Raw genomic sequence first — 288,358 nt, 5'->3', positions numbered from 1 at the left:
GTTTATTAATTTTTTTATGGTGATTATCTTGTATGCTTATGTATAGCAGTGGTGAAAACGATGAGATTGATATACTCCAGATAGTAACTTATACTTCATTAACTTTATTAGGCAAAATTGCTTCAGACTCCATAAATGCCCCATGGCAGTCACCGCTCACGGCACCGGCGCAGCATTTATGAGACCATTAACAGCGCAGTGTGTGGCCGCATGCGAGGTTGCACTGAGCATCCCTGTGCATTTATTTCCAGGAAACAATTCCCAGGAATTCAGGAAGCTTTTGAAGTAATTCCAGGGCCATGCATTGCATTCTCACATGTACGAAGGCCTCATTCTGAAGGGTTTGCCCAGTGAAATACCAGCTGGCTGTGCCAGGTGTTGCTGGGTGGATGGGGGCTCATGGGGTGTAGCAGAAATGCAAAGTCGGGGCCTGGAGCAGTGATTGAGCACCTGGGGGGAAGGCAGGGCCAGCCCAGGGGAGCTCAGGTGCATGCAATGTGGAGCCAGGATCCACCCTTCCCAGCCCTCATTTAAGGGTTGGCAGTGGAGGTGAGGGGATCTCACTGGAGATCCCTGTGTACCCGAGGCCTTCTGAAGGTCAGCAGCTTCTTAATTTCTGTGCCCGAGGCTGTTGCATTTCAGCAACTCCTCACTTGCTGCAGCCTAGGACTTTGCTGCTCCGCTATCATTGCTGTGCTTTCCATCAAGTTACAGCATTACAAGGAATCATGGCCTTGGATTGCAGAACCCCTTCACTTTGGGATGCTGAGCACTGGTGCTCTGGCTGGAGCTGGAGCCAGTGCAGCGGGATGTACCCATGCTGTGTGCTGGAGTACAGGGCGGGTGCTTGCTCCTCTTTCTGTGCTTACTGACCAGAGCACTTGCAGAGCTGACCACCTGAGACCTACGTGTTGGCTGTTCACCTCCAAATGAAGCAGAGCTTCAGCAGGTCTTCTCAGAAGAAGAAAAAAGCCTTTGAAATGATGAGGCTGTGTCCTGCAGCAATCAAAAGGAACAGGTGCATGTTTCTCTATTTTAAGGTGTTTTTTAATTATTGCCTCAGACTTTTCTGAAAACACATCTCTTACCAGCATGGAGAGTGACAATTGTCCATGGTGTTTTAAAATGGCTGTGTAGGTGGGCTCATCTCAAAGTAAGGGCAGGTGGAGCTCATTGAAACTGCCCTGTCAATAAACTGACCAGGCACACCTGTGTTAAGCTGGCTGTGATGGGACATCTGTGCAGGAGGAACTGTAACCCAGGGGAGCAGAGCAGAGGCTCCTGCATGGCTGAATTCACCTTGAGCCAAGCTGTGCCTGAGTCTGGGAAGGAAGGTAAGGGTTCATTTACTGTACAGAATGATTCTTTTTCCTAGAGGGTGAAACTTTGCTTATTGGAGTATTTCTGTAATGCTGGCCGATGCCTTTGTTGTGATTGGGAGCTGAAGCTCGAGACAGTAACTGGTCAATTATTTTAAGTTTTGGCTTTGTTGGTTTGATAATAGCTGGGTTCTGGGGAAGGTACCTGAGGGCTTCTTCCATGTGCTGTGGGGCTGGCTCAGGTAATGCAGGCACGGGGAGCTCTCCTGAGCACAGCGGTCCTACTGTCCCAGAAATTGCCTATGTGGGGAGGGGCTGAGCCAGGCTCCCTTTTCTCCAAGCTGTGTTTGTGTTCTCGGGTAGGAACACAATAGGAAAGCTGTGAGGATGCAGGCCTATGGGAATCCCTGTCAGAATGAGAAACTGCTGCTTTTATATACCAATTTCTTAGTATTTTCTCTAATTACTGGTTTTTCACTGGTATTTCTGGGTCTGCTGCAGCCCCCATTGGACTTTTTCTGCAGAGGCATTGTGGTTTTTGTGTGTAAATGTGTTGGAAAATGTCAGGAAAAAGCCTAAGCCCAAGTGAAGCAGCCAGTGGGCTGCACTGGGCTCTGCTGTGAGACCTTGGCCCTGTGAGCACATCTGGGGTCCCAGGTGCTGCTCTGCCCCAGGGCTCCTGGCCCAGCCACTCTGCAGGGGGTTCTGGCTCTCCTGCTACAGCATTTATTTGCAGAGCTAAATCCTTTTCACTGTGATAAACTTGGCCTTTCTTCTCCACATCTTTGCTTTCCAAGCTCACTTGTTTCTTTTTAATATAACTAGCACAAGTGGGATAAAGGCAGACAGCGAGTTGCTGCACCCTAGGTGTCACTGACAGCCTTTGATCAGCTCCCGTGGCTCAGGATGGTCGTTCTGAACTGGGGCTGTTGCTTAAGGAAGCAACTCTTTAATTACCTGAGCTGGTGCTCTGCTGCTCGTGAGGGGAAAACCTCTCAGTCTTCCCAGTTGTACTCCTGTGTTGTCTCAAGGTGACATTTTGGTGATGGCACACCAATTGTGTGAAGTGTTTTTAGATCCTAAGAGTAGTCCCAGGAATGTGTACCTGTACCAAAAGTGGCTTGGATTTTTTTACAAAGTTCATGCAAGATTTGGTTTGTAATAGTGAGATGGAGTGAGTGGGGATGTATTGGGGAAGTGGTGGGAGGCCTCAGCGTGGCAGGGGAGGGCTGCTGAGTGGAGGGCTGCTTGCGTTCTTTCACTCTTGCTCTGCCTCCTCTCCCCCTCATCCCCTTGCCCCACAAATCCAACTCTCCTGTGCCACGTGTTCCAGTTCTTCCTCGTGGGAGTCCCCTTGGTCTTGCCTTGAGTTTCCATTCTGCAGGGCTGAGTCAATCTCTGCTGCTGCTCAGCCCTGTGTGAGTCTCCAAAGTCACTTGAGGAGCGTGGAAGAGGGTTAAAAAATGAAACAATTTTCCAAAAATTTAAAATGAGCAGGTTTCATGACCCAGTAGATTAATTCAGAGGGAATCAAGTGCTACGTGGCAGAGGTAAGACATCTGATGAACAGCTCCAGTACAGAAGGGCAAATGATGTCAGCTTCATTTGGAAGTAATTGTTTTTGTACATGGCTGGCATATAAACCACGGTAACCTGACGTTAGCGCAACCTGACACTGCAACGTGCTCCTCGCTACAAATGGGCGCTGAACGCAGATGTTTTGTTTTAGTATTCAAGCAGCAGCATTTCAACAGCACCTAATTAGCTTATAGATAGATACAGCTATTAGAGAGGAAACTACTGAAGAGCAGAGATGTTTCTGCAAGTACTGCTCTGGACTCCCCAGGTGTCAGCATGTTGCTGGGGCAGGCGTGTGCAGGCAGGGTCAGTGGTCCCCAGGCAGCCCAGGAGGTCGGATCCTGGGGGGATTCCTGGTTGGTAGGAGGAAAATAATCCCCGCCTCTGGCTGCCAAAGGAGCTCTCGGCCTCACGCTGTTCTTTAGCAGACAGGTATGCCCCTACAAAAAAGCACTGATCAGCTGCTGTACTGGCAGCCTTTGCCCAGACAGGCAAGATGTGAGAGGGCAGCAGATGTTAGAATGTCCATTTGTCCTCTGTTTATTCCTTATCTCTCTGTCTTTTACTTTGTCATTTACACCTGTGTAGTGAAAGATGCGGGGCTGGGCGTGGTGTTTCTGGGAGAGACATGAAGGGACATGGCACTAGGTACAGTTTATGTGGCTGCCGCTTTGCATGCAGGATGTCAGCCTTTTTCTTTGGTGCAAGGTATTTTGCAAATACTGATGGCTTTTCTCAAGTTTTGTGATCTGCTGCTGCCAGTGCTCCCCAGATTGGGCTGAGCGTCCACTGCGGGGTGGGCTCGTGGATGACTCCTGCAAGCTCCAGGAGCTGGCGGTGGGAAGCAGAGGGGCAGTGCATTTCCTACTGCCCCGGGCTGTGTATCTTACTTTTCAGAACACTTAAATATATATTAATCTTACTTGATGTGTTCTGATCAGATGTTTGTGACATAACGTGGACTTACTGCTTTCTGGAGTGACTTCTCTGGTGTAGCCGTGTGTTTTTTCTGCTGCTATTTGGAAGGAATCATATTTTTACAGCAGCGTAACCCATTTTTCCTTTATTGTAATTGTTTTGGAATAAGAAGTAATCATCCAGGACTGACCAACTTGCTCTACCACACGTTCTGTTCTCAATTCTACTAAATTGCTTTGAGAATTGAACAAAGCTCTGCTCAATCATGCAAGATATCCATTCTGAACAACACCAGGCAAGTAAACCTACTTTAGCCTGTTGCAATCATCTTTAGTTCTACTTCTTAAAGATAAATCTGTAAGAGCGTGATACCAAATGTGCAGAACTTATGAATCTTCATTCATTCAATAAGGAACTTAGTCTTCGTGTCCCTCATTCAAATTCCCAGGCTCAGTAGGTGTTTAACTTCTAATTTATTACTAATAGACTCGGGCTTTGATGAAGACGCTCATTGGTGGATATTGGCGTTCTGCGGTGACAAATGAAGCTGCCAAGCTCCTGTTGTGAGGGCTCTGTGCAGGGCTGGTGGGCTGCAGCATCTCACACCTCTGCCCCTCTGGGGCATCCCCGTGCCCCAGCTTCCCTATCTTAGATGCTGTCAGCCTGTGTCTATGTGAGTGAGGCAATGGTTACTGCTGGGCGCCTGCCCTTGTGGCCAATTAATCCTCTTTGCTTGTTGAGCTTATGCTTTTAGGAACTTGAATACTTTGTATGTTAGTGTAATGTTAAGCCAACGTCAATCAAACAGCAGCTTGCAGTAGTATCTGTTGGCCAGAATCTAAGTGACAAGTTCAACTTGAGTGTTTCACAGAGGTAGGTAGGACATAAGGACCTATGTGAATAGGAAATGTTTGCATCCAAATTCCTGCGAAGAGTTCTGATGAATGAAGAGCACAGATTAATCACGGGGTGCACATCCCTACTCAGGATTCAGCTTCGCAAAGCAATGGGGCATGTGACAAGGGAAATTTTGTCTTGACTCTTTTCTTTTTTGGTTTTATTTGCTGTTTCATGTCATAGTTGGTTAAGTCTGAAATTAAATATACAGGCTTCAGTGCCATATCATATTCTTGTACTGATGCACGGAATGGCACCTGGACTTCTCCATCTTATGGAAAGGAGAAAGTGATGCAAGCTTTTATAGGAATAGGAACATCAAAGGTAGTTACTGTGCACAGAAATGCTGCGTTTTCCAGAAGTATTACATGAAGGTTCTTATCTTGTATGGAAGATGGGTAGTGACTGCTAGGAAGAAACCAACCATCTCTTGAGTAAATGGTATTTTATGGGCTTCTGTAGGCTTTCTGTCCTTTTTCTTCTAAAGATGACAGAACAGTAGGAACAGGAATTAGGGCTTTGCCATCACTCGACTGTAACAAGCTAATAATGATAGAGCCTTTAAAAGGGCAGCGCAGCTGGGAGAACTTGGGCATTTTCAGGGCCAGTGTAAATTCAGGTTAGTAAAACTAAATGTCGTTAATATTATCACTATGAGGGTCTTCAAACACTGGGCAGAGCGCTGCTATGTCTCTTAGTGGCTTTTGTTTTGAAGGAGCAGCATCTTTCCTTGGCGAAAGCTGGGCTTGGTTCCTTCAGTCTTAACCGAAGCAGAACTCCCACTGAAAATCCTTGCACCAGCCTCTTAGTTTCAAATGAAATTAGGAAAAACAGATCTGTTTTTTGTTATAAATAAACCCTTTAAAGATGGGTGAAAGTGCATTTATTAAAACCAAGTATTTGAAGGGTTGCACCTTCTCGATGGGCGCTGTCAGAGCCGGTTAATGCCGGGGGTAGCAGATGCCATCCGACGTGAAGCTCTGGAGGCGGCTTCACACCTATGGCAACAGGACGACGTAGCCTCTTCCCGTGCCCTTGATGCATACGGTGGTACGCTCTGACATCGCAGACAACTGAAAGAAATCAATATTAGGAAAGGGGAAGAGGATGACGTCATTTCAGCAAAACCAAGATTCTCCTAGAAGAGAATCCCGGGCTCGGTGCGTGGCGCTTGGCTGGGCGCTGTGTCCTCGGCACGGCCGCATTGCGAGGCCCTGCTGGGTGCTGGGAGGTGCTGCACCCGGAACGGGGCGGAACAGCGCGGCTGGGGGGTGCTGAGTAATCTCTAAATACTGACGATGTCAACGTGCAAATTGGAAGCTGTAAACAGAGTGTCATAATTTCCCTTTGGATAATGGGGAAATAGATCATAAAAACAACTGAATAAACTTCTAATGCTTTCACCGAATGCTTTTTGTTTCTTGCAATTAAAATTAATTGCACTGGTTTTTCATCTGTGTGGAAGAACAGACCGGATTGTTATGTATTTGTTACTGCTGAGGACTTCTGCTCTTTGTTTTCCTGCTCTCTTGTATGCAGTACCCCACTGCCTTGGGGCAGTCCTTCAGCGTGGCACCTCCGTGGTGCGGTCACACGAGGGGCTGCAGCAGGAATCCAAAGCTCTGCCAGGTGCAGTGTATTCAGGACTCCTTTTACTGTCCCTGCTAATCATGTTGATTTTGGAGCACGTCACGTATCTAGGCACTGGACACTGCTAATCCCACTTTGGTGTTTATCTTCTTTGATAAGTTATATTATTGCACTTCAAATGTACTTAAGAAAAGCAGCTTATGGTTTGTGCTGTCCCCCTGAAGGGATCGTCATTGCTTTCTGGTTTGAACTGTTAATGTGTTCCTCATTTATGTATAGTAAGTCCTCCAGACACTGCATTGTCACTGTTGTAATGGGGTTTTAGGGATTCACCCGATCGTCTCTGTTGTGCTGCTGTTTCTGGGTTCCTGCTGCTGCATGGCTTTAAGACTGCAAGATTTCTTTTCCCTGGGGATACAGGGAGCGTGAGGCTGAGGGGGGTGGCCTTGGCTCTCATTCCAGCCATCCACAGCCTCCAAAGCTCATTCTCACACGGCAGCTTTCTACTCGGAGCCCCTTATTTTCTTGAGCTGCGGGACCTTTCTGAACAGGGCTTTGGTGGATGATGTCTGCTCTGTTTGCGTGGGGCCTGGGGGGTCTGGCTGAGCTTTTCACAAGGACACAGCAACCTAGCTCTTAAACAGCCGGAGCCCTGTATGATCCCTTGTGGCTCAAGGAATGCAAAAGCATTATGTTTTCCAAGATGGACTTGTTTTTGAGCCGTGAACGCTGACGACAGGTTTATGTGGCCACAAGATGGCAATCACAGAACAAACTTGTGACACTTCTCTGCAGCATCTGATGGAAATGAGCCCTGTGCTCCTTGAACTGCAGCTGCCTATAAAATAAAAATAGCGTAGCAGGTGAGAAAGGTGCTGTGCAATGGATACGTAACGTGTGCGTGTGTTTATTTAAATGGTATTTCTTTTCACAGCCCCATAAATACGGAGTGCCCTGTGTAAATGTCTTCCACGGATTCAGGCAGTCACCAGGGATAACTCTTTCTGCTTTCTCTTGGTCACTTTAGGACTGGGACAAGTGGAATATATGTGCATGATGATTCCACCATGCTGTAGTTGCTTTAAAGCTGTTTAATAGTGGCCTTTTTATTTCAGCCTTTTCACCAGAAGCTGCACAAATTGTCTGGTTTCTTTCAAACTTCAGTCCCGAGGGGAAAAAAATCGCTGTAAAAAATCGGTTTGGAACGTTTCCTGTTAAACTATTTTCATGGGTCAGAGGCATGACGCGAAATATTTCTACAGAGAAAATAACAAATTCTGCAGTATGTCACTGCTATAGGCTCCATTTTCACATTCTGTGAAATAGTTCCTATCCTTTTCCCCCGTTGTTATTGCTGTGAGAATGGAAATAGAAGTATTATCCAGGTTGGCTGAGGTGCTGTGTGCTGATTTTGATGGAACTATTACACAAACAACAGTTAGCATTAGCCTCTTCTGTGGGGATTGTGATCACTGCATTAAAACACATCTCCCTCCTTTTTGCATCTGCTTCCCTTACTCTGCAAAGGCTGGGTATTGCCTGTTATGAGAAACTTTGATAGATGTGGTACCTTCTGTGGGGATCCCTCGGAGCCCTGATGCCAAACTGCTGGGCAGCACAGCTGGGAGGTCAGATGTCCAGCATACTGCTGTTTTGATTAAACAGAGTTACAGAAGTAAGTTACTGCATTAAATCCTCTCCACTCTATGGGATGCAAGTTGTCAACAAAGTAGAGTGAAAAGTGCAGATAAAATCTGAATGCTGAACACATTTGATCTGTATCTTTCACTGTAGCTGCTACTCAGAGCACATCTCTATTTTGCTTCGTTTTTGACATTGAGTGGAATATGGCTCATGCTCCCTAATGGAGCTGGCACAATTTCAGGTTGACATGGCTGTCCTGGCAGTGTCAAGTCTAGCTTGAGCCATCAAGGCACAGTGGCTCGTTACATACTCATTTTTATCATCTCCTGCTTTATTCTGTTGGAAGCTTACAGCAGAGGTTAAAAACATTGTCTGCACTGGGACTCCTCTCCAGCTGCTACGGGCTCATTTTCTCCCTGACCCTTTACGGTACTAAAGCCAGCCTGCTTCGTCTGTCACTGGCTTGAAAGGAAGCCTGGTCCCTAGACATACTGCATCATTTATTCCTGTTTTTCTTTTTGATCAGCAGACTTGAAATCCATTCTATTTCCCATTAATAAGGGTTTTACCAGATGCATAGAAAGGGTAGGGACCTTCTGACGTTAGAGAAACACCAAGCCTATGCAGGGCTATCAGATTTTTTTCTGCATTATGACACAGTGACTAAAAAATAATCTGCAGCTTTGTAAAGAGAAAATGTGCTGCTAGATGCTTTAACTAAGATGGTTGCTTGTTAGTTCTACTGGTTTATCTTTTTAAAGCATTTTACTGTGAGCGTTCTGTAATTACGTCTGCACGTGGTGAGCAGTGTTGTCTGTACACTGTACTGGGCCAAAGCCGTACTTCCCAAGTTCCCAGTTTGAAGTTGATGAGAAGAGAAGCCTGAGGCTCACGCAGAATAGCAAGCTTAGACATTACAGTAAGAATGACAATGAGCATGGCTATAAAAGGGACTTTAAATCAGCAGTCTCTCTCTTCCCCCTCCCTGAAAATGTTTTGAGTGTTTCCTCAGTCTTCTGCCAGTATTGCTTTTAGGTGCAGTTAAGGACTTCTGTTCTTCAGCTTGTCCAATTAAAACATGAACGTTAAACTTTGTCTGAGAGGTCCATTGGTGCTCCTCGCTTCACCATAAGGACTTGTTTGCAATAACCATACCAGTTCTCTTGAGGATTGTTTTAAATAGGAAAATTGGCCCAAATCATTTGACTTAGCTTCAGAAATTGCACCTGTTTTTCTGTATGACTTTAGATATTGTCTTTCATTATCCATCGTACAATCTGGGTTCGCATGAGGCTGAACAGCTTCCCAAATCTCGTAAGCACTGTAGTCACCGGAGCCAACAGCATATAGATGTACATCAGTTTTAGACGTGCAGTGAGATTACTGGCCACTTGGAAAATCAATCCAATTTGCTTCCAAAATGTTTCCGTGCAGAAGATCATCTGCAGCAGTGGATGGGCTTTCCATTCCTTCCTGTGGTCTGGACTACACTTGCCAAGTGGATTTTACTTGTATTCAGGGTAAAGCTGAGGAAACAGGGAGCTCTCTTCAGAAGATGTTAGTTCTTCCATGTGTGAAACAGATCCTCAGAACACTAAAAGCAGAGTTTTTAAACAAATGTTCTCAAGTCTGGTAGCCTGGCAAAGCTGCCTGTGTCCTCCTTTCTGGCTGTGGACTTAGGATTGCTTCACTGTTCAGAAGCCTCCACTTTCTTCAGCTGAGACTTCTAAAGTTCTTTAATGTATTTATTTTCCTCAGTATGTGTACAGCAAGCATACATCCCTGAAGCCATAGGTGTTACAATTTCAAAAGAGAAAGCTTTTTGTATTGGCTTCCATTGCTTGGACTCCATCCCCAAGCACCTGGCTATAAATGCTGCTGTTCGTGCCGTACAGGGATGGACCCGGTCAGGAGGTGATCTGCTGGCTTTGCTGAGGGATGCAGGTGAGCCAGGGATGGGTTGAGCTGGCTGCCTGTTCAGGCCTAGAGGTGCTTGCTTTTCTGGCAGAACTGTGGCCCTTTGTTGTAAGAACATCATCTTTCTCCAGAGTACAAAAATTCCAGTTATGCTGGGATGATGAAGCAACTGCTCTGTGTTACTGTGGCCATTAAATAACGCATGGACTGGGAGTGATGCTTTAGAGATTAATGGCAGAATGGGTATGAAAAGTTAGGGAAGAAGAATGGAGGATCACAGTTGAGATAATTAACAGAACTCATTCACAGTGAATGAAACCTTTGGCACAGTTCTTGTTAAATGTGAAGTTTCAACAGATTCTGTCTTAAAATCTCAGTGAAGTTAATTGTGTTGTTGATGGTTTAGTACTGGTCATCTCTGCCATACTGGTGCTGGTCCAAGCCCTTTGTGTTCCGTGTGCCCATCAGTCAGGGTAGCACATCTTCCCAGTATTTCCTCCTACCATTACAGGAGGTGATTTGAAGTGGTGCTTGATTTAAGATTTGAACCTTTTGCTATAATTCCTTCCAGTACCAGCATATACCACAATTACAAAAAAATTAATATGATTTTAGCCTACAGTCATAAAATAAAGACACATTTTTTCTTTATGGCTAATTCTCAGTTTAGTTACAACTTTCTTTTCTGTTAACAAATGTGCTTAAATCTGACCATGGCAAGACTGAAGAATGTATGTAGGTAGTTCTGCTTATTCTTGTGCTTCCTGGGGGATCCCTCTCAGTGGTAGTGAAGGAATTATTTTATTTTTAAAGTTGAGGTTGAAGCGCAAATGTCAAATAATCTCCAACAGCTATATATCAACTGCTAAACTGATGGGCTTCCCTACTGAAAGGGATTTAAGATAATAACCAGTGACAGTGAACATTATGTGGGATCTAGTGGGATCTCCACTTCTGTGAAAATGGATATTGATGCTTCAGGTCAAAAGTAATGAATTTTAATGCTGCATCTTTTCTTTCTTCTTTTCTTTTTTTCTTTTAAAAGTAACGTTTTGGCATAGAGATAGTTTTAGAAAAACATGAGCAAATAACAAACGTGATGCAAGTTCTAATTAAGAGATTGATGGGTTGGGTTATGGAAGAGTTAGACTCACACTCGTACTCTTTCTTCACAATTTTTTGTGTGACCTTGAACACGTCTTTTCAACCAGCAATGCAATACCTGATCCTCAGTGAGAATGAGGTAAGCTTTCCTTTCCCAAGAAGCAAGTGGCACATTCTATCTATCAGTACCAGGAGCCACTACTGCTATTTTTACTCTGACAGCAGATAGCAGCTCAGGGCTTGGTGCTGTAACTCAGGAAGTTCATTGCTGTGCTGCCCTAGTGAGCAGAGGGGAGGGAGCCTGGGACTGCATCACTCTCCATCCTGTTAAACTATGTTGTGTCCAGCCAAGCACCAGAACTCTGCCAATACAGGACTCCTGTGGCACATCTTTAGCTGGGGAGTCTCATATCAACCAGTGACTGGTGACTAATTGCTGGTGCACAGAAAACTTACTGCTCAGTTGCTGAGAGCAGATGAGTCTGTCTATGAGCCCATTCACTGTGTCTTGGTTTTTAGAGCTCTAAATCTACCTAAGCCTGCTGGGTCACATTCCTGACAGATGTGGTAATGACAGTAAATGCTGAGGACTGCAATGCCATTAGACAAGTAATCACATAGTTTGCATTTCCTGTAAGTGTCTCTTTGGGGACCTCAGAGTGCCTTAATTATGCTTTAGCGCAGTAGTATTCAGGGTTATTGAGTGCAATCTTCCCCATTACAGGAGTAAGTGAGGCCCGAAGTGGTTAAGAAATTTGACCAGTGGTGCAGGGAGAATCTACTGAGCTGTGAAAGCAGCTCTCCAGGTCTTGATCCCATTTCTGTCCCCTAATCCAAGCCCACATTTGAGCTTGAGTTGCAAAAATAACTACAGCAGCTTATGAGCACAGAGGTCTGCAGCCTCCTTGATACTTCTGTCACTGTTGGTGCTTGATCCCATAGGTAGAAATGGCTAGAAAAACGTTTTCTACCTGCAGTAAGGATGCGCTATGTCAGTGGAGTTAACGCAGCTTGTAACTGTGATCCTCTGTTAAAAGAAATCTAAAGGGAGAATGGTGCATTACATCAGGATCTGATTAACTTTTAACTGGGAGATGATGAGGGTAGAAGCTTTCCCTGAATAAATACGTAAGTGTCCATTGAAACGCTTCTTAAAGAGAATTCTAATTCAAGCAGTGTTAATAGTCTGTAGTTTGTAACATGCTATTAGTCACTTAATAAATGATGATAAACAATGTATGGCAAAGTCAACACCTTGTATAAAGGTTAGGACTTATTCTGCTTGGTAAAGGAATAGAGATGAAAGCAAAAAGGAATCTTTCTCTTGACTAAAGACATAAGGAAAACACCCTGTTCTTGGCGGTTCTCTCTTTGTTGCTGGTTCTCTGTGTAGTTGAGGCAGTAAAGGCTGATGAGCTTTAGCACAGTTCCCTATCTTCTCTACATGCTGTGGCATCCCTGTGCCTCCTCACATTCCCCCTACCTTTTATTTTTAGCTGTTAAGGAATAGCCAAAACAACACTTTTAATATATAAATATAATATATATTATGCTTATATAAAATATAGAAATTACGTGAGCTGTAACCAAATCTTGAAAGCAGTTAGGAAGCACCAGGAGTGGTGGTTCTCCCTGCTGCATGCTGTGCTGCTCTTGTCCCTTGAGCACAGCAAATATCAGGATGAAATATGAGAGCTGTCCAGCTGAGAACACCTGCCAGACTTCACCTGTGAGAGGGCTCTGTCCTTAGTGCATCCAGTTCTGCCCATGCTGGGCTTGCTGTAAATTCCATCAGAACTGAGTTTTCTGTGTTTCTAATTCATTTACTCTAGTTGATTGTTTTTGGTGTATGTGACAACAATTATAAGCCTCTTTAATAGACAGAGATGCGAGCTTCTTTTAAGGGGCTTGTTGAATGGCTGCTGTTGTTTGGTGTTTATATAAGTATCATCATAAAATAAAAAGTGAGCGTTTTGAAAGCTTTTATAATGCTGGGAAATGAGTTGGCAGGATTTCATATAACGATCTTTTATTAGAAGACTAGATCTGCAAGGGGGAAATATTTTGGGAGTTCATATGCGTTGGTGAGGTCCTGGAAAGAAGGTGATGTTAGTGCTTCAGCATCAGGTAATCTTAATGCCACAGGCAGATCTCTTAAATAAGGGCTTTTCTTGCTCTTTTTCTTTCCTAAGTGATCTTTAGCCGGGATGGGGGTGACCAGGAGGGAACAGATCAGTGTGAAAGAAAGCTGTGTGAGCTCCCTACTGGACCCACACAGCGTGCTGCTCTGTGAAGTGCAGGAAATCGTTTCCCTTTCAGTTAGGGAAAGCAACTGGTAATGAAGCTTTCTGCATCCCAAAATCCAGGTCTCATTTTTGTTCCAAATTTACAGGCACTGAGGCTAGATGTATCCACATTGCTCTTTCAAGTACTGAATTTTTACCGTAAAGCGGGAATACAAGAACAGGCATAGCTGGGTGCAGTGCGACCGCCTGTATTAACGAGGCAGAAATACAGAAGCTGTAACACACAGACCTTGCTGTCTCAACCTGTCTGTCATGGCAGAGTTCTGAAGTGTACACTGAGGACTTGCAAATAAAAACATTGATGCACTTCTCTGTTGAGAAAGTACATCACATTATAAATAGACGTTTCTTCCTTCACCTACCCTGTGCTGCTCCATGGAGTTCTTTGCACCCTTGGGATAGCAGACAAAGCAAAAACCAAAACACCACCACCACCAAAAGAAACCCAACAAATAAAAACAAAACTCAAACCTACTTGCAAGGTTTGTCATGGTTTTGTGATTTTCGGTTATTGGTATTCCACATCATAACATCATGTAGTGGACATACCTAGTTCTCAGAAGAGAAGGACTACTACAGTCCCCACGGCACTTTGCTCCTTTGTTACCATTTTCCAGCCGGAGGGAAAAGATAGAAGCTCGCAGTATAAAAACTTGCAGATCACGAGACCTCGTCCCTTTTTCCGCCGTCTCTCGTCTTGGCAGCACCTCGCTCTCCAGCCGTCTTATCGTCGGTAGTAGAGTAAGGCCTACCTTGATTTTGGGACATTCTCTCTCTCTGTATTGGATTTATCAGCTTAAATTGTAATTATATTGTATTATAGTGTGTTGTTTTGCATTCCGATATCGTATTTAGTAAATTAGTTTGTTTCTCCTCAGATTGTTGCCGCTGTTCTTTGCTCTCAGGGCCATCTCCCTACCCTTTTCCCCTTTCCCCTTTTCCCGGGACGTGGGCCCTTGGGTCCCCCGTCCCCTTTGTCACGGAATCAGGCCTAACGCCCGTAAACCGTTTGACAAGGTTTTAGCTACCAATTCTAGGTATTAGGAGGATACTTTGCATTCCTCTTGTTGCTCTCCACGCACCCCTTCCATGGTAGTATCAAAGAACTGGAACACTTATTTTGTGAACAGTGCTGCTATTGGAATAGTTTGGGTTGCAAAACTATTGGAATTCTTTCAATTCTTATTGTATTGCCTGTTTACACCAGACATTGCTGAGTATTGGCATGCGATACGCTTTAATACGGAATTGACTCATAGAAGGGTAAATGCTTTGTTTTACCGGTCATCAGTTTTGAGCAAGACTTGAGGCTAAAATTAAACCAAAAAGGCTATTTATCCACAAATCTGAGGGGCAGGAAATAATGCTTAAACCAGAATATAGCTCTGGAAATGTGTGCACAGAACTTGTCTTCTGTATTCATAACCTGCCACTGCCCTGAAGGGATTTATTAAAATTCAAAGCATGCTGATCCCAGACTGTTGGATTTCAAACATGAAATTGGGACCTGGCTTTGATTTTATTTATATATTTTTATATGTGTGTATATATAACGTATACCTATATAAAAATTGTATGTATAAATACAAAACCTGTGCATTAAAATGCAGATTGCTCCGTGAAGATGTGTTCATATGCTGCTTACAGTCAAATAGCAGACTTGATACAGAAATCTTGAATCTGGAAAACAAGGACCAGCCAGTATTTGATTTGATTTTCTTCAGAATTTTAGAGTGTATGAAAAAAACATAGATTATCTTCAGTAGGTATAGCTGGTTTTGACTAACAAGGCCCTCCTTCTCCTCATAGCTGCTAATATTCCGTGAACTGATGGAGCATAAAATGTTTGAAACTCTAAAATGGGCTACAGCTCTTATCTGTTTTGGGAAAACTAGAGGGCAAAAATCTAGATGGCCTAGGTTGTATGCATTTATTTATTTCCATGGATTTATTATTTCTCCCCTTAGACATGACTGTTGCTAAAAAAGATTTGGAAGACATTCAGTTCTTCTGGTCCTAATCTGGCATCCGGTTTTGTTTTCTACTCTTTTAAATCAAATTCGTGAAGAGTCCTTCTGACATGGGGTTATATGGCTCTCTTTTATGGTAATTGCAAAATATTAGTGAAAAATACTTAGTGCTGGAGGGATCTGCTCTTTGCAATAGGCTGGACAGATCAAACAAGTTGTTATTAAAAACAGATTCCTGACTGATAATATCCACCATCTGGGAGCAGTGATTGCAGATACAAAATTGGATTCACCAGGGGAGGTGGTTGTGGTGCTTGATGTTGAAATAGCCTTTGATAGAATAGGAAGACGAGCTGTTTACTGCAGATAGAATCCTGTGAATTTCTTGCACGAATCCATTAAAACTCTCCGTCTTATCCCGGGGGCAGTGGTGATAAGCTAGTATTTTCCAATATCATTTCAAATTGTGAATGGGGAAGGAAGGTTAGGTAAACAAGTATTTCCCTCTCTCATCATCGCATTTCCTTGCTTATTATTAAGTCCTGGCAGAGTAGGTTAGAACAGCCACCAGATTAATAATTTTTAAATGGATTTTGCTTTGTACAAGGATTTTTTTTTTTTTTTTACTTTTAAGTGCAGAGTACTTAGTGCTATCAGCAGATGTTAAACAAATCTCTGTGTGACTTATCCTTGTTTTCTAAGGCTGCAGAAAGATTTGGTAGAAGAGAATGAGAACAGAGAGGATTTGAGCATCCCCATGCTCACGCTGCTAGCCCTGAGACCGTTATCTTTTTCTACTGGGGACTATACTGAATTGCCCTTATGTGTCTTCTTTGCATTTGGATGACAAATATCCCGGCTGGAAAAATTTGTGACTACTTTGATACGTGTTTCTGAGGCTGTATTTTTATAATTAGTGCTGTTTTGGTGGAGTCAAACTTTCCCAGAGACAAAAAGTTAAAAAATGTGTCCCTAGAAAAGGCTGAAGTAGGGCCACCAAACACAAGCATGCACTTGGATCAAATCACTCTGCACAAATTTCATTTTGTGAAAGAATGCAGTAGGTTTTTCCATCCTCACTCTTACAGGTACTACAATTTTCAGACTGCGTATAGAAATGGAACACATTCACCAAACAATCCACCAAATGCTTCCTCCCCAAATTCTGATCAACCATCAGCTCAGCTGTGCACAGCATGGTGGAGAGGAAGGCAGACTGACAAGGACAGGACTAGGCTGTCACTGGTCTAAGTCACTGCAGCAGAATATCTAGCTTGACTAAACCTCGCATGTGAGTTTAATGAGTAGACCACATAGTGTGGCTGGGTTGTGAGGCATGCGAAGTTGGGTCTCAGGCATGGAACTACAATAAATATTTGAAACAATAATAGGCAATTTAACAGATGTTAGAGGACAATAGCTTGAATTTTCCTCAACAAGATCCATTATTGCATACATCAGTGATTGTTCTTTCTTCGAAAATAATGGTAAAATGTACAAGTTTCTAACCCTATTACCTTAGTGCTTCCCATCTCCTATAAGTGTAAAGAATTTATGAGCAACAGAGGATGCAATATTCTGAGCCTGAGACCTTCTGCTCTCTTTCTCCTTTCTCATTAGCAGCAGCAGAGTGGCAGGCCTGCTGGAGCTTCCCACAGATGTTCAGACCATAGCTGCCCCTCTGTCTGAAGGTCTCTTGCTGCAGTGTGACAAACCTCCAGAGGGAAAAGCACTTAGCATCTGTATGCAGTTGTTTTCACAGATCACCATCTGCAGTGTGCTGCTTTTTCATCACCTCTTTTATTAAAAATGGTAGTAGTCAAGGAGGGATGTCAGATTGTTTGTTTTTTTTGACAAGTAAACATTCAAATAAAAAAATAGAAGTACAGATGCTGTGAGGATTTCGGAGTGTTTCCTTTTCAAACTTCTTTACGTACAACTGAAGGCAAAAAAGTAAGTTGTGATTGCTCTGCATCTTTGTTTCCTTTTGGAATGACTTGTTAAGGCAATTAAAATTCATTTTAGGTGAAGTTGTGTTTAAAGTTCTAAGGTGCAATATGTGGTTCTAAGCAAAGTAACTGAAATTAGCAGCATACTTCTGTACAGAAAATAATACATATTGTTGCTCTAGGAAGTTATTTTGTGTTCTATTAATATTATTATGTAAATACTGGAAAGTACTGCCAAAGGTGGAATAATACTGGGTTTTAAAGTAAGTTGGGCAAGCTCTTGTTTAAAGCTTCCATTTTCTGTGGCTGGCTCATCCAGAATCTATCTTTCTCTCAGACCTTCTGAGAGGGGTGTGGTGGGTGAGGGAGGGGCTTTGATCAGAACCTTGCTTCTGAACTGGCCATGATAAATAAGCTGAAAGATTTGCACCAACCTTTCTGAAATTTGTAGAAATCCTTCCTATTGATGAACTTGGAAACCGCGTGGAAATACTTCAGTATTACGGATTCTGGTTTGCTCTGAAGCTTGAGTGGTGCAGGCATGTCTCAACAAGGTGGAGCAGTGGTACCCAATTATGGATTTTGTGTGTCCAGGCTGATGATATTATTATTTTTATTATGGTATCCTATTGAAAGTAACTAAGTCATTGCAACAATTTAAGGTTTTTTTAATTACTTATTTTTTTAAACCAAAGGGTGAATGTTTGTTTTTAACCTTTCAACAAGGTAACCAGTTTAAAAAAAAAAAAAAAAGGCATGGAGATTCTCAAATTGTGGTCATGTTGCTAATAACGGTCTTTAAACTATTCATGTGTTTTATCTTTGCCCTGAACCACAACATGAATGTTTCTTGCTAAAATTCAAATGACTTCAAAATCCAGTGTCTATTTCTTATCAGTACCAACATTTGGAGATTATGGTTAACTTAAGTTTGGTTTTGGATATTTTTCCCTCTGCAACCAACCCTCTATGCTCCTGTTTCTCTTAAGTGGCTTGGGAAAAACATCTGGCACAAAAGCAGTGAGGCAAGGAAAACAAGTCATAAAACATCTCATTTAAAAATAATCTCTTGCAGTTGCTGTTGAATAATAATTTAAAAATAATTGAGGTGCAGCAGGCTTAAAATATTTTTAAGGCTTCCTGAAGAAATTGTTTTAGGAAAAAACAATGTAATAAAATGTTCCACAAAAAAGCAAGCTCCCTTTGTGCCCCATGCTACAGCTGTGGTGGCAGGGACGGGGCTGGGGTCCTTGCTGCCAGGTGACTGCTGGAAGGGGTTCCCCATCTTTGCATCTGTCCAGTTTGTTCTTTTTCCACTTCTTGTGGTAGGAAATGGCTGAACAGCACAGCACATTGCATGGTGTTTAAATGTGAAATGTATTTAAATGCTCTTGGGGTTTGGATCATGCATAGCAGTGACCTGTGGGTGCTGCATAAGATAATTTCCGGAGTCTCACTGTGGTGCCATTTTCTTCCTTCTTGGGGGAAAATTGGAGAAATTATGCTATTTCAATGCAGGAATGTAATATGTCCCTGTCACATAAAGAACTGTTTCCTCACCCAGCAACTCAAGTGTGACAAGTGCAGATCGATGTTGCTCTAAGATCCGGTTTCCATGCAGTCCCTTCCGGGAGCAGCTCTGGCAGAGGGATGCTGACAAAATGGCGCCCAACACGGAGGCCGTCCTGCTCCCCTGGACTGACTGCACAGTGCCTAGCCTTACCTGTGCAGATTTGGAAATCTAACAGCTAGGGTATTTTCTGAAGTGGTTTTGGGCAGGAAAATCCTCCTTTTTGATGCTTTTTGATGCTTCTCATGTAGTTCACCTCCGTCTGATTGCCACACGTGCAGGTGTGGGACTGAACATTTTCCCGCCACAAACTGCAGCGTCCTCAGCGCTATGTGGGGAAGGATTTGTCACCTCACGGCAGAACAAAAGCCACACTCAGTCCTCCCCTAGACATTATCAATGAGAAGAGGAAGTCTGTCAGGATGGTGCGGCTGTCTTTAAACCACAAAAATCATTCTGGAGAAAGTTGTCTTCCAGAACTTTCCCCAGAGACGCAGGGAGGGATCATGCATTCCTTCACCTCCTGGTCCAGCTCCATCTGCAGCTGAAAGGTAGGCTGTATGTGTATACATAGTTGTGCTTAAATACTGAAATATATATGTGACTTTTGGTCAGTTCTTAATACTCAGGTTGAAAATAGCCCTGTGGCTGCTGCTTGGCAGCTTGTGAAACTCAAGGAGAGGCTGTAAGCAGCTGTGGGGCAGGGGGCATTGCCTAGCAACAGCAGCCCCCCATGGCTGGGCCTCCTGAAGGCTGTGGGTGAGGCTTTTAAAAATGTACTTTTAAGATCATAAAATCATTTGAGTTGGAAGGGACCTTTAAAGGCCATCTGGTCCAACTCCCCTACAATAAGTAGGGACACCCACAGCTTGATCAGGAGTTCAGAGCCTGTCCAGCCTGCCCTTGGGTGTCTCTGAGGACAGGGCTTCCACCACCTCTCAGGGCAACCTGTGCCAGTGCCTCACCACCCTCAGTGCAAACAACTTCTTCCTTATGTCCAATCTAAGATGTGCGTCTATATATATGTGTGTGTATATATATACGTCATGTATGTATGTTTCTGGCTCACGGTGCTGTGTAAGGTGCCCATTACTCCATTATTCTAAAGGAAACAGACTACTCCCTTTGCTTTATGCAAAAAGGAAACAAAAAAACAAACCAACCTTGATACAGGGCAGCTCCTTCTGCTGGGTGCCAAATGTGGAGGTTTGGCTTTACAGATTGTATTGCTGTTTTGCACCGGGCTCTGCAGCTGGGCATGCTAAAAATAGCTTTGGAGATAATTCAGCTAGGAAAAACTTTTGACTGCATAAAAGGACATTATTTCTTTCTGGTGTCTGAATTGCTGTTAAATTTCACCCCTTTCTGCTTTTCTTTCAAATATGCATTTAGTGCTCTGTATAATGTTGACAACCATCTGGGTGCTGTCAGTTAATGAGTCCTAGACAACGGTGCGTCAGTCCCCTCAGACTAGGTGGGATGGTGTATTTACTGAGGTAGAAGAAAATTCTCAGAAAACAGGGAGAATTGCCTTGACAAGGATCGTCTCTTTCTTATCTGAGTTAGACCTTTTATACTTGAGATTTCCTTTGCTGTATTCCAAGCACATGCTTTCACAGGTCTCCCTACCTTGCTCCAGTGTGAGCTCCAGTCCTGTGTCCTTGCAGCCTGTAATCAGCAGTAATGTTGTTCTTGTTGGGACCCATCCCTCTCTTGTGAGCTCTAATTTTCATCTGCTTAAATGTGGAACATTTTTTTTCCTTCTAAGAACCTTGTGTGGAAGTGAAATCTTTTTGCTCTAGGCCAAGACTTACAGCAGGAAAAAAAGGGGAAGGGTATGGTGGGAGGAAGGTTTGACTGAAATGTGCCTGTTCAGTCAGGACCCTCTGTGACAGATTATTAGACAAAGCAATGACAGAAATAGGAACTTGCCATGGAGAATACCCTTCCACTTCACTTGCGATGCATCTTTAGTGATCTGATTTTCTTAAACTAGAACCATCGGGAAGGTAAGTAGATGGAATCTAAGCTTTTCTGCACATTTTTCTTTTTGCTGTTTGGTAGCTTTTCCTCAGCTGTTGACTGTGGAGTTCAGGTGGGTTTTCAGTGTAGGATGAAGAATCAAGAAGGAAGTGTAACAACTACAGGGATTCTATAAACTTCTGCCTGGATCTTTATTGTAAATGAGGAATGACCAAAACAAAATCTGGGTCCTACCTCTATCCACCTTTGGGAAAATTCAGATTTGGATTTGCAGAAATAAGCTCTGCTTTGTTACATCAGTAATTCCTGCTGATCTGTCACAGGATGTGTGCCCATGTGAAATAGGGCAGAACTGAAGCTCTGAAGCTTTTGAGGTTTCCCTTCAGCTAGTATTTCTGGTCCTCAGCCTACCTTAGAGTTGGACTTTAAATGTCAGATTCTTTTTTTTTTTTGGATCACATTTAAAAAGGTGACTCATTTTAAATGCTTTATTGTGTGTTGGGCTGGGAAGGACAGATAATGGAGTTTTGATAACAAAATAGCAGAAAGTAGGAGCGATCTCATTATTGCAAGAACTGAAAAGTTAATATATTTATTAAAGTTCTGACAATTGTGGCAGTCATCCTTGCCTGTAAATGTCAGAGTATTATAAACTTTCATAGCTTTCTTCTTGTTTTTCAGGCTCTTGTCAATCATCACAATTATTACATAAATCGACATAAACAGTCATTATTTTTCTGCTGTATTGTTTTTAATGTGATGGAAACTGATTTTTATTCCAGGAATATTTGGCAACCACTTGGTATTCGATAGGGTGTTGATGACAGCATTGACTTTAATCCTACATACTGGTCTAATTGCCCAGCCATGCTAGTCTTGCCCAGCATTATTGCTCTTACTGCACATGGATTTTTACAAAATATTGCAATTAGGATAGTAGAGAAATTTATATGGAGAAATCTATTCTGCATCATGCTCTGATTGTATTTTTCTAATCCATATGCAAAATGTATAACCTGAGTTGTTTTAATTAGCCACTTCTGCAGTAGCATGTTTCAAAAGAAATCCTGATGGACAAAACATACTGAGGCTTACAGCTGTGGGAGCAGATACAACCCTTAAAGTCCCTCACTGAAAAGTTTTTCCCACTGAAGAGGATAAGAGTTCAACTTTTTAACCTTTTTAAGCTGTTTTTAATGTCTGCGTTGAATAGTGCATCTAGACATTTTAAATTAATTAGTTTCTAAATCCATGATTTTGCTTGATCAAAGTTGGTGGAGATGCAACTATTTACTTTCTTGAATGTAAGGACAATAAAGGAGGCTATGGTACTCTGCTGGAACGATTCCACGTGTCATATCTGTCATTCAAAAGTTTCCCAGTAAATACATTCCAGCAAAATCTGACTGGCAAGGATTCCTTGAATTGGCACTGTATCTTTATTTTCCAAGCCCTATTTATATTTACATCCAAAAAGACAGCATTAATTAGTCTACTATAAATTACTTAAAAGATTAACAGACAAATCCTTTCCACTGCTTAAGTTGGTCTCTTGTGAACTTAGTTGCACAGAGTTCCTTAGAGCAGTTTCCTCCTTTGTCACTGTAACGTGTCTGCTTCAGTCTGGCACTGTGCAGTAAATGAAGAAGTCCTGAGTATTTCTAAATGCCAAACTTCTGTAGCTCATAATTTTCCATATTTAAATGTGTACCAATGACTAATTTTCATATAACAGCTGAAGTGATTAAATAATTTGATTAGGCACACAACTTGATTAAGGAAAGCTGAATTTTTCATCAAGAGTATGGATTATAAAATATGTAGTCCAAAGCAGTTGAATGCATTTCAGGACATAAAAGTAGTCTGAAGAGCTGAAGTGTTATTTATGGGCCTTCCCCTTTTATGAGAATTGAATCATTTTGGCGTGAGAATCTTTTCTTATTAGCCATACACTATTGAAAATCTGTGACAACATCCCTTTACTGAAGCCAGCAGTAAAGGTTTTCTGATTGTTTGTGGGATCAGAATTTCACTGACAGGTTGTAATCCTCAGGAACACTTCTCCAACCAGACCAGAATGTGATAATGAATAATCAGAAATTCATCCCTGAATGCAACCTTAGGAACTCCTGCTTTTCAGAATTTATTGTTAACATAATTCATTATAATAATAATACATTATTGGGTAAATATAGGGCATCCCATGCATACGTTTTCAGAGAATGTATTTGGTATTTGAAAGAAGACTTACAATAATTATTGTGTTTCTGTCAGAACTGCTTGCAGGAGTCTTGCGCTTGGGATGGATAAACTGGGTACTGTGGGTGCTGCAGTGTGTCTTTATGTAAAAGTGGAAGTTGGATTTGGAGCTGATAGCACACGTTCCCTGTCTCATTGTGCTGAAGAAAGAGCTGTGTTGTAGAGGTACCTGAGCACACCAGGGCCATTTTTAATAGCTAATGCTGTACTTTAAATATTACATGCCCAACATTTTTCCTTCTGCTCACCAGATGCTATCTTGAGTGGTACAGAGCGATGAACTGAGGGTGCCACATGCTGCTATCACTGAGCATACCTTTGTTTGTTCTTTGTTGTAAGGCTCCTCAGTACTAGGGTAGGCAAATCCAGATCTAAATTAACTCTGAAGTGGAAAACATATCCTAACAAGCCAAGCTCCTTATGCCTGATTAGGTAATTGATGCTGTTACATGGCTGTAATTTGAAAGGAGAACATATTTAAGTTAGATTGAGAGGACGTGGGATATAAAGGGGGAGAGCTTTAGTTTAAAAAACTGTCGTCTTTGTCTTGCTACTATTTCTAAATAGGAATGTTTCATTTTGGGAAGGCTTTTGTTCATTATCACTGGTCACAGTTTCCAAAGAAGACCAAGGAAAGGTGCCTTGGTCGCATGAGTTTGATGTGTGCAGAATATTGAAACTCAGATAACTAAAATACTACATATATTCTGTGTCATGTGGAATAAGTAGAACAATATGGTTCAATAGTGAATTATTATTTTGCCAACATACTGTGGCTTTTATTTTTATTTTTTAAAGTGTAATATGATCTTATTTGTCATTGTTAGATGTAACCAGTAGCAAGATTTATTGCTTTGTCATTCACCTGTAAAATAAAATCAATGAAGACTGGCAGCTTTTCCTGTCTAGTCATTGGCAATTAACTTAAATCTTTTGCTGATGACTTTGTAGTCTCAATCATTCTTATAATACAAGTTCATCTTGTACAAATTTAGAAAATAGGGGATGATGGCTTTGACTTACTAATGACAAAATTAGGCAATTTACATATTCCTTGAAAAGGTCTGGATGATACTGGCATTACAGGTAGTGACAGACATCTCAGCAGCATTGACACACCATGGTCAGGATGTCGCCATAGTGAAACATGGTATGGTTACAAAATACTGTGGCTGATGAGGCGATAATTAATTCCACCTGAATACTGATGCAGTGTCACAATACATTTGCCAATGGGTAGGTTCCTCTGAAGGGGTGCCTGCCACACTTATCTGCTAAGCTTTGCTAATCATCTTTGCTGGTTCCACAGTGCATAATTTTCTTCCATATTGTAATTTGCTGCATTAAAGTAGCACATCTGAGGGCTCCTGTAGTCTACACGATGCTGGCATTTTCATAACGGAGCCTGTTTCTCATTGGCTTGTTGCTCTTATGTGTGGTCTGTTTTTTTAATACAGAGGGGAAAAAACCAACCTGCTTTAGGCAGACATCTAGCTGATGATGCCTTCAGTTTGTCTGTTCTCAACCCAGTCATGCAAAAAATGGGTTAGAGCCTTTGAACTCTCTATGTACCTCTGAAGGTTTGCAGTACCTTTAGAGGATTGGCCCCAGTGTATGTGTTTGGTGGTTTTTGTGAATTGACAAAAAATTAGAATCAACTGTTTCCATTCATGTAATGCTTTTCCCTTATGTATGTGCCTGTTTATATTTTCTGCCTCGGAGGAGAAATCCTATCTGTGAGAAATAGCATGAAGTGAGTCAAAGCCTTCTACTAGTTACAGGAAAACCATATTTTCATACTCTAGTCACCCATGTCCTCACAGATTGTTCTACTCTCACACTGGCAAACATACAGCTGATGGAAATAAATAGGAAGTACTATCCTGAAGAAATAATCATTTTTGCTTCCTGACAGTTGGTACAAGTAATAGAAATGTACACACCTGCCTTAGTTACCTTTGTGTTATAAGTTATGCTGGGGGTTTTCTGCTTTTTTTGGCTTGAAATTCTAAAACATTGGAGTTATATCAGTGACTGCTGAAAGATCTAGGCTTGCTTTATCAAATTCTGCTTGCGCTGCTCTGCTTCACTTGCTGCTCTCCTACAAGCCTGAGCAGATCTGTGATGTCTGTGTTCCTGATGAACCATCTGGAAACTGAAACCTTGATAATCTGAAGGCGTTGGAAGGATTCAATGTCTGTAATCGATAATTCTAAGTCTTCTGCCACTGTGCAAATGATAGCAGTCCTTTGAGTCAGGTTTTTGTTCTATAATTACAAATTCTTAACCCTTAAGATAACAATGATGTTTTATGATGCTCAGGTGATTCTGGGGAAGTGGTGTCTATATCACACAGATATTTTCAAGTGCCACAGAATAAAAAACTTAAATAGCTGAGAATTTGCTTTATCAAACAGTGTTATTGTGCTTTTTGTATCTGTAGTGGTTTTCGTGGAGATAAATAGGCATAACTTTCAGAGCAACATTTTTTTTCTCTAGTTAAACAAAATGTAAAGTACTTTGAGATGATTAATGAGGCCATTTTGGTAAATTACTCTGACCTTGTCATTTACTTTACAAACAGACTGTACATCTAGACCTTATTCTTGTTCCATTTCATTAAGGATGTTCTCCACTTACAGGCTGTACATAGGTTTGTTTTAAGATTTTTCAGCAGATTGAAAGCTGTATATAAATAGCTGCCTCTGGAGGAAGGATTTGGAAAGAATGAAAAAGCAGTGAGTAGTTCTGGTAAGGTAGGCCAATATCATAGATGCATTTATCATCAGCAGTGGCTTTTTTCCCCCCAGAAAATTGCAGATGTTATATAAATGGTTCTGTAGTAAGATTTTGTGTGTGTGTGTGCATATATACACTTGTATACAGATGTGTGCAGAGATTTCCAGCTTCAGTGCCCAGTTTAGAGCAAGACCTAGCTTGCTGGAAGTTTCTCTCAACCCTTGAATGTTTCAAAAAACAAAACAAAAAAATACAACCCCAAATAAGGAAACAACCCCCCAGTACCCCAAACCCTGCCCCTCTCCATTAAAACAGTAGACCTGTACTTATGTCTTCATCTTATTTTTTTTTTTAAATCCTAAACTAGAACTCTTTCTGTATGGGTGAGGGAGAGCAAATTTCCTCTACACAAAGTACTATCTGCAAGCTGTTCATACTCTGAACCTTGAGCTATTTCTCTTTATAAAGAGCTACAATATAACTCTAAACTCACTGATTGTATTTTGGCTATATGCCTTCAAATAAAATGATACACTTCCAAAATACATGGTTTCAACAAGTGCACAAACAGGTTGTTTTTACAGTCCATTTCAAATGTGATTTACCATCCAGTACGTCATCTCACAGCACAGCAGTGACAGCATTTCATGACCATCGAAGGGGTAACGCTTCAGGCTTCTGAGACTTTACTAAGGTTACCTTTTTTATATATATTTTCTTCTTGAGCATGCTATAAGATAGTAGATGATTTTGTACTTGTGTGCTATATTCTTTCATGTTGTCATGGAGTTGACCTCAATACACTTTCTCTAGTTTCTTCAGGCTTGTTGAACCATCTACTATTCAATCACTATTCAAATACAGTAAGATCTGATTGACAAAGGAAGAACTGTCTATGAGATCCCAGGCTTAAAGATTACCTTCAGTGATTTAAAGGGCACTGATATTTATGATTTGCTTCTAGTTTTGTGTTCTGAGGCCTTAAGCAATTGATAAGAACAAGTAGTCTGACTTGATGAAGAGGTAACAACTATTAAGCCTCATCATTTATGATTTTTTTCCTTTGTTCTACATCTGCCCTCATCTGCATCCTAGAATTTGAATTTCAAGGTGAACTGATTAAAAGCCTAACCGAAAGCACGAGGTTGCCATCTTTTGTTTTTCTCTCTCTTTCCCCCCTTGTAATTGCTACTACTCCTATATGAGAAGAATTGGTTATTTCTCTAACCCAGGCAGAGATGGCATGGGAATAGGGTTCCCTCTTGCTGCAGCCATTGCCATATTTAGACTTTGGGAGCTTGGGAGTCAAGTGAAATGGTATGGGAAAAGACAAACACTTTTAGCAATGAATGTTTGTGTGGGCCAAAGTTGAGAGAGAGGAATGCAGCAACTTCTGTAGTGGTGTGAGAAATAAGCATTTTCAAGGGTTGCTAGAAATACTGCATTTCTTAATAGCTGCTCTTTTCTTATTGACATCTCTTTAAAAAGTGTGTGTGTATGTGTTTGACATCATTAGTAACTACTTCCTCTGGGGAACATTTTAGATAAAAATCACATCGGAGTATCAGAATTGATTTGCTTTGCTTTAGAAATCACTTTAATGTAGAGATTTTGATATAGAGATTTTGCAGTGGTCACCATGTGTAGACAGAACTATGCAGACGGCTTCAAAATCATGCCAAAAGCATCTTCATCGTGAAATGTACTTTTTAAAGATTTTTTTCTAATGCATTCTATATTAGGCTGTCAACCTATTACACTTAGAAATCCACCCATACCATACATGTATACTACATGAACATATACTACATGTACAAAGTGTAAAGGTAATTATCTGTTGGTGCAGGTACAAGGGCTGGATTGCCATGTTCGGAGAGGTTAGTAGTGCCTGCAAGTAGACAAAAGATCACTTGGCAAGTATTTTAAACTTGTACCCATTTTCAGTTCGTCAGTACGGGACCAGAAGAGTTTGAGAGGCACTGCTAAGGAGCGTTTCTTTCCAAGCTGTGTACAGTGCTGCATTTATTTCCTATTATTGGGAAGACTGTCGATGTTGAGTAAAAATCAAGTAGTTTTTTTTTTGTTGTTGTTAAGGAGCTTAAAGTAGATGCTTTCCAACTCTTCAGCAGTATGGAAGAGTATTAGTATTGCTACCAAGTGCAAGTAGAGTGACAAACATTAGAAGCTGGTTATGTTTGTGTTACAATGAATGAGAATTTATTCCTGAGCCTAGAAACCTGAAGTGTCTGCTGTATCCAGTTTTGGGTAATGTTTTCTTCTGCAGCAAAATTATAATTTAAGTCTTTATTATAATTACTGCCATTCAATTTTAAGAACGTTGAACCATTTAAAATGCTCTAACAGCTTAAAAGATTATGTAGTGAGTAAGCCAACTGGCAAAAAACCTAAACATAGGATATCTGTTGTGATGCTCTTGGAAACAGCTGACTCCCTCTCTTGTGTTTGGGTGGTTTCTTAGGATTCTAATTCCTTCATGATAAAGCACATAAACCCTTTTAATTGAATCAAATTTTTGAATTGGGATCTGTTTTCTTTTTTTTTTTTTTTTACCATCTTGACATGTGAGGTGAGGAAAACCTTGAACGCAGTGGGCTCTGTTCCTCCTTTTTCTCTTACTTTTTTCTTTCTCCTGATGGTATCTTTGTGTAGCAGGCATGCTGTTACCAGTTTTTTTTCCTTTGTCGGACAGACCTGGCACAACCAGCATGAATGGGACTCACTTGAATTTCTGAATGAAAGGAAATCTTGTCACAAAAATGAAGTCTAGCTGGGTAGTCATATTCAGCTCAGTGGAGGCATCAGCAAATGGATTCTGCTCTGTGGCTCAGATTGTTCAGATTTTACTCATGATTCTGGCCCCCAGTTTGTAGAAGGAATTCATCTGAAATGAGTAATGTCACTAGTGTATTTCCTTAATTTGTGAAGGGATGAATTCCCACTTAGTTCTGTTGCAAGAGTCAAACTTTTGCTTATTTGAATATGTTAGGGAGTTAGCGATGTTTCTGCTGTGCACTCGGTTTTTCCACTTGAATTCCTCTGTAAATTGTATGTGTGAGTCTGGTTATTTGTCTGTTGTATGCTGGGCAGGTCATTCATGAGCTGCTTCTGTCTTAGAGTCATGAACAATCAATAATACACCAAGTAACTCCTGACAGTTATTAAATGAATTTTGGCATCTTTCTGTTGGCAAATTACTTGTGAACAGATGGCAAAACTTTAAAATTTAGTAAAACATCAAAGTTTTTCCTCTTCTGCCACCTGAAACTATCCGATCTGAAGCCAGATGACTTTTAGAGTAAATTTACTGCCAGTGCGTGGTGGAATAATTTATTCTCTTCAGTCTTCTATATGACTTGAATGCATAAACAATATCAACTTTCCAGCAAAGGAATCTTTTTGAGAGTTTGAGTTCTCCAGTGGTTAACTTTGTGACTGTGTGTTGGTTAGTGCAAGCTGCGCTTGAGCTTTGGTTCTCCTGCTTTTCTCTGTCTGATCTAACTCCTGCTGAATTAGGAAGTTATTATCTTCAGTGAAAAATTCATTTATTCAAGTTCTTTGATGTGTATACTGTTTCTGTGATGACATACACTAAGCCAGGTTGATTGCTGTGGACAGCAAGAGGGGGGTCGAAGATCCTGTGTTCTAGAAGTACTGCCATGAGCTGAGGCGTTAATAGAAAAGTAAAATTAACTTATTAAAATGAAATATACCTTAAAGTAATTGAGAAACACTTTTTGAATAGTATTAGAATAATGAATGTTCTAATGTAACATTAAATATATACTCTACCTTAGTTCTGTAATAAAGCAAGGATACTCTACAATTCAATTTTTTTATAGTGAATAGAGTAGAAATTCCTGAGTGGAAAAAATAAGTGCTGTTCTATAGACAAAGGAGATAGCTAGTACACTACTCTCTGTACATGTACGTGTTGTTTACATGGAATTTTATCAATGATAATTAACTCTATAGCTGATTTTTTTCATTGAGTATGGAACCATCTACAGGATAATCACAAACTTAGGGATAGTCACTGAGGCAAAAATAATAATATATGACTAATGGATCTGGTGACAGTAGACTTGAAATGAGAGGCTGTATTGATAATGGAACTTAGCCACAGTTTCAGTTCTGAGGGGAAAGCCAATATAGGCATATGAAATGAGAGTTGCACGAAGCAATTAATGATGTGTGTTTCCATTCCTTTTTGTACTTCTGTGGATTTTGAATAATCTCAGTCTTTTCAAGTTCTAGGATACATTTCTGACTGCATGATAAATCTCTAATTATCTAATCTAGTTTACATGGCAAAAGGGTAATTCCTTTATCCTCTGCATTACAGTTTTTGTCCATGATCTGTTAATTCCACGTGGAGGACAAGTGTTTTATCAGGATGGATAAATCTGATTCCAATCTAAAATAAAGTCTGAAAGAGATATACAGTTTATAAAATAGTGGTTAAACTAACCATAACCTTACGGTTTCTTTTAAAGTAAACTGTAAACAATTTTTTTTTGTGTAAATATAATGTAATAAGCATAGCATTACTAATTTTGATAAACTGTGGTTTTTCAAGCCTCAGTCACTGTATTTCAGATGACTTACGCTGTGCACAGAAAAGGTGTGACAGAATGAATTTGCAGAATGCAATATTTTAGACCAGATCACATTTTCATGTGGTTAGTAGCTCTTTTGAAACAGAGTGGTGTGGTTGGAAGGCAGTGTGGCTGTAATAATGTAGATGTTTCTGTGCCTGGAACTAATGCCCAGCTGACGTATCAAATCCAAGTCATTACTAATACAGCTTTTCCTGCCCTCTGGTGTAGCCCTTCATGCCTTTTTATTCTTCAGCTGCATATCCTTTATATGTATAACAATCCACTCTTAAAAAGGGCTGAATATACTGGCAAAGAAAGCTTGCTAGTCTGTAGCCTAAACATGTTCAGCCTGTACTTCTCAGTCATGCACAACAGCATACTGGGTGTACGTGACTTGAAAACAGTGGAAAGAACTGAAATTCAGAGCTAGTTAAATTTCAAAATGAAATTTTTAATTGTAGTGATAGACTTTTAACTGCATGTCAGAGCCTAAACTTTTGCTGGAAAAGATATGATGCTACCTTTGGTACTACTTTGGGAGGCTACAGAGGGTCATAACTTGTTGTAGTAAAGCCAAAGAAAAACAGGTGACCTTCTGTCTGTAAGTAACTTAGTGCTTACATGAAGCATTTGGTTTGAGAAGTTTAGAGCACCTGACAGATATTAATAAAATCTCATGACCCTACAGTATGGCATTCTCCCCATCTAGAAGATGGATTTTCCCTAGTGTAACAAAAGCAAGTGCTTGATGCACTGAACTTCTGAACGCAGCAGTAGGAGATGCTTGCAAAATTGGAAATTCTTCAGAAGATTTGACACTTTCCTAGAAGTCTCTTGTTTTTTTTTTCTTCTTATCTATCTTCTTTTCCATCACCATCGCCGCCCCCTCCTGGTATTTTCTAGATGTAGTTTTATTTTCCGACCATCTATGGTTAGCAGTAAAAGGTTTCAGGGAAGAATTGTGTCATATTTAAAATATGCTGTCATGTCAGTTTGTTTCAGAACTGATAGCAGGGTGCCAAGAAGCAATAAAATGCTCCTGAAATGGCACTTGAAGCATCTTTAGCGTTTGCTGAAGGAAGTGTAATGATGCTCTGAAGGATATAACAGATTAGGACTTAATACAAATATTTACCCTGTCCTAGCATTTGATCTAAGAGATTCTATCAATGGGAATTCCTTACAGGTATCAAGCATCTTATATTTTATTTAGATCGCATTGCTCAGCCTTTCCTCTTTTGTCTGTTTATATCAATGTTGACTCTTGTTATTTCACTCTGAAATAACCTGAGAAAGAGCCAGATCCTCAGCAGAAGTAGAAAATGAGTATTCTCCATTTAATCTCATCATACAACATTCATAATTGAGCAAACCAGTGTATGTACTGTTTCTGTTAGCTTACTAAAGCTGTAGTTTCATGAATGCTGTAAAATACTGTAGGTGGCCCTTCTGTTATTTCGCTTCCATGCTCATTTTACCCCACATTTTGTGCCAGCAGAAGCATTTACTTGAGGAGCCAGATTAAAGCTATATATATTTTTTTTGATAGATGTATTTTCATGTGGTTTCCTTATCTAGTTCATGTGTCTTATGAATCTATCTTCACATATTAGGGTCTGGGAAAGACTGAGCAGTTTGTGGAGAAGGTAACTGGAAAAGGGCTGTGATCAAAGTTGAAAGCTGTCTGTAACTTCAGCACTGCCTTGTGCATCTCCAGGTGTTTGCAAAATCTTTACATTGAAACCAGATGAGCTCAAATGGGCCAGGTCTTTGCTGTAACTAGAGAGATGCTTGTGTACTGGCACAGAGCAAGAAAGATCCAAGAGATGAATAAGGAGAAGAAAAAAGAATCCAAAGGTGCTGTATATGTAGAGCTATTAAGAGCTAAAATGCATACCGTGATGACTGACAGTGAAGTGTGATCAGCCTCTGCCCCTTCAATTCTCTTTTACTGTTCAAAAAAAAAGTATGCTTCTTAAATTATGAAACCAATGTTTAAATATGCTGACTTGCAATCTACGTGTTCTTTGTTTTAAAAAAAAACTCTGAAACTTATTACATACAACAGAAAACTAGGCTTTGAATTATCCCTAAGCAGTTTAAATTCCCCTTAGCAACAATATAGTTTTACTTCCTTTGCTGTATAAGCTACTTTATAAATTAATTGCCTTGTTCAAGTATGTGGATTTATATGTGTTCATTATCTTGTACCCAGTTTTGCTCGTAAACAATACTAAGCACGCTGACATAAAAATGCAGCCGATAACTTGTCAAGTTACGAACACGACTAAGTGTTTTTGTGGGACTTGTTTGGATCATAGCTGCATAGAGTTCATTGGAATACATTGCCACAGTGCTATCAAACTCACACTGGACTTGTGGGCTTTTCTTGCAGCTCATGTCTTTTTTTTCCCCACCTCTGTATCTCCTAAATGTAACCTCTGGGCTATTTAGGATGAACTGAAAACAAGGATAGAAAAGTATAAGCATAAGTTACTGAAATGATGATTACAGACAATAGTTCAGCAACAAACGTTCTGTACCAGTGCCACTGTGTTGAAGCCAGATGGCTATCAAAAATCCTAGCAAACAATAATGCTTAACTGTTTGCATGATTTATTCTCTAGAAAATGAACATGAATATTTAACAAATAAGTTGTAGGAAAAGTCAACATGTATTTAATTTAAGACATGTCGTATGTTACCGTATGGTGAATTTTAATATTATGCTGTTGAGACAGATGTAGTCGTAATACACCATCCACCTTGGTACAGTAATTTATGCAAACTTGTGTTACACTGCTGGTGTTCTTCATTCATTTCAGCTATGCCATGAGCTCTATTATGGCACCCCACATGAAAACTGGTATTCTTCTTTAGTGCGAATTCTTTAGTAGCTCTTGCAACAGCTGAGTGTCAAACTAATACATACTAAATCATTACTGCCTTGCAGGAAATAAGAGAGAACTTGAAGTCAATTGCTATAGTTACTGCATGAGGCTTTCTGTTTAATAAAATGTGCTGATATATTCATGTATATTTTGGAAATGCTAAAACAACATAATATCCTCTTACAGTAAAGACTATATCTGAGGATGTTGCAAAGCTACCCTTAATTCAGTTATGTTTGTGTTTGAAAACCCTGTTGGACAAATTTTGTAATTGGCAAGTGAAACAGGATAACAGTGCTGAACTGGAGCAGGGCTCAAAAGTAAAACGTGTTGTTTACTAATTGGACACTGTTTATACTCCTCCTAAACCAGCAGACCCCTTCTGTCTCTGTTAGGTCACTACTTTAATGCAATGTTTAGGTGAGTAGTGTTTTCTTTTAGAGTTTTGAGTATTTGAAAGAACTGCTGTGTATGTTTTCCCTTCGATTCTTCTTTAAGTAATATTTAAGTTACAACAAAGTGAAGGTTTTTTCTTCCATGGAAACTCTGAGCATGACCTCCCCTATTGATTCAGAGAAATGAGGGCCCAGGGGTTCTTGGTGTATGAGAAGCTCCGAGCCACTGAACAAAAGGATACTTCTGTACCCATGGAAGAGGTCTTTTATGCTGGGGAGAGCTAAGGTGCTTAGCTCTAATCCAAGAGTGAGTGCTAAGGAAGCTCTGGGTAGCAGCACTGTGCTTGCAGCAGAGCATGTGGTGATTTAATGGCATCCAGGTGAGTGCCTGAGTGCATGCAGAAAGACATAAAGACATGCTGGAGGGTTGCTTGGTACTTCCAACTTTGCTATGGATTTCCTGACTAATATAAACGAAGTCATATACCATGTTGAGCAAGTGATTCATAGCAGGTTAGAGTCCAGCAGGGTGATTATATCTAGCACTTGAGGGAAGCAGAGGGTATGGAAACAAATGTCAGAAATATAATTAAATGTTTTGTGTTGCTGCTGATAGATGTATAATTACACCACCACCAATGCCATGTACCTGCAGAGAGGAACAATGAACAAGGCTGCATTAGTGAACTTACTTGCTCCCTAGGAATTCCCCAGCTTTTTTGCTTACCTCACAATCCTGCTGTTTCCTTTTTAATTGAATGGTTTTCTCAAACACAGATACGAGGTGGAATCATTCAAACCTATATGATTTTTCCAAAAAACAGTAAAAACAAACAATGTCCCCGAAACAAACAAAAACCTCACCAATCCAAAAACCAAGCTGTCAGCTGTGGTAAAGATATAGCTGAACAGACTGTTGTTTGCTATGGGTTTATTTGCTGTGGCTTTAACATAGACAGTGAATTTGGATGCTGAACTTGAAGAGCTGTCTTGTTGAATGCAAATGATGTGTGGTAGTGCTCTTTTGAGTATGAATTAGATGACAAATATTATGATAACTTGAAAGTGACATGCAGCTGGAAGTCCAGCTGTGAAGTGAGTAAAAAATTTGCGATAGTTCAGTTGGTCAGGCCGAGGCAGCCACAGTCAATACTCTGAGTGAAGATGACAAGATTTAGGCTTTTTGGAATTGCATTCTTTCCATCTTATCCATTGTCTGGGCTTATGGTTGAGCTGACTGATTGATGTTATTACTTTCAGATTTTTTTTCTAGTTTTCTGTTTCCAGACATGATGGGAGGAATGATGCTCACCTGGAATTCTGGCAAATGTACATTCAGATTTAGTCTTTGTATAGCGTAAGCTCATCCATACCAGGATCCATCAGACTTCAGGAAATATTTTTGGGGTGACAGCATACAAGCATAAATACTGGTGTTCGGGGTAGCCTTTCGATGAATCAGAGCTGGGATCCTGCTAATCAGCTATAACCTCTATGCCTCCGACCTTACAAATAACTGGCTGAATCTTCTGTGCATTTGACTTTGATGTCAGCCCTTGAATTATAAATCTGTTATTATACACTGTAAATATTTGACCAATATGTATGTTTTGCACTTCTTTTCCTTTTAGCTGAGTGAGAACTACAGTGAACCTAGGATCTGGTCAGTGCTTGTGAAGACTTAGAAGGAAGTATTTTCTATTGTTTGTAATTGCTAGTGCAACTTCTGCTTCAGAGAAAACTGGAAAAAATCTTTCAAGTATTATTACATCTAAAATGAAACAGACTGCATGCAGCATCTTTGATATTAGAACAGAGATTTACACTACCCACTGGCATGGTACCTCGAGTTCTGCATGAACAATAATTTATTATTCTTCATTACATTACCTTGAAGTTAGAGATCAGTATGCAGAGGCTCTATGTGTTAGGTAGGGATTCTATATGTTAGGTATTCTAATACTTTATAAATAGAGGAAAGTGAAATATAAAATGGAGATTTAAACATAAAGGTGTCATAAGATCCTATGCTTAAGTGCTTTGAAATAGAGTAGGAAGGTTTGTGTTCCCCTGATGCGGACAATTTTTCTAGGAAGTGAGGTTGCCACATTGTTCTGCTCTGAAAGAGAGAACAGGTGGTATAAATAAGGTGTTTTTGCCAGCAGTGCACAGGCCTTTATATTTATGGTTCATCTGCTGGGTTACCACTTAGGACACATCATTAGTTTACATCTTACAGAGTGATTATAAAAGGGTGCAGAGATATCCTAAACTCTCTTTCATCATCTCCGCTTTGACAAGAAGAGCTAGATCCTTGCAAACTGTGGTTTACTTTCTCTAGTAATCATTTCTAGCCATTCCTAGTGCTTTTCAACTTATACTTTTAAGGTGTCAGTTTTGCTATAACACCTTTTGATTCACTCTGCATCTGTGTTTACTGAATCCTTCAGCTACAATGGTATGTTGGCTTCAGTATTAATTGTGTTACTGAGTGTTACCCCTTAACTGGTATCTGAGGCATAACTTCAGTATATCATGCAGTTGGATAGACTTACTATACTAATAAAAAAAAATACATTGAAGTTATGGAATGCTTTGGATCCTTTAGTCACAAGAGACATTGCATTCAGAAACTGAAACTGAGTATCTACAATTCATACTTTACTTATACAGTACATTGCTTCACATCCTTGAGACTAATTTATTAATCTTTGCTGATGTGAATACCATTAGAATTTATGATTACCTTTTCTATTACAAAAATATTCCTACAGTGTTTAAAGTAGTGCTTCTTCATACAGGTTCAGTGTCTAAAATGTGCCTTCTGTACTCAGCTGACCTTTGTGAGTGAGAATGTAAAATCTGGAATGTCTGGTTTTCTTCCTTCTTTACTGAAATATCAAAACTAGCTGGATTAAATTACTCAATTTTAGCACTAATTAAAGTACTGTTGTGACAGGAATTATGTAGCTGCTGAATTAAGGCTCAAAACGGACTGTTTCTTAAAGGTTGAGTAGTTAAGCCTCCATTTAAAAAAAAAAAAAAAGGGGGGGGGCAAATGATGCATGTGTGTCCTACGCAGCTGTGTATTTAAATATGATAATGCAAATCATCTTCTGTAGTGACCTTTTTGCATTTGCTCCATAGTTGCCTTTTATACTGAGTTGTGGTTGTAGCTCTTATAATTAAGAGTGATAGTAGTTCAGTAAGGTGAAACTAGCTGATAGATTTCAGCCTAGTTTTCAATAGACTAATGAAAGGTATTGACCCTGAATTTTCCATAGAGGGGGCAAGTGTAGGAACTGTACTGGTCTTTCATTTATCCACTGTCTAGATAAAGAATTTGTGGTGGTATTGTATCTCTGCTAGGTAGGAAATCAGAATTTCTGTGCTTGTCCTTATATCTGTTTTGTATTTAAGTGAAGGACTCCTCTCTTGATTCTTGCCCTTTGACATCATTACTGCGTACCAAGAGTCACTCAGTGTGTGTAGGTGACTTTGCAATGTCACTTGTCAACAGTTTCCTTTCTGGAGGAGTTTAAGGCTCTTTTAAAAATAATAATAATAATAATAAGCACAAGAACTATTAATTGTTTATCTTGAAACTGAGAATCGCTATTCTTTATCCTCCATATTTTTTTGCTGAGGAATCAAAGATCCATCCCATAGGATTCATGCCGTAATGCTAGGAAGGGTTATGGGTATTAAATCTGTGGGGAAGCTGAGGACACAAATGATTCTGAAAGAAAATACATACAGAATCACAGAGCAAAGAGGGACAAAAGTGCAGAAAGCAAAGAAGATTGAAGGTCAGGCTGATCGTGCCTACAGTGTGTGTAGAGGAAAACATATTAGTAACAGAGATTTGAACTTCTCTGGAGACAAGATTTTAAAACCTTAATTGAAACATCAGTTCCTTCTTCTACACTGGGAGCATGGAAATCCTTCTCACACATGCATAATGTCATCAAGAAAGGAGGGATTGAGACAGCAACAGATGTAACTTTAAAGTAAACTTTTAACTTATTTTTAAAGACACGTTGTGCTAGCTTAGACTGCAAGGATTTTTAATCAAAAAAGAAGCATGTCTGGCAGATGTTGGTCCAAGCATACTGCCCAGCCGTGACCCTCTTCCCTTTCAGAATTGGATCAACCACTGTTACTTTACAGTAATTACATCCTCAAAACTCTCCTATGTATGTCACAGCTGGCAAGAAATAGAGGCCTTTAAGATGTTGCTTTTTTGTTGTGTGAAGAGACAATTTTTGTTTGTAAGCAATGTAGTCAATACCTTTTTTGATCAAAATGCTTGCTTGTTGTGAGCAAAATAGGGCCTTTGGTGTTCAGGGACATTGTTTCAGCTGGGTTGGGACAGTGTATGAACAGAATCACCCCCCTTGAATTTAGTGTCTTTAGTCAAACTCACAAGCAGGTGTCCATTTTCTTCTAAAAAGAAAAAAATTAAAGCATTGTCACCTTGTGTTTACAATGTATTGGAAATTCCTCCGTAAATATCAGCAACTTCTGTTCCTTACAAACACAGCCATCTGTGGCAAAATCTGCACCACGTATGTGTACAAGCCTGCCATGGTTGGCTGTTAAGTGCTCAGAAACTATCCGCAGTAACTCTGCAGATTTTCCTTTATGCAGAGTCCTGTGGTTATTACTGAAGTTACCATGAAGCGGTCTATGTTCTCCAGAGCTGATGTTTTTAATTGAAAATAGAAGTCAGATTTCAAGAAACATTTCTTAGAGTAGGTTTATTCTTAGACTGAGAAAAGCTATTCTGTGGAAACTTTCATATCAGCATGGACTCTACCATAACTTACTGTGAAGAACCAGAAAACAGGAAGATTTAAGTGTGAAGACTCATCCCAAGAGAGATCTTTGATATTGCTAAATAATGTCTAATCAAGGAGACTGAGATTATTAACAAACTGAGTGTTTTGTAGTCATCGTGACCAATTTGGTTTGAACTAAAAAGCCATTTTATTATTGAATTGTTGTTCTTGAAGACGTTCCTGTCTTCTTCTCAATTAATTCTTTTACAGTTATCTCCCCCTGCTACCTGAGTGTCATACTGCATACGTTTGTCAGCTCTGTGAAGATAATATCTTGACTCTAGTTATATATTGAAATACTTCTTAGTTTGAAGAGGTATTTTTGGGAAATGTCATGTAAATTCCTGTTTATTAGCGTTTGAAAGGAAGGGGGAATGCATATCTTTTCACTCTAGAAATTCACCCATAGTATTTTCCATTATGGAGATATCTATGATGAAGTATGTAAACCAACAGTGCTAAGATATGGTTTTTTTAACGCATAATTTGAACTAACGGTGCGAAGATTTGTTTTTTTTTTTTTAATGCATAATTTGAATTTTGGTATAGCATGAAGTTGTATAGGAAGTTGTCTAATAAAACAATCCATGGAGCTCTCACCTCTCAGTCCTGGACCAGAAAGGTGGATATTATTTGAATGCTAATGAGCCATTTAAAAAATAAAGCTTCATTGGAAAAGAACAGCTAATTGTATCGTAACAGGAGTTTAAATGCATTGTCTGTATTGAATTTATTTACATCTTAAGGGATAAATAATTTTTCTCATTATTTGAAAAGCTTTGAATTACTGAGGGAGAGAAAATAAATGCATGAAAGGCAGCTTCTTGACAGTCCTGTCAATATACGTGTTTGGAACTGACAACATGAGAAATTACAGTACCAACCTAAAAAATGAAAATCCTCAGGGCTCCAAAAGCACGAGATGAAGACAGCAGCATTCGTATGCCACAGCTGTGATATATGAGTCCCTCTAACAGTCATAGAAAGATCAGTGGCTGCTGCATGTATGGCACACTGTGTGTCTGTGTACATATAGTTAAATATGTTATAATGTTTAGAGCGATAGGGGAGAGAAGAGCTGGCATCTCCCTTTTAACATTATTAATTCCCTATTATTTCCTTAGCAAATAAGCACCCAGTCTTAAGGGAAATCTGTGGTCAATTTTAACTTGTACAGTTCTGTAAAGCACAAGGAAATAACCTGGTGAGCTTTTTACAGACCTGTTCATCTTGCCCTTTAGAATGACATGCAAAGTGATGAAAATACACTTAGTTTACCTTGAAGGAATTAAGAAGCAAACTGGAATATACAAGGAGAAGAAAATTTGCTGTTAAAGAAATGACTAAATGCAACTCTGCGATCTCCTTCTGGTGGGATCTGAAGAGTCTCACTTTTTCATTATAATATTTTGTTTACATTTGTTGGTGGGTTTTATAGAAGTCTTTTCTGAAGTTTGATGGAACAGGCCTTGGTATGCTTTATTTTTTTCGGCTCTGCTCTTGCCCAGCAAGCTTTTTGGCCTGCTTATCTTGTGATCACCGTGGTGAGAGAGGCAGGAGATACTGAGGAAATATGTGGGCACTGAAGTGAACTGGAAATGAGCCATGCAGCCTGAGCGTAGAACTTGTTGGCTGGAGTGGCCACATCCATGGCTACTGCAAGGCTACTAAAAAACTATCTCAGTTGCCTCACCTAAAAAGCCTGATGTGTAATTTCCAAGGCTTAAGGGAAATTTACCTCATTATGTAAATACTAGTTGTTGTTATGTAAGCGTTGCTGACTGTGGTTTGATAGGTCAGATCTTGCCAGTTATGTAGATGAAGCAAGTCCTTGTGACGCTGGACAGGGATTAAATTTCTTCTGGCGCTGAACGGGGATTAGGTTTCTGTCTCATCTCCCTGGAGGAATTTTTGAAGTGCTGTGCTGTGAATCTCCCTGAAACTCTATGGGAGTTTTCATTACTGCAGTGTCTGAGTTGCTTATGTGGTTGTTCTTGCACCATCTTTTCCCTATTGTGCTTATGTTTTCTATCGCACTTATTAGACGTGCACGGAGACATAAAGAGGGGCAGTGATTTGTTGCAGACTGCAAATACAGTGTCTGGTGGAACAAAAGTTTCACAAGCCCCAGGCTGTGGGAAGTCCTAGAAAGATGATTGCTTCTTTTCTTGAATGACCATATTTCCTATTGCTGTGCTGTCAGCTTCTCACTCTGCTCAGTTCATGTTATAAATAACACTCCAAATGAATATTTTAAGATGGCTTCTCCTGTTGGGCTCTTATTCCCATGAAAAATACTGATGTCTGTTAAGACAGGTCAGCTCTTCCAGTTTTTTTAATAGTATCTATTCTGCATTTTGTTTATGGGTTTTTAATCAGTATTTTTCTAGAATATTATTCATGTTTGATCTCTTTCTATAGCTTGTAGATTACTTTAAGGGTGAGAGGAAAATTATGAATGTTTTCATGAATCAGTACCTTCAATTAATATTCTCCTCCACATTAAAAAGGGAAGCAGAGATTTATGTTAGTGTATTTATCCATGTTAATATAGCTCCTGCATTTATTTTGTCGGCTAGTTTTTCTAAACATCAATTAGAAAATATACTTAAAGTGAACTTGATTTCCAGTGACTGTGCATAGTAAATAGGGATAGGTTAAATGTAATTACGTCTTAATGCATTGAAATGCAAGAATGATTGGGGACATCTAGGCAAAGCTCAATGAAGAACAATGGTAACTGCAGTAATTGTCCGGATTTAGTTGTACATTAAAGGCAAGGATGTTTATATGGTTACAATATAATCTGCTTTAGGAAGAAATTGCGAACAGATAACAAGTAAGGTCTGTTGTCTGTAGCCAGTTATTTTTTAACATATTTTTGTAGCAGCACAGCAAAATTCCTATGGCAAACAGAAAAGTTCCAATAAGACATATTTATATTTATAAAGAACTTATTTACTGGAGGCACAATGCACTTGACATAGAATGCATCAAAACAAGGTATTTCACATAAGCGATATACTGTTGGAATTCCAGTTCCAACGTACTGAGGATACAGTTTTCAGAAAAAAAACTCCATCCAGAAAGTGTCAACAAATAATCCTTCTGTGAATTTAGTGCTTTCAAATGCACTGTAATATACAGAGAAAGAGTTATCTTTGTTTCCTGAGTTAATCAGGTGTGGGACCTAACCAATAGCCCTAGAAATACCCTTTTATTTTTCTCTGTACTTGTTTGCATGAATGGACCAAGGCTGATACTGAGAAATGATACAAGGTGAGCAGTTACACTGAGGATGGCCTGGTCAGTGTGAGCTGCCTGTAGGCTGGGTTATGAAGTTACCATAATGTGGAGAGGAACTTGAGTTCCAGGCTATAAAGGAGATAGTGATCTTCAGTGTTAGCCTCCTAAACAGAGGAACTTTAAGTCAAACATGGCCAGTGTTTGGTTAAAATATTTCAAAATACTATTTTGTATGTGTAGAGTACATTCAATGTGCAAATAGACTTAGTAGATGTTGCCACCGATGCTTCTTCTGAAATAAATTTGTCTTCGTAGCTTTCAAAAGTTGGAAGAAAATTGAGAGCAAAGCAAACAAAAGACAACACAATCCTGAATTTCAGTCATTTGCCACTAAGCTGTAATAAAAGTGTAAGGGGCTTTGTTCCTGTGCTAATTTTTCTCATAAAAACGTACTTAAGGTCATGTTTGAACAGAAAAGTAATTGGATTTGAGACACCGTATATTATGGGATGCTTATGACATCGTTAATGATGTGACAGGGTACTACTTCCAAAAGATGTTGATGTTAACATTGAAGTGACTGTTGACACGAAAACTTTCATTAAGAGAAACACCATGAAGTCAGCCTCTACTGATTATTTTTTTTCCATTATATGATGAGATACCCACTCAAGAAATGCAGGGGGTTTGCTTACCAGCTTTGGCCTGTCACCATCGCTCACCAGACTTTACTGCCATTTCACAATGTCTTCTGATTCCCAGTGACAAAAGCTAGACTGTAAAAGCAACTAGATTCCACTGCTGGGTGTCTCTTGTTAGTCATTTCTTTATTTATGGAGCTACTTGCGGGGAATGCTATTCCTTGCTCTGCTTTGTAAATCAAGTAAGGGTAAGTTCTATTAAAAGAAAATGCGTTTTAAAGCTGTAATGTTTGGAGAAGTTCTTGTTTTGCATTCATCCTTTCTGGGGTTTTGCTTTGGGAAGGATGAGTTTGGTATCATTATGTATATTACTTTCTTCCTGTACAGTCTAGCTTTGAAGAATCTTTTATGTAAGCTTAATGTCATTCTTGTGGACAAATTTTGCACCTAAATGGCCTGAACAAGCAAATTCCTTGTTAACTTGTGAAATTTTATTATAAAACTCCAAATAAGTAACAAATATCAGGAAAAAATATATTATTGTTCTGAGATAAAAATGGAATTGAAAATATTGGAAGAAGTAACATTAGCTAAACAATCTAACCTCATTCTTGTCTTTAAATGTTTGATTTCTTTCTTATCCATTATGTGGGTAGCAGTATCACATAGTCCTTTTCAGATCGCAGTGCATCATCATGTAGATGTAAATAAAGCACTGACAGTTTTGGCATTACTGTGTGGTTACTTCAGGTTTGAACACAGAGGTAAGGAAGGCCGGGCTGGTTAGCTGGTGCACAGTACCTACAGCAGCGTGGGCAGTAGTGCAGGCAAGCTATAGCTAGTGTCTGTCTGCTGCTCTGGTATAGCTGACAGCTGTGTGATGAGATCTTCCATGGATACGTTGAGGTGTGAATTCACAGGGAAGCAGTAGTGCTGCATGTTCCCAGCCTCGCTCCCTGATAATAAGTCAGTGACATCTGTTGCTTTGCTTGAATATATATACATGTATATTGGTGTGGAGCAACACGGAGAGGCATGACAGCCCATGTATCGGCTTTTTAATGTTTGTGGCCATGCAGTCAGGCTGCTGGGGATTTCCTTGCTTTCAGGCTTGCAGCCCCAGGCACTGGCCTGTGCAGATGAGCCTCCTGTGACATGTAACTCATACGAAAGCATAACAATCCTGAATGCCAGTCACAAGGGTCAGCTGGTAGCTTGCTGTGTAATGATGCGAATCCTTGCACAGAGAATTGATCTTGCTGTTTGCTGTATGCACTGTTTACATCTGCAGTAAAAATCCAGACAGTGCTGTAACTGCTTTTGTGAGCCAACCTTTTTTATTTAGTTTGAAATTTTTGTTCTTAAAAGATAAGGCTAATAGGGCTTTATACTCCCTGGGTCAGCCCAATGAATGGCAGCATTGCATTAACATTTCAGCTCAAATCAGTTAGGAGTCTTTACAGCAGTATTACTTAGGGTAACAACCATGTCCTCTGGTATTTTCCATTCTTACAGGAAGTTACATTTTGTATGAAGACGGTTCTGTTTTTTTTTTATACAAGCTACAGATAAGGAGATTGGAGAAAAGCCTATTCCCAGAACTTGGAGGTGGGAATTACCTGCTTTGTTGTATGGATTCTGAGTGAAGCATTGAGGCTGGGATTCATCAAAACTGAGAAGAGCCAAAGTCTTGTTTATCTGTAAGTAGGTTAGATCACATCAGATCTAAAAGAATGATGCTTAGTTTAATTAGTTTATACCACCCCCTTGCTCCTTTCATTTTGGACTACTCATCAACTTTGTGCTGAACTTGCTTAGAACTGCTTGGAGAATTTCAGGCTTGTTTCTTTTCCGTTCTTTAGCCCTTGGTGAGGAAGAAAAAAGGGAATTTTGATAGCTTTCTCAATTTTTATAGTGTTTTTTTTTTTAATAAAATCTTTTGCTGGGGACTTGATCGTTCCACAGCCAAGCATTGGAGAGTTCCTACCATGTTTGTCATTCTGTTAATCTTTTCATTCAGTTCACAGCTCATTCCTGTCCCTTCCTTTTTCTCCTTTTTCTGCTGTTGCATGGTTCAGTATGCCAAAAGATTTTAGCTTAAGGGATTTTGCTGTACTTCATAAGCTGTGTGACTGCTGCCAGACAACCCTTAGACTTAGCCAAAGAAGGCTTCTTAAACAAAGCTTGAACTTTGACTCAAAGACAGAGCTGAATTTCTTGGGTGGTGGTATCATTTTTTTTCTCCCCAAAGAAACACTATTAAGATGGAACAAAACCAGCTGGAGTAAACCCTGAATCATCTTAAAGTATTCTGAATCTCCTTGCATTTGGGAGAAAATTGTAGATAGTGTCAGCAATCCATTTTTTGTGCCCTTGCAAGACACAACCTCAGTGCAGGCAAGTCATGGTTCAACAGTTGTATTTACAGTGGTGTAAAACTAAGTCATCCTTCATTATTTTGCCTGCTCTCTTTTCTGCAGCTAGTACTACCACCAGTACAACAATAAAAGTGAGGTCTGCTTTGCTCTTTGAACATAATTGTATTCCAAAAAGTCTCAACCAAAGCACATGTGTGCAGCTGGAGAGTAAGGGAAGCACAGCATGAGGTATTTCCGGCAGTGTCTGGTATCTTGGCAGAGCACTAGACAGAGGTTCACAAAATCACCTGCTGCAGCACTGTGGAGACCCATCCAGGGAGGAGGAGAGGAATCTGAAGGGGTATTGAGGATGTGACTCAGGACTGCTTTTCCTTGATCGAGTTACATACATGATGTGTGTATGTTTGAACATACGCCCTGCATGCAAATAGCAGAAAGTCTCAAAAAATGAAATATTTTTTTCCAGGTGTTGGTGGCTGTCTGTGCTGGAAATAGTTACCCAAGGCATCCTTAACTGGGGGTGACTGTGGCATCTTGCAGCAGTATCTTTGTTCCACTCAGATTTACTTTTGACTCTAGCTCTTCCTTCTCTAGAGGATGGAGCATCTACCTGAATTCACACTGTCGTTCCCAACCCCCTCCCCCCATAGTTCTTCTAAGGACTTTTGGTTCTATTTAAATGCTAAGGGTTATTTTCCCCTACATACAAGATTTATTTTCCCGTTTTTCTATGTTGAGTAATTTAGATGCATTTTCTGTTACTGGAGTAGAAGCCTGACACTGTAGGAAACAGAAAATATTTGCCTGCATCAAGTTTCACATTATACATGGTTCTTGCTCTTTATCATGCAAACAGACCCTTGAATAATTTTGCAGTACGCTGCTGAGAACTGTGGCAAGCCATTTACTAGTAAATCAGCATTTCTTACAGCAAAGTCTCTATGCTTTGTCAGCCATCACATCTAGGTATTAAAGTCTAATAAAGAAAATTAAACCATGGAAAAGTTACAACTAATCTCCCTGAAAAAAATGCACTGTTTTGAGTATAGAAAAAACATCTGGGAATTTTTGGGTGGCATTCAGTACTTAAGCTGTGAGCTGTAATGGAGAACATGCAAAATATCTGCATTTATGCAAAGAATCTGAGTAACTTAAGTTCTTCTGATTTTTGCTGGCTAACTCACCTTTTTAAATGAGTTCAGTTGAGTTTGAGCTCATGGGTCAGCTTGACGAGTACAGCCCTGTGCATCTCCAAGCATGCACGTTCCCAGATGTACTGGAGACTGCCAGTGGCCTGATCTTGGGTCTCAGTTTTCAGCACCTTTTCCCTTGTGACCTCTTCTTTCAGAATATGCACTACATAGAAAAGGGAGAGGCTTTAAATGATGAGAAAGGATGTTTTCTGAGTAATAGGAGTTTGCTTTATTTAAAAAAAAAAAAAAAAAAAAAAATCCAGACACTCCAGGCAGATCCCTGAAGCATTAGGTCACTCTTTCAGATTCTAATGCTGAAATAGGTACCATGCACTTCTATTCTTCTGCCATACTGTAAGTGCAACCATACCAAATATTTTTTTTTCTGCCTTTATACTGCAAGTATACAGTTGGTGTTACCATTAGTTGCTGTTACTTTCTGTACAGAAAGAGTTTTTGCTTAAAGGAAAAACTTGGCTCATTGAATTTGGCCAACTATTCCTTTTTTTTTTTTTAATACTACTTGAAACAGTGGCTTTTCAGAACTGCAAATTTGATTTTTCTCATGTTTTGTTCTTAGTTGTCAAATGAGGTTTTTAAGTTTGGTGCCTGACTTAATATTACACTCATAATTGTGACAGAAGATCAACTTTCTCAATGTTACATTTCTTAATGCCTGTCACCATCACGGCATGGCAACATGGTCCTGCCTGCGCTGGTGGTTTTTCAAGGTCAGCTGCCAGGTTTATATTCCTTACCAGATAGCACATGTGTTTTGAGCCTTATCACAAGTGAAGAATCTTGTTTGTAATCTGAATGGCTCAGACAAGGCTGATACTGAAGCCATGACAGCACAAATCTAGCTCATACCACAAAGAGCTCCATGTATACCCAGGCTTCTCAGGGGCATCATGGATAGAAAACACTCAGGTCAGAGATTTGCATCTGTTGCTGTGCTGCACAGACTCTGGATATCAGAAGGTCGTTTCTGTGCCAGTTGTTTGATACTGATTCTTCACCTTTTTGATCAAAGGCTTTGTGATAAGCTTTGTGTGGCTTTCTTTGGATGCTCAGTGTCTTCACATGGAGGCAAGAGTCTGATTTGAAAAACCGGAAACTACTAGTTTAGATACAAGTGCTACTTAAATCTGAGGTGTGTGTAAGATACTTAATTTTAAACTTTGGTCTATTTCTACTGCAATAAAACAAATACCCTAACAAATCATGGCAAGCTGGAGTTCATTAGTTCACAAAATGGACTTGGGAGTGTTGGCAAATGTATTTGCCATGTCCCAGCATGATTGTCGTGTTTCTCTATTTGCAGGGTTTCTATACTGCAGCCTCACCTAATCCAAAGCACAGCATGACTCCTTCCTTAGGACTAGTCTCTTCTATCATATCGCTCTCTCTTCTTAAATCCCTTCAACCAGCTTTCACTAAAATAGCATATAGGTTTTATTACTAAAAGTTTTATAATGGTGGCCTTGCTTATCTTCCCTACCTTCTGTCACTGACATAGTTGGATCAACTATTGTCAGATATTTGGCCAAAAATATAGTCTGAGCCATTGTGGACTTTGTGCTCTCAGTAACTTCTCTGTGCAACCTTAGTGATCCCAGGAGAAGCTTAATAAAATAAAACAACAACAAAACCAACAGCCAGTCAAAGAAGTCATGGAAACAATCCTAATACCGCAAGTTTAGAAGTCAATTTAAAGATGAATGTGGCATTTAAGAAATATTATATGCATATGACCTGTGGTATTCTTTTTTTATTAGCTAGGTAAATCTAAGGTGGTTTGCTTTATTTCAGCTGCAGCATTCAACGAAGTTAACCTACACTGTAATAGTCACTGTGTGGCATTTATGTGGTGGTTTAGTGGATTTTTCAGATCACTACGCAATGTTTAGCTAGTATACGTAATTAATTTGAAATGCTCAGGCTGAAGTTAGGGATCAGGTACCACATGTGTTAACAGGATCCCGGACCAGGGTCATCAGCCCCAAACCTTTCTGCAAATATGACATCAGTGTGTCATGTCCCACCTGGTGATTCCTTTGTGTCTTTCACTGAACAATTGAACTGTTGGCAGCTACAGGTTCCTTACAAATTTCCCTGTATTATGTGCTTACTTAACTTGTGAGTCTTCTGAATACCAACTCCTGCATCTTCTCACTTTCCTGATGCTTTTTCCTTCCATGCCACTGATGGAATCACAGTTTTCAGCTCACATGTTGCAATCTTTCCCAACTCCCATCTACAACAGTCTTTTGAGTTTCCAGTCTGATGCTGTCCATGCTGTTTGCTTTGGCCAAAGATGAAATACTATGTCATATTAAAGGTATTTGGTCTCCAGTGCGGATTGGGCCTCTGCATTCTTTACTCTGTTTCAGTCCTCTGAAACTTCTTGTAGTGTGTATTTTTCAACTCCATGTGAATAATTCCTAGTTCCTGTTTGGTCCTTTCTAGCTTCATAATCTTTTCTGCTAATTTCTACATGGGTAACATGAAGTCTGCTCACTCTCTAGAGGAAGGAACAATTCAAAACTTCTTAATGTGCAAGAAGGCCAAGCATGCAGTATGTGAACTTGTTAAACACATTTATTTAGTTCTTGACAGTAACCAAACACAGTGAATGACCATTATAAACAAGAAAAAAGGCATTCCCTTTTACTTGGTCAGCTCCTGCTTTATCTGTAAAGAAAATATATCTGTTTCCACCACCAATTTACAGGGTTGAATTTGTTTGTCCCATTAATGAATTGAAGAGGGAAACTGAGATGTTTCAACTGCAGTCTGTTTCTGAGCCCGGCTTCTGTTAATGATCGACTATAAAGCAGAGTTGAAGTTATAGCGGATTTAACTGCATTCACAATTGCCATTAACCCACTTAAATTGGCTGCAAACAAATAAATGTTTTTTTTAAAAAAAAAAGAAAAAATCAACAAAAACAGACAGTGCAGCCAGAAATACTTTGAGGCTTGTTATTTCAGAAAGGAAAAAAAAATAAACCAAAGCAAGTTTACTAAATTAATTTGTTAAACACATTTATTGAGTTGTTATTAGTAACCAACACAACGTATGACCTGTTGTAAAACGAGAAACAGAAAATGGATCAATTCTGATTTTGGCAAATCCTACTACAGATATGTGACAGAGGGAAATATTTCAATTTCCTTTATATTCTGCAGTGATATATTTACAATACTTATCTCTCAGTCTGTCCCTTTTTTAATTAAATGAACAGAAGGATCATAATCTAGAAATAAGTTTGCTCTACAGTCTTCTTGTTCTGTCTTGTCAGTATCCATTAATGACAGTGAAATAATGAGAGCTTTCCAAGGATTACTTGGCACACAGAACACAACTCCACTTTGATGCTGCACCAAGCCACCTTTTTTCTCTTTTTTCTTTTAGTTTGGGGTAGAGGGGGGGAAAAGAGGAAGAATTTCATATGTACAAAGGCTGAAAAGTTTTTTTCTTTTTTTTTTTTTTGTGATGTTAAATTAGTTCAGGAAAACTGTATCAAAATTGTAATCACATTTACTGTAATATTGTCTTTTTATTTTTTTTTAAATTACCACCGATCATATGAATGAATTTTAAGTTGAGTTTCCAACATGGCAGCTTTATTCCTACAGCATGCTTGCACATGCTGTCACGAACCCAAAGAGAGAGTGAGTTTGGGTGCATTCTAGATTATGTCAATCACAGTAGTAGCATTCCACTGAGGTTATGGGTTCTGTCTGCTCTGTCTTACTTGAGGAGCCATTCGTTTACTGAAAGAGAAACAAAAACAATTATGCTTTAATAAACTCCAGAAATGAAATTGGATGAATTTAAAACATTTTAGCACCTAAAATATCCTGGAGAAGTATTGCATCTGTATGGTGTTTTTTTTGGCAGTATTACAACTTAGTCATCGACCGTGCTGTTGAATAATTGTGTTCTTGTCCACACTTCAGCATAGCCATAGTATTATAGTCAAGAAGGAAATTTGACATCGTTATAGTAAGTAATAAAACTGTATGTGCATGGGCTAAAAGATGCGTAAGATGCACTCCAGCTCTGTTGTGAGCCCCCAGCTGTGGCACTGTAAGATGTTACCAGCAGATGGCTGGGTTGGTTCAATTGTTTAGTGTCCACTGTGTAATAAAAAACTTTCCAGTTTGGATACTTGTTATGGTAGTGCTCTTCCAAGGTGAAATTAATTCTTTTGTTTGAGATCAGCTGTCATCAGGACTAGCTCATCTCCCTTTTCCTTTCCAACAGAATAAAATGCACTTTGTAAGACTTTAAAATGAGGCTAGAAAGCTGAAGGCCTGTCCCATCTGCTTACGAAAAATATTAGATGTCCCAGAATGACTTTTGTCATGGCTTTTCATGGATGTTTCTGGGCAAATTTCCTCTTCCAGGTCAAATATGCAGTGTTTGACTCATACCACTATTTCCCCATATCTGGAGTTTCATTTGTGTTTGTATACTTTGTTACGTGCTTGAGTTTCCCAAAGAAAAGAACTCATTGTAAGCTAAGAAAGGATTATTCCGGAGGTAGAACGTACCTCTATACTGTAGTTTCTGTGCTCTATTGTTTGGACAGTCTTTTCCCTGTAAACTAAAGTTGATATTAGTTCGGATACATCGATTGTTGAGAGGCTGGACTGGTCTGAAATTGTCGCTCATGCTCAGAAATATCTGTGATGGCTGATTCTGGCTTAGCAGTCGTAAAGAATGCATCTATACAAAATACAAAACAAAGATTTTTAGTACTGGGCTTTCCTGTAAGTAAACAACATACAACACTATTAAATGTACTACTCAGAAAATCAAAGTTAAACAGGTTCAGTGATTCGTGAGAGGTGGGTTGGAACAGCTAACTTGAAGTCAAACTGTTTCTTCTGCAGTCCTCTGTTTCTAAGCCCCATTTTAAACAAAAGGTGTTAGTTTTGTGTGGGGTAAACGAAAATGGTATATGAGCTGTCCCTGACTGAGAAGGAAACAAATGGAGTGGAATAGTGGATGCAGTCCATACTCTGCTATCCAAGAATGCTGGATGGCAGCAGCTGGTGCAGAGAAAATGAACTTGGTGAGTGACAAGAGATAACTTTCTACAGGTTCTGTAGCTATTAGCATATCTTTCAGTTGAGAAGATGTTTTTGGATGCTGCTGCTCGAGAACCAGGTATGGCTAGTTAGGATGGAAAGGATTATTAACAGCGATGCTGCAAAAGTCATGAAATTAATGATGTTAAAAATTAAAACCTCTGCCCATAGGCAGGTGTATTTTGATCATCTCTGGAGTCTCTCTACTGTTCTAGTGGACTCTGGTGTTTTTTTGAGAAAGTTTAATGGAACATTTGAGAGGGAGTTATTGGATAGTCCAGGATTTCCCATTTGTTCCAGGTTGTCCAGCAGTGGTAGGATGCAAACTGCAGGCAATGATGATTCTTGTAGTTACTGTGCTACAAGCATATTCATTAATTCAAGTCAACAAAGATCTTTCAAACTTGGAGTAGGAAACTGAAAAAAAGGTTAAATTTCATAACATCAGTTATTTTTGTACAATATTACTGCATTTGTTTTAGAATCCCCGTGCATTTATTCACAGAATCATTAATTATCTTACCAGGAGAGACCTTTGGAGATCATTTGGTTCAAACTCTCACGGCAATTAGGGTCCACCTCAAAGTGTGTGTATGTGTAATTATGTTGGTAGTTCTAAATATTTAGGATTTTTATTTTGAAAAAAAAAAACAAACAACCTGCTCTTTATTGCTTTTGTAAGCTGTAGGAATTGCAAGCAGAGATCCATGCAGCAAAAGATTGAATCTAATTTTGTATATAAAAATAGCAATATTTTAAAATATTCTACTCTTGTACCTAGACTAGATCAAGTATATGTTTTTTTACTATTATTGTTTTTACCTGCATTCTTGTTATGTAGACAGGTTTGTTCATTATTATCCAGCTTGCTGTTTCATAGCAGGGTGGAATTGTCATTGACCCATCATATGTAATGAAACTAGAGGTCTCTGGGTAAAGTTCCTCAATGTTAAGCCCCTGTAGTAAGTATGCATCATCTGGAGAATTAAGAGAAGAAAAAAATAACAATAAAGTAACATTTTTGAGGGGAAAAAAAAAGCGTTTGTAATCCTTGCTTCAAAACATCATCTCTAGTTTACTGAAATGGGAAGCGTAATGACCATGCTACAGCAGTTAGGATAAGAAGAAGTAATCTTGGTTTGGCTTTTCCTCGTTGATGCCAGCACACACCTTCCCTGGGAATTTAGCTCAAGTATTCACCATGAAACTCTGAACCTCACTTACGAAGTGGTTAAAACCTTCTTGGGGTTATTGATTTAGGTGCAGCAGTCTTTGGAGAAGACTTAACATATTTTGGAGAGATTAACAGTTTTGGCCTTCCCAAGGCATTGTGTTGAACAATGAGTGTTAAAACTTAATTGCCCTTTTGCCATGGGAGGAAGTCGAAGTTGAGGTTAATCCATGATAATAAACCTGCTCGCTGAAGCCTGATGGCCTTTCATGTGCACAGTGGGGCTGGATGTGCTGCTCGCTCACTCAGAATGCTAACACCAGGGTGGAAAAGTGTGCTGGAAAGCAGCTTACTGGGGGGCCTTGCTTTGATATCTTGAAATGTTCTTTTCAGTCAGTACCAATAGTTTAGGCATTCCTGCTTGATTCTCTGGTGTTTTCCACGTGTTTTAAATGTAAGCTGTTTTTATTTAAAAAAAAAGCTGATAATTTCTTGGCCATTGGGAAAAGAAGATTTTAAAACAAAAGCAAAGAAAGAAATATGAATGATTAAGAAAGCATGTAAGATCTAAAAAAGAGTAATTTAACTAGAATTTCACATGCAGCTGAAGGACAAAGCTTAGATGATCAAAATGTTAGTCTCATATTATCTAGTGGGGAAAAAAGAGAACTACTGTACTGGGCAACAGAAAGATCAAAGTACCCAGGCAAAACCAATGTGATTTTTTTAATTTTTATTTTGATGTAGTGCACTCACCGTGCTGCAGCCTTCCAGGCTATAGGTGACTATAGCATCCGTTAGAGGGCCAAGATGAGAGTGTAAAATTTGCATCTTGTTGGCCAGTACCTTAGAGGTATTTTGTATTAGTTAATTGAGGAAAGAAAATCTTGGCATGCTCCGTAGAGATTGTTAGCAATACAGCTCTCAGCCACCTTCTTGTCTTCCCAGGGTAACTGCCATGCCATATAGCTGGAGCCTCAGAGGAGAAAGTACTTCTTGGTGTCTTAGAGGCAACTGTTATCTTTGTAAAAACACTTAGCATTCACTGGCTCATGGCCTGGGATGTACAGTCTGTTTCTAACCCCCAAATTTTCCAGATGAAAGTGCAAAACCATTGCTATGGTATTACAGAGCCAAAATGCTGTTGAATTCTAACAGCTAGAGGTGACTGAATGCACCTGTGTCCCGTTCATTATAAACATTATTTGCAATGCAGCTGTAAGTTTGCTAGAATTACATGAGAAGAGAGTGAATTCATTTTTTCAAGCTAGTGCCTGCTTTCTATGAGTCATCATGCTTCTTTCCCATTCCCACGTGAACATCCTATTCATTATTTATGAACCATGGAGAGTTGTATTTTAGTTCCGAGTGGCATGGAGTCTGTCTGAATTGATAGTTTCAAGCTCTAAGGACCAAATCTGCTTTGTCATGCCCATATTGACTTCAGTTGGACTAAAATGGTTTAAACGAGGTTGAATTTGCCCTGAATTATTTGCTAGGAGATGGAAAGCTAACTAAAGATTAATGCAGAGGAGGGATACTGATGATACGTATTTTTTGTGCGTGCCACACTCCAGTTGACTAATATGTGTTCTGAAAAGTGCACAGATTATTAACAATAGAGCTACTTATAAAATGGAAGATACAGAAACTGATTTATTTCTGGCATTAATGCAGGTAATCATGGGAACTTTGGAGTTGCCTTGCAGAGCGTTAATACAGAATGTACTGCGTTATTTTGATGAGAGCTTCTAACTTGCCTACAGATGTACTGTATTGTGGCTTCTAACAGTGTGGGAGCAATGTGGGGCATGGGATTCCCACTCATTCAGGGAAGCCCCATGTGTGCTTGTGCTCTGAAGGTCAGGAGATGCACTGCTCATAGCCTGACTGAATTTTGCATCAGCTGCTAGGTTACCTTGTTTGCATATTGAGGATTTGCAAAATATACTGTGCTCTTTGTGTAGTCATCTTCCCTATTGGCATCCAGCAATGGAGTTGCTTCAATTTTGATTTATTGCTTCTATGTTCACTTGGAGTATGTTTAAGGAGAGTTGGTGGATTATACTATGTGTCAAAATCCATCAGTAGTAATTAAAGAGAAACTGGAGGAGAAAACATCATTTCAGGAAAAAGGAAGATGGGTGTGAGTGAAATAAGAGTTTGGCACTATTAATTCATGCCTGTGCATGGGTTATATTCCCATGGAAGTCAGACAGCTCAATGGGAATGCCTTGAGAGACCTCAGAGTAAGTATTTGCTTATCATTTTTCCCATGAACAACTCTGTTCTTCCCCTCTTTCCTCACCTTGATTAAAAAAAAAAAATAATAATCTGTATGTGAGCTGAAACAGATCTGGTGTGGGGACTGCATTAATACTTGACTGCACTTCTATGTGTTGTCTCTTTTGATGATATTTATTGCAAGTATGTGATCAAAATGGTTGAAAACAGTGTGATCTCTTGCCAGTAATAAACTTCTTTGGTAGACCTGTTCTGCCTTTATTAGATTCTCAGCATCATTCCTCTCCACAGCCCACACTGTTTGTCTTGTTCTGAGTGTGCCTTGGGGTGATTTCTGAACTCGTGAACTCTTGTCTATACAAATTATATTTATTTAGATTTCAAATTCATTTACATATAGGCCTCTGATAATTTTCTTAGCAAATAATGGAAGCGCTTTCATCCCTAGATTTTTAACAGGTGTGTGGGGTCTGCTTTCACAGTAAAAATGTGTTCTTTTTAAGGAAATAGTACTTAGTTGGGAATACATCAACTGAATTAAAGAAGCCCTATTTGATTTCTGAGTTTGTATCATGGTAACTCAAAAAGGGAGTACAGGTCTAAATAGATGCAGAGCAAAGAACACCGAGCTCTGCAGTTATTAAATTCAGCACTGGAGTTTCTCTGTTCACCAGCCTGCACGAGATGCTCAGACGCAGCGGAGAGCAGCAGCGACTCACTGGGAGTGCCCATGCTCAGTCCCCTGGGCCTGCCTCATGGCGGCCGAGCTGTTCTGCTCGTGGCAGGAGCTGCAGGAGCTCAGTTCTTCACTCAACCCACGGAAACGTGCACCTTCAAAAATTAGGAGTCTTATCTCCAGAAATAGGAAATGTAAAGTTTTTCAGAATAATCTGTTAAAACTGAAATACTCTATAATCACTTGTTATCTGTAAAATAGTGAAAAAATAAATTGGAGAAAATGCAAAATTTTGCAGCTCTTCTGCCTAGCTGAGCATACATGGGTGTTTCTATGGAGAATGACAAGCCCAAATTTCAGTACGGAGTTTTGGGAAGCTGAAATGTTACTGCTTTTCAGTGATAAGCAAACACTGGACGTAGCTGTTCTGAAAGAACATTACCTTATCCCCCCAAAATCATACTTAAAGAAAAACTGCTTCCGTATTCCATTTTAGAGATTCACACAGATTCTGAATAAAGTCTGTTTGAAAGAATCCTTGTTTCAACTAGTTTAAAGAGTATTCTTTGTGCTTTGTTAATAGAATGAAAAAAGTACTTAAAAAACTAGATTGGGGCCCACTTCACTTTAGTTAACTATTAATATCTGAGAGCAGAAATTCCCCTTTTCATGCATGTTGCCCATGGACTTTTCATGCAGCACGATATATAACTCCTTCATTTTTTTTGCTATTCTTTAGAAGAAAAAAAAGGAACAAAAAAAATCACAAATTTAGCTATGTTATTAGCTCTCTTGACTCTGAGCCTATTCTTCTCTTCTAATTTGCTCCACCCCCCTGCTGAGCATACTGAGATCAGTTGTTTCATTGGGAGCATGCTGAGTATTGCCTTCAGGAGTGGACCCTTAAAGCACAACCTAAAAACCTCCAGCTGCTGAAGGCAGAATAGAAATCCCTGCAGCGTAAGAAGTAAAATTAGTTTTCAGCAACGATGCTATAATCTATCATGTAAGACAACCACAAAATTACTTTTGATAACACTCTCGCACTCCCAGTTCACACTAAAAAATTTCTGGTCAATACTTGTTACTACAGCAAGGAACACAATGCACTGAGAATGTTGTGTCCATTGTATCCACCGAAGACTTCATTTTAGCAGATGCACCTGTTAGGGGTAACGGTGGTTAAAAATTAAAACAGTTCCAGCACTCATTGATTTTGCAATCTGTTATGTATTCACCTCAATGTGAAATTTCATTTAGTAAATCTAAATGAAGTGTGATTGGAATTGTTTTCTCTCTTAGAGTGCCAAAACAGCCAATGAAAGGTCCAGAGTGAAGGTGCACCTGCTTACAAATGCAGTGCAAAAAGAAAATGTTCTGCAATGGAGGTAATGGCTGCACACTCATTTACACAACAAGGGAAAGGTGCTGCTGGTTCCTTTCAGCCCTGTGGAACATCATGTCCATAACTGTGGTCTCTTCTCTGCTCTGAGCCCCTGCAAGTTGCCCAGTCTTTGCTCTACTGGTCAGCTGTTGTAGCTTGTGTGGCCAAGGAGCACAAGAAAAGCTGTGATGCTCGTGTAAATGCAGGAGACAGAGATCCTGTAATGGAAAAAATGAGGCAGAAACCTTCCCTTGCTCAGTGTGTGAGATCTGATAGGGCTGTGTGTGTGTATGTGGGGAGAAAAACGCTTTCTCAGTGCTCAAATGTCAGGTGTGTGTTTATAGTAAAGGACATGGAACCACTGAGTTCAGAATGGAGTTGGATTGGCTCCGTTGTTCAAATTCTCTATTGTATTGCAAGACTCAATCTTTCTATTGCTCTCTTGTTCAGGAATTAGTGGGTAAAATTCTTGCTTGCATTTAATGTAGGTCTCAAATGCATTATTTTTTCTTTGTGTAAACATTGTAGGATTGTAGTTCTAGCTGTGCTGGGAGGGGAAAAGGTAGAGTCTGTGCAAAGAAATGAGGTTGTGAACTTCAGGGATGTGTACAGAAACCTCTCCAAACATTTCCATCATAAACCTGAAGTTCAGTGACTTGTTGGAGTTAAACGGATTTTTGAGCTCTCTAGAGATGCAGATGTGAAGCTTTCAAAGTAACACATGTTGCTGAAGGGTATATAGTGTGATGCATTTCATTTACAAAGATGTAAACTGGCCAAAGACTGACAGAGCTGAGAACTAAGTCCTGCAGTCCTGATTTCCAATCTCATTCCAGTTACAAACAACTCTATCTCTTCCTTCATAGATGCTGGTCTATAGTACTTTCATAATCTGATCATAATCTGGTATCATTTAGTGTACTAAGTTTGTGGCTGCTTGGAATTCAAGTGATTATTTGACAAAGGGAATAATGTTTTCAGTGTAGAGGTTTAATTTATTCCATTGAGATCTAAGTATTTTTCATGTCTTTCTCTGAATTACTCTGATTTTAGCTAATGCTTAAGCTCCAGTTTTCCACATATTTAATATACTAACATGGAAGTATTGAGCATTATCAGTTCAAGGCTTTCCAAGTGTGAATACAACAAATATACACGCTATGTTGATGACCTCGTTATATACCCATTACATGCAGTAATAGTTAAATAGCAATGCCATTCTTCTGTGCAAAAAGAAAGCGTTAATGAATACTGAATCCACAGTTGCATGTTAAAACAGGTAGTGATGCAAGATCTTGTAATTTGATTTGGAGTAATTGAGGCTGCTCTATGTGGTACTTTTGCTGCTAACAATAAGCAGTTTTTCCTGAGTATTCTGTGCAAATATATATATATATATAAAATATTTTTCATCAATTTACTGTTTGTTCAAACAAAAAATAGGCTTTGAAGTTCAAAACTCATTCTGTGAACTTGTGACCTGATTAGATGTTTTCAAGTTCCCAAGTTTATCACGCAGATTTGCTGGCAATGCAAGCTTTGTAACTTTTTCCCATAGCAAAGTGTCTCTTGATTCAGTGAATTACTAAGTACGTTGTTTGATACTAAAAGCATACAGTTGTTAGCTGTCATAAATGAAAAGAAACTTACTTTTATACGTTATTCTTGTTATAGTGTCTCTGTTAAGCATACGATTTAGAAATGGATTTGATGATTCAGATACCTAAAGAAGAGAAAATGCACAGTGTCAAAACGTTCAGACAAACATTCCCTTTCTGGAGATGCAGCGGTGTTGTGCCTGCTCCCTCCATCCCAGGGCCTCAACCTACTGGGAGAGGTTCAGTTCTAATTGAATCATTCATCTCACGTTTCATACAGGAATACCAAATCCATGAGATCAATAACTTCTGTCATAGCCACTAAACTGTTATGAGTGGTGTTTATGATATCATTAATTTTCTCTCTTATTCCTTTTCATTTTTTTTTTTGTTACATTTTAACTGCTTCAGAGCAGGAATTGTGTGTTCTGTTCCTAGGATGAGGCGTTCTTGTGATTCTAGATCAGAGCCTCCAGGCACTGCAATGCTATAACAAGGAGTCCAATTTCTGCATTTACAGTTCACGGAACTGAAGTCCACTACCTATGCATTAGGTACTGGGAACACTGAATACTTACTTTCATAAATATGGAAACTACCACCAACCCGTTAGGACTCTTTGCAGCTTCTGTGACATTTGTGTACAACTCATGGTTATAGTGGATCAGCTGAACCTAGAAAACAGAAAGGAAAGATTGCAATTGAACAGTAGCAATTGTACCATGCACTGTTTGCAAATACTCTCTATACACCAATTGGTGTATGTTTAGGATATTTTTTTAACAGTGCAATTTTTCAGAGATTTGTGGTGTGCATGATTTTAATAATTTCAGTTACCATCTGGCTTCAGCTGGTACAGCACCAACATGTTTTCTTCTAAATTGCCAGTAAGTGAATTTACCCACATCAAGTTATGAATTGCACTGCAGGGGGTGACATCATTTCCCCAGTGGAACAGCACTTGCCATGGGCAGCAAGTAATCTGTGCCTTTCAGCCTCGAGCCAAGCACAGGGGAGTCAGGGGCTGAAATATTTGTAGAAACATATGGGATGCAGGACTGGAAGTGTTTAGAGCAGGACTTGCAGAATTCAAAATATACTAATATCCATTGGCTTCAATTTCAACAAACTCAGTTACAAAAGCTCCTGCAGCGAAGTGCTTACTGTATTACTGTTAACCAGGTTCTATTTAATGCCTACAGCTTCTCTTCTGCTCATCAGAATGTACATTTTAAATTACAAAGGTAGAGTTCATCTCTCTGCATGTAAATATGTTTCCCAGAATAACGGTATTAATTTTTTGTGGGGCCACTGGATAATTTTACAGTTAATACTGCAATCTCTACAAAAGTGACCTCTCTATGTAGTTTTCAGTGTATGTTCAAATAACAAGGAGAAAGTATTGCTTTGCCATCCAGATACATGTTCACCAACATGTACGCTAGTAGTGATCTGAATGACAGCAGCATCCTGAGTTATTTGTAACCTACACCATTACTATCTCAGTCTGTGACAAGTTGAGATATAATGGATGCCTGCAAACTTTGGGAGTGTTCAGAAAGTATTTCCTACACTCCACCCTGACTACAAAATGTATTCTTTGTATGTTATATGTAAATCACTCCATCAGCTCGTGTGGGCTTTCTAGCGTGAAAATCCCTCAAGCCTTGTTCTGCCTGCGCCCCAGCCCCGAGCACTGCAGTTTTAGTGCTTGGACGTGGATGTAAACAGGCTAGTGGGAATTCTGAAAGGAAAGAGAATATTTGCATTTGTAAGATTAGAACTTTGGCACGTAGCTTTACAGTTTACAACTAATGGTTCACAGAGAAAAACAAACAAAAAAAACCAACAAAGTCAGGATTATTGTTCCTATGTGTTAATTTCAGTTATTTTGTCCTCTCTGGATAGGGAACTGTTGGCTGACCTTTTTACAGTCCACATAGTAGGCATGTTTTAAGGCAAGTAAACAAACCAGAACAGAACAAAAAGTAAAAATGTCAAAGTAGCCAATGAGGACATCTACTGAATTCTGACAGCTAGGAAACAGAATGAATGCAGTGAGCTTTCTAAAGGTCTTGCAAGGAATCAGAGCATTTACAGTGTAGCACACAGCCACTGCAAGCTCATTAGTCATTGCTTTGTGGTACTACTGAACTTTCTCTACATTGTGCCCTCACTGAAATTTTAAAGCTTAGTAACATATCCTTCTTTTTACGTACAACCAGTCACTCTGGCAACCAGACTAACTTGTGAATTATCGAGGAAATAAGGGATGAGATCTGTTTTAGACTAGAATTCCTTCTGTAATGAGTCTCAGAATAGAAATGGATTAGATGAACTGAGTTTATCTCGCAAACCAAAATGCTAGTGTAGGAACAGCTAAAAGGAAGGGCCAAATTCTCCTTCCACCCTTGGAAGCACGTGTCAACGTGAAGCTCGTATTTTTACTGATGGGACTTATGGGAATAAAACTCTTCAAGTATGTATGAGTGCATAGAGAATATTTGTCTCTGACCTACTGGAAGGAGCCTAATGTGCAGTGCAGTTCTGCTCTGGTATAACACATTACGTTGCAATGAACTTGTAATAGCCTCCTGGCTCTGGTGGAGACCACTTTGATAGCAGTGAGACACAACTCTGTCTGTGCAAAACTGGCATGCAGACTGCAGGCAGTTTTAAGTGTCAGTGGGAATGAGTTAACACACTTGAACTGCTTAGAAGTTAGGATAGTTATTTCCTGTGCTGATCTATAAATGAACTCTCCACACTGTATTGCAGTGTCCTTACAAGGAAAGTACCTGTCCATGAACTTTCTTTACTGGTGATTTCAAGTGGTTTTCATTTCAGGCTTTCTGTTCCTGCAGGTCCATATATGTCTGCCCTACACCACCTCACTTATCACACCTCAGGTTGGTTGTGAACAGAGTGCTTTTGAGAAACCTTGTTTCCCTGTATTTTGAGAAGACCCTCTCACCTCACTAAGCATTATTGTTTCTCAAAGCACCCAGTGCTGAATGAAGACAGATTTTCTTTTTTCTTCTGAAAGCTGTCACTTGCTTTATGTTAGAGTTGTATCTTTCTTCCCTGCAGCCAAATCAATTTTAAAGCTGTTTCCATGGCACCATGGTTAAATTCAATGGTTTTTTCTTTTTTAGTTTTTTTTTTCTTTGTAAAAACAAGAGACATAATTTTCATGTTTCTCACGTGGAACAGACTAATTTAGAAAGGTACAAATGAATAAAGATATCTAAGATATAGAATACTACATGTAGGTTTAAAGATATAATTCCCTGTAAAGGTTCTTCTTTTCAGAATAACTTCCTTAAAGCTGCCTGAAATACCTGTAATCTTACAGCCTGCATTAAATATTGCAAGTTTTTTCCAGGGAGATGAAACCACACAACTAGAATTGCTCATCCCTGAAAATCTCAGTTTTTCAAATGATGGCATTGTATTAAAAACAAAGCACAACAAGAGCAAACTTGCAATGCTAAAGTCCCCTTTGGTTCTGGTTGAGTTTCAGGGCTCCAGCGCAATAAAGAATCTTGTTATAAGATATTGATTTTTTTTTTTTTTGAAGATTCCCCCTTTAAGATTAATTTGCCTCAGAACAACTTACAGCTCTTTGTTTTCCTCAAGCAACAGAAGTTCTATTTTTCAGGGAGATGGAGAGAATTAAGATTAATTACTCTCATTTTAGCTGATGAAAATCCAGAATGTGCCCTTGTTCCATCACCCAAAAAGGTGCACTGGACCAGGAGCAGACACAGCACTTTTTAGACCCCTGATGCTGGCGGTGCTGGGAATGGCAGCAGGAGCTGGCTGCGATGCATTGGGGTTCACGCAGTGAGCACGCACCCCTCGGGCTGCAGGCAGGCGCTGCTGTGCCCTGCGCTCTGCTACTGCGGGGAAGCATTTAACTCTTTCCCAGCACACAGGACATGCACTGGTTGTGGTGATTACCTGTGCTTTGCTGAAGATCAGCCCTGTGCTCAAAGCACTTGTGTTTTTAGTACAGAAAGTACTGGTTTTCACTTGCAATGCATTCTGGTGGGGTTTTTTTGATCCTTTGCACAGGTAGAATGTGCATCTTTGGGCAGAGCTAGTGGCAGGATGTTTTCTGTGTGGCATTTGATCAAGGCCCTTTGGCTGAGCAGAGGAGGCAGTTTGCTGTGTTGGTGCTAAAGATTCCAGGGGATCTTTTCAGCGATCTTTTAGCAATTACTCTGAAATGGAAAAAAAACTCTGATCTAGTGTGCATGCTTAACACTTCTATACATACCAGCTCGCTGCAAAATGTTCTGCTGCAGTGAGGTATGGAGAAGTATGAAACTAAGAGAATTTCGAATAACACAGTACTTCACACATCTTTTTTTTTTTCTGAAGTCCTGTTGATAGTAATGGAAATACCTTTTATCCTCACCTGGAAGTGTTATAATTGAGCGCATAAACATCCTGATTTGTAAGTGACAAGAGATCTAAACTAGGAAGCGAACTGCAGCAGGGAATGGCTGATCTGTAACTCTAATATTTGCATTATGCTGGGCTACCTGATAGACTGTTGAGATACCTGATTGAGAGTGAGCACAAAGCACATTTCCAGCACAGCAGGGAATGAAAGCAAATGGAATTGCTTAGGGAACGAATTCAATATTTGTTTTGATTCAGAGTCCTCGCCGAGAGTGGCCAAGATTTCATTAAGGAAAAAAATACAGTGCTGTTTTTATAGAGTTAAATAGAAAGAGCAAAAGTAATGCAATTTCTCTTTAGCAGGTATCCAGCGAGTAAAATAATTTTAGGGAGTTAAAACCCATTAATAACATTTGATAGCCCTAAGTTAAAATATGTTTGCCCTTACAGGTCTTGTAAAACCATTTTGGAAAAGCAGTAACAACATATCACCTTAGAGTTATTTGTGGCATTAATTTTATCAGTGCAAAGTGGTATGAGGTCTGAGGTCCTCCTGTTGTGAGAGAGACATAGGATCATAGAATGGTTTGGGTCGGAAGGGACCTTAAAGACCATCTAGTCCAACCCCTGTGCCAGATTTTTTTCTGTGTCTAGGATGTGTAATTTGTGTGGTTGATAAATATATTTTTAGATATGTTTTGATTAAATTAAATATACCTTCTACTTCATGGAAAGGCATAGTGCCATCTGTGAGAACATAAACTGGGCTCCTCAGAACCCGTAGTCCTATTTGTCTTGTTTTGTTGGATCAGAACCTGGCAGCACTGCACAAATGCACAGTGATGAAGCGGCGATTTTCCTGTCTTTGGCAAATGCTAAGGAATGTGGTAGTGTGTTGCTTAAGAATTGGCCTTAAATGTCTCATGGACTGAAGAGGGGCAAGAACTTGAATTCTGGTTGAGTTCTGGGGCCTTTTTCTTTCAGTTCACGTGTTCAAAGTAACAGCTGGAGAACTGGGCTGTTAGTGGCTCAGAAGAATGCTTCTGAGACAGTTTAAGAAAACAGAAATTAAGATTCATGCTAATTCTCTTTGAAAAATGAAACTATCTTCTTCTCATGCACAAGGTACTCTACCAATAAATGTTTGTATCTGCCAAGACAGCGTTACCCACATACTTCCTAATTAGCCCTTAGCTCCACTTGTCTTGTTATTTCATATGTCTGAGCCCACAGCGACGTGGGGTGTTCTAACATTATTTTTAAATTGGTAAAATAAATGCTACTTGACCACATAGACTTCCAGCAGTTTACTTTGTGTTTTATCAGAACACTGTGGTTTTTAAGATTGAAATCAATTAAAAAGATTTAGTTTTATGCAATAAAGGAGAAATGCCAAAGCCATTTATTTTAAGTAACTTCCTCTGACTCTTCATTGTTATCAAAACTCAAGTTCCTTAGGCTGTTGCTGACAAATGTTGTTGGTGGTGTTTTGCTTTGCTGCTTTTGACATTATTTCATGATTTAAAAAATATGGCTATAAAATACCGGTTTGATAGAAAGGCTTGTCATCCACATTTATAGCAATTCCAGCAACTGTATCCTAGATAAATAAAAAAAGATTATAATTCTCTTTTATTTAAAAGAATAAGGGTAAGAACATAAGAAAGGAACTTGGTTTTCTCCTGCTTATGAGCAGATAACTGCATAGAAACTTGTGCAGAGAAATGCAATTGTGCATTGTGCAGTAAAGTGGAAATGCAGCTTAGAGTTAACTGTACCTGGCTGTGAAATCTACTTTGCTAGGAACAATTACATGCTAGGAATTAGCACTTAAGCAGTAAATGGTGACTAATGCTTCATTGGACCAATTAGTAACAGGAACTAACATGTAGTACTTCTGTTTAGTGAATGCTGTCCGGTGAGCTTTATCCAGATTACCCCCCCAAGTTTTTAACACTGTTATCTTCAGCATATAAATCTCTTAGATTGAAAAAGTAACATCTACTCCTTTAGGTTTAAAGTAATTATCTGTAGTTGCAGACACGCAGTTGTGAGGTGAGTAAGAGCTTGAGGTTCCTGGGCACCTGCTCTCAGGCGCTCAAGCAGGGTGTGTTGCAGCGCTCAGAAAGAGGTCTGCGTGAAGCAGCTCTGAAGCAGAACAGCCATGCTGCTGCTGACCTGCTATCTTGCACTGATAAGGCTGCTAACAGAGGAAAATATACTCACTTTAATTCACTTACAAACAAGAAAATTGAGTATTTTACCCGATATTTTAAACTTGAGGATTTTTTTAAGCACAGGACAATCATAAGAAGTACAAATGTACCAGGTCAGGCTGGCTGTGCATGGCTCAGAGGTTGTAGGCTTTTCACCTATGTGCTAACACCAGAAAAATTAAGGAAATGAGAGGCTAAAAAAGAGTGCAAGAGGTGATGGACTGTTGGTACCCAAATACTGCCAGGACCGCTCCAGGTGTCACAATCATTTGCACCCTTTTGCAGATAGTAGGAAACGCAATGATTGAAAAATTCAAGCTGAGCCCCAAAGGTACAAAGATGTGTCTGTGTGACAGGGCAGTGTCTGACAGGGCAGTCAGTGCTGCTGCTTTCTGCTGCCAGTTGCTCTGAACACGGGGTATTTTTGGCTGACCTGCCAGTCAACCACTCTTGTCAGTCATTGTTAGCAGATGAGCACGAGCTTGGTAAACATAAATAAATGGCACTGTTCTGCAATTCACTTTGTGTGAGGATCAAAATGAAGTCTGAAACTCAAATGTTTAATGTTGATTATGTCTTGGCCAATGTAAAATTTCACTGCAAGCTATAATTTGATACTGACCCAATCCATCATCTGCAAAAGCTGCATCTTAGGAGACAATAGAGGTAATGTGGGGAAAAAAGACTCATAGATGAGCCTGTCATCATTCCTGGATTTGTGCAGGATTTCTGACTAAACACTACATTTAAATTGTTTTCTCATTCAAAATACAACAGATGCTCAAGCACCATGATGATGAATTCAGTATAAATGCACAGTTTGAGTGATTCAGTTACATAATAGTGCTCTGAAATTCTGGGATAACTCTGTTTCTTTAGCAGCCGGCCCAGAAGGCAGCAGAAATTGTTTCTACAAGTCAAAGACATGGTGAATTGGAGATCAATGGTTTTTTGTCATTTGACTTGTTACCCCAAGATAGAGTGTCAAAAAGATGCTTGTGCAAAGCCACTACATGGTGACAGGAATGCATTCATATTTCAAGCCTCTCTAACAGTATGTGATGCCACTACAGCTCTCAGTCCACCTTGCCAAAGTACTATGCACAGCTACATTTTAGTTGAAAGACTGGGCATGATGGGCAAGAGAAGAAAAATATCACAGATTGATGGGTAAAACAGTGAGCAAATATGTGTTAATCCAATTTGAGCTACTGAAAACCTAGCCTTATCCTCCCTTTTGTCTCCACAATGTAGAGGGGGATAATGGTCAAGCATAACATGCCCAATATAGGAATATCCCCAGCAGTCAAAGTAGAGTTTAGTGTTAAGGTTACAAACTGGAAGCAGTGCTTAAATGCTGGGGATGGATATATATATGTGGGGAGATCAGACTTTGATTTTAAACTAGTGGAGTAGCAACCAGTAGTTTAAATAGTATATTCATTAAAAGTTCTATGTGAAAGCACACAGACAATATTATGGGATATTTCTGAATGATTTACTGATACTTCTTTTTTCAGGACTGATACAGTAGCTTCCATGTGACCTAAAACATTTAGTTTCAACTGCTTTCTCTGCTCTTAAGGAAACATTCCAACCATTTCTGTCCAGCTTGCCATCTCTGAAATGGAAATAGCTGCAGTGTTCAGTAACAATATTGTGAGATGCCCAGACTGAACTTTAATGGCAATAGGGAAAGTACAGGGAGTACCAAGGTGGATAATAAGTGTCGTATTATGGAGTTCAATTTGAGTTACTGATTCGTGATAATATATAACATATCACCTGTAAAAGGTGCAAAAAGAAACTTGGAATAAAACAGTTTTGGCAGGAAACTCTATGACACTTGGATTTACAGCATCTTAAAGAACAACAGCAGGGAATCACTGGAAGCCTGAAAAATGGGGAAATATTTTTGAAATGCATATAATTGTCACTGATTGTATCATTAAATCTTTTAATGGAAGTTAAAGACTCAAACACAGAAAAGTTTGATGAAGCTCGGCTTGACTCAAAATAGCCAAAAGCATTTCTGGAGCGAATGTTTTATTAAATGATTGAAGTTCCTTTAGGATATTAATACTAGGGTAGATGAGATTATGTACTACAGAGTAAGATTTTTCTAAACCATTTGAAGAACTTTCACACCAGCATTTCCTGTATAAGGTGTAGAGTCAGAGACTGAGAAGAGAGATGGCATAAAACTGCCCTGCAGGCAGAAAAGAAGATATCTTGGAAGCTTCTTTTAAACCTAAGGGAAGAACAAATGGCTTTTGTTTATGTAAATTGTTTAAGAGATTTTCCTATTTGTAGAAAAAAGGTAAGTTTGAGGTTGAGGAGTTATGAATACAGCCAGAACAAGAGTGTGTCAATTTTTTAAGAATGTAAGATAATACAGTTAAGGCAGACAGCTATAAAATTATCTTATTTCTAATGAATTGAGTGGCTTTATACCCATTAGGAAAGACAACTGGCCCTTAGAATTTATAGTCTAAGCCAGGTATCGGTTATAAAATAAGCCTTTCAGCTCTATCTGCAGATTTGGTAAAGGAAAGCAGGATATTGGCAAACACTACTCAACAAACGCAGCCCAGCATAAATTAGAAGGGCATGAAATTACACACAGCAGCAGTTGTTTATCGTACGAGCACGTTCTTCTGGGTTCCTTGTAAAGGGCTCTGAGAGTTACCACGTGGTAAGAGCGGTTCAGTACAGCCACACAACTGCAGATTTAGTCCCGTTTACAAACAAACAGAACAAAGATCATCACAGAAGCCTTTCCTTTAGCCTTGATTTTGCTGCAGTTGGTTGAAGTTCAAGGATCTAACAGTGGTTTTCTTTGTTAAAGGTGTTTTCTGCCATTTCCTGTTTTTATATCATCTCTTAAAGCTGCTTCCTTGCATCCACAACAACTAAAAGTCTCAGCTTTGCACAGACAGCAAAAGAACCTCTCCTCCCCTATTTGTCTCATACTTTCTAGTTATAAATTTCAGCACAGAAGCAACCTTTTTCCGAACTCGTTGGTAATTGTCACCCAGTCTAGCTAAATACCAGTGACCTCTGCTTCACAGTTTGTCTTGTCTGTATAACACAAATGCTTAGAAACAAGAAGCCACCTGAAAACTCATCTAAATGCTAGGAGATAAAGCCGTGAATATTCCCTGAATTTACACTAATTCACAAGTTTTGAAATGTAATAAGTGAAGGTCAGTGAAAAAAGCAATTACAGATCCTACAGACACAAACCAGGTGCTGTGTCTGTTTGCGGGCTGCTGGAATGGTGAGGTGCAGAGCTAAGCCAACAAAAGGGTGAAGAATGGGAATCAGTTACACAGCTCAGATTTGCAACATAAGCCTTTTATGTGCCTTTCTTTAAAACATGGATGAGTGTTAAGTGTCATTAGTACTCAAAATGTGCCTCATGGTCATCGTGATGGTGGGAAAAGGAGCGGCAATAAAGTCACGCTTGTAATTTGTATCAGTAGAATTTCCGCATCGGAGGACAGAAGTCAAAGTTTTTTTCCCATTAGAAAACACAGTCTGTATTCATTTACAGGGTAATTTATGTAGCTGTAAAGCTGAAAGTATTGGCGTGGGGATACCTGAAAGGCCAGACGTATTTTCCCTTAATGAAAGAAAACCGGGGAATTTGCCTCACTCCAAAATGCAGAACTCCTGAAGGAATCTTCAGTCTGTTGAACTTTCTACTATTAGAAAAGGTGAACTTGGGTGATGATCCAATTAAAGGCTATGAAATTCATTTTGTCCGTGTAGTAAACTAGTTTGTGCTGGCAGATAGCCTGGCCTCAGTCATGTGAAAGCAGCCCCTTGTTCTCGCTGGCAAAGGGCCCGGCTTTCAGAACGTCTGCGACTTCCATGCAGATCCCACACACTGTTTGTTTCTTGCTGCTTCCAGTTCCCACTGGAAAAGCTATAGACCCCTGAAGCACAAACGGAATGGGTTCAACAGCGTCACTTCCACAGGGAAATAATATTTGAATTAAGTTAGGGATTGTGAAAGGCGCAGCTGCTATGCAATGACTGGCTTTCAGTTTGCCTCAGTGCAGCGCTGCTTCCTTCAGTAACTGCTTCTCGTAAGCGAGGAGGAAAGGCAAAGGGCTACAGAGGGGGCCATCCCCCAACAGCAGCATCTCCATCCGCAGCGGTGCTGCTGGAAGGAGGAGTGCCTTAAGGAGTGAATCCCGGGTCCTGCTCTCCCCGTGCAGCGGGCAGCAGCTCAGGGCTGTGCTGTGCAGCACTGAGCTTTGGGTTCGTGCCAACCTCATGCAACCAGGCAGGCACAAAAATTTACAGACGTTGCGGCACAGTGACCGGAATGGTCTTGTCCGCTGTTAGATGTGTGCAAAAATATCTTTCAATACCAGCAATATCTCTTGTGGATTTTTTCTTATTTTTACCCCACAAAATTATTTTTTCACAGATTTTACCAGCTGTAGTTTTTCCAGTTCTAATGCTGCACCTGCCGCCTCTTCCTTTATTTCATTTCTTTGTTGTGTTCATTATTCTGTGCCACGGCTCTCGCACAGCGAAAGAGAACCTTTCTGTTAGTGCACAGATGAAATGGAGCTGAAAATTAGAGCAGATAAAAATGTGTCTCTTTGAACTGTAATGTTGGGAACTCCTCAACCACCGTAGGCACCTAATTGGAGATAATGTTGATTCTATATATTACGTTATTACTTGGTCAAGCTTACATCGTTAAGCGTGTATTTGATTTCATTACACTGCGGTAAACAATTTTGTTGTTGTGATTATATGCTGGTTTGTAATGACTGTAAGGGAAGCTGCACTGTAAGTTAAACGTAGATAGTGCTGTCTTTAGATTTTGAGTTATGGAGCAACAGCGTGCTTACCCCATTACCTTGCTAAAACATTAAATTATTTTGCAGTAATGCAAAAAAACCGTGGACTTAAATGTGAGAAATCATAATATGAATTAATACTTTAAAATATCAATTTGCTGGCTGTTTTGAGGAAAAGATCTCATATAGAATTATGGCAATGGGGACTACATATCACTAGAATGACACCTAACAAAAGATTGGTTTCTGATTGTTATAAATATAATGTATATGCATAGTATGTGTTTGTCTTTTTAACTCATTTAAATATATGTGATTAAATTTTACTGCATCACCAATTGCGTGCTTCTAATTCTACAGTCTTTGCAAAGCCCATTACTGCAAGTTTCAAGCAGGAAACATAAACAGAAAAAAAGATGAAGGGAAAGGCAAATTCTTCCAATGTGGAAAAAAGTCCTTGAATTCTGAGCTTAGCTTACAGCCAGAATTCTGTGCCCAGTGGTCCCTCATCTCCTCAGGTAAAGAAGTTCCCGAATCCCATTAAAAATAGCTGTTTTCTCAATAAAAAGCCTGAAGACTCTTTCCTGGGACAAGGGTTTTAATAATTAAAATTAGTCAATACCGAAGCACAGGAGATTATTTGATCTTGTTCAAAAACTGACACTTTCCAGAAGGAATAAGAAAATAATGCAATTTCTGTAATAGATCATTTTGTGCAGAACTGGAAGCAAACAGTAGAAATTCACCTCAAAAGAAAAGAGGGAAACTCACTGGGGAAATGGGTTTGCTCAAAATAATCGTAAGCGTGAACATCAAGGTTGAGATTTTTAGGACATTTCCAGAAAAAAACCAAACCTGCAGGACTCTCAGGAGGAGATGTAAAAACGCGTTTGTTACTACTTCAGGGCACTACAGCTCTCAGACACGTTACGTGAAGGTGCTGGTGGCTCTTGTGCTCCAGTCCAAATTTCAATTTGTCTGTTTTTCACCCTAGATTTTCAACTAAACCTGGCTGTTTTATCAAGTCAGTCTGTACTGAAAACGACCCCATTCATTTAATAGAGTTAAATTTTGCCTTAGTTGCCTCTGCCTCCTTTGGTTACTGCCAGCAGAAGAAAAAATATAATCAGAAACATGCTAGTTCAGACGTGCCCTGTGATGACAGGATTCCTTATAAGCCATGCTCTTTCCACACTCCCTATAAATGCAGCACGTGCCACTCAAGTTCATGACACACTCCTTGCCCCTATTCAGACCCATACATTCTCCTCTCCTTGTGAGCACAAGCGTATCCCCTGCCCTCCTCTGTCCTATTTCTACCTGTCACTTAAAATATGTCATTCTTCTAATGTTAGCTCTGCTGTCCAGCTGTGCCATTCCTCACTGTGCATTTCCCAGAGAAGCAAAATGGTCCATAAATATACCTTAGTTTTCTTTCGCAGTGGTGTTAAAAGGTTAGTGAGTATATGTCTTAAAACAGACTGCTGTTTTTTCAAGGGGCTATCACAGTGGGAAAGGGCAGCACCGCTGCTCTGCTGTTGGCATCATTCTGAGCATGTCACAGGTTGCTCATGCAAGTGTTTCTGAAAGCACAGAAATACGAGTTCAAGATGCTCTGGCAGGTCACCATATTGCACATCTTTATGCTGCCAAACCGTGTCCCTGCATTCTGTTTTTTAGCTTTGATATACATAATTAGAGTTATTAGAGGCCAGAAATGCAGAAGATCCCTAATGCCACATTAACTATGGCTTTCAAATATTATTCTTTAGCTTTTTATCATGTGAGCAGAGGAACATTAATGTGCAACCTAAGCGTATAGGGTAGCGCTGCAATTCATAGGATCATAGAATCATAGAATGGCCTGGGTTGAAAAGGACCTCAAAGATCAACGAGTTTCAACCCCCCTGCAGAGTGCAGGGTCACCAACCACCAGACCAGGCTGCCCGGAGCCACGTCCAGCCTGGCCTTGAATGCCTCCAGGGACGGGACATCCACAACCTCCTTGGGCAACCTGTTCCAGTGCATCACCACCCTCTGAGTGAAAAACTTCCTCCTAATTCAACACAATTGATGCTACAGCTGCAGTAAAAAGCCATCTGAATTTTCTTGACCTGTTTGATCTCTCTTTGTGGCAGGATAAAGGGAGAATAGATTTGATGAGAAAGTGGAGAGGGAGGCAGAATAAGACTGTACAGGCAAACCAACTAATGGGTTCACAACCACCTTTTCTGTTCCCATTTCCGAACCTTGGCGCACATGACAGTCTGCACTATTACAGCAAGGTTACTTCTCTGTTTTCTGAAGTTCTGCAGTGTACATTTGCTGTTTGCATTAAATAAGAAATAAACAAAACCAACACAAAAAAGCAGTACAGGACGTGCCTTTATCATAGAATTCATATTTTCGATGTGAATTTAAATTACAAGGAAAGACTATCGCTGTTTTGCTGTTACCACAGCTCAGTTTGTTTTGTAGAAACTGCGATGGTTTCTTTTTCTGCAGAGATGATTAGTGTAAACAGTGAAAACAAATGAAATATCTGCACGTTAAGGACAAGTTGATTTGCTTCGCTAACAGCAATGTGACAAAACAGCTCTTCAGTTACCAATCTGCTGATCAGAATCAATCAACATCTTAGAGCTTGAACTCTGTCAAGAAAATTAAATGATTCAATAAATCTGAGACTACGCTTTCAAATAATAATTACTATGCATTAAGAAATATTTTAAAAGATGTTTACCATATCAGCATTCCTTCAACTTTAAAGAAGCATCTTTGTAAATTATTCTTACTGCTTCATTGGCTTTTAATACTGTTAACGCTTATAACACTACCACAATTCAAAAGAAAGTGCTTTGAGATTTACTTAGCTTGGCATGTTCACTACAGGATGGACTTCAGTGTTTGGCAGTGTTTCTATCAACCTCAGATACAAATCATAGAACATTTTCAGGTAGGCAGAATATTGTGCATATCTGATGGAAAATTCGTACGATTATCCTTTAAGATATTTGGATGCTGTAGTCTGCACAGCATATTGTGCACTGGAGTGATTAATTTTTGCTACAGAAATAAGAATGACAAGATCTGCCTATTCATGTTACCCATGAGCAAATTTTGAGAAATCGGGTCGGCAACATTTCTTGGTCTTTGAACACACCACAAAATGTTGGGCTTTGGTCTTTGCTGTGCCATAGCCTGTTGTCATGACTGCAGTTGACTCAGCCTCTTTCTCTGCCTATGCATTTGTAAAATCTGCAAAATAATTACACTGCAAGGTAATTGATAGTTAATGGGGAGCATGTTAATGACCATAAAGCATTTAACAGAAAGCATTATAAGGGCTATCATTAGTGCCTGTTGTGAGCAGCTATCAGCATTTCTGAATACCTACAGGGAGCATGAAGTGACCACTTCCAGACACTGGACATGCCTGAATTAGATTTCTGGTTCAGACCCAGCTCTAAACAAAGCAGTGAACTAAAAGGAGACACGTAGGCTCCTCCAGCTCTTCATTGCGTTTTTATTTTCCTCTTCACCAATGTTAAAGGACAGATTTAAAGCTGATATAGGAAGATATAACTCAGTAATTTTGTTGGTTTTCTGGACTTTTCCCACTTACAATTTTTTTTATTTTAAACCGTGCAAGTCTTTAGATTTAATAATGGGCATTCACTTTGAGATATAAGGTGCCGTTTTTAGAGCACAAAGTAAGGAACACTATCTAGCAACACCCTGGTAAAATTGACCTGCTTTGTGCTGCCCCAAGGTGGTTTGATGACCACATGCAAAATATTGAAGAGTTTACAAATCACTTGAAAGATGGATACGATCTCAAAACTGATCAGTTCTACTGTGCTAGCAAAAAAGTCTGTTTCATTTTAAGCAAAGGAATTGGTCTGAATAGTATAGTGCTTTTTCCTCTTCTGGCTTATTCTGGGTAAATGAATGTGAAGTTCACAAATAAGATGACATGCTCATAGTTCCATTTTCGATGAGTCTGTGAATGTATATGAAGTGTTGTGTGAACTCAGACCCCAGAGCTTTTGCCTAGAAGCTCAGAATTCTAACAAAAGGTTTCCAGCTTTCTTTTCCATATTTGTTTCCAGTACTTAGTATATCTAAAATATAGGTGTGTATTTTCAAATAGGCCACTGGAAAAAGCTTTTATTATTATTTTTTACCCTGCTATTTTTCCTTTTATCATTCGCCTGGATTTCTGAAAGACAATCCTATGAGAATGAAACAGACATTCATTAGGATCTGGGAGAAAAAAGGTGATTTTTTTTTTTTTTTTTTTTTTAAATTACCCCAGGGAGTAACTCTGCCAGTGTGGATGGAGAACAGTTCCTCTACTGCGCCTTTTGTAACTGAGAAACAGCAGACAGGGAGGCTCTAAGCTACAAATCAAACAGTGAAAATCCTCTTGACTGAACACACCCTTGGGCTTCACGCAGAATAAGGCCTTGCAGTAATCAGAAGCAGAACTAGCTGGGATTTTTTTTGCTGAAAAAGGGTTTTGCTGGAAAATGCTTACATGTCAAAACCAAAGTACCTTGTGGAGGGAACTTGATTTCAAAGAACTTTTGCTGAAACACAAACAGAGGCTGTCGGAAATCTGCCTGATTTCCTGCCAGCGTGTCTGTTGATTTAGCCAAGAGTCTGGACACCCGATGTTTCATCGCCCTAGCTTACCTTACAGCAATTTGTTGGTTTTCCTTTGGTGTCCCTCTCCTCAGCAAGACTATAAATGTGCATAAAGGATTGTTTGTAGATAGAGGCAGATTGTCAAAGGGACAATCTGGGTACCTACTGCTCGGGAGCTTTGAGATTCCTGTAGAGATCTCTGCCTTAAACCAGAACTGTTAGGGCTGGGCTGTGATTTGCAGAGTTGGATGCACGTAGAAATATTCTTGTCTGCTGCCTCTTATGGCTCTACCATGCCTGAAGCAGAAAGCCAGCGTGGTTGGGGATGAATTGTACTGTTCAAAACCACAGCAGCGCCTTTCTTCCCAGCTTGCCCATTAGCCCACCTCAGTGGAAACAACTCACTGCAACCACTGCTCTGAAGTTAAAGATGGAACAATATGTGCCAAAATCTGACTTAAGTGGAACAATTTTGGTACAGTAGTTTGTATTTCAGGTAAAACTGTCTCTGACCTGTGGCAGGTCAATGCTACATTGCTGTTTAGAAACAATCCACAAGCCTCAAAGCAACAAAATGATTTCACAACGTGCAGAATTAGAATTACAGCTCTGACTCTTCGGTTATTTGTTTATGTGTTTTAAGTATAGGTGTGTCCTGATAAAAGAAAGTGTGTTATAGAGGGTTTTAAGTTTCATCCGTGATGGGTACTTCGGCAAATACTTTATGTATTTTTAATTATGCTTTTATTGGTAGCATATTTTTATGTTACTTTATTGACCTTTCCCTGTTTTTTATGTGAAGAGAGCAAGAGATGAACACTAATCTCAAACCACTTGACAGCTGGAGTGTACACTTGATTCTAAGAAACCTTTTATCCTTTTCTGAATCCAGTTCCCTGTTTCAGACAAGTGCACCAATTCATCATTTAAGTATATTACCATAAGCTTTTTTTGTTCTCTCAAAAAAGAAAAAAAGGATCGGGGTTTGTTTCTTGCTTCTTCTGGAGATTCTTAGAACCAAATTTGAAATCCATGCTCCTCTGCTGCTTTAGTCTAGTGAAAAAGTGCTGCATTGATAGTTTGGTGGAAAATTTTCTGCAAAACCTTGTTGGAGTATTTCAGACTTGTGTGGTAGGTAGGGAAAAAAGCATCAGCTTATGAGAACATGGCTATGAGAACCCATAGGCATGGATGCTGTAATATTAAAGTCCTGAATGAACGTGAAAAATGATAGGCCTGCTTTGCTTTGGGTGTAGGCTTCCGTGTAACTGGCTGGGTTGGTGATAGCATATAGGGTGATAGAGAAGTCCTCAAACGCTTTGTGATTACATTGTTGGAGGACCCAAGGAACTAGGAGAGAAATTGATAAAGAGAAAAGGATAAAAAATCACACAACAAAATATGTCCAGTGCATAGTGTTCACGCTGAATGTGCCTTCAGGATGAAAATTTACAAATCTATTTTGGATCCATAGGAGTTATGTATTTGAGGAAATATTACAGCAGTTGCAGACCAGTCCTGTACTGAAGGTTAAGTAGAATGACTGTGTTATTGACTGACTCTGCTGCTAGCAGAATTTCCTGGGATTAGATGGCAGTGGCACGTTCATATGTTGATAAGAGATGGCAAATAAAAATTGATATGACAGATGGACAGTAATGGACATTCCTAGCAAAGATCCAGAACTCTCTTTGATAGAACTTCCAGAGTAATAACTTAGTATATGGTGCTTCTCTTATGTGTCTATGGCAAACTGTCAGAAAATGTTTTCATGGCAGTTAGAGTGGGTAAAAAGACCTACTGAAAAGTAACTTTCTCATTGTATTAATTTCTGCAGAGTTTTAATCCAGCAAATCTTGGCAGATGTGTGAAGTAATTACCAGTAGTTTATCCAGAGGTAAAAGTGCAGACAGGTAAAGGTGAGATATTAAAAGATAAGCAGAAAGAAAATGGACTTTGAAGAAATGTTTTAACCTTGTGAATCGTCTTTGTCTGTAGAGTTAATGCTGATGTGCCTGCTATCGCGTGCTGTTTTAAAGATAGGTATGCCTGAGAAACTGACCTAATTGTAATAATTTCAGAACATGCTTGTAAAACAATAACAAAGTAAGGTTACTTCTCTTCATTGTTTGTAAAACATCCGAATCCATTGTCTATCACAATTTTGTCCAAAGGAAAGAATGTTTAAAAGTATTTCCTTTCAGTCCTTATTGAAATCATCGACGAGCTAGCTGGTTAAAATAAAACACCTCAAAGTTGAAGTATTTTGACTTTCTTGGAGGCAGTGTATGCTTGTATGCTTTTAATTAAGGAAAGGTCTACAGCAGTAGTGGAAGGCTGAAGCAGTGTGCTAAATGAAAACTGCAGCTTTCCAACCTCACAGTGTTCCCTGAACATGTAATAAAAAGTCCACTAGCATTGACACAATTTAGTTGACTTTGTACTACAGTACTGAAACACCTCTTAAGAAACTATTAAACATAAGGTAAGGGACAAAGACCTAACAAAGGAGGAGCTGAAGCTACAGAAATAAACCGGTGGTTAGAGAGTAAATGGTAAGGCTTCACAGCTGCTACAGTGTGTTAGAAAACAAGAATTATTATCAGGGAGGAGCAAAACCTCAGGCTGCTCCCTGGAGATGGACTCCTGGGCTAATGCAGTCCCTGGAGGATGTGCTCCCTGTTGATTCACTCCCTGTTTTTTATTCCTTTTATAAATTGTGAAGATGATAAAACTCCATATAAGCTTGCTTTTTGTTTTCTTCTGTGGTTGTCCAGGAATATGGCTGCAGGAATGTTTGAGAAAGGAATTAGTTCGATTCCTCCTTTCTCAGGAATGTTACGTTAAATACATTTGTGGAAAAAATTAAAATTTATGAGAAGCGTAATGGAAAACTCATTCCCAAGTAACATAAAACCCATTGCAGAATAAATGTAGTTTTTTGGCTGCAGAGGTAAATTGCTCTTTAATTAAAGAAGAATCATCCGATAGCAAGCAAAGTCATCCCAAGCAAATTATAATCATTTGGAATAAGGCAAAACGAATACTTTGTAAGTGACACTGGAGGTTTAGAGGGCTGAACGTTTTACTGTCCCAGTGGTTTAAAAGAGCAAATCCTACAGCTGCTACTCTAAGCAGAAAAACTCCACCTTATTGCTTTATGATGCTGGATTTTAAAATTGAGGCACCAAGGGGATTTAGATTATAGTATGTGACAGACTGTGCTCTCGGTGCATTGACACTCTTCCCCTTCCCCCTCCCCCCAGAAATGAGAACAGTTGGTATCTGAAAAGTAAACATGTGCAAAAATATATTTATTACTGAAGGGGATCTGTTTCGCTCCGTACCTAAGAAATCCAACATTTACTATTCCAAGCAGCAGATATTTTGTTGCGTTTCTATGTGAACACAAACTGACATTTTCATAGAGCTTGTAATTTGTTCAGGCAGTTCTTGCAATTCTGTTAAAGGATGGATAGTCCGTAAGATTCAGAAAAATAGGTTGCAAAGGAGAAAAGTTTTCTGGGAAGGAGCACCCACGTATGCGGAGAGGATGAAAAATAAATAATAATTAAAAAAAAAAAAACACTAAAACCTGCACAGATGATTTCTTAGATTTCAGTAACTAGCAAAAAGTATCTAGGGAGCTCACAGCACAAAATCTCCAAAAAAGCAGTCTACAGAAGGAAAAAATAGTGGATGTCAGAAATGGAGCTCCTAGTATCAAGCACCTAGAATATTCTACACAGAATCCAGGAAGAATAACGTACTTCAGTAAAACACTGAAAAATCTAGGAAGTGTGAGTGCCTTCAGAGCCAGGGACAGATGAGCAAACGCTTGCAGAAACGTCTCTAGTTTTTGCTGTAACTGCCCTGAGAGTCAAGTCCTGCTGCACAGCATGGAAGGGGAGCTCCTGCCGAGCACAGCTGGTGCTTGGCCTCAGCAGCCTTGCGCTGATTACTTAAAGAATAACTCCCTCTAAAATCATATATGACATTTTCAAGTACATACATATCTAATAATGCATAGTCACATGCTTTCTCTAAATCAGTTACTAATGTAGAGAAATGGAGTGATCTCAGTATTTCTTGTGGTCTGAACTGTTAAGCTATTCAATTATTCCAGAAAGATTTGATGTAAGTTGTTTTGGGTAAAGTGTAAGTGATCAAAATGATGGCATAAATAAATCTGGGGAGGTCTTTCATTTATTTGACATGACAGTGACCTAGCATTTTCCACCTGCACTGCTGATGCAAATATTGCAGTAATCTATAGAAGGTAAAAGCAAAACCCTGAAGCACAGTTCAAAATCCTGCTTGGTGCGTGAAATTTAGTCTCCAGTTTTATAAGTGGTTAAACATTTGTTCTGAAGGATCATTCAAAGTCCAAATTGTATCTAACGATTTTTTGAGATTATAAAATTAAATGACTGTTCCTATAAATTGCTGTCATTAGTCTCTCTGCTAAAAGAAATAAATATGTAATTTTTCCCGTGCCTTTTTCTTAGTTTGTACTTTAAAAAAGGCCATAGCTACCTCCAAGTGCAATTCCCCGTTTGGGCAGTAACTAAGCTTCTGTGGTTTATAGACCAAGGGAAGCATGCTATTACAATTTCTTCAAAATTAAAGCTTTAAAAATTTAATAAATTAAAATTTTCCACTTTTGTCTGTGCATTCACACTTAGATGTATAATATAAAGTATAAATTCTTCCCCTTGCAAAAAAAAAATCCGTCAGGAACCGCATTTGTATTTCCACTGCTAATCAAGGTGCAGGGCGAAAAACAACGTTAATGGTGTTTATGATATCAGAAGCTGATTGCATGTGAAGTAAAATTCTTTATTGCTGATATAAATTTTGGGCATATATAATCTGATTTGTGTAAACATTTTTTTTCCCTAAGGGAAGGAAGGATAAAACAGGCTATTTCTGGAATCTAATTTTCTAAGCATGGCAGCATGGCTACAGCAGCACCAGGTGTAAGACTGACTGCACGAGGGTCCTGGCACCACCCAGCAATGCAGCCATTCCTGCAACAGAGCTTTACTTGCTGCACAGTTCAAGTATTGATTTATTTGTATGTGTGGTCATCAGTTTATTGTTGCTACTCCTTCACTTGATTCTGTAACTTCTTTTGGCCATTGAATGTTGGGGTTTGTTACTCTGCAAGCATATATTACCCCTGCAGGTCACTATCTATAGCCAAAAATTATACAGGAAAGAATGGAAGTTAAAATGCAATTGTTCCACTTTGAAAGTGCGAAAGATGAAACTGTTTTTGAAGGTCACCAAGGTCTAAGACGCATTTTTAGCAAGTATTGTAGTGTAAAATATGGAATTAAAAAAATATATTTGTTCCTTACTCTTGGACAGCCAGCAATAAGTTTGCATTTTAATCTGCTGGCCCATCTATTATCTATCAGCAGAATAATAGTTACATCTGTATAACTCTGATGCTTTGAACTGTTTAGGAATGAATATATAGAAGAGTTGGAAGAAAATAACGGGAAATCTGAGAAGTTTAAACCTACCATTCTGATTTTCAGTGTTAGATTTGTTGGAAAATTACTTGCTGTATCTCAGGAAACCTGCGGATATTTTATGTTTTGTAGCTTAGGTGCACCTTTATATTTTTCTGTATAGCTACTGGAAGCCATTGGCTTGTTCAGTCGGTGTGCACCCAAAACTTCTGTCCCCTTCCCTCACATGAAAGCCGCCCAAGGGGCAGCAGGGCTGGGCAGGATGGCGGCAGTGGGGCTGCACTGTGCGTGGGGTCTGCAGGGCTGAGCGGCTCAGTGGGCCCTGTCTGCGAGATGGGAGAGCAGCTACATGTGACTTGTTGGGGATGGAGGCTCGGTTATCTGCTGATCTATGTTCAAGGTTCTGCTTTGCGCAGGGCGGAAGTCTCAGAGCATTTTGCTCAGCCCCTTTAGCTTCTGCTTGCTCTGAGCTACAGCCCTAGAAGTGAGGCTGCAGGTTGACAATTTGACAGGCTGCGGTGTCTGAATACTTCACCCCATGTTTAGAAGAACAGACTATGGTTAATTATTGTGTGCTACTTCACGTAGTGCTTCTGGAACAATATAATCCGTTCCTGACAAGAAAATATACAGTAAACTGAAGTATATCCTTTTATCTTCCATTTCCATTTATACCACACTGGTGTCACCTACTGTTTTATTCCTGGGTTCAGGTGCAGTAAATGCTTTAGCATTTAGTCAACAACTCTTTTGCTTTTGCTTAGCAACTTGCTTTATCCGCTCATTTTTCTTTGGGGAGTATTTTGGGAACATTTAAAAATATTTTTGATGAGTTTCACTTCACCAAATAGCATCAGTTTCCAACATGCCTCCCTGCAAGCCCTGCTGCCTGGTTATCTCAGCAGTGCTCTTCCTTGGGCTGTAGCCCCCAGTGGACCACATTTTAAACCGTTTTGTCACCACGTAGCATTAAAAGGAGATGGACTGGGCACTCTGCTCCCGTGTCACATCTCTGTTAAAATGCCAGATTTTCTTATGCAGTCAGTTGAGAGAGGAATAGAATTTGCAATGGACAATTCAGAGCTTTTGAGCTGGCAGACCATAGTCAGGTGGTCAGTTTGTGCTGATACATTGTTCCCTGCCATTTTGTTTTATATTAATCTGCAATAAAACCCACCTAACTGAAATTACACAATTTGATTTTGGTTTAGAAAAACACAGTAGTCAATGTTAGTAAGTGTGGCTTTTGAGCTGTATGAGCATCTTGTAACATTTCTGGTGAACCCCACCTGCAGTCTTTAGGGCAGACAGAACTGCGTGTGTTCTTGCTCCCAACGCGTGTGTTCACCTCCCTCTGATTGTGAATTACTCACGTGAACAGTCTCCTTACGCTGCAGTAATGACAATACCTCCACCTCTTCCTGATTTATATTCTATTCCTCTAGCAGTTTAATTCATTATCCTATTGACTTTCTCCTCTGAAGCTGAACATTAATCTGAAGGTTATAGAGATTTTACTAAACCACCCTTCCATTAGACATGTGTTCCCTCATCTGGTACTACCCTCGGAGGCTTATTTTTCAACATTAATCAGCATGGGAATACAGTAAACTTATCTTCTGGGTGCAACACTTAAAAATGGCCCATATCATTTCCACTAGAATTTCCAAAATGTAATACAGATAGCCTATGTCAATGGACATCACCTGCTGCTTCAGTGCACCTTTCCTGAGGAAGGACTGTGTCCTACCATGTAGTTTGATGAACAACTTTGGTAGAATCCCAAATCCTCACATCAGTGAGGATCCCAGAGGGAAAAAAAGCAAACAGAAAACCAGGCTTGGGTGGAGGAACCTAAATATTGCAGAAAGAAATGTGTGGGGATGACATGCTTTTGTGCAAGATGGGCCCATTGTTCAGAAAAGGGGGCAGAGACCTGAGCCAAATGTCACAGAGAGGCACGACTAACATTTATCTTTGGAAGAAGACAGAGCCTTATCAAATAAAAGGAGATGTGGCTGGCTCGCAGCTTGGAGCAAGCTGTACGTTTAGGGTCGGCCTACAGTGCCTACTAATTCCTCTGATGTGCTGATTGACTTGCTTTGTTTCGCCAGCATCACTGAAGTCATAATGCATATATGGTTACATCAAAACTATTCCAGGAAAGTTTTTCTGCTTGGTATAAAAATACCAACAGAAGCATTTTGGGAGAGGTTATTCAGAACTACACAGGCAAATCAGAGGTGTGCAGAAGGTCTCCGTGACAATATCACTGTTTCTGATTTAGCAGTTGAGATCATTCTAATTCTGCAGCAGACTGGATTAAATTATTTCAGCTGGCCTGATGCTTCTCACAGGCTGTTTATCTGTCAGTCCTCCGTCTAAAAATATCAGAAGTTGGATTTGCAATGCTGATCCCTCTGATAAGTAATCCTTCACTATCATTCAAAGTTCCCTGCGCATGTAAAATTTGCCTGATTTCATGTAGAAAATGTAGTAGTAGAAGGCTGGTATTTCAGAATTTCTAGCCTCCTTCTCCCACCTTTTTCTTATATTTTGCTTCATTTTGTATTGGCTTTTAGCAGCTGAAAAAAATAAATCTTGGTTTCAAACTATCTGGATAGATGCAATATATATTCATTTATCTAGATACTGTGTGGCTATCATTTTATTTCTTACGTAGGAGGTGAAGTCATTTTGTGCATATAACGTCTGTCAGTAGGTTTTCAGAAGATGACTTGATGGGCAGAGAAGAATAAATCTTTGTTTTGTATATGTGTATCTATATTCTGGACTATGGGCTCTTGTTTGAAAAGTGCATAACCTCTAATAATTAAGCTCCTTGACTTTCTGCCTCTATGTAGATGAGACTACTACAATGCACAGCCATGAAGTACTTGGAGTAAAGTTAAAGGGTCCCACTTTCTCAATGAACCTTGTAGATTCAGTTACCTTTATTTTATTTTTTGTTTTAACAAGGTAGACAGAGCTTGAACAGCAGCACTATTCTGCTGTATTCTGTGTTTCTTCCTTTCTGAAAGGAAGGTGGTCTCATTAAGTGATACGGATGCCTATGTGTTGGAAGCAGTTTTGCATGGAGGTGTTAGGCAGCAGACATGAATGACTGGTGTCTTAGTCGTGGTCTTTGCTTGAGCCAAGATTTTCTTTTAATTGTTGCACTATAGTAGGACGCTCGCGCAAAGAGTAGAGAATTGAATGCACTCAAGTATGTATCTGAAGGACAAACAAATGCTCAATTTATTTAAGCATTCCAAAGCCTTTCATTCTTTCCATGTTAGCAATGTTAAACATATTGATGATAATCTGGTAACTCAATTTTAAAGCCCTTATATTGAAACTATTCAAGCATTAGTTCAGTTATTCTGTCTACTGAAGTGATCATTAGGGGCTACAAGGTAACCAGATCTCTCTTGACAGCCTTTAACACCACGAGCGTGGAAATGACAAGCCTCTCAGTATCATTCAGTCCATGGTACGTTTTGAAGCAAATTGCTATTTCTAGATGTTTTTCATTTCATGGTACCACTCCAGTGCTCTCCAGCTTGCTGAGTGCCTGTGCACTTCCCCATGCCTAAAAAGCATTCTAAAAACAGGGCCTCTTGCTCAGTACGGATCTTAGGCTTGATTTCCAGATGTGTAAAGAACACTGCTCATATTTGAAAATATAATGGATCTGCTTAGTATCTTCAGCCTTCCCTGGATTTGGATTTAACTTCGGTCTGGTTTGAACCAGTCTAAGTTTGCCAGTGCTGTTAGGGAGAGGTGCTCTCTCTCCCCCAGCTGCCCAAGGCTCCCCTCCTCTCTCCAGTGCACTGATTTTAATGTGTGCAGGAGACGTCAGTGTCAGTGGAAATGAGGGTCAGAAGCAGATGGGAGGAAGGAAAAGGAGGAGGAGCGAGCTGAAGTGATCTCCTGGATTGGATCACCCTGCTTGGGTAACTCAGGAATTGTTTCTGTAGCAAGACAGAGGTTGCAGTAAACTCCATAGTTACTTTGTACAGAATAAGAACTGCAGCAACAAGGTCATGCTGTGTGTCATGGGCATTACTGCACAATCAAATGGTGTAATCCTGCAATGATTTTTCTCTGGTTGCCTTCACCCGCTAAAGCCCAAACCAGAAAACCTCCACTGCTGTGGTTGCTGCACTATCTAAATTAAATTAATGTAGTTATTTTTCTTTATCCTGTCTCCTCTGACAGTATCACAGGAGTGATAATAATTAGCAGCAGCTTTCTTGAAAGCATATGTTACCTTACAAAGTCATGTACTCTATCATAAAGTCAGCTAACTTGTCTATAGTTTTGTCATTCTGGTTGCTGGGAGCTGTAAACATTACATCTCTTAGTGCGGAGAGCTTATTGAAAATAACTTACTCCTACAGACAGCACTTGTATGGGTGAATGTACATCCTAAGAACACTGTCAGCTGCCATCCTTCACTGAAAATTTGCACCTGTGCTATTCAACGTGATTGATTTGACTCTGTGTTTGTGCTTTGGAAACAGTGTGTTTTATAAATAAGACTTAACTGTGAAGATACAGATCCAAATTGATAATTAATACTTGACCTTACTGGAGCTCACCTGTCTGACTGCCCAAAATGGCTATCTGAAACTTGGAAAAGCACATCCTTGAAGGTTAGAATTCATCTCACCATCCAAAAAGGGGGCATCTACTCTAAGCTACTTGGCCAGCTGTTTGTCTGCTCCCTTGACAAGGCAGATGCATTTCCACTGAGTGATTTGTCCTGTCCTAAGAGATTTGTCTCTTGCTATCAGGAATGATCACCCTCTGAAGATGCCAATCTTCTTCCATTCACTGCAGGAGGAATTCAGATAATTAGATGAATCCTTCATATATTGTGGATCCAGCTGTGTGCATCACTGACTGGCTGACAGTGGTTTCCACTTAGCTAGATTTTCTGCTTTTATTAATAAAGACTTGAGGTCTGCGATAGCAAATAACACCAAATATTAACAAAATGCATTACTGCAGTAAGTCAGAAATTATAGGAAGGCGATGACCTTGATCTAGAAACGCCAGAGGGAGCACTGCGGATAGCGGAAGCTATTCACACTGTTTCACTGTTGATGCTGGCAAACAAAGTTAAGAAGCTGACTTTTCTGTTTAGCCAATAAATGGAAACGAGCACTGCCTGGAAGAGACTCAATGCATTTAAACTAGGGCTCCGGTTGGCAAGTGGGACAGCTCAGCTGTGCATTGTCTGGGGTACGTCCTCACTGATTTCATGGAAGACTTTGTGGGGAACTCCAGCAGTGCTCGCAGGCACTCAGGCATTCGGTGATGGTGGGCAGCTGGGCCAGCAGCATCTGTAGCTCTCCCAGCTGAGCAGCTGCTTTGCTACCCTGCTCTCCTCCAAGAAACCATCAAGTAGCTTCACTTTGAAGTCTCACTGCATCATTGGGTATTTTGATGTGGACCTTCTTTTGGTTGGTCAGCGGTATTTCAGGCGTAATAGGACAGTGGCTCAAGTGCAGGTGTTTCATGTTGATTGTTTCAGGAATAAAAATATATTGAGGCCAAAGGAATGTTAAGTCAGTGTTATCCTGGCTGCAAGAAAAAAAGCTGAAGGAGATAAACCGTCATGTCTGGTCTCCAGAGAAGAAGGTTAAGGTCTTTCAGTCCAATGCCAGCTGCACTTATTGCTGCGCTTCAAAACTTCTATTTTTGAAGTCACAGAGCCTAGTTAAGTATTAACATCAAGCATAGCAAAAAAAAGTTTACTTTTTGCTATAGTCCAGGAGTGATGAATTTCTAACTTGTCTATTGCTTTAAAAACACCTGAAGCCATACTGATACGTTATATTGAGTGCAATGGTGTGCTTCAGCCAGATACTTCTTGTGCAGTCAACCTGCTTTCATTTGGAAATCTCTCTTCTGTAAATCTGATTAGCAGAGCAAATACCTGGTTTACTATAAAACACCTGACTTTCAGCTCTTAAAGGAGCAATACATTTTATGCACACATCACCGAATTTAAACAAGGCAGCCAGAAGTCAGTGGTGTAAAGCATGAATAATTTCATGAAAAAACTGCCGCTGGTTATGGTACGTATCTGTGAAGCTTATCAAAGCAAATAATTGCCATCAGTTATAACATCGTTTGACAATTCTACAGTTAATGTCCCACTCTTAAATTACTGCTGTTGCACAGCGCCGAAGAAAATAACACTCATTAACTGTCTCATCACCAGAATCTGTGATAGATAGTACAGATGGTAATTTATTCTTCCCCAACAAAGTAAGTTCTTTGCTGCAAAAAAAAACTATTCATTTTGATCTTCTGAAAGAAAGGTAACAGGATACTTGCAGAGTATCTTTAAAAATAATCCCTACGATCATTCTGAAGCATTGCCTTATCTGTTAAGGTATGTGGAGTAGAGAGGCTGGCAGTTAAAGGATCCACCAAAGCATACTTGGTTGCTTTGTGGGCAGTGTATTTGTGAATACAAGGTGTCCATGAGTACAGCTACACAGGTTCTTTCTAGATACAACTCACACATTTAGCCATGCGTAGGCTGGGAAAAAAAATAATACAAAAACCGAATTCCACACTGGATTAAGGGAAACAAATTTTTTGTTAGAAATTGGTTCACAAATACCTTCAGGTGGAAATGAAAAGCCTGCCATTTCGTGCTGCTTCATTTGTCACTTGGAATATGTTGACATACCTCCCCAGAGAAAGCCTGTCCATTGAGAAGGTGCTCTGAGCCCTGGCTGTCTTCACTCCCGAAGTGTAACCGGATTTCCTCTAAGCGGTGACTGTACGTCATCGGCCCTCCAGAGATGTTGACCAAATGCTCTTTGTCTAATCGTAGAGAAACATGTCTCCCTGTGTTATACATTGTCCCGCTGACCTAAACAAAATAGGGGACAAAAAACATTTATTTCAATATCACTTGTAATTCCTTGAAATAGATTACTTACAATGCAAGCTTTTGCATCCTACACATCATTGAAATGTAGCAATGTATCTTATTACTGTTGTGTGGTGCAATACACAACCTGAGGATGTACTTCAACTTGGGCGTGAATATTACGCTGTATATTAAAATATTTTGCTAAATCCATACGTAGATGTTCTATCCAGGGGCACTTGGTTACCGCCATGGGTGGGACTATTATACTTCTAAATAAGTAGGCTTTTAAAATATTTCTGATGCAATATCTGAATAGCGACTTCATTACTGAATTTCTCCACTGAAAATGGGAACATTTCAGCTGGCATAAATTATTTAAGTACACTTGAACAAATCTGAAATTTAACTCATTTTTTTCTTCTTTCATTATTCATTACAAAGTTATCCAAAAGTAAAGGTGCTGCAAAAGCAGAGAGGTAATTATTCATAAAAAGGGAGCCCGGCTCATTCTGATGCTGCAGGTAAAACCTTTCTCTGTCCTCCTCTGCAAGGCTCTTTGTTCCAGATATTTTACGTCTACAGTTGCCAGATGTTTTAGCCATAGTGGTACAGAATTAATTATGGGTTGATGAAGATCTCCAGTTCCTACTACACCTCAAGCAGCTGTAATGCTCTTTAAGATTCAACTTTATTTTTAAAAAGACTGAATGGTACGCTTCATTTGAAAACTGATTTCCATTTTCTGTAATGAAGAAGAAAATGATTGTAGAAATCTTTTTTTCATATGGAATACAATCCTGTCACATTTACCACTGTCACAGGAGAAGTTCCTACAGCAAGAGGTTCTTTAACTTACACATCATTGAAAAGTGAAATGTGCCAGCTTGAGTTAAAGTAGGAGAGTGATTTATTTAAGAATGTTCTGCGTGGATGCAAATGCTACACTTGAATAACATTCATTTATGCTAAGAAGAGGAAGGATAGCAATAATATGCTTTGTTGCACTTCAGTTTAAAATTAAATACATGACTATTATGTATTATATCCTATACTACATCAGTACTGTAGTAATTAACATTGCTGGAGTGTCATTTTATCTGTAATAGTAATTACAGAATTTAAATGACCTGTTTTGTTGCACAGTATGTTGTAAAAAAATTATACTGCAGAAACTGTGCGATGCAGCTCAATGAATGAGATGAAGCAGGTTTTGACTGTCGTGGTTATTTTGAACTTTGATACAGGTGCTCTATATTTTGTGTATTCCAATTCAAAATAAACAGTATCAAATGGTTTTAGAAAAGCAGTAAACACAAGCATTCCCATTCATCTCCAATAAAACACAATGATTTTATTTGTAACTGCTCCTTAGTTTTCTGCTTGACTTTGCATGTCAAATAATTAAATACCAAGTTTAGTTTAACATGTGAAAGGTCAGTTCATTGAATCCAGTTTCAGTACACTGCATATGGATGACATGAAATTGCTAACAATGAGTAAGAAATGCCGCTGAAAAACAAATAGGGGGAAATGGCTGAAAGCCTCTTGTTCACATCTGAGAGCTCATGCTTCACCGAACGCTCAGTTAAATTTAGCAGCAGAGCAAAATATTCAGAATCCATTTTCTTACTTAAATTGCCACAAATCTCAAATTAGGTTACCATTATTTTCTCTCTTTAGGTAAAAGTGACCCAAATAACCTCTAATATGAATCAAATAATTCTCTGTAGAGCAGAGAGGGGAAATGATAAGAGACAAATTCATGAGCAGGAGTAACATTTGTCTTTCTCATTTTCCCCTTCATAAAGACGCAGTGCTTGTAATGAGATTGCATTGACCATTTTAAAACAGGATTTCCCTACATAACTGTAATGAAATGAAGTATCTGACATGCCTCATTTCCCACCTGCAGCAAGGGGCGAGCGACTGAAGTGAAACCATAAGAACCATCCCCATAGGCATGTGAACTCGTCACCGGGAAGGACAAAATTCAAGATGTTCAGTATCAAAAATGCACGGGCCTTCTGCCCCACTAACAGCACCTGAGCTGTTAAGACCACTTGCTTTGTCATTGCACGAGCTTGCCTTTTTTCATCATTTTTAGGTTTAACTGGGGCACCAGTTCTCTTGTTCCAAGTGAGTGCACAGGGGAAGGGCCACGTTTTGCAATCCAGACCCTGGGCAAATGGCCCCTGACACGTCCGTGCCATTTCTCCTGTACCATCGAGGCTTTTATGGCATTTCTGTTTAGGGCTTTTGATCGCTACAAGAACAAAAGTGTCTTGCATTTGCCATTTACTCAGATGACATATGAATGAAAGATGGAAATGCTAAAGAATTTCATTTTATTTTTAATTTCTGGAGACTTTCTGACTTGCCATGTTTGTACAACAAGGCTATGCCCGATCATGGGAGGTATCATCAGACTGCTGTCTGAAATTCTCGCGGTGCAGGATATTGTCTGGTTTATATACAAACTGAACATCTTATGACCTTTAAAAGTGTACTTTTCAAGTACAACCACTTACAGTTACAGGGCATGGTGCAGTCACCTTCTGTTTGCAAGCTCAGAGTCTACAAATGCATTACACTCAGTAGGAAAGCACTGTGCAGGAAACATGAGAAGTTTGGCGTTGTTTTCAGCAGAAAACTCCCTGTTGTGTTTTCTCTATGTAAATCTTTATCTGTGACTGGAGAAAAAGGAGATTCTGATCCTACTCGTTATGTGAAGATACTGACAAGAGAGGGACTTTCTATACTGCATGGTACTGAACCGTTACAGTGGTGGTGCAGTCACTTCAGAACGTGAAAGTCGCTTGGTTTGGCGGACAGTGAAGTTGCATTGCGGTTTTGTAGGGTGCTCTCTGTTGTGCACCCTGCGCAGGGTACGGGGTGGGAAGGCTCCAAGGGGAAGGTGTGGGCTCTGCCTGGTACGGGAAACAGTATCTACTACTCAGAGCATAGTGTTAACTGTGGAGTGGATAAAGTGTTATGGGGTAGTTACAGAGTAGTTTAAAGGGGTAATGTAGAGAGGGTAATGCCAAAGCTCTGCTGGGATCTGTGTAACTGTTACCTTCAAGTGTGAAATTAACCTTTGGGGCCAAGTCCTTCACAGCCCTGGCCTCCGTGTTGCTCTATTACTAAGTAACATTTTTGTTCTGTGTTTCTATTTGATTTAAATGTACACGCAGTATTATTTAAACAAGGTTAGGTGAAGATAAAACAGCAAACGAGGTTGGGGGAAAAAAGCACTAATTGCCCCTCTTCTGTTTTTCAAAATAATCAATGTTCACGTTTATCTCATGCACTAGAAATAAGACTGCACTAAAGAAATATATTAAGACATCCTTAAAAATCTGAGAAAACAGCTACATCCAACATTTTCAAAGTTAACGGTCCCACCACACTCTTGAGTTGACCCAGTTTTCCTCAAACACTGAGAAATGTTTCCAAACTGGTAGTTTTACCTATGGCAAAATCCCCAAGCAGAACAGAGAGTGTTGATGGGCTTCAACCTTAATTGTGGAATATTTCAACTTTGGTAGACTTTAATTAAATTATTAACATATTCCTGATGTAGTTATTTTCTATTTAATCTCATTCATTTTAATTCTTGCTTCACAGAGCTTTGTGCACATAATTCCCCAGCAGCATTATTCTCTCTTTATCTTGATGCAAGACAGCCACACAGGCACTCTAATATATGCAGTGCTGCATTTCTAAGTGAGATCTGGGTACTCGTGTATCCGTGTAACATGCTAGTCCTATGATCACAGAAAGTCCAGATTCTGCTGCTTGATTGTTGAATACAAGGTCGGCAGAAGCACATAACTAACAGCTGCGAATTCTTTGGTGCACGTTTATCTTGAAACATCGCAGATATTTATGACTGTTAGAAAAAAAAAATCTCTGAAAGAATTTTTTCTGATGTTGCTCTTTAACCCTGCAGTTATGGAAGCATTTCATTGTGTCCTAGGTAACCACGTATCTCGTTTGCTTACTCTTTTCTTCCCAAACTAGTCCTGAACTAAGTATTTTTCAGAACTTTCATGTTCTACATCACTACATTATAGTCTATGAAAAAACAGCTTTCAAAAGGCTGTGCAGGAAAAGCAACAGAAAATAAAGCATGTTTGGGGGGTAAAGCCGTGCCAGTAACATAAGCAGGGAGTGCAAGAGGAAAGGCGAGGGAGCGGAGCTGGATTCTGTGCCTTCATCTCGTGCTCTGCTGGCGGCTCATTGTCACTGCTCTTCAGCAGCTCTCTGCTTCCCAAGGATCTTTACAAAATAGTGAAATAGTCTCTCAGCATTTTGGATTTATTCAGGTAACAGTGGTCTGAAGATCAGTTCCAAGAATATTTTTTCACTTGTATCAGTACCTGTCAGTATAGCAGCACTGAATGTAAGGAAGCAAGAAAATCAATTGTGTATGGCTGCCTGCTGTGGTGTCCTTGGATCTTATCTGGGGTTTTAGCTGTTTCTTTCTTTGGGATGAAAATAGATACAGTCCAAAGAAAGCCTAGCACCGTGTAGGGAAGCAAATCACTAACTATTGAAGAGTGTTTTGAAGATGTTGTAATGCCCTGGTTTTACATCCTACAAGAACCACGTTTCTATCATCCGCTGCATGGCTTCCATATTCTCCCCTTGAAGTCTTATGTTCTTGCAGCTCCACAAGCTCCAGGAGCGATGGGCTTTCTGTGCCACTAACAGCACCTGAGCTCCTAACACCACTTGTTTTGTCACTGCCTTTGCTCTCTGCCATTCGCTATCAATGCAGGTGGCCCAGTGACTGCCTGGATTCTATGGGCAGGAGCCATCAGTTTTCTGCTCAACCTGTGGCTTTAAGAGGTTCATGGAGGGAGCAGAGTTCCATGGAAACATGAAAATATCAGTACTAAGATTAAAATAGCATCTGCCATCTAAGGGACTCAAAGAGCTTCACAATTGCAAAAACAAATATGCCATTGTCTTCAGTCCCACTGGGATATGTTAACATTAACTCCAGGTTGTTTGCTTTTCTTCCAGACTCCTAAGCAGCATTGTCCCATTCCCATGCAATACCTCATGCTGTAGCTCAGGTCACTCAAGCCCGAGTTTCTAAGTATAGCAGCAAACCAAATAATGTTTTTCTGAGTACTCCAAGCAAAATCCTTTCTCTTAATGATTTTGTTGCTGTTGTTGTTCTTAGTATCTTGATCAGACCTTGCTCTGCAATATGAAATATTGTTCTCATGGATTTGGATTGATTGTACTGTAGTACATCCCTTGTATTTCTCTGGTGCAGAACAGTGACTTCTTTAGGGTTAGAAAACAGAGTTTCCATAGACTTCAGGGCAAGCATATGGTTTGGAATCTGACTTCAGGGACCATGGCTGAGCATCATACTGAACTAGAAATTCAGATGTAACCCACTAAGGCACACTGCTTAGTTCTCTGCAGCAGAATTACCTTCTTTTACTACAAAGCAGCAGTTGTACAAGAATGTATATTTTCTTAATATTGTGCTTATGGCATCCCCTTAGTTTTAGAATTAGTTTTATGCTGCTGCCTCAATTTTCTATCAGTTGTTAACACAGGACCTATGCTAGAAAATAGAAGGATATCCCAGTGTTATTCTTGGGAGATATTTAATAGTTGTTTAAAAAGGTAGAACTATTTTTTAAAGTTGTCTCTTCAAGAAGAGATTCATATTAAGTAGGAGACAACTGTTGTGTAGATATTCCAAACTATCACAGAAGATTGAGAGGGCCACATCCTTGCCCGGCTGTGTTTCTGTACACATACATAACAACTTTAATACTTTGTTTTCAAACAGTTTTTTTTTTTCCTACAGAGAATTCAAGCACATTTGGTAAATCTTTGTACGTTTGAATATTTATTCTTCATAATACTTTTTCCCTACCTTCATCTTTAAGCTCTACTTATGCAACCTTATGTAAGGAAACTGTTGAAGCACTGCGAGCATAACAGCATCTTCAAAATTATGTTTGCGATAAACAACACGCTTCTTGACCTTTTAAATCATGATCTTCTGTGGATTTGCATAAAAAGATCTCGCCATAGATGCATATTCTTAGTACTTCATGCCTTGTATTTTAGATTGCAGCTGTTTCCTGCAGCCTTTCCCTGTTGCCAGCAGAGAGCACTGTTGACCCATCTCATACGGCCACCACCTCTGCCACGGGGACTTCCACAGCCAGGCAGAAAACTAAAACTGAAATAGTTTGTTAGTTTGGGTTGGTTCGTGACACGGCCTTATTCCATGTCGTTAGTTTCAGAGAGGGTGGTTTGAGCAGAGGCACAGAAGTGAAGGGGCTGCCGCCAGGAGGAGCCGCACACCGAGTGCCTTTCTCCGGCTGCAACACAGCTTTGTATCTCCAGACAAAAAAGAAAAAAAAAAGTTTTGGCACAGGGAGAAAATTAAAGATAAGCAAATCACAGAGTTTTGCTACAGTACCGCGAGCTGGGGGCAGCTGTGACATAATTACTGAGCTTTGAGGCACAGCAGGCACCGCCATCACCAGTATCTGATGGGAAAGGGGCAGATGGGAAAATGTAAGAGAAATGGGCAAAGATTAAAATGACCTTTTTGTCTTGTTCGTTGAAGTTTTGAAAAGGAAATTATGTTAATGAGTCTAATTAATCCATTTACCTGCTTAATGTCATGTGGCATGTCTCAGAATATGACACGACACATGTTCTTTAAGGCCCCATTGTCAGTAGGAATCCCTCCCATTCACTGGGCTGCAGTTCTCCTGTTTACTTCCCTTAAGTGACTGATCTGAGAAATCTTGAAACAAACTTCATAAATTAAATATTCAGGCTTACTGGCTAATGAGCACAATATGTCAATTTTTCAGTGATCAAAATAACGTGCTTCAATAATGTATACACCGTTCTGTAACAAAAATATAATTTTAATAGGGGACCCGCAGGGTCGTGGTTAGCCTGAGATAATTACGTGCCACGGATGGGGAGGAATGAAACTGATCCTAGGACATTGGTAATACCCCACAGAGCCTATATGTCACACGCTGCCTTTTAGGGATAATAAAGCACTTTATTATATTTCCACTACTACATTAATGCAATGATTTTTTCTTGTTAGTATCTATGAAGTCCAAAGCAGATGCAGCAGAATTTATCGTGACTAGCTTAATAATTGCTGTGTGTGTGTTTATGTTTACTGCTCTCCTTCGCCTAAAATATCCCAAATACATTTAAACTATGTGTAGCAGATGAATTCGATCCCAGAGCTTTCACTAGATTTCTAAATTAAAATTGAGTTATTGAAATAAGCAAGCAGAAAAACTGGCTTTTGTGACTGGACAGCTTCTAGCAGTGCTGGCTGAAAGCCTTTGGGGACCAGTAAGGATTTTAAGTGGGAGATACATCTTGATTCTGAGAGCTTCCTCTGTGTTGAGATCCATTATATGCTGTTTGGTGTGGAAAAAAAGAATCATTAAGAATGTTTTGCTGTAGGAAAGCAGACTGGATCACAATGTCCATCATCTACTGTGTAGTGTCCTGAAACCTACAGCCTGAAGTTTTGCTGGCAAACTGGAGCATGGAAGAGGAATGTGTAAAAACAAGTTACACTGCAATGTAGCCTTAGAAGACTTCTTTTTGTGCAGCAGAAATGTGCAGTATCAGTGTTGACAGCATACAGTTATTTAGGTAAGGTGAGAGTAATCAGATTCATTTTAGCTTAGTAAAATGGTGACGGAATTGTGTCAACTTCCGAGTTACACGTGGTCAGAGGTAGGATGGGTTGTGGACTCCATCCTGAGATGGCTGGCAGAGGTTTTATGTGAATACCCAGTAGTGCTCCAGCAGCCGTCCCAGATGGGTCTTTACTGTGGTAGAATCTGGAGTGACTTTGGTTTATTAGCAGAGCTAGAGCTTGTTGTGAGGTGCCACGTGTCTGCAGCACACTCCAGTGCTCAAGAAAGATGTCTTGGGTCTTCCAATCTAGACATGTGCTGCACGTCTGCAGGAGCAGGCTCTGTGACACGCAACCCTGCGCTTCCACTGCCACGTTCTTCCCACTGATGACAAGTCCTATCCCTTGGCATGACGATTATAAGCATAATGTGAAAGTGGAGGGAAAAGTTACATTTGCATGCTCCTTTTCATTCATTAACCTTAGTTTAGAATTAGGCTAAGTCAATAAGTAATTGAGAGAATAACTGAGGCTTAGAGAACCCATTACCCTAATTCAATCCAGCAATCTGTAACAAGATTGTAGTTTGAAGAATCCTCATTAAAATCTTTCTTAAGAATAATTTTTGTCTCTGATGAAAGGATGTCAGAGCTGCCTTTTTAAATCTGAAGGCTTAAGTACATTTTCAAAAGGTACGGAAGCATACAAACTGATGAGAAATTCAGACAAATGAAAAGTTACTCTTTCTGTTTTATATAGGGCTTTAAAAAGTAAAATAGAGTGTGTTAAAATTCTGAGGCTCTAATTGAGTCACTGTTTAATGAGTGAGCTTAAGATGCACTGACGTTCAGAGAGTTCTTTGGTTGGAATGGCAGCAGCTTTCCAATGGCAGCAGAGGGACCATCTGACATGCAACTGTATATGGAACAAAGGGGTGTCACTGAATTCCTCCCTGCGGAAAAACTGACACCCACTGACATTCATTGACACTTGCTGAAAGTTGGTGCATGTGAGCACTGTGAGGGGTGGGTGGTGCCTTTCAGCAGTGGCGACAGCAACATGAAAGACATGCCACATTCCAGATGGCCATGCAGACTGTTATAAGTGTGGCACACAGTTCTTGTTCATCTCTGGCAAAAATACAGCGGTGGACGGCTACGTTGAAAAATCATGTTTTGCAGCTGGGAATTTGCTCTATCAAATAGTGTTATTGTGCTCTTTGTATCTGTTGTAGTTACCACAGAAAGAAATAGAAGGCATTACTTTTGGAGTGACCTATGTATTTTTCATTCTAAGCGGTAAATAACAGTGTAGGGAAGTGAAGTTTATTAACACACTCACCACTTTATTTCTAATGCACTCGTCACATCCATCCATCCATCTACCTATGCATATGTAGATATGCATTTCTTAATAAGCATTTATCTGCATATAAACAGAAGAAAATATTTTCTTTTTCGCTAATTTCTGTGGATACAAAAAGAAAGAAAAATGCTGGTCCTCACACACAGGCCTAGATTAATGAGTTGGCAAAACCTTCCTGCTGTTGTGCATCCAGAGCATTAGATTGCTGTCTGAATGACTGAGAAGCACATGGCTTCCTGAGCAGGGTGAAGGATGCGCGTACCAAGTTCATCTGTTTTATGCCGCAATCAAAACATACCATTATTAAGTTTAATGACACAATTTTACAAGAGTCTGAAAACACCATTTCTCTAATTCTTTTGCTGTCAGGAAGGTCTGCGTTTCTATGCCTATTAAATTTTCATAAATCCTCTAAAACCCTTTGAGCACTTGTCCTGGTTTTGGCTTGGATGGAGTATGGTGCTGGTATGGTGCTGTGCTCTGGATTCAGGATGGGAATAATGTTGGTAACACGTGATGTGTGAGTTGTTGCTGAGCAGTGCTTACACGTGTCAAGGACTGCTGGCTTCCCATGCTGCCCGCAGTGAGCTGCTGTGAGGGCAAAGCAGCTGGGAGGGGCAGAACCGAGACAGCTGACCCAGAGCGACTGAGGAGATTCCCCATCTCGTATGGCATCATGCTGGGCACTGACACCAGAGGGCTGCTGCTGCTGGTGGCTGGGCATGCTTGGCTGGTAGCAAGCAATTGCACTGTGCTTCACTTGATTGTCTGATTTCCCTTCCTTCTCTTTTGTTACTATTAAACTGTCCTTAGGTCAACCCAGCAGCTCTCACGCTTTTACATTTTCCACTTCTCTTCCTTATCCCGGCGTGGGGCTGAGCACAGGGCTGGGTGGTGCCGAGCTGCCCAGGGCTGCACCTCTGTGGCTGTGGAGCTCCTGCATGGCCCAAGCACTGACACCTGAGAAGGGAAATGGCAGCACCTGATGCTGGCACAGCCAGAGAAGCACGGTAATGCCTCCCTGAAATTCCAAATCAGTGGAGACGGAAAGGAGAATCAGTACAGCTCAGCTTTTTAGCCAGGAAAGGGATAGAAGTTTTATCAGCTTTTTTTTTTAGCAGAACTGTAGCAAGTTTTTGAGAGCAGTGTATTTCAAGTTGCTTCCCAATTCACTGCCAGGGAAAAATGCATGGTTACTGCAAAATAGTTTCCCGAGCCTTGTATCTCTGGAGGTAAACTAGTATTTAGATAACTTGAAATTTGACCTCAATAAAATTCATTACGTGTCAGGCAAATCCTTTGTGACATGCAAAAACCATAAGCTATTCTGCCTAGTAGCAGTTTTCACTTTTATTTTTTTGAGCGATGGAAGAGAGCTGCTTTGTCCTGATTTCTCTAATTCTTTAAAGAAGGTGAATAACTTCACTTTCCCAGTAACAAATGTTTCTCTTTCTGTTTACCAGAGGCCTGTTTTACCTTACTCATTTTATTCACCTCAAAAACATTGCTGTACTTTTTTATGTTGAGAAAAGTGGAACTGCAGCAAAGACAGAAAGAAAAGAAAAATAAATCCTACTCTTATTTTTCTCTTCTAACACTGCGCTTTAAAACCAAAAACAGTAACCAAAAATATTTTAAATGTTCTTATGTTCTTACTAACTAGACAGAATGTAGGTAGAAATTGAACTGGAACTTTCTAAAATGAAGATCAGAGGGAGTATTTATTATATGACATTAGTGAAAAACTTAGGACTTGTGGTATTTCTAACAATTTTAGATGCGCTTGGGTTCTGAATAATGGGTCTGCCCCAGAGCTCCTGGAATCTGAGGGCAGTACCTGCTTTTAATATATAGTTGGTGACCGATGGAGTCTAACATAAAGACAGGAAATCTTTACGGGTCTGCACTAACAGAAAAATATCCACTCCCCGATGCAATTGGAAGATTTGTAAGTCTATTGTGGCTTATGTCTTATTATTTTCACACCAACTATTTCTAAAGCCTAGATGATGCCTAATAAACAACTCCTTTAATCATCTTTAAAATGACAAACCTGTTGATAAATTGAATTTTCTCCAACAAGATATTGCTATATTGATTTTAGTACTCCATTTTTAATAAGCAGAGACTGTTTGGAATTGCCTGCTATGACAGCCTGGAAAGTAGGGCATCAACTGACTTGGCAAATGGCTGAATTTATTGGGGAAGTTTTTGCTAAAACTCCAATCCGTTATTCTTTTATTGTCGACATTCACTTGCAATAAGGACGTTGGACCAAATCTGCTGCATATAAAAAATGGGCAGATATGTCTACCTAGAAGTTTCTGTGGTAGATTTCCTTTTTTCAGGAACAAAAGCCATATCCTCCCACCCACACCTTAAGTCACCAAATGAAGTTCTTCCTGCGGGCACCTTTCTGACAGCCCCATCCCTGCTGCGGGCGCCTCGCTCCCCGAGCAGAGGGCTGATGCTGCGCAGCACGTCCTACACCTCAGAGCTGGAGCCATGATTTCATTGTGTGAGGACAGACAGATACATTCTTCCACCTGGCCTGGGTCCTGTTGCTGAAGCCTCAGGGTACACACAATACTTCTAGGATAACATTGTGGCTAATCACAGAGAGAAAAGGTGAAACGCAGTGGCTGGGTCCGTGCGCGGCATTCAAAAAGTCCTTTGTAATTGCAGAAGTGTATTTCATCTACTGTTGGAATTTGTCTTTCTTTTCTCTGAACATATGAAAGCTTTGCACATGCCAAGGAATATAATGGTGCCTTTAGACATCATCTCCTTAGTGAAAAAGTTACGTACCTGATCGACAGTAGTTCTCTTTGGTTAAAGGGGCAGAAACTTTCTATGATGGTGGCATCACTGGTACTACAGGAAATATGTAAGTTGGAAAGAATACGAAATTCTTCCATGCATTAAACTTGAATAAGATAAATGTAGGGACAAAGATTCTAAAATGATTCCGTTTGAGAGAAATGTTTTTGATATTTTAACTTCCACCTCAAAAGTGACTGTAGCTGGTGCCTTAAAACCACATTTTTGTGCATGCACAAAGCTGTTCTTGGACTAAAAGCATATCCTTAATTATCACAACACATAGGCGCCTATTGGCACGTCCTGCCAGGGTTATGTACTCACTGTGCAGCGCCTGGTATTGTACAAAAGCTTTCTTTTGAACCACAAAGCGATTACTGAACAAACTGTGATATAAACAAGCTGGCAACTGACAGTGCAGCAATGAGTACTGAGTAAAAATCTGAACAAAAACGTCATGGCCAAACACCTGTATGGGATTTCGGGTTCCTGGTTTAAGTACTATTGCTTGTTTTTTTCTTTTTTTTTTCTTTTCTTCATTTATATATTAAAAAAGCTTTAATGCTCTTAAACCCATGCCTCTCATCCCTTGTATGCCCTGTCAAGCGAAAGCAAGACAAAATGAAACCAATAACTTCTAGGAGAAAAATTCCACTGTCTAGATCAGCGTTCCTCAAGCTCGCGCCTGATGTTGGCGCAGAGATGGAGAACATCGGAGTCCGACTGCCAGGCACAGCCACGAGCGGCTGCAGGCTGAGGGCCGGGCACACACATGAACCAGAAGTGGCTCACAGATGCTGAAGGGCTGAGAAATACTGATCTAGGTCAGCTTCTCCCACATTCAGGCGCTTGAGCAGACGTGACCTGATTCTCAAAAGCACTGAGTAAATAGAAATCTGGAAATGATAACATTTCAATAGAAGGGGCTGCTCTTCACATACTAGGAAACTCCTAAATGTGCCCCTCAGGCTACGAGGAAAATGCTAATCCTGATGTTTTCATCTGTGATTTTCTTCCCTTTGTTGCTCAGTGATTTGGTTGGTTTGTTCTCCCTTTTACTCTCCTATATATTTGGGTAGCTCTCAGTTATAACTGTAAGTGCTTTTCCTGTGATACTTGTTCCTCTGTACCTCTGAAGCAAGTCAAACACATCCAGGAAGGTCCCTAGGGTTTTCTGTTCTTCCGAGGAAACCATTATCTGTTCTGTCTGTCTCTTTGTGATGTTTGCAGAACTTCTGAATACTTTCTGCAGTTTGCTTCCTGCAAGGTGCCTAAATCCTGACAAAACATGTAGCACAGGAATGTGTGTTTTCTTTCCAACTAATAATGTTCAGAAAATGCCCAGCCTTTCATTTCCATACAGTGGGGCATCATCCAAGCTCACATTTTTCTCCTGACCAAGGCTGTTCAGCAGATTCCAGTAGTGCAGTAAGAACATACAACACAGCAGCAACCAAATATTCGCTGTCAGCACTAACCTGCCTTTGCTTCTGAATTTAAAAGGATGAACGTATCCTTTTGTATCTATACCCTGAGATTCTCCTATTGAAATCAGCAAAAGCAAGATTGGGTGATAATTGTCCAGAGAGTTAGTTGTAAATTCCAGTAACTCTTTATAAAAAAAAAAAACAACACCCTGTCCCTGTGGAAAATTCCTATTTAGCTGTAGGGAAGCCTAGAAGGGTCTATAGAAAGTACTGAGAAAAAGCCCATTGTGATTATTCTTTGGGATTCTGAAGCTATTTTGCTACAGTATTTCATAGGGATAGAATTTTCTAACATTTGAAACATCCCAAACAGGGAGGCTTCAGATTCTGCTATAGGAAATGTGTGGAGGAGGGCATTGAAGAGTCCAGCAGAGAAGTTTGATATTTGTCTTGTCAGGAATAGAGGGCTCTGTGATTCAGCATGCACTGCTGGCAACCTGTCTTGCATTTATATTTGTTATATTAGTGAAAGAGTCCTGTCTATTTATTTTCTGTATTTACATCGTAAATTAGAAGACACTGTACCATGAACTGGTGAGGAATAGCCCACTGATTGTACTTGGATAGCCACTGTGCACTCAGAACAGATATCTGCAGCATTACTGATTTCATCTTCTTGAAACGTGCCCCCTACCCCAGCCATGAGGCATTCAGAAACCCTTAAGCCCCCACCCCTGCATTTCCTTATGCAAAGTCTTACTCCGAAATTATGTACAAGTAAAGCAGCACCAAAAAGACTGAACAAAACCTTGAGAAGCACAGAAGAAAGCATAGCTTAAAACCTTGGGTGACTGGATGAACTCCACACACTGTTAATTAATATTTCAGCTGGATCTATCACCCCAGACAGAATAATCCCACGGTATTGCAGTACGTGGCTGCAGTAAGAGCTAACCTACTGACATGCTGCTTCTAGCAAATCAGAGACCTGAGGCTTAATCTACATCATCTAGAAAGCATGTGTGCAGAAAATGTGTAATGCCAGATCTTACTATGAAAAAGAAGATTAAGGCTGAAAAAGGATTAGAAATTAATTAAGGAGCTTCTTCATGTTTCCCAGTATCCTTCTGATCTGTTACCAGCCTATCTTCGGATTCTCTGCTGCTGATGCCGTTGTTAGTGATTGTTCGAAGCACAAACACCACGGTGGATTATCACTGTGCTTTAGGACGAGCTGTGGCTTGGGGCTTATTTTCCACTTCCACGCTTTCCGACTGATGGCAGGGATCAGTGGGAGAGCTGCAGACTCCAGGCTCGGAGGGACACAGATGTTCAGGTCTTGCACTGCTGCCAGCAAGCAGCCTGGTGGGTGTTGCATCGCTGCAGGACTGCAGCAGAGAGCTGGCAAGCACCTTTCAGAGCAGTAAAGCTCCAAAATGGCCCATCTAATGGGGAGGGAAGCAGCCAGAACCCTGAGCTGACTAACGAAGCGGTGGCGAGGCACGGGCGGCTCTCTGAGCAGCGGAGGCCCTCTGATTTTTCAAAGTCAGGCAAAAGTATTCCCGGGCTCAGTTTTGTGAGCAGGCAGCTGTGGGATTGTTCAGCAGCCTTCAGTATGGATACACCACGCAAGGTAGGTGTTAGCATGAAAAGATCCACATCTGAAAAATGTTGTGGTATGCCCTTAGCAAGTTTTGATCTGTGTGTGCTCCACATCTACACTGAGATTATGCAGCAGAGAATCATTCGTTCTGATTAACATTAATTCTAGTTAATATTAATCATTTTAAAATTAATTATGGTATTTACTATGCAGACAGTTTCACACTTATGACATGGAGTGTTTCTATTTTCTGGAACTTGATTATACTGAAAAATACGATCTTCACCCCACTGAGGCAGAGTGATCATTATTTTGTTTGAAAGCCGCAGCTGAACGTGCACATAAATGGAATTAACACAGCATGACTATGAGATATCCTATAAACAGGGCCCTCAGGCTTGTTTCAGGGAAAAATCAAATGTATTTTATCACCTTTATGAATACCCAAATATGAGCAGGTTCTGAAGTACAGAGAGAATCATAGGCGCTGACAGAACTTATGAAAGCAAGTAGTGATAAAGGAAGCGTAAACAATTTTTTAAGAAAGATGAGTTTCATTTCAAATGAAAACTCTAGAAATGAGCAGGAAAAAGCTGACTTTGACAAGCAGGAAGCCTACGTGTGTTCTAGCACAAATATACAACACCCCCTAAAGCTCATGGCATCGGTGTATCAGACCAAAAAAAAAGCCAACCCTAATGGCGTCTGCAAATAACTATTGGCTGCTATTACAGGATGCAACAGGTTCCAGCATGAATTGAGGCAATATCAAAGCATCCATTTCTTCTTACAAACTTTTAATGAACGAACACCTGCACGCGGCTGTCACACTCAGCTCTGCGGCCTTTGTACATTCTCTTTTCCAGGACAGCTCCTCGGGAGGAGCCTGCCCTCCCTTGCACACATCTCAAGGGTTGTTTAAATTTCCATTTTCGGCTGCAGGTTACCACATTTCCATATTGCCAAGGGCCGCTTTAGCAGAGCTGAAATTTCTTCTATTCTTACTTCTCTGTCACAGTGTTTGGGGATAAAGCAGGACACGTCTGCTTTTCATCCTCGCCGACACGCTGATCGGATCCCACAAGGCCTTCCTTCTCTTCCCTCCACTCAGCTCACTGCACAAGCGTCCGGCTCTGAAGCAGTGCACTGAAGCCTTCAGGCTGGCTTTCCACGAGCAGCAGCGCTGCGCTTCCTCTGCTTCCATTGAAACAGCAGCATTTGAGTGGAACAAAATTAGATCAGTGGTGGGCATGTCCGTGCTGTGTGATGGAGCTCAGACAGACATCTCTGAGCTGCTGCTGACACCGGTGGCCCAGAGCCAGAGCCAATACGATCCTGCTGGCAGTTAATTGGCCATGGTGAAATAAAACCGGAAAGTTGCTTATTAAAAATTGTCCTTGCTGAGACTTACACAGCCATGGATTCATACTGACTCTGACACGCAAGAGATCTGTTTTCAAACTGCTGTCAAACCAGGTTATCGTTGTAAGATCCCAATACATGGTATTTGTAATCTCTGCGTTGTGCTGGATTGATAACTAGCAAATCTCGATTGTTTTTGGAGCAAAGTTCTATTTACGGAAAAACCTGCACAGAATCCACACTTTTAAAAAGAACAAACATCTGCTTACTACTAAAAATACACGGGAATGGATGACGTCAGGGAATATCTAACAGTACCTGCAAAATACAGGAAGGGAGTCAAATCTGTTTTCCATAGTACATTTAAATTCTCACAAACCTATTCACTATGGAAAACACAGCTAGCAGCTGTTCCTTGTCCTAAGACATTAAATTGGTAATTACTGTGCATCATATGTATATATGTATGTGCAAATATTTATTTACCATTAGTTTTATGTTTCTCTCTCTTTTTTTTTAATCACCACAGCAATTCAGCTCCTCTAAATCTTCTAACAGTTACATGAAGATGCCATTTGGGAACCCTAAATTGTACATTTTCTCCATATGTGGCACACCCAACCTCCTGTTCTCACATACATATGAGTGTATCAACATATCTTATATTTCATGCAGTAAACTGGTTTCTAAGAATTACCATATAAACATCCCACAAAATATAACACAGCTTAGAAAGGCTTCATTGAAATGTATTTATCAAATAACTTTTATCAGCTGGAATGGACTTCAGGAAGCTTCTTGCCAGTTATTTACGTGGAGTCTGGCGTTCTTTTTATCCATGTCAATGGGAAATGGAGTGGTTCTCCCATCTTGCATTTACTATAATATAAATCCAATGCCTTTGGTATAGCTACTTCTGATTACATTGTTGTGAGAGGCGAATCAGATCTGGAGTTTATCGATGAGAATGTTTAAGTGATTGCTGAAAAGATAAGGGATTTGATATGTACAGGGAAAGATGCTTTGTGGAGATAAGCAGTCATTCTTTATGTGCAGATCACTTGGTTTTCTGCTTTGAATACTCAGTCAACGATCATTTATGGCAGAGAGCACATAAATCAGGGTTATGAAATATTAAATCACTTTTAGTTTTCAAGTTACCCTAACAAATATGGCTGTAAAACTGGGGCACATTTACTTGTATACGTCAAGTGGCTACTCTCCTTATGTTGGTGTATGCATGCACAAGGTGTGAATTTAAGCAAATGCATATGGTAAAAACTACTGAGGTCACCTGGCAACGTGGCCCACATATCCAGCCTTTTATGTGTGGTAAAATGCTTCATTGTGTCCCCATATTTTGATTTTCTTTAGAATTCCAAATTCCTTGGTAATTTTTTTTAGATAAAATAACAAACCCTCTCCTGGCAGCATAGAAAATCTGATGATTTTCAGCAAATGGGGAGTTCTGCAGATTTATGCAATGAAGAATTCACAACAAGTTAATTTCTATTGTGAAACAAAAAAGAAACAAACAGGTTTGGACTCAAACCTGGAATGAGATCAGCTGAAATCAGCCTGTTTCTTCTCGGGAGAGAGGCATCATTCTGCCTCAACTTCTTGTGATTTTTCTGGTGCCAAGCAAAGCTTAACATCTTTCTTGGTTTTGATAGAAATAGCTGTTACCTGGAGAAATAACATCGGGTCCTCCCAATAACAAAGGGGCCCACACAGCAATTAGCAGCGACACTTGCACCATCCACTTTGTGGGTAAGTGCATATCAGCAAAGGTCCGGATACGTGCTCCTTGTAGGGCATTGCAGAGGGCAGAAGTGAGTACCCTGAGCCTACCCTGGGTGGGCGACAGACCCGGCCCTGCCACCTGGCTGGTGAGTCCTGCTCAGAATCATGGTTGTTCCTGGAGCATCAGGGTGTAGATGGCTGAAGATTCCTCACAAACGACCACAGACCTTTCAAAAGCTGGCAGCTAGAGAAAGGATGCTCTCTAGGGCACAATGCTTGTGTTCTCTATCTCACAAGGCTTCCCTATCCTTTCTTTTACTCTGGGTATATTTTGAACTGCTAGGGACTTAAATGCCAGCGATATTCACAAGGCAGCTTTCAACATCAGCACAGATACTGCTACTGGGCTATCTTTTTAAGTCCTAAGAGACATTCTAGCAGCATCCCTGCCTTGCCTTGTTCCAGGCAGCTGAACAGAGAAACACAGCTAAAAAACAGTCAAAGACCCAGGATTTTACGAGCAAGTGAGCGGCACCAGTCATTCAGCGTAGCCTTCTCAGGGACCTTAAAGATCCTATCTCTGTTTCTAAACTCTCAAGTGAGGTCAGTAACCAGACTGTGTAACTGTTCTATCTGTAAGGCAATAATAAGGTGACGTGCTCTGTACTTGAGATGCAGAATCCCCTCCAGCTAACGGGGGGGAAGAATTCAGTAATGATCTGAGTAGTACGTTCTGTAAACATGGGGCATGGCAGATAATCTTCCTGTGCATTTGTTATGCACATTAACTCAGTCGAGTTTTGTGATATTCAGAGTCTGATAAAATCATGGCCTGAAGTAACACTAGAATAAAGCTGTAAGTAGTTATGTGCAGCAGTGTCTTAGCTGAAGTTCAAAGCTAATTACTGACATTTCTACAACTGCAAATATGTTGATATTGTTTGAGATACAGCAATTTCTGAGCTCCAGTTAGGAAATTACATATATTGATTGAGGACTGACATTGGAAATCTTCTAAAATAGACAGGTGAGCAAATCAGTCAAAGATGCATGTAGATCACATCCCTCCTAGAAAATCTCTGGAAGCATCTAAACAAAAGAAGAAAACTGAAAACATTTACTGTGTGCATTAGGGCAACTGAATTTCCCTAAATCAAGAGGAAGAATTAAATTAATGGAGCAATAGTTTGACAAGTTTGGCTTCAGTTACTAGACATAAACAAAATCATTACTTAAGCATATTGTTAATTACGTTCAACTTGAGAACAAATTGAGTGATAGCTGTTAATTAGGCCCGTGTGCACAAGAAAATGAGCAATAACATGACAGAAGGCTCCAAGTACGTACGTGTGACTGCACAATACCGTGACACATACGTGGGCAGGGGAAGGAGTGCTTGTGGGTGTGCACGCATGCAGACTGCGAAGCACGCACCTTGCTTGCTTCGTTTCAGGCTGAAGTTGTTTTGTTTAATATACATGAGTGATCACAGGATCCAGTTCTGCCATCAGTTCACTCTGAGCCACTGGTTTACCCATCTGTCAGTCAGGAATGGCAGTGAGGCCATGCAGAGCAGATGATGATCCTTATACACTGCAGCCCTCACATGCACCACTTTTGCCAGCTGAGGAGGGTGGTTCTACCAATGATGGAAGGGTGGTTGGTAAGGAGTTTGGATGCTTAAATACATCACACTCTGCAGACTGTTGTAAAAGGCCATGAACGTGGTCAGATAGCAGTAAAGTTCTTGATGAATGAAAAATATTTTGCTGTGAAAAAATACGTATCAGCTTTTATGGAGTACCTTAATATCCCCGCCTGACTTTCTAACCCGCAGGTCACCCCGGAACGCATTTGTGTCCGGATACATATACGTACATAAGCAGTTGAAGAAATGACAGATAAGTTTACATCAAGTGATAGATTCTGTGAACCATGCTGTTATGTTTGTATACGGACTGCTCAGTTCAGCAGTATAGCTGAAAGGATGGAAATGTCCACATGAGTCTACGTTCCCTGCTGTCACTGCGCACCAAATGTCCACTCACGTGGACATTTGGTGCGCAGTGACAGCAGGGAACGTAGCTGCAGCAAAACCAGGTAGAGCAGCTGACCCAAAACTGCACGTCAGCAGCGCTGCGCTCACAGCAGCGAGAGCGGGACGGCTCTGCAGCAGCATTTGTGAGAAATGTCTTAGGAATTCCGAATTTCTGCTCTTAAAAGTCTGGGCTGACTTGTGATCTGTGTGATTCCGATAACACTGAGCGAACAGCGTAAGTTTCTTTAGGTGGGGAGAAACAGAACAGGAGCGTGACACACTTTTGTGTCTTCCTGTGCCTACACAGGGAAAACTTCATTTGCCGCGGACAGACAAAATGGGAAAGTGGGATGTGTATGAGGGCCAACCATACATGGTCTGCTTTTGGAAAAGAAGCCTCACGGGTTCAGCTTTCATTCTTAGTGTTTCTAAAAACTACATCGTCGCTCTAGCGTAGATGAGATATTACTCCATATAGGAATAAAAACATAACACACACACAAGCTATTGGAAAGTACAGTTACTGTAGGAAAACAAAATGTTTAAGGTCATCGTGTGTTAAAATTCTCAGCCACAGTTGTGCCTACGTGCACCTCTTTGCATTCTTCTGAGAGAAATGACTTCCAGTGCCTGCAGTGCAGGTCTTACTGCTTTTGTTGCTTCCTATTAAGTTATAAGAGTAGAAGAAAATTAAAGGTTATCATTAAATTGTATGAGTTACACTTTAAAGAAAATGTCAGTCAGTATTAAAACAATTTAAAAACGGAATGGATGTCGTTAGCTAAATGATGATATGGAAACAAGCAATCTGTGGCGAACAGACAGCTTCCTCCTCCCTCGTGTCCTCGGGCACGTGCTGTGTGTTAGTGCTGAGCTCTTTCCTCACGGTCTCATTGCTGGCCTTGCTCAGTGGCGTGCTGCAGGTAAGGCCGCACATTGTGTAAGAGGCAGTGGCTGCAAGGCACGGCGATGCGTGCAGGACAGGGCCCGGCGCTGAGCAGCCAGCAGTGCAGCTGGGCACTGCGCTTCCTGCCGGGGCACCCGGGTTTTGTCCCGGCCTGAAGGAGCCGGTCTGTGTGCTCTGACAGCACAAGTGAAGGGAACGAAACCTCAGTGAGAGCGGGTGAGCAGATTTGCTTCAAAAGCACGCTCCTGAGCTGAACGAAAGCTCTAAATGAGATGCACATTTTAAAAACTCCAGATGATGTTTATAGGACTGGGCTGTTAAAACAGATACAGTTTTTTGCTGAAAGTATTGACCTGCTGCTTACAGCTATTAGAAAGTCAGGGCAACGCTGGCTTGGCAGCTACAGGTGATTCTACGGTTACCAATGGGTTATTAAATCTCCTCCAAATCAATGCCTCTTCTTCCAGAAGTGTATTAAAAAAGCTGGGGAGGTACAGAAACACCCAAGGGAATTATACAGAAGCCATTCTATATATTTTAAAAATCTAATTAACTGTAAAGTAATTTCACTCCACAGAAACCATAATAGCACAAACGTAAGAGAAAGAGCAGTAATTTGCTTTCCTGCCTATTGATTTCTGGATGGTAACTGGAAGAGGCAGGTATTTTCAGTCCATCTTCAAAAAATAGCTTATAAGGAAAGCTTTTTCTGTGCCCAGGGAGAAAATCTGAGCAACATTTAAATGTCTTGTTTTGCTGCATGCTCTCTTCTGAAGTTTCAGCGGTAAGTAGGGATGCAGAGTTTAGAGCTGTAACAACGGGCCGCTCCATGCTTTGGAGTTCTCCTGACCCACGAGGAGCGTTGACCTTAGAGCCCCCGCCGTCCCGGCGCTGTCCTGACGGAGCTAGCTCTGCAGCCCTAGTGGCTCTCCTTCAGGATGGCGTTTTGCCGCTCATTGCGCTGTCTTTTCTTTTCAGTTAAACTGTCACTATTTTCCAAGGAACACTGAAAACATCTGCCAGCACTAATACCTCCGGGAAGGCCTTTCCACCCCGAGCAGCTGCCTCTGCTTGACAGGGATGCTCAGCACCCACTCCGAGCCTGGTAGGGAGGAAATTCCAGGAGCGCTGAGGCACGTCTCGCACCGGGCACCGCCGCTGCTGATGGGGCTGACACCTCCGCTCTTGCAGAGAATGGCTGCCAAGGGGTGGCAGGCTGTGCTGAATTTTACATGAACGTGTCAGTGTAGTACGTAATGTTACAATTACGGTGCTCCCCCGAGACTTAAATCAGCATGACATCGCCTCCTCATTTACTGTAACAAAAATCTTTTGTCTAATATTAACTAAATGCTGCTCTTATTTATGCCCTGTTGGTTTTGTTTCCAAAATATTTCACACACGTAAAGCAGGAACGCGCTACTGCACCCGATCCTGCTCTCAGTAATAGTGCAGCAGCATTGATCTAAACTCTTCCTCTGTGTCTAAGGACTCTTGTAAACAGAAAGCTCAAAGAATGGAATCCCAGTCTCAAAATAAATACGAAATCCCAATTGATTTAACTCAAGGATTTCAAAGCTAGAAGAAAGATGTGCTGATTAAGCGTGATGTGCAAAAAGGGTTAATTTGAGTTAGTTAGTGCATCTTTTCCAGAATTTGAGGCAGAAATCGTTCATAGTTTAGGATTTTTTTTGGATCAGGAACCACTCACCTGCTCTGTGCCACTAGCACAGTGCGAGCCATATTTGAACAGGTGAAATACATATTGTGGTTCTGATTGCTTCCAAGCTCTTATCAAATGCATGTGGAAGCTACAAAATGATAGGAACATCCATGCTGGTGCTGCCACATCATTCCCTCCTTGCTTGTCTTGCCAGCTTCCCTCACCAGTCTTCTAGCAATCCATTCATTTCACTTTCCTAGCCTTCAGGTAGGGAGATGATTTCAGCAACAGTGAGTCTGTGAGAGAACAGTTGGTCGTATTTGGAATTTTGGTATTTCAAAGGAGTTTCAAAATGCAGTTACTTGCTTGTGTAAAAGCTGATATTTCATGGAAAATATTTTCTGTGGAGAATAGGAAAGTTGCTTCTGATTTTACCTGAACCAGGATTACAGACAAAATGAAACAGAAAGTTCTGAGCAAGTTCTAACAAAGTTCTTATGTTTTGTTCACATCTAGTAATGCATCAGGTAGGCATTTTCTCTCTAAACAAATGGGCTTTCCAACTCAGTGTCACAGGACCCTGTTGTGCTGTAGCCATAATTGCAGATGAAAAATTTGGGTTTGGTGCTTTAGAAGTCACCTTCCCTCTGTTACATTAATCTGCCAAAGTCTGAGTGCTGCAGTTAAACTCCCTCCCACAGCTTATCACCCCCACGTCCCCACAAACACACACACAGATTGTCTCCCTCTCTCTCACACACACAGCACTCCAGCTGGTTTATTTCTGGCAAGTAATAGGTTTTCCTTTGCACTTAACTCAGTGTTCTAATTTCAGTTCACTCCCTTTCAAAACCAGTAGGTTACCGTTTCCCTAGCCCTGGTTTTTGCTCCATCTGCACGTAAACTTCAGGGTAGATATTCAGTGTTATGATAAAGTGAAGCACTTAAGGAAAAATTCATATGAAAAGTCTTGTTTCTGAGAAGTAAAAGCTAATATGCAGTGTTGGGAAAAACATTACAGTTGCAATCCTGTGTACATAATGTGACTATTTATCATTGTTTGGCACTTTCAGCTGGATGATTCAAGATTTACTTCATAGTTTCAAGACATTTACAAGAAGAGAAAGGAGAAAACATTTGGTAAAAGATGATCCCATACGTTATAAATAATGACTTCTGTGGTGTCACCATAAAATATCTCATAATAATGAACCAAGGTGAATAATTCACACAATTTTCTATGGGTTTGAAAAATTAGATTATTTTTCAGGTTCTAAATGAACAATAAATTCCAGTTCCAAACAAGCAGCTTTGCAGACAGTCTCCAACTCTTATGCAGCTATCCACACGTCCAGGAGGTGATGGCCAACAGAAGCGGCCATTGCTCGATGCCGCTCATACGCAGCGTGGTAAGGCAGCGTGACCGTGTACGTCACGGCAGGGCACGCTGCACCAGTTTCATAATTTTTAAGGGCTTTAAAAATAATTTTCATATACTCCTAGAGTGATCTGTTGTAATTATAATTACTATTCCAGTGACAACTAAAGTATTAAGGCACTGCAATCAAACAGTTTGCTCACATGCTCTAGACTTACGCTTTATTTTTCTGGAGAGGATTATTTTCCTCATAGAGTGGTTGTTGCCATAAATTGTTCAATATATTGGAAGATTTGTTACTGCATTCAGTAGCAAATACATTCTTGTAAAATATACTGCAGGTACAACTAAATAAAGGTAAAGGCTGAAGCTCTCCCTTTTTATTGTCAGCTAGAATGACATGCGATATGGAAAGCTCAGAGGTTAATACACTAATAAAAGTAAAGTCAGCCCCGGTGATTCGGTGTGATACGTTGGCTGCTCGGTCTGTGTAACTCTATCCAGCAATAAATATCCTATTTGTTAGGAGTAATGAGCATTCGTATCAGTGTCCTTCTTGGGAATTGTTACATACAGATATGAAACTGCATCTGAATTTCAAAATAGGAAACTAAAGAAGGAAATTCCAATTTCATTTAAATAACCTTCATTTTTGCAGGATTAAACCCAGACCCAGAAAACTAGCCTATTCACAATAAAATGTCCTTCTATAAAGTTAAAAGAAATCTTTTTAAAACAATTTCTGTTTTTTTGGGGGAGGGGAAACTTCATTTTATCTTGCTGTATTTTAGAATTATGAGTCTCAATGTTCAGTACTGGAGGAAAGCCTAACGTTCATGAAAGCGGTAGGAAACACGTAACTTTGGATCCCTGCCCTGCACCCTTCGGCCCTCACTGTTCCCAAAAGCTTCCAGTGCACAGGCTTAACCCCCAAGCTCTATTAAAAACTAGTTATGAGTTAAGCAGATAAAATGCTTTTTAGTACAGTGCTGTTTCAGTCACTAAATGCTGGGGCACAAGGACTACACCACCGCAGGAAGGCTCATCGGGAAATACCAGTTCTGATGCCTCCAAGTATCTCGTGTTTGGGTTACTACTCAGATCTAGGCATTAACCAGGCTGTATCTGAGACATGAAGCAGACACCCGACTTGGCTCTGATGAGAAGATCTCAGGGACTGCTCTGTGATGTGTTTGATATGGACATGCAAAGTCAGGCTGCCTTGGGCTCTGCGGGAGGGGAAATCCACGCAATTCAGCTGAGATACGTCCTGAGCCCAACCTCTCTGTAACTGTAGCAGTGATTAGAGGTTTTGACATTCTGCGGGTAAAGAGTCATCTAACTGCACTGGTAGTTCTGAAGCAACTGTAATGTGTTTTTCAGAATATAGAACGTGTTTCTAAAACATGCTGGTACCAACATGTTCCTTGTGCTATAGGACCTGCACCAAAATTCCTGTCTGTGATGTTACTGGATGTCAGGTGCTACTTTGATAGAGTCAATTTTTTATCACACCACTGTGAAGAATTAAAAAACAACAATCAAAACATGTATTACTCAGCCTCTTTCAGTGCCACAGGGAATTTTCAGTGACCAACTGAAACGATTAAAAAGTAGAATTACAGAGTATCCGTCAGACCTTAAACTTCCACAACTGTCTCCTGTTTTCTGATGGAAAAACCCTTCATGCCTTTGAGCAAGGGACACAAGGATGGGTATAGCTAGACCACCAGCTGTGGGAGTTTATGCTGGTGGTACAAAAGCAGAGCTTGGCCTCCCAAGTCTGCTTGCTAGTTCCACTCTGTTGTGTAAAAGCAGCTTTTCCAGCAGGCAAAAAAGGGTCTGATGTCAAATTATTTCAGAGGGTCCTAAGGAACATGATTCCTTCTTGTGGCTTTGGAACATCTCTGCTGTGCTCTGGTTGGCGCTGCAGCTGCTCGCTGTGCCAAGGGAGTCAGGTGCAACATTGGCATCTGCGCCAGCGAGGGGACAGCGGGCTCCTTCGCCTCCTCACTAACTCAGAAAACAGGAACTTACTCTTAAAATTTAGATATTTTCCATGTAGCTGCAAAATATACCTACCTGCCTTTTCATGTCTGGGCTCTGCTTATCTTTGTTTTGCAGATTTGCTGGAGGAGGATTAGAAACAACCAGAATGTCACTTGTGCACCCGAGACGCTCGTGTCAGTACGTGTAAACACGTGGCAGCAGCCGAGCTGAGCGGCGGCACAGCACAGCAGCCTGCAGCAGTGGAGCTGGTAATGGCCAGCATGCGAAGCTTCACACAATGAGCTTTCAAATTCTAATGCCGCCTCTGCATCAGCAAGTCCATCAGTAAGTGCTATCCATGTTACTACGAGTTTGTTTCAATTGACACTGTCTTCTCTGAGATTTGGATGCAAAACCCTTCCATAGGGCCTGCCTATTGCTCTGCCTATACCTACAACTTTATAAACTCTCCTGTTTGTGAAGCCCTTGTTATTAATGTCCTATTTTGGCTCTTAAAATGATATTGAAGTTTAGATTCTCTGATTTTAAAAATATGTTGTTCCTTTGGCACTAAGTAAGAACAAAGTCCTTTGAAAATTGCAAGGAGAAATGGTTTGCTTGAGATGAATCCTCTAGCTGTTGGCACAGCTACAGAAATGATTCCAGGAGAAACAGGCACCCACTCCACCCCTCTGTCCAGCATCACTTGACAGCAGGAAAACGTTTCAGTGCAAACAGAGCCTTTGTAACTGCCAGGAATGAATCCTGGCTTCACTGAAGTAAAATACTTCTGCCACCAATTTTAGGGAAGCCAAATTTTCTTTCCAGGTCATTTGAATCCATGTCGCACAGCTGGTTGCTCAGGTTTAGAAGCACTGCAGAACGGTTCTTGGCAGTCACATGCAACAAGAATATCCAGTGTCTGCCTGCTACTTTGGCCCTGGGAATTTCATCAAGTCAGAGCTGGTGCTGGGCAGAATCAGGCTGCAGGCTGCCAGCACAGAGATTTCCCATTCAGAGAGGCCCTTTTCAGGTTTATGTGCGCTACCAATCTGTAGTGAGTCTGCAGGAGTCCCAGTGCAGTGGCAGCTCGTAGTGCTGATGAACACTGCATCTGCATGCTGCCCAGCTTCTCTTAGCAACCCCCAGTGGCTGTTATTTAAATATTAGGGAAGGTAAACAAAGCTACTCACAGCTCTTACTGAATATTGTACCTAATTCACTAATGTTTTTTGTCATACTGATACATTTTCTTTCTTCCCATGAAAAAAACCCACTATTTTCTGATCTGTAGCATCTAATGACGCTATATAACACTTTGCAATCACTTACAAACATTGGTTTTCTTCACCTTGACATTTTTGATGAAAAAAACCCATAAACTTATTGTTCTGCAACAATAAGTACATTCAAGATATTCATGTGTTTGTTCAAAACAGCATTTTGAACAAAATGTTTACCTTGTGATTTCCCATATAACGTATTGTGAGGAATAAAAATAGTTTCTGTAGTGTTTAGTCCAAAACCTTAACAGAGATTTAGGGAAATACGTGGGGGTGATCAAGCCCCTGACACACGAGTCTGGAATGGCTGCATGTTTCAAGTTTGTATGGGTGTTTTGTTGCGAGTTCTCAAGTGAAACAAGCTGCTGCACATTGTAAGCTGTGCTCTTTTAATTATGTTAGGACAAGTTACGTGTTTTGTTGGAAAGCTCTTGGAAAACAGGATTTGGAAAGATCTCGAGTTTTCATGTTAGGAGGTTTATCAAAAGAAAATTTTTCTTTATATTCAATTCTCTTTGAAAAGTTCTGTGAACAATCTTGCCAAACAAACCATTTCCTGCTCCACAGTTAATGACACAGATAGCCACTTATTGTAGAAGGAATGCCATGTTTAATGTCGTTGGATTTGGTACTTCTCTGGTCTTTCTCATTCAGTCTTATGCCCACAATTTCCCTTTAAACCCGCCAAAATGACTTAGTAAACATAAAGAAAACTGAAAAGCACCTTGTTCAAATCTGAAGTTACTGCTTAGCGCCTAGCTTTGGCTGCCAAAACCACGAGGTGCTGCTTGAGAGTCCTTGAAATCCATCAGGATTTCTGCAGCGCTTACTGCATTTAGATGGCTTAGATGAGCTTGGACACTAGAGTGATAGGTGGCTGTATAGCTACAAACGCAGTGCTGTGCCATGAGAATTGCTTCTGTTCGTTTAGCCATCATTGACTCAAGATTTGGACATTTGAGGGAGCAAGGTACTCAGCTGCCATTGAATTTCAATTACAAAATAGTGCCCAGCTCCACGAGGGACTTTTGATATAACTCAGCCTAAATTGCTAGGACCAAAGGCAATGAGTGGTCAACTGCTTAGCAGCTGCTCTGCAAGCTCTGAGCACCTCTCTGAGTCTTCCAGTGCATGTTAATGTGCTCCTGCGGAGAGGGGGAATCAGCTGCATTATTTGCTGAGCTCCCTGAAGGAATTTGTGAATGAACTGCATTAAGAAGCTGCTGGTGCCTTGTGGGAAATCTCTCAAACACATCTTGTTTGAAATCGATGCTGTATGTGGCCTGTAGCATATTGTCTCTGTTTCTTTTCTTCTGTGCGGGAATTCTTATGAGAAAAGCTGCTGCCTTTTTTGGGGGCAAGATTTCCATTGCTGGCTCATCTCTGACGGAATTTCCATGGCTAAGTGTATGCTGTTTGAAGCAGCAATTAATGCAAGCTCTATTCCCCAGAAAGAAGAGGTTGGGATTTTGCTCTCAGGGTGGAGGAATGGAAAATAAGGGAGAAGCTTGCATGTGCTCAAAAATGTTGTCAGCTTGTCTGATGAGGGTGCAAGAGAGACATAAGAGAAGGTGGAGAAATTTATTACCTTCCCCGTATATCCCAGCTAGGCATTTTCTAAACAGTTCTATCAATACTGCTCATAAGGACCCGAGAGGGTTTAAAGGAAGGCTGTATACTGAAGTATGACAACAGAATTGGCATAGGTTAATTTATTTTCATTTTGACAGCACAGATAGCATAGCACAGTAAGTAATTTTGGGATTCTACCTTCTCACATCTCACCGCTACTATCTCAATAAGACAATATTTTAATAAGAACCTGCCAAGAATATTAAATGGGATCCAGGACTCTAGCTGAATTTTTCCTCTTCTGTGTGACTACAAATGCTACAGCTATAGCTGGACAAGCTGTGTCTTCAATCACACACAAGCAAATGCATTTTCTTTAGATTATATTTTGAATTACTGACAGGAAATACGTGTAAGCCGGCGTGCACAGCCTCCAGCACTGCTTCCGTGCCATAACTGCTAAGAAATGGGGGCACTGCTTTGGCCGGGCCAGCACTCCAGAGGGGCTGCTCAGGAAAACAAAATCTTTACCTCACTGTAGTTGAAGTTGATACAGAATCAGTAAGAGACACTTAAATCTGGACTAATCCCTTACAAGTTCCGTTTGCATTTCAGAGGTGAAACACTTTAAAATGAGTGGAGAGGACATAAAGGAGTATGGTGTCTCAAGTTCTTTCTAAGGGCAACGTTGATGAATGAATAAAACAGTAACAACTGCATTGCAAAGTTTGAGGTGTGCCTCTGTTTACAGTACTGAAACTATAAAGCTGACCTAAAATCTTCTCTTGCATAAAATACACAAAACAATAATGATCATTTTTTTTGCTGATGATTTTAGGATTAAATTCTGGTCCTACATACAACTGGATAATGCCAGTTATTTGGGACTGTGTGGAATTGACGGGGAAAAGAGCTCCTCTTGTCATTGAGATGAGTATTTGGAGCAATTCATTTGCAATTAATTCAAGTGGTTCTTTTTTCAGTTTTTCAAAAGGTTAATAGGCCCCAGTGACCATAAGTTTCATTTTACTTATACCTGTGCATCAGAGCTTTTTCAGAGCACGGCAAGAAGCTCAAGACCTATAAGCAGCACTTCAAACAGAAACAAGAACTCGTCCTGAGAGTGTAGTAATAATGCAGTCATTTCTATTTATTATGTTTTTGATTTAATGTGAGGTCAATTGTAGAAACAAAAACATAGATGCAAAATGGGTGTAATATTTTAAAAAAGACTGTAAAAAGGGTGGAGGTGTTTTCAGCTTTGGTTTAAGTGCCCAAAGGGGATGAAGCAACTGAGAGGGCAGCGGGAAGGAGGCTGCCCAGAGCAGCAGGAACCTGCTCGCAGTGGTTTTGTGCTGCTTCTCTATTGCTTCGGTGAGCGTATCCAACTGCTCTCAGGCAAATCCTCTGCTAGCTTCAATTCCTGCTGGCTCCAATCTGAACGTTCACTCAAACATTGTCAAGATCAGCATCAGTGCACTAAACTGAGCAAAATTACACCAGAAATTATTTGTCCTTTCAGTCTGCTTTTTACTGACTTTCAAAGTGATTCACGCTTTTATTCTGTTTTTACATCTTCCCTTATTTTCTGTCTCATGACTGATTTATTCTTCTGTTTTAGAAAAATAAACCAGTAACATGATTTTGTAATAAATTATAGGGAAGTGCACACAGTGAGAAGCCAAAAACATGAGGCCAGAAAGAGAAGGTATCTTAAATTACTATCTCACTTTGGAGATCCAAATGTTACCTTTGGTCGGAAGCATTTTACGGGTGAGAAATCACTGGCTTTCATTTTCGAAGTAAGTGTCGTGGAGAAGGTGGAAGAAACACAGAAGCGTTTCAGGAACGTCACCTTTCACAGCAAAACAGTTTACCTTTTTTTTTCTGATGATCATGATAAATGTTTTCTGACTGTGATCTTAGCAGAAAACTCATTCTAACAGTTACTGTGGCACAATGTAAAACAATATTACAGTTTGCCGACATTAATTTATCTTGATTTTTCTAATGATTTTATATTTTTATTGGTGCACTGGATTGCAAAAAATGCAGTATAATTTAATTTTCACCATCATATGTGGGGAAATCACTGGAGGCATTAAAATGATGAAGGAAGAGATATGCTAATACCACAAAAAAGGATGCAAAAATGATTTATGTTACTTTCTTCTCCTATTTGCAGTTCATTAAGTCACTGTCTTCTTGTAATGACCAAGTGAAAATTAAAGTACTTCAGAGAAGAACTTTAGGTTCAAGCATCATTAGAGGAAGAGAAATGGGTTCTTTGATGAACTTGACTGCAGAAATCTATAGAGCACAACTTAATCAGACTGCACATTGATCTTTGATGCTACAAGGCAGACATAAGATTGAACAAATCTTTTTAATGCATATTTTTTCTTTAGGAAGTAGCATATGATGCATGAGAATGATTTATATTTAATATATTCCAAGTTTATAAGGTATAATGGTAGACTGCACTTTCTTCAAACCAAAGCCTAGGAAAAGTAGGTACCCATAAGGTTCCACATTTCCTTGTACATTCTGTGTTTCAGAGGATCTATGGCTTTGGGAAACGGTGTTGTTTCTTAACTGATGAACTCTCCATTCACTCAAAATGCACAATTTCCATTCCTTTGAAACATGAACCATGAGTTATAGTGTCAGTAGATAACTGTAGGTAGTAAAAATATCTTCAACCTATTTGCTGTCTCTTCTCCAAGAAGATTTTTTAACAACTTAATTAGATGGTAGATTGAATTCCACTCCTATATTTGTAACGCTTCTGACTTTCTAAGGTTACTGCAAGGCTGAAATCTTCCCTGAGTTACCACCTCAGAGCAAAAATCCTCAGTACTTCATCTACTTTCTCAAGAACCCTCTTCCTTCCCTCCCAAGAAACTGTGGTTGCTGGTCAGATAAACACATAAGAAATTAAAGAATGATTTCTAAAATGACTAGTTCCTTTTTTGCTTTCAGCTACTCAGGTTTCCCCTATATTATTTTCTGCTAACACACAGATTTGACAGAGCAATCTCTTCTCAGCATAAACCAATACTGTCTTGGCAACAAAGCTGCTAGGTATTAAATACAGGATGATGGAGATAAATTTTAATCAGGTCAATGTGCTTTAATTACTGTAAATTAGATTTTATTTCTCTAAGCAAACAAACACTATTATTTGGGTTATTTAAAACAGAAACTCTTCAAATGGTCCAAGTCATTTAGCAAACACCGATTGATTTTAAACAAAAGTTCATCATCGTTGTGGATGTACCGATAACTTTATGCTCTTGGCATAAAGGGAATAATGTAAAAGATGATACGAATAGCCTTCTATTTACAAGAATTCTGCTTATGTGAAAACCTGGCAAAACTTTTCCAACCTGCTGTGTAAGCCTCCTCACATGAAGGGAGTTTCCGAGAGGCAGGATCCGCCAGCAGAGACACCAAAGTACAGCAGCTGCTGGAGCTCCTGGGAGGCTCTGTGGATGGCCTTTGCCATCGGTGGACGTTGGTACTAACAAACTGCACACACTGAGTGAACGGACAGCACACTGCTACTGAGGTAAATGCAAGAAGCAAGTATTCTAGAGGCCCAAGTAGAAAATCTGGCAATCTGAACATAGATATTTATTTTTACTTTGGCAAAGCCACATAGAGGAGTGCTTGGAATATTTACTGTACAGGCAGAACAGCAAGTAAAATTAATAGGTGGAGTGTAAGAGCATTCATGGAGCTCTTGTATGTTCTCTATCAAGTACATTTAAATATTAAACCCTTGGCTATCTTGGGAGAAGCGTCAGTGCCTCACAAGCCCCCTCCGTGATCCCACCGCTGTATTGCTCTGCTGGGAGTGACAACGACAAAGCTTGCCACCGTCCTTCTGCCTCCTCCCACCATGGCCTGTTTGTCTGTAACACCACTACTATGTTATCAACAGATTTTCTAAATATTATTCCACAATCAGCTGACTTTGAAGGAGTACAATATTTGTATTGCATAATAAAAGAGAGGATAATTTTTATAGGTTTTATATGTTAGGTAATCAGCTTCAGAGATGATCAAAGATTAACTTTAAATGGATGCCGCTAAGAAAGATCTTCAGTCTTAAATCAGCTTTTCTGCTTTAAACCTTTCTCTTTAATCCTCAGCTTCAAGTAATTTTATAAATAGATAAAATTGGAAAATCTTTTAAACTATAGAAGTATACTGTAATCAGCTGATTCTCAGTGCTATCTTTTCTTTACTTGCTGTAACTGTAGGAAAACTTGCACAGGTTGTCTTCTTAGAAGCTGCACTTCGCATCAGCAGCAGTGTAAACTTATTCATAAACAAAACGTGGATCATTTACAAAAACCCATAACAACACTACATCAGTGTAAATCCTTTCTCCTAGTTACATAATATTTTTAGATATAGACGTTTCTATGCCAGGATTTAAAACCAGAGGCTGTAGAGTAACACCAGCACCCACCAACACACGTGTGCAGCTCAGGGAGACCTTTCTGCTCCCACGGCCGCGTGCTGCTGCGCCGTGCTGTGTTTGTGCTGCATGCACTGCGCCGCAGCGGGACCCGAGGGATGGGCCGTGGAACAGCCACCACCAGCACCTGCAGCAATGGGCTGGTTGTGGTCTGGTTGTGCAGTCTCGGTGCTTCTGCACTTACTCCAATATTGAAAAAGGAAATCTACGAATGTTTCTGAAGAAAAGTTTGTTGCTCTTTTTCCTTCTAGTTTTAATTAATTCTAGTGTTACTGGCCTCAATGTAATTAAAAGGTAAACATCTTCCAGAATGCAACATGATCTTTAAAACTACAGTATTCTCATATAGGGAATTGGTAGACCTGATTTTACAGGCATTTAAACTGGGTTTGTAGTGCTATCAGTGCACTAGTTTAAATGCAGTTATTCCTGATTTGTATGAGTGTGAGAAAACAATCCTACGCGTTTCTTTGTTTTGACAGTATGCATATTTTTCCATGCAATTTAAATAATCAAATCTCCTTCCCTTCTTATGCACTGGTCACATCTCATGAAGTTGGTGAATACTTTACAACTCCAGTAAACAGCAGAAAAGGCATTTAGAAGATGAACTATACATAATCATTAAAAAGACTGAGCATAAAGAACTACCAGAGCAGCAGGCACCAGCAATATTCACAGACAAACTCTACGTTTGTGCTCAGCCAAAAAAATAAAACCAGATAGAAACTGTCGTATCCAATGGTAGGTAGGACAGTCATAGGAAAACAGATTTGAAAGAAATGCACACGAGTGTTTATAAACTCTTTCTTGAATATCATTTATAATAATAATAAAAATACATACACAAAAAACACACAGAAATTGCTCTGGAAAAATTCTATAGAGCCCATGTAAATATTTTAAGTAAAAGCATTCAAGATGGCTGCTACAAGACCCATGTTACTGGGAAGAATGAATAAAGTAGGGTAGAGGAATATTAATGCATTCTGATGTGTATAAAGGGCACCTCCCTGTATGAGCTGGTTCATGAAGGCTTCTCCTGTTCCCGCAGGCATTGATTGGTATAGTGAGAGAGTAACTAAATACTTCAGTCAAATATTTTTCATGTTATGTCATAACAAAGTAAAATAGTAACATTGAGAAGGGAAGCAAAGCAACAGGGGCTTTCTGTCAAGGCCGTAGTGTCCTTTGTATTCTCTCAGAGTACTTGGGTTCATCAGGAAAGAAGATCACTTTGCAAGGCTTCTTCCACATGGCTTCTGATAGAGAACTTTGTCCAGCTCAGTTTTGAGATTCTCAGGCAAGAAGAGCATCTACAGTTTTACATGGGAGAGTCTTTTCACATTCTAGCAGCTCTCGCTGTTGGAAAGTTTTCAGCTTCAATTCTCCTTTAATTTCTTCCCATAACTCAAGTTCTATGGCACTTATGGCTCAGCAATGTAACCCAGAATCACAGTCGTGGTCTTTCATTTTACAATTTTACTGCCTTTTTATAATTAACAACTTGCAAAATTCTCTGAGGAGATACTCAACTTACCTATCCAAAAAGACAAGAGATTTCCATGCCTTGGGATTGCTCCCGAGACAAGATGACCTGTTCTATACTGCTACTCCGAGTAAGGGCATGCTGCTGAGCCCAGGGTCTGCTGCCCTGCCTCTGCGACTCTGCCCATGGGTGGCATGTATATTTTGTTATCATACACATCTAGGGCTAAACTGGACTCTGCCTCCCACTTCAGAGGTGCACATGAGCACGGCAGAAGGCACTGAGTGGCAGCAGTACTTAGAGCTATGGTGATGTTTTGGAGCAGACAAGTAACATTTTAATTTGTCTTAAACCTGAATCAGCATTTGAATCAAACACAAGCGCTCAGACAGTTTTAAATCCCACTCATGGTTTTTAACATGGACATTTTTCTTTATCTTGTATCATCCATCTAATGTCAACAGATGCAATCTACAGTAACAGTAAAGGTTCCAGGGCAGCTAGTTTAATTTATTGCTGGTGTTTGAAATCTCATCTTGATGTTGCAGAATATGTCAGACTATAAGGGAATACAAACAAAAGCAGAATGGTAATAATTATTCACCCTGCTGGCAAGGTGTGCATTAAAAATGAACAAAGAGCAGTAAAGACTAATAATAATACAACTAATACAACTTTCTGAATCTCTGCATTATCAGGAATATGTTTACACTATCTGGTTTAACTGGTAACGAAACAACTCTATGCCATGGCACGTTTGTCTCGCTGACCCTTCCACACTGCTCCCATTTTTATCCTCTCCTTGAACAACAGAGGATTCCTTAATAGAATCACAGATTAATTATTAATGCAAGTGCTTATATTATAAAATAAAAATGGAAATCTGTTCTCCTCTTTTCAGACCTAACCTTTTTAGCCTCACACTAAACCTGCAGTACTCCAGCACTTTATTCATTAAAGTCTAACATGGTTGCAGTGCATGTTTCAAGCATTCTTTACTCAGCCATACTAGAAAGCAAGTAGGAGAAGTAAGTTAAAAAATGTCCCATAAAAATTCGGTTCTTGTTATACTAAAAGCAAAGGAAAATGTCAGTGAAGACGAGGGATACTTTTTCCTTATTAATGCTAGATGGAGCTTGATTTTAAGCCATTTAGACTTTGGCCTGTTTGGATTAGATGATTTGGTTTGGGATCAGTTTGTAGCTCATGGTAGAAGCCTGCAAGAGAAAAAGCTATGCATTCATCCAGATAAAAAAACTCTCCCAACTCCTAATCTTTGCTCCGTCAGCAGTTTACTTCCTGAATATCTTCCTAGCACTGCAGTTATTCTCCTCCATAAAGCTGTAGCACCAAATTGAGGCTGGTGGCCACGAAGCCCCAGCCCCCGGTGGGTTCCCCTCCCAGCCAGCGCGCTCCTCCTGGTGCACCTTCTTCTCTCTCCCCTTACACCAATGGAAAAACATTGGCTTCAGGCACCAGTGCTCTTCAGGACAATAAACAGTATTATTGCTTTGATGCTTGTATTTTACAGCTCAGTGGAGCAGGTGCAACCTGGAAACAGCGCTGCTTTATCTTGGAAAGTTACAGTACTTGCTGCTTTTCAGTTTTGTTTTCTCAAATAATTTGCTTCAAAATTTGGGTCAAAACAGAAGGAGCAGGCAGAGCCGAGAAATAGGGAGCTCTCTTTCAACCCTGATGAGAAGGTAGACTACTCCAGTTTAGGGATTTGTGGACAGATTCAAGACGCATATCTAGAAAGTTTCTCCTATGAAAAAATCGTACGTCATTCATTTTCTAAAGTTTCAGGTTCAGAAGAGATTGAAGGATAGGCTCTGCACTCGTTACTTGTGAGATGAATTTGGAAACATTAGGTGAAAACACTTTTGGGTAGATTTTTTTTCAAGTATTTCCCTCTTTAAGTAATAACTACGAGAGAGATAATATGACCCTTACATTTCATCCAGCCATCCCAGAACAGATTCGGGTTGTTTCCAGATGAAAATCCTCCCAGAATATCAAGCTGAAACTTCAAGGTGTTTTTTTGTTCTGTCTTAAGATAAGTTATGGGAGTCAAATAGGGACACGAAGAAGTAACTGAAAGGAGTCTTGACTGCATGAATAGTCATGAAAACTGCCTGTTTATATACTTCCGTTAATCGCCAGTATAAGATCCTTGAGTCTTTCTAAAATTTTGGATGATGTGTTTGTGGACTTCACAAAGCAGCTGCTCACTGTTTGTATTTCTGCTGTGTGTAGGGACTGCTGACACAGACTGGGCATCGCTGCTATTGAGTCAGGTGTTATGAAATATGTAAAGCTATTTCCCAAAGAGACTGCTTCCATTATCCTTTTTCTAAACAACTGTTAAAACCCTTCCTGTAACTGTCTACCATCTCAGCTCATTCTGGAAATGTATTTCTCAAACTGATGCTTGAGACAGCTTTAAGGACTGCTGGCGTCATTTGTATAGATGAGCACAAATAACAACGGCAGAAGGCACCAAGCCGAGAATTTTGTTTTACTTCTAGGAGTATAAATCTGGAGTAATATTAGTGTCTCGACTGGATGTATTGCTGTGTCTGTAACTTGACCCAAGAAAACTCAGTTGATGCCCATCTGCCATAAGCATGGCAAGCCCATGGATGATAAACCTATGGCTTCAACTCACTCATACCCCTCCAAAGCAAGGCAGCTGCTCTTGCATCATTCTAAGATTTTCCAGAACTAGCTGGGAAAGGATACGATGCCAAAGTGGCCTTTTTTTTTTTTTTTTTTGCCAACTAGTAGAGATTACTAATAGTTTACCTGCTACACATTTCTGTTGTGTCTTAACTTTGATCCAAGACAAAGCCAGCAGAAGCAGCCTGTGCACTGAATGTTTAACGCGAGTTTCACAGCACCTGGCACAGCATCTACACTTAGAGTGCTGACGTGGCTTTGGATTACATAATGACAACTTTCTGCAGAGGCTGCACACAAGCGCAGGTGGAGCAGGGTACATCTATAACGTTGTATAAAGGGCTGCTTTGCTAGTCAAACTTGTCGTGACGCCACGAGCAGACCGCTTCCATTAGGCACTCGTTCTTTTTTCAGTCTGCATTGGCCACTGAAACCAGCTTTCTCTGTTATTATCTGAACAAGCATTGTCTTTCCTGTTTCTCTGCATCTCCTTGCACTGTATCTGTTCTCTGTATTTCCTTGCAACCCTCCCATAAGAAATATAAGCACTCCCTTGACATTCTCCTCACCACTTGGTTCACCAATTTTAAACTGGAATATTAGGGAAATGTATCGAAAAGGAGAGAATAATTTGTTCTACAAGTACCTGTAGTTCCAAGCAGGCACATCTGCAACCTCTGAGCAGCTAATCAGTCAATTGTCTACCAGAAGAAACTGAGCATGAAAAACTCTAGTCAGTGGAAAGATGAACAGGGAAGTGGAACAAGTTCTTATGGGAATATTCTAAAAACACAGATTTTTGACATTCGAGACAGCCGTGAGCAAACACGTTTGGTTTGTGAACATTCAACAAAGCTGACGTCTGTCAGCTCGGCATCTTGACATGCTCAGCCCGTGTTTCTAAACGCATCTGCACTGGGAACTTTTAAACATGATATTAATTCAACGAACAATGAAAACCAGTAGTGTCAGAGATGCACTGCAGTGGCGTATCTCTGGATTTACATCAGTCAATATCTATACTTCAGGGATTTCAAATGGCCTTTGTCACATCCCAAGCATACCACAGACAGCCAGAAAGTGTTTTTGTTGGTCCTTTGCAGCCTTAACTCGTGTTACAGACTTTGTTTTTTAATTAGCTATGTGTCCTATATTTTAAAAAGTTCTTCCCTGAATTCGAGACACATGAAACGGTTCCGACTCATTATGAACTTGAAACATGGTCAGCATACTTTTATTTCCTGAATGAAGTATGGGGCAGAAACATCCCACAGTTTCTTTTGAAATATTTATGCTCCCTTGACAGCACAACTACTGATTTCTTGCTCCTGTTAAGAAGGGGGTAGTGGCACACAGGCATGGTATGCAGAAACATCTCGTTTCACCAGGCAGCAGAGACTCACCTGGTGCCCAATTCCCTGTGGGCATATTACAGAAAAAAGTCAGCTCTAGTGAGAGTCTGTAACGCCGAGCAAGGTTTTGATGGTATTTCATTCACAGCTAACTGTAGGATGTTTATGGCCTACATCCCGACATGAACAATGCTTGGAAACAAATGCAATAATCTGTACAGGGAGGAAAAAGGTCTTTTGGGCCTCATATTATTCAATTAATCTGCAAATCTGAATGTGCTAGACTTAATTGGGGTTCCATAAACGTTGAGTACGCTCTATCAAAGTCTGCCCAGAGGAGTGGCTCTCACACCCGTTACCTGTGATGTGAGCAGGGGGGCAAAACCATAAGCAAAACAAAATGGAACATGGAAATGTTTTCCAGAAATCTGAAGAGCACACAAGAATGGTTGCCCTGACCAACAAAAGCTGAAAGTTCATTTTATTTCCTAGACATGGAAATAAATTTCATTTCAGCCATTGTTCTGAAATCGTCTGGGTTTATAAACGAGTATTTTTCAGTCATTTTCCAAATACAAGTCCCAGTACCAGAAATATTCATTTAGGAAGAGAGGCATATGGGATCCTCTATCACACATGCAAATGTGCAACAACGAGTCTCTTCTCCATCACCCCAATTATTTTTCACAAAATGAAAAGCTCATGCTGACAGGTGTGAATGTCCTTCTCATGCAGCGGGAGAGCAGGCCGCCCAGAGGAAAGCTACCTTCCAGGAAGCAGATGGGAACGGCATTTGAATGGAATGTCCTCCCTCTTGATAGAAAAAGGGTTGATGAGACTTCTTGCAAAACTTCCTACAATCAATTCTATTGCAGTAATGTAAAAAATAGTTTCTGTCATCTATTTTGTGCAGGATGCAAATTAAGTCTGAAAGCTGCTGCAGTTATTTGGACTGTGAAGAAAGGAGGAAAGATAAAACAGAAGAGAAGAGCAGCCATGACTGCTGCAGTGAAGCACAAACACTCCTCCAATTAGAGACACACTCTGAATTTCTGTAACAATCCATAGCTCTGCTCTGGGCGTCAGAAAAATGCCTCTGTGCTCTCCAAACCCAGGCTGCGTGATTCCTCGGTGCGTCTCGGTTCCTAGCACTCAGGGAATGCTGTGAATACGCAGGCGTAAAAACTGAACTAATGACAATGATTTTCTGTGAAGTGTGACAGTCCCCTCCATCTTAAGCTCTTGCTGGGGTTGCTGGGCTGTGTGTATAGGCCCTTTCTTACCCGCTGCCCGGGCTGTGACGCAGGCGTGCTCCCTCTGCTGCCATTCCCTGGTGCACAGCCCTTCGGAGCAGGTGAGCCTGCAGCTGCTTCTCTTTCAGCTGAGTCCTCAGCTCCCGTCCCAGCGCAATGCGATGCGATGTCTGCTGTCACAGCAGCGTTCAGCACCATTGTTCTGCTAAGATGAGATCTGACATTTATCCGTTGAGGAAGCTTCATAGGAAAGCTATAAAGCCCTCTGGTGAGTTCAAAAATATTTCCACCTACACTGCCAGTAATTAATACTGAATTATTATAAAAAGAATAGGTATGTACTGTCATTCGCACTTCCCATAATCCTGCCTAAACCACTTCCAGGGCTCTTAGGTGCCAAGTAAGCAGCTTTTAAGAAGCTGTGCTGTGTCTGGAAGAGAGAATTCCCTCCCAGAGAAGCAGAGAGGTCTCTTGACATCTTCCAGTTGGTAGCTATGAAACTCTTTAAAATACAGGCACTCAGGTCAGGCTTGGTGTTGAATACAGACTCTGATGTCTGCTGTGCTCATTCCCTCTGTTTTCCAAATATCATACAGGAAAATCTGGGTCAAACTAGAGGTCAAATACACACTTCCAAGTTAAGCACTGCACAACCAAGTGAAGTTCCCCTTGTGTCAACAGGAGTTCTGCTCACCTCAGCGCAGCTGGAATTTGGCTCCTCTGTCCCTGAATATTCATGTCTTAAGCAGCATCTTCTTAAGAGAAAAATACTGGCTTGGAAAGTTGACAAAATAGTGGAAACACATAGGAAATTTACATTCAATATGAAACTTTGGAAAATACTGATTTCTCTCTTGTTCATCATCAGGCAGCTTATTTACATAAAAAGTGTAAAATCAGCAATGGGCAAATGCAGGTTAAATAAAAGCAGAATAAAAAGCAAATGTAAACCATACAGTGTACTCTTAACCATTTCAAGATCGTATAAAGTAGAACTACATGATGAATTACTGCAAAACTCAGATAAAAAGAATGGATTTTTTCCCTATCTTCCCATGAAACTCTAACTTTATTCTTCTGAAAGTGCTATAACAAACACTATAAATTATTTGCCTGGCAAGAAAACTATATAAAAATGAATCACCAGCTATACAGAAAGGGGAAAAGAAAAGTGTAGCATATGCAAAATACCAAGATGAAGAGACTTGATATGGTTCAAGAAGAGTATACAGGAATGGGAGAGGGGATCCTGGCACCTCACGGCTCTGGCGGTGCAGTGGCTCTGGGAAGCCTTACCAAGCTCTCCTCGACAGTGCCCTGGCTGCCTTGAAGGAAGACACAGCAGCTTCAGTGACGCTTTGGAGACATGGCTTGAACACTGAGCTACTGGGGTATTGCTCGTTACAATTAGCAGGAAGAGCAGTAACAGTCTGACCAAAGAAGTGCAGGGAGCAGAAATCAAACCAAAACAGAAGAGCATTATAATGACCAAAAGTTGTTGTTTTAAAGGAATTTATTTGAAGATGAAAGCTTCTGAGAAAGAGGAAAATATTTATGGGAAAAAGGCTTGCTTTTCATCGATGACCTTGAATGTCACTGCTGGTTACCCTTGGCAACAGCTGAAGAACAGCTGGGTTTCAATAAAAGGAAAATGCAAGGGAGAGCAAGGACCAGTGTTGCCAGCGAGTTTAATTATCCACTTTTCGTGTTTGTATTAGTAATTGGTTTCTGGGGTGTTGTTTTTTTTTCATGTTTAATCCATATGGATGGTAATACCCCATGCCACGGCTGTTCCTCACGCATGGGTGAGCGCCTTTGCCAGGAACAAGCGCAGAGCTCTGCAGCCGCCCCGGCAGCGGGCAGTGCCTGCCTGCCACCTGCTGCACACCACCTGCACGGGGCCACAGCGTGCTCTGTGCCAGGCACCAGCCTCTGACGGCCACCTGCAGATTTGACACCTTTTATTGGAGGCAAGACGTGGCTGCACACCGGGAATCCTAGGTGGTGACTGATGCCAGGGCTTGGTAGGCATGGTGGATGTTTCAAGGTCGCCATAACTGCCCGTTCTGCTTTTCTCTTTTGCCCTCAAGAAATAATCAAATTAATGATCCTATTTCCGGGCAACTCCAGAAACTCTATTAATGTTAGTGATTCGTCCTAATACAGCGATCACTGCCAGCAATTTATTTCAGTGTTTGGTGTGCAGTGAAGCTAATGTAATTTGAAAATTATAACATTGTAAGATATGTAGTGACATAGAATTGATTAAAAACACAATTTAAATGAATCACATGCTTGCTTCCCCGGAAAGATTAGTAATGGCCAGAAGAAAGACGAGACTGGAAACAGCGAGGGCGTAGATTTTGAGCAGCTGAGCCTCCACGCGTTGGTTTGTCATTGCTAATCCAGCCTGCAACACGTATGGTGACGCCTTTGAATCACCAGGCATGTTTGGGTGAGGGCATTTTATCTGGATGTGAGCAGAATACCACCTAAAGAAGGTGCTCAAACCATTTTGAATAATAATCTAACTCTCCCCATCAACAGTTCTACATTGTTACAAGCCCACAAGCGTCTTGGTGATCTGCAGTCTTAAATTAATCAGCTTTAAGGAAAGCTGGAATCGCTCGTCCTAAACAATTCAGTCATGTGATTAAAAGGAAACAGGTGTAAGATGCAAGAGTCGGAGAAGAGATTCTACTTTGGGTTTTTGTTTTATCTGAAAAGACAGCATCTCATCTGTTGCACTCATTCTCCTTTAGGAAACATTAATCTGCACAGATGGTGAAACCCAGTAATCTCTGCTACCAGCTGCAGAGTGGAATTTTTAATGAAATGGGAATTTGAAGGTTTTCACAGAAAGCACTAGAATCACTCCTATTATTTCCCATGATGCCCAAATTACTTTGACTGTTATTTGTCATCTACTGTACTGTAAATACAGCAGGCGCATAGCTTCGGCCGCAGCCCAAACACAATCATTTCAGGGCGGCCTTTGTTGTTTACAAAAGCCAGATGCTGAAAGCATTTCAGTCAGAGAAAGAAGTCATCCACCATCAGCACATCTCCTACAAAAAGCTTGAGAGTTTACAACCTGTCACTGGGACCTTTATTCTATCTTTCTCTGAAATATAAAATATTTTTGGCATGTTTGTAAAGCAAAATGAAGCCAGAGATTAAACACACAGAGTGATTTGTAGGAAAGAGGGCACCTCGGGAACATGCGGTCACCAGCGGCTCCTCAGCCCTGTGAGATGAAGGTGTTAGCCAGGGATTGTACTCCAGCCCTAAGGCTCAAAACACACAAACAAAAAATGGAGCTGCTCGAGGAAGAGAATCAGGTAACAGTTTGCGGTAGCAATCCTAATCAATAATTACTAAATAAATCTAGAACTAATATGTCAATTTAGGCTTTGGAAGTAGTTGCTGCATTGTTAGGAACACAATCATAGTGTGCAGCACTGTCGTGAGATGACGCGTGTGAGTGAGGCGCTTCCCCCTGCAGAGTGGGACTCTGCTTCACCGGGGTTTGCTGGGTTAACCCGCCCCGAGCCAAAAGGCCACAGGTTCACAAAACAATCTCAGGGTAAGACAAATAGCTGGGAAATGAATCGAGTCTGTGATCTGTGTTATATACGTGCACCCTCCACGCCAAAGGTGCTGTCAAAGCGTTGAGTCAAATCAAATTGATCAGTTAAAGTGCTATAAAATATGAATGCAGAGGGAATAGATGAGATCTTGATGCGAATCAAAAAATACTCGATAAACTACCTGAAATAAATCAATCTTCCTTTCAGGCAGCTGTATATTTCATATTAACTGTGGCTGAAGTGAGAATACATTCAGATGAAGAGACAGTATTGGAAGTCTGTTTAATAATAGTGCAGAACAACATTGCCTTAAGTGATCATTTACTCTACAGGAGTCAAAGGGGCAGATTTAAAAAAGTAATTCAATCCTTAAGAAACAAATAGACACGTGAAGTGATTTTTAAAGATAGAGTCATTCCGGCATTAACTTCTCTTGACGGAAATGGGGTGCAGAACATTTGGAAATCCTCATTAGGTATGTAACCACCTTAAAAATATGGCCCCGGACATCTCTCAGACAGTTTCCTCTTAAAATTCTATAATGGAAATGGCATTATGTTTCAGGAAACAAAGATTTTAATGGAGTAGATTTATTTCTCTTGAAAACATTCTTTACTGTGATATTCCTCCTGGTAGTGCAGAAATAATGACGTATATTCTTTTCAGAATTCAGGTGTTTGGGGCATACCAAGCACAGCCCAGAAAGTCAGAAAGTGGTTTTTGTTGGTCCTTAACAGACACTGAGGGACGTGGTTAGCGGGCACGGTGGGGATGGGTTGACGGTTGGACTAGATGATCTTAGTGCTCTTTTCCTTAATGATTCTATTATTCTATAATTTTAATTAAAATCAGTAACAAACGTTTTGACGGACAGGATGCTGAGAAAAAAAAAGCCCTACCAAATTTAGTTCAGACAACAAACTCCCATTAAAAGCATGTGGCTTTTGTGAGCACACATCAGAAAAACCGTGACTGTAGGTATGTGTAATCCACTAGTCAAATTCATGCATAAAAAGTGTTCGATTTTGGGCAAAAAAGGAGAAAATCCATTTGTGTAGCAGACTCCCTAGCATTCCAAAGGCCGTGCCTTACAGCAGTCCTGCTTCTAACCTCCTCCTCTCAGTGAGTGACTGCTTCAGGCTCCAGCACTGTCAGCAAAACTTTGAAGTGCTGAGGAAAGTAGAGGTAAAGACACCACTGAAAAGAAAAAAGGAAAAACAAAAACAAGAAAGGGAAAGCAAGGAACATAGACAAAGAGAGTAGGAGCAAAAATAAGGAGCTGGGAATAAAGGGTCCTTCCTGTGGGGTGGGCAGAGGAGGAAAGGGCTATCATCAGAACCCCCATTGCAATTTGAAGAAAGACATTTTGCTGCTTTTATCTTGAGCAACTACACTGGAGCTATCTCCTGTTATATCATACCTGACACAGTGAAAGCCACCCACGTTATTAAAAAGGAGAAGGAAAGACCTATTTGATTCAATGAACGCAGCACTACAAAACTTACCAGGTCTTGCAAGACAAGGTAAAGAAAAGCTTTCATTTAATGTTGTGGCTTGTTGAGCACAGCTCCTCTTTGTGATGTGTAGCCTTGCTTACAATAAACTGCTTTTGGGGTTTTCAAATGCCTCAGCTTTGCTTCAGCGTGTTTAATCACCTGCAAAAGCTGTTTATTGCCTTGTATACTTCCCCCATCGTGAACATTATCCTTTAAGTAGAAGGCTTTATGGTGAGTCGAAGCAGACCAAATGATGTAAGGGTACAAGGCGCTATCAAAGTGATGTGCAAGCACAGATGAAATAAATCCATATGAGGACTACAAACCATGAAAGTAGAAAGATAAGCCATAATAATGCATTGCAATGATTTCACAGGCACTATGTTTATCCTTTAAAATGCACCGTTGTTTTTGAGAGTCGCACTGGCAATCTCATATGCAACTATCAAAGAAGGACGTAGGCATTCAGAGAAAATTATGACCACGATAGACGAAGATTAAAAGGCTAATAAAGGGCATATATGTGTACTTTATTTCTGAAGGCCTCAGCTAAGGCACTGCAAAACAGCTGCAAACATAATAAAAAAGCTGTGCGCTGAGAAAGTATTTAAATGAGAAAATGTTTTATTAGATAGAGCACTTCCTTTGTTAATGGAGAAGGACTCTGCATTTGTAAAGGATCTTCATCTAAAAGAATATCAAGACCTGGGACAATTAATTAAAGACTTCTTATAAAAAAAATTGTTGATCCTCCTGTGGAAGGCAGAGATTGTTGAATTAAGTTCAGATATCTTTAAAGCTTTTTGCAGGTATTTTTACTTTGGTAAAGAAAGTAATATCAAAACATCTAGCAGATGTGCTGCTAGTGTGTTTGATGACAGAGATAAGGAGTGCTGGGCAGCGTAACATGAAAGCAATGACAGTGACCTACCTCTCTATTTCACACACAAAAATCCGGTATCCTTAGAATTTCCCACTTCTGCATTGCCATTTCCTTTTTTTTATGGAGAAGAACAAGAAAACCCACACGGCATCACAAAAAATGGAAGAGAAAACTGACATAAATTGTAAATTAGAGGGAAAAATGTTGGGCCAAATGACCTTTCTTGTCTTTAACGTCCTGAATATTCCCACAGAGAAGGCCTTTTACAGCTACTGACAAACAGTTTGCCAGTTCTCACTCAAAAGGAGTGATGGATGAGTTTACTACTCCCCTGGTTTTAGGTTTTTTGAACACTAACCACCTCGATGTGTTACTGAACCCAGAGATGCTGCCTGGATTTCGGTGTCTGCATCTGGTTGTTCACCACATGAAGTGGCTTGGACTTTTAAATTAAATGGCTCGAGCTCAGCCAGCACAGGGCAAAACCATCAACCTTGGAATACGTGTTTGTATTGGGCAATGCTGCAAAAACAATTTAATCACTTTGTTAAAAAAAAATTAAAATATATCAGTGTAGCCTCACACGCTTATGGGATGATTAGTTGAATCAGCAAGTTAAAATGATGATATTTGAAATAAGTGTTGTTGCAAATGCTAAACAACTGGTGTAAATACAAATTCAGTATGGGGTTCCATCAGTTCTATTCTAGTATGAAGAAAATATATTTCCAGTGAATGCTTTCGCCTTTCATTTTTCAAATTCACTGAAAATTTCTTTAGCTACCTTTTATTTACAATGCATTTACTCTGAGTTGTCAAATACAGTCAGAACCACTTTAAATTCAAGAAATAAAGGGGAAAATTAATTTTACTTAACTGCTGCTGTTTAAAAAGCTAGATTTTCCTTGCCAGAAAGAGCAGGTTATTTCCTTGTGGTATTTTTTATATGCCTCTGTTAAAGAGGAGGAATACTACTTAATGTTTTGGGAGAGAAAAGCAAACCAGTGAGTGCGTAGAGCTCATTTATACTTGTAGCTATACTGAACTTCCTCTCCTTTCTTAGAAGTAATACTGGTAAATTCATATTTGTTACTGTCTCTTGATAGTGAATGAATTAAATTTACCACTTAACCAAGCATGAAATTATGTTTTCAATAATAATTCAATAAAGGCTGCATAAGCTGGGAACAATTATGTATCTCATTGAAGAATCAGTTATCACCAAAGGTGTCCATTTTAGTCATTAAATAAAGTGTGATTGCACATCCATAGCACATCTAGAAAGAGAGCTGATAGCCCACTGAGCTGCAAGGAGTCAATGGAGGATGCAGGTAGTAAAGCTTATTGATTGGGCTCAAAATACCATAAGAACTTAATGAAATGTAACTTTCATCTTGCAAAAAAACTGCAAAATTTATCTCTTTAGTGCTATGTGGACTCTTGCTACAATGGCAGATCTTGAGATGAGAACCATCCTCATTCAGGAAGTGCTGTCCCACTTTTCTTTCTGTTTGCAGCTAGTTTCTGCATGTTCTAATTGGATGCTTGTCCTCATGCACTCTCACTGTACAGTAGTATCATTCTTTTTCATAACATCTGATGTGCAGAACTCCTCTCTTTCTATCTTCTCTTGCTATTAAAAAATGATTGCAGTCAGGCAAAGTTTGCTGTAATAACTTGACAGACTCAATACCTCATGTAACACAGCTATTTGGGTTGGAAAGATGATGGTAACTACTAAAGAATGTTCCCACAATGTGGAAGATTTTGAAATAGAAGTACTGTTTGAATAGATTTAAATGCTACAAAACCATGCAATACCTTCCTACAGAGCTTTAACAATTTTTCCCCTAAAGTTTCAGGAAGAAAAGTGGGTGATAATGTATTGATCCAAACCTGTCACCTATAATTCCCCTCCTCCCACAGATGTCATGCAAACACTCTTATTATATTTCTTTTTGTATTCATTCCATGATGGTATTCTGTTGTGCCTGCCAATTCATTTTAGAAGTCTCTAAGGATCAAACTGGTTTTATAATTTGTGACTATGGAGGGCAGCTAAAACCATTCCCAGACTGCTACTTCAAGTTTGTGATGCACACTGGGGAGGACACCCATTTTATCTCAAGATATCTCCCAGGATTACAGTAAAGGATTTGTTGCTAAAACTCCCTCCATCATCAAACACTTGAGAACAATCACAGAAAAATCGCATAGGTGCTCTCTGATAAATTGCTTTACCATTGTGCCAGTGTGACTGGTGGACACTCCAGTTGTACAGGACACTCACTGCATCACATCTCAAGAGATCTACCTTCGAAGGAAATCTGGACTCGACTGATGTATCACTCTTTTTCATAAAATTTCATGTGCAGAACTCTCCTCTCTTTCTGCCTCTTTCTCTCTGTCTCCTCTTGCTGTTAGACAATGACTGCAGGCAGACTAAAAGTAATATTTATAAACTTTGTTGTAATCATTTGCCAGACTCAATATTTCATCTAGCACAGCTGTTTTATTCTCCCATTACATGCACCAGCTGCTGTAGTACTGTTCCTAAATTGTGTGAGGGGTGTTCAGCTAAAGGCTCCCACACCATAGAGTGCCGACTTGCAGCTCAGCAGCACATCTCTCTCTGGCAAACACCTCCATGCTGCTCACAGAAAAAGTAGTCCCGGGCCTGCAAATGGTAACAGATGGTATCTGGCAGAAGCAGGAAGAAAAGTTAAGTGCTGGCATGCATTCTGCACTTCCTAGTAGTTCTTCTCTTTAGGAATCTCTTCCCTACGCAGCTCGCTACGCATCCCTTTATTTGTGTGATTACTTATGCAGAGGACAATGGTGCACAAAAGCACAAACACCACGAGACAAACAATCTCAGATGTTGAAATAGATATGTGATTTTGCAGCTAAAATATTTTCAGGAAAAGCAGCCTAAATGGAAGAGAGGATATAAGGAAATTCCATTGGCCAAAAATGTTTAATCCTGTCAATGTGACAGTAAGAAAGCCCAGAACTAGCTGAAGAAGGAGACTGGACTGAGAATGCCTCATTATGATCAGCTTTATCAGAGATCTGCAGATGAAACCAGGCTTTTACCCAAAGAATGATGTAGATGCAAGCAAGGATTTCTGGGTTCTTATCAAATGCCTTGCAGGAGTTTTCACTGGCATAGGCTTCAATGAGAAGAAATTTCGGAGTTTTTGTTCAAGAATACATTCACAACTGTGTTTCTGATTTTATATTGTAGGGGATGAGAGGTAATTGTTAACAGTCCAGGCAGATATACATACAATATGGTAATTATAGCACGTTCAAGGTCGGTCCTTTCGTTAGGATATTACATCTTCGTTTGCAGTGGTGAATATTTATCACAAAACTGCTCTAAATCTTCTTCATGTGAAACAATTTTTCCTCTTCCTTTGCACTTTTCTGGGAGAGCAAGAACAGGAGGTCATATAGCAGCTGGACACATAAACATCTTGGTGATATTTGCAGTGAAGTTATAAGGAGAACTGAGCAAACCTTCAACTACAAACAGCGTTTAAAGAACTTGACATTTGGAGAAATATCAGTCCACTCAAATAACTTGAGCTGTCGAGGCAGAAGTTTCCCCCAAACCATAGAGGCTAACGCCGAGATGCCCACCATGGCTGTAGCTCCTGCCCAGCTGCCCAGCACCTGCTCACATTCCCAGTTTTCATCATTTGAGCTGATACCTGTGCTTGTTCTCCTCTGAGCTAGCTTCGGTACTTTTGAGCAGATTCTCCTGTAGTGCAACTTGGGCTTGCGAGACCACAAAACTGTAAGAGAATTTTAGCTGTGACCTTGCTCAGAATGAGTTTGTAGCCCTTAACGCATTCTTAACATTGCAATACAGTTTGCAGTGGCCCTCGGAAGACTTTGCCATGCTAGACTCCCTAACTTGAATTTATCACAATTGTAAGAAGTGTGAAATTCCTTGTTTGCTCCAGACATTCTTAGCTTCCATAGTTCCTGCCTTCATAGACACGGCTTTCAGTAAGTTGCCTATAACAAAAAAATCCACAAAAAATTCATTATAACAGTAACAAACTATTTTGTGACCTGTTTTCTACTTTCCTTTCAGTAATTGCAGTATTTGCTGGCCAGTTTCATCCAACTTTGACAAAGAAGAAGATATCTAGGTGTTCTGTTAAAATTGGGTAGAAGAAGCCAAACTAATTTTGTACGGAGGAAAAGGGAGGTAAAACTAAGGTATTACAGATTGCTGTTAGCAGCAGTCAATTGAGCAATCAGCAGGTGCATTTGCAGGCTAGCTGTCACAAAGAGCTTGGAAATAGCCACAGCTCTGCTGCCTTTGCCTTGTAATGGAGGGTATTTGTGAAGTGAAGTGATAACAGGGTACAGAGGCTATAAGGAAGCTAAAATGTGATTCTATAGGAAAGCAGACTTCATTATTTCTGCAGTACATAGAACACTTTGTGTTAACAGAAAACTTGCATAACTTCTTGCCACAAAGAGGCCTCCAAAAAGGTCAAACTAATACCACAAATACATAGCCACCTTGGTGAATGAAGACATTTGGGTAATTACGAATGGGTACTTACATGGTGCAAAAGTTTACATGATAATAGAGGATGATTCCATCTGAAATTTGACCGTAGATGCTGGCATACATCCCTGTGCTTCTGAACAACATCCTTTTGTATGTATTTATGTGCACATAGGTTTGCATCAAGGAGTTTTGTGTAATTCTACAAAGACCCTGGATGCAACATTCATCTTGCCAGGGGTAGACAATAACTTCCTTATAGTGAGAAGATGTCAAATAAACAAGATAAAGTGCCAGAGGTTTCAGCATGAAGTGGAGATTTAGAGACACGGATTTATTGCTGGATGGCTAAAGAATCAAGTCTCTTCAATAGCACTGCCTTCTGTGCATGTCAAATCCATCGTGGTCATGAGGTTCTGGGTGCAGAGTTTCTCTCTCTAGCATTCAGATCTGTCCTTTGGCAACATCCCAGGCATCTGTTTAGCAGCATTTCTGGACTTCTAATTGAGCAATACCTAGTAAATGGCCCCTAACGTATCAAGCAGAGATTTACATCCCAATTCATCTTCAGGGTATGGGAACCATGGCAGACTGTCACTTTTAATAACACACTGAAAGCAAAGATCACGAATGTACATTGGCATCAAAAGCTGAAGTCACTCAAAAGTAGCTATTTATGTCCATCATGTAAATAATATGCTTTACAAAACTAAACACAAAAGTACACTTATGTGGAAGGGCTGTGATAATATCAAAAACACATCTGTGTGATTAAAAATAATGCACATTTTTTATCTTCATTTTTTTCTGAAGGCTTCTTTGCACAGTGCATTTGAACACTTTTTTGAGTAGAGGTCTTAAATGGTCCTAGATGAAATAGGTAGGACTAGATGAAGTACATGGTTAAGGTTAAATCCTTAGTTATGGCAAAGTGTCTTCAAAGGAGCTTTTATGTGCCACCTCAGCACAGCTGTACTGCCCTTGGCATAGCCCTGAAAGCTGCTGTGATCTAAATTCATCTCAGAGATGTATTTCTTTACACTGTTTGTGTGGCAGCAAACAGAGGACCGCAGAATGCAAGTAGAGCAATTTAGTACTATCAGTGGCAAATGATGATGTTGATACGCTGCTACCAGCCACTGGCTGGGGCACAGTGGAAATTATATGGGAGTAAAGGGTATACACCCGTTCCTTTTCCCTACACATCCAAAGGAAGTCAAGAAACACAATTTGTCCTTATTAAATCTTTTCTGCTTTTCTCCAGTACACATCTTAAATAGCTCTATCTGGCAACAAGCCATCGAAGTGAGTGTTTTCTATGCAATGTCCTCTTCTGCCAAACAGCTTCTCTGAGACAGGTGGCACAGAAGTGTTAAAATAAATAAGTAAAAGTGCATTTTTTTGTTCCTGAGAAGTGTGTCACAGGCTAGAGATTAGCACTGCTTATATTTATATGAAGTACATTTTCACCGTTCTACTACAAGTAGCCCTGGGATTTCAAACCAGCAATACTGAAATCTAGAGTCATTTTTCTTGAAAAAACAAAATTATCTTTGAATAGTCACTTCAGATGCTCCAGCTGTCTGGGGAAACGATCCCCTCAGGGAATATAAGCACCTACACAAACTTTCTTCAGGTGGTTTTAAGTTACGATGCAAGTGCTGCAAATTTACATTGAAGAAAACTTTCTAGAAATGATCTCATTACCTGATTGCAGCATTATTTTTAATCCCTTTAATATCGTTACCTAAATACAGCATTAGAGCTGGGGTTAATTCAACAGAGACAAAACAGGAATTCTAAAAATAAACAGCTCATGGACTCTCCTTACAAACGATGCTGTTTCTTTAGACTGATGCTTTAATGTCCTATGGTGAGCTTCTGGATTCTGAAAAATTCTGGAAAATAGACTGCAGATGAAACCTTACATGCTTGCTCACTTTTATCTGACTGCTGAGATGATGAATGATAGGATACAGCCTTTAGGATAAAGGTAGAGTCTTCTTCACATGCGTACAGAAGAATACATACAAATACACCTATTTTTCTTAGAAGAAAAATGTTCTAAATTTAGACAGGAAAGATGAATTGTATCTTAGAGAAGACTCATGAGAACAGGACTGTTATGTATTTGGATTTTTCTGCCGATGTACCAAAAAAGGTGCAAGCAGCAGCCAATAGTTATAAATTCCAACACTTTCCTACGTGACACAGCGTGCTGCCCCACAGCTTAGCAATACGATCATCAGCTGGGATTTTCTGTTATGTTCTGTACGGGAAACACATACCCCAAGTAATCCCTTGCAAAGGATTATGTTTTCTTTCCCTTGCGAGGCCTGCAGCCCCCTGCAATATACTCAGCCTCTTACGTTAAGAGCTACTCCTTACTCCCCATTTATGTACCTCTTCCTCCACTACAAAATCACCTACTGATGGTTTCCCTCGGCCTTTTGAGGGAGACGCAGATTAAATACCCCCACTGCTTTGCCATCCAGTTCTCATTTTGATGACAAGTTGCTGTTCACAGATTTGTTTTTGACTGTTAGGCTACTAATTCATTAGTGGTGGCTCATTGAGCACTGCTTCAGTTTTTGCCTTACTGTCCTTTCTAGCCTCTAATCCTGAAATACCTAATTTAATTCTCCTGTATATTAGCAAACTGTGTCTGCTTCATTCTTCAGCAATCAATGATTAATGGTATTGGGAGGAGAAACAACAATCTTGGACTTTTCTGTAACACCAAAGTGCAACTCCAAATTCTGACTGGTGCATCTGACAGCACTTTGTATTTCACCCTGGCAGCAGCACTATTTATCCCCATCTTCTCTAGCCTGCAGCGGAATTGACGTGTGTCTATTAGAAAGTCTAACTCTAGCTGCTAGACAGGCAGAAATGCCTGCCAAAGTATGGTGATTTCTTCATTATATTCAGTGTAAAAGAATGGAAGGACTCGTGACTGAGAGAACTGTTATCTGCTGTGCTGGAGACACAAAACCAAAAGAATGTTTCACGAAGATCAGACTTGCAATTATTTTGTGCTTAACGATCCAGCCACGCAGCGAGTTTACTTGTCCTTAACTTTCATAACTTTTATGTGAATGAACTGATGATAAATTAGTGTGAAACTGATTAGTTAGTTCCTGATTGTTTCCAGTTATTTGAAGTCGTTACAACCTCAGCTTTAACCATTTTGGCTGAAAGTGAGAATTATGTAAAAAATGGAAGAGAGACTTTTCCTTCTCCTCCCTGAGAGCTGTGTCTGACTGCAGTTCATCCGGCACTGGGTCTCTTACAGATCACACTTCACAGCTGTGACCAAAGGCCACGAGCGGTCGCAGTGCCTGCTGCCAGCCTACGTATTTGGGAAGCTGACTTGGTACATTTAACCCAGAAAAGGATCTCCAGCCAAAATGTCCCACCTAGATGGACAGCGGACATCATAGCCTCCTGACTCCACACACAGATTGGTTCCCCTAAATCCCAGAGCAATTTGTTAATCATTATCAGGAGACACGGCCTGACTCTAAACACATCTGATGGACACAGTCTGCAAGGGCTGGCTGGCGAAGTCTGCCTTGCTACCAGCTTCCCTTGGTGAATAACCAGGTCCACAGTTTACATTCAGATAATATCACTATTTGCTATGCAATGCACTCACCTGCCAACCATGAAGCGGTAAAGCTCAGGTGCTTGAACTCACATAGGAAAATAAAGTAATACTGAAATACGAAGGACCAGAGAACTATTTATGAGCAGTTCAAAATAATTCTTATAAATCCAAGTTGGCATTATATTGATTACTAAGAGAAAGGAAATCCGTGTTGGATGCCGTAGAAATTATTTTCACATACTTCAGAAACCGTTGCAATGCTGTTTTTAAACACAATGTCAGCTACTGTAGCTATGTGGCTATTTAAAATTCAGAATATGTCGCCCTCCTAAAGGACATTGGCAGCACTGGTAACTCGAGTGGTAACTACTGAGCTAATGAACACAGATGACAGGCAATATTTTATCCAGTCAATTTAAAGAACTGTATCTGATGACTCCTACTTGGTTTTGAATGCGTTTCCAGATTTAGCAGAACCACATTTGCAAGGCTACCATGGATTGCTTTTAATTAATACACAATTGCAACTGAGATACAGTTTAACATACCATTTAAAAGATGCTGTCCTTAAAATCAGAGCACATCCTGAGCTCCAGAGCAGAGTGCAATATAGCTTATGGGGTAAGCCCCCTAAATGGCTTCTTCCTGCTGCATCTAGCATTTCTTAGGGTTTCCCATGGCAGACGTGAGCTTGTTTTATGAAGATGAAAAGGCAAGCAGAGGAGTTGTATTGAAGCAACAAAACCTGGATGCTGTGAAGGAGATGTAGAAATGCATGCCAGTGCCATTCAGGTCTCCTTCATAATTCCAGTGGTGTTCCACTATCATCAGCAACAAGAAATTTAGGAAAACACAAAGGTGCACATCTGTCCCCACATATTCTAAACCGATTCCATCACTGAAGTGAACAGTAGCGCCAGTAGAGACAAATCTAGACTTTAGAGAAATGTTTTTCCCTAAATATCTCTGAAACATTACTCAGTGGTTTTTCCTTTTCTAAATACTCAGTGATGAGGACTAACAAACAGCAGTTACAAAGCTGCTAGTTTCATTTTCTGTTCACTTATTACTATATCTGAGAACATGCAGTGCTGTAGAAGTACCAGAAAACAATTTAAACAGCAATACTCTATCACATTTTTTATTCATTAAAGTTTTTGATGTTTGCATTCGATTTTTGACTTTCTAAAGCCACTCTAAATCAAAACATCATATTAGTAAGCTCTCTAAAAATTCATCACAAATCAGTTTACAGATGACATTGATGTCTTATTGCTACCCATTCCTCCTGGACCATTCCTAACAACTCATTTTTTATATTCCTGCAGTGCTGAAATATGGTTCAGACCAGTATCTGTCCTTTTAGCAATCACCAAAGCAAAGCTTGGCGGTTGTCATATATTGCACTCCTGAGAAAAATGCTAGTAATACTCTGAATTGATTGAACAGCATGGAATCAGAACTAGCTGGCAGAGAAACCATTTAGCTGATTTCAGTTCATAAATCTCTTTTCTCTCACTCTATTTTAGTTCAGAAATTGCTAAATATCACCATTATCTTGTGACGCATTGTATGAACCCATTATTTATAAAAATATTAATTTAAATAATACGTGATTGCATTCTTTAATGCCCCATATAAGGAAGCAGACTTATGGATTTTACTGAACAACTTTAATTTAGCACACTGAGCTTGAGAAAGCACGTAACAGCCCTTGGCCACGGGATCTGTTTGTTTCCTCAGGCACAACGTTCCTCCTCATCTTAAAAACAAAGGGATTTTAAGCAGAACTTTACCTGCTTTAAACAACAATTTACGTCCTCAAGCACGACCTAAAATCATCAGTAATGCAGGGCATTGCTTTCAAGACAGGGTAAATTAATTGGCAGGGATTCACTTTGTGTCTAACAAATGTGTTACTCAACAAATTTTTAGAAGGGAAAAAAAGGATGGCCACGAACAGCTAAGAAACAATGCTCATGCTGGATGGTAAAAAAGATTTCCTGAAGGAACCTTAACAACTCATCAATAGTGCTGAGAGCAATATTGCCAGGAACTTGAAAATCCAAAGGCAGAAGTGGCACACACGTAGTTTGCAGGAGAGTGAAGACGTGCCTGGGACACACGCTGGAACTTAGAGCCCTGCTCATAGCACGCCCAGCTTCTGCTGCAGCTGCCATGGAGCACAGGCCCCAGCGCTGGGACTCGCCCTGGTATTCAAGCTTAACCTGACGCGTACAGCTGAGCACAGGTGTAGCCTCTACCATCACAGGTGTATCTGCTGCTGCCTGTCAGTCCTCATTTCATTTAGAATACTCCCAAGGCCTCTTGTTTGTTTTTATGTTGTGTATGTATATATATTCACAAATTTGTAGGGGAAATCTAAGTTTTCCTCAAAATGTGAGGAGGTTTGCAAAACAAATTATCCCCTGTGGATAGCAGAATGCAAATCAAGATGGCAGCAAAGCTTAACCTTGCAGATCTGCTGTGGACCAGTAAGTGCAGAGCCATGATAAACATTTGCTCTAAATTTAAGTACAGAGTACCATGTTTACATGTCTATAACTGCTTCTCACCTAACCTGAGCTTCAGATAATTCAGTCTGGAACCTTGGAAACAGCGCTCTTGAAAGTAAGTCCACAGAAAATTAGGAAGTGAGATGGGTTACGGGAGATCAGGGGACAAGTTCTGGGGAACAAAGGCAGAGATCTACCAGCACTGGTGAGCGATGGAGGAAATCCCAGCAGAGGACTAGCTCGGTGCACAGTGGGGTGTTTTGTTCATCTGCTGCTGGTAGCAGTGCCTACATGAGAGCTGGGAAGCCCTGCTCTGGAGACTGCGATGTGCAGCGCTGCCTGCCTGTCTCCAGGCTGCAGGAGCTCGGCAGTGCAGTTGCCCTGCTGTCCTGTTGCTGGGTGCCTCAGTGCTTACGTGAATCCAGAGAAAAAAGTAGAGAAAGTAAATCTATATTTTTCTTTGTGACAGAGTGGAGAAGTGTGATTTGCATATTAATAAGGGTTTATATTGTTTCTTAAAAAGGGCTGTTTATCTGAAAAGGGCTGCATGTTCAATTCACTAAAATGGATAATCAAGAGACAAAACTGGGCCTGAGATAGAGCTGAAACTTGGGGAGTTTCCTCAAAAGCAGCATTTCTTCTGGGGAATTTATCTGCATGTAAACTCATTAAATATCTTGTGCTGAGATTCTGGATCTTGAAATCCAATTAACTGTATCAATGATATTCAGCCTAGAGGACCTGAAAAGCCACTTTCTCAGGAAATTAAGAAGCACAAACATACAAAATAACACAGCACAATTCAGAATAACATCTGACTACACTTGAATTGTAAATTGCATGAGCTGATACTGCACTGCAATGGTTTAACAGCACATAAAGCAATATTACCATTGCTCACTGAAACTTTGTTGTGCAAATTGGATCAAAGAGGTTTATCTATTTAGCAAATTACATTGCCATCCTATTTGCTCCTGAATGGTTTGGGAAGAAGTTTCTTCTCAGCCTCAGGTCAGCAGTAGCTGTGTAACAGGCCACAGTCTGCACTCTTCTCCCCTCGTAGGCACTGGGGTAGGAAGATGGTGATGTTGTTCCTTCGTACTCTCCTTTTAGACCATCACTTTTCTTTCAGAACAAGAAAATACAGTTTTTAATTCTCAAGTGGTCTAAAAAATTGCAGAGATGCCCCAATATGGTTTGCCAAAGTGTCTTCCATTACTAGTACTGCAATAAACTTTCTAATGGAAGTGGCTAGAAAGATGGAATCCTCCACTGTGATAAATTTCTGTAACGGAAACAATTTGGAACAGTTTTGGTCTGTTGTTATGAAGACTGAGGACTAGACAGATAATTGGTTTACAGAAATTAAGCAATAATCTCCACCCCCAAGAAAAAAGTCCAAGAGAAATCAGTGGTGAGGAATGAAAGAGTTAAGAGGAAACACGGTCTGGGTGCAGGCTGCCCAGCTGTGTGTCATTTGAATTGCTCTGGACTGTCCCGGAATTCTGTTCTTTGGATGAACCTCTTCTATTCCTTCTTAAGTTAATTAAAAAAGTAAAGCACAGAAAGTAGAAACGTGGTTTTCAGAATAAGAACTCAAATAAAACTGGTTTCTACTTTAACAGAATAAAAGATTTCTTAAATTTTGAAGGTGCTGTTTCAAGAGCAATTGTAATGAAAGCTTCCTTCCATCCGGCTGCTCTCATACGGCGCGATTCCTGCCAGCTCCCTTTTCAAAAGATGTAATTTTGCTTCTGTGGGCACCTACCTGCCTCTTGTTTACGTAAGCTAGTTTGTTAGAGCTTTGATTTGAAACCATATCAAATTCCTTTTTTATTTATTCATCATTTTTCTTAGGATCGGTTCCATAAAACCCTTTAGCGTACAACACGATCACAGTCAAATCTTGTCTTAGGAATTCCTTGGCTGCCATACCAACTGGTTCATTGCCCTGAAAACTGAAGTGCTTCAGCCCATATGAAACATATCTCAGTTTTATAAAAAATGTTACCAAAAGAGCGAGCATAAGCATACTGCCTGCCAAATCACCTCCTCACTGAAGCCTTAACTATGAGGAAAGAATTATCTTAAGGCAGCTTTTCCTTAAAAGAGCATTTTGATTCACCCATTTCAGAAATCCCTCTAAAAAAGATTAACCACAACTAGAACAAATCCTGTTCTCGTAACATGATAGAAGGCCATCCCTGCCTGGCAGCAGCAGGACAACATTTGTGAGTGCAATAAGAACACCTCATTACTGATATAACACCTCCTAGGCCCTCAGTGCTTCTGATATTTTATTAATAATCAGACATTTGCTTCATCCCAAACCAACACAAAATCCAGTTGAATTCTTAGGAGTGCTGCAGACACTATATATTCTGAAACTCTTGGCTTTGACTCAGTGACTTCCATGTCATTTCTTTCTTGACTTTCTCGTTATATCACACTGTAATTTATAAATAATCTAAAAGATGTCATTCTTTACATAAATGCTTGAATCAATACACTGTTTTGTATAGAAAGAAAAACTTCAGTGCATTTCTGTGTAAAAAGCAAAAAGTACATTTTCCCCTGAAATGTGGACCACAGCTGGAAGTATTACTGTCCTTCAGTAACAATACCACCATTTTTTCACTTCTGTAAGGAAGTTTACATCAATTCTGTTGTTATGTGCACATGTACCACAAGAAGCTCAATTGGAAACACAAAGCATATTCCCATCTCATGGTGTTTCCAGCAAAAATCTCATTTGTCAAGACAACAGGAGAAGATAAATCATTTTCAAATAACCTTTTGTTAGAGTTTCTCCTTGTTCCAATATCGTAGTCACAGTGCTTTTCCATTTGCATTGTTCTGTGTTACAGAAAACTCAACAGCAAAAGAGAATTGTCTGTCTAAAATAAGCAACAACTCTTTAGAATATATTTTTAGACAAATTTTAGCTCCTATGATAACTTAGATACAGTAGAAAAAGATCAGTGATGAGGACCTATCAGTAGTGTTCTGACACATACACACGCCTCAGACAACAATCTCCAGATGTTTGCACGGTGTTGTCTATCAGGATTGCTTTCTGCCTCTGTCTTTAGTCTGCAGGGACCAGCCTGCAGTCTGGCTCCTGAGCCACACGTGGACACACGAGCTAACCAGAACAGCTCTGCTTTCATATGGCAGTTTATTAAGATACACTTCCAAAATCTGGGTAAACAGGGCACAGTTTCAATACACATCTTAAAAAATACATATTATTGACCAGAAACAGCAGTTATGGCGACCACTTTTCAAAATAAATTATCACGCTGATTTCAGCTGAATCAGACTTTTTTTAGCTGAGCAAGTCGTTGCCAACCTATGTTCTTCATTTGATCAAATATTCTTGGAGATTTACTTATGATCCATTAAAGCAAATGCTGTCATTTTGTTTTCTAATTAATGTTTGTCAGGATATATCCAACAGAAGATCTATCCTTATGAATCTAAGTGCCAGTATTCTCTGGATTACACAGAAACTAGATTATTTTTTAACTGCCTGTCCCGTGCTCAGCTATGTACCACACAGTTCCCTGTTAACTTCTTGGTTTTATACCAGAACATGAAAGAGCACGTACCTTTCTTCCCCCTGTGTTGATGCGAAGTGGAGTTAAGAAAGGATCAAAAATCATATGGCTGGTTTCGATATTGACAGGTGACTGTCTTTTCCCAACAGAGCAAAGATTCCAAGCTGAGTTCACCAAACCCCAAAAGGAGGGAACTGTAAAATATAAAGAAAATGCAAGTTCAAGAAAAGTCTGGAAAGCCTAGAGAAACAGACACGAGGCAGATGGCCAGATAATCAAACTTGTCATACTTTCTGCAATGCACACATTGAAACTAGAAACAGGCAAATCCATCTAGCACTTGATATTAAAACCTCATAAACAAAGACCAAAACATATTGCTCTCTGCATATTTGTACCAGGAAAGAAGGTGTATTTTTGAGTAACTCTAATCCCAAATTCAGTCACAAATGGCTTCTTTGCTGTTAATTTTATTAAATGTTTACTTAGTGATGGGTATGTTGCTCATTTGTCCTTATGCTAATTTTACATACATACAATGTGTCATTAGACTGAAACCATTCCATTTTACTCAACGTTTTATAAGTTTTCCTATGTAGTAGAATTCATTAAGAGTACAGCATAATTGTAAGAAAAATTCACACCACGAACCCAGAGTTTTCTGTTTTCTTTTTGCTGCTTGCAGTTTTGGTCCCTGTAGTGACAGCCTACATGCAGTGCTGGCTGGATCTGACCCTCCTCAGTGGGAATGTGTTCCTTGGAGAGGAGAGAAGAGGAAAACTGCTTCCAAGAAGCACAGCCCAAGAACAACGGCTGGCATTGGTGAGTGTTTCCCATCATGTTTTATAGAAAGGCTCAGTTCTCTTGGTCCTCAAAGTATAATTTTGCTTAAGCATAAAACTTAATCTATGACTTTGCTACAGAAGTGGATAATCTTCAGAGATTTCCGGACTGTTGCTTGCACACCAAAACTCTAGCTCTAGTGTGTGCGTGGAAGTGATGTAAAGTGTTTTGCAGTTGAGTATCTCCCTGTTGCAGTACCTTGCAAGCTATCATTCTCAGATGAATTTTTCAAATATTTTGTGGAAAAAAAAAGTTCCAATTGAATGTTTCTGGAGACCAAGCAGTGGATGTGAGCACAGAGAGGGGTGGGTGGTGCATTTCAGCAGTGGCAACAGTGAGTCACCTCTGCTGGTGCAGATTGTTATGAGCGTGGCATGCAGCTCTTGTTCATGGCTGGAGAAGATGCGCAGCTAATGGTGGTGACTGTGTTGAAAAACAGTGTTTGTAGCTGAGAGTTTGCTCTAATAGGTAGATAGTGTTATCCTGCTCTTCGTAGCTTTTGTAGTTTCCATGGAAATATGTGGAAGCATTACTTTCGGAGAGACCTATGTATATATGGGTGAACAAAAAGCACAACACTGGCAAACCTTTCACTGAGATCAGAAAGGCTCTGCTTGTGCTTCACCTGAAGGGAAGGTTAATTAATTAGGGGTGACTTAAGACTGAACACCTTAGTTAACTACTGGATGGTGATATTATGCAATATTAATCTCTAATTATATTTAATTAAAGTGATTAGTGTTGCTTCCTAGATGCTCAAAGTGTTAGAAATGTGTTCAGAAGCACAATGAAAAATTCCCAGGAGTATTCATGTAGAAAAGAAGGCTTAAATTAAAAATAAGTATGGAATTAACTGACTAGTCTAAAGAAATTAGTAGCTGAATCTAGGAAAACATAGCAAAATATTCATTATTCTATTATTCCATGTTAACTAGCAGACAAGGTTCTACTAGGGGGAAGTAGCAAAATATTGTTCTTTTGTTATTTCAGCTCTTGTTCCATCAGGCAGTGTTCTAGCAGAGATCAAGTCATTAATGAAATAGTATCTCCTTCACCTCAGTTACCTACACTGTATTTCCATGGAAATCTAGTCACGTTTGAGTGGGGATGCGCTGCACCTTTGTGTGTGGAACTCTGAAGCATTCTTGACAGCAGCCTGGCACCTGCATTGCACAGGAGCTCCCTTCCAAGCTGGTTTGCATGCAGCCCACACAGCAGTTTACGATCTCATTTAACAAGGTTCTCAAGCTACTGGTCATTCTGCCAGAAGCTGCTATATAATGATCATGTCATCTCTGCCTTTGTCTATAAATCCTCCTAAACTTACATTGCTTGGGCTTGCTTCTCAGCACGTTACGTAGACAAAAGGTGACAAATTTTGGCCTGACCAGTGTCATGTCTTCACATTTCTTGTAACAGATTTTTTTTTCCAATTTACTGGGAAGACGTTATATTGAGATGAATGAAGGTGCTCAAATGAGGGATTTTGATGGTTGTTACCAAAACAATGCACAGCAACAGTGAAATAACAGCAGCTAGAACAATACAGTAAGGATTGAATGTTATTCTCTCACTGATCAGTACCAAGTATTTGCATGAATAAATACATCTCAAGAGGAAAAGAAAAGCAATCAAGGAAGAGTGCCCGATAAGGGTGCCCTTCTGCATGTGCCATGAACTCACAGACTGTAGTCATACTGCCCACAGCGAGTGCTGGACATCTAACAGTGCACATCCATGTCACACAGTCACAGAATGGATGAGACTGGAAGGGGCCTCTGGAGGTCACCTCGTCCAACCTCCCTGCTCAGGAGGAGCCGCCCATCTCCAGGTGGCTTCTGAGCATCTCTAAGGAGGCAGCAGCTCTGTGTTGTGAGAGGAGGCAGAGGTTTTTGTAGTACAGATCAGAGGTGTGTGCTCTGTGCCACATTCTAAATTCTACTTGATCACGGTAAAAAATGATGTTGGACTCAAAGGTCTAGGTCGTGAAATGGCTGGTGACAGCTAAGTACTGCCTCCCACTTCATTTCTCTGCCTATGGAGAACTTATTTATAGAGAAGTTTCTGAGTTCTGTCCTGTTCTGTTCCTGCATCTTGCTCTTAATTAGAATTTTTGAGGCACTTTCTGAAGAGTCACTGTGATGCACTGACTGTAAAAAAGAACTTGATCTAGTTCAGATGAGAACAGATGCATCAATTGGAGTGGGGGGAACAACTCTGCACTTCCTGCACCCCTGGCTCCGGGTGCAGAGCACTTGTGGGCTCGTGTGTGTAAAACTGCTCTGGGATGTTTGCTGTGCAAAACTTTCCCTGAGAAAACAACCTCTGATTTAGACCTGAGCAATGCAAGGGCTCTAGTTTAAGAAGTGTCTGTAGGAGAGATACTCTGTATAGCAGATGTCATACTATACTGAATTTCCTTTTTTTTTTTCTCATATGAATAAAAACCCTTGTATTGTGGATTTTTGTGTAATCTAATTAAGAACTACCTGAAAATGAAGAAGCTTGGTTAGCTTGCTTAAAAAGAACAGATCAGTCACAAAATGGGCACTGGAATGACTGGAATCTAAACAAAATTAGGTGTTGTTTATTCTGTCCTTGTCTTTAAGTAGTGTCAAGGAAAAGCCAGCAAGCTTCAAGAGAAAAGAAAGAAGGCAGCTGGAAGAGAGAATCCTTCTAAAAATGGTGTCCAAATAAGAAAAAATGGAAAAGATGATAAACTCCAATGTGTTAAGTATAAAACTAAAGAAAAGCAATTCAAAAGATACTGAAGAACAATTTGCTAAGGGCGTAAAAACCACTAATAACTTTTTCCCAGTGTATGAGAGGCAGGGATGCTGCCCGAGTCTGTAGGGCCAGCTGATGATGAAGTTGTAAAAGACGCACATGAAAGATAATGTAGAGCAGAGCTCTATCAGTTCTTTTCCTTACTGCTTACAAAGGTGCCTGGGGATGTTCCCACACAGGAGCTTCTTTACGGGGAATGAATCTGAGAAGCTGCCTCCAATTCAAGCACTGGAAAAATGTTTTTTAGTGTAAACTGTTAAAATGAACAAATTCATTGGAGTCAGTCAGAATTCATGGGTGAATACCATGGTGACTTGAATTGTCAAAGTCATCATTTAAATCCGTGCTATCTCAAAGGGATGAAAAGTCGCAAATATCATCCTGTTTTTAAAGAGCCTTCCTTACAGAGCTCTTCAGGGGCCTTCTCCTCGCAGGGCTACAGACAAACAGACCCATGGAAGTAGCTTTGACCTTACCTCCCTCCCCACAAAAAACAGGACTGAAAAATTGAGCTGTTTGTCACAGTTTGTTTTGCTGTCACACCTATAAATAGGATAAGGTGATTAGGCAAATTCGTAGATGTTCCATCAAATATTAATTAACATGGCTTTGCAGATGTCATTGAACCGGGAAATCCCTGGGTGTCCTACTGGAGGCAGAAGGAAATATTGCTTAATAGGTGCTTGTCTTCCCCAAGGTGTCTGCTACTGGTCACAGTCCGTAGCAGCAGATGAGGTCTAGGTGAGACAGTGAAATTATCTCCGCGTTACACTAACACTGTAACTGCCTCTTGGAGTTTGCTCAACTTTTAAGAGCACAGATTTTCTGAATTTAAGTTACTCCAGAGTCTGTGAGCTTAAATAAGGAGAGTCAACTTATTAATGCAGCAGTTCCTTGTTTATACATTTAAGCTTTAACATCAGCCTTGGCAACTGCATAAAACACAATCAAATTGTATTTGCGCAGTGATTATTCTTGTCCTGTGTAATTACTGGTCCCTCAGATAAAATCTCAAGCTACTTTATTGAAGCTGGGAATTGAAACCACAGAGAGAATCGGCTATCTATGTACATCAATAAAGCGGTCCATTAATTATTTCCACCTACTCAACTTGAAGAAAATTACCATACTAATGCCTCTGGGTAACCACATGACCTGCTCTGCTTCTACATAAAAGCCAAACGTAAAGTCATAAAGGCTTTGAGAGATAAATTGGGGACACTAAAGAAATGACAGTATAGAACGGCATTCATGGAAGTAATTGGTCACAGAAATCTCCAGACTGCATTAACATCAGACAGTATCACAATGCCTTCACATTTAAGAACTGAATGTATTCGGATTTCTTTTCAACAAGCAAAAAGTTAATAGCTGAAATCTATCACCAAGAATCAGACAGCACCGTGTTATTCAAAATATGATAAAAAATAAAAATTTTCACCAATAAATCTTGAAACATTTCAAAAGGTAAAAATCATGAAGAGGTCAGCTGCAGCATACTACATACTAGTAGTTTCATATGGGTCTGCTCAAATGCCATCTTCCTTGATGGAATCCCTGGAAGGATTCTCAATGACAGAAGAAGTTCACAGCTGCAAACCAAGGAGGAAAAAACAACAGAAGGGGCACATAAGGGGTTCAGATTCTCGACACACACTTTCTTTCCAAAAGCATTTATTTTCTGCTGTACATTTAATACAGACACCCTGCAATACCCTTCTCAATTTACCTTTTAAATTATAGCTGCTCAATTCTGCCTAATTAAGCATTTTCTTCAATTATAAGGGTATTGTCTAAGAAGAGGTATTTAGTAATCACAATTAGTGACCTCTAAGCCTGAAAAGCTTTTGCTTATTTTCATATAAATAATTGGGATACCAGTGCAGAAAACAGCATTATTTTCTTCGTTACACTGATTAAAATAGACTAATTCACATTTATAAACTGTGCTAATCATAAAGTAAACAGCAGTTACACTACCGTACATAATTGGATTTTATGTGCCTCAGTGTGGTCAGTTAACGCATACAATAAAGCTGTAGAGTCAGATGGTAATTTAATCTTTCCCAAAATATAGATCAGCTGCTTACAGGTGATTTTCACATCTCTCGTGTATCTGTAGGCTGAGTCCTATCCAGGTCCAAGATACTGATACTGATACTGAGCAACTCCAGTAAGAGCCTTCTAGGGCCACTGGTACCACCACGTTGACAATGTAATGTACTTCTTCTTTCTCTAAAAACATATCTAGTCTTGGGGAAAATTGTCTTTCTCTGAAATGTTAGTGAAGTTTCCTGTGCTGACAGTTTTAGTGTAACTAAGTCAAGAAATGGAAATTGCAAGACTGATGAAGACAGAATAAAGGACAGCTTGATTTTAAGGTTAGAGAAACTGAGCTGCTTAGTGGAGATGGTGCAGACTTGGATAAGGGAAATCCTTCTTGGGAGAGCTAAAAATGAAAAGATAGGGTGGAAAGCATCATCCTCTCCCCTTTCTCTCAATCAACACAACATGCTGAGAACACATGTGGGCTGGGTCAGTGCCTGGCTCTGTCATTCAGTTAAACATCGGGCTCTCTTACTATGTCTGCCCATACTACCCCAGTGCCTGGGATGCCTGTGTGAGTAACCAGCTGCATCAGTTACGTACTGCTAGCTGGCAGCTTCTGATCAAGTCTGGTCTTTCCCTCAGTCATCAGTCACTGCTGTGGTTCAAAGAACAAGGCAGCGATCACAAATGAGTGGGTTTGCCTGATGCTCACTGCGATTTGGAAGCTGGGGAGAGGAAGAGTTTATCCTGGTTTTAAATGTTAGAATGAAAGGACAAAAAAAAGCAAAAGAGCTGTTATGGTCATTTTGTCCTCTGGGGCTTTAAACTGCAGAGTAAGAAATGCGTGTTGAGCTATCATATTATCTTTAAAAATAGTCTTTTCTCTTAACGCTTCTTTATCTTTCACTTTTCTGATTATGCTGGTTCTCTTTCTGTAAAACTGGGGACTCTTGCTACTAAAATGATCCACTGATGTGAGGCAGGGTGAGAGGAGGAGGTAAGGTGTTAGAGAAGATCCAGAAGGAAAGTGAAGAAAGCTTCAAATAGGTGAAACTGGGACATGGGAGAAAGTTGTTTGGAGAAAGTAATTTGAAACATTGTTTTAAGGAAAGGGGAAAGTCTGCTTATCCAGCAGATAGCTTGAGCTCTGTTCTGTAGATTCAGCTCTATTTTAATGTCTGTGGGATATTATCGATCTTTTTGGTGAAAAACATAAATGAAAGAAGGAACATAAAACATTATAAAAGACAGCATTTATTCTACTAAAAATGCTCTTTCTGGAGTGCTAGATATGTCAGTGCTTCGCAGCAGACTGTTACTAAAACATAACTCCAGTAGTAAGTCATAAGTTAACTATTTCTTGCCAAATTCAGTACATGTCTGCATCTGTTAGAGCTTTACTTGTTCGTTAGTGTGAACATAATGAGCATCACATTCTGAAACTGTAGGGCTTTATGGGATTCATTTTGGAGAAGGTTGGCACTGGGCCTTAAGAGTAATATGTGAGGAATACCCAGTAAGAGTTAACTCATCCTAATCTCTAACACATTTGTGTATAACAACAGCCTCTTGAGAATCACTTGTACCTATGTACTGCTCTCCCACAAGGCTGCTCCAGCTAATGACAGCACGTAGTGCAGAAACATCCTGGCTCTGCTGACTTGCAAAGACAAGTGAGGAGCAGGCGCAGAGTTCACCACCGAGTGCTGAGGTTCCTATTTGTAATGACAGTTCAAGATAGTAAAACTGTCTTCTATGCTGTCTTATTTTCTAGAGTAATCACATTTCTCTGACCCCATTCCACAGGGCTCTGGCCCTGCCTGGGGATGCTGCTTCCATACTGAGATTACCAAAGCTCTAACTTCGATTGTTCTCAGAAAGGCCAGAAGTCCTTAGGACAGCTGCATGGATGCGCTTACCAGCTGAAAGAGTCTGGGGAAATACTGATCTCTTAGAAGTCTAACATGTGCTGCCAAACCACAACTCTGAGCAGATCCATTGCTACAGAATGTTTTGGGATGGCAAGGAACCTTGGCCTCTCACTAGCTGCTACATCAGACAACTCAGGTAACTGCTGTCCAGGAATTGCTATTCTGCTCTGTCATCTACTACTGAATTTTTTCCTAACTGCAGTTGCACTGATGAATCTAGTCACTGCTTTCTTGACAGCATGTTGTCCGTGCAGCATGTTGCACACAGCCTCTGCAGATAGGTTTCTGCTGCTGTGAACTGAAGCCAGTTTGAGTTACACTGGAAAGCCAGAGTGTCTGGGGAGAATTTCGCTCTTCAGCTCAAACATTCCTGGCTGCTTCTCCTGAGCTGTGTGTGCAAGCAGAAGAAGCAGAAAAGACTCAGCGGTCTCTCCAATTCAGGGTGAACTCGGTTACATGGGAGCCCCACCACTAGGGATCTTCTGAGAGGACAGTCTCTCTTTTCCCTTCCTCCAGAATAAGGGTTTGTTTTTTACTGATCTCTACATTTGACAAACTCTTTATGTAGGAATTACTGTCTGAGTTGTAAGTGGATATCTGATTGCGGGGTTGTTCTCCTGGCTGATGCCACATTATCTGATTTCTGTATTCTGTATGTGCACCAAGGGACAAATATGCTGCATAGGAAATGCAACTGTTTTCTATCCAACAAATCCCTGCATCTTCAATCAGCTGAATGTCAAATGGTAACTAATACAGTAAGTGTAAGGCTGGTCATTGGTGGCTTAATCTTCAGAAATGCTGAAACGCATTCTCGGAGTTCTCTGAAATCAGGAAAAATACAAAAGATGTGAAAGCTCTCTGGACCACTTATATAACCAGAAAATTCTATCAGTGTGGTGTCTTGTCCAGAAAAATCCTATACAAACACAGATACTGCGTAACTGCTTAAAAAGGAAAACTGCATTGGTACAAGTCTATCTGTAAGACCCCAGCAAACTAGAGAAGAATGTAATGATTCATCTTTCCCAAATGGCTACAATATGTACCAAAAGCTGGAGGGGCCTCTTGCATCACACACATTTCCTCCTCAAACTCCACACTTGTCTTTTCTTGTCAGAGCTGTGAAAGCAAGTTTGTCCACAGTCCCATTGCCTCCTGTAGCAAACGCAAGGCAAGTGCTTCTTGTTTATTCAAGGTTTTGCATATCCATCATTCAAACAAGTTTCCTTTATGGAGTTGCTATTATAGGGAACTGTTTTACTATTGGATTAATTGCCATGTGTTGCTCAAATACACTGCAGCTTCATTAATGACAAGGTCATATTTCAAACCTTTCAGCCTGCTAATGCATTCCATTTTGAATTCTGCTGTGAACCCGAGCTTCCAAACAACCTTGCTGATCGTGCTGAGGCTGCTTTTGAGATGCAGCAAATGAAACTGAGCTCTGCTGTCAGTGAGGAAACATTTTGCAAATATATTGGTTTTCACAAGGCTGTGAAGATTCTTAGATACTCACCTAAATGTGTATTTAATGACACTAGTAAGTGTTTTCTTATTTACTTTGAAATTTCTGTATTTGTGTCAAATAGAGAACAATGTTCTGCAGCACTCCCATCTGACAGGCTGACTAGGGAGGCTCTCAAAGGGGTTTTCACACCAGCACACCCCCCTTACCACCCCCCCGCCAAATAAAAAAGAGAAAAAAAGGAAATCTAAAATGGTGAGTGGGAAAGCAAGCAAATAGATTTGCTGGGCATTGCTTAGGAGTGGAGAAGGAAATAACTAATAAAAAAGGGGTGGATGTGAAGGGAATAGACGTGGGCAGGATCTACAAAGCAGCGCAGGGGCGAGGTGTTAAGTGTGGGGGCAGTGAGCAGGTGAGCGCGGGACGCAGCGATCCACTGCCATGCTACACATTTCAGAAAAAAGAAGGGACAGATTTAGCCTGGAGGGGCTGGAGGGAGTTGAGTTTATCACATAATACAGATTTTCATCTCTCTCATATCTCATTCTTGTGCTGACTAAATTTTAAATCAACTCTGTAAAAAGGAAAAGGTAAATCCATGCATGCATCGTATTTGTATACGTCACAGTTACTAGATCTTTGGTGCTAAGAAATCTAAGTAGGTAAGACAGGGCACGTGTGATTTTCTTCATGTTTGAATTCCGTTAGGAAAGAGCCTTTCAAATGCTAGAATGAGTAACAAAGTCAGAAGTGGAGAGTTGAACAATGCCAACGTATGCTCACAACTGCATCTCTGATTAGCCACCAGAGGGCAGATGCTGTGTTCTTCCAGGGTCTGCATTGTGCCAGGGATCTGCAATGGGCAGGACCCGATCGGTGCTTCCTCCGAGTTCAGCATCTTCAGTCTCCTTGTAAAGGAAGCTCGGGGTGGATGGGGGAGAGCAGGCCAGGGGCTCTATCAACAAGGAGCCAGAGCAGGGGGAGCTTGGAGGCTGCACAACAAGGCAGGGCTGTGCAGCACGGCTATCTCCCAGCTGCTGGCAGGAGGCCCATAGCTACGTGATGGAGCGTCAGGTGAGAGAGCAGGCCCAGGACAGCCTGTACAGACAGCATTACTTGAAAACAGCTCAAGGAGACTGTCAGCATTAGTCAAAGTGCCAGAACACTATGGATACTCTGAAGATGGAGGCTTGAAGGAACCACGTCCTCTCAGTGCTGCAGGGTGACGCTCTCATAGTCCTGCGTGAGTCTGATATACTGCTATTGCTGTTTCTAATTTGGTCATGCCTGATGTCACTGTTAACACATACATACAAAGATACAGTGACTCCCCAGAATAGCAGAATGTTCTGACTGCTGGCAAACAACTCCATCTAGCAAGTGAATCCTAACATCAAATTTGCTCTGAATGTTCCAGTAAGAATTGGTGGAAGTAATGGGCGAGGAGTGGACGTTCCCTCTTGGTGTAAGACAGAGTTGGAATAGAGCTGCAGTGCTGCAGTCAGTGACTGAGAATGGAAATGCACAGCTCACACAGAAAGGCAACGAGAATAACAGGATTGTGAATGTCAGGTCTGTGCTCAGGGTTAGATCAAACAGCTGCACAAGGAGAGCCTTCTATTTCCAGCTGTTACAACTATGAAGCTGTTTGGCACAGTAGCACAGCAGTAATCTTTCCAGAACCTTTCCTTAGCCATTTTCTGAAGCTGTGGATCTGTATGCACACCTACTAAAAACTGCTGCTCATCTGCCCTGTACAAGTAGGTGGCCCAAGTTTGCAAGGCAATAACCAACTGTCACTTTCTTGCCGTGGCTTGCAGTGACTTATTTCAGCTTGTGAAAAACGGCAGTAACGAATACATTACACATGGGAGAAATCCAGCTGTGTGTAAGCATTGTCCAATCTGCAAAGTAACTGCTCCACCTTGAGAAGCACCACAGCAGTACCCACTAAGTTCTTCCAAAGCAATGCAGAGAGTACTCAGAGGTCTGACGCACAGAATGCAAAATTATAAAACCTCTCACAGGCACAAAGACCATAATCTCCTTCCCAGTGTGTCACAGGGAGAACAGAGGGCCTGTAGCTCTGGAATGCTCCCGACAGCCTATTTCTCTCTGCCAGGGACTGTAACAGCTCAGAAGGAATGTGCATCAATTGCTTCCAGGGGAGACGTGTAAAAGATAATGTATGTTGCCTTTTTGGCAGCAAAGATTCGCCAGAAGATAATGCCTTGGAGGCTTTATTACTTGTGACCTTCACACAGAACCAAATACATCTTATTTTCTGAATTCTTCCAGCCTGTGGATACAGCATTTCATGGTCTTTCTGGCAGTATAAGAAAAATCATACCTTCCTTGAGAAAGAGGTTTAGGAAGAAAAATACAAACAGTTACTTCAAAACAGATCAGAAAATTTATGGCCATGCACATGGAAAAGTCCTCAACGATGACTGATGTTGGAAGTACCTTTGTATGCATCTAAGCTCCTAAACTAATGAAAGGTATTACAAAGATTATCAAATACGCTGTAAAGTCAGCAGAACATCATCTACAGGAGAAAACTGTAGCCTCATAATCACTGAAAGTCCAAGCTCACCTCTGCTACTGGCCTGCTACTACGAGGGCTGCTTCAAAAGCAATGCCTCCTGTTTTATGACGTTGGCCAACAATGTCAGAGGTGGATGCTGGCGATACGGCAGCAGAGGTTGAACCTTCCCACCAGTATCCCGTTCCATTTTGCTGTGTGTGACAGATGGCAGCAGAGGGGCGGTCTGACAGAATGGCGCCTGACATGGGAGAGCGGGTGGAGCAAAGGCCTGGAACTGAATTCCTCCCTGCTGAAGAAATGGTACCCACCGACATTCATTGATGCATGCTGAACGTTGATAGAGACCAAGCAGTGGATGTGAGCACAGAGAGGGGTGGGTGGTGCATTTCAGCAGGGGAACAGGGGGTCACCTCTGCTGGTGCAGATTGTTATGAGCACGGCATGCAGCTCTTGTTCATGGCTGGAGAAAATGCGCAGCTAATGGTGGTGACTGTGTTGAAAAATCATGTTTTGTAGCTGAGAATTTGGTCTATCAAAGAAAGTTATCGTGCTCTTTGAATCTGTTGTAGTTTCTGTGGGAATAAATAGGAGGCACTACTTTCAGAGCGACCTATGTATTTTTGGAAATCAAAATACAAACAGAGTAGTCATGGAAATATGGGCAGCTGAACTAGTTAGCTAAAACTCCTGTGTCACAGCTTGTAACCCTTCCTACCTGGTTTTCCTTTTGAAGCAAACATTTTTGAGTGAAATTCCCACTCGATATTTCAGTTCTATCTGGATTCATTTAATAAGTGTAATGAGTAGATGTTCTCTCTACCAACACAGAAACTGCTTTTGTTGAACGGTCATTTAGGACAACAACAAACCTGTTCTATACAATTGACCAGTGCCTCCACGAGTACACCAGCTCAGCTTTAGCACTAGCAGAAAATGCACAACTTGTTTTAAACACAAATGATATTAGCTGAATACATTTGCTGTTAGTTGCTGTGATTGTAGCTTGCACTTTCTGTGAAAATGAACACAAATTGTTATTCATGAACATAAGGTTTATTTTTGTATAATAGCCTTTTGTGCTGTAGATATATGGCAATGTGCTTCAGTATTCAGCACTGTGAGTGGAAGCACTGCTCGGAAGGCTTAGGAGGTACAGATTAGCCATCTTTAGTGTTCTTGCTTCTGTTTGAACTTCCCCCAGCAGAAAGCTACCAAAGCTAAGTCAGTGATCATAAATCCTATTAAAATTGCCATGTACAAATATCCATTCACTACAGATGAAGTTTACTCTCAACAAATTTTTCCAGTATCTTCTGCCCAAATAAAGAACAGTAAATACCAGGCTCATAATCAAAATTGTATTTCTTCCTGGTTTACTTAACTGTGTCTCAGCACTGGCCCAGGCAGATGGGAATGACTTCTTGAGACCACAGGACAAACACATTTTTTTCTTTTAAGAAAGCTTTCTATTTTCACCTCCCACAATACACACAACGATTTTTCTGTCCGAGCTTTAAGAAGGGTGTTCTGAGACTCAAAACCATTGAGTTCCTAGCCTGCTTTCCCAGCAGCTGCAGAAATGTTGCTGAACTGTAGTGATACACGTTGAAATAAGAATCCCTGTTGATTTGCATTCAGCTTAGCAGAGGAGCGACAGAAGTTTAGCAACCATAAGCTACGTGCGGTGACTAAGCTTAATCTAGTCTGTGTGCCTTTTTGCTTTAACAGAAAAGACTGAATGTGTTACAAGGAAAACACAGAGGAGAGTTCTTGTTTCCGAAATATTTTCTAAGTATAAAGTTGAATGTGAATCATAAGAGCTAACTATGCACAAAATAAAAAATCTCTTGGCTAGCATTAGGAACACCGTCTTCATACAGTCCTAACTGAGCCCATCAGAACAACTTCAGCTGCTTAATTGTGGTGCAAGAGAAACAGGGCAAAGTCTGAGTCTCACAGCTAGGTAATTGTCATCGGAAGCTTCACCTACATCAATAGTGATGCTTTTCCTTTGTTCTGCACTATTAGCTGTTGTCAGCAAGGGCGGCTGATATATCTATTATGCTTCTGAAGGAAACCAGCAGAGCAATATAATGACAATTCCTGGAACACTCATCACTAGGCTACTACCTAATGTACAAGAGGAGCATTCATTTATTTTCCGTAGCATTAACTGTGGCCAATTTTGTAGGAAAATGGTCTCTATACATCATGGCTTGGGACTTAGCCCAATGATTTGCTCCCCAGTCTTGAGATGCAGAGTTACTTTTTGCTATTTTTGCATTCAGACACGAGATCTTTCAGTACCATAACAAGGGCTGGTGTTCTTGTTACTCTACTGAATTTCTATGATTGTGGCTCTTGAGTAATAATCACTCTTTTGAAACCACAGTGTGATTTCAGTGGCAACATTTACTATTGCTGTTTGAAGATTTTAACAGCTTCAAAAGGAAGTGGTTTGAGTGGTGAATATTTCCTAACAAAAAAGAAGCAGCTAAAAGTATCAGTCCTTTGCAGAAAAGAGTTTTAATTGTGGAGATTTAAAATGGCCGCCTTGCAGGTTTTTTGGTGGAAGAACATCCTGCTTTAGATTATTGAATTTCCTTCTTTCCTTTTCTGCACGTTTCAGAAAACTCCAATTAGTTGTTCAGCGTTGTTTGCTTCAGGAAAGCCATAGTTAATTGAGCGAACTTTCTCGTCAGGCTGTTTTTTTTTTTTTGTTAGAATGCAGTCAGTGTTTGCAGTTAAGTGCTTCCCTGAGTTATCTACACATTCTGAATACACATCACTTGCCAGAAGATAAATAAATTATCCTCATCTATTTCAAAATTTATGTTTAATGTCTTTTACAATCTCTGAAATTCGCATTTAATATTGACTTCGTTGCATGTTTCCTGCAGGTTCTGTTTTTCTATGTAGCTTATAAAATCAAAGGGACACAGCATTTCAAGCAGAGGGGACACTTGCAGGGGAGTGAGGAACATATTTTTGTTCATGCAGTTGAGCTTGCTCATTTTCAGTTTCTCTTCCTTCAAAAAATACTCTGCAATTTGCAGGATGAAAAACTCCATAAACTGTAACCTCTGGGAAATTTCTTCTCTGATATCTGAAGTTTCCTGCTGCTAGCATTGGTGGAAGGATTTTGTGATGCATTTTAAATCAAAAGTTCTTAAGAAATATCTGGATAAAGCAGTTCAGATGGACTGCCTAATGTTCAAGTCCACAGCACAGACCTGCCTGGGTACATCCAGTGATTACAAACCTTCCAGTTCTAGAACTTTCTTTGAAAAAATCAGGAAGCACAGTTTTTGCAGCACAGCGAGGTTTCATGAAGATCTCTTTTCCCCCGAGGTGACCCTTCCTCATAACTCTTTAAAAGTCTGAAAACACTCAACAACTCATTAAGCAGATGAACTCCTTCTGCAATCAGAATCCAAAAGAACAAAAGTCAAAAAACCCAACACCACATTTTGATGGACTCAAACTTTTCCTGGACTTATTTATATATTAGAGGTGACTCCTTCATTACTTAACTACTAAAAATCAGTCATGAATTGTACTTCTCAGTAACATCATGGTCTCTCTGTAATGGAGAGGAGAGTGTTTCTCAGACTCTGCTGGAAATTTCAGGCATACTCAGGTAAGGGCAGCCAGACATTGTAGCCTAGACCTTGAGATCCCCAAATAGTCACGTGGCTATTGCAAAGAAAATGGACACCCAGCCAATGGGAAAATCACCCAAGGAGGACCTCCAAACCTAGGGGAAGACAACTTCTATTTCAGAGATCAGATCTGAATTCCCACTAGATCATTGTCACAAAGTACTTCTGAGTAACATACTCAGATTAGGCTGATCCCTGCAACTCTCCAGTTTGTATGTGAAAAAATTAATTTGAGATAGACTGTATATTTATTTTACTTTTAAGCTGAATGTTCTATTTTTCACTTATTTTTATAGCCTGAGGAGAATCTAAATATGATTATAACAAACCACCTATTAGGCAAGTTTTGGTGCATTATATGGATGGCAGATGACTGCAGATAGCGTGTCTGCTTCTGTCTGCTCTCATACCTAAAAGCACATCTTTTAACTCAGCTGTCCTATCCAAACTCTGGTAAGAATGCCCCAAACCTTCACGAGCATGCTAACTGCCAGTTCTGCCTCTTGTCTGAAGTTTTCCAGGAGGAGAAAAAGTTGTGATGCCATGTGCGGGGGGGAGGGGAATCCTCCCCCATTTTGTATCTAGGAAGTATCTATGGATCTTGGTGTCTCCAATTTGGGCATAAACTAGCTAGGCTTGTTGTAGTGTTTTCTTCATTACCAGAATGATCATTATCTTTTAAATGCTTGCAAAATCTGTCATTTTCATCTGCTTGTTATTTACTGTGTACATTATGCTAGTTAAAATTAACAGTACAACTGTTTTGCAGCTTACCCTGTAATACTTGCATACAGACCTGTCAGTTTTTCAAATTAAGATACACTTACTCTTTTCAAAACACATTCAAGCTGACTACTAATTCTTCAGTCCTTGACTTCATAGGCAGCATAAACTTTTAAATGGTAATTGAGTCATCTTTTGATGAGCTGAAAGTATGATGTTGCCAACAGCATACCGCTGTTTGCTCAGCAGTAAAGTTTATGGAGTAGTGCTTTGTTCAGACAAATTATTAGGTTCAGTGCAGGTGGTAGGGGGATGACACAGTCATGATGTACAGAAAATCCATACCCATTATCTAGCAGCATCCTCTAGCCTTGAGATCTGTGAATTTACAGCTGACTAGGAGCTACGGCCAGCAGTGACACTCGGCATGGAGTCTGTGCCTGTCCTGTGGAGGGCAGAAAACCTGCGGGTAGAAAAGCCTGACAGGAGGGTCTGTTACCACTGAGAGGCTGCTGGTGGGTTTTTTTCAGTTTTTTTGGACAACATTAAAATTTAGAGTATAGATGGGGAAATGAAGGCTCTGCGTGTCCCCTCACTTCAAGCACCATTTTCTCTTTCGCTAGTGAATTGCTTGAGCTACTTATTCTTTAGTTTTTAAATCGAGTGTTTCTAGATCATTCATAATTAAATAGAACCCTATTTGCTGCCAGCATTTAGATCACTGGCAAACGTAACCACTACCAAAACATCCTGCTGCAGTCTATTCATAATTAAGTTTTCTCTTTCCATTTTTGAAATACTGCTTGCATTAGCACTTCTCATTCTGTTCTCAAATTCTGAACAAACACTTCATCATCTGCTGATATTTTTTCTGGTCAGTCTTTTATTTTGAATGTCACCAAAGTGTCTTGGAACTTCACAAAAACTTGAAAAATCTGCTCCCTTGAAGGGTTCCAATTTTGGATTAGGAAATGCTGCCAACTTAGCCATTTTCTGCTCTTAAAATTCCTGACAAAGCATGGAAAAAAAGAATGCACTAACTTTATGAAAAAGGTTCTAAACAGGTCAGGCTCCGATTAAATTAATGGAATTGTTCTGACTATTAAAAAGTAAGGGTTTTGGTTCTCCATTGCTTTCTGTTTTTAAAATATATCCAACTTAGCTTTAACCATCTAATGTTTTTGCATGAATTGCCAAATCCTCAGCTGGCAGGACTTTGCAGCCATACAGCACAACTATCTTTCCTCCTTACTTGATACTTAAGAGATCTGGGGTTTCTATTCATCTGAGAAAATTCTCATTGCATTCATGTATTGTGCTGTGCTTTATAATCCTTCCTTGTCCTCATCAGACTTGATGCCAAAACCAGTCCTACAGATCCCCCCAAAATTACACCTCTTCACACACAGCCTTGTCTGGTATTTCACCTGGTGAACTGAGGAACTGAATGGTTGTGGCATCTGTTCTTTACTTGGATTTCATATACTCCAGATGACAGGAATTACTTTCAAAAGGCAAAGTAAAAGGTTAGAATTTATTCTGGCAAAATGCAATGAAGTGTGACTTGCACATGCCTTTCTCACCCCAAATGTGTTTCTGAATGATCTATAGTTCCAAATTGCTTTTAAACCAAATCTCCCTCAAACTTGTGGTGTGAGCTCCTTGTACTATCAGGCAGGCCCTCGTTGTATATAATAATGTATTCCACTGACATCTTCATTTCTTTCCTTCTGTAGAGACTAAAAAGAAATATAAAAAATGCATGCTTTCCTATTTTTTTTGATAATATCATTAATCTTATTCAGATTCTCCTGACAGTTCTTAATGCTTCCAGAGGTTACATTTCAAAGAATTTTTCAGTAATTCAGTCTCCTTTTGGGTGTCACAGTCCAGCCTTAATTCACCTCTCTGAAACATGGCCAAGGATTCTGAGGAGCAGCAGAGATTTATTTCAGTACAGTGAAAGGTGCAATGAGCAGCATCAGCCTGCCTCCATGTTCAGCAGTTCTGCAAGGTTGGGCTTAGCTCTTCAGAAGTTTCCCAGACGAGGTTGGCCAAAGGTTGCCCTGAAAGTGATATACTCCTCAAGCACTTTTTTTCTCAGTTTCTACTGAGGCAACGTCATTAGCTTCCTGAGAATCAAATTTGTTGATGGCAGAGGGGAAAATATCTTGGAAACCTTCCTTGTCCCTCTCTTCCTGGAAAGAGAGAAGGCACAAGGAGTGCTGGGGTGGCACAGTCAGGGTTAGGTTTGTTGTAACTGAGGATGAGACCTTTGCTGTGTGTAGAAAAGCACAGACCACAGTAGTAATGTTCTTTGGAACAAAAGCAGAAATTAATTAGTGTCTTCATTTCTGTGACTAACAGAAATCCCTTTATGGCAGCCTATTCCACAGATCAAAGTTAATACTGTAAAATCATGCACTGAAAGAACATGCATACATCATTTATATTATTGCTCAGAAACACGGATGGTCCTAAGAACATCATCAAGAAAGCGGTAAGAAATTTAATGTGTTCTAACACTGTACACTAATTAAACTGTTTAGTGCAGAGATCAGCATAAATAAGGAATTAGCAAACAATGATGTGAGCATAGGATGATTTGTAATATCAGTCCATTGATGCACTGAGCTCAGATACTGTAATTTGATTGGCAGCGCGTTATTAAGTTTTGGCAGCATTTAAGTAGACTGGGAGTGCTGTTATGAAGCTCAAGCACATTAATCCAAGCTCCAGCTCTCATTAATACTGATGAGTGAAGGCAGTTAATTGAATTATGTATGAAGTACTGCTGATTAAATAATATTTCACTCCTTGCTATAGAATTAACTCTGCTTTATTAACAGCCACTGTTGTCTCTAACAGTGAATGTCAGAGGGAGATTTTCTCAGCTATCCTCTTCTATTTTTTTAACCATCTGCTCAGGTTGCTTATGTGTTTTAATCTTTTTTCCCTCTCATATTCTACTTGTGCAGGTGTGAAAATCTGTAATAGTTCTTTCAAAGTCTTTGTGTCATACAGCAGAACTTTTATTCCCGTATAGAGAAGCTTAAACTTTTCAATTCGTTTTTTTTTTCTCATTGACAATAGAAAAAGGATTCTACAAATTGTAAAACCACATCCTTTAATGCCATTTTATGATTGTAATACCACACTGGGTGTTAGTTTTACTACGTTGCTGATTTCACCTCTTTATATCATTTTGAAGTATTGTAATTTAGAACCAGGGACACACTGATGGAGAGGAAGGAAAAAAGCATGCACAGAATCTGAAAAAAATGCAGAGCAGGGACTCAGAAAATAAACTACCATCCTCTCAGGAACTCTGCTGAACAACTGCAAGAATTACTATCGTCACAAGTTGGCAGATGTTTACAATTAATCTCAAAGAAAATACACCTGAAAGAGATCCCTGCTATTTAGCTGTTCAAAGACAACATGGCAAAACCTAATTAGGAAAGTGGCAATGGTTTATAAACAACAAGAAAAGCCTCAGTGTTGTCAAGAGACAAGAGTTACTCTGGACTGTGTTGTCAGAAAACCAAATCTCAGTGTTCTCTTTCATCCTTTGCAAAGAGATGCTATGAGTTGGCAAAATACTGAAATTTTGTTTGCTGAATTTGTATAAAACATACACACTGAAGGATACGGAAAGCAATATGCAAAGCATAGGAAGTCACAGCTTCAAATTACAGATAAGCACTTTCAAAATACAGTGTTGGAGGTCTGATGAAGAACAATCTTATTTTCAAAGCAGAAGAAATGTAGCCCTTGGAATATTCTAAGATCACGCTTTCAGATGATGGTCCTATTCCTGGACATATGTAAAAGGCTTTCAGTGAAATGAAAGCTGACTGCTGTCAGTTTATGACTCCGGATTCGAAGTCAAGGATGAAATTGTAATATTCTATCATTGGAAGCAGTTGGGTAAAAAATTCTTTCACTCAGTTGAAATAAAATTGCTCTGTATGTTTTTAACAACAGAAGATTCCTTTGGTGATGCTTAAATAAGGGCCTAAGGAATTAAGAGGATAAACGCAATTGTTTTGTGTTGCATGGAAATACTGAGTGAGAGATTTCTGAGAGGAAGATGACAGTGACAAATGCAAGGAATGCTTTTTTAAATTGAAGATAAATTAGGAAGAAGAGATCATGATAGTGATCAAAGATGAAGTACAATTTAATATTTAAAGGCTATCTTCTCTGGGATTTGGTGATAGACAAGATTTCCAGAGAGAGACATCGAAAGAGGCCAGCATTGACTCTACTTCTGTAACTAATTCATTCAATACAAGATTATGGGAATTCGGGTATTTGTAGCCCACGTGTATAAACTAATCACTATTACAGTGTTCAGTGCAGACACAATAGACAGCTAACAGGACAAATCAGAAAAGGGAGGACAGGACATTTTGGTTACATGAACAGCATATCCATATTGTGCAAAAGATGACAAAAGGAAGAGATACAATTTTCACTGTGATTTAGCAATGCAAGTTAGCATGCACTTAATCCAGAATTCTTTCTAGCTGCTGTAACTAAAGTTACAGCTCCCTGTGAAGTATAAGGATGTCAACAGCAGACCTAGCTCTGGATGCTAGGTCTATGAGCAATAGTTCTATGCAAAATTACTTTTACTTGGACTGAAATAGATTGGAATTTTATTTAGTAAAAACAGTAAGTCCAGAATTTAACAAAACTGGCAGCTAAATCCAAGAACATATGTCCAATTTACTGTGTGGGCAAGGCATTTCTGCAGAAGTCTAAAAATAAGTTGTTGTGTGTGTTTTCTGGAGGTGGGAGTGACCTTCTGGAGATACTTGAGCTTTTAGGAATCGTCTTCAACAGGAAATCAATCACCTACAGAGTTTGCCATGTTCTGTAGGTATTTCTTGGTCTAAATTTAGAGTTCGTGGGACTCTTCTCAATTTTTAAATCAGATTTTCCCCAGTGTAACAGTTGTTGGATTCTGGATTCTGCCACAACCAAATTAATGGTAATATGAGGTACAGAAATAAAAATTGATGAGCAAGAATGACTATCCTTCTGCTTTCATATGGATGTAAAGTACGAGTAAGACTGGTAAATAGCTCCCATTCTAACCTCTATTTTCAAGTTGATTATAAATTGATTACAAATAAATTGTGTTCCTTGTCTAGAAAGCATCCCAAAGCATCTCCACCCAAAAGCAAATATTTGATTTGAACTCACTTTTGAACGTGCTTTCTGATGTGTTTGACACTTGCTGAACATTTATGAAGAGCAGATAGTGGCTGTTAACACAGAGATGCGGGGGTGATGCACTTCAGCCAGCAGAGCAGCTGTGAAAGCTCACCAGTGTAGACTGATGGCAAGTGGCAGTGTGCAAGATATTTTGATACAGTGTGTTCCAAAGGTACATGAAGGTAAATATGGTTGTGCATCACACAGCCTAGTACCTGAGAGCAATGAAACTGAAGGGAAAAAATAAACGTGCATTAAGAATTCTTTGGAAATAATGAAAATCAAGTAGGCTAAAAGTGCTGGACAGGCATCAGAAGTTTCTAACATCACCCACCTTTTTTCATCTGAAAATAAGGAAGTAGACTTTTGCCAATTATTATTTGACTGATGATAATGTGGAATTAAACACACTCACCACATTCTCATATCATCCTATTTTCCTGTGGCTTATTTCTAGAAAACAAACTGTTAAAAGCTCAGATCTTTTCAGGAAAATATTCTCTTCAAGACGTAAAATTTATGTATTTATTTATTTTTAAGGCATAAGTAAGGTGACATTACTGACAAGGCAGTGCTGGAAAAACAGCCGTGCATCTCAATGGTTGTTTCAATTAAAAAAAATAATAAAACCATGCGAGAAGATTATCTATAGCCATTTGGAGCTGAGGCATAGTGTCATCTTGGGGTCACTAAAACACCTACCAGGAAGTGAAGGAGGGGTAAAAACATCAGTCTGAGAGATTCCTCAAAAAAGGACACCTGAAGCTGGTGCTATTTGTTGCACTTTTGCTGTGAAAGGAAAGCGCATCTCTAAAACATGAATGTGCCTGCATGCTTAACGCTGCAGTACGGAGGACCTCTGTGCTGTTCAAGACAGTTCTAAGTCACATCAGTAAAAACTCTTTTATAATCACAGAAGAATGTATGCTGGGCTAGACTGCTCCCTGCACTGTTTCTGACAGTAAGCTGGATATAAAAGCAAACATATTGAGCCGCAGAGCAGCCCATTTGGAGGGGAATGGAGCTTTCTGTTACTGACACACAGAAAGGCAGTTCTCATGCCACTCCTCTCGCCTTTACTACAGAAAAGTATGACTAAAACGTTCATTTACTGTCTCTATGTAGGGACAGAAATGGCAGGGCTTTTCAAAACTATTCTTTCTGTAAAAGTGCCAGGATCGTACAGAATGCAAAGAACAACCCACCAGCAACAACCCTTCTTATCCCTCAGACACATTGTTTGCAGCCAGGTCATGTTCCAAGATTTAATGCACTATTTCTCTACAAAGGCAAATCTAACACAGAGAATAACATTCTGTAGTTCAGTACACTTTGGGAAATGTTACTGGTAAGCAAAAATACATCTGTTAAATGGTTTTGAATATATTTTCCTATTAAAGTCAGCTAACATTATTTCTACAGCTTTGTATTTTAAAACCCTGCAATGAAGAATCCTCTCTTCTCCAATTATGAATAGCATGCTCCACAAAATTCTCTCTGTAAATATATGGCCCAGCAATGGTAGTATGTATAAAGTAGTGGACAGTGTCTTTATGTACATTATGCATGAAAACCAATGCGAGCTCATATTGCAGAACAAGGTCAAGCAGGAAATAGAAAATTAAATGCCAGTATCTCAGTAACAGCTTCCCTGAAAGATGCATTAGAAACAGTTTACCAGAAATCTTCCCAGAAGGAGGCAAGAAACAAGAACACCTTTCACTCAGAACCATTTTATTTGCCTTTACTGCTACATTGCAGTCATTTCACTTCCTTGTCATTTCACTTTCTCTGGATTTCCATTTAATATGTGGTAGAGTTTTGAGGGCAGGAGCTTATCTCATACTTATTTACCCCACTCAACCCCTAAAAGAATAAATAGATAACACTCTTGCAGGGACTAAAGTTCTGAATTAAAGATGATTCACATGCTTTGGAACTTTGCAATCAGAAACACAACCATTTTCAGGCTGATTGTACTGTACTGAATGATACAGTAGGTGCCTACTGGGATCTTCCAATCTCATTGCCTAAACAAGCTGGATTCTTAATTCTCAGAGCTTTTGAGAGACTGTATTTTAATCAATTAGCTCCTTCTGCTTGTCCAGTCGTTTGCATTTTAAATCACATAAACAGAGTTTCTAGTTCTGGCCATCAGTCTTAAAAAGCCATTGGGACTTAGGCTGCTAAACCAGTTCTGAAAGGGAAAACTGCAAGACAAAATTATCCTGTGTTTTAAATGGGACCTTCTAACACAAGAAGTGTTGTTTATGAAAGTGAGTAGTTTTTCATTATTTTAAAATACTCGTGTTCTAGAGCTGCCTCGTGTCCTTCTTTGCACTCTAGTGCTGATTAGATAGAGTTTTGACTCAAAGCCCACAAAAATGTTTAGTGCCTTGATGATACAAATAACCATAAATACTCATTATTTGATCCAAGAAGCTTGGAGAATTTCCATTATCTTCGACAAATATTATTTGTAGCTCTATACTCATGCTTAACTGTATATTAGTGCCTGCTTGAATGTACTATTAATTCAAAGACTACAGGGAGAGTAGCTTCAGAATCAGCAACAAAGGAGAAGCAATGGAAGGCAGAAAGAAACCTGAGAGTCATTAATAGAGGAGAAAAGATTCATTTATTTCAGTTCAATTTTGCCACTTTAATCACTACTTTTCCTTTGGTCCTTTCCAGAATTCCAACACTGTGATTACATTGATTGAGAAGTGTAGGAAGAGAATCTTATCTCTGCCTGCAAATCGTATTTAATTTCACATCTCAGCAAATACATCATCTTCATTTTTCTTTTTAGCCTCTTAGCTATTATTTTATTTAAAACTAGCCATAGGAATTTCATAAAAAATGTAAAACAAGTTAGGATACAGTGTTTAAAAGTCTACCTAAAAATGAAACTGCACTGGATGGCATGCTTAACTGGGATGTTATATCTAAACAATTGACAGAATTATGTGACTATGGCCTGGAGCCAGAGCCTGTGGAGTTAAGTGGAAGGACTTGATTTCATTGATTTCACCAGGCTCTGGAGTGAGGCACCATCTTCTTACCATATACTTTAGAATCAAAAAGCCCCAAGTCCAGCCTCAAAGCAATATGTCCATAAACATAAAATTACAATGAGCAATAAAATCTTGAGAGACTAATTTCTCCATTACTTTAATTTATATTCTCGTTAACCAATTTCAAATGCACATTAAAGTACCAGGTAATTCTGAAGATGGCAATATCTGGATAATAGAGCCTGGTGAGGCCATGCCATGCAAGCATTTCAGCCAAATCCTATTAAACTTCAGTCATTCATTTCCTCTTTATTTTCAGAAAGCCTAATTTAGAAGTAGGAAGAAGAGTTGTTTGAAGATGACTGACTACTGGATAGGAAAAGCGAAATGGAAACAGAACTCGCTCTTGGCGAATGGCCGAACGTGCAATAGCGAACAGCAATAACCAGCAGTATGGTGATCAGGCAGACTAGCCTGATGACACAGGCATCTATCTTGTTGGTCAGTTCTTCCCAAGTCTGCCTGCTATTACCTTGAACTCAGTTTTTCTATCTTTCTTTACATCTCATTTAATATTTGTAAAATGACAACTCTGTGTAAAGATCTTCAGCCTCCACCAGAGTCCCTATAAGTGAAACTCCTGATTATTAAAGAGAGACAGAAAATAAATCAGAGGGAAGTCATAAAATGATCCTCAAAAAATGACCCCTGTGTAGTGAAAATGCTGTCATGGCTTGAACCAGTGATTGAGCACCTGGGAAAGGCAGGGCCAGCCCAGGGGAGCTCAGCTGCAAGCAATGCACCTGAGTGATTGGAAGGGGTGGAGCCAGGAGCCACTCCTTCCTTTACCTCATTTAAGGGCTGGTAGTGGAGGTGAAAGGATCTCACTGGAGATCCTTGGGTACCTGAGGCCTTCTGAAGGTAAGTAGGTTTTTTTCTTTATTTCTGTGCTTGGAGCTGTTGCATTTGAGCAAATCCTCGTTTGCTGTAGCCTAGGGCCTTGCTGCTCTGCTCTCGTTGCTGTACTTTCCATTGTGTTACACCCCTGTTTTGGGGAGCAGTACTTACCAGCAATGCTCCCTGGTGTCAAGTGAACAACTTCCTGTGTGACCTGGTTATTTTCTGCTCCATATTTCATGTTTACTGGAAGGCTGTAATCTTGTCTATGGGCACTAGTGAATTATAGCAATGCCATTTGCACAGCTGTAGTTAATGACCTGTCAGGTTTCCCATTATGATGTTATGCTGTTATTTTCAGGGTTTATGTCCTGACTATAAAGCTGGTGACTGCTTGGTCTGGAAACACTAATGCATTTTCATACATTTTAGAAATACAAAATGAAGAAGTGTCCTAATATAAAACCGCACACAGTTCAGAAAGGAAGAAGGGGCATTTCTAAGTAATATTTTCACTAGTAGAAAAAAAACAACACCAAATCAATAACATTCAGAAAGCTTCCTTTCTTTGGCCAAAGTCATTAATTCTAATGTGATTTACAGCTCTAAACAGGGTCATCAGGTAGCTGGAAATGCATTAAGTAGGTGACTTTGTTTTAAGGTGAATTTATTTGTAAGAGATAGTAAATGTCTTGGTGACTGCAAGTAGCGTGTGCCCAGAAATAAGATGATGGTGTGATGTTATATGGTAGCTGTATTTCAATATGTATAAGCAACAGCAGTAAAGTTTCTCCAAATAATCATTCCATGTAGTTTCAGTCAAGCAGACACAGCAAATTGATGAGGATGGATTTTGCTCCTGAACATGTTCTGTGGGTGCATGGTTCAGTGAGTTCACAACTGACCTTTTTAGAGAGCTGTTCCGTGAGGAGGATATTTTTCACTGAGTACTAATGAGTGGTTTTAGATTCTCAAGTCAATAGCAATCCCATAACTGAAGAGCCTAAGTAATTCTACTCATACATGCATGTAGCATTTTTGGAAATAACTCTTGCAAGCTACTGAATAAATTTCATGATTTAATTTGTAAATATGGAATCAGATCTGAAATATCATAACAGTCTTTAAAGACAAAGTACTTGGATACTGTATGATGGATCTACCTTTAGGTAACAGTGTCATTTCCTTTTCTTTTTTGTCTTATTTCTTCACTGGGCAAGGGACTGGATTTTGCAGGGAAGTTCTTATGAGTAACAATAAATCCTTCATTGACACCATGTAACAAGTACACTACAACAGGCAATACACAGTGTAGTAGTGTGATCTGATTTCACAAGAGTTTATTTTCTCTATAGATAAGGGTGTGTCTGCAATTACTACGTTTTACTCCATATGACTTGGCAAATCCTGCCCTAATAACGCTAAACTGTGCTAGTAAGATGTGTGAATTGAGAACTGCATGCTGTATTAATATGAACTCCTCAGTCATGCTGGGTTCATCACCCTTGCAACAGTTATAGTGTCTTCAGGAAGATTTCTAATAACCTGATGTAAATACTCTCACAAAATAAGAAATGTATTCCTGTTAATTGCTAGTGGTAACTTTTAAAATATGCTTCTCTTCATCAAAGTGCTTTATGAGAGTGTTTTTGTAAGTAGCATAATGATAGGAAGAGAGTAAAGAACCCGTTAACTTTATCTCAATGCTGAAATTTGACCCCAGTTCAGTTTCACTGTACTAGTTATAGGAGAAATGTGTAAGCAAACAAAAGCTGAACCATTGCATCCCTTCCATGATTAAACCCAATTGCATTCCACTGTAGAAGAATGTTACTGACATTGAGAATACCAAGGAACAGTATTTTTGTGACTCCTTTCTCCACTGGGAAACTGTGGGTTGTTAGCTTAAAGAATTGAGAAGTACTTTGGATCTCTGAGACGGAGCAGCCACTGATTCTTCCATCAGATTTCTTTATGCTTCTGTTTTCCTCCTTCAGTACACAGATATCACCAAAATCCCTATTGCCGAAGGGTGACATGAACTACTGATATTGTGTGAAGAGTAGCCTGTCAAGGCCTAAGATGAGATAAACTTCTTGAATATCCCAGCACGTACTCAGCAGTGCCAAGTATTGCTGTTCAGCACTTCAAATTGTTCTGAACAGTCCTCCAGAATAAGTAAGGTTTTATAAGCTTTCAGTAATGTCTTAGCACCACTGTTTCAACTGCTTTTATATTTAGCAGCGTCTCAAGAACAGAATAAACCTTTTCCTGTATATACCAGTATCTATACTTAGAACTCCTCGGTTTGCTTTTAGGTCACAGTGAAGAACCTAAGGAAGAAAAAACTCCCTAGTATTAACCTCATTCTTTAGAGCAAACCCTCAAAATTCTGATGATAGGGCTAAGGTCCTGCACAGCAACGATCCTATTTAAAAATGATAATAAAAACAGTAACAACAAAAACTAAGCTCCTTAAGGGGACGTGCTTATCTTGAAGTGATGAAACCTTGAAAGATAACAGGATGGCATGTTGGCTTTTCACTTCTAAAAATTTCAAAGTGGGCTGGCATAATATTTTTTTTAAAAAAAGCATTAAATTTGCAGAAAAGCAGTTACTTAACTGACAGTAACTTTAGTTCTTTAGGATTCTGTAAAGCATGTAGAATGCCACTGCATGTGAGAGTAGATGTTTTGAGTACTTTTCCTTGCTCTCCTGTTTGAGGGTGTAATTTGCAACCACTATCTTTTAAATGTCCTTAGAACTAGAAGCCATCCGTGCAAATTGTGATAGCCCTTACCAACTACAGCTGTCATAAAGAATTAGCGTTACTGAATTGTTCCTTCTTCTTACAACCCCTAATAGTGTCACTGAAAGGTAAAACTGTTTCATCAAGAAGCAACTGGAGTGACTTCTGCCCAAATACAGGCATCTGACCTAACAGTGAAGTGTGAGGAACAGTAACTGACAGGGATCTGCAGAGTACTGCCTTGAAGGTCTGCTGTTCCATACTAGCACATTCCTGAAGCAGATGGGGGGGATATTGCTTGCGTCTTAGAAGGAGCAGGAGAGGTACAAGGCAGCTGGTAACACAGCAAGATGCATCATGCTATTCAGTCCAGTATTGGTTATAAAGGGAAGGCTTGACCTTTGCAGTACCTGTCTGTGGCTATAAATAGACAGAGACAGCTTCGATCATTTCACTTTGTCAGTACAATAATACAAAGTCTGAGACTTCTGTTATGTGCGGTTTTTGCTCTGTGGATGTTAGCTGCAAATTAGGAGGGGTGGGGGGAACGCACAAATCAACCAAGAAAGGTAATTAGGCTATTGATAGGAACGGGATCTGAAACCATGTTAGCGAAGAACTGTGTTCCAACCATAAGTTTGGTAAGGTAATTCAGGTAACTCAAAGATTTCCAGAGTTCTTTACTGTGGTAATTCACATGAGTACCCTGGAGAACTGCATGTGTAATGTCCTGAAGTCTGTACATCTGCCTCAGCATAGGCTCCAAGTTTTGCTATAATCTTTTTTCACTGCTAAGAAGAAATAATGGAGAAATTGATAGAAAGTTGAAGTTATTTCCTTTTGATAAATATTCTATCTGTTACCGTGAAGCATAGAACATGTACAGACAGTAGGTACTCTTTGTTTCTGCCTGATTAGGTTACCCACCACTGGAACATTAAAAGTCTACAGGTCATATATAAGGGCAGGAATTCAAGAGTCTATCACAGCTTATACAATGCAGTTTAAACAATATAATGTGGTATAATCTCCTGTTTTTATTTTCTTTCATCTATTTCTTTCCCCCTTTTTCCCTTCCCTTCTAGTAAGGGAGTTTCTCAAATCCTCTCATTGGTTGTCACCCTTTGCATTTCCAGACAAAAGACAGCTCCAAAAGCTGTAGTAGCAGATTTTATTCCTGGTTTGAGGCTGATCATCATTAATTCAGGAAAGGCTTCCAGGGAGATTTCTAAGTAATTCAAAGCTTGAAATGAGGAACTAATTAGAAGAAAATTTTCTGGGTAGATTGGAAATCCACTGCAGAACCTAGATACTGCTTAAAGAAAAACTTTAAAAAACATAAATCACTGCATTCCTGCTTCATGCAACCATCTTTGTTGGCATGTCCTTGTAAGGGTTAATTGCTGCCAACAGAAGTGAGACAAACAAGAACAAAAAAGGAAAATACTAATTAGTTTCCTTTCTAGTTACATGATTTGTAAACAGTTTTTGCAGAACCACCAAAAGAAGTAAAAAAATAAATCTATTACAAAATACTTCCAGCTACCTTTAATGACCACCAAAGCTGAAATATTACACACACTAACCTAAGTTCTGATCAATAAGTGAATGATTTCCAGAATCTATGCTTTATCACCTGCAGAAATGAAGTACTTCAATATATTGCTTTCTAAAAGAAGAGCTGCCATTGTTCTAAGAAATAATTGTATACAGCTGGCTAATTCTTCAGAGTTGGCATCAGGCTGAATGATTTTGAAGAGTGTGTGCAGACTGTTTAGAACACTACTGTAGCTCAGACAGCACCACTGTTTTCACTGACAAGCCAAATGCACCAGACGGTGAGCAATGCTACAGCCTCCTTAAATTCCAAAATAAGACAAGAAGAAATGTTGTAGTTAGTATAGAAGGGAGCAATTCAGAAGTAGAAATCAGTGGGTTTGTTTTGTATTATGTAGGCAGCCAAACCAAGTGATTATTGGCCTCAATGTGTGAAATATCCTCCTATGTAAATGGAGGATGGCTTAGTACGTGAGCTTTTCATAAAATTTAAGATGTAGATGGATGTTAGTTTTAAAATCTCCATTTCAGGCCACAAACAAATGTTTCATGGTTCTTACAGTGACATTTCCATCAAAGGTTAGTTTTGGACATGCGCATTTAAAAAAAAAATTAAAGCCCACACAGGAAAAACTGGAAAACTGGGAATGCTTGCACTGCCTGCACAGGCCTCTACAAAAGCACATGAATAAAGCAGGAAGTTTAAAATCAGGCTTTAGCACTTATGACCACAATTGTCACATCTCAGGCTTCTTTTTCCTTTTAAATCACTTACAAATTAACATGTTTTCTCCCTGGAGAGGGAGTTTCTTGGTGCTTCACAGATACTGCCCCTATGTTCCTTTGGAGTCTGTGTAGCTTTGCCAGCTGGCCTATGTTAGGGCATAATCCCATCAACATCATCCTAGCAAAAGGCATGAGCAGCGTTAATCTCCAGCAGTCTTTTCCCTTTTATAGTAAAATGGGTTACGATACGAACTATGGAAAAGAGATTTCTCATAACAGAATCATAAAGAAATGAGTACTTTTTGGTCATCTATAGCCAATAATGAAGCACTGTGGCTTTAGAATTTTCTGTGTGAAAGTTGTTATTACAGATTTTATTATAAGGAGAAAAAAATTATCTGCTTCACTGAAGTTCACTTGTTATTTGGTAGTGATGGTCTTCCTTGTAGGTAGGATTATCAGTATCACCATGTAAAGTTGAAGTTACTTAGTGTAACTCAGTAAGGGTCATGGAAATAGTGTCCCTCCAGGGCAAGAAACATTTGTGCTCTCCTCATATATACTCCTCAAATTTTGGGAACGGGATGGAGTTCTGGCAAGTGAATTCCATGACTGCAAATCAGCTTTATATTTTGTGCCTATCAAAGCCCACTTATATCCTGTAATTAACAAAACAGGAACGTGATCAAGAGAATCAATACAATCAGACACAAGAGTATCAAAGGTTGAGAGCATGTATCTGAAGTCAAGAAATAGTACAGAACTGTTTGAACTATGATTGCCTTTGCCACCCTGACAATGCTTACACAACATATTAAAAGCAAAGCTCAGCTGAACTGAAGATGTAGAAACATGTATTTCACCTATCACAAATGACTTTGATATTCCACAACCATAAAGTCTGTGTAGTAGAAGTACGCAGTGCAGATTGATTATTATGCAAATCACCAAGATAAAGAAAAGTACCCGTTCTTCACACTTAACATGCCTTGAAGTTTAGTTCAGAACCTAATTTGCATTGAATTAATGTTTTAAAGCACTACTTCCTAGTTTGTCTGCATACATGATGTAAATCGTAAAATCAGTTCTTTGGTTTTAGGATGTGAGGTGGAAAAAATCTCTGGCATGTACAGAGATCTGGCCAGCCCCTGATGTGCCCTCCTTCCTGCACTGGGCAACTCTGCACCCTTACACAAGTAAGGCTTAGTGCTAAGAAAGGCCTGAGCCACAGGTACTATAATGAGAATAGCTGGTAGTTGCCATCGCTCTCTTCTCCATTGAGCAGTGCAAGAAGGGGAGCTGGAAAGACAGTGTCAGGAGTCCTGTAGCTCATCTCTGCCTATGTCCTCTCCTACCTGTGAGATGCGCATCAGCAACTGCTAGCTACTGGGTGATAACGAGTACTGGGAATCCAAGAGTCTGGGAAAAGTCCTGTGTGCAGCTGAGAGTAATGTGATTGGAAAGGGATTTAATGTTTCTAAAATCTGTCCCAGAATATACAGAGATGGGGATGTACTGAAGCATGGTTTGATTTCTATGAAGTGCTTAAAAACAAATTTGAGCAGAGTCCAGAGAAGTGGTTGAAGGGAAGGCCCAACAAAGTCATTCTGTTATAAAGGAAGAAAAAACTAATTTCAAGAAACTGCACAAAAAGATCAGGTATCAAATACAGGTCAAAAATAAAATGAAAACTCTACAAACTACCAGTATCTCAGGCAGTTTGGATCCTGAAATATTAGAGGCAGCTAAAAAGAGCAAGCTAAGGCCTACTCAGATCTCAGGTTATTTAAGGAGTATATAGCATTAGCACTCCTAGTACAAGTGTTTTGCAGGAGCACTGTCAGCAATGAGCCATACATTCAGGCTATTGCTAGCTGGAATTTCACTTTGCCTATCTGGTAAATTCAGCTGGTGATGCTCATTTACATCCTTTTAGCTGCCCATAGATTATTTACCATTTACTAAATCTTACTAAGCCAAGTTAGGCTTTCATTATTTTTCCCCACAGTGTTTCTTATTTTCAAAACAAATATCAGTGGAACTTGCAAGTTACTTTCATGTTTTAATCATATTGCTTTCCTAACACACTCTTAAATTTGTAGATAGGATTGTCTATCTGTTGCTATGCAAGTACAATACTGCTTTTCCATCCTCCCTGCCTCATTTCTGTATGTAGGGCACACTTTCACAAAGTAGAAAGATGTTTGCTTTACTGAGAGAAAACAGCAGTGTCTTCAAAGCAATTTATCTACCCTTGAAAACAGCCACGATCTTCAGAGGATATATGTTTGATCAACTTTTCTAACCTTCACCATAATGTGATGTTGAGTTCTTGTGTACTTCCCATCTCTGTAATGTATTAAAACTAAACCAAAGATACCTCCCCCTCCACTCACTATACTAATCCCAGAGAGATTATTTAACAAAAACTAGGATTTTACATTGCACTTACCTGGAACAAAGCTTCCCTGGACCACCTCCTTATACGCCCACCAGCCCTCATGGATTTTTGGTGAATTTTGTTGAGCTAGAAATAAATAAACCATAAAATTAAAGCAGTGCATAGGAAACATATAATTACAGGAACTTTGGAAACTCTAAGAAGGGGATCATCTTCAACAGAGGAGTCATTCCTCAAGTTCCCAAACAATGTCTATTCAATTAATTGAATTATTTCTTTTAAGTGGCTGTATCTTGGAGCCCCTTGTCTCTGTTTCTCAGACAGTAAAATGTAATTTCTGAAGATGTGACGGCTAAACTTAAAAAAATTTCAGATAGAAAAATGAGGTTTTGTAACACTTGTGGTCATTCATGTGCCAACCTTAAATTCAGTATAGGTTAAACATGCAGATAAAATGAGGGAGCTCCATGCACAGTAGACAGTATCTGAGTTGGTGGACTGAATCATTTTTTCCCCTTCCTTTGCCAAGTTCTCCAGTAGTCTCTCATTTTGGACAGGAAGAAGTGACAGTGAACCATAGGCTGTAGCTATGTCTGTGTGTTTCTCCTTTCAAACAACATGCTCTGAGTTCCAGAAAGAGAACAGGAATACATAATTCTGTGCTTCACAAGTGTTGGCTTATACTGTAATGCTCAGGCAGGGAGATGAAGGTTTTCTGCCATTGTCTGCAATGTGGCTCCCACTAGTATCCCCCCCACCACAGTCATCCTGGTGTTACCAGTGTCTGACGTGCAATTCTGTAGCACAGTGCAGCTAACCAATGAAAGTTTTTTGATCAATATTCTGAAAGCCATGTGGATAAAAATCTAAGCTCTGGATAATAAGACTATTGCTTAAATAACTTCTCTAAACTTCCTGGCAAGCCAAGAGTAGAAAGGACTTGATTTATAAAGATATTACTTCCCTTCATCCTGAAGGAAATTGGCACTGGAGCAAATTTAATGTTTAAAATATAAAATGCTGACAGAAAAGCATACAAGATGATTGTATGTCTGTACACCCTTTGAAACCAGTAAGAGACACATGCAGGTCAGAGCCAATAAGCAAATGTCCTGACTTTGCTCTAGAAATGAAATTTCAAGCAACCTTTTCCTTGAGTTACAGAAAGCTCAGCTATCTTCTACATCACTAGCTTAATTCCTTTAATTAAATGCTTTCAATCCTTTCACCAGGTCTAAGTTTTTAATGTAAATACACAGCTATGAACCATGCTAGGTTTAGCAGCTTTCTGCTGCAGTTTCATTTCTTGGTCACACATTGTATACAGAAGGCACAATTACCCTGGGAAAAGTTCCAGCAACATAATAAAAATTGTTGTTGTCATTAAAACTTACAAAGAGAATGTGACATTCAGACTAAAAGATGAGGACCACTATGTACTGTTCTATGAGGAACAAACCAATATTTATGATTTAACTGTAAATTGCAGAAACAGAAGTAAAGCTGAAGTTAATTAAACATACTGAGAGAAGGCCCAACACTATCTGCTCACCAGAAATCCAGACACACTGATGGAATGGGGTACATGTGGATGTAGAAATCCCCTTGTGGTACTCATGCTTGTTCCATTAATTGGTTGGTGACACATTAAACTGAAAGGACTGTCATCCTGTTTACTCTTTACAGTTTGCAGAAGACATTACCTTCATTTTTTTAATGTTTATATCACTGTCTAGAGAACTCAAACTGTGTCTGGCTTTGTGCTGGACTATGCTATGCAAACATTTGGAAAATGGCAAATCCCGAGCTGCAACCCAAAGCATCTGAGCAGCGAAATATTCATACCCAGTCTGAACTGTGATTTTTTTTTTTGGAATCTCAACACTGGTTCATGAAGTTTACTTTTTTTGCTTATCTACAGCAGACATCCTTAAAGATTTCAGGATGTTTCAGCAATAGGAAAGGATACTAAGTGAGCCCCCAAAAGCACAACAATGTTTTTTACTTAATATTTCTCAGAAAATTAAATTGCATGGAAGCCAATCTTTTAGTACCATACGCAGCTAAAGCTGCTATTCCCAACCAGAGGTTGCTGCTTTTCAGAAGAGTGAGGAAAGTTTGTGTGTAGGTGCAGGCAACTTATGAAGAGAGGCTGGGCACTTCCAAATGCAACTGTTTGCTATCAGCATTTATAGAAACTTACACAATAGAAAAATGTATCAGCTTTCCCCCTCTGGGACCAGTCTAGATGATATATGGCAGGTCCAGAAGAAAACAAGTCCAGAGTTCAGAATTTAGATTAAATCAAAATGCACTGGCTCTGTAGTTCTGCTTCGTTGTACTGTGCCAACATTTAGTAAGGCTAATTCCAAAAGCACAATCAGGAAACTAAGATTTTTGGCATATTTTTTCAAATCTGTTGCATTAGTATGGAAACAAAGACTGTATGAGATAAGTAAGAAAATTAGATTATCAAAGCTTTGTACTAAATAATTGAATGTCTGTGCAATCACTTCTTCTGTCAGAGAAGAGCATGACCTGGCATTGCTCTGCACTTTCTACAGATACTAGATCCTTATCTCTTCAATATACACATGAAAATAAAACACAAAAAAGGAATACAGTAAGATGAGCTGCTTTCCTGCTGCCTAAGGTAAGGTGAGAGCACTAGTGGGTTACTGCTGCTTCACAGAAAACTGAGGCCACTGAGAAAGTCAAGAAGAAAGGCACATTTTTGTTCTGAGAGAGGAGCTGGGCAGGCGAACACCAGTACCATGCTCTTGTTTGAACGCTGAAACCTCTGTTTTATACCAATTCAAGCAAAACACCTGCAGAAATAGCGCAGAGAGTGACTGAACACAGGCTTCTGCTTTGTGCCTGTGAAATCTAGCTTGGTGCCAAAGACTTCCCCTGATGGATCCTGCAGGTCTTTGCTTAGAAAGGAAGGAGATCTATAAAGCTCTCGTTTCTCTGGAGGCAGAAGGAGAGAGGAGACTGGTAAGGGCAGGAAAGAGTGAACGTCTTCTGAAGACTTCTCCTGACCTATTACCACAATCTGTCTTAGAAAGTGGACAAGAAGTCTTATCAGAGGAGTAAAAAAAAAAAAGCTGTTCTGTATTTCTGAAATAGACCCACACTTGGATTAGTAATGAAACAAAGGGATATAAAATTAGGGTGAACGGACATATGGACAGTCCTTGGTGGGAATCCTAGCTGGGCCACTTACACCTCATGCACGTACAACACAGGGTCTGTACAATTGCTGTATCAATGCCCATCTGACAGAAAGGCACTGTGCCTGGACAAACACGTTCAACCTTATGGCTCAGGAATTATTGCCAAGGAAAAGGATTCTTCATATCTGCCATCTCATGACACTGCAAACAATAAAATTCTCTCAGCATCCTTATTTCAATTAAAGGAAAACTATTGTACATCTCATTGCAATTCTGCTGCTTGAGGACCATTACCAGAGGCAGCCATGCTTTGTTTGTGGCTTCTGATGTTCCTGTGTTTCTACCAGAACAGGAAGGTTCCTACATGGCAGCTCCTTTGCTTTAGCATGAGCTGTCACATAAGATACTGAGGAGGAAAAAAGTCTAGAAACCAATTCTGTATTTCTGGGGAGTGGGGTGGGTTTAGTATCTTAAAAAAAAACTCATTTCTGATACCTCAGACTTATGTTTTTATTGCTAATTTAAAAATACCCAGGGTAGGGAAGTGTATTGAACATTTACACACCTTTAGATTCCAAGAAACATCGTTGGTTCTGTAAGGCACCAAAATTAACAGGGCCATCTGAAGAGATGCTTTGCTGACTGAGCAGGGCACAGGTAGCTCTGCAGCAGCTACGTCAGCACCAGCAATGTGCTCTGCCACTAACAGAGACAGTCCAGAGCGCTGCATTTGTCCGAGGTGCTAAAGGTTATCCAAATGACCTCCATTTGCTACAGTGTTCTCTCCTCAGTACGGAAATCACTAGGATCTGAGATTACTGGCTGTGCTGATATAACGCTGTTATGTCAGATCTATTTCAGTGCAGCTGCCGTAGAGGAGACAGGATATTTATTCAGAGCAGATATAGCACATTGCTTTCATTTTTTCAGGTTATTGGAGGTATATCTTGTTGTGGAGCATAAAATTAAAGGCTAAACTCTACAAGATGTCAAGCATTTAGAGGCTTCCATCCATAGGGAAACTGTGCTGTGCAGGATCATGCAAACATGCTGTAAATGCAAATGCCAGAAGATGCCAGTGCCACAGACTCATCAGTTAACTATGTCTAGCTTCTAGAGGTCCAAATGGGTAGGCTTGTAATTCAAAGAGAAGTTGTGTACTTGGTAAAGCTATTTTAAAATCATCAAAGATAACATTGTCTCAGAAGCCAGGTACCAGAATGCGTGTTCTGTTAAATCTGCATAAGATTTGCATCTTGTTGGAAGGCTAGCACTAATATAATATAAAATTCAATAATTAATATAAAAAAAAGCCATAGTAAACATGCTCATTTGGAAGATGTTAACAAGTCATTCAACAATGAGTTACCTGCTTTCTATACTTAAACAAACAATAGACTTGTAGGCGATGCTTTTCACTTCCGAGCAGAAGCCAGCAGCATCCTGCCATGTCACAGTCCTGCATTCCCTTTACCATCGTTCCACAGAGATGAAAAATGCTAGACCGTGGAGAGCCAGGCTCAGCGAGGCTAGAGAAAAACCTCTCTGTGTTTGAATGTATTGATCTGAACTCCTCCGGTGGCTGTATTAATCACTCTGTGTGCTTCTCTCATATCCGAAGGGTTTTGCTTTTGATGACCTGATTAGCATTGCTCTGGCATTAAATAGATAAAAACTGTTTTTAGCACTGTTACCCCCATCTCCACAGTTATGAGATTAAAAAGAAAATGGTGTAATTTGATAATAAACATAGAGCAAGGCATTAATTTATTGCAAATAATTAAAATTAGATGATTTTGTAGTGGTTTAGAAGACCATGTGATTTAATGGAAAATTGGCCTTGAAGAGAACAGTGCATGGTTGTTTGGTTTTTTGTTTTGTTTCCATGTAAGGAGAAATTTAATGTTTTTGCTAACCTGCATTCCCTGAATGTTGGAGAATGCATGTGCTTTGTAATTATTTTGAATTAACAATTTTAATTACTACATTTCACATGGATTTTTTTGCACAGTGTTTAACCCAAGGATGGGTTGCCCAAACTTTAGGGAGAATAGAGAGTTTCTCAATCTAAACCATCATTTTGGACATCTGGAATCATACAAGTACCAGCTTTTGGCTCATACCAACAAATGCCTCTTAAAGCAAATGGAATACACATGTCCAAAGTGGACCAGACAGCAGGGAAACTAAGCAGGTGCAATTAGCTTAAGATTCAGCCTTCTCTAATTAATGTTCACTTTGTTTAAAACAAGTCTCTACATGATGCAGCTATTATTTAAGATGTTTTATGCAGCCTTTTTAATATAAAAAACACTACACACTTCAGGCAGTATATAAAGCATCATTTATAATTGAATACTTACAGGACAAGAAAGGTTAGCTTGCTTATGAATGCTACAGCCTACCCTGAATGCATCACCATACGATGAGAGAGGAAAAAAGAAAACAAAGGATTATAAGGGGATCAGTAAACAAAATGCTTTCATCAGCTATGCCAGATTTTTTCTTTCTGGATAACGTTTTGCTCAGAAAACATGCAAATGCTCTTTCATTAAGTTAATACTTTCCAATTCCATAAATCCTTCTTCCACCATCCCCATGTGTAAAAGCTCTCACTGCTGTTGTGAATTCCAAGCAGTATTCAACAGAAGCAAAACGGACGTGACCTGTTTTTATCATGTCTGAGGGCAAAAGCGAAGCACTACCATGGGAACTCTGCTATGGCACAGAGACTTGAGTGCTCTCTGTACTTCCTATTTATTGTATTTTGCGCTCTGATCTGACTACAATTAAAAACCTAGGCCAAAGGGTGAGATTTATACAAGCAGGCTCATATGTATGCAGGTAACAGTGACAAACAATGTGGCGTAAGATCACAATATAGCAAACAGCAGTATCTACTCCCCCTATGTTGCTGGCTTTTGGCAAGAGCCACTGAGCATCCAAAGCCACTAAACGCTGCTCAAAAAACCATAAACAAGGATGTTTGCCACTGCCAAACCCCATAGCAAAGGAAGAGCATTCTGCTTACAGCACACTCCAAGCAGAGCTTTGCATGTAGTAAAAAATGTGTATAAGGCCCAGCTCTGTTCTGCAGGGACAATGTCTAGTGCAGGTACTGTTCTGATCCCTTCTGGCCAGCTGCATTTGTGAATCTTTTGACTGAAGAATTTCTAAACTTAAAAAGGAAGGAGAGGGGCAAAGGTAAGAGATAGCCAGCCTAAGGGCCACTGCACAGAGCCAGCAGGAAGGCCTTCAGAACTTCCTTTCTTCCTTTGCTATTCATCTTGCAGGTGACTGTGCACTTTCACTTATCTAACTTGAGAATAGGGGTCGTAATACTAGTTACCATCCCATTGTGCTCAGGGAAGGAAATAGCAGGGTTTAGTACAAGGGATCCCATGCAACTGTGCTCATTAGGTGCTTGTTAAAGGAAGGTCCAAAAATACGTTTTTGGGTGGTGGGTTGCAACCTGTAATCATCACTTTTCCATATCAGGCATATGCCCAATCATGAGCTGTTACTTGAATTCTAATATACATGAACAAAACCACACATAGCATCTAAAGCTTTCAGTCAAAAAAAAAGTTGAAATCACTTTGACTCTCTCCTAGCAGAGTCCCAAAATACACCCGTGTAAAACACATGCTGCAGCACAGGGTGGGTTACTTTGTCACTGCACTCAATTTAACGTGAAGCTTACATATTATCCCTAACTCAGCCCACCCCATGAAGCCATCCCTTTAATGTGACTAACACACACGTGCAATCATAAGTCCACACAACGTTGGGCAGTATTTTAGCCCTCTCCAAGTATTTTTTGGCTGGAATACAAAGTGTTACACTTAATGTTATCAGCTTCCATTTTTAGAATAATGCATTTTGGGGGGTAATTTCTCCTTCAGTAAATTTAATTTCGGAAGGGATTAAGAGAGAGAACTTCTATGTAGATCTCTGTTACCTAGGAAAGTTTCTTTTGATAAGAGGAAGTCTGGAAGATTCTAGCTACAAATTGCTATGAACTAGGGATGTGCCCCTCTTCTTACTCAGTTCCCATATGTAGCTAGCTACAGGATTAACATTGCCTTTGAGTGAGACGGTTCTTTTTCTTTGGCATAAGAGTCAAAATTGCATCAAAGCTGAATTACTGTAAGAAATCAAAGGAAATAAATTAATGTAGGAGAAAAATACATAGCTGTATTGCAGCAATTAGAATACTGATAGTAAGTGGTGTGAGAAATCCAGAGGGTTAAGCCAGAGACTCAGAACCTTGTTTCAGGACAGCTATTGATGGCATGCTTTGGGTTTCATGGGTCCTAAACCATGTTAACATAATTTGTCTGTCACTGCTTTCCAGCATCTCTGATGTGGTGTCAGCACACGCCATAGGCTGTTCTGCGTTAGATAGGGCAGTTTGTCTCTGAGTTCCTTAATCACATCTAGATACAAAGTCTGAAGAGCTCTATAAGATAACACAGCAAGAAGAAGCAAGACATCTTGTGATATTAACTTTGGAAAAGCTCTTTACATTGTGCTGCGTGCTCTCCACTCCTATTAATTTCAATGCAGTTTTAGGACACAGCATCTTCAAAGAAATGGCCTCAATATCCTTGAGCCTTTAAACTTCAATACATTATTAATGCTAAATTAATAGGGCTTCCTTTAAAAGGAAACCACTAAGTTCCTTCCTCAGAAGCACGTATGATATTGACTTCTCTTTGGGTTTCTGACCCTACTTGCTCTTTGTACTCTCTAAACATAAAGTTACCAATCAGTAAAAGAACAAACAGACAGACTGTCCCATTAACTGCCACAGGCAGCTCTTTTTCATTCTTTTCCCTGGCTTCAGTAAAATGATTTCTTCAGCAGGCTTACCCTGTGGGAGCTGTGCCCAGAATTTAATATTCATCGCTGCTTAGGCAAACTCAAGAGTAAAAAATAAAGGTCTTCCAATTAACCTCAAGACAAATGGCATGGCATCAAAATTAGGTGCTTGATCCTTCAAAATACACAGCTGCCTCGTATCATGCTGAATTCTACAACTTCATGAAAGCCTGTGGCCCAGAATGTGATATGGAAACATTCTAGAGGGCGACATCATACACAATGAATTAATAATGATTAATAAATACGATTACCATTATTTTCCACAGTCTTAACAGTAGAGACATAGACGTAGAAAGAAGCAGGAAGGCTGCCTTCAGTCTCCCTGGAAACTTGGCAGAGGAAATCTGAAGTCAGAACCCATCATCATGCAATTTTTTTGCAATTCTTCTTCCTCACCACTGCAGTTCAGTAGTTCCTTAGTAGAAGTTGGTTCTTGGTTACTGTTACTAGATGTTTCTTGACAGAAAGCAAAAACCTTGTGACTTTGTAGCTAATTTCTCTGAATTTGAAAGAGACCGCCTTTCTTCTAGGGAGTAGGAGAATACATTACGAATCCTTTCAGGGGTGGTAACAAAACTGTGAAGTATTTTTCAACATTAAGTATTGTTTCAGACTAAAGCAGATTTGTACTTGCTCAGAATAAGGTTTCTACATCATGCAGGCTTTCAGAAGAGCCCATGTTCATGCATATCACCTTTCTACTCTTGCCATGAGTTGTAAGAATCTTAAATAGCAACGAACTCATTAAATTCCCTTTAAACTGCCAAGAAGGGTTAGAGTCATTGGGTTTGTTTCTGTGTGTGACCAAACAATGGGATGCCATGAGTTGTCAACAATTCCAAGGCCCTTGTTAACAAAACAGACTTTATATATATACGTTTCCTTGACTCTATTCCTGGAATACAGCGGTAAATCATTGTATATTACATGGGGCAAGAAAAAAGGTTTTTGCATGTGAGATATCTGGGACAAGTTAGAGAAACTCAGAACAAGAAATCATTACTAGAGTGTCCTTCCCCCTCTACCCCCCCCCCCCCCCCAAAAAAAAAAAAAGGAAAGACTCTGGCCCTGCATCACAAAAAGCTATCAAATGTGGCAAAGTGACAGCATTCTTACCTAGTATGTCATTAATGAACCACAAATCATTTAACAAAACAAAGTGCACAGCTCAGAATCCTTTAAGTATTAAACTGGCCATGAGGCAAACATGACCAGTGTGTATCAACAGCATTAACATTCTTATTAAATTTATGATACTGTAGGCAACTTAGTAGAGAAGAAAGTATTCTCATCAAAACTTCAACCTTCCTAATAAGCTAAATGATAGAGAGTCAACCTATATGAACACAACGAAGTACATGTGTTTCACCACTACTTGATTATCCTAAGTAGCCACCAGTGTTAAGACAAAATGCTATCCAAACTTGGACAAAGTGCAGAAAAGCAGCTTTTGTTCAGAGTTTTGAACTGAGAGGCATGAAATAATTGGGCAAAGCTGAACTGCAGTGGGGGAACCAGAAGAGCAACCAGAGGGAAAAATCATTCTAGTCAGATCAGCTGCCAGGATGAGACAGAACAGATAAGAAAAGAACATGTCTTACTCATCTCAGCTGACAGCCATGCTGCATTGCATCGACATTCCAATTCATTAATTACTGCTTAGCTATTACAGTGATGACAACCATATAAATTCCTGAACATACAGCTTTTACTGGTTCATTTTGAATTATTTTCAAAAGTGCAGATATCTCCCCAAATTTTCCAAGCTTGGAAGCATTATGCGTTCATCTCTGTTGTAAAGATGGGGAAGGAGACAAATCGCTCTCTCTGCCTCTCTCACCATTTGTGCTTCCCTGCAGTACTGTGGAATATCCCTCAGAGATTACTTCTATCATCCATCTGTCCACAGTTGTGTTTATCCACTGATGCTGGACAAAATCATACCCTCCCCTCTCTGGACTGTTTCACAAGACAGCAGTGTTATAAGGGCACTCTGCTGTTATTCCATTATTTCAGAAATATTTTCAGTAACCCCATCCCAGCCAACAATATGCCTGGCTTGGAGTGATGCAACTGTGTCTACTGTGGGTGCCTGGGGAGAGCAATTTATTCTTCAGAACCCTACTAAGTTTCTTGGTCCTTGCAGAGGTGTCCCTTATTCATTCTTCCTAGCCATTTCTTTACTCATTAGTCAAGAGCAGTGGTACGCTTCTTTCCCCTCTCAAGTTAAGGTGGAAGACATTTTATGGTGGTTGTGATGCCTGTCCCTACCTCATCTTACTGTTTTAGAATGTTGATCATTTTCTAATGGTTTTTTTTTTTTTTTTAGGCAGAAATCTCATGTAGGAAAAAAAACCAAACCACCTCATTTGGTTACTCTATTGTTCATAGCTTACTCTCCTTGCCTTTGAGAGATGAAACTTTGGATAGATAAAAGAAAAAGAAAAGAAACACCAAGGATAAGATTAAAAAAAAAAATACATTCAGTTTAAAGGAACTGCATAGAGAAATATGCCACTGCAATGATTTCATAAGGGATTTCCTAGCTTTTCTTCTTTTTGTCTGCGTGGTCCTGTTTCTCCCAAGTCAAAACCCACAGAAGTTTCAGACAGCCTTTTATATTTGCCTGTAGCAAGAGGAGAGAATTTTATTCAGTAAGGGCAAAACCAACTCAGGATCAGAAATGGAAGTTGGAATTTTTAAATGGGTATACTTCTGTTCTTATTGGCCTTGCATATCTAAAACAGAGATGCCTGGCAGTTTCGTGTGTCTTTCAAAAACCAAACAGGATTGCATGTTACCCAGCTTTCTCCCATATTTTAGTAATGTTTACCTTTATTCTGAATACTTCTAAAGGTCTTCTTCTGTGCTAACCCTTGTGATTGCTCTTATGCTATGATCTGTCTTTTGCCAAGACCTTGACTGAAAAAAAACCAAAACAGAAGAACAAACCAACAAGGAGCTGTGAAAGCCCTGCCTCCTTCATACTCAATGGGGCAAGCTGCAGATGGGATCATTCCAGTAACTTAGCCATAAACACCAGCTGCCTACCACCTACTGTGCAAAATACTGAGTATGACAGCAGTACAGAAAATCCTGTCCATCCATGGTACTCATTGCCCACATAATTTCATTTATAAAATGTGCTGAGCAGTTATCCATCTATTGATATATTCAGATATTTGCCAAATTACTATCTAAATACAACCATGAAGCAGCAGCACAAAGCAGCATGCTGCATTAGCAGTGAGTGCAAGAGCCCCAGAACAGCAGCTTTCAAAATACTACAGATAGAGGGAAGAGTCCTGAAATTTGGGCTAATTGAGAGAAACTTTCCTTCTTTCAGTTAACTTCCTTATCATTTAAAATTTTCACCTGTGTATGCTTCAAAGAACAATTGAGGATAACTGGCAAACTCTTCTCTCCAGCTGCCTGCAGAAATCACTACAAACCCTGGAGATGCAGGCATCCCATGCCTGGTTATGCACAAATAAATGCCTGCTGAATTCTCCACATATGCTGAGCGCTGTAGATGGGAACAGTGGGACATGGAGAACTACAGGCCTACTCCATAAGTATGGCATCTAACAGAAATCATGCCCTTGTGTCCTGAACCTGCTTCCTTCTTTACATTCCAGTCTGACACATAAGCCTTTGTTTCATCCATGCAGAAAGGGTAGCTGGTACAGACAGAAAAGCCATGGCCAACCAGCGTGCCCACTGCAAAGCAGCCATGCTCTTGAAAGGAAGTTATCAACCACATTCTGCTGACCACAGATCTGTTGACATTTCCTTTGCTACGATTTGCCTGAAGTCACACATGACATATATGTATCCAAGTAGATACAGACAGCTTCATCTATCAGCAGTACTGGGATAACTTGGCTATGGCTGCGGGATTAGATCTGAGATCGGTTTTATGTCTGGGCAGTGAGGAGCACAAACAGAGAAGGTCTGGGTGGAAATGCATGCAGAATCAGTGACAATGCCAGTGAGAGAAGTCAGGCTGCAGGAACAAAGCCACTTGCAGTCCTTCCATCTTCCCATCTGTGTTCATGAGCTTAAGAGACCCCATTATTTAGCCAGAGAACAAACAGCTTAACCACCGCTGCACTGCTTTAGACTATGCTATGGCCCTTCAGACCTTAAGACAAACCTTACTCTATCTCCATTTTGCAGTGTTTGACCATGTCCTGCCTTCATCTCTGGTTCTGAAATTCATGCGTGTTTACGGTCTTCTTACTGATACATGAGTATATGTAAGGAGCTTGAGTCTGTAACTCATAATAATGCAAGCAGATCATGTAACTTCAAGGGCTGTTGTTTCTTGAACTGGTGAAGATTAATAAGATTTAACAAGACTGATGCAGCATCTGCAGAACACAATCTTTTGATCAATGGTATTTTTGTAGCAGCTTATTCTAGGCCCGTTCTAAAAGATTTAAACTGATAGGAATTATTCTCAAATATGTTCTGAATACGTTTCCAGAAGACACACAAGTTTTCTGAGATGCACCCATGTCAACATCTTTATTTCTGAGTGCGCATTTCTTTAATTCTGATTTCCCCAACTGCAATCCCAGGTAGAAATGAAGAATGAGACACTGAGCTTATACCACTTCTGCACAGCTCAGCTGCTCACTTCTGTGGCTGTGCCATCGGCAGCTTTGCCCAGTGGTGGTATATTCACTTTACAAACACTCGCTGCTTTTTTTCATTACTTTCTGCTTTCAGAAGGCAGCCTGAGTGTGTGGGAGATGTCAGGACAGTAAACAAAACAACAACCTGTGATATTAAGGAAGTAAGTGAGGTCTGTTTACTCCCCAGAACCAGAAGGCTGCTCAAAGAAAATAATCAATTTGGGGTTAATACTTTCCTAAAATATGCTTTTCTTGAAAGACAATCCAAGAATTGTCAATATTTACCCAGTTGTTGTAGGGCAGTATTTATTCTGCCAGTCTGTAGGAATAAGAGCATTTTTTTTTTGAGCTGATAGGAGATCTGCACTCTTCCCTCTCCCCTTCTCCAGAAACAGCTCACAGTAGAAGAACAAATTTTTCTACTTTGAGTGGAAATTAATTAAAAGAATTGTTTTGGTTTGTTTTTTTTTTTTTAGTAAATTTGGCATACGTAAAATGACTCTTTGGCATGACTGGCATTTTGCAAACTGTACAGCATTGAGATGTCATTGTTTTCTTTCTTTTATTTCTTTTCCTAGCTATTCTACAAAGAATAGAGAAAAACTCAACCAAAACCAATGAAACATATAAGGCTTTGTGAACCATCAAACTATACTACTCAGAACAAATAAAAACCCAAACAATTAGGCATTCCACTTCGGAAATTAAGTCAATTATCTAAAAGTGATCACTAATACATCTTTAAAAGATTTTCAATATGCAATTATAGACTTGTCACATATCAGAGGCTAAGTGCACATTAAAGTGTTAGGCCGTAAGTGTTCTGTTGCTGTTCGGCACAGTGGTAATCCACAGACAACACTGCTGAAATCTGAATAAATGTCAAGGTGATCCAGAAGCCCAGCAAATTTCCATTGTCTTAAAAAGCACAACAATTCTGAAATGACATCACCTGTGGTCTCATGTACCAATATTTTTCTTCTTCCCTGTGACTGACTTTTCAGTCTCCCTAGGTTTAAAGAAAAAGACAAAGAAATACTAACTATAGACTAATTAAGGAAAACAGTAAAGCCTAATCTCCAAACACCTGCTAAAACAACACCACTTTCCTCCCATCTGTGTTCAGCCACATCCTGAATTTAGTGTGGTAAAATGTGCACAAGTGCTAAGGTGAAATGGGGTTGACACTACAAAATGATGTGAGGGATGTGCACTGGCCTATTTGGAATTATAAATCTGTCTAAAGGGAGGGGTCTCGTTTTGCTTTATGCTTTCCTTAGGATGTCTATTTGACTCTATTTTTCTCAACCTAACATTTGGGTCTGAGGTAGAGAGCAAGGGCTGCTGGTTTGGCTCTCAGTGCAGACGAAAACCTCCAAGGCTCATTATCTGAGACCAGCCAGGCAGTGCTGTGAAAGACCACTTCAGTCACGGTCTTCCTAGCATTTCAAGGTAAAAGTATCATGTTTTCTTTTTTTTAGCACGATTCAAACTCCCAAGAGAAAGATATTCCCAACATTTGATTAGACAATTTGTGGCCCCACTGTACAATTTTTACAGTTCTTAGGCTTGCATAGCACTTGATTCATACAAAAAATTTCTCCCATTGATCTGTTCAGCACTTCTGCAAATGGGGCCTCAGGGGAATGAGGAAACATATAATTAGTGACCACTCTTAAAAAGTTTGATTAAAGTGAGTTGCCAAGCAACTCAAGCTCTGGCAGAGACAGAGACAAAATCCTACTCTCCAGAGAAGTCTGTGAGGCTATCTTCTCTTCCTGCAATCCTCTTTAATTCACTGTGTCCCACAACCTCTGCAATAAACTGAAAAAGTGCTAAACTAGTGTCTTGTCCCGCACGACCCTTGCACATAACCTTACTTCAGTTATTTCATAATTTCTGAATGTTAAGATAACTTCAGATTATGAGAATAAAAATTCTTCACTTGTCTCTCCCTGATCTGTTTTGTTTTGTTTTTTTTTAAAGAAAACTAAAAAAGAAGAATCTACCAAATGGCATCCCTCTTGTACCTACCAAAATGATTACAAGGTCAAGCCTTTCCTGTCCTTCCCATAGCAAACTGGTTCAGACCTAATTTTCTCCTCTCTTTCTCTCCTTGCCTCCTCCATTCCACAGCACCTCATTCAGGCATGGTCTCCTCCGCACCAGCTGTCTTCTTGTCTTCCCACCCTGGCACCTAGTACAGCTGCCTTCACCCAGCCAGCCAGTCCCAGTTATAGCATATGCCCAAATCCAGCCCAAAGCACTTCATCTGATGGAGATGCAGGATTTGTAACTTATTTGAAGCCTATCAAGGCAATTTGTTTCTCTCAGATGCTGACTTCATTTTTATCATGCCTACATGAAAATATATGCATGTTTGTGATGTGGTATACATCTGTGTACAGACACATATAGCACTTGCCACCAAAATAAACGTGCATGTGCTTTACTATGGAAGTAAGAACAGCAGCAGACGAGATCAAGTAACGTGGGAAGCAATCAGTAGATGAGATATGAATCCTTCCTTTAAGAGCAGGTTCCTGGGGGCTCTGTGGGAGTGGGAGAGGGGATACATGTAGTGAAGTGAGCACCTGGACCAGTAGTTGCAGTGTTAACGAGAAGTGTGAAGAAGGGGGCAGGGACTGCATCAGCATGAACAGAACCAGGGATCACAGCTGTTGAAACACAGTTTGCTGAGCCACTCCTTTTTAGCAAAGGTCCTAAATGTAATCTCAATAGAAGGAGGTGAACCAGTGGTTAAACTCTGAAGTCCTAACACCCACAGATTCTCCTTGCTACAGATCTTTCACATCCTTCTTTCTCTTGCAAAGGATTCTCAGAGCTGCTCCATCTCCCATTAGCCCATACCCTGTGTGTATTTGAAAGAGGGGAAACAAGTATTAGAATCGTGTTGATCTGCAGCAATAGCCAGCAGCAAAAGCTTTGGAAAAAAGAATTCAAGAATAAGCAGACAAGAGAAATCCTTCATCTAAAACTTTCTAGCCCTTACAGCCAGAGGTCTGGGAGTCTCCTGAGACAGAGATTCCACTGTATTAGCTTGGGAATAACTGAAAATAACAATAATGCCTTCTTGTCTCAAGTTCCTTACTACTTGAAGAGGAGCTCTCGTCTCTAGGAGGAGATAGCTTACAGTTAGTGCAAGTCAGATGTATACTTAGCAAGATCAGCGGAGCTGTGCTGCCTTACTGTGCACATCAGTTAGGCTAGAGTAGCATTGAAAAGCTCCAATTAGGAGGAAAGCCCCATCCTGTGAGGCACTAGATAAATACCTACAGTCATGCATGCCCTATCCCAAGGAGACAGGCTAGGCTGCCTTCATATGCTTCTAATTGGGCTTTCCTTGAAACAGATCCCAAGTCTGCAACATTTGCAGAATGTAGTTGTTTGTTTACTCCACTGGACTGGAACATGAGAATTACTTCAGTCTACCCCTTGTGAAATGCAGGCCTTGCCCATATAACAAAGGATTGAACTCAAAGTCTAATGATAAAGTATAAACCGTACCTTCATCCTTCAGACTCCAGGTGTTTGGCTGGCTCATCAGCGTCTGTCCATCATAAACAAAAATTAGCTCAGCCCTGTTGGCTCAATAAATAGGACACTAACAGTTCAAGCACCTTTAACTGCCTATAGGAATTTGCTAGCTTTATCCTGCTCTTTTAGGTGACATCTTGAATTTCTTCTCCTTTCAGAGAGGAAAGAGGGAAAGACAAGAAAAAAGAAAAGAAGGTTGACAACCATGTGCCTCCTTTCTTATCCTGCAGCTGAAGGCAACTGACATTTCCCTTGTGGTCCACTGATAGCTAATCTGATCTTGAGTCAACCCTTTCTGATACAGCCTTTCGTTGTGCTTTTTTTAATGTTCACACGCTGTTTTAAATAGCTAGCATTAGTGTCTTCAACAATACAAGAAGGTTAAGCATATAAATACGAGATCCATGCTGTCATTTATATCCTAACTAATCAACTTTATCAGACGAATCATAAAACTCATCATAAATACCTTAAAAAAACTATTTTGAGCTTGACAAAACTCAAGTCCAAATGGTGTATAAATTCCATCTTGTAAATAACAAGTAGAACATTCTCTTGGGGGCAGTGGGAACTAAAACTGTTGCCCTTCTTCAGGAACAGCTATGTTAGGTAAGACACAAGGGAAAGGAGGCCACATGAAACACTTGTAATGTTTCAGCATCACCAGAGTTTAACCTGGGAAAGCTTTTACTGGAAAGCTTCCAATTCTGCCAGCTCTTTTTTACAAACTGGATTTTGTTCCACAGCTGAAGACCTTCAAAATAAAACCATGCAGTGGAAAAGCAGATTGACTTTTTGGCAGCAAGTCAATGTGCAAATACTAATGAAATAATCTTAGTAAGTAGTCAGCTGCCTCAAAGGTCAACAGCACATAGTGAAGAACTTCAGAGCATTTAAGTTATTATCAGTTTTGTCTTTCAGGATCCTGACAGCTTCTATACTCTTAGTTAAGGGTTTAAAAAAAAGAGTCAAGATTTGATGACTGAAAACAGTCAAGCTCTCTATATTCCTCTCTCTGATTCTTCAGGAGAAGTTTAGGTAAACTTTTACTCTGCGTTCAGAAAGCAGACTGGATAAATGTGAACTGTGTTTACCAGCTTCACTTTAGCCCCTTTCCAAGTAAACAACCTAAATGTATACAAAGTAGGTTCATATCATTCCAGAAGTGCCTACACTGCTTTTTGTAGCCTTTTAATGAAATTGATTTATTTAAAATCACTTTTTATTTAAGCTTTGCTTATAGAAAATGAAATAACCTTAGCCAGTAGAAAATCATAAATAAATATGCAAAATTCTAGGAGAAAGAAATGAATTCCCACTTTTCACTGCCCAGTTAGACCAGCTCAAACACAGAAAGGTTGAAATGGTTCTTTTCATAAAAATGGTAAGGGTAGCTATCATTTCCACTTAAGGTACTACTCACTTATTAGCTTCCTTATCCCTAACACAGATCAACTAGAAAAGAAAATCCTAACCTTGGAATCAGTAACAGCTTAACCTTTCTGACCCAACACTTACTAAAGAAAAGAAAAGCTTAAGAGCAACTAGATGGGAGCACCTCATTTCTGGCTCTATTGATGTGTTTAGAATTGCTGGGCAGATCACATCAGTAACAAATTGGAGTGAAATGATAATTCTTATTTGCTAGTTGGGTTTCTGCATCTCTCACCACAAATGTGAAAAACCCAGAAGACAAATTCCACGCCAGCATAATGCCCTCCTGACTCACACATCAAGGCACTGACTCTTCAGACACTGGAAATCAGAAGGCCTAAAAGTAACATTGATATATCTAATCTATTTTCAGAGTGTCATCACTGCAGACAGGAAAAAAAGGAGAGCTAAGCATTATAGGGAAAGTGATCTTAAGGAAAAGCACAAGTATCTCATATGACACATGTAATCAGAGGTGGGAAATTAATGCAGAAATCTAGGTTTAATGTCCAGCATTAAGAACCTAGTTTATGTAAAAGGGAGTAGTTGTGGACTATAAACCTACAAAAGAGCAAATATGGCAAGCATGAAAGAAACACACCTCATCCAATCTGTGAGAAAGTGGAACATACCTAAGCTAAGCTAAAATAGAAATATTCAAACAAGATATTTGTAACTCTGCTGCTATAGCACTTACAACATACTAAATCTGAAATCTGCTCATGAATAGCACAGTAAGTTTCATGCTTCTAAGCACTTACTGCAGTAACATGGTCTGTTTCCCAACATCTTTGCAGTCCTTGGAGAGGTGTAGATGCAGATTTAATGAGCAATGCATACCATCTGTTAATATTGCCTTTAAGAGCAACTGAGAAAAAAACAGCAATACCAGGAGTGCAAGAGATGGCAGAAGCTTTAAAAAAAATGGACCATCGATAATAGGGCCCTCCTTGTATGATTGCTGTAAAAATAAATCCCCCCAAATGAGCAAGCTACGTATTTATTTGGCAACTGTTAGAATATTTAAGTCAGTCTTAAACCTGGATTAGAACCACGAATAAACATTTGGGTTAACAGAGCTAGTGGGCATATTACTTCTGATCAAAAGACAAATTTCCCCCATTCATGCATCCCAGGACCCGATCCCCAAGCACACATGCGTTGGGCCAGCTCCTTTTTCTTACAAAGTAGAAAAGACCTTTCGTGTTGCACTGATTTACATAAGTACAGGATCTGGCTGCTTGCTACTTTACGCTCAAGCCAAGAGGGTAAAAACTGCTCTAATTCTAATAGATTAGCATTTCTCACTTGCTCAGCAGGATTATAAAGAACTACTTTGGATGCTAGTGGACAGTCAAGCCCCTGGTCTCTAAAGTGTCTAAACAGAGAAAGCTAAGTCTGACAGAGCAAGACGTTTTCAGCTATTATATAGGACTATACAGCAGAATTCCATGAAGTCAATCAGTACAATGTCATAAACACAGGGAAACTACTTGCTGTTACTTCACTCAACAAATGCCACAATTGTTTGCACCGTGAACCCAATCAGGTAGAAGAGCTCCCAGTGGCTAGCCAAAGTGCTAGCTAAAAATCAGGGTACTGCTTTCCACCCTAATGTGGGGTTGTAATTTAGACCGCAACAAATAGTTGAAACTTCAAATCCTGTCTACAAAGCTGCAAACTTTACTCAACTCCACTATGCTGGGAGTTCAGTTAGCGCCTAGTTCTCTCAAATCAATCTTCTATAGAACATCACTAGAGGCCTGGCCTTACGTTTATATAGTATAAGGTACTTCTGTCATGCCTAAGAGGTTGCTTTTTCTCTTCACTTTCACAATAACTGTTTTCATTGACCTACGGCCCTCAGTAAGTCAAACTGTGTTTTTTGTTTAGATGATGAACTCTGATTTCCTAGGGGATAAGGATGGCACGTCTTAGGGGATCTCATCTCTTTCATACAGTCATATATTTAAGTCTTATGTTAATACTTTTTCTTTAGAGAGTTTTGAGAAATTGCCAAGAATCCATTTAAATGCTTTGGGTTTACTTCCACAGCCCCAGTTTTATCTGAACACATTATTAAATCTGGAGGAAAAGAAACAATCGGAGGTCCATAGTTTGCATGATGAGTAATCTTGGCCTAGTTTATCCTGCATAGCTTTGCAACAAGAGCAGATGTAAAAGCTCCTTGCAGTCCTTAATCAAGACACGCTACTACTGTGACACCAGAAGGCAAAAATCACCAGGGTTCAAAAACAGAGATGGCTGCATGAAATAGAGCTTGCTTTAATCGCTAGAATTCTCTCACAGAGTGGTAAGTGAATTATAAAGTTAAAGCCACGTTACCTTACTTTATGTTAGTAAAGCATGTTAGTATAAACATGTGGAATGCATTTGTAGTAAGTTAATAATCATAAAATTTTATGATATACTGACCCTTTAAATCTGAATTGCATTATTTATCAATGATTTTAACGGGTAATTAATTTATACTCCCCTTTTCCAGGCAGATGAATGCAACTACAGTTAAAATGCAAAACCTTGCTTTCCTACAACTTTTCCACATCTTCTGCAGTAAACACAAAAGCAAAAATATTTCTGCCTGTTTTCAACATATAATGATAGGAAACAAAACTGCATTCAAAGCAAGATATAATTTAAGCATGCTTCCTGTTAAAGGGTTAATTACACTGTGGTTTCAACAAACATCAAAACCTAGTTGTTTAAAGCTTGACTGTTTTCATTATTTATGCAGCCAAAACCAGTTTCTTTTTCTGCATGTAATGTAGATGTTGCATCTACACCCATCTGGCAGACACCAGGTACTCAACTCTTTTCATCAGAGGAAACCATCATTTTGAAAAGAATGTGTTTTACATTCTTCTATAACAAAATCAAACCCAATTTTTTAATTACACTTTTAGAATGGAGTGTTTCACAAAACCACACTCGAAAGTCAAAACAATTCCAATTAGCAACCTTAAGCACAGACGTGGTAAATAGAGCCCAAAAGACATAAATGAGGGGCTCAATCACTCTGCTTTTCTCATATCAGACCACCCGCTCAGATTAGATTTCCCCAGAACTCTCCCAGCCATAATCAGCCTGATATTTTCTACATGCCATTCCCTTTCCCCTAACTCCAGTCTCCTCCATTTTTTACTGATGACAACCTGTTAAAACACTTATTTTTTGTATATTGATTTTCATCTGGGGAAAGCTTCCTACACCTGCATAGAAATTAAGTACTGAAATGAAAATTAGCCATGCTAAATCTCCAGGAACAGCCTTGAGCCCTGATAATCCAAATACTGCACTATTTTAGAAAATATAACTTCCCAGAAGCTTCAATGGCAATTTTGCACTTGGCCACATCTTTAAACATCAGTGAAGCCTACTTGGGACCACCACCACTGCTCATAGCAGACAGACTGAAGGGAGATAGTGGAGGTTTTGATGGTTAGGAGCGGTGATCACCACTTGTAACAAGGAAATGAAAACAAGATTTAGTTTCTGTTGTTCTTATTTGAGTTTCTACTAATACAAACTCATGTCTAAACACAGTAAAACTTTGTTCATCCACGTTCATTTAAAATGAAATAAACTTTTGTTATGCTATAGATTAACATAAAGTTTAACTCAGGAAGAGCTCAGATTAGTGTCTCAAAGAGTCATGAATAATAGGATACTGCTAAAACCAAACATCACAAGAGATAGTTAAAAACATTACAAACCATATCTCTCAGTTACTTAACAATCTATAGGTTCAGTCAATTTAAAAGATCTAGGAACAGAGGTTTAGTGGATTAGTAACAACAGACCATTAATCTCTGCAGCCTCAATTTTAATCCAGCAATGACCAAAGTGATTGAAAATCATTCTGACCACATGACCAGCAAAGCTTCTAAGCACAGTTCCCTCACATACCTGAATCCCAGCAGCAGAGGTCACATCGTGCTTTTAGTGGGACTGTATACCAAGAGACCTCTGCTTAATACTTGATTAAACTCAATGCCAACATTTTTTTGGTAATTCTGTGGCATCCCACCTCTATGAACTAGGAGCTGATCTGAAGATTTTACTTTATGCTTTATTTCAGTCTGCATTAGCAAAGCTTGTTCTTTTCGCCCCCCGGGCAGAACATCCAAAACACATCCGTGCTTGTTTCTACGTAAGTTTTTAAATAAACGTGTAGGAATTGATGGCTGTCATTCCAAGCAAATGCCAGGAGATTATTTCCGTACAGTTTATATAATATGAGTGAAAGTTACATCCAAAACATTTAAGAGGTGTTTTTTTTTTTTTTTAATGCACTAGTACTATGCTGTGTGCTCTGTTTTTCTACCTAAGAATGCTCCATTTTCAAGATTTTAAGTTCTGGAGTGTTCTGAAGTATTCAAAGATTAGAATCAATTTTTAGACATCCAGAGATGTGATGATATTATGTGATCAAGACACATCTTCATCTTTTGGTCCTCAAGAGCAACTACCAGGATATCAGTAAAGCAGACATTGAAAGGGAGACCTCTCAGAAAGGATTTATATTCAACTGTTCTCTGCTGCTTTCTGAAATCTGAGTCATGGTTTCTTTTTCAGGAGCATTAAAAGGAAGACGATGACTGTCTTGTCAGGTTTGCTCTTTTATTTCTGTGAAGTAAAGAAGTATTTAAAAATATGAAGACACAGAAGGTCCCAGTTGCAAAGAGAAAGGAACTTAAAATGTGAGAGTTAGAAGCACAAGGTGTGAGAGTTATGTGTTTGTACAGCACCAAGTAGAGCCAAAGCAAGATAATGGCCGAAGAAGAAAAAGTTCCACGCCCTTTCGTAAATACAGCCAAAATAGATAAAGATGATATAAATGTAGAACTTTGTCTAGCCATTTCCACAAATAGTACAATACCTAAGTAAACTTTCTTGCCACAGTAGAAATTTAATCTTAACACCATATATGAATGCTGACCTCATTTAAAATGTAAGGAACTTTTCAAGGGATACATACTGGCCATGCTACCAACTTCTCTCAGCTGTACAGAGGCCATGTTTGGCTCATTTTGGTCACAGACAGCATGATAGACAGAACCACAAGTATTTTTATATACTCCTCACAAGAAGTTTCCTTTGTTTGTTTGACTAAACTCTGCTTATGCAATCTAGACGGTGCCAGCTGCTTGCACAAAACTGGCAGGAGGTTTCCCCAGGCACCACTGTTGGCACCACCTGGTTTTTTGGGTCTCTCCTCTTCCCACAGCACAGCTGTGCCGCCAATCCCTCCAGTGCTCGTGCAGGAAGCCCCACAGCCCAGGCCTTCACATGACACTTTATAGCTGTACTTGAGGTCTGATCTAAATAAAATAAAAATCTGCACTGGAAAAAGAAGTGGAACAGAAAGTCACATAAACAAATCATGATGAATTGTCACCCCTCTCTTGTAATTTCTGTTTTTTTTGATTTTGTTTGCTGCAGTCCAGGGGAAATCTGTTTACTGTTGTGAAAAATGGCATCTGTTTCATTCAGGGCATCCATACAGCAAGAATTAACTAATTACAATCTAAATGATTTTAATTGTGATTGTACACTTTCTCTCGCTATGTTATTCTTACTATAGAAGTCCATATCTTCACTTTACCACACAAAGAATGAATGTGATCAAAACTATTTTCTTCACAACTATATGACTTAATCAGAGATTATGAAAATTCCTCCTCATATAAACCGGGCATTTCCAAAGATTTTGTATTATTCATGTATTATACCACTCTAGTCCTTGCTTTGGCAAAGCTCTCAAGTACATCCTTAATCTAAATTATTTTACACAATCGCACATTAAGACTCAGATACAGCAAAACACTTCAGTATATCTTTTACGTTTTGCATTTTGCTGGATCTGTGTATTAATGTATAGCAATAAAATCTAAAAAGAATGACTGTTTTTAGTTCACAAGTATGAAAACATACTTATGTTACCTAATAAAAGTAAATCGTATTATTTATTACTCTATTTTGCGTCCTTTTCCACAGTGAGCTAAATACCTCTGACTCTAGAGCCAAGGCACAATTACAGACTGGCAAAGATGAATTGTTAACAACGTGGAGAGAGAGCCAAGGGGTTTACTGAAGATAGAAATTATGCATCTGCAGGTAACTTTAAATCCCACTTGCAATTACGGACTGCCACACTGTACCCCCAGGATCACCTGGGGAAATGAGAGGAGATCGTGCAGTCCTTGTAGATTGCTTTGCTTTCCAGCAGGCATGAAAACTTACCATAACAATAAGACAATACTTATAAATAGGAATACTAACAAAAAAGAAAAAAAAAAAAAAGAAATGGGGAATCCAGGTGAATATACTGGAAAAATAAAAGTGGGAGTTATGGACAGCATGAGCAAAATGCCCTGGGACGAAGCTTTCGCATCACAAAATAAGTCCATATCCATTTGCACAGCATATCCAGTTACTGCAGCAGCAAGTGGGTCTGCTGAGCTCCCAGCCTCAGGGGAAAGGTAGGGCCAGGACCTCGGGTGCCCTCAGGCTCCAGCTGCCACAGGCGGGAACGTGAGGCATGCAGGTAGGGGCTGCCCCTCAAGGAGCCCGTTCATTATCCTACTCACAACAATGACTTAAAAGAGGCCAACCTAACGAATGTTAGTGATTTAAGCAGAATTTAAATACTGTGTTTGTGGAAGAACCCTGCACAGAGCTGAGTTTTACCATAATAACACAGTAACTCCTAGAAAGTACATGAACCAATTTGAGTTAAACTCTAATTGATGTAACTCTTTAAATATACCATAATTGTACCTCATAAAACTTCACTGCCATGACCGTGAAGAGCAGAAATTCCATGTAACACCCATGCAGAGAGAGAAGGAGGGATCGAGGCCTGAGGGACACCCACGCCTCATGCTGGGGCTCCTCACCCTGACTGAGGACACATCGAGCTGAAGCAAACTGCCCAAGGCAGAGGATCTGGAGGCAGGGGAGCAGAGCTGGTCACCAAGCTCACTGCTCTGCTGGACTGCAAGTTCTAGAAGTTTAAAAATGGTCATTCTATGTTTCTCAGGGCCAGACTTGCAAGACTTTCACCATTTGGCTGCAGCTATCCCCTTCCAGTCAGAGGTCGACCACACATTCCTCAGCGGAACTCTTCAGGAAGATGTTTCTAGAAGGCGTTTGCAAGGCCTGGAGTGCCACAGGGCCGTTATCTTCCTGAGGGGCACCGTGCCTCAAGTGGAGGGACAAGGCCTGGGAGAGCCCGCAGGCCAGCCACCTTCCTGCCAGTGCTCGGCATGCCTGAGGAGAGGAGACATGTCCGAGGAGAGGAGACATGTCCAAAGAGAGGAGATGTCTGAGGAGAGGAGACATGTCCGAGGAGAGGAGACATATCCTCATCGAGCTTCTTCAACCTGTCAGCGAGTGGAAGTAAGGTAAGGAGCAGTGGGGCGCGAGGCTGAGGGCAGGCGGGCAGCTGAGGGAACAGCAGCTTGCAGCCACTGAGGCACCAGACATGGCTGACCCACAGCCACTCTGCTGTGTGGGCTCAGTGCTGATGTGTGAGGAGCAGCCCAACACAAGGGCAGGGGACAGGGCTGCAGAGCCCGTGGCTTGCCTCAGGCTTGCTGTGCCTTTCCTCCTGGTCACCGTGGAAGCCTCATGCTCCCTCATTGCTGTGAGGTGATTCACTGTCAGTCTCTGACCAGAAACAAGGCTTAAGGGTAATCCTAGAGCTGAAAGGTACAAGTGAGTGTGAACAGGAACCGCTGTTAAATATTTGTATTGCTGTTGGGTGATCTGTCACACAACATTTTACCTCAGTTTTTCCATTCTGTTAGTGTGGCCAACACCGGTTGGCCTGCATACTCTTACAAGGCTTATCACTGAAACGCATTGTTGTTTTTTTCCTTTTTGACTGAAATATAGTTCAATCTCTTCCCATTCATTACTTTCATTCTTGGAAAAATCCATACTCTACAATCCCATTCAGAGAAATCTGCTGCCCAAACACTCCTGAGCAGCAGGGTTAGGACCAACGCTGGCTCAAACACTGTTCTTTCAAGGAACATTTGCCTTTTTTTTCCTGTAACTGCAGCTTTCCCTAGGGGAAACAGCACACCTCTCCTGTAAATAGTATGAGAGTCCACCCACATATGAACAAATAGCACTTTCTCCATAAAATTTCATTTTCAGGGGACAGTGTATTAAAGTATCATTATCCTTTTCATCCAGCATGCACCAATCTTCAGTACTACCTCTCTCCTAAAGAGAAAATAATAATCATTTTCTCTGCCATAGTGGCAAATGCAAATTAATGCTCCTTCTAGCAGCCCAAGTATGTCACCTGGCCAAATAAAATTTAGCTGTGGCAGTAGCAATCCTTCCTGACCCAACTGCCAAGGAGAAACACTATCAGGCACTTTGCTGGAAAGCATGATCTTTCCAGCATCACTTCAAACGAGGCCATTTTTCACAGTCACGTGTGCCAGAAGGCCTTTCAGTATTACTCATTATCTTTTCCTTTCAGCATTAATACGGAAAATTCTGTAGGTGTCCTACTGAGCTAGTCTTTCTACCCATGGCAGAACAGAAAAACTCAATTCTGAGGAGTATTCTTGAAGCAGAACAGGGCATTATAGTAGCTAACAGTAGGAGAGAACTTAATTTGGAAACAACCCACAAAACTGACAAGATGATTTTGCAAAAAAACACATTTTCCCTCTAAATCTATCTACTCAAACATTACTTCCAAAAGCTAGAGATGTCAACACATTTAGAAGGGAAAAAATGATAATGCTGCTTAGCTTCCTCCTCTCTGCATGCTTAAAAGCCACTATGGAGCAGCCAGTGCACAACTCTGTCTGTTCCATACTTAAAAGCCAGATGACAAACAGAATATTCCAAGCAAGTTAAGCACTTGATACAGGGAGGAAGAAAGAATGTCTAAATTAATAGATAACATTATGGATAATATCTATCTTTATTTAAGTATCTTGTTAGGAAGTATTTTATAATCATTTTTTGTGATTTTCACCTGCTGTGATATTTTTCTGGAAATAATATAACAAAAGATGACATTGTGGGGCATTTATTTTACTACAGAAATACAGATACACCAATCTAAACCAGAAATATTTTAGTACGGAAAAATGCCAAACAATGAAAGCATTTCTTTTGTTTAGTTCTGACCGTTGCTTTGGGTACTCTCAATGTGTGGGAAGTAATTATTTATAATTTTTCAAGATGAATAAAAGAAAAAAGGAAAAATATTAGGGACGAAGCATTGGATAGAGCTGTGCATGGCACCTACTCTCAAAAGGAGCGTGGAGTCCCTCCGTCTAAAGCATTCCTCATTGTCAAGCTTAAAATTTTCGCAATTTCTAAGGCCCAAATCTCATTAACACTAAAGCCATTTATAATATTCTCAGAGTTCTGAGGTCTTTTAAAGTGGGTGTAAATATAGGTTCCATTATGCCTTCTTACCTCAACTGTCAACTGCTAAGCAGCTGGATAATATGGAAAATGTTTTCCATGTTGACAAATACCATTATACTGCCTATGAGATACCCAATGTTTGCCTGTGTCACCAGAAAGGCTTCTGTACTACACAAAATATAGATATACAATGTTTCAGTCATCACTTTTATGACAATAATAACTGTTGCACAGTTATTATATAACAATAATAACTTCCTGTTGTATCTTCAAGACAGTCCAGTGGAAGAGCCTGGATGGTTTTTAAACCATCAGTGAGGAACACAACAAGGCCAAGAGGCCACTTTGAAAACAGGGTGTCTTTATCATTGAGATCTGTAAAACAATGGCACTGATTACCAGTTTCTTCTCCTCAGTTTACTGGATGGGAAATAGCTCAGCATAATATGTGCAAAACTATTCATAAATGTTCCCTTCGACTACCTTTACATAAGCTAAAAATATGTGTGTTGTTTTTACACTTTAGCGCCTATCTGGTCACGCTCTAGCTGTAAAACTAACAACAAAAATAGAAGGATGAAAAATACAGGACACACACACACACGAAAAAGTAAAGCAGACACTTATATGAGACTACAAGGCTATTTCCATAGAATTTTAAAGCAGAAACATCTTCACACCTTTTGAAAAGGCGGCAACATCTCTAAAGTGAGAAAACATTCAAATGATAAGAAACGGAGAGTCTTTGGATATAACATATGGCCTCCATCCTGTGTTTGAATGTGAGCAGGAGGACTGAGTCCACGTGGATTTTCAGTAATATCAACAAACGCCATGCAAGCATGAAGGTTTGCCCACACACATGAAGCTGTGGGGATAGGATAAAGCAGAAAGGAATACTACAGTGGATTTGATGCCAGAAGATCTTAGCCATCAAATGTACCAGGCTGCATATTCTACCTGCCTATGTGCCTAGCGACTGCTTTCCTCTCACATATATCTGTGCTATGAATAATTCCTTCCCCTAGGATACTACATTTCTTACTTAACAGAAATGCCAGAAAAAGCTATTTCTCAAATAATTATTCTCAAATAATTAATGTGGTTTCAACATTTTTGTTCAAACATAACAAGCTATTCAGTGTTAGCTACTAATGTACATGAGAGCCTAGGTATTCTCTTCTACAGAACCACTTATGCCAGCTTGAATTACCTCAGGTTGTATAACAGCAAGAAAAGAAGAGTTATCAGACCTTACGCATCATCATTCAATAGCTAATTCAAGCCCTGGCATAATTTAGAGTTCCTATAGGACATCTCTGTGTTATGCCAGGTAATAAGAGCTCAGAGACTGCAGAAGCAGCAAGACAGAAAATGAAATGCACTGTGCTCCAAGTACCCCCCTAGACCTCAATGCCAGGAGACACTTGATACACAGGAGATACCTCCTTGACACTTAGGAAGTTTTTGATACCATTGTAATTATCCACGATACATGATTTACGACCCCTGTGACTTCTGCCAAATAGGCCAAAGCAATTACATCATAGAAGGGATGTGCCCCTTCATGACTTCAAGATGACAGCAAAAGATGAAAATGCTTTCAAATAATGAGAGCTGTGGGACTTGCATGAATTTCATCCATATTAGCTCCTGCAAGCCGGAACAGTAAGAGGTGATGTATCAATTCATAGAAAGCCATAGGGATGTTGAACATACAGGCTCTATAAATCATTTTGTTGACGGATTAACAGAAAATGTATATAGATATCTTCTTAATCAATGCCTACCACAGTATCTTTTCCTTATTTAAATGAAGTATTCTGCAAGAGTTTGAAAACAGTATCCTGTTTTTTATCCTGAAATTATTAATATTTAGAATCACACACACAAAAAAAAGCAGTGCTTTATACGAATGACTATGCAAGCAAATGTGGCAGCCATTATGGGATCAAAAGCATCTCACCTACAGCTGAGAACACTGATGGTAATTAATCTTAGGTGATAATCTTACCAAGAAAGGAAAAATTTTGGTTGTCGTACTATCAACTATAATCCTTTTTCTATACAAACAGTATAGTCTCTGTGCCATCATGATCTGCATCTTCAAAGGAAGAACAAGCAGAGAGGTCTTTCAGCATTCCATTTGTAGGACATCTTCATTTTGACTGCCCTGTGTTCTTTTTATGTTATACCATAATTAAAAGGAACAAAACCTTGAACACCATGGTACAAATCAAGACTAGTTTTCTTCAGAGACTACACCTCAAAGGAATAAATACGCATCATGACTTAGAAGGAAAGAGAGTCCTTTCATTTCTTCCTAAAGGATAGAAATTGCTTTCTTGGTCCTTTAGTCTATTCTTATTTCTCATTTGCATCTGCACAAGTTCTGCTTTCAAACAAACAATTTCAAACTGCAAAAGCCTTAATTCAGTATGCCAAGGGATCATAAAATGTTCAGTTTGCAAAGTTCACAGATAAATAATTTCCCAAACATAAGGGCCAGTAATTAATATATATATATATTCCTAAATGTCAGTACCATTTCTTCTAAACTCAGCAACGTAACATACATACAAGTAAGCGACCAATAAAAAATGTTAGATAATATTTTGAAAATACATATGCCTCTTTTTAATAGGTTATTTTCCATATAGTAAGTATTCTTAAGATACTACCAAAACTAAGTCTTAGAAAATAATGGGAGAGATACCAAAAAGCCAATTGTATATCTTCATTATTTAATTAAGAAACAGCAGAAATGCTACATTCAGCATAGTTTATACTTAAATGTCATTAAATAAGTAGCAAAAGATAGTGTGACATAACATTGAACCTATCTTTAATAGATAAGTTTACTAATAATGATAAATTACTTATGAGCTAACTTAATAGTCAGTTCTGTTCGATGACTAACACAATCCCTTTGAAGGGCAGCCCTTAAAAGGCCCTGACCCAAATATCCACTGCAATTAGAGGGAAGGCCACTGCAGGCTGAAATGCACACAGAATTCAGTCTTTGCTGATGTTCAGGAAAGATCCATGCACGGAAGAACAGTCCTGCCTCTTCACTGCTGTGACAACATTCCTTCGTTCATGTTCTGGTCATTTGTAGCACTGTGCTTGAACAGCGGGTTTTTTTTCAGCAACATGTTGAATGAATGGCCAGTGCTGGAGTGCTGAACAGATACAGCTCCTGGAATCCAGCGTTAAATGGAGGCAAACCATAAGAGAGCCTATTGCACCTTCCCTTACTTAGGCTGTTAACCAGACACCCCAGCTACACAATACGCTACAAAACATAGTGTAAAAAGGATGGCAGAGAAAAGATACATAGCATTAGTGTCAGTCAGATATCTACAAATCTTAATCCTTTCCACCAAGGTGACAAATACTGAGGATTCCTGAAAAAAAATAAAAATCCCCAGGAAGAAGAAAAATAAAAATAAAAAAAACCCAAAGGCTAAATGCCTTTGTGTTCATCCTCTACGTGGTTAAAAGGCTAAAACAAATTATTTGAAACCACAGCTTTGTCCATGCAGCAAAAGCACTCCACCATTCACTTATTCCATATATTCCTTCACAGTAAAATTTTAAAAAATAAAAAAAATAAAGAAAGTCAAAAGGAAAATGGGAATGGGAATCATTTGTAATGTGAGAGAGAGGTAGAGAGGGAAGAGACCCCCTGCAGGACTGACCTCACTATTGGTTTCAGGAACCTGGGTTCCCATTCCCGAAAGCAAGAAAAGGAGGAAGATTAGGAAACACTGGCGTCTAACTGCACGGCACAAGGACCTGCAGAGAATGGGACAGCTTTTTTCTGTCTCAAGGTATTACTGTTAGAATGGCCAAGAAAGTGATAACCTTCGTTTTTCCATTCTCACTGTGGTACTTAAGGAAGTGCTTAATTTGAAGAGAACTGGACAGGTGGCATACCATGCTGAGCTAAATAGATGAGCGTGAGATTTAAATGACAAGAGGCAGCAGGTTTTGCTGTTCTAAAGAGAGAGAGAATTATTCTGATGACACCAATGGCACAAGCAGAAGGTCAGCTTGGGGTGCTGCCGGTGTCACCTGAGTGGCTGGTAGCAGATGGTGCCAGTCTGGAGGGATAAAAGAAGGACTGACGTACCACACAGGCTGACAGCAACAGAATTTGCTTAGGAATAAAAGAAGTTTTAGGTCAGATGCAGGCAGCACATATTAATGTAGATGCTGCCACCCCAGATGTCAGCACCAGTGTCGTCAGTCCAGGGGCTGCAAGGCTGGGTCAGTCGGGAAGCGCTGCAGGAAGCGCAGTGGGGGCAGGCACTGCCAGGGTGAGCTGCTGCAGGCGCTGCTGGCTGCGGGCTGGCCCGAGCTGTTCTCTGCTCGACCCTGAGGGAGCTTTGGAGCTCCCTCTCCATAACCACAGCTGTGTTGGGCTCCGCCGTGCCCACTGGGATGCCCTTCTTCCCCCCTGCAGTGTCCTGGCTGGTGCTGCTCACCTTCTCATTCCTGACTTATGCAACACCCAGAGGGCAGAAGCAGCCTGCAGGGAAGCGGAACGGCAGGAGACACAGGCAGCCTGGATCCCCATGGGGCTCCCTGAAGTGTCCCAAACTAGAAAACTGGCCACCTCCCCGCTACTGCCTCCTACAACGTAATTATTCCAGCATGACTGACATGACAAATTAACAAGGCAGCCTGGGCGTTTGCAGCAGAAGGGAGTGTTTTCCCCAAGAATAAATTGTTCCAATCCTTTACGCTAGACACCCGGCCGTGCCTATTCATTAATTGGACAAGCTCTGGTGACAACTGAAATTACCTGATTTCTATATAGTAGAGGGGAGAGAGATCTTTGCAAGCTTAAAAATGAGAAGTCTAAAGCTGGAATCCCAACCACCGAGTTTAAGAACTTCAAGAGCAATGAAATTCTGAGGTTACTGCAGTGTTGGGATTAATTATCACAACCAGGATACATTAGGAATTTGAAGCACCTGCTTAATCAGTGCACTGTGGTTATTTATTGCAACCAGTGTATCATAATTACTAAACAGGTATTGGATATAAGGGGAGAATTGATGGTTGATGGTTTCTGTCATGAGCCACTCACAATATGTTGTTCACGCGTTTTTCAACTACAGTTTAGATCAGGATTTATCCATCTCTTGCCCCTCACAAAGGGAAGCCCTGGCAGCCCTGCAGGGCATTTCTCGCCCACACCCGCCCTTTCTGTGCTAGTTGCGTACCTGAAATGCAGACAATGAAATTCGCTTGCAGAAGAAAAAGCACCTCCCAAACAATTTCCATCCTCCGATTCTCATGCCAAGTGCATCCCTCGGCGAAAAAAAATAACAAAGATCAATATCGCAGTTTTAACAATCCCAGCAATTTTCCTTCTGGACTTGCAGACTGTATTCCCCAGATGTGCTGACAACACATGTCCGAGCTCTCTCTGTGTACGGCTCAAGCAAGATCCCTTCCCTTCCTTCGCCCTCGAAAAAAGACCATGAAGCCAACCGCCAGGACAGGGCTCTTCCTCCACGAGCGAGAAAAAAATCCGCCGGATTTCCCAACAAGACATAGACCACAAACCCCAGCCGATCCGGTCCGGAGCGTCTCTATTCCAGGGCGGCCAGGTGCAAGTTAACCCCAAACTCTGCACGTCTCAGCGGAGCAGTGCCAACATGCCTGGGGCAGGGAGGCGACGGAGGGAGGGGGTTTCCTCTCCTGCTGCTACAAAACGAGCGGAAAGAGATTAATACCCGCTGCAACGCCTTCGCCCCCCATCCCAACGCTACCGCACCTCCGCGGCGCGGAGCTGAGCACGTCGCAGCCGGCTCTCCAGCCGGGCGCTCTGCAATCCCCGGAGCCCAGGCTGCTTTCCGCCCGGTGACTGCAGGGGTCGTTCTTGCCCCGCGCAAAGCGCTGCCCGGCCCCGGCCGCGCTGCCCCCGCCGCTGCCGCCCCCTGGGGCCGCTCCGACTCCGGACCCGCAGCTCGGCGGCCCCGGGAGGGGCTGGGGTCGGGGCGGGGGGGGGCACCAGCACTCGTCCCCTCCCCCTCAAATCCAAATCCGAACCTGCAGAAGTGGAGGCTGCGGGCAGCCGGGGTTTGTGCGCATCGCCGGCCAGCTTCGCTAAGGATGCAGATATTTTAAAACTTATTTGAAGGAGGAGGAAAAGAAAAACAAACCCAAACTTCTCCCGGGTTTGCTGGTAGGAAGGGCAACGTGAGCGTACAAGCAAGAGTTAGCGAAGTACTTGTGCTGCAATGCACAGCTCATCGCATTCCCCGATCCTCAGTAGTTCTGCAGAGATACCTTCCCCTCTCCCCGTTCCCAAACAAGTACTGCCGATTTTGGGGCAATCTCTTACTTACCCCCAAATCCTCCCGCTTTTTACTGTTTTTCAGCTCATCAGATTTGTCACTCTCGCCTGCAGTCCCAAAAACAAACCGAGGTCAAGCTCCGAGCCGCGCGCTGCAGCCACCTACCACCACCTTTAGCTGCAAGGAGGTACCATAGCTCGTCGGCTTTCCCCCCTCCTCCCCGAATCCCGGCTAGTTCGCCATTTCCCCGAGCAGCGCAGCGTGCTGCGGGATGCCGCGGGCCGGGCACGGCGGGGCTCGGCGCGGCGGCGCGCACGGGCGCGGGCTGAGCGCTCCGCTCCGCTCGGAGGCGGTGCCTGGGCGGGCGGCGGCGGGGCCGCACCGCACCGCGGCAGGGGGGTCTGCGGCGGGGAGCGGGCTGGGCCGAGCGGGGGAGGTGAAGGGAAGCAGCAGCCTTCCCTCTCTCGCACGGCTGTCCGGCTTCTCGGGCACATTCCAAAAGCTGTTGCTCACTTTGTTTAAAATGTGGGTCCAAATTTTAATTTATTTTTTTTTTCCCCATCCAAAAAGAGGTGCACCTGGAGAGGTTGGGCTTCCCGTTCTGCAGAGAGGGGAAACCGAGTGCAGAAGGGCAGCGGCAAGGGGTCGGGGAGCTGCGCAGCGCTGCGCGGGCACTGCGCGGGGGGCTGCCCCGGGCCGCCCTGCCGCTGTCGGGAGGGGAGGGAGCAGAAGCTTCGGCTTGCAAACGAAAATCCCGGCTGAGAGGGATGTGAAACGGTGATCCTGCAACCGCTCCGACCGCGGGTGCCTTCATTGATCACTGCATGGCAGAGGGAAAGGGGAGGGAGGGGGATGCTTTGGGTTTCAAACAGATATCCCGGCTCTTGGCAGGTACGCAGAGGTCACATTATGAATACTTCAGCGGGGGCTGCATGCATAATAGATTGAATATAGGCTGCTTGATAAACAGCACGCCCAGGGCTTCTTGGAATATGCACCTATGCCTGGATTCTATTGAAATGGGAACGCCTGGGTCTCTGAATGGGGAAGGAGAGGATCTGTACGAGAACAAACCACAGGCTTGGATGTTATTGTCATCAGCTCTGAGAAATATGTAGGAGTCGCAGGTTTTGAGTCATCCCACCAGTATTTATTTGTGGTAGATCAGATTTCTTGAGTGATTCAAAGACACTGAATGGGACAAAATCACCAGTGTTTGAAAGCAAGAATCAGACTGTAGACACTTAGCAGTCAGTGTAATTTCTTGTACAGATTTTGGTAGATTTTAAGGTAGCATAAGCGCTCCCTGCACTGCAGCAGTGTCTGCTGATGTTTACTCTCTCTCCCCTGATGGGTTATAAAAGAGACTTGGGATTTTATGGAAGTGTTTGCCATCATCTGTCCAGTAAGAACAGCTAAGTGCAGCTGGGCAGGAGCCACTGTTACTCAAGCCTTTAAGGACGAATAGCTTAACTTAAAGAATTTCCATAATTTTTTATGGATTTTCAGTAAACAATGAGACGGTGTAGCAAGAGGGATTTCTTTCCTTGGTGGGGTTTGGTTTGAATACTTGAATTTAAGGAATAGGAATTACCTGTCTTTGGCAAAATGAAATGCATAGGAGTTATGGAACCAAGGCATCGTGTGGGTGAGCAGGCATTTATGAAGGATGTCACTATATAGACATACCTGTGGGCTCTGAACGAGTTGTCCAGGAGCAACAAACTAGTGTAGATTTTGAAAGATGCTGAAATATGATTTGCATCTTGTTCTTGAAAAGTTAATGAAATAGGAACTGCAGGGAGCCCTTTTTTAGATCACATTAAATGAAGATGCAAGTAAGCAGAAGAAACAATTATTATTGGACCCAAGGCCTTGTTTGTTGAATATTCTGTGTCTTCAGAATCATGTAAAATAGCATTTGCGGATCTCTTCTTTATGCCCTTTTAAAAAGCCAGGTTAATATCTCCTGCTCTGGCATTATAAAAGAATATGCCATCCTCATCTAGACATATTTAAGCACGCCTTAGGAAATTCTCTTCTGCTGATGCTTACTAAACTCCTTTACTCTAATAGATGAACATTTTCCATGGAGTTGGCTGTAATTTCTTTTTGGACTTCCCAACTCATTTCTTAGAATTGAATCCCAGTCCACAACACAATAAAACCATAAAGAGACTCTTACCTTTTATGATCATATTTACACAGTCACCCTTCCTCCTAAACCAGTGTCCTTGAAATTATGTCATGATATGTGGGGAAATGAATGTCTTGAGCAAGAAATATGCAGGATCAAGCAGCAGATGTAAAAGGCTATCGCTTTTCTTCTAATGACCTGCTCTGAGAGGGTGTGTTGTCCATTAAGCCATCGAGGAATCAGACTGGTGACAAGAGAGAATGCCAAATCCTATGCAGCAAGCTCATGCTTAATTCCTCCTTATGATAGTAGAACTTTACTGTGGGTTTAATGACAGGAAAAGTGTTAGACAGTTGATACTGGCTGCTAGCAGATAGCCAAAAATCCCAATTGCATTAATTTTTGTGCATCTCTTAACTGTGGTATGTTTATCTTCCCTATGCAAGCCTTACGTTTACTTCAGTGGCCTGTGATAAACAAGTAGTTTGTGACTTGGATTAGCAAACCTATGAGGAATCAAAGGCAAGCTGAAAGTTCCCTTCACCTGGAAAATACAGTAGTGAGCTCAGAAAACAGAATTGACCACATTTTTTAATGTAGATAAATAATAATGGTTTTTTTTGTTTGTTTGTTCTGCTGTCATTTACTTGGTCTGACGTTATTTGACTGGCAGTGGCCTTGAAGCTTGGTTTTGAAATCATTATGGCCACACTGGCTGCTGCAGCTCCACAGGAAGGATTGATTCAATAAAGTTGAATGGATGTCAATATGTGCCTATTTCAAAGCCCACTGAAATCAACTGAAATATTTCTGCAGACTTTGGTGAGTTTTGGATCAGGCTCTCACTACAGAATTTGGCAATGTGTTTGATCCCAAGGGAAATGGTTTAATATAATACAGTGTACTTGGGATAGAAGGAAGAGGTGCTATGGAGCAGAACATAACTCCCCTGTGTTCACTGGTGTGGTCTTAAGTTCTGACTAGGCAAAAATGCTAGTTGTGGCATCAGTTCTTTACTGAATGAATTTCCATTCAAAACTCCTTCTGTAACTCACTGAACTGAACAGGTTTGGTATTTGCTGCATTTATTTGATTTCAATTCGTATTTGTACTGCTGGCTAAACTTACTCTTGTCAACCTTAAAGCTGTATTGAAGTCACTGGACAACTCATGTGCTAGAGGTAAAGGTGTCTGTAAAGTGTTTTCGGACAAGTCTCTGAAGCATGTTCATATTTTGAGAATTTTACTATCCAGAAGCCATCGCTGGGATTCTCTGTCGGAGTTTAAGAGCACCTAACATATTAATTACAAGCTGCATGTCTGGTTTCTTCGGGCCAAATTTACAGGGAAAGATTTTGCTTCAGCTGTGCTAACAGAGTTCAAAAAATACTTAAAATTCCACATGCTTAAATACTTTTATACCAACAAAGCACATTGCAATTCAATAAGACAAAGCTATGGTTTGTACCTTCTCAAAGGAGCCAGCTCGTTGACTCATTTGACACAAAATGAGCTTGGATGGGAAAAGATCAATTGTAGAAATTGTTTTGAACTGGGCAGCTTCTGAGCAAAATGTGTTGGACAGCGGCTCCCGCTGTGCTGATGGACGAGGTTGCTGCCATTCATCACTGCTGAGCTGCTGAAAGTTCCCACTGATCTGGTGCAGCAACTTGCCTGCACACTCCCTGGCTCATTTCTGTCAAAGTAAGTCAGATCAGCAAAGGCCTGCTATTGAAGTTGTCTGAAACTTCAGGTTGTTTCTAGCTATTAAGCTGGCAGAGCTGGAACAACTCCTTCTCTTACCTGTTTCCCGCTGTCCCAGGGGTTGCTGGCCCCATGGCAGGGCAGATGGGACAACCTGCGAGTCAGATTCCAAATTGCCACTGGGAACAGCCTAGGATGTAAGCATGAACCAAAATCAGTGCTGAAACAGAATCAAAGGAAGGGCTAGTGCTGCAGTTCACTCAGGTGGAAGAAAGCTCACGGGTCTCCAAATCCAAACGAGGATTTGAGAATCATCCCAAACTAGCAGTCTGCTAGTAACCAGCTCAGGGAACTTTGCTGAAGTGTTTACCAAATCTAGACCCTGACCACTATTAAAATAAAAGTAGTTGCTTAGAATAAATTATCATAGTGCTAGCACCGAGCCTTGCTATTGTAAATCACATAAGTATGACACTGTTGCTCTCTGTCTTAAGTTTATCCTACATTTACACTTCTATCCCAGGTGGAACTTGATTGTAGCAGTAAGACAGAAGGGACTTTTGTATCTAGGCTGTACATTTGAATGTCTTCCAGTGCAAGTTCCAATAACCTTCAGATAAGGCTGTAAAATACAATAATAAATTGCAAAATCCTGCAAAAAAAATCTATGCATTGTGTGCAAACATTTGAAGATATGATAAGGAATGACATACACATTTCTTTTAACATGAGAATCAAAACTTGTCTTTTCATCACTTTGGTCCTCATTTATTTCATCTATGAGAAACTCTAATGTTAGTGAATGAGAATGGGATTAGGACAGAATTTATAGTCTTGATGGTGCCGACATTGGCTATATGGCTTTGGACAAACTGCCTGTGTCTCATTTTTTAGGATTTATAAAATGAGTTGCAATTTAGCAAGGAATTCCATAAGTCCAGGCTAATTTGCAGTAAGAAATGCAGTATTTACTTTCGCCACTTCAGCAGTAGTAACAGCTCCCAAGTACCCCCACTCCTCCCATGCTGCATAACAGCAGTAGGCAGCAAGTGGGGAGGCAGCGCAGGACTCAGCCAGATGCCAGTCCTTCCTTCTTCAGCTCCTTCAGTGCTTTTCCACACTGTTCACTCATGCTCTCTATGTTCCCCTCTCCCCACAGCAGCGGTGCCATGGGATCTGCTCTGCTGGTGTCCCATGTGAAACCAGGAGGCTCTGCTTTAGCTCTGCTGGGGTTTCACCATTGCCAGCAGCATGCTGCCTGTGACAATTTCCCACTTGTCTGTGCATGAATGCAGTCCTCACAGTCATGTTTCATTATAAGCCTTTAGGTAGCTTTACAAAGGTGCCCTCTTGCAAAGATATACCTTCTTTGTTCAGGTGTTAAGCAAGTTCATACTAGAAAGCTGCTAGCAATAGGTGAGTTGCTAAGAGTATAACTATATAAATAGTTCTAGTTCTCATGTTCTATATATTGTTACTGCCATTCCTTCTTGTATTATCTGAGAATATCTTCAATGCTTATAAATAGTGTTGACTTCACTAAGCAAAGTGATAAAAAATTTAACATATCATTGAAAAAATACAGCTTCTAAGAACCCATCAGTGCAATGGATGTTAAGGTAATTATTTTCTTGGTATTGATGATCATTATCAAAACTGAGGTGGAATTTACATTTTACTGGTAGAGATAAGGATACAATTTATTTGAGGTTAAAAACATCCCCAACAAAGGAATGAGGAAAATGATGGGCAGTTAACTATTAAATCAGTCAACGTGTTTTTCCTGTGACTCAATCTATTCATTATCCTAAAGACTTATTTTCAGTTCAAGTATCCCTGCCTTTTTTTTTTTTTTTAAATATCTGAACTCCAATAAACAGTGTTAAGCCATCAAATATTTGTTTAATAGTATCCAAATTCAAAAGGACATATGTAAACTGGAGTGACTTCGTTTTTCTGGAAGTGAGAATTTAGTCACAAAAGCATTTAAAACCTCCTGCTATCTTGTGCTTCCTCAGTAAACCTCAGTGTGTTATCCGGGAGACTTGGTAGCTGTGCACCCACAGAAGCAGGTTTTTCTGAGCAGGCAAGTAGAGTGGGAAAACTGACTTTTTGCTATTATCAAAGTCACCAGACTTGGACTTCAGGGGGTGCAGTGATTATAGTCCTTGTAATATTCTCATTTGGTATAACAAGAACAGTGAATGATGAGATGACTTTCTTTTAATTTAGCATTTGTGTTTGACTAAGTTCAGAGCTGTATGTACTGATACGCATTGTGCCAAACTCTTGATGTTCCAGCAAGGTCATTCTGGCAAACAAGCTCATTAAGTGTGTGCAGGTGCCTCTTCTGGTCACTCCTGTTTAGGGGGCTCATTTAATCTGCACTCTGGACACAGCAACCACAGGTGGGTGAGGTTATGGTTGTGTTGGAATTGCTGAGTCATGGCCTGACCCAATGATTGAGCACCTGGTGAGCGGGCACAGCCCTGGGAGCACAGCTGAAAGCAATTGACCTGTGTGACCAGAAGGTTCCACCCCTCCCTGAGCTTCATTGAAGGGTTGGCTGCCACCAGGGAAGGTGCTCTACTTGGAGTTCCCTCATTTTGGAGTATTCAGCGAGCCTGGAGACTGGTAAACTAATCTTCCTTTCTTTAAGCAGATTGTGACTATCGTCTTTTTTTTGGGTAATTTAGAACTGGCTGTCTGCTATTGCCTTTCCCTGCAAGCATGCTACTTGCTGGTGGACCTTGCCCCCAAATCCATGTGTTTTTGCCCCGTTTGAGGTGATTTTTTGAAAAAGAAATGAGAACTTGTCATGCAGCTGAGAACGTCACCCAGTGTTTCTGGATGTTTTGAAAGCTCGCTGCAACAGATAAAAAAAAAAAAAACAGCAAAGAGAACTTCTTACTTTCTGGTTTCCTGCCACTATCCTTCCCTTTTGCTAATCTGAATTAATTAAAAGATCAAAAGCAATATACTTTTTTGATATTGAGGATTCTTTGTCATCTCAATCCAAAAGAAAGGAACGCATATCTTTAAAATGATTCTGATAAGGGTCTCACCAGTTCCTTATTACAGATCTTGACAGTCAATTGTCACCTGGTGCCTATTTAATATAATTTCTTATGCCTTGTGGAGTAGTTGTGATTACACTATCAAATTAATAATATATATGTGTGAGTCAAGGCAGCTAGACTGCAAATTTTCAGGCTATGGTGCTTTCAGAGTGGATTGAGTTGGGAACTCATCTTTCTGCTAGGAAATAATAAGTATCTGCTTGCAAGAGACTTCTTCCACTGTGCTGAAATCTCCCAGGGCATTTGGTTGGAAAGAGTAAATCCTGAGAACATGCTGTTTCCTGTAGGAACTGGAACTCATTAGAAGTTGAACATTGAGGATGTACATCTACCAAAAAAAGTCATGTTCTCTGCTTCTTTGTGAGAACACTGTTTAGCTTTGTGTGCATGTGGACCATGAGACATGGTCTTGTTAAAATTTCCTATTTTTACTCGCTATTCATTTATATCAGTGCATGAACCATTCTGTTTTCTGTGAGAAATACAGTACTTACTTTTTTAATTGTAAATAACTATAAAGAAGGAAGAGGAAGCATCATTAGTATGTAGCATTGTTTTTGACTCTGTAGATTTGTTACGCTTTGTGATCAACATTTTCTTCCTGCATATCTATATGTAAGTGAAAACATCTCACTTCTCCAGTATTTTTTTTTTTTTTTTAGGCAAAATCACTTACTATGAGTATTTCAAAGGCAGGAATTAGTACACTTGTCTTAACATTAGATGTCATTCCCTGCTGCTTTTCACATGTTGCAAATGTCCATAAAGCACCAATTATGGGCCTGAGCTTGATCCCATTACAATGAATGGGAGCGCCAACCTCTGATTTTTACCACATTTCCTTTGAAATTAAGCTTCAATTCAGCCTTTTGCCAGCTGGATAACTTTCCACACAAAAGTAATTCAGCAAATGGAATTATTCATGTGCTTAAAACAGACCGTGTACTCAGTTTTTTTGTAGGAGGTATCCAAAGGCACAGTGTCTCCTACAGTACAACTACAGTCCATAGTCAACAGACCAGAGCAGCTGCAGTCCCAATGGTGCTTCCTCAGCTTCTGTGTGCACCAAAATTTTGCGTTCATTTGTAGCACTTCAGAAGAAATGAACCCTCTTGTAACTCCTTCCCTTAAATCTTCCCAGTTCTGGGAAGAATTACTTGTACTAATGCTTAGTTTTAATTTGGTTTTGTCTCTCTTAATTTTCCTTTGTAAAATGGGAATAATTCTCATGAGGATACAGGAAAAGTTAACAGTCAGTGCTTGCAGTAAACTCTGAAGAACTATGTAAGTCCTAAAAAAAGATGTTACTCAAAACACTTACATGCTGGCTGATCTGTGCTACCAGTAGATTACAGGCCTGCAAAACTTTTGCTTTCTATTTTTCTAGAAAGAGAATAGAGGAATTGGCACCTAACACAATTCAAAGGGTGAGAACAAGCCCTCAAAAAGAACATAATGCTCTTCTGACTTTTAGAAATCTTTATACACATCATTTAGTGTCATTTTCAAATACCTTGAAGGGATCATAAAACTTTGCTCATCTCTGATCATTGTAGCACTTAGAAGAGGAAAGGTATGAACAGCCATAACCCTGGCACATTTTTAACTACACTCAGGACCAAAGGGGATTATAAGATGGAAGCTTTGATAACAAAAACATAAAGATGTCATTGTCAACTATCTCAAAATATACATGCTTGTTGTAAATGTCACATAAGCCTACAGCTAAGGGATGGATCACAGTTTCCTGCATTTTCAAAGTATTTGTGTTGATGAATGCTTTAACTCCTTCATGACCAAGTTATTCTTTGTCCCACAACTTGCTTTCACATTGTGAAATTTCCGCTCTGCTCTGTACAGAGAAAAGCAAATGCTTAGGAAGCATTTAGGGGGTGAAAGGTGTGTAATGTCAGTGATCAACTTGCTAGCAATAGGATGAGATCTTTCCTCTGCGTTGAAACAATGGAAGTAGCAATATGTGTCAAACTAAACTGAGTACCAGAGAACTAAGGACTAACTTGTGCCCCAGTATGGGTCAGCAAAGTATTTACGCGTATGATTAAAACTAAATGATGGTGAACATCTTGTTTCAGCTTGGCACACGCTACAGCACTTTGCTGAATAAAAGGCACGTGGTACTGTTAAGAGCATCTACACAGGGCTGATTTTGATCTGTTAGGCCCTGACAGGGTGACCACTCGTGTTTGCCACCAGAGTGGGATTTGTTGCTGTCTTTGATAACAGGGGCAGGCCCTTTCGGTGAGCTGAAGGTCTCAGAGGTGTAAATGTGTGGGGATTGCCATCCCTGCTACATGCAGTCTCTCCCCATGTGACACTGAGGACATGCTGCTTTTTGTTCCACATGACTAGGTAAGCTAGATGCACATATCTTGGAAATGGAGATGAATTCATATATTGTTATATATATATAACATGCTGTTTCTGGACTTTGCTTCCAATTCTTCATCTCAACCACCTGTTCTATACTCATCCCTACCAAAAACAAGAGTCAACAACAATCCACTTCTCTTGTGTAGTTTGCTCAGATAAACTTGGATGGGTTTTTTTGTCAGAACTGTTGGATTTTTCTTTGGGTTTGGAGATGGTTCTACCATTTAACTGGCCTGCAACAGAGGAGGAGAATACTGAACTTCTCTCAGTAGAGCTACAGGTGCAGAATACAGGAACCACAAATAGCCAAAATTTATTAAGAGCATTAAGTTTTTGAAAAGAAACTTCATCACATTTTAGATCTGCAATCCCAGTAAATTAAAAGATAATTTGCAAATTACAGGCTGGTAGGTAGCATAACTCAATGGTTAAAAATCTGTTCTACAGATTGCAAGTCATTAATAATTAGTATTACAAAACCTATTACATCTTTGATTGGGGGGAAATGGACTGAGGCTAGTATTACATTATTCAATTAGATTAATTCCATTTGGTATGTGTTTTGCTTTATTTCAAGTGCAGTCTGTAAAAGGATTGTGGTAACAACCATCCAAAATGTCAATTAATTTGTGTATAGAGCAAATAGCACACATAATAATTTCATCATATAGTGCAGCTCTGTTGACTGACAGTGGAAGTGCTGCTGGGCTTAGTATGGTTAATTAGATTTCTTTATGCATTGCACAGCAGCATTACAGGCATAATTTATAAATGAGTTTATTAAAATTTCTATATTCATACACTGAGAGCACATTAAACCTTCTGGAATGTTTTTATTCTTACCTTTGCATACTTTACCTCACACTAGGAAAATGTGAATTGTCACTAGGAAAACGTAAGATGAAGTAACATCCTAAGATTACACAGTCCATGAGTAAGCAGATCAAGTCAGAAAGCTCGCACAGACCTCACGGGTCAGAGTGGCCTGCTAGCTAGTAAAGAGATCACTAAAATCCTTGTCTACTCGAGGATTTTATCTTCTGCTGGCAAGCTTGAATTTCGTGTAATCCCAATTTGTAAGTGTTAGTCATATCTATCTGAGCAGCTGAGAAGTTCATTATTTCCTGGGTTTTTTGTATGTACCACATTTCATTCAGCCTGGTATCATTGCAATAATTCTGTTACTGCATTTATTTCCCACCCTTTGTCATTTATTTCTTCTGTTTACTGCACTTTCATTAGGAATTCCTTGGCAGTATGATCTTGCCATTGTGTGGATGTCTTTCCCTCTTCCTGAGGCAGCGCTTGCCACCATCAAGGTGCTTGGTGATATGCAGGTACCAGCCTTGCTGAGGGTACTGCTTGAGTCCGTGTTTAATTTCAGGTGTGTGTACATGTTCCTTTAATTTCAGTGGAATTTGAGCACCTTCTTTATGTAGGACTGTGAGCAGGCAGGGCTAAATCAAATTGCTTCTTTTTTCTGCATTTTTTGACTGCTAAGTTTTTAATTCTTTACTCCAAACTTTGTTTTGTGTGCTGCTCCCACACTTGCTACAATCACCTTCTTCGAGGTGAATGCAGCCTCTTTTGTTCTGACACCGCATCTCTGTTAGTCTAAAGATTTAAGTGCCTCTCCGTCTTTCTTTTATCTCTTTTCAACTATGAAGTTTTGTTTACTCTCAAATATGCAAGTAACCAATCCTACTTGAATAAATCCAATTTATTCCAAAAAAAGAAGCTTAATGCACCATAAAACTAACAGGAATATTGTTCTCAAGGTGCTCAATAATCTGACATGGTGCACAGACTTTACATGGCAGTGTTGCTGTATACAGTACCACATATAACATTCTGTATTACTTGCATATTGTGCAGAAATATCCATTTTAGAACCTTGATCACTAGACAAGTCCTTTCATCAAAATAAATGTCTGTGCAAAGGAAAACATCAAGGTGAGGAGGGATATCCTTAAGATGTCTAGCAGAGAGTTCTCCTTGAAAATTCTGCTTGCAAACTGCTGCCTTGTCTGAGCTGAACAATTCAGACATACAGAACAAAAAGGAATTGACCAACACATTTAAGTTGCATCTATTTGTTTCAATCACTTTCCTGTGTGCAAAGTGTTGTTACGTAATCTTGCTGGTTAGTCTACCCCAGAGATCCAGGAGCAGGTGTAGCAGTTGGTAATTTACAGATGCAGTCAAGCATTACTTTGAAATCAATGTATTATGGGGAAAGGACTTTAACAACTGAATGGTGCTTTAGTGACAAAAGTTAATAAGGAAGAGGACAAGTGAAAGACCAAGGCAAGGAGGTAACTTGTTCTTATTCTAGCCACACCTGTTAGTAGTGCTCCAGTAAGTTAATTGTTTCTATATTTAGACTCTTTCTTTGAAAGAAGGCAGTCGAGAACTTAGTAACCATAACCAAAATGTTTTTTAGTAAGATTCATGCATCCAAATCCTTTGCATCTTATCCAGTTTCTCTTTTGTCCTGCTTGTTAAATGTTTCATGCATGGTTCAGCCAGCTGTTGAAATCATCCTTGCAGGTGGCCTTCTGTAAGAACTGGTGACATTTTTTGTTACTAAATTTGTTTTAAAGAGTTGAAACATGTAGTAAGTATCTTGAACTAAGTCTCGAATTCTGCTAACTGATAAATGTCTACAATAGCATAGCACAGAAGAGTGCCAGGGCCTTGACTCTGGAAAGTTGTTGTTCAAGATGGTAGATCTCTGAAGTGTACTAAGAAGCTCTAGAACTAACATGGTAATTCCTTACGAATTCCTATTAGCCTAAGAAGGAGTGACCCGGAGTTCACATTGCTATTGAAATGTCTACAATCAAGGCTGTTGTCATTGATGTTTCTGCACTGAGAAACAGTTTAAATGTGAGAACAGCGTTCATGACTCACCACAAACCAGATCCATATGGGCATTTAAGTGCTTAAATCCTACTGGGTGAGGGGACTGGCTTGCTGTGATTACCAGAGCTTGCACTCATTCTTCCCTTCACTTCAAAACCCAGATTTCCAGAAATACACATGAATCAAGTGCATCATCTTTGTCTCTGACTAGATGGTCTGATAACATTGCAGCAAAGTACAGAGACACTTTTTTCTTGCATATACAAATGCAGATGTGTGCACATTGGCATGGGAAATAGGATATTCTTGTTGTGCAAGACATGCTTGTAAAATATACATTACTATGTGTATGAGCTAAATTTACTTTCAGAGCTAAATTTGATTTTTTTTCAGATTTTATTACCAGTTCTTCACCATATCCCTTCATAGTTTGATTTCATAGATGGTTTCTTATTAAAAGAATAAGTAACAACTAGCAGCTGAAAAGGTGATTTCTTTAAAGTTCTGTGAGTCCAGATCTGATTGCTTCATCATAAAATGGAAAATGTATACGGATCACCAGAAATCTCCCTCTATAAAATTGTGCCTTCTTGCACATCTGCGGCTAGTGTGTGTGGTTCTCAGAATGTAGAAAGCAAACTTTGTAAAATGGAACCTGTAATTAAGTGGGAGAAATGAGAAAAATATCTTCTTGCAGAATGAGCTTAGACATACTAGTAGATTTTGCCCTGAAATCTCTCCTAAACAGTGGCTTTTGAATAACGCTCAGGCTTTTATTTTAAACTGAAATATTATTGTTATTTTGGCAGCCACTTTGAGAGAGACAAATATTGCAGCAGGAGAACTGGAACAAGTGGTGTGGAACTGCTCAGGTGCAGGAACTACAGATGAGGAGCATGACTGCAGTATTTTCTGACATAAAAATTAATTACCTAGTTCTTTAGTAGAATTGTCAGAATGAGATCTTAGATCCTGCAAGGAGCAAAGTTTTCATATGCGGTATATTTGCATCACAAAAATATGTTTCTATGAATATGCCTTGTAAAACTCATACCCATCATTCTTGAATCTGAATCCTGTTGCCTACAGATATTTAAATCACTGTTTCTACTAATAGGCTTCTAGCACAGGGTGTTATTCTTTTTTTAGAAAGCAATAGCAAATAGGAAGGAAGAACTCTCAATTTCAACCCGACTTCTGCTTCTGTGGCATTTCTTGCTCTGCCTTTAATCCACTGTAGTAAGTTTCTTTTTTTTCTAAGATCTGTGCTGATGGGAAAGTCTCTTTCCTGCCACAGCATTACCAAGACTGTTAGAATATTTCATAAATCATGAAGTTAAGTAGTTACACAGGATTTACGCTGTCAAGAATTAGGCATGACACAGACATGATATAAATGAAAGACTTGACAGGGCACTTCCAAGCCTCCTACATACTCTGTCAGATTTAGGAGCACGTCTCTTCACAGTGGGCTTCCAAAAAAGAGACCAGAGAGCAGTGCCAGTAGACAGAGCAGCACAGAAAAGATGATTCTGTGGTGAGGAAATAAGGATCCTAGAAAGGCATCATAAAAATGAGTGCAACCGGTGGGGTTCTCTTATGATAGTGAAGAAGACTAATTAGGTGACTGCTATCATTTCTTCATTTACCTTTCTTTCCTCTCTTATGCCAAGTTTCTCATTGCTCCATGACTTCTCCTTTTGCCTTAATGATGCATAACACAAGTATTACTTTGTGTGGTGCCCCAGAAGATATAGAAAATGTTAATTCACTGTTGCTTTCCTTGAATTAGCCACTGTTTATTTGAAATTCCTTAATGTAAAACCTTTCCGGGAATGCTTCACACTTTGCAGGAATTTCCCAGCCCAGAGCTTCCTAAGAATTCCTAGCTGTAAGTCTATTCTTGCATTTCACTGATAGAGGATCTTTGTGGGGAGCCTTGAAGAGCTTTCTGGATATTTCCCAATGGTTTTCCAAGAACTGCTGGATCGAGTATCCTGTACTGTTTACCAAGAACCACTGCTATGATATTTAAAACCCCAGGAAGACTCTAGAACTTTCTTGATCCTTGGTATTTAGATTCCTTGGTATGATTACCTATAACCTGTCCCACGTCACCTATGTTTATCTCACCTCCTAAAAATGGAATATGATGTAATGACTGGTTTTTGAAAAAAAAAGTCCCATAAAGTACAAGGATGAGTCTTTTACTGGTTTAAGGGAGACATTATTAAAAGAGAGAAATGGGCTTTTTTCTTTAGTTGACAAGTTACTAAAACAAAGGAGAGCAAAAGCAGAGAATACAGCCAGAAAGGAGAATCAAAACAGTTCAAAACTATGAGTTGTCACAGGAGTTGAGTTAATAACTTCTCCACTCACCATACAGTGAGTGTGGAGTTGCTGTTGATAAATCAACTACTGAGAACAGGTCTGTAGTCAGAGCAGAACCACAAACACATCTGAAAGGATGAAAACAGCAGAAGTTCAAAACACATAGGCCTTCATTCCCTTGTCACTTGGTATGTGACTTGAATTTAGCTCTTACTCTTCACCCCTAATGTTCTCATATTTTATTGAAGAGGCAATGCTCCACAAAGACTGAGTGTAGTATCAAGCAATAGAAATAACACACAAAAGCACAGGAGAGGACTGAGATATATAGACAGAATTGAAGATAAAACACAGCCATGCTGAAGTCACTGTATTAAAAAAATAAGTGGGCCTGATTTTCTTCTGCATCAGAGCTTACTTATGCCACTTTGTTAGAATAATGGGGCCATGAAATGTACATAACTGTAATTACTCCTCCAAAAGTCCCTTAAGTTGACAGACTGGTATAAATGGAACATTGTATAAGTGAGAATTGAGTTCAGTGGGGAGTAGATTACATGTTCCTCTGAATTCCAAATATATTCTAAAATTTTAAGTAGAAAAATGGTAGGGATATCTCCCTCTATACAAGAATCTGTGTTTGTGTCGACGTTGTGTTTATAGGAGAATTTCACTGGGCTTCACTGTGCAACTTGGCTTATCATACAGGTATGCTCTCCTATGCTAAGGCAGCAAAAAGCTTTGCAAAAACATGCTATTAGCATCTTAGAGCAACTTTGTTCAGCTGTGACTGCAAAAAAAAAAAAGACTGTTAGATATTACATGAGAGGAATGCCTCAAGTCTCTGGAGAAAACTGAACAAAAAAAAAAGGGGAAGCAGTCCTAAAAGTGTTAACCCTTCTTTTCTTGCAAAGGCTCTTTGGCTACCATTCCAGCTGATTCATCTGACCGTCCTACTGAGACCAAAGAGTGCCTTAATGGGGAGATCTCCCTTTCTACCATTCCTTTCGAGGCTGAAAAATGAGCCATCAGTGGCAGCACTTTTTAGGATATCAGAAGTATCAAATAGTGTGTAGAGTATTCTCTAATTACATAATAAATAGATAACCAGCCTATGAAGATGCTTTTGAAATCATAAGATTTATCTAGGGGTAGGGTGAGGTCAGAGGAGCTGTGGATGTAATATAAGTTTCCAACAAGGAAATTGGAAAGCAGGTAAGAGAAACTGCCTTTCAGGATTCTGTTTTATTATTTCCTTTTCTTCACCAAAATTCATATCAGGATGAGACCTACATAGCAGACTTACGAGATTGTTTAAGTGCTACAGTGTAATATGTGCTGCTCTGCTCAGGTGACTTGTACCTACTATGTCTGCATAAGTTAATGAAATCTAATCCTGCACTCTGGATAAAACCCTTTAAGTAGTGACCAGCTGCTCCTGTTGGAATCCCAGCACTGCTCTATCTTCTCTCCGTTCCCATCTGTCAGTCAACAAGGTTTTTAGGGAAAGTTCTCCACTTATCAGGTTGGCTTCTGCAGCCTTGCATCTTTGGAATTGCTTTGAATAAAAAACTGTAAACCAGAAAAGGAAGAAGCATTTCTGGGACCTGATTTTCAATGTGTTTTGTGTTGTTTTGTTATTGGAGCAGTCCCATCTGATTATGTATGATAAATTTCAACAGAATTATACCAATTGTATGCAGTATTGTTGAGAAACATTTCCTGGCTAGCTGAGCTCTTCCAGTCTTACTGTCTTCTCTGTCTAAATACAAGAACGTCTGTCCTAGAGTTCTTAACCGTAAATGTCACGAGGTAAATTATCACGATAAAGTACATCCGAGCATCTAGGAGATCACCAGACTCCTGGCCAAATGAGAACTTACACGAGAAGGGTTAACCAGCTCTGATTAGTGCTTACAGAGTTGTAGCTGATGAACTGACTGCTGAGCCAAGGAGCATGCACCAAACTGGTGGCTCTGCAAAGCTCTTAGTCCTGATCTGAAGTTCTGTGCTGAACTGGGGCCTCAGGCTAAACAAGTTTTAAATGGGAACATAACCTTGGCTGTTATGTATGATCTGGTATGTTATATAGAGAAGCTTCTGTCATATTTTATTCAGAAAATCTGGTGAAATTGGTCAAGAGGAATAAACCTGCCATCGCTGACAGGTCTAGAGGATAATCCCTGATTAGCAATGTCCTCCAAGGCATATCTTTTGGTATTAGCCTAATTGAAAAAAGGAGGTTTTGTGCTGCAGAAGTGAAATTGAATAATATCCTGGAAAGAGGTCTGAAATTTGTGAAGTCCAGTTCTGTAGTCGTCCTGTCTATTTAGAAATATATTATGCAGTTGTGTTGTCTTGAAAGGCAGTGCTCATCTGCAAAACAGAGATGGGAGGAACAAGAATGGGTACTTGAGAGTACTTCAGTGAGAAGAAAAAAAGTGATAAGGAAAATCCAGCCACTGCTTTTCTTTCTGCTGGAGAAACAGTGATGCTATGATCTCTGACCTTTTATTAACAAACCAGTTGCTTCCAGAGGACAGTGATTCATTGCAGGCCACCTTATCTGCATTTGAACACGCTCACCCGCAAGGCATCCCTTTGTCATGTGCTGTAACCACAGATGGCAATAGATTCCCTGTGCTAACGGAAATAGATTTATAAAGTGTAAAGTGCTACTTTATCCTATCTGGAATATGAAAGAACCTTTAATAAGATTTAGAAAATTATGGATAAAACCTAGTTTAACATTTGTAATAAAACATACGTCGACAACTCCAGCTAATGTGTATTGTTGTAATGTAAGCCTGTAGAGAATAAAGGGTGTCCTATTTGAATTATAAGTTGATAAAAGGAATGTGATACTGTATTTGAAGGTGGTCCGAAGGCTGAAATTTTCTGTGGGAGTAAGAAAGAATAAAATATCTTTCTTGCTCTTCCCAATTGTATTTTTGCAAATCAAATAGTTTAAAATCAAACATTGGACTGTCAATGATAGGTATGAAAGTGTTCTTTATACAGAGTAGGTAAAAGGTTCCACTCTGGTTACCCTTTCAGACAAAGTCTGGTGTGCTCTTACTAACTGTGATTCTCAGAAATAGCCATTAATACTTCACATTTGGATGAAACACCATTTGTTTTTAAAAACAGAAACAAAATAAGTGATTGTGTCTGTGTGGTTACAGTTGGAAGGGGGACTTTTAATCTTCCCCGCTTTATCTCTGTACCAAAAAATGCTTTCATTCCATTTGCACCTCACACTGGTTGTCAGGGTAACATGGACAGCACAGGTGACAAGAAATGTGACTGAAAGAGCATAAGGAATCCATATATTTTTTCTTACTGCTGTTAGAAGGATATTGATTAAAACTGGTGGTCACGGTAGCTTTGTGAGGCATATTGTTGTTAGTCTGTAGCCCTCTTCTTTATCAAATATGTATCTATTACTATAGGTTTAGTTAACTTGTTTTCTAGCTCTTCTACTAGTGGTAGAACTAGTACCCACTACTAGTGGGTTTGGTTCTGGTAATTACTGGTTCTCTCTGGTTTGGACACATTCAGGTGACAAGCAATGGAGGAACTGAATGACAGTGATCACAGAACAAGTGATCATACTGACAAGATAGCTCAGGAAGCCATTTTTTCTTTTTCTTTTGTTGTGGATTGTCCTCATGTTTCCAGGAAATATTCACAAGAATGAAACCTTCAAATCTGCCATTTCCTCATGGTTCCCAGAGACCCCTCACTGCCCTTTAGCCATTGAGACTCCTTTCTTAAATGGGATATTGTAAGATAGGAAGGAAGATAGGATAGAAAATTAATGCAGTCCAGAATTCTTATTTTTTTGAAGGATTACTGGGTGGTGTGAATTAGATCATATTTTATCACTTCTCCTTAGTTCTGCATCTCACCTGAGAGGAGCAGGGCATAGAAAGAGAGGTCTTCTCTTCACAGTGATATCAAAAACACTCCCAAAGTGTGTGTTAGTGCTTACAGGGCTCTATGAATTAGGAGGAGCAGCATTACTTCTGCAGTGTTTTTTAAAGTTTATGGATGGGTGTATTGCAAAGGAGACCTGATTTCATTCTCTGCTTTGGTACAGCCTTGCTGTGTGACCTTGGGCAAGCCACTTAACACCTGTGTTTCCCTATTCCCTGCTGTGTAAAATATTGCTGATGCTTATCTAGATTAAAAAAGAGCAGTGAGGCGATGTTCATTAATTATTGTTGGAGAGTGTTCTGAGATCCAATCCAGTAGAAGCATAGGATACAATACTTTGCCCTTCTAGAATACATTCATTTGAGGAGGGTAAAGCATTATATCTTCTACTTTATGTGAAAAGAAAGAACATTAAAACACTGCTTGGAAACTTTATTTTAATTTGCCTCAGATTTGTTTTGTTTTTGTTGGATTTTTCACTGTACTAAGGATTAACTCATCAGTTTCTATAAAACACAGACACATGGAGGCAGGCACCCACTGCAGTTTGTAGAAATAGTCTGGGAATCTGCTCCCAGTGGAGTCAGGCACTTATGTGCTTGGGTGTCTCCCTCAGTCCCAAGGGAGTGCCCATGTACATCCCTGGATGTCTACTTTTCTCTGGCAGGCCAAGCTGTAAATTTACCATTTCCGATGCTTAATGATACAGAACAAATTTAGGAAAAAAAGTTGCAAAGCTATTATGCAATAAAGCTGTCCCTATCATATTTGACTTTTGAAATATTCTATAATATGAAGTTTTGGGGTGACTCATTAAAATGTGGCCTTATTTCATTTCTGAATTGCACTGCTCTTAAAGGAGCACCCTATTGGGTTCCTCAGGTGCAGATTCTTTAAGCACTCTGAAAACGGAGCAGGTTGGGGTGTTTCTATAGAAGATGTAGAAACTGTAGAAGCTATTCCAAGTATGAATCAGAATAGCCCAATTCCTATATTTCCAGAGAAATACCTTCAGAAGAATGCGTGCTAATATGTTCTCTATGACTTAGGTATGCATCCCCTTTGGATGCGCTAGAAGGATACTCGAATTCATCTGGCATCTTCAACTTCTAAGACAGTAGTTTATCAATTACTTTTGTGTTTAGAAAAGAGAGCACATCAGCTGCACCGAATTCTGTTTCTTTTTTTTTTTTTTTTTGCAGGTGCCTGCTCTGATGTTACATTCTGGTAGCCAATGAGTTTGCATTTTTTCCCTTCTGCCAACATGTTTGTATTTTTCCTTTGTAAAATGTGCCGATTGTTATCACCACCAAGTAGATGCTTTTTTTCCTGGTTGCTGCTCTGAGCAAGAACTGTCATGGCTGGATAATAGCTTACTTTGTTTGAAAAAGTTGGCTGAAAATTTGAACAAAATGGAAAAATCAGTAATTCTCCCAGTAATGAGAGAAATGTGTATCTAGGATAGTTTATGTAGATATACCTACTGAATCTTATGACCAAATATTAGGTAAATGCCTTCTCTTCTTATCTGGAGGTATAGCTCAGATAGCCTGGAAGTGGACCTAAAGAACAGAGTTTAGCTTTCCTTACTGGTCCTCAGCTCACCCAAACTGGTATTGCCACTTCTTTTAGAGTACCTGAATGCTGATACTAAAAGGGACTTTTTTTTTTCTCAAAGTAGTAGTCAGTAAGAGTGGTATGACATGTATATTTTTTTTTCCCAAGCCCTTCTCTTTGTGACTGTTTTTCAATTCTAAGAGTACAAATTGTAAGGACGTCTGTGCAAAGTGAAGGTGCCTTCCTTTTCTTCTTCTTTCCTGTTCTCTTTTCCTTTTAGAAATCTATTGCAGACTGCTACCTCTAAATCATGCTTAGAGGCTTCTGATCTCTGCAATATACACTACAGTGGCTTGTGCCGCTACTCCCTATTGTAATACAGCAAGTCATTTAACACATGATGTCCCTTCAGTGAGCTGCTGGAAGGTCTTCTTTAGCTTACGGTGTTTGGGAACTTGAGGTCTTGACTCCAAATGCAGAGGTGATTCTACGATGTAGAAAGCAATTACCAGCCTGGGAACCTGTCCAGAGCAGTGAGGTTACCAGCACTCCTCCTTTCACTGGTATCCTGGTGATATTAATAACCAAAAACTCGCCATTAATATTTTCTGTGAGACATGCATTCTAATGGGCAGTCATGGTCACATATTTTTCTGTTTTCATTTGAACGTGTATGACTACACTGAACATCAGGCTGAATATGTTGAACAGTGAACGTGCAAACAAACATACAGATTGCTTGCCTTGGTAGAACTGTAGCAGGTGAATCACAGGTGCTGTAGTGTATAACCTGCACCGCTATTGTAATGGCTATCTGCACTATCTTTTGAATAGAGGTGACAATATTTATATAACAAATACCAGTGTTGCTGTACTATATTTAATACTTTGATCCCTTATAAGTTATGCTGTGAAGAATAACTCAAGTGGAATTTAGATCGTTGATTGCTTATAAAAGATCTGAGATGAAGTGTCTGAAGTTTGAGGCTGTCTGGGGCTCCTAGAATACCTTGTGAATGCAGGACCTTGAAACTGAATGCAAGCTCATTAAAGAGCACTGCTAATGAAATAATAGGGTTGCTATTCTGTTCTACAGAATTGTTCCAGACTGATTCTGTTCTACTGTCCTGGTGTTTACTGTGATTAAATGACTTATGGCCAATTAGTTCTTAAGTCTGTGTGCCATCCTGCTATAAACCATTTCCTTGTTTGTGTACTGAGGTGGTTTTCAGCTCTATTGCACTCAGCAATAGCCAAAAGAGGTGCCTCTCAGTTTTCTGCTCATGGCGAGCACTGTGCCTTCAGCTTCATAGCTGGTGCTTGGAGCTCGCAGTTTGGGGATCTAACATGAAGTGCAGTGGGAAATGTGGCTGTGTGTGGGGGATTGGCAGCTGCTGATAAGTGGAACCTGAAGCATTTACCTGGGAAGGTTTAGAAAATTTGTTCTAGCAGTGGTATTTTGGTTCTTTCTAATTTGTCACTCAAATGTTAATGCCTTACAATAAATGCTTGAAAAACACCTCTAAGTCTGTACCTAGGATTGTGGCCTTTCTATGTGGACAGTCCCTGCCTCTTCTACTGGAGCATTTTCAGTTCGGGTTTCCCAAGGTGTGCTGACAGCACAGGGGTTCCTGGTGGATGTGGAAAGCTGAGGCAGGAGGGAAAAAAAAAAAAAAAAAAAGGTAGTGAAAACTTCCATCTTCTGCCTTCCTCAGCAAGTAGCTGGGAATGAATTCTGTCTTCTGGCTTTGTTATAAAGGTTCTCGTGTTCATTTTGCATCAACTGTGAATGAAAGTGAAATGGAGAGGTTAAGCATTTAATCAGCCACAGCTGTCAGGAGAGGTTAGATCACGTTCTGCTGTCCTATGTGCTGCCTCTGACAATGTCATAGCCATGGGTTTTACTCATGCATTTGATGCTGTTCAGACGAATACATGTAACCATCCAAAAAAGCTAAGAACAATTAAAACAAATTCATGGGAATGGATGTTTGAGTTGAGATGATGTAGAAGAACAGCACGGGCTCTCCGCTGTTCACAGCTACTCTTCCAGTGCTGTCCCTGCAGTAAGCTAGACTACAGGGTTCTGTGTGGAGTATTAAATGCATATCTTACCCTAATTTCAGACTGGAAAATATCCAGTCACTCTTGTAATCTATTTACATTTCATGTACCTGACTTGTTATGCCCGTATGTCTTGCAGGGCAGACTTAATGCATGCATAGCAGTCATAAAGTAAGCAGGGAGGTCTCATGCCTGGTTACATTGCCTGTGACATGTACAGACCCAGCATCTCAATCCCACTGACAATAGTGAAGAACTACTGGTGAAGGAAGGGGAACTATTGATTAAAACATGTACCCCAGGAGTTGTGTGCTTTGGGTTTGGGCTTGGTCTCTCCCTGAGACAGGAAAGCAGGAGAAAGCTTGGTGGGCCAGAAGTGGAAATGATGGTATGAATAACAAAGAAAAGGCAGCCTGCTGCTGTAGGCAGTCATGCATTTTTCTTCACAACCTGCTCTGAAAAAATAGCCCTTACCCTATGGCTGCTTAGCAGATGGTGAATGTTACCAGCCCTCTGCCTGGAGCTCTTGGCACAGGGGTTGCTCTGTCTGGCTGGTTAGGGCCTGTTCTCCTAGCAGTCACTGGTGTGTGCTGGTGATAAAGCTCTTTGTAAGCAAACAAAAAGTGCGTTACGCTTTGGTTCACAGGATATTAAATCTCATGTGGGCTCAAAGAAACAATTTGCTGTGTGGCACAGGATGACCTGGCCAACTGTAGCTAGTGACCTTTATCCCAACAAAAAGCCTTTTTGCAAACATCTGCCCAAAATGAGGAGGATATCTTGAAAACACATGTTGAATACTTATGTCTTTGGAGCTGTAATGCATCTTGACTAAATGAGAATAGATTCTGTGAACTTCTGGGGACATTTCATTACCATATTACAGGTTATAGTAGACAGTGGTTGTTGTTTTAATGGTGATCACTCTGGGTTCTCCTTCCCAGTTAGGAGAGTGGATGCACCACATCTTTGAACGCTAGTGCTGTCCTCAAGGCCGTACCTGGTTACTTACTAAAGGTTACAAGTAGGCAAACGTTCAGGAATATTTGGGTTCCTGGGGACAAGGAAAAGGCTTGAAAGGTATGTGAAGAACCAACACTGGACCCAAAGCTCATTGAAGTCGATGGGGATTTTCTACTTAGGCTTTGATAGACGCTAGTTCTGTCACCTACTGATTTGAAAATGCATCCATTATTATTGCCCCCCATCTAAGTGTATATCTCTCTAAAGATACTGGTCTATGCCTGTGTGCTTCTAGAATAAAGGCTAATTGCCTGGCATAGGAAGCTTAGGATTCTACATACTCACTACGTTATCTAAGGAAAAGTAGACTATCTATCTGACTTAAGAAAAAGATGCAAAACTTCATAATATTTTGTCAAAACTCTCTAAGTGATTTTAAACATCCAACAGTTACTTCCATACAAGTACAAATTAATGAGTTTGTTAACCTGAAGATCTGGATTAATTAAATTATCCAAGCGTGCGTGCAGGGGGTTTAATATTTTATAGTTTTTTAGGTGTTCAAGAAACGTTTAGATATAGCGTTGGGAGACATAGTTTAGTGGGGTTGTTGGTGGTAGGTGGATGGTTGGACTAGGTGATCTTGTAGGTCTTTTCCAACCTAGCTAATTCTGTGATTCTGTGATAGTTTGTGAATCTATAGTTACCTGTGAACTATGCTAGGTGAAATGGATCCTGGCTCTAAGTTCCTTCCCCCAGCTGTTCATCCCTACCCTCCATAGGGGCTGTGTGGGCTGAGGAGCAGGGCCTTGGAGCAAAGGGGTGGCTATGGCAGCTGCTGCTCAGCTGTTGTGAGTGGCACTGATGGCTGACTGTGGTATCCTTCCCTTTGGATCACTCCATTACAAAATAATTACAGAATGGGTAATCTAATTCCCATCCTGTACACTTTTTTCTAAGTCATCGCTGCAAACATAGTAGGATGCATTTGGAATGCTTCATGGACTTTTTGTTTCGTGAGCCTTTTTCCTTAGGCTTGTTTTCCTTCTTAAGAAAGATGAATTGTTGAATACATTTACATTCTGTTGTGCTTGAAATTATGTATTCAGTATTTTGTCTACACACAACTAGATACTCATTGGGCGCAGATTCTCATTTTTAATAAGAAAGTGGCAAGATTCCAAGCAATTGTTTTCTGCTTTTCTGTTTTTTTTAAGTGTCATTCTCCTCAAGGAATTACAAACTGAGATGAGGCAGATTGAGGGCAGGCATGTGGTAACAAACAACTTGTGAATAATTTCATTTCAGATGCTCAGTGATGACTTTGAAAACTTTTCAGGAAAAGCATAAACTTTTCAGGTAAAACAAAAACAAACCACACATCAGAGCAACAAATCCCTGTGTGTGCATGCTCATCTTGTTTCTTTCCTCGTTAGTGTGTGACAAAAAATATCTGAAGTTCTGATATTCTGTTCATGCATAAAACTTTGACAGAGTTCAGTAAAATTCTGTTCTTAAATCACACCTTATTTTCTTAATTAAATCTCAGATCTTGGGCAGTGTTTTCTTTCGGTTTTGTGGGAGGAGAGTAGAATTTGGATATTTGGAAATAAGACTTAAGATCATGAGGTGAATAACAAATCTCTTTTTGTTATCCCACCCAGTTTTGAAACAAATTTTACTGAAGTTCTTTACATATCTAAAACTTTCTAAAGGCATTCCAGTGCTTAACTAAAAGTTCTACTATGATGCTGATTGGCTTACGAATAAAAAATGTCTTTTTTCAAGTCTACTCATGTAAGAAAAGAATTCTCCAATTCTCTTACCTCATCCTAGAAGTAGCCTTAATTATTTGCTTTTCCCCTCATTCATCACAGGGCCTCTTGCTTTGGTGTGATAGGTGAAGGTGATATTGCCAATTGCATCTGGCTCATCTGCCCTAGTCTTCTTAGACTGCAACACTACACATCTTCTGTGGAAGAGCTGGATAAATAAACTTTTTCCTGCAGTGCTTGTCCAGAGATGGTCAGCCGGCTTCTGATGCTGTTACAGGAACAAGTGTACAACTCCTTGATAGCTCTGTCCATTAGATCCCAATGTTTTAGCTGTGCAGACATAATAGATGTTCTGACCTCTCTTTCCTAAAGATAATTCAGTTGTCAGGAACTCATTTTCCACTGCAGGCTTCAGTAGACTGTAAACTGTCAGTAAACTGGCTAATCCTTGGCCAAAGTCATCTTGCAAACCCATGCAGAACTTTTAGGGGTTTCTACTAGCCCCAGCTGTCTCCACCATATCCCACCTTTCTGTCCCTCTTGGCCAGTGTCAGTTGGTAAAACATTTTGTTTGCTAGTGTTGACTTCCCAGTCCTAGAGTAGATATCTAGAGATATTTTCCTTTCAGCACATTGTGCTCACCTCCTGGATGCTGTAGTGGAGTTACAGCAGCATTCATAACTCACCTCTCATTGCTTCAAAGAAGCAGATATAATCATAGCAGAATCAAAAAATGAATGGTAAAACAGAGGCAAAAGGGTGAAATATATTACACTGATGACATTATGGCAACATAATGAAGAAACTGAAAGGCTCAAAATGTGATCTTATATTTTCCTTAAGTTTAGTAAACCCATTCTTTTGAGCTTTATGGATATGACGAACATCAATAAGATTGATTAAAAACGGCTGTAGAATGTTCAAATTATACCCTGTTGCTTGCAGCTTCAGTATTATTCATGCGTACAATGGGCCATTATCTATACACTGTTCTTTACAGGGAAAATAATAAATTAATTGCTTTCCTCTGTCTGTTTTTACCTTGCCTAAAGCTTGTCAACAACTTGTTTTTAAAGATTGCTGCAATTACCATTTGCATGGTAAGATCGGCTTCTTCAGCTGGGCAGAAACTTTGCCATAAGCCTTGTTTCTTCTGAACAAGTGGCTCTGCTTGCTTACAGCACCCAGCCTGCTGCTGTTTGCTAGGAGCCACAGGAGGGTGAGCACAGCAAGTGCCATTGTGCTCTGGGAGCAGACCTCTTGCAAGTGGCAGGGGCATGGGAAGGGCAGCTGAGCTGTTCTAGCTGCAGCCAGTAGAAGCCTTGCTGTTACAACAGAAACCAAATCAAAAGCTATGACTGCCGTGGGTTGTGCTGCACTTCTTTTGTGCTTTGGAGGAAGCGTGATTGTTTAAGCCTTAAACCTCGTACTCTCTAATTTATGGGCTGCAAAGAGCTTGCACAGAGAACGATTTCCCCTTGACTCCATACCAGAAAAGTAAAATCTAGTTCACTTCAAACACACCTCTTCACCCAAAAGAATAACGAGAAGGACTGGAGATGGCATAAGGTTGGCATGTAGAGAAGTGAAGCTGAAGAGGAATGGTCAGGCTGTACATTTGTCTATTCAACTTAGTAAGAGAGTTGTGTCATGTGAACATTCTACTCCCAGAAGTACAACTGTAAGGGGCTTAAAAAAAGGAATTTAATCTTTCCACACTTTCTCTGTGGAGCTGAAAATGTTTGGGAAATTAAATTGTTTGCCTTTGCTTTGTGTGCCTGCTGCTACACCTGGATGTTGTCACTCCCATTTTTTTTACACTGTATAATTTACTGCATTAGCAGCTTTCCAGGAGCTCACCTGCCTGCAAACATGTACCTTTGGAATGAAAAGATGTTAGGGATCTGCTGGGTGAGAAGGATCACTTTGATTCATATAACACGTACACTTTCTTTAATTACTTGTTCTGAATTGTGACTGGGAAGATATGAAGAATCCCTCTCCTCTGAGAGGAAGGAATACTTGGGCAATTGAAGATCAGTAGGGAAGCCAGCCAAGATGTAGCTCTGAAACATGCTACTCTGAGTCTCTGAATAGTATAGACAGCATGTAAACTAAAAAAAAAAAAAAAAAAAAGACCCTGTTCTGACTGTTCAGGTGTTCCCTTGCTATTTTTCACCCTGTAGCACCTGTTTCACTTGGCCTTTTCTGTTTTTCCATTCCTTTATGTGATCTTTAATAACTCCTCCCTGCACCTAAGAGCTGATGCTTGTTGGAGTCAATTTGTGTAATGTATTTTTTCTCTTTGCAAAACAGAAGGTCTTCAGGGCAGGAATACTTCACTAGCCTGGGTGCCTAGTGTGATGGATTCTGTTTGTGACTGGCCCTTCAAATGTGACTCTAATAGACTTAACAATATTATTTGACTTGAAAAATCAATAGGCAAACTAACTCTTATTGCTCTGAAAACTCAGACATTAATTTCAAGAGTTGCTGTTTTAAAAGGAGTTCCTCTGCCTTCAATTATGGAAAAGCACCTTTCGAAAATATCAGTTTGAGAAGTGGGCACTGTTTTTCCTTTCCTTCTCTATTAGAAATAGAAGTACTCCCCTAGCAAGTATATACTCTGAGAAACTTTGTGTTTCAGTTAATGGATTCACAAGAATTATACACAGAAGCAGCTCTGGAAACTGCCATTTCACTCTTACTCACTTTCACGTTCTCCTGGTGCTTTATGGGAAAGAGTGCCGAAAATTGCCAGAGAAATAAAACTTTTAGAAGGAGGCATAAAGAAATGAGATTTCTCCTTGGTCTGAGAACGCGCAGCTCTGTGAATGGATCTACATCTAGAAAGCTAGAAAGCCAGAGAGATGCAAGGCAGACCAATGTATTTATTGAAGGTGGGCAGGATAAGAAATGTCTCACATGTATATAGAAATTTCCTGTGCGTTAGGTTCCTTGAATAATCCCGGAGAAGTAGTAGTGCTGAGACACAGTACAGCAGCAGCTTCTGCCCCAGGCTAAGGAAGGAGAGGGAAAGAAACACGGGACGCAGAACAGTTTATGCAAAACCTGAAAACCAACCCAAAATAACCTGGCAGATTCACAGTGAACACGCTGGGCGAAGGCAAACCTGAGCCACGTGAATTGCATTTCATCCTGATACGATGAGATACTCGGCAGCATTGCAGCCCTCTCCCGCAGGCTGCAGGTGCTCTTCCCAGCAGGGCTGCTAACATCGTGTCACACTGAGGAACTCCAGGGCAGCACCGTGCAGGGGCCCTGGAAGGCTTGAGATAGGAACCAGGAGTTGCTGGTAATGTGTCTGATGTTGATACATGTTGAAATGGTATCACTTGTTTGTTTGTTTGTTATCATATTTATGTTAAAAAGGAGAAATTGAGCCCTTTGCTATTAAAATCTTGCATGTATTTTTCATGCAGATGAAGACTTGATTTCAGTGCTTGTTTTCCAAGCTCTGAGTATTTTTTGGTCTGTTTCTGTGTAACTGTGCATCTTGTTCTACATTATTTTTTCCTTACTGAAAATCTTGCTGAAAACAATTCAATTATTCATTTCAACAGACTGCAAACTAAGAAGCAAAGAAAGGAAAACTTCCATGAAGTAGTATACTGTACTTCTTAAAATTAAAGGTACTTTTAAATTGCTCTTGACAAAACAGAAGCAAAACCTATCAAACAGCGTCTGAAACTTGAAGCTCTATCTGTTTCTATAGTTAGACTGAAAAATAGTAACTCCTGAAACGTGTGAGAAAAGCTGTTGTTTCAGCCACATCCAGTTTCGAGCCAGCTGTGCTCCTACCATGGGCGATGCCACGCTGATTTTATTCTTAGTGTTTTGGAAGGGAGGAATCAGTGATATATGCAGTTCTTAAACAATGCCATGTGGTAGCATTGTACAAAAGATTCTAATTAAGGTAAAATGATTCTGGTGGAGATCATGCAGGCATGTAAAAGAAAGTAATGCTGGGGAAACAGAAGAGTTTATGAATACTTATTTAGATTTATTGCATCCCCAAAACACATTAGAACCCTAAAAAGTGCCATACCTATAAAACTAAATGAGCAAACAAACTGTATACAGAGGGCCTTCAGCAAGCCATAAGTACACCTTCCTGGAAGAGAGAAAATAGGAGGAGAGAAGGGTAAATTATTTCATGCTGCAACGATGCTGACTGTCGTTTGTTTGAGACTCGGGGAAGGCTTTCATTCCTTCTCAGCACTGCATCAATATCCATCCAAGCTCCTTGCTCTCAGCACAGAAACTTCGTTTCAGATATTTTTTAAATACTCTGGGGAAGTTGCTTTACCTCTACCTACAAGCTGTATGTGCCGCACCGTACAGTTATTTCCAAGAACAAACAGAACAACAGCAAAACCGCTCAAAAAGCACCAAACAGAAAACCCTCATAGTACAGCTTCTAGGAAGGTCTATTGTAAGTTTCTAGACCAATCAAGGGTTTAATTCTTTTAGATCTGGTGATAAACTTTATTTCTCTTTGTGATGGACTGTGGGGTTCTAATGCACTTGGCCTCTTCTACTGCTAGAAACTGGATTTTTTGGTGCAAATACTGCAAATTGTTGGCATTTCTGGCCTCTGGCAGTCCTATTTTCTCAATAGCACCTTTTGGTTTTCCTCCTGTTTTTTTTTGTTTTTAACGGATTACGCTTCAAATTTAAACATCTGACATGAAATTTGTTTTGTAGGTGGCAGCTATTTAATTAAGGAGAAAACTGACTGCTCTGGAATTCTACCATTCAGTCAATTCCTAGTTACTTCTATTAGTGGTGTTATGTAGGCATTGATATCTACTGCTCTGTATAATGGCTTTACAATTTAAATTGCATGTAATATATTTTTACTTTATTAGGAAAAGTATTACCTCCTTCTTACACCTAACTGTACTATTATCTGAAACTTAATGCTCTCTTATTAAATAGGAGAGCGTTGCAGATGTTTCACATATTGGCCTCTGAAGAAATGAGCCCTCTGTAGTTTTAGCAATCTCTCCCTCATTCAAATGATTTTCCATATTTTATAGCAACTTTGAAACATTGTTTAAACTAACTCCTTTGCATAATTTGCAATCCATGAATATTTCACTGTGAGGAAAATAGTCGAGTGGATCTTTAAAGGGTGAATATGAAGATGAGCTGGGACCAGAATGAGCAATAAGAGCTTTTCTGTCTAATGAACATCTGAGCTTTCTGAAAATATTTCTTTTCTCGGAGCAGGGATGTAAAGTTCAAACCTTTGAACGATTTGTGAACTGAATCTAAAACTGGTACGCACTAGGTTAATCAAAGCATTTCATTTAGATATTGACCTTTTACACTTTGAAGGAAGATTAAAAATGCCCCGCACTTCTGAAGTCTAAATGAAGAAATCTGTTATTATGTGTCAATATGACTTTTCAGTGACTTTAATGCTTTTATGTTCTTTTTTTATTTTTGCGAGAGTGGGAAATTCATCAGAAACGATTAAAAACAAATCCTAGAACTGTTGCTATAAAATGACTAGTAAACCAACATTTATTAAGAATTATTTAAAAATTAGAGTAGCTCTGGCTGAGTTGCTTCAGAAAACGATGCTAAGACGTTTGTTCATTAGCCAGGAACTTTTCATTTAGCCCCTACACTGGCAACTCCCAGAGAACTGCCTGTACCTTCATCCTGGATGTTCTGTTCAGGTTTCAGTAGGGTCTGCTACAATGCATTGGTAGCTCTTGCTTTAACCAAATAACTTAATGTAGTCGATCATGTAAATACTATAAAATATCAGATGGGATCTTTACGTAATCAGTGTCATACTGTGTGGAAAGCTACACGTTTTATTAATTTCCAATATAACACTGGGATGTAGAAATACCTGGCATGAATAAAACGTAAACCAGGATGATTCCGAGTGATTAAATAGTTGACTTTCATATTGTATATTAGTCATGCCATCATCCAATTAAAAGGATAATGGAAACAATAGTCATTTTTCATTTTTAATACAGTGTGGGCTGCATTAAGGGGATTATGGAGCTTTATGAAGTAGTTTGCATAATGCAATGATCAGGAATAGAATCTGAGTCAAAGCTGAGCTGCACATGGTAAATTAGGCAACTTTTAATTTCTTCTTGAGGTAACTTTAGACAATACATTTTGAATATGAAATGTAATGGAAGTGTGAAATGTAATGGAAGTTGTGAAGAGGTTTGCGGAGCAGGGATGTTGTTTGTGCTCTTTCAGGAATTCCTTTCAGACCAGAGGTTGGCGTCAGCATGTGAGCGCTGAGGTCAAGATTGCTGTCTGTGGGTTATGTGCTTTACCAGAGCAAACTTTACTCTTCCTGCAGCTGAGGATGATTTAAATAATTGTAGGTCTTCAATGCTGATAGCTGCCACTATATTTTGTCTGTTGTAGTGTGCCCTATGTGGTCTGTTGCCTATTACCATCAGTGAGCCTTGTTCTCATAATTCATGTAATGGTCATCCTCATTTCTCTTGATTAACTCCAGTGTGGATGAAAATAAAGTCGTGTGGCTTCTGATGCCATTGTCAAAGGAGTTGAATGTGGATGTTCGTGAATGTCACCAGAGAGATCAGGCGCAATTTGGTGGAACTGGGAGCTCTGTGGGAGAGGTGCTGCATCTCCCCCTCATCCCATTCAGAATCACCAAAGGCCAATGCTCGGTGCCTTCTGGTTAGTTCTGCTCTTCCCAAAGAGGGGGTATTTCAGACAGTAGGTTGTTATTGCAGGGGAGCTGACATTTTTATAGCAAGACTTGTATGAGAGTCTCAGCCCTCACATAAATCTTGTCAAAGGCAAAATGTTTTATGTGTTGCATAAAAGAATTTCACATCTGTTGTTTTAATAATGTTTGTGCAATCAGAACACCTTGATATTGATATTCCACCATTTTAGGTGTCCTTATTGTTCTGTAAATCTTTAAAATTATGTTTGAATTGATTGGCAGTTTTATTCTGAAATTTCCTGATTATTACATCGTGTCACAGGGATCATGAGTGAAACTGACTGGGAAGAAATAGATTTACACTCATATGTTAATTACTTAGGCTGAAAGATCCCAGTGCTCAATTGTATCACAAAAGAGAGAAACAATCCTCTTCGTTTTTAACAGGAAATCCCGTAATGTAACAATAAATTTATAGCTTAGCTGCTCTACATTCATCACTCAGTTTCAGTGGCTTAATGCTAAGATGGTCACACTGGGGATACCTGGCTGCAGGAGAGTCTGAATTAGTGCTCTTGGAAGGGAATGATTTAAATGGCTTCCTGAAGTTGCAGGGAATGTTTGCAAAGCAAGTCCTAATGATATATAAAAGTAATTGAAATGTAAAGCTGTTTTTCCTGATATCCTATTGCATTTGACAGGCTCTTTCCTCCTCCATTATTATATGTGAATATGAGGAAGGAAAAAAAAAAGAACAGGCTACCAGTCTTTGTGGGTTTTTTTTTCCTGAGGCTGATACTGCATATTCTTCAGCATAGAAATGCGAGTACTATAAAGAAGATACAAACTGCCTGTGCTTATCTGTACAAACAGATACAAAAATGGAAATGTTATCTTTCTGTGAAGCTCCGTTGGGTGGTAAGGTGCATTTTCAGGACCCTGGCTTTTAGAGCAGTGATACCACCTCCTTCCTTGGTCTCACCTGCAGTTGCTTGCTGTAACTTGAAAATGTCAAAGAATTGGGACACAAACAGTGTCCTCAGTGGTTTGTTCACAACTCCGACTGAAAACTTCTTAGTAGCCCCAGTATTTTAAAGTGAACTGCTCAGTGCTATGGGGAAAAAATGAGTATGCCTGGACATGTTTGTTCTGTTACAGTTACAGAAAGCAGGTGAGGAATGAGCATTGCTATCTCTTTGTTTTGCAAACCCACTCAGTTGGGTGGGTTTCCAAATATCACTGCAGTTTATTTCTCAAAATAAATAAATAAATAAATAAATTTCTCTAAAGAAAGAGATTTAAGCCTGATAAAATTACCTAAATTTTTATTTCCCTGTTCAAATTTCTTTATGTTTGCGTTATGTAAACTAGGCTTTTCTTGGACCAAAAAATATTTCAGTGCAATGTGAAGTTGCATATAAACAAACAAAAACACAGAATCATAAACCTGGTGCAGCCTTCAGCCCTGTTGAAATATGCAATGGAAATCTTATTTTGTACGTCATCCACTCTTGGACAGCTGAAGTAATTAGTGCCCTAGCCCGAGGCCTCTGTGTTAATGACCCCCTAGCTATGCAATGATGAGAGGTTTTGTGCATCCACTTGCTCCTTTACTGCTGAAATTCTTTGTGGAGCTGCCTCCTTTTATGCTGGGATCTTTAAAACTCAGAATTGTACGTGGATCAAATATGGGCATTCTCCTGTTTCATTCCTCCTTCTTTGCACGGAAACGCGATTGGGTTGGAGCAGATGTTTGCTGGGGAGGCAGGCTCTTTTTCAGAGTGATGTTTGTGGAGTCTTAATTGATCTGGCTAGCGTGCTCTGAAGATTAGGGTATTTCCCCAGAGATACACAACTATAAAGCATTATATCATGATTTTCCTAGCTGCCTATGATTCAGTAAATGTCTTTCCCATCCCCCTGCTTTGCATCCATCTACATTTTGCATCTCAACTACAGAAAGTGTATCCGGTGAGGGGGATTTCATGGTATTTCTCACCATCTTTCACTAAATGAGATCCTCAGCTTAAATGAATCAAGACATGAGTGCTAGTGCAAATCTTACAGGTGTTAAGTCTTGTATTTAATTTACAATCCTTAACCATGGTATGAAGATGGATTTAATTTTGAACCAGATCATGATGGTTCTTAACACCTTTTTAATTACAGTTGTTCCTGTTGGAATGAGTGGTGGTGATTTTAAATGTACAGATCTCCCTGCTTAATGAACATGAACAGAGCTCAATTGACTTTTTAATATCTTTAAAAAAAAGGGTATTTGTGGGATGCTTTCTAAAGCTCTGTACAAACATTAATTCATTTCTGATTATCAAAGCTGTGTTTTTGAACGCTATTTCCTTTGATCAACCTACAAGTATGTTTGCTTTATTCTGGGGGAGCGGAGCGGCAGGAGGATGGTACTTGGGTTAGTTAAATTGAGCTGCTGATCATCTTCCTCGTTAGGATTCCAGCCAAGTGCATGATATTAAAATTGAGATCTAATAAAGGGCTTTTTCATATCTTTAATTGATAGTCTGCTTTAGAAGCTTATTTACATTTAGTTTGCTTGCACAAGAATCTTATGATACTATTCACAGACTCCTTGATCCCAGGAAAATACAATATATTGATTTACTGACTGAAGTTAGAGACTCAAAAACACGCTTTAATAAGGCCAGTTGTTTTGGCATGTTAACAAAATGAGCGGATAGGAGGAACAATCAGCGGTTAATCGCTGTTAATACCTCTGCCTCTCGTGCAGGTAGCATTAATAGAAGTATTTGGAGTATAGCTCATGTTGGGAATTTCATAATAATTTAAGTGATTGTAAAATTAAAACTAAATGGAACAGGACATGATAATTTCAGTGTGTCTTTATCCAAGCTACGCTATCCTATTTTGCATATAGGAAACAAAAGTGACAGATTTGATTGCACTTTTGGTTTCATGTTCTTGGTAGAGGAGTGAAGACGGGAGTCATCTGAAAAATGGCCTGAATTAGTGCAACACTGCGGGGTGGGTCTGAAAGTGAGAGCTGGTTGCTGGCTGGCAGAGCAGCGCGTAGCAGCCCTGGGTGTGGGCTCAGGGATGTGTGACTGCTGCCGAAGCTCTGCCTGGGTCACCTTCACCCCGAGCTGCTCATTATCTCGGTGCTGATTGAGCTGGGTGGATTTGGTGAACGCTGCCCAGCTCCTCCCACCAGTAACAACAAGCAGGAGTCTGGTGTAGACATTCCTTCTTTTCTTCATCTACAGGGGATCAGATAATGCTGTTCTTTAAATCTGCCTCTTCTCAGCAATTTTAAAATTAATATGTCTTTCTGATGGGTGTGTGCATTTTTGTCTCCGTTGTTTCAGGCTGCTGGAAGGCTCAAGTAGCAAACAGGTTATATTTTGCTTGACAAGCATATACAAATGCTGGATATTTCATGAAATTTCTATTAAAGTTTAGTTTCTGGAGAATGAGCTACTGGCAGCTTCTGCCCATTTCAGCTGCTGACTTGTGCTTCTCTTCCTTGGTCCGTTTCCTGCTGGATAGTGCAAAGGATGTACCTGTGCTCGGGCTGTACCTTGCACGTTGCTGTTTCAGCTCTCAGATGAAATTTTAAAGAAATAAAGAGCTGTCTGTTTAATCACAGCTGTGTTCAGGGTTCTATGAAGAGGTGCTTTTGACGTTTTTTCACCCCTTAATGTTAAATTAAAACACATTTGAAAACAAATAAAGAATCGAGAATGGCATTTTATAGTTACCTGATCTCCATAACTCCTGCTGAGCAGAATTAGAAGGCCAGACTTCTTGAAGCAACTCTGTGGGATGTAGCTGAAATGTTATCCTATTTTATGGCTCCGAGACACCTGTAAGAATAAGTCATCGCAGAACCTAACAGAATGATCAATACTATCAGCAAAAGCTCTGGGTAGTACAATGTGAACTTAAAAAGTGACAGGTATTGCCAAAATATTTTAAATAGATTTCATTTTCAAAGCTAACCCTTACACACCTCAGTGCTCTGCACAATCAATAACGTAAATTAACATGCAAAACTGCTAGAAAAATGACAGATGAATCTATAACAGTTGTGAGCTGACAGTGCTGTTGCAGCCCAAAAGAGGCGTAAGCTTCTCTGGCAGTTGTGTGCGGACACCTCTCTTGCAGGCTCAGGGTCATTTTTCTACTCCCAGGGTAAGTACTATGTCATTTGTGACACCGTGGACTTCAATTAGGCACCATCTGCATTAAGATGGCTCTTGATGAAAATGAGGGTTTTTAGTGTTGTCTGTAGATGTCATAAAGTGAATCTATCAAAGTTGGAAATGGAGTCTTAAATAATTCTATGTAGCATCTTCAATTATTTTTATAGAGGATTTTTTTCAGAAAATAAAATGGGTTCAATTTTGAAAATCTTGTAATAGGGGTAGATTGTTTGTGAAGTTGGGAAGAGATGCAGGAAGAGTACAAAGCCTTACAACCACACACTCCACAGCATGGGCCAGAGGATATTTTGCTCATAAGTGGTATAAAATAAGAGGCTGCCATGCAGTGATGGCAGTATTTTAAAAGTAGCACGTCTAGGTAGTTGTGAGTTCTGACACTTGTGGAGCTAGTAAAGGCAGTTTTGCTAATTGCAGCTCATTAAGGGTGACAAGATGCCTATAGGATGTGTTCATTGTTGCTAAATATTCTCCTCTTTTCCCCCTGTTGATTGACTGTAAGGCAAAGTTGGCTGATGCTAATGTGCACTTAATAAAACAATCATGACAGAATTACCACCACACTGACATGTACTACAGCCCACATCATGGTCCATGACTTTTCTGATAATGGCCTTTTATACTGATGAACACATACATTATGATGTGAAGTAACTCTTATTTTAGTTCATTTTACACTACTGAAGAATTCCAGGAATCTGTGACTTTACCTGAGGACAGATCCCTGCCTGAGTGTAAGTGGCTGCCGAACTGTTGACAGCAGCAGAGTGAAATGGGCAATTCCCATCAATGTCAAGACCAAGTTAAGATGGATAGCTCTATGTCTTGATTCTGTTCATACATCAGAAAAATCCCAACTTGATTTCCATAAAACTGGGGCAGTGAGATGCTGAAATGAAGATCTGGCAAAGCAGAAACTTGATCCTCGTTCTTTTTGACAGTTAAGGGGATAAAACTGAACGACATTTTGTTCTTAGGGGAGATAATCTTGGAGAGCAGAGCAGACTTCCAATAGCTGAGGCATGTCCAGAGCAAAGTGAGGACTAAGAGACTGCTGAAACGCTCGCTGACTTGTGGCTGGGTTCTGCTGTGCGTGGGCCTGACCTTTACTTGCCAGAATGATATTTGCAGTGGTCTGTCTTTTCTTGCAGCCAGACACTTAGAAATGCAGTAGATCTGTCCTTGAAGTAGATTGTAGAAATGAACTTGATGGCCAAGTCAGCAGATCTTAGTTTTGGTGAGGGATCCCCCACGTGGGAACTCTGTCCAATCCGAATCTTTAATTTAAAGTTTTCCTTGTCCATAATCTGCTGCCCTCTCAGCCAGCTGTGCCTGTGGCCAAGTGGCATCTCATCAGATATGCTCAGAATCTTTCAGCCTCTGACCTGCATTTCTTAAAATCTAAGAAAACACAACTTTTAAAACCTCCCTATGCTAAAATATGTTCTTTGTTTTTTGATCTGTGACTGCTTTTTGTTGGTTTGTTTTTGTTTTTTGTAACTCTGCTGTTTGTAGCTTGAAATTAGTGACAGGCCTCTGAATTGACCTCCCTGCAACCAGTATGACTCTTAAAAATGCACTTGTGCTTTTTAATGTCTGTGGACTTTTTAGTGGCTGAATTTTAATCTGTTTTCTTATGATAGCCTACATTTTGGTAATATGTTTACCCTGTACCGTGGTGATGTCTGTTGTAATTCAGAAAACATTATCTTAAACACCACAGCTGCTCATCAGTTTTTTCATATCAGTCTTCCAGACCTGATTATCTTTCAGTTTGTACCAGTGTAAATTAGCAATAAAACAGTTGAACTCATCTGAGCTCTACTGGAATAAAAATGGTGTAGGACAAAAATAGCTAGTGTTTAGAAATAGTGGAAACACTAAAATAAAATTCATACATTTAAAATACATATTGAAGTGTGAAAAAGTTCTGGAGATTAAATTATAGACTGTCTTTTAAAAAATTTCATTCTGCTGGTTGTTTCACAGAAAAATGCCTTATTTCAGCTTTTTGGGAACACCTCTTCTGCATTTATTGTTATATTGTTTTGAAAAAGTACACGGACATTAAATCACTCTCACTGAAAAGCAGATTGGAAACCACTTGAGTGGATTTCTCCAATGTCCTTTTATTCATGAGGGTTAAAAACTGGCAATCCACCATCACATCCAACAGCAATCCAGCTCAGTTGTCATGGAGACAGCCGGGATATTAGCGATCTGGTTTATCATTTAGAAACCGCTTCCTTGGGTGCTTCCTTCTTCCTCGATCCTGAGATCCCATCAGGCCCTGAAAGCACAACGTGCTCTTGAAAGTGAATTGGTTTCTTAAAAAATTCCATCAGCAGGAAAGAATTTGAAGCCAAGCACTCCTCATCCCGTAGCTCAGCCCTGTGCCAGAGGTCCTCATACACACACACACACACGTGGTATCCAAGGGTGCTCAGTGCTTTGGCAGCTGATCTCCTCTCTTCTTTCTCCACACATCTTCCAGGTACATGAGGCAGGCAGGGTTCCTCAGCTGCCTGTGGGCTTGGCGTGGTACAGCTGCACGTGCCCCTGCCTCCCAGACCCAAACTCTCTTGGGAAGCATTAGGCATTATGCTCAGGGAGTGGAGTTCTTCCTGGCTGACTGCTGCCAGCTGAACTGAAGAACTTGGGATGAGCTTTACTTTATGTGATAAGGTTAAATGGTTAATGATATCTGTAATTAAGTTGTCATTAGCTCTTATTTGGTACCCTTAGGCAAACTTAATTTGAAGCCTGAAATACCGAGGCTGCTTGACAAAAAAAAAAAACAACCTAACAACCTGTAATCCTGTTTTAAAAAAGAAAATAAATGAAAGACCAGCCCTGAAGTATATATATTTTCTATGTGTAATAGTGCACGAGCTGTTGACAAGTTTTAAAGAAGAAAAAACCCTAAGACCTGGGAGGAGGACACCCAAAAAACAACAGAATGAAAAACTTCATTTGCAGCTCCTGTCCTTGAAATTTACTATGTAATCTTTCCTTATTTATTCATTCTACTCCACTTTGCCCTTTCTGCCATTATGCTGGCTCTAACTAAGGTGACCCCAAGAATTCAAAACAAGTCTGGAGTAATATACTAATAAAAATTCATGTGGTGTTTAAAAAAAGTAAAAAAGCAAAGCTTGAATCTTTGTTCAAGGTCCATTAAGATGTACAGATCATTCTACAATGCTTTCATTAGCAAACTCCTTGCTTGAAAAAGGCCTGCCTATTGTGTGATGAATCCCCCACAGTATTATTGACTGTCCTGTCCTCTCCAAAGGTAGAAGATAAAAATAAAAGATGTAGTATGGTAGAAGCATGATAGCACTTAAGATTCATATGCAGTCTGGCATATGATAGGCATTGGCTTTTGGCCATTCGGAATTACTGAAGGGGTCCATTACTCACTGGAAGCAAATGAAAATTCGAGCTAAGGTCTACGTTAGCATATAATACTGGAGTCTTAAACAAAACGTTTTAAGGCTACCATGATGAAGTAAAGGGCAACACAAATAGAGGTAAATGTGAACCTGAGGACTGGAATTATATATTATGCCTGAAAAGCCTTGTGCAGGAACTGATTATTTCAAAGGGGACACTACATCCTAGCAGATCTTTTCTCAGCTTTAGGGACTGAGGGACTAATGTTGCCTAGGAACAACCTGCATATTTAAACACTAAAATAAAACTAAAATAATGTAATTCGGTTAATGAATACCAGACTCTGAAACTTATTTCTGGGCTAGTACTTGTTTGATGGCTGTCGTGGCTTGCAAGCGTATGAAAACGTGCAGGAATAAGTTCCTGACCATTCAGATGAGCAGTAAGTTTATTCCTATTTTGTTGTTCTCCCATAAAAACTTGCTGACTGGTATCATGCTCTGTATTTCAAGTACTATGCATGCTTTCAAGGCTACGTAAGCAATTGGGCAAACAATGGTCACGATTTGGTTCTGTGACTCTACAGTTTGAGAGTCTCTTCAGCTGTAGATAGCAAGCATTTCTGCCCTTCAGTCCACAGGTCCTTGGTTTTGCTCTTCACTTTATTTCAATTTGGTGATGAAGAGCTGCACTATGCACAGTGAACTGCTTTGACTTGGAGCATGGCAAGGCTGAGAAATTGCTGCTCGATCTAGATGGATGGTGGACCATGAGGATGTATGCAGCCATGGCAATACCTTTAGTTTTGCATCTTGATGTTGTAGGACTGGGAGCTTCTGAGTTATCTAAAACCTGTTCACCAGCTGAATTGCAAGTGTTTCATTAGATTTGTGAACATTTTCCCAAATCCTACATGGATTTGCTTCTTACCCCACAGCTGCTCACCCCAAGATGGAGCAATACAGGTGACGTGGCTCCCTGGCAACAACATCCTCCTCCTCACACAGTCTGTGCCGGATGCTTCATTGTAGCTCTCACTGAATAAAGGCTCTCCTCAGGGCTCTTAGGCCTGTGGCAGGTCTTTCCTTTATGTTCAGTTCCATTCCATATCAGAACTGAAAAGGATCTTTGCATCCGTGAGGAGGAGTTCAGGTTTTCAGCTGAATATGCCTGAATGCACAAGTGCTTTACCAGCTCATTTCTCCTGTGTTCTATTGAAGGCTTTCTAATTATTCAATAAACATGTTGAAATGGAAAGGAAGAAAGGAAATCTAGAAGATAAAGGGCTTAAAATCAGCTCAAAGAAAAACAGTCACTTGTGATAAATGTGAGGTGGTTTGTAATTGATCACAGTATTGAAGAATTTTACCTCCATTAGCTTTATGGTCTGTTACATGCTTTCCAATCTTAAGTAAAACAAGATCCACGTGAGCTTTTTGTAAATAAGATCAATCAGGGTTCCTTTAAAGATTACCAGCACGATGAAGATGTTTTTCCCAACTATTTCTCTGCAGCCCTACTCATATGTTTTGCTGGGAAGTTAAGTCTCTGCTTTCTGGCAGGGACTGGAGATGCTTCTCCCCGTGCGCTGGGGTGTGGTGTGGAAGGCAGACTCATTGGCTTTGCCTTGTGTAAAGGAAGTGCGTGGTGGAATTTAATGAGCTCTGTGTCTTAAGGTGAGCACCAGAGGACTCTGTAGGAGATGGACTTTGAGATCTGGCCAGGCTCCAGTAAGTACAGGAACATGAGATCAGTATCAAAAGATGATTCCCCTAAAATGTGGACAGAAGTTTGCTTTTTGGATTACAGTTTTCTATTTTCTTCTGTGAAAAAAAGAATGAGTTTTCATTTTTTCTATTCTTGCCTTTGTGGCTACATTTATGTTTCTTGCTTACAGTGAGTACTGGTTTCAAACATTGTACTTAGTGCTTATTGCTATTATCCATCAATATAGTGGCACCCAATCCCACTGATTTTAATATAATTGAAGCAAATTAATTTTAATAACTAAAATTTGACCATTAGCATTAGTAGAAATGGGAATAAAATTGCTCCTATTTCACACTTAAATTACTGCTTCTTTTCATAAATTTTAAATCAGCTGACTCTGAATTGCTACCTGCATTTTGGGGGAAAAAAATTATTATGGCCATTTTTTCTCAGGGAGTTGTGCAGAATTCTATCAGGAGCTGTAGTTCTGCTAAAGATAAAGTGCAACGAAAAGGCTGACTGCTGCACCAGAAGCATACGGTAGGGACAATTACAGTCTAATTTCCCAATATATAACGGTGCATCCCCGAAGGGTGGAACACGGATTTACATTTTCAGATGGTGTGAATGGATTGAACTGGAAAGAAAAATCAGAGCTTTCAGTCATTGAAAGATTTTATGTTGGGGTTTGTGGGATTACCTCTTTTATTGTTCTTGTCTAAAAAGCTCAAACTGTTGGGAGCAAAGGTCGAAATGCTTATCATAACCATTCCATTAGGGAGTTTTGGCTGATGGTCTCTTTCTGTAGAGGAGGGAACATTTTTTCTGATCTTCTTATAATGACAAAATAACCAAAACACTGCAAGTGCTCTCACTTTGGGGTGATCCTTGCTGGGTCCTTGGCAGCCCAATGTTCGTGCATTCAGCAGTCATCCATGCCACGTACAAAACTAAGGGAGTTCTCAGTTTGTCTCCTAGCTCTGTTCAATGCAAGTGAAACATTTGGCATTTTTAAACCATCTTTAGATTTCCTTGTCCGGTTCCTATATTGATACAGGAACGCTCCGAAGATTTCAAAGCTTTGGAGAACTCCCATTACATTGCCAACTTGTGTTGTTATCAGTCCATTTTATAGATTTGGAAACTGGAGGCAAGGAAAATTGTAGTTTGATCAAGTATGGCTTTTCTTATTCAGGCAAACGGGCTTGTCCTCATGTGTTGAGATTTATGGAACTTGTCTATATTCAACAAGAAAAATGTTTCTGAACAGCTCGACTTCTCTGCTGTTCGGTATTTCACTTCTGTGCCACATTCCTGGCTCGGAAATGGAAGGCAAGTCTCTATCTGCAGCAAATAGCTTTGCCTGGCTGCTTGTATTGATTTGGGAAGTTACAGTGGCTGAGCATATTAGTGGAACTGCCGTTCTAGAAAAACACAGTTGGTGGATTTACTCTGGATTCATCCCATCATGACCTGGTTGATTAAGCAGGTGATACTGCAGGCTGTTACCTGCACTGAGGAGCAGTGCAGCGTGTCAGGGTGATGCTCTGAGTGCAGGAATGCGCTGCTCTGTGAGCTCACACTCACTCAGCAGTGCCCATGGTCTGAGCCTGGGCAGCCCTACTGAATTTTACACTGTGACGCTGTGGTTTGGAGAGATGCTTTCCTGTTTCTGATACTCTTGAACTTATTCTATAAGTACCTCAATTTCTCTTGCTTACAGAACTGTTTGCTAAAAAGCAAGAAATGTAAAGCTGTGTTTTTTAATTCTTAATTTGAGTCGAGTTTGAAAATAATGATGTATGCAAATTAAGTGAACATGTAAGATTTTCTTTGTTTTCCTCAAGTGTAAGGGATCCGTGCCCCTTGGGTGGGGGCAGAGGGGGTCATGCTGCAGCTGATGGCCCTGGCAGCACGGATTAGAGCCCTTGCATATGAGAACTGCTCACTGTGCATTAGCATTAAACTTTAATGGTAGATGTGTGCGCGTGCATGAAGGGAATAAGCTGGCTTCTTAATTTGGGATAGTGAATGCTGTTAACTTTCTTCATGCTTATGAAAATTAAACTTTAATTATGAGGCATTTGTTTTGAAGTTAATTTCTTTCTCTTTGCTTTGCCTTTGTGCTCAGGTTGAGAACTGGAAAGTGAGATTACATAAATTGTTTAATTTAATTAGTAGTCTCATGGTATGTGTTCTGCAGAGCACTAGTGAGTGACCTGTGCCCTGACATCATTGAACTATAATGCAAATACCCATGAGAAGAAACTATGGCAAATTAGTGGATTTTCTAGTACGAGCTGAAAATTGAACTCTCCTCTTGTATGACTGTTCCTCCAGAAATCCTCATACTACTGTAACTGAGAATCTCTTACCTGAGGAGATGGAAAACAGTTTATTTCAGACTCGTTGCTGAGCGGGCAGGGTGTGGGTTCACTTCTCTGCTTCCCCGTCCTTCCCCTTCCAGTCCTTTGCATGGCAGAGCCGGGCCTCTCCTGAGGGGAGCAGCGGGTGCTGCGCTGTGTAGGCCTGCGGTGGTGGTAGGAGATGACTTGAAAGAGAGTTTTTGTGAATGGGGATTCTCCATCCTGAATGCTGACTGCTGGTGCTCTTCTGGTGTCAAGATTCAAATTCGGAGCTGTATTGGCTTTATACACACTAAAATACATTTTAAAACTTTTCGGAAACTGTGCTTCAGATTTGAAGTGTTTGGGGCAGTGGGCAGGCAGGACTGGCTTCTGAGACCTTCCAATTGGTTTTAACTTGTTTTGAAATTTGTTTATTCCAAAGGGAGGGTGAGAAAGCACCTCTTATGACAGTTTATTGGTAACTATAACCAGTCAGCATATGGGCAGAATGTTGTAGACGATGATATGAATTTCAGCCAATTCAGAGCTGTGCCAATTAATTACAATATATTTAAAAAAATCTCTATGTGGAGCCTAAGAGCAATCCATAGTCGGATGGATGTTTTAATATGGGCCATAGTCCAACAGTTTGATTACAATTAGTTTGGGTAATTTACCTTTAGCGATCTGTAGCTTATAATTCATTTCTTAAATTTCACGAGGTTATTAGCAGCTCATAAAGAAAACGTAAACTTTTTTTAGAATAAAGAACATCAGAAATTTGTGTGTGGCTTTGTAACTCTTAAAGTGTTCCTAATGCTGTCATCTATCTAGGAGTACCAAGCCATCTGCTATAGTGATTATGAAAGAAACCTGTGATAATTTGGTTTCATCAGAAGATTAGACTAATGAATTTTCATCCATATTGAAGCAAAATGTTAAAGAGCACAACGCATGTCGCTGTTATTGGCATCTCATGAGCTGTGGTTTTGGTGTGCTGGGTTTTTGCGTGCTTTTCTGTTGTTTTGTTTTTGTTAGAATTACCGTCACCTCAGTGTTATCTTCGTATCTCTTTCAAGGCCCCTGCACTGCTGGAGATAACAGTGCTGGTGGATAGACCAAGGAAAAGTTTCATGTTTAATGATACATTAAATGAAAGTACAAAAAAACCAACAGAGCATTGGTGCATAATCTCTCACAAACACTTTTACAAATCTAATTGCATAATATTTTTAAAACTTTGAAACCTTAATCTCTGACACTTTGTCTTCAATTCTGTTATGATATTGTGCTGTGGTAGTTTAAAGACTTTCCAGCTTCCTCCAAAGTGATCTTGAAGTTCACCCTTCTCTAAAAGTATGGTTTCTGAAGACATCGCCTTTTACTTATTTACATCAATTTCTTCATTGCATCATCAAAAAGCAAAATGTGTGTTACAGCTTGAAAGCAGCATGCAATGCCGTGATCAGAGCGGGGAATGAAATGGGGCTTTTGAACAGCTCTTCCAAGAAGGTGCAGTGAGGCTGCTTCACATTATCATTAGGTGCCAGCTTCCTCTTGCTCTGAATTCTTCAAAGCAGAAGGGCTGTTGTCTCATTAAAAGAATATATCTGCTTTTAAAGTAAGAGATTGGCAGCAAACATCACCATTTAATTAACAATTATTGATAATATTTCATGTGTGAAATCAGGGACTGTCTAGTAGCTCGCTGTGCTGTTTCTGGGTAGTGCAGGGCAGCTCCCAGGCTGTACGTGGCCGTGCTGCTCCCCCCGGGCTGCCCGGCCTTGGGGTGGGTTTCTGCCTGGGAGCTGGAGCTGAACGTTAAATCCATTGAGCCCGGAGTGCATCTGCTGAGACTGCTGATGCTGAGTGCGAGGGGTACCAGCTGGCTCCATGGCCAGCTCATTTCACATGGTGCTTCTCTGGGCGGCTAATGGAAATGCTGACATTTACCTACAGGAGCTCCTGCGAAATTATGACACAACTGGCACCTGAAAATGTTTGTGATTTTTTGTTTGCTTTTTTTGTTTTGTAATGGCAAACATTTGGATCAGCAGGTAGACATACGTAATAGATGGTACAAATCTGACATAGAAGTTGAACTTAAAATGCTGTCCAATTTGTAGTACCAAGAACTCCAAAACTCATTGGAGCTGAGGGGTGTGGGGGTAGGAGTTGCCCTACACCAGACAGGAAGATTAGTTTGGCAATTGCAATTAGATTAGAAAGCCAGAGTTACAAACCCCCCTGGGAGCAAACAGCTGCGGTAACGATCACAATTTACAATGGGGATCCTTAGGACTTCAGAGAGAAATGGGACAGTGAGGAGGGGGAAACCTGTGCGCAGGAGCTGGCAGTTTTCTCTGCAAGCTTTAACTTCATAAGGCTTATCCAATTAATCCCTGTGACTCCTTGGCTCTTCTGCAATACCTAGCAGGTGGGCTTAATGTACTGAACAGCCCATGAGCAAAGTAGAGAGCTCTTGGTACAAGCAGTGTAAAACAGCTCCCAGCAGAGTGGGAACTGGAGACAATATCATCTCCTCGACATGATGCAGTTGTATAGCCTCAAACAGTACACTCCTGGAGCACGCTGCACAGTAACTGAATGAAAGCCCTTAAGCAAACCAGGCAGAAAATATAAATTAGCTGGGATGGCAGACCTATCTGAAAAATCAATTTAAGTCCTGCAAGGCCCTTGCCAGCAGGACCACAGACTCAAACTTTTCAGATCCAACAGAAATGTTCAGCACAAATGTATTTTTAAGTACTAGTGCTAAATAGACTTCTGAGCCAGCGGTCTGGAGTTCTCCAAATTGTCCTCCATCTCAATAAGGCACAACAGAAATGTTCATAACCAGGCAGTGTAAATGAGTGCAGGGTTCCATCTCACCCCCTTTAGGAATGAAGCTCTGCAAGCCTTCACACAGTAAGATAAAATTATGGCTTCACTAATGTTTTCCATTAGCTGCTGAAAGCGTTTGTGCCTTTTGAGTCAGGCAGAATTCAAGGGATAAGTGATGCCTTGTCATTCCCAGCATCCCGCTCCCTTGCCCTGTGAAGAGTGCACTGAGCAGTGTTTGCTCCCTAGTCACTTAGCAAATGCTGAACTATAGAAATCACTGCAATAGTTATTAATCATTGATAATCAGACATGCCCCAAGCAGGAGTTAAACTGAATGCACAGCCCACTTTATCAGATCTAATCCCTGATGTCTGTGCTTCCAAAGTTCCGGTAAATTGCTCTCGAAATCAGTATCTGCACGCAGACATAGCATAAGCTAATAAATGGAGGAGGCTGGGTTGGAAGGATGGGATCTCCGGGGGTGGCACAGGAGGAAGCTATCCGCAGCAAGGCTTGTGCTCTGCCTGCGTGTGCTGGGCTCCCATCAGCAGATACTGCTTGCTCTGTCCTTATTCAAACATACCTAAGTGGGACCTGACCTTCCTTGTTACTTTTGCACATTTCAGGGTGAATTCACTTATTAGACTTAAAATTAGTTTATTAGCATGCAGGGAGAGAAACTGTCACCCTGAAGAGATACCTGATGCTGATATGGCAAAAAAAAAGTCTTCCATTATAAAGCAAATGGAGCAATGGGAGGAAATATACTGAGATGACAATTTCCATTACTTCACATTATGTGAACTAACTTCTTGCTATGAAATTAAGGGTTTCCTTTACAAGCGCTTCTGCAAGAGTACTGTTGTTGCTCAGTTCCTTCACTCCTTCCAAAGAAGCCTAAGCTCTGTTTGCAGCCTCCTCCCCAGGATAGTGATGGGAACGGGTTCTAGGTGACACTGTAATGGTTACAGGAGCTGAGCAGTCAGAAGAGGGTGATGGATTCTAACTCTGTGGACAGAAAGTCCTCACCCACACTAATGCCAAATTCCACAAGCTTCTGTCAGCAAGACTTTGGTATTTTGGTGGAAAAAATAAGTTGTGGAACTTACTTAATATTGAACTTTTTATTGTACAAAGATGGAAAGTGAAAATACAATGAACTTCAGTAATCTACCAGGAATACTAGGAGCTAAACCAAGCACTGACTTGCACTTTTCTTTCTGCCTTGAAAAATATTTTGATTTCCCACTTGCCTTTCACACCCACCTCCATGTTAATTGCTAATATTTACTGACCCAGTTCCTCCAGAAAATTTCTAACAAATGTGTTATTAAAAAGACAGTTTCTGTTTATAGTGATATGTTGGGCTCGATGGCTGTTCTGCACTAATTAAAGTGAGTAGCTTATGTTAAATCTCAGTCCAAATGTAGGTGATCAGAAATTTCTATGCCTAGATATAGGCATTCCTGTGCTTATCCCCAGTGAAAATGCAGCAAACCTGTTAGCAGTAGGAAGCAGCGTGTCTGGAGGTACCAAATCACACAATCTTTGCACAAGCTCTTGAAAATTAAGCATATTTTAAATGAAACATTGGCCAGAATAGAACATCAGGGCTTCTGTTTTTGAACGCTGGGAACATTAGAAGACTTCGGAGATTAGTATTTTTCAGGAAATTTTACATATTTATGGAAGAATATTTTTCAGACTTCTTCATTGGCGCGCACTTTATTTAGATCTCAGGTGGCCTAACATTTTGAGGTTGTAGAAAGTAAGAAATTGTGGCTATGGTAATGGCGAGCAGACTGATGATACTGTAGAATTCACACTACAAATGAGGAACCTATTCCTATTGGCTTTCACTGCGACATAGCAGATGATTTTACAAGGCAAAAAAATGCACTGCAATGTGATGAATCCAGCACATAGGAAAGTCTTGCTTATCTTTTTCTATTTTATCATGTCCAAAGGAAGAAAAAGGAATAAAAAAATGAAAAGAAAAAAAAACAGGTCCTAGAGTCTACTATTAATAACTTAATTATAACTTAATAAAGGCCTTCAATGCAGCTGGAGACTCAAAGCTGTGTTTTCTTCTACAGGTCTCTTTGATCTCTATTTTGATATCCACGCAACATTTGAGTTTTGTGTGCAGCAGCACACGCCAGCCACAAAGAGCTATAAAAGTGTCATTACATTGTATTATCAACTCTTCCGAAAAACTCTTTTATTTATGGCATTTTACAAACTGTTATTTCAGGAGAGTGGCAGTAGCGCTCCCAGCAGGGTTGTCTGATCTCTGTGCTCTCCTTGGGGTGGTGTGAGGGGCCCAGCTCTCACTCCTTATCTCCCCGTCTCTTTTTGATGGCACGGAGCGGACCCGGCGCTGCTCCCCAGGCACCCTTCTCCAGTCAGGAATTTGCAGAAGAACACTACCTGCAGTTTTGATATTCAACTCTCTCAGCACATTTATTTTTAGCTCTACATCATTGTTTTATGCCAGATGAACAAATAAACAAATCCTTAAAAAGGCTCTATTGTTCCTTGCTGCCAACCCGGACTGATGCCAGAATCAATCTGAAGAACTGCCTCAACATCCTGCTGTGCATTAAACTGGGGGCACACTCCTCTGTGAGAGGGGTAGAGAAGGAAAGGCAGGCACAGACCCCTCTTGCTCCTCCAGGTAGCCCATTCCCCCTGTCTATACAGTGCTCAGCTCGTGGTGCCCTCCTTGTCCCACCCCCATGTCCTCTGGCCAGTCCCTGCTACAGAAATTCAATGGGAGGGGTCAGAGCCAGTGCATTAGTCATCCTGCATTGATATTCTTAATTACCGTTTTGCCAGTCAGTTTGAGGACAGTTCAAATCATGTTCAGCACTTTTTTCTCTTTGTTTCAAACATTTTGTGTATACGCTATAAATAAGATGACTCTTTTTTGTTACTGAACTTTGACAATTCGTATTTCATCTTTCTAGTAAAGTTACTAATGAGTCCATACCTTGGGCTTTTACTGTGAGGAATAGGGGAAAAATGAACCTAAACCACTGTTCCTTAATAACTAAAGAAAACCCCAGGACTCATACCCTGAGCTATGGATGAGAGGGGTGACAGAGGCAAATCCATGGACTCCCAAAGCAGTTCATCAAAACTCCCTTCCATTCTTCATTCCACACGCCGCTCATGGCTCAGCAGTCAGCTTCCAGAGCTCCTGGAGCAGAATTTCTGCTTTTGGCTTGCTCAGAGCCTTGGCAAAACAGGGCCTGGTTACTAACACAGAGATGGATCTCCCACCTGGATGTGCAGGTCATAGCTGCCATTTACTCAGCTCCTGCCTTCAATTTATGGAAGGTACTTCTGTTGGTTTTGGGCAGGGTGTGTGTACATATTTTCCCCTTCCCGCAAACAGATGCTGTTATATTTCTTCAGAAAAATAAGGCATGTACTCTTATTTCAAAGTAGCTGAACCTGAATACAAGCCAAGTCCACCAATTCATCTTAAAACATTAAAAATATTCCAGTTGTTTATATATATTTTTTTAAACTGCCAGGTAAATCTTTTCATTATGTTGGGGAATTTTCAAGAAATACAGTTCCAACTCAATATTGTATCTGATTTTAGTGATTCTATCTGGCAAGGACTCACACGACTTGATAGAGATTAACAAATGCAGCACTTTTACCTTATTTCTCCTCCTCCAATTAATATGTGACACACTTGGAATTGCTAATGCCGTTACTGAGATGATGCTCAGTGCTGTGAGGGTGCTTGATAAAAGCCTGTGCCCTGGTTACACACTGCATGTGGGAACAGGTGGGCCCGGCAAAGAGTACCCTGGCCTTAACTACACTTTAAAAAATGGATGCAAATTGCAGTAATTGTAACGACGATGCTTTGCTGTCTCATCTGGTAAGACAGTGAATAGTGTGCGTCCGCCTCTGTGCTTTGCTGACAGGGAAGATGAGAGTGGCAGGTGCAAGCTGCAAAGGTTGCTGCTTCAGCTCAGGCAGCGCGGTGCAGATCTGAACGTCGCGGTGCCGGGTGTGGATGGAGGGATCCGCTCCGAGCGCTTCCCTGAGCCTCGCAGCGATGGCTGCTTGCCCGTGCTAAGGGCAGAGGTTTTACACAGGGCGACAGCGTCTGGATAGCGTTGTGATTCCCTGCTTTTTACTGAATAGTGGGAATGGAGATAAGGCTTTTGTTTTGGTTTTTGGTTTTTTTCTTTTTCCTTTCGGGTGACGGTACTCGAAGGAATTCTGACTTTTATTCGGATTTTGGAAAAGTGCCTATTTTCACATAGAATAATTAAAAAATGGAATGTTCTCTTCTGTATTAAAAAGGAAACTAGTCCATCCCACGGGAGTAGCCCTTTTTCTTTTTTATTTGTGCATAAATAGGCAAAACACTGCGAGCAATGGCTGAGCATGATACATTTTGTTTCTAGAGACCTGGAGTGCCCGCAGCTACACTTGACTTCAGCAGGAATTCTGTGTGTTCATTTCTTCTGAAAATTAGACCCTTTCTTCTTTTCCTAGGGCAATGGCAATTTGTCTCAGTTGTAAAATCATGCTGTACCATAGCTGTGATTATAACAATATGCTTCTGTTTTTGTGAAGAAGTTTGCAAGATTAAAAAAAAAAATTTTAAACCTCTAAAACTCCCTCTAGGTATCCTTGTCTGGAAGCCTGCTGCATGGCAAAAATGCCTCTCCTACATTATCATTTTGTAGTAAAGAAGGTTGTGTTGTATCACATTCTTAGTAGGTAAAGGTGAGAGGGCTAAATCAATGTGTGTGTCAAAATATCTCTTGGCTTATCTATAAGACCCATGCATGTTTCAGCTTCTTATCTTCTTTGAAAATGTCTTTAATATTGACTGAGTTTTCCTAATCTGTGTGTGCCTAAAGTACAAACACAAATTAACTAATAATTGCATTCCTACATTTGTTGTCTAAGGAGATAGTAAAGGAGATTATTTGGTGTTTTATTCATTCAAGTCTTACAGACTGACAACATCAAGATTGAAAGCACAGCACTGAGTGAAACGCATGCTAAGGGCAGAAGATGGAGCTGAGGAAGGGCTGGATGATGGCAAGGTTCATGGGACTGGGGAGGGACATCTAGCCAGAGGGAGGAGTGGTAGCACTGAGGAACTAGCATGTTTGCATCTTGCTGGAGGGTTGGATTTGGAGACTGACCTGGTGCTGATGCAAACTGTCCTGTCCGTGTGGTACGGAGCCTCATCCCTGGGCAGGGGATGCTCCTGTGCTTGGGGCCAGGCCTGAAGATCATGCAGGTGCTGTTGGTTTGCTTTATTACTGAGTGATGTCTGGTGTAGGCTTCAGCCTGGAAACAAGAGTTTTCTGCACCTTTTCTACCAGTGACTAAGGGAAAAATCAACCAGTGATTATTTTTCAAAGGCTGTTTTATTCTACAGAGTGGCCAAAAAGATGACAGCAGTCAGGGAGTGTAGGATTGCTCCTCCACAAGCCTAGCTTCTGAATGTCATAAGCACTTGTCTGTGGAGACTTGTAACAGATCCTTCCTATTATTGTCACTGATCTATTTTTTTAGGGTGAAGTAAAGCTCTCTTTTTTTACTTGCTTCCTGAACATCAGCATCATGCACCTGGACCTTCAGGTCACAAAAGAAGGTAGTTCTAACGGGCCCAGATGCAGTGCTGGATGTGCTGACTGTGCGTCCGACATTTTGATGAACGTGTCCTAATTACTGCTAACACAGTAGAATGAAATAATTTTTTGAAACCATTTACATTACTTACAAATAGTAATTACTGTTGCTAAAATAATTAGTGATATTTAGTTGAACTTTAATTCCTGATGTAAGACTTGGTCCCTACTAGGTTTTTCTATGGTAATTGTAATGGCTTTTTTATGGTAATCTATAAATGAAATGAATTGAATATGCCAGTGGAAATCTGGTAGAATGAATGGAAATTTCAGAATAATCTGCCTGGTATGTTAATTGTTTGATAGTTATATTAAACTGAATAGCAAAATGGATGGTATTCAAAAGATTAAGCTGAAATATTCTTCCAGCTCCAAGATGGTATGTTATTTTGATTTTAAAGGCTTTCTAATTTAAATAATTTGTTAAATTTTACTGTCTGTCATCTTATAAAATCAAAGTAACGAGCTTAATAGCAGAGAACATATTTGAAAACATCTTTGTTGGAGCTGACTGAAAATTTTAACATAACTGGTTTTGAACACAAATAGCAATTTCATCAAATAGAAATGTTATCATGAAGCATGTTGTGTTTTCAACAGAATGAAGTAAAAATAATTCTCTTCGAATTTTTCACTTTCATTTTGTGTTTTGTTGAGATTAACAAGGAATTTATTCTTAGGTCTAGTTCTGTGATAAATATCCATTTTTTTCATATTGATTGGATACTTTGAAATTGATTTCCTGTGGAACAGAAATTTTGTTTTATGAAAAAGTCTAATTTTATTAATCAGAATAGCTCAATGTATTATTTTGTGGCTTGGTGAAATAATCAATCTATCTGACTGGAGCTGAAGTTCTCCATTCTTGATTCCATCACCTTGGAATAGACATTGGGATAAAAGACCTTAATAGTATATATATATATATTATTTTTTTTTTAATTGGGAAGTGCCAGGTGTGCTCCTTGGTTGTGTCTTCTCCAATATAAAGCACCAGGCGTAGAGAACCAAGAACACATACTTGGTTAATGTGCGGAAGTGCTTTGCTGAATTTCATGTTGAGGGAAATTATCTGGAATGTGTCAGGAGCAGTTGTAAAGGTGTGGTGCAAAGTAGTGAATTGTTTCTGAAATATGAATTTCTTTGAGATGCTGGCTTTTATGGTTAGTGAACTGCACTTGGCTCATGGGTACCTATAGGAAATGTGGCGGTTTACAAACAAAGCCTCACTTGCTGCAGCTCTCCTCTGAAGCTAAATGGCCACATACACTTATTTTGTTTGAAAAATAAGAGAACTCCTTTGTCTATTCAGGATTGTTGCTTAATAGTGCCTTGCTTTTTGTGCCTGTTGCAGCAAATTGCTTTATTAGCATAGAAGACAAAGAAGTGAAGAAGGCAAATATTTGCCATTTTCTAGGGAGAAAAATGTTAATCATGGAAGTAAATTTGTTCACACCAGAAACCTGTTTGAAGTGTTACAGTTATGCAGTCATGACACAGATCCTAATTGTGGTTGTGCACTTCATCTTGTGCAATCTTTTCTGTTTGCTTGAAGTTACTGCATCAGAGCAATAGTGCTGCTGTGACAACGGGCTACATGAGCTGCATGAAGGAAAGGGAGATTCTCTTCCATACGACAATATTCATCACACTGGTTCCTGGTGTTGTCTATGAATTTTCATCCGTGCACTTTACAAGCCCAAACTGACCTTCACTGCAAAACTGTCTTGGTACATAAGCAGACAGGAATCAGATTTTGTCTGAGTTGAGGTTGGTTCATGTTGCATACCAGGGCTGTGGAGTCAATTATTTTCTAATGCTTTACCCACCACGGGTTTCGGCGTTCAGCCCAGCAAAGTTAACCATGAGGCCGTGGTGTATCCTGGTATATCAACTGACTGATTTAAGGGAACTACACTTTCACATGAAGGCTCTCTGGAGATAAATGAAAGCACCGAAGGCTTTGTTGAATTCTGTAAAATATTACGAAAAGACTCATCAGTAAGAAGTAAAGTGAGATAAAGCTGTTCTCAGAGCCAGAGCAGAATTGGCTTTCATTGTTCTTTGAGAAGCACTTGCACAGAGATATCTTCACAGGTCAATCCAGTCCGCTTAAAGTTCATCACTGATGCAACTGATAAGCAGTAAATTTAAGCAATCGAAGTTCCCAAGTTCTGTGGGAGTTGTTATCTTGCAGATAGTAGAGATACACCCATTGCATAAGGTTATTTTGTTATTGCAAAACAGCCCAGGAACATAATCATGACTGGCCATGTAGTTACTGCACTGCAGTTTAGGTTCTCCACATGGGCTTCATGTCAGAGTTGCCCATTCCACTTTGTATCTAAGCCCTAGCATTGATTCTCTTGGCAGCATGAATGGGTTGTCACTAGTTTTAGTTGGTGCTGGTACTGATGGGAGAGGAGTCCCTTTTTCCTAGCACTCAAAATCTGGGTTTTCACAAGCCGCCATAACATCCTAGGACAATCATTAAATATCTTAACTTGCTTTTTGTGCCAGCAGTCCCAGATGAAAGGCAATGTCCTTCCTCTTCTAAGTCCTTTTGTACATCCGCTGTCTGTGCTTTGGACTCAAGTCCCATGTTTTACCCATCACCAGAGCGCTGGGCAGGGAGGCAAGGAGGGCTGGAAAGGCACCTGGGGGCTTGTTCACCTGTACAGAAGAGGTGCAGGAGGTTGCTGCAGGCTGTTTGGGACTGTGAGGGACTTGCATCTGACACTCAAAGTGTAAGGATTCATCTCCCACTATACTGAGAATTCTTGGCAGTAAGTTTCTGCATTTATTCTTCCTTTCTGTCTGACATTTGATCACTACCATCAAAATTAAACTATCAATCCCAAAAATTATTTCTCTTTTCTTGCCTTTAGTCTGTGAAGGCAAATATGTGATATGTTTTTGGCCCAAAAGAAAGTGTAATTGTTTGGCTGAGCTGTCACCATTATTACTTCGTGCTACTTTGGTTGAAAATTTTACCAGTGTCTTCCTGGAATAGAACATTTGTTTGGACTGCAGTTAATAATAGTAAAATCATTGAGTAACCCAGACTGTCAAGAGTGAAGCCCGCTAAGGTGTATGGAGATGCTTGGCCAATATCTTCTTTGTTGTTACGTTTCTCTTTTTTCCTTCCCATTTTGCTGTTGTTTAAATGAGCCTGTAGCAGCTTTTAGTTACTGCCTTGTGAAACTCAATTCTGTCTCTTTGTTGAACTTTCAGATCATTCCAGGTCTGTGGGACCTGTGTGGAGTTTTGGGCTCATTAAGACTTTATGGAGCAAAGCCCGCTCTTAAATCTGCCAGGCTTTATTCACTTGTTATTGGTTGTGTAGTTTTTCAAACTTCAATTGGGCACCTCTGAATGATGATGCTTGCAAAGGGAAAAGATAGCACTCAAACAGCAAAAGAAAACCTGGCATTGAGACCACAGTTATGTTGTGACTATCATGAATGTCACTAGGTAATTTATTGCAGGGGCTTGAACTAATTTACCTGCCATTAATTCTATTTACTTACCCTTCACTGTGCTTCCTCACCAAAGCCTCACATGCAGAACAACGACAGAAGAGCGAGAGATCTCTTTTTTATGAATGAAAATGAAATGATGAATCTTAGACAATGTTCCCCTCTTATAGCTGTGATAATGAAAATCTAAAAAAACATTAAAGCATCGTTCTGACAGTGAAAGCTGTAGGCTGCATTTGAATTGTGCTTGCTTCTTCCATACTCTTTGTGTTCCTTCTTGCAGTAGATCAGTTCGGACTTCTGTGTTCAAGCATGCTCATGCAAAATTTAGGTTTGGACTTCAGTCAAGAAGTTTTGAACAGGTTCTTCACATTGATGGTGGGATGAAACCTAAGTGAGAGATTTTGCATACCACTGCTCTTAATGGATCCAGACTAGAAGGACATGTGATGTTATTTGTCTGGTTTTAATCAATTGGAAGACCAAATTGCCCTTTATAGTGATGATAAAGTCATCAGTGTTTCAAATCATTAGAGTGATCTCGTATTAACGGGAGTGTCTGTGCTACAGCATGTTTTGATTTTGCTGCCAACCAGGAAAATTCAAATCTCTGAACTTGGTGCCTCAAGGCATCAAAATTGTGCTGCTGCATTGGGAATGAGCGGGGCTTGGTGCTGCTGCAGCGAGGCAGCGTGGGCTCATTGGGAGTGACTGTGACTGCACCCCCTAAGTACACAGTCGATGGTATTGATCTCACTGAGTGAAATGTGTGCTGCTTGCGAGGCGGCTGCACGCGCTGCAGACTAATAGCGCAATGAGCCAGCTCACCGAGATGCCGTTGGCCTCATCTACAAGAATTAGATGTGACCGACGTTAAGAAAGCTACAGGATTAGCTGCTACCCAGCTTCGTGCAGTCTAATCGGCAGCTAAAGATGATGTGCATACGTGCTGCTGCTGGAGCTGCCCGTTCTACCTGTGCGCTCGTACGTGGCCGTGCAGCCTCTGAGACCACGGGGATCTTCTGAGCGGCTGCTCCTCGTGTGAGGCATTGTGAGCTATGGCCCCGCAGGGCAGCTGCAGCGTCACATGGATACAACTGCAAGTAGAGGTTGAGAAATTGTCTCTCTAAACTGAATTTTCTAATACCTTTTAGTTGCTTTAAATACTTTCAGTGGGTAGCATAAATATTTATGTTATGACTGAAACGTGAGTCCCTTTTATCTGAGCAGTGTCTTCAAATTCACCGAGAGATTCTTTCTGGTAGAACTTTGGATGCGGTGTCTCATTCAGGACTGGACTGACAACTTCAGCTGTACTTCAGAAATACCACAATTTTTTAAGCATTTCACTTAAATGTTAACAGGATGAATTAAGCGCTTTTAAAATGTCCTAAAATTCCTCCCTAGTAACATAATCACACTTGCAGACATTAAGAAAGCTTCACGTATCGGCAAACTTCTCCTTTCTTATTTCCTCACCCTACTTCAGAATCCATTTTCCTTTCCATAGAAATGTGCTCTGCATTGAAAAGCTTTTGCTGGGTAATTGAAACAATTTTCTGACACAAAACATCTAGTCACCTCCACTTCCAACATAAGGACGAGACTGAAATCCCTATACTTAAATACACTTTTGATAATTATTGAGAAGAACAATTATTTGTACTCTCCTGTGCAGAGGAGTTCCACCTGGCAGTGTGTAACACTCACACTCAGAGGGCACAGGCTGCTGGCAGGGGCTGCAGAGACTCGCCAAAGCCTGTTGATGTGCTGGTTAATTTGGCTGAAGGGGAATTGTACCGTGACTACCTGCTAGATTCTCTGCTCTGGAGCAGCATTAGTCTGGGATCGAAGCAGGAAAGTAACACCAATTGACAGTATATATGAGCTTTTGTCAGAGCAGCTAATCATTAAAGATGCAATGCCTGAAGTTCTCTGCTGGGAGATCTTTAAGAGGCTGCTTCTGGAGAGGAAGAGTATTTCAGTAGTCAGTGTAAGAAGTCCCCGTCCTGGGTTACATCCCTGACATGTGCTGCCGTAGTGATGGAGACAGTCTTTCTGCTGAACCCTACTGCAGTGGAGCATGGCCTTACCCAGTGGATGGAGATCCTGTGGAGCGGCTTGCTGTGCTGTTTGCGGGGAGTGTGTGTGTGGTCAGCTCCTGCGTCCAGTCCTCAGATGATGAGCTCTTTCTGACAAATATTCGTTTTCCGTGTATTTCTTTTCTTTGTAGGCAGAAATTTTATTCCAGCAGCACCTAGCTCCCAGAATCTAAATCTTGCGCGATCCATTCATTTATTTGAGTAGGAATTACGAAATCTACATGCACACATTTTTTTCCACTGAAAATAAGTGTGGCAATAGGATAGTTGTATTTTCAAACACTTCTGCATATGTATTAAGACATGCATAAATTTACTTCAGGTTTAAATACTGATGTGCATATTTGTGTCTGTATGTGAATATCCCTGAACGCTTGTTTTTTGAACGGATTTCTCCCCTATGGTAATGCATGGCTTTGAAAAATCAGTTCTTTTGAGTTAAAGCAGTCTTGCTAGAAATAATTATCATCACTGGCTTTAATGTACTCAGAACCCAAAAGTAGTATTCTTAATCAGTCGTGGCAGAAAGCCGTAAGTAGGGTGAGAGATTTTATTTCAAGTTAACTATTTTAAGTGAAAATCATACTGAGGAACAGCTGGCCGAGAGAGTGTGTAGACTTCATCTGATAGGTCATGGGTCTTCTTGCATGTCAAAAAGTGTCATGTAGCAGACATCTCATTTTACAGTTTAAGTGATGATATGGCATCACAATCTGATCCTTTTTACTACTTTTGATTAGTCTGCTTCTGTGGGTTACATGCTCACATTCTGTTACCTTTACGTAGACTGTGTTCTCTCTCTGTATATGTTTAAACCCTTAGCAAAAAGTAAAAATATATATTATTCAGGCTCCTAACACATACAGCATTATTGCAAGTACTGTAGTGCTTTGAATTTTTATGATAGATTATGTATTTCCACACCTACATGTAGAACGTTGTTTTAAAGTATCTATTTGATATTAAGATGCAGAATAATTCAAGATCATTTTTTTGAGATGTGAAGCAGAAAACAATTTATACAGTTGTCAGGTAAGTGGAGTACCTGTAACAGTGGAAACAAGCAGCTTTTCCACCTTTTATGGAGGGTTGTATTGACAGTTTGAAAACTAACAGAATCCCTGCTGATACTGGATTGATAGAAAGCAAAGGCATAAAAATGAGACTGAAGTGCTGTGTTCATTTTGGAAAGGCGTCTGCACGCTTCCCTTTATTCTGCATTTACCTTACAGCATCCAGACTTTCATTTAAAAATAACTTTCTCCTCCTTTCCTACCAGGAAGTTATCAGCTATCCTTGTGTAAATCTGTGCTGACACATGTTAATTCAACCTTGCTGAGAACTGTCTACTTTTAAATTGCAGTGGCAGCAAATCCATAGACTCTAGAATTTACTGAGGGTCACATCAGTTTTAAGATGCATCAGCACAGCAATCTCAGCCCCTGATCCTGCAAATGGCCATGCTTACAGGCAACCGTCTGAAGCCCTGGAGAAGTTATGGAGTTCTTCCAAGGACAGAGTTGGCCATTAGTCTTCACAGAATGTGAGTGTATTTATTCAGTGGGAATAAAGATCTGGGAGGAGCTGAGCTCGTAATTCAACTGTGCCAGGTCATATATGAACCACATTAAAAGGCTAAGGGTCAATTCTGGAGGTAGGGCAGATAGCAGTTAATACCTTGTTCAAGTCTCTGGTCCTGTACGTAATGGCTCTTGTCATGTATAAGACATGCATATATGAGCACATATGCTCATATGAGCATATATATATATATATAGAGATATATATATATCTCGCTCATATGAGCGAGATGCATATATGAGCACATAAATGAGTAGATGATCACACGGAAGAACAAATCTCACAAGTTGACCTCTTGGCTGCTTGTAGGTGCAAAGAGAACAGATTTTAATAGCTAGCAAATGAGGCTTTTAACCTAAACACACCAAAGCTGGTTTTTTGCTACATTTTGACTTTGGCAAGGTTATACATGGAGAATTAAAAGGAGCTCTCTGCCCTGCAGACTGAACAAGAGCCTACTGGTAATTTGAGGCAAGCAATGAGCAAAGAAGCAAGGCAGGGAGGCAGCGCTGGGCATGCTGACATAGCCAGTTGCTACTGAGTTCTCTGGGTATTTTTGGAGAAGTTACTAAAAAGGAGTCTGGTTTTTGTCTGTGGATGCTACACAGAGCCAGTCTAGTGAAGAGCTTAAGCTGTGTCTAAATTTGTTCTTATTTAGAAAAGCCTTCAAGTTTAAATGCTTGGCTTTTAAGTATAGCTTAAGCTCACTGCCTTCGATGGGACATCAGCTGAGGGCCCTTATGGAATGGGGATAATTCACTGAATCAGGGCTACGGAGAACAACGAATATATTTTCTCAGATCCTGGATGTATGTAAAATTATGTAGTTCTCCTCCAGAAAGCATGCATTGTATGCAAAAGAAGCTGTTTACTTTTGGAAGTAAGGAGCGTTTTTATTTGAGACTGTAATCTCCAGGAAGGTATAAGTGTGCTCTCTAACCAAACTCAAGACTGATATCTGAATGTGAAAAAACAACGACAAGAAAATCTATGTTTTAAAGCTGTTGATTTCAGGTGTCTGTATGAACAAGGACTTCATAATTCAGTAACGACAAAGTCATGCATGTAAGGATCTAAAATTAGAAAAGCACGTAATTCCTTTTTCATGTTTTCCTCCTTTTCCTGCACATACACAAACATTCCTTTTCCAAAGTAGTTATGCAGTGGAAAGTTTAGGAAAAACCTGTACAAGGGAAGAGATACAGAAGTGCTTATGCCCGTGTTTGCAGGTAGAGTTATGCAATGTACTTTTCAAATACATCTTTTTATGGCACGCCAGCTATAATCTTTCCTACATAGTATTTACTTATGTAAGAGTGGTCCTTTATCAAGCAGAAATAGAAAAGGATTCTTTTCTCTTCATCCAGTGGCCTCAGATGAGCTTTTTTCTCTTCTTTAAGAAGCTGTCACAGGTTTTTGCCAATGATGCTGAAAAAAAACGGCTGACCCTTCAGGGGAAGTAACTCTTGAATTTGTCTTTTCTGGAAAAAAAAAGTGAAAAAATTCACCATTGCCCTGATTTGCTATGCTCTGAGGAAGAGTCTTTTTTCCTCAGTAGTAGCGGTCCAGCCAGGGGAATGTCACTTAACACCAAGGGGCGTCAACATCACAGAGCATTGCTAATTTCATCACGATTAATGTAATCCTTGGCACTTGGTCCTAAATCACTGGCGACAGCCCATGGCAAAATGGGAAATATCACGGGGACCAATGACACTTGCTGCAGCCTTCCCTTCAGCAATGACACTTCTGACGTATTTATCTTAATTAGCAGCAGCAGGAGAAAAAGAAAGAAATAGAGACAGAGAGAAATTCAATTGAATTTGAGCAAGATCATAATTAAGTGTGCGTTCTCCGTACAATTCCAATTGTAGATTTCTGACGGAGAGAAAAGAACACTATTCACTCAAATGAAGGGCAAAAAATGTCACGAATCTTACTGGAACACATTTCATCATTTTTCCTTTTGTTAAGCATTAGCTCTAAATTCATAATAATAAATACATCAGTATGTAACTCATTCAGAAAGGCCCAATTCCGCTGTGGTAAAACCTTCCTAGCCATGGGAAAACGGAGTCATCTCCTCACAGGCTGTATAAAGCTGTACCTTTCAAATTGCTTGAAATGCCTTTAAAATAAAAACTAAATGAGAGGAATGAAATATAAAATATCATTTTTCTGGGTTATTTGATTATCCCATTCCGTTCTGCATTTTTGGATTGTCCTCACATCTGCAGCAGTAACTACTGAAGTGCTTCAGAGCAGCGTGATGGGTGACTCAGCAACAGCTCTCTGTGCATTCCCGGCTTCAATGATATGTGCTTGCTCAAATATTCATATTTGTTAATTATTATTATGCCTGCTTTTCAATCCAGCAGGCTGTCACTAATAGCTTATAAACATCTATAATTTTGAGTTGTTGGAATTAAAGAAAAATAGCGCTTGTGCTGCTTCTCAGTCTTTTTTTATCCAGTCAAAGAAAGGGAACCACCCAGAAATGGTTGGAAGGGAAAGGAAAGACTGGCAAGGGGATGAACTAACAGCTGTGGAGGAGGATGTTCTGTGCCAACGTGCAGGAAAAAGTGTTTCAGGCCTTTACAGAAGCAAGAGAGGGCAATATCCAATGGCTCAAGGCGGTGTGAGACACAATGGCTGTGAAAAGCACCTGCAGAAGGCCTCTACAATAATAATAACGGCCTTATAAAAACCACATTCACGTACGAAGACTCGCTTTGCTTCATCTGACACACCCGTGCAAAATAAGTTACAGCTCCCTTATACAGATGCTGATGTGGATTGTTAAATGCAACTGCGTGCACAAAAATCTGATTTACCTGTGTTGCAGGGGTAGCTTCCATATCTCACATGGTAGTTATGTGCCTAAGATAGCAAAAAATCTGCACTCCGTAGGAAAACTGAAAGTTAGCTGATGACTAACTTAGTGTGTAGTGTTGCTGCTCACACCAGTATTTGTTTCCTGACTAACTGGATTGCTTCTGGGAGGTGAGCAATATTAAAGTCATCATTTTTCCTTGCTGCCAACTGGATCAGGTGCTTTTCCCCCTTATTGACAAGTGTCTAATAAGCTCGGATCCGATTACTTTCAACTTTTGGAGGTACTGTACTTACGCTGAGGGCCATTTGGTCCCGTGGATAGATTTCTCTTTCTGTCACGTGCTTGGGAAATGTACTCCTGCCCAGCGTGCCCTGGGAGGCAGCTCCCTGCTCCAACACAACACACCTGCCGGAGCAATAATCTTTATGAAAAGCAAACTTTCCCTGGGAGAAAGTGTGTGTGAAAATAAAATGTTTCACAATGCAAATTAACAATTACCAGTAAGTGAACAGTGAATATTAAAAAATTATAGAAAATAATCCCAAAGCTGTTTGGACGCCTTGCTGCTGGCTGCTATCTGTGCAGCACTTTGCATTTGTGTGATCAAAGGAGAAACTTCAGGCTCAACCTGCTCTGAATTCTGCTGGAATCAAGCAGAGTATTTTGGGCACCAGGCCCAAGACATTGGTAGTTTGTAACACGTTAACTGGTGGGTTCACTTGGTGGGTGGGAGTAGACAAACATTTTCAGCAAGCAGCTCAGTGAAATAAAACTGCATTTGGCTATCTTGCTAAAAATGCCTTTGTGGATAATCCAGCCAGAGTGTATCATGACTCATTCTTAATCCCTCTTTAGTAGAGCAGCAGGGAAATCATGCTATGGATGTGACAAAAGCCATTGTGCTACTGCAAATGCAGAGGTGAGTTCTCAGATTTGCTTCTGAGGTGTGAATCGGTGCCTGGATGCCGCTGACTTTGATTCAGACTTTGGGTTTCACAGTTCCCTTCCAACCAGAGGTGTTCTATGCACTGATCCACTTAAATTAAACAGCTCCAACCCAGCAAAATACACGGGCAAGTTATGGGAAGGTGCTGAGCAGACCAGCATCGCTGAGTCTGAATGAGTGGCAGTGTGTTGGGTAAATATAGTGGATGGCAGCGTGTGGAGAGGTGCTATGCACCCTGTTGCTCTGCTCTGGTGCCATTCTTGCAGTTACATGGAAGCCCTGAACCCGTCCCTCTGCACATCCGCATGCTGCAGTGCGGCTGCCCTGGTGCACCCTTGCAGAGACAGGACCCAACTGAAGGAAGGGCAGAGCTGTTTGTGTGCTCCTCCTGAAACAGTTTCTCCACTTTAGCATTTCTTTGGCATTTCATTTGAGTGTCTCGTTTTCACTTTCATTATACTTGAGATTAATGTTCTCCTGCCACTTACCCAAGTGACCTTATTTTCATATCTGTCAGCTTGAGATGTAACCAAAAAATCATTTCTGTTATGTAGCAATTAGTCTCTTGAAAAATGAAAGTGTTTGCAAGATAAACAACAGGACTTAAAATTTTTTAGTGGCTGTATCTCAATCTTAGACTAGAATAAACTCACATGAACTCATAGCAACAATTAAATGCTATTTCTTTATTAGAATGTGCTCCCATTAACCACCTCTGTTTTCTTTCTGTCCTGTTTCTCAATGTAGGCTTTTTTTTTTCCAAGTTGTATAAGATCTGATTTTGAACACCTGTGTGGCACTTTGTCACTAAAATCAGCTTCCCCGTGGAGTGCTGGTACGGTCTTTAAACCAAGTTTTGCAAAAAGAAAACAATTATCATTCTATGTCTTATGTTTCCAGTGAACTCTGAGGTAAAATATGTGCTGTTATTTGTTAACAGCTTGTACTCTGTCTTCCTGTTTGATACACGGAGTGACGCAATTTGGATTCAGTTGCATCAAGGTGCCTTTTCCCCCTCTGATCCAGAAGTAGCTACAGGACTTGAATGCAACTGTACTGAATTTTAGTTTTACTTATTTGCTTCTTCAGGTTTTGTTTTGTTTCAATGAGTACAATAGCTGGGTTGGATTTCCTTGCTGAACTTCGATATTTTTAATTATAAAAGAATTGCAGTGTTTCAAGAATAAAAAATGGTGACCATATTTCAGTATGAGACCTATGTAAAACTTGCATGCTCTCAAGCTCACTGATACCCTAATTTAGGAAAACACTAAAGCATGTGTAGCAGAATTCCGGGAAGGAATTGCTGACAGCTGGGGATGGCACTGCAGGCTTCGGCAGGGCTCCACTAGCTCACCCCGGTCCCTCCTAAAACATTTGGGTGTCTGTGCCCCTTCAGAATGGACACTGAGGATTTCTCCTGTAAAGCACCGAGGGCTCTGAGCTGGGGTTGCTCTGGAAGGGCAACTGCTTTATGCTTCAATAACGTTTTGGATTAGGGACTTGCTATGGAAGAAGTTCAGCTCTGGTGAATATGAGATATGAGCACAATGCACCCCGCATGGCGATGTACGGATACCGGCAGTGCTGCTCACGGTGCCCGCAATCTGCTGCGGGCTCCTCGCTAGGGCCCCAGCGTCGCTGGGAGAGGGCTGTGTGTGCACCTGAGTGCATAGAGCGGTGCTCTTCCTTACATCTGCTGTCTCTGCCTTGGGTAAATCAATCCACACCGCTTGATTATTCAGTAGTTTTCCAGAGAAAGCTGGAAATGAGAATGACTTTCGGAAGGGTGGGCTGCGTGCCGGCGGAGGAGGGCCGCGAGGCGTTGGCTCTGGCTCTGGAGACGCCGAGCAGCTCCGTGCTGAGGGCTCAGGTGGAAATCCAAGAGCTGTGGCCGTGTGCTGCTCTCTGCACAGGGCTGGATTTTCCCTCTGCAATGGAAAGGAGCTACAGTAGCTGCCATAAACAGATTTCTTATTCAGCTTCTGGTCTCTTCATGCCTCACGGATACTCCACAGGGAGCCTCCTATGCCGCCTGCTCTGAGAAGTGGAAGGTTTTGTGCATATATTCAGTTAATTCTGAAATCTCAGATGTCATCTCCTCAGCCCATTTCCATAATTACTTATGTGGAACCACATCTTGCAGCCATGATGGAAATGGAAAGGGAAAAAAGGTAGGAGTTAAAAACAAAAGAAAAAGGGAAAAAAGCCCTCACAAACCCCCCACTGGTCCCTGCCTGCCCAGACCGCAGAGCTGATCTCTCGCCTAGGGGAAACTGTGCCAAGATCTGAGTTCTGTGTCTCTTTAGCCTCATTCCAGAAGTCACAGTTTCAACTTGTATGAGATAAAAGAGCATGTGTTTTTCAGTATATTTTAATTAGCTGTGGTCTTCAGCATCTATAATTTATTTAACGATGAGAATCTACTGATCCCCTCAGTCAACTCTTCTGCTTTTTGTACTTTTAGATTGTTTCTTTAAAATATATATATATTTATAATATTCCTGTTTTTTTATTAAATATTTAAATAATCATTCTCAGCTTTGAAATTATTCCACTTCTTGCCCCCTCCCAGTTCATCTCTCTCTTCCATGTTGGCTGGACTCCCAGATCTCTTATGATTTGAGGTGAAGTTCTGTGACCAGCCCTGGCCTTACCGTTGTGTTTATTGCTTTGGTGACTGGTGGCAAATGTGCGGAATTGCAAAGGGAACTCACTGGACAGCATGTGCTTCAGCAGCCTCTCCTTTCTGTCATTACAGGATGCTGTGGGCTTTCTGCTAGTGATTAGCCATAGTCCAGTCCTATCACTTTGGGAAGTGAATGACCCAGTCCAATTTTTCAGGTTAATTGATGGGCTGAGTCATCCATAGACAAGTGTTTTAATTTTGGCCTGTCTCTGAAGTCATTAATGGCACAGAAATTAATTATCATATGTGCATAAAACTGCCTTAACCAAATTGCATTTCTTTCTGGGATGATTACTGAGCAGATATCATTCTATTTCTGTCATTGTACTGCAAATGCAAACGTTTGTATTGTGTAACCTCGGTAAAACTTAGGAGTCTGTGGTTCTGTTTTATTAAGGAGCTCACAACTATTTATAGTTCCCTCTAGCTCTGGCTTTTAGCTGCATATCAAGCACTGAAGGAAATACTTATCAGCCGATAATGTTCATCTTTCTCTGACATGCCTGATTGTGATATATTAATTCTTATTAAATAACGTTCATTAAAACTGTACTTGTCCCTTCAAGATTTTGAAATCAATGTCAGAGAAAATGGAAGCCTTGTTCCAAATTCTCTTACTGATTATCTTCTCTCTAATTGACTTTTGCTTCTTTCCAGTCAAGTTTTAATTTCCTTGCGTAGCTATATAAGGCTGTCTGATCCTATTTTTCTTTCTTTTGTCTTGTTTTGCATTGCTGGTCTACTGTTGTACAGCAGATTCATTTTCATTGCCTACTGAGTACTGTGCAGAATGAAGAGGCTAGGGTATGCCCATGGAAAAGTCATGGTCAGGGTGCTCTCTGCTCAGTGCTTCCATGAATGCCAGCTGGTACGGAGGCAGGCCAGCCAACACTTGTTTGCAAGGCTTTCACAGAGTTCCCAACAGATTCGCGCTGCTGTGCTGTGGAGAGCTGGTCTCCCCATTTCTGAGCAGTATCTATGGCTGAGCAATTCACATGTGATGTTAGTTTTACGTGCTGTACTTAATCCTAGGTATGCAAAAAATAGTTTGTTTTTAAAGGCAAAAAAAAATAACCACCTGCAGGTTTCTGCAACGCTGCATCTCAGATAATCCATTTTTCTTCAAAAATACGCTTATACCTATTCTATAGTATTTCTTATCCATGGCTGGAAGATCACAGTAGACATGCCTGTTAATGTGGACCTGTGTGATAACATCCCAGTGAAGTTCATTAGCTAATAACATGTGAATAAAGTCAGCAGAGAATTGAACTGGATGCTTTGATCCCTCTGCCATCTGGAAGTTGTGAACTTAGCATTCCCTGAGTGATGGGGAAGGAGTGCTGCATCTCCTGTTACAGAATTTGCCTACTGGAGAGAAATGCAGCTGGTTGAACGGAGTGTTTAAAAACTCACTGTCACGTCTGACAGTGTCATAAGGAGGAAAGTATTTGTAAAGATGGAGAGAAGTTGCTGTGATGTAGTGAAAGCACAAGTAACGGAGAGAAAAGGCTGTCAGAGAATGAATCAAACCTTCATCATTGGTAAATACTGGCTTCAGCAAATACAGTGCAAAATTCAACATCTCCTAGGCAGAATTTTTTTTAATACTTTCCTCAACATCTGAAGGAGCTGTGGTATTCCACAGTACATCAAATATATGTTTGCCAGTAGACTTTATTAACTTATTAAATCAACAAGATGAAATAGTCACTTTGTTCTATTTAATTCAAAACAATAAAACTAAATAATAAAATTGTGGCTTTGTAGTGTAGTCTCATGTTAGATAAGGAAGTCCTTTGTTGATACAATTATTTGGGTTATGCATTTGAACATACACAAGTCTAGAAACTGAAATTTATACAAAAAAGGGGAAAAAAAGAAAGTAATTGCATATATGCCATTACCTATATGCATAAATAACTGTTGCATATACCATATCTGGTGGTGAGTATGGTAACTTTGGTAAGAGCGTGGTTTTCATAGATTCACAGGCACCAAAGCCTTGCCCATTCACTCACGTACTGCAGCCGTTGACTTTTTTGGGACAATGTCTGTATTAAGCTCATGTTGTCTTTGTTGGGGAGATGTAAATTTAAGAACAGGAATGATAATTCACAAATGTAATGCAGTTCTGAGTAGTCTATTGAACATATCACCACAAGGCAATGTTGAATAGAGCATTTAAAGAATGAGGTGGCGGTAGGAGTGGTAAGAATATCCAGAACTTCTAAAGCCATTTAAAATCCTCAGCTTCAAAATCTCATCAGGCAGTTGTTCTCATATAATGCAAGACCTGTAGATTTGGAAGAGTTCCTGTACTCATCCACATGACATAGACACAATTCTTTTTAATTCTACTGTATCGTTTTTTTGAGCTTAAAGCTACTTTCTACTTCACCAGTAATCATAATGGTCCAAACCAAGCCCCAGGTGATTCAGGAATAAAGTTAGCCAGGATGTGTTGATTTTTGGAGGCTACAGGTCCACCTTTTCGATTTGTGCTCATGCTTTACTTAACCCACCTGTTGTTGAGCCTGTGCATGTAGAGCAGACTGAAGTGGACACAAATATTCCCAAGCTCAAAATTCTATGTGAGAAAATGGAAACGCAGGTGCATTGTAGCTTTATTTGTTATTCTCAGTAAATCTAGTTTTGGTCAACTTTAATACTGTTTTTGATGCAGTAGTTTTTCATAAAGGCTGCTCAAACTCCAGGTCCATGTTTCCTATATGCTGTAAAACCTGTGTATGAGCCTTCTGCAAAGTTTATTAGGAAATAGGGCTTCACATACAAGATAGTATTGCTCTGAAATACTTAGGTGTTGACGTTCTTGCATTATTTTTGTTTACACAAAAGCATGCACAGAGAGCTAGGAGTTAGCTCTGCTATCAAAAGCCATGGAAAGGATTTTCTACCAGTACATGGCTAATCAAAATATAAAATACAGAATACTGAAAAGGTCACCATGGCAAACAGCTGTATTGTAATTCACAGAATATATTAAGCATTTCATTCCTAATGTCTCATTCCAAAGACAAAGATTTTAATGAAACTGGAAAATGGCACGAGGCTATTTTCATCTGGGTGTGTGCTGCAAAGCAAATAGGCAGTTTCAGAGGCAGGTTGCCATTATGTATTGAGATCTCTGAAGCTACATAAACTCTTACTTGAGCCAACCACAACTTTGATAATAGCCAGGTTTTTTTGTTGTTGTTGTTGTTTTTTTCTTTTTTATTCAGATAAAACAGTTAACACTCACTGGTTAATTGGGCCCAGATACCACTCGTTCAGTGAGCACTAAATATGTCCTGTGCCATGGGACAAGTGAGTGTCTGCAGCAGCAGTCTGTGCCTGGCAGGAGGAGTGGGGATGGAGTTCCTTCCTTATCTGGCCATGTGGTTGGATCCTCTGCTGGAGGATCTGCTGTGACGATGGATGTGCATTGCTTTGTGCAGAGGGAGGACCTGGATCCAGGCCCCACCTTGCCCTCAGTTGGGAGCAAGGTAATTAGAGGTCTTTACAGGTGGGAATTACGTTGGCAAAGTGCTGAGCGTGACTCTGGCATACTGCGTGCATTGATCAGCTTGTCTTTCTTTGCAAAGAATCAGTAGAGATCTGATAATGAGATATCATATTTAAAAAAAGAAAAAAGAATCATAACACCAATTATGTGTTGTTTTAATGTTGCATTTGTAACCCTAGGTTATATATCTGTGACTAGAAAGATTTGGTGAGGATAAACAAATTTCAGCACGTTTAAAAATACAAATCCACAGCACACAGCTCTTTATACTAAGATTCAGATGATGTGAAAGTGGTAGATAACATTTGTCAGTGCCTGTCAGATGTTTAATTGGATAATTTGCAGGTGAGCAGGGATACTTTTTAGTAGTGATTTGACATGTTTCTACTGCATATACCTCTGAGAACCCCCTCCCTCCTTTAATTATGTAAGAGAGTTGATTTTGTTTTGAGTAGTTCTGATTAAGGGTTCAGTCTACAGTGGCTATAGATTATTCATGAATCATCTTTTCTGTTCTGACAGAGAGAAAATTGTGCCACCATCTCAAATCTTATAGCAAATATTTCACATTTCCACTCCTACTGGGACAAATGCAAGAAGCAAACATTTGTTTTTCTTGCGTGTCAGAAAGCAGTGGTGCTGCTGTGGAAGATGGGGCAATGACATGTGCTCGGTGCTGTTTGTTACTTCCCAAGCTCCAGGGATCCAGGTTCTGCTCACTGGGCAAAACCATCCAGCCACAGGTCTGCCTGTAATTGTAATGGATGAGGGCTCACCTCCAGGAAAGCTGAGCATCTCAGCAATGTCAGCATAGGTAGGTGTAAGCATAGGTAGGTGTGCTGGAATTATGTTTGAGTTGGGTACTAAGAGCAAGGACTTCCAGGACTCAACGACCAGGGCTTCCTGCCTCCAGTTTCCTTTGGGAGGAGCTGCTTCTGCTGCCTGCAAGAAGGGCATGGAGCATCAGTGTGGCCTTAAACTTGGCTTTGGTGGAAAGCCTCCAAAGCATCCCAGCTGTCGACGGTTTACGGGCGTTAGGCCCGATTCCGTGACAAAGGGGACGGGGGACCCAAGGGCCCACGTCCCGGGAAAAGGGGAAAGGGGAAAAGGGTAGGGAGATGGCCCTGAGAGCAAAGAAGAGCGGCAACAATCTGAGGAGAAACAAACTAATTTACTAAATAAAATATCGGAATGCAAAACAACACACTATAATACAATATAATTACAATTTAAGCTGATAAATTCAATACAGAGAGAGAGAATGTCCCAAAATCAAGGTAGGCCTTACTCTACTACCGACGATAAGACGGCTGGAGAGCGAGGTGCTGCCAAGACGAGAGACGGCGGAAAAAGGGACGAGGTCTCGTGATCTGCAAGTTTTTATACTGCGAGCTTCTATCTTTTCCCTCCGGCTGGAAAATGGTAACAAAGGAGCAAAGTACCGTGGGGACTGTAGTAGTCCTTCTCTTCTGAGAACTAGGTATGTCCACTACATGATGTTATGATGTGGAATACCAATAACCGAAAATCACAAAACCATGACACCAGCTTAGTTTGGCATGCTCAAAATCCTTGATCCTTGAAAAATAAACAAACCCCAAAGAAGCCATGTTGCTGTTCGTTGTGGCTACAGAAACTTCCCCTCACACTGTTTGTTTGGAGATGGATCTTTTGGGGACTGTAATGGTGTAAGGGCAGTGTTTCTTGTTTTGAGTTTTCTGTTGTAAGCTCTGGAGTCATTGTTTCTACACATCCTTATACAGCTGGCCTATTTAACTGCATTTGGAGCAGAGAAGGCAGGTGCACTAATGCAGGCAGGATTATATGTTGAACATTGAATACAGGCTGGGGCTCTGAAATTTGCCTCTTTATAAGGTTTGATGAGCCACAACTCTCCTCCCAAGTTTGATGAGGTGTTGTATACACAAGGGCTGATTAAAGTGAAGCCAGTTAAGGACTAAGAGCACAATATATTCAGTATGTGTGTGGGGGGGTGAATATGGTCTTAATTGTTTTAAATGGATTTTGTCATGGCTTTCCTGTGTTTCTGACGTTATGAAGTTTTACCAAGAGCCATGCTATTGGACTGAAGAGGATGGCTGTTTTCAGGCTTTGTGTTCTAAATAATGCCTTTTTTTTTTTTTTTTCCTTTCTTTTTCTTTCCCCTTCTGGTTGCTCCCTTTCTCTGCCCGAAGTCTTGGAAATGTAATCTGGCTCGAGCTGTAAACTATAAGCTGGGGACCTGAAAGCAGAACTGAACAGCTAAAAAGAAATTAAAAGGATTTCTGAAGAGGGTGTTATGACAATTCTGTGGTTTGGGGAACTGTTTGTGTATTTTATTCAGTGTGGTTGGCAATAGTAATAGGAGAAAGCGCTTATTTTACAGTACTTTTAAGATATCCACTTATTTTAGTGCTTATTCTCAAGTGAGCGGCCTTTTGATGAATTATTGCTTATCTTCTATTTAAGTTGAGGTTTACAGTGTTGTTCTGCTTTACTATCCCCTGTGTCTGCCCAGTTCCCTTGGCATTTCTTTAACGATCCTGTTTTCTTCAAACGCTTTATCCAGGGAATAAGTGCACTAAGTGGATATGGTGAGAAGCGAGTGTTTGCCTTTCCTGTGTGCATTCCCACCTGCAGGTATCGTGCAGTCTGTTTCCCACACGTCAATATATACATGCAAGCTGACGTAGCTGTGAAGTGTATCCTTTCATTTTATTTCCTATCTATTCTGTTGTAGGTAGGTGCAGTGTGATAGGAGTCTTGTTTTTGGTTAGTGAAAATTTATTCCTCACCGAAGGTCCAAACTCACGTTTTCCCATTATCTCTCTTATCCAGGTTGCTCATTCATTACTCGGTATTACTGGAACAACTTAGCAATTCACCTCGCCAAAGAGACAGAATTGAGGAGAAGGGAGAAAAGATAAATTTGTATAGAAATTATTAAACTATTACTTTAAGAATGAGTGTTCACAGGATTTTAGAATGAAAATACATTTAAGAGATGGGGAAAAAAATTCCCTGCAGACTATTTCTGATGCCTTTGGTAGGACAATTTTCTGAAGTCACTTGAAAGTTTTAGGTGACATTTCAGGAAAAAAAACAGCTTTGAATTTAATCCAACCAAGCAACTCATCACCCCACACACTCATATAAATTACATTAAATAGAAGTGCTTCTTAAATAAATTAAATATTCTTTTTCATTATCCCAACAACAAATTCTGTGATTCACTTTGATTGTAATAGATGATGTTCTGCTTGGAAGCGAAGATCTGCACCAAGGAATACTAGAATAGATTCGCTCTTGCCTTCGTTGTGCCTGCTCCTTTGTGTGGGGTGACTTAAGGTCTCTCTTCAGGGATTTTGATGTTCACTTAATATACTAATTTGTAGATTTGAGGCCTCTGATTGTTCATCTTTTCTGCTCTACTGCAGACTGTTGTTTACTTGCTTTGGTGCTAAACAGTAACCATGCAAGTATAATGAATGCGTTGATTAATCATTTCAGTGTAAATCATTTATATTCCAAATTAAGCGGCTGGAAATAGAGCAGAGAACATTTGTTGTATTTTTTTCAGTCCCCTTGCCAGAGCCTGAGATGTCAGCACCTGTCCACCCCGCACACCCAGCAGGCAGCTCCTTCTTCCAGCCCCATTCCAAACCAAGAAGTCAGACATCTCTAACAGAAGCAGCAATGCTATCTAGAAACAAAATTTACACGTAAAGAAAACTCAGTCCCACTCTAATTTATTTGAAGGAGAAGAACCTAGGATAACACAGGAGGAGGGTAAAACGTTTTTTTAGTTCTTTCCATTTTGGAAGAAGGAGATGTATGAAGAGTGTCACCCCAGGGCACTGGTAGCTCCCTAAGGGTCTGAAAGCTCAATAAAAGCATTTCCCTGTGGATTGAATGAGTGTTTGGGTGTTGAGCATTACAGTCCTGCAGCAATTAGGCAGCGCTCTCATCTGCAGAGTCTCGCAGTGATCTCTGGAGCCTTTTCAAATCCTCCTGGAACACGCTGCGGCTGATAGCAATGAACACTTGCGTAGCGCTCTTCATCAATAGACCTGCAAGTACTTTTGTAGTGAAATCAGTGGCACAGTGTGCTCTTTAGCTGGGGAAATCGAGGCACTGAAGAATAAAGTGGCTATTAACAGAGCTGGGAGTGAGACTCGGATTTCTTGACTTCTTGCCGCAGGCTCTTTCTGAATGCTGCCTGGCAAACAGACTGTAAGCACTAGAATGGTAGATCCACAAAGTCTTCTCAGGTCTTTCACAGCAGCAGTCAGTGTGAGGGATATCAGAATTTTCCTTTGTATCATTTCATATCTGTTTGTTTGAGCTTGTCATGGCTCAGCTTTTCTCATGGTTTTCTTAGAAAACACTGTTTCACCCAACAAAATGTTTCTCTACAACAGCAAAGAGCAGGTTTTATTTCTGCCAAAATCTTTGCAACCAAATGGACAAAATTTATCTATAGGTTGGCAGCCAATACGCATTATCCTCAGGTTCCTTGCTAAACTATTAAAATTAATCAGGTGGCAAACTTTCACTACGCCAGCTCTAATAAACAAGAAATCCAGGCTCCCAGCGCTGGAACCATCAGCACAATGCAGTGTCTGAGGAAACTCTTCAAAAGCCAGTCCAATCAAATTAAACTGCGCGTATGCCAAACTATCTATTTTGATATTGAATCTTTCATACCAAAGTATCACAGCCTATTATATGCCGTATAATGAAGTGCAAATGCCACCAGCGGAGGGGTGAGACTTGGTGTACCCCCTTGGCAGTTCCATTAGTGATGATGGTGAAGCGGAAGTCAACATCTATGGGTAAACGATAAGGAAGTTTGTCTCAGAGAACATGGCTTTCTGATTAGATAAAGAAGGCTAACTAAAGCCATTGCATAGGAATAGATTGCAACTTGACATAAGAATCCAGAAAATGCAAGCAAAATTAATCAGGCAGCAAGAAAAAATGCATTCAGAGCATTGTTTAAAAGAACAGAATTAAAATATAGTGCTTGCAAGCTTCTCAGGTCGAATAGGACTGGAGTAAGGATAGAAAAACTGAAACTCTGTCAGTTACAAGCTGTTAGAAGTAAGGGATTTGCAGTAGGAGCTACACACAGCATCTTCAGATTGGGGAATCACTCCACTAGTGGAGATCTTATTAGTTTAGCTTCAGCAAATGGAAGAGAATGAATCAGGAAGCGTGAAGCTACTGAGAAACCTGAAGGTACTGCTCATTTGAAATGCCTGAAAATTTATGGAAGCAGCTCTGAGAAGGATGACTGCATGTCCAAAGCAAGAGAAATAACAGGTCGCAGTTTCTAAAGGAGTGTGGTAAGCTAAGCAGAAATTTCTGCTGGCACTTCAGCGTGGAACTTCCTCACAGTTTTCTGAAATTTCTAGAAAAAAACTACTTGGGTTTCTGGGACAAAGGAATTTAACCAAAGTGCCCAAGAAAGAAAATATTCAGTGAAGCTGCTCCAGAAGCAAGCTGGGTGCCTGTGCCGCCCGGTGCTCTGATCGCAGCTCCGTGTAGTGGGGCTGCTCCTGTGTCGGAGCCTGGCAAGGTTTTCCACAGGTGGTAGACTGAGAAGCAATGCATTTGTTTCTGGCATGTCTGTGATTAAAGCTCCTCAGGGTCTGTGCGAGGCGGCCAATATCCACATGGCGGATTCAGGCAGTCCTGGCACCACCGCCAAATCCAAAATAAGAGATCTGCAACACAGCGCTGGAGAGATTTGTTCGCTAAATTGGGATTAGGCTCAACAGCTGCAAAGTCTTTGTGGTGGGCACTTGGGGAATATCAAATTGCTGCAGATGAGGGCTCTCACCTGGCAAATTAATTTCCACTTTTAAATTGATCCACCCTGAACGCTGCCTGGATCTGGCTGTGCGCAGATCCCAGCACTACCTGCGGGCAGATGCTGCTTTGTTGCTGGCTGTGCTGAATGCTTTGGAAATGAGGCAGAAAATGCCTTCTTGTTTATTTAATAACTGAAACTTCTAGACATCAGTGGGTGCATTTATTCCATTTCTCTTGGCACTTGCAGGTTTATTTGATTATGTTTCTCCCTTTAAATGCGTGTTGATAGAAAGTGGCAATTCCATTAATTGTCAGCACTGTCACCCTTTGTTTTGAATCTGCTCATGAAAGCTCTTCCCAAAATTCTGTGCAATCTGTTCCTGCATGCAAAGAATGTTCACCCAGCAGTGCAGGGCCACCTCCAAAGCAATCCGTGAATATAACAAGCCACTGCAAAGAACAAGAAGTAGGTATTTGGGCATGACAGTGGTAGCCAGTACTCTCAGAAATGTATTCTAATGAGAATTTCCTCTCTGACTTTGGGAAAATCTGCTTGTTTTCCCCAGAGCCTTTTTGCTTGTTGTACACAATGAGTGAACGCATTGAATCCACAGTACGATCATTTCACAGGTCAGTTGCTCATGGAGAAGTTTAGGGCTGTTGGCTTTTTTTAGTTCAGAATATAGACATTATCTTTTGTGTTATTTGCAAAGGTGACTCTAACAGATGTGGTAGAGGATCAGCCAGTCGTAAAGTGACAAATGAGATGATAATGATATTTGAGTTTGGTTTTT

At 40.2% G+C, this 288,358-nt stretch overlaps 1 protein-coding gene and 1 long non-coding RNA gene across 6 annotated transcripts; one reads left to right on the top strand and one right to left on the bottom strand.

The window, feature by feature from the left end:
• Positions 48,531 to 213,222, bottom strand: CA10 (carbonic anhydrase 10). 4 transcript variants are annotated; one of them, XM_021415048.1, is made up of 11 exons: positions 212,941 to 213,222; positions 212,156 to 212,296; positions 211,810 to 211,897; positions 179,503 to 179,577; positions 146,918 to 147,060; positions 86,414 to 86,599; positions 58,701 to 58,796; positions 58,175 to 58,247; positions 51,872 to 52,026; positions 50,510 to 50,684; positions 48,531 to 49,726 (listed from the first exon to the last, which is right to left on the bottom strand). In XM_021415048.1, the coding sequence occupies exons 3-11, from the start codon at positions 211,868 to 211,870 to the stop codon at positions 49,704 to 49,706; spliced, it is 987 nt and encodes a 328-aa protein (XP_021270723.1). In that variant the 5' UTR covers positions 211,871 to 211,897; positions 212,156 to 212,296; positions 212,941 to 213,222; the 3' UTR covers positions 48,531 to 49,703. The 4 variants fall into 4 exon arrangements, with proteins under 4 accessions (XP_021270723.1, XP_021270724.1, XP_021270725.1 ...); XM_021415049.1 differs by having other exon boundaries at positions 211,810 to 212,296; positions 212,941 to 212,996; positions 213,081 to 213,213; XM_021415050.1 differs by having other exon boundaries at positions 211,810 to 212,293; positions 212,941 to 212,996; positions 213,081 to 213,213.
• On the top strand, positions 219,297 to 234,368 carry LOC110407384. Of its 2 annotated transcripts, none has more exons than XR_002443874.1 (4): positions 219,297 to 219,364; positions 222,055 to 222,180; positions 223,444 to 223,585; positions 232,539 to 234,368. It is a non-coding gene; the product is annotated as an uncharacterized LOC110407384 (long non-coding RNA). The 2 variants fall into 2 exon arrangements; XR_002443875.1 differs by lacking the exon at positions 232,539 to 234,368 and adding an exon at positions 225,876 to 226,213.

This window comes from Numida meleagris, chromosome 17, assembly GCF_002078875.1.
Source record: "Numida meleagris isolate 19003 breed g44 Domestic line chromosome 17, NumMel1.0, whole genome shotgun sequence".
Taxonomy (NCBI): domain Eukaryota; kingdom Metazoa; phylum Chordata; class Aves; order Galliformes; family Numididae; genus Numida; species Numida meleagris.
This window is presented reverse-complemented; position numbering and strand designations above follow the sequence as displayed.

Excerpts from the sequence above, each read along its gene's own strand:
- CA10 (XM_021415047.1), bottom strand. The coding sequence starts at position 211,870 with ATGGAAATTGTTTGGGAGGTGCTTTTTCTTCTGCAAGCGAATTTCATT. Across the intron at positions 147,061-179,502 it reads CCAGGGAAGCTTTGTTCCAG|TTCCCTCCTTTTGGGGTTTG; the intron begins GTAAGTGCAATG and ends TATATTTTACAG. Across the intron at positions 52,027-58,174 it reads AACAAGAATAACGTATAAAA|ATGATGCATACTTACTACAG; the intron begins GTAAGTTTCTTT and ends TTAATTCTCCAG.